Source organism: Haemorhous mexicanus, chromosome 2 (genome assembly GCF_027477595.1).
Source record: "Haemorhous mexicanus isolate bHaeMex1 chromosome 2, bHaeMex1.pri, whole genome shotgun sequence".
NCBI classification, from domain to species: domain Eukaryota; kingdom Metazoa; phylum Chordata; class Aves; order Passeriformes; family Fringillidae; genus Haemorhous; species Haemorhous mexicanus.
Genome location: NC_082342.1, coordinates 104,612,493 through 104,900,850, shown reverse-complemented (window position 1 = coordinate 104,900,850; position 288,358 = coordinate 104,612,493). Strand labels below are relative to the sequence as shown.

General features: G+C 39.7%; 3 protein-coding genes across 8 annotated transcripts; 1 reads left to right on the top strand and 2 right to left on the bottom strand.

Annotated features, from left to right (window-relative positions):
- Positions 1-36,566: 36,566 nt before the first annotated feature.
- Positions 36,567-68,916, bottom strand: MOSPD2 (motile sperm domain containing 2). Of its 4 annotated transcripts, none has more exons than XM_059839799.1 (15): positions 68,778-68,916; positions 68,510-68,576; positions 59,487-59,642; positions 58,661-58,747; positions 57,203-57,357; positions 54,762-54,822; positions 53,508-53,546; positions 52,435-52,559; positions 47,195-47,365; positions 44,919-45,031; positions 41,559-41,655; positions 40,716-40,812; positions 39,922-40,051; positions 38,674-38,776; positions 36,567-37,950 (listed from the first exon to the last, which is right to left on the bottom strand). In XM_059839799.1, exons 1-15 carry the CDS (start codon positions 68,784-68,786, stop codon positions 37,804-37,806), a joined length of 1,557 nt encoding a protein of 518 aa, XP_059695782.1. In that variant the 5' UTR covers positions 68,787-68,916; the 3' UTR covers positions 36,567-37,803. The 4 variants fall into 4 exon arrangements, with proteins under 4 accessions (XP_059695782.1, XP_059695783.1, XP_059695784.1 ...); XM_059839800.1 differs by having other exon boundaries at positions 68,510-68,573; positions 68,778-68,866; XM_059839801.1 differs by lacking the exons at positions 68,510-68,576; positions 68,778-68,916 and adding an exon at positions 62,781-63,297.
- A 44-nt stretch (positions 68,917-68,960) lies between these two features.
- FANCB (FA complementation group B) lies at positions 68,961-83,428 on the top strand. Of its 2 annotated transcripts, XM_059839798.1 has the most exons (10): positions 68,961-69,326; positions 69,881-70,484; positions 70,575-70,918; positions 71,906-72,058; positions 72,578-72,670; positions 77,012-77,140; positions 78,005-78,171; positions 80,249-80,703; positions 81,522-81,759; positions 82,867-83,428. In XM_059839798.1, the coding sequence occupies exons 2-10, from the start codon at positions 69,986-69,988 to the stop codon at positions 83,282-83,284; spliced, it is 2,496 nt and encodes an 831-aa protein (XP_059695781.1). In that variant the 5' UTR covers positions 68,961-69,326; positions 69,881-69,985; the 3' UTR covers positions 83,285-83,428. The 2 variants fall into 2 exon arrangements, with proteins under 2 accessions (XP_059695781.1, XP_059695780.1); XM_059839797.1 differs by having other exon boundaries at positions 69,881-70,918.
- Positions 83,429-117,406: 33,978 nt separating this feature from the next.
- Positions 117,407-240,649, bottom strand: GLRA2 (glycine receptor alpha 2). Of its 2 annotated transcripts, none has more exons than XM_059840394.1 (9): positions 240,470-240,649; positions 238,193-238,326; positions 214,918-214,985; positions 207,820-208,043; positions 194,512-194,594; positions 193,425-193,562; positions 191,018-191,232; positions 145,611-145,760; positions 117,407-118,745 (listed from the first exon to the last, which is right to left on the bottom strand). In XM_059840394.1, exons 1-9 carry the CDS (start codon positions 240,535-240,537, stop codon positions 118,467-118,469), a joined length of 1,359 nt encoding a protein of 452 aa, XP_059696377.1. In that variant the 5' UTR covers positions 240,538-240,649; the 3' UTR covers positions 117,407-118,466. The 2 variants fall into 2 exon arrangements, with proteins under 2 accessions (XP_059696377.1, XP_059696378.1); XM_059840395.1 differs by lacking the exon at positions 214,918-214,985 and adding an exon at positions 214,754-214,821.
- Positions 240,650-288,358: the final 47,709 nt, after the last annotated feature.

Below are 288,358 nucleotides of genomic sequence, written 5' to 3'. Positions count from 1 at the left end.
TAGTCCTCACAGGGTAGATCCCAAATCTGGCTACATGTACTCTCTCTTTCTCTCTATATTCATGACCTGCAAGTTCCATGCTGGTCATCTCAGAGGAAAATAAACCATCATAAATTGAGAACTGCAATGTTGAAGGAGAAATGAACAAGAGGAATGCATGAATTCTCAAGCAGAATGTGAGCAATATTGGGATGTGATGAAAAGGCACAAATACCTGCATAGCACCCAGCTCTCCTTGGTCTGGAGAGAACTTTCTACTCAAATAACAGCAAAGGCAAGAAAAACCCTGATTGTTTCCTTAAAATCAGGAAGACAATTTCACTGTAAATAGTTTCCAGTTCACAGCCCTGCTTTGAGCAGCAGGGGCAGCTCTGAGGGAGCACACCTGCACTGCCCTGGGAGTGCAGGGGACACAGGTGTGATGGCAGAGGCAATACTGTTATTGCAATACCTTGCAATACTGTTAGAAGGCCAGCTGTGCTGGAGGCAGGTAAAGCTGGAAATGGTCCCTCAGCTGTGATGTACCAGAGGGGCTTGGCTTCTTCTGGGGCAGTGGGGACATGTGTGGTGTGAGCCCAGGCTGTGCCTGGGATGAGCTGGAGCCCATGAACAGGGCAGCTCCACTGGGTAGGCCCAAGCTTGTAACACCCCATTTTCCAGCATCCCTACCTCACTGACAGCATCCCATCAACAAAGGGCAGTAACTGGGAAGACCGGGTCGCATGCAAGGAGGAAAGGCTTTCCAAGCTGAACAGAAGTGAATGTTCCAGATGACTGTGCTGCTAGCAGACCTGCAAGTTGAAAGTCTGACTGCCTTAACATCACTGCAAAGCACACACTCCCAGGCTGTCAGTAGGTGAGGAGGTGGAACCTGCAAGAATCTTGACCCCATTCCCCTGTGGGCAGTGACTCCCCCGTCCATGGCTGTGTCCTGCTGACTCTGGAGTGCCTGCCAAGTCAGACAGTGAGCAGTCTGGGGGGCAGTCCTTTCTACTCATCCTTTGCACCAACCTGTCTCCTTCTTCTCAAACAATGTTTAATGTGGGAAATCATTAGAGGCAATTTTGTGAACTGTATGGATGATATCCTTATTTACCCACTCCAAGCTTGGAGTCCCTTTTCAGTAGCTCCGTGCAAGTGCTCATTATTTTCACAGGCTCTGCCAGTTATCTAACAGCAGGGACCTCTTTCATCTTCAAGGATCTCAATTTGTTGTGAGATCAAAGTTATTTCAGCTTCAAATTAAGAACATTCATTACTAACACTTTCTAAGTAATATAGGTTCAGGAAAACTTTTCCAGTGAAAATAAATTGACTGGTTTATGTACTGAGTTGCCACACAAGAGGTTTCAACCAGTGCTAACAGACTTCTAAAAATTCTGAATCTATTAATCTGATCTATCTGGACCCAGCTGACAAACAGAATAATGTTTTTGTTTGTTGTTATGATTGTAGGCCATTTTCTTAGCAATGCTGGTGTTATTATATGCTTAGTTCTGGAAGGTTCTCCCTCTACAAAAGAATTAATTTCAGCATAAATTAATGTGATTTCTGTAATAACAACTGATAAGATCTGACAAAGCAAAACCAAAATGTACAGATGACAGGAGGAAGTGTGTCTGAAATAAACTTCAGTGTGATGTAGCCACACTCCCTTAGACTTTCAGTGCAGTAAATTTGTGCAGCATTGCTTTTTCCATGGCTACAATGCTGTACGGGGCACAGCTGCCACAAAATGAGCTCTCTGGACACTGCACTGCAGCATGCAAGAAGGATGCATTCAAAGGAAAAAGTTTCACTTAGATAAAGCTAAATTGAATCTATGCAGACCCCAGTTGAAAAAAAATATTTATAGAAGAAAATATTTTAAAACATGTTAGAATTTGTCAAAAATAGGTAAGTGGTACAAAGCCCATTTTTCTGAGTCTATAGAAGACCATGTATGCAATCAATAGAAATTATTTGTTTGGGTTGAAAGGGGAACTTTTTGACACTGGTGGGGAATTCTCCAACCTACAACACACAGCCTTTGGGGAGGTGATCCCAGGTCCCTAACTTGGCCTCAAAAATCACCCCAGAGTATCACACTTGTCTTAAGCCATTGCCCAAAGATTGCTGATATTTCCTGACATGTGTTATTCACACAAAATGCTCCCCTTTTGATGCTAATGCATCGTGATGCTAACCCCACGATGCTAACAGGTTGGATAGCTCCATCCTTTGGAGCTCAGTGAGTTCATAGTCCTTACTGGAGTTGTTCCCCATCAAAGGCAGGATCTTGTTCTGGAGAAAAAATGATGAACCATGGGGTTTAAAAACACTCATCGTTAAGTTTTCCTTAATACCATCATTTAGGTGGGGCCTTGAGGAGAAAAACAAAAATTTCAGGGAAGTGAAATAGGTTCCCAGTGCTGACCAGCAGTTTGCTGGGTCTCAGCAATAGAAGACATCTTACTCTTGTGTAATCAATAAACCAGCCAGTGTCTATGCCCTCAAGTATGTGCATATACAGTAGTAAATATTAACATAAAAATGTGCCCATGGACCATATATAATTTCTATCCTTTTTTGGGAGAAGATATCATAAGTTATTAAATGCACTTCTGATTATTGCTAGCACTTACTAGACCTATAGGGAGAAAAAAAGAAGAAAGTCTTTTAGAGTCTTTACATTTGCAAATGTTGCCCTAACTTCCTCAGTTTTTCTTTCATAGTGGCAATGTATGAGTACCCAGCACTGACTGTCACAAGAACACAATATTAAAGAGTCATTTTCTCTTTAAAATAGCAGATAATTAGTTTGGCAGTTTGGCAGATAATTAGTTTGGCACCTGGTTACAGTGCAAGCAAAACTATTTATAGAGCTGTAAAGTGGCAAACCACTGGTGTCTGGTGCTTTGATGTCTCCTGTCTGAATGAGCCATGGGAAGTAAACTGAGTATTTGCCCTGGTGAATGGGGATAGGAGTTCGTGTCACCTGAGTCCTGGCCCAGGCTCTGCCCCAGGATCACTCCTTACCTTGTCCTGACCTTTTACTTTTACAGTCTCTCTTCCACTCAACTCCAGTGGGAATTTCCTCTGGGGAGGAACCAACCATAACACATCAGTTCAATGTTCAGCAAAATAAACCTTTCAGTCACAGGGACCCAGAGCTGTTTTCCATGTTGCAAAAGCACAGCATCACATCTCAGTGCTGAGGTACATCTCCATGGCTGCAGGACCCAGCCTGACAGGCCTCAGGACCAGGGACCTGCAGAGGAAAGCCCAGCTCATTGACAGGCACACACCTGGGCTGGTGGATCTGTTCCCTTTTCTCTGCCTGTCCAGCAGCCAGTAAGCCTCTGTACCCAGGAAGACATTATCATAGCAGATTTTTATCTGCTTATCAGTGCTGGAGGATTCAGGTGCTCCTGTTCCCATAGAGCTTAGTGCTCTCTGATTTGCACACAGCAGAAATGCAGGCATGCCTTCCACCATCTCAAAAAACCCACGTGCACACAAAAACCTTTCTACCAGAAGGCATCCTTTATCCCAGGCACACCAGGAGCTCAGTACTAGACTCAGTTAAGCCATCTTCAAAATCATCTGTCAGTGACAGGAATCCAGAGCAGCTGGATGCTCTATGTAATTGAAGTTATCCAGGGAATCAGTACTCCTTTATGGGTGCATTTTTCTCCTTAAGAAGTCAAGGAAGCAAATATTGTTTGTGGATACATCAGAATTTTTTATAAACACCTTTCGAGAATAGTCAGCCTAATTTATGACATTTCCACAGCTGCCTTATGAGGAGGCTGTGAGTCCATATCTGCATTCATCTTGGAGTAAAGATGCCTTTATCTCCATCCCTCACTAGCCTCAGGAGTAATGCCACTGGAGTCAATTGAATTGCAACTGTGCAAAGCCAGCATAAGCACAGCCAATTACAGAATGCAAAGCAGCATGACTCACTAGGTGGGGAGCAGACAGATGTGCCAGGTGTGAAACTAGTAAGGAACCAAGAGCCACAAGTTGATTCCCAAACCAGTTTGGGTGGTGGGAGCAGCTTGTCTGGATCAGAGAAAATGCACCAGAAAGGAGCCCTGTCCTACAGCAGAAAATGCACCAGAAAGGAGCCCTGTCCTACAGCAGAAAATGCACCAGAAAGGAGCCCTGTCCTACAGCAGAAAATGCACCAGAAAGGAGCCCTGTCCTACAGCAGAAAATGCACCAGAAAGGAGCCCTGTCCTACAGCAGAAAATGCACCAGAAAGGAGCCCTGTCCTACAGCAGAAAATACACCAGAAAGGAGCCCTGGGAGCTGGGAGGCTCCTGGTGCTCAGTGACCTTGGTGGGAGCAGGCTGGGGGTCCCTGCATCAGCCCCTGCCATGGATATGCTACAACAGGAACATGTGAGAGAAATTAATCTTCTCTCCATGCTGGGATTCAGGATTTTTTTTTCCAGTTTTATCTATGTACCCAGAATGAATGATAAGACAAAGCATATTCCAGTCTTTAGGGCATCTTTTTATAAGCATCTGCCAGAGTTTCTTTTGACCTAGAAAGTGAAAAAGAACAAAATAGAACTAACAATCCCCACTGCACAAGACCATCATCTAGTTGAAAGTATCTCTGTTCTCAGGCATTCAGCTGAGAATAATAATATATGAAGTAAAAGAAATAGGGAGAGAACACAGCTTCTCACATCTTTCACTATATGAAACTCTGACATTTTGCATTACATTTTTAATTAGATGGTTTTCAAATATTTATGTTTAATACCAGATCTGGATTTTGGAACAGCTCATTTTAAAATGAGCCTGAAATTACTTCACAAAATAAATAATGATGTAATATAAATTCTGCATCTCCCTGAATTCTCCCTGAAAATTCTTTGTATTTTCCAGGAAAAAGAACCCAAACATGTTCTCTTGAAAAAATGTAAAATTTGTTTGCTTTTGGAAGGCAGAAGCCCTCTCTGTTTATTAAGGGACTTTGTAGAAGCACTTGGACAGTGCACAGGCTCCATGATGGATTATGGCACTGCCCCCGAGCATTATCAGCTCCATGGCATTCTGATAATGGATTATCCAGTAAGACACTGGCACTTAGGTGCAGATTTTCCTTTACAAAAATGAAGGTGTGATATATTGCTCCAAACTATGGTACCAGGAAGGATATACTAGTTACATTTGAAAGTATGAGAAGAAGAAAGCCCCTCACACTGCATTAATATTTTCTGATATATCTTTAACTTCCTATTCTAGGAAGCCTCTGTAAACTTCCAGTTTCCCTGAAGATATAATAAGCATATAATAGAGCCAAGTCAGGGAAGAAAATATCTTTATGCTCTTAGATGGCATGGTTCATATATTTTGCAGCAGATTAAGGAGTCTGAAAAAAAATTACCATTTCATGCCTGTATATGAAAAAAAATTCCTTTGATTTACATATGATCTTTTCACAATCTGTACTGTGTGTTTAACAGAAAACACTGTCTTTGTGGTTGCCTGCACTGAATGGCTGCCTCTCATGGATGAGATGGCTGCCATTAACTTGTCTGAAATGCTGGGGTGAGGTGGCTTCAGCAGCATCACCTCATCCTGGCACCAGCCTCTTGCCCAGGCCAGGACACCTCCCCTCTGTGTTGCTCCCTTCCTGTACTAGAGACTTTTCATTTCAGAGTCTTTTAACTCTAGAAAGGCCTCAGCAGCTCAGTTTTTTTCTGGGTTAATTTGCATTAAAAGCTACAACCTATCAGTCTTTATATAGTAAAAAGGGATGTGGGACAGTGCAACTAACATTGTTGAGCTGTGTGTTTTCATAGCAGGCTTTCCCCTGGAGAGTTAGCACAGTAAAACTACTGGGGAAACTGATCAGCTGCCCAAAGGGTTGTTTTAATGGCTAAGACAAGATGAATAACTGGGAAAGTGTTGTCCTGATATAGCCTGTATTGGGCTACATGCTGATCTCATGCTGCTGAGGAATAACCTGGGGAATAGCAGGGGAACCAAACTCAGATCTGTTTCCTCAAAAAGATACAAGTGCAACAGTGCAAAATTCAAGTCTGGCCCTTTTCCTTCAAGCTGGAGATGATTCTGAAGGCACACCTTCCCTGAGGAAACAAGACATGTCTTTTAGGAAGAGCTAGCAAAACCTGCTGGCACTCTGAGGTGTGCAGCAGCAGCCTGGCCAGTAACTGGCACACAGATTCTTTTACCAGAGGAAGGAGAAGGGAATAATTCCATCACTATCTTGTTTAGCTACTCTAGGGATAATATGAAGGAGCTGTGGATTCAAAGTCCAGTTTAACCAATGCTTATGGTTCAGGCAAATTCCAGATTTGCAACCGGAGGAAGTTTCTGTGTTATTGGGTAAAAGATGTGACACAGTGCATCTGGACAGATGGCAGAAGTGTGGGCAGAGAAAAGGGCTCCACCATGGATGACAGCACCGTGATGCTGAAAGCTTTAGGAGTAGACAGCTAACGTGCCATGATTCCTGGGCTACAGCTGGCATTAGCTGTACCCTGATGGAAGAGCTTTCCTTCTGCCCGAATCAAGAAGAAACCAGGTTCATTTTTCCCATCTGGAGTCTGGACTGGGGAACAGTGTTGTAGCCACACAGGGTTGAGCACAAAGTGTCTTGGGGAGAAGGACAGGAATCTTTTCCAGCCCCAGGAGCTGCATGGATGAAGCCATGTGCAGGGAAGCAGCGTGGTCACCAAGAGGGCAAAGAACTTGGAGAGGACCCCGAGGGCATGGCCCAGCAGAGCTGTTCCAGGCACAGGCTGCAGTGACTGACTCAGGCTTGAGGAGCAAGGAAACTGTCCTGGCTTGGTTCAGTCATGCTCAGGGGAAATGATAGGATTTTGTAAAATAAGATACTGCCTCAGGAAATTCCTGACAGCTCCCAACTTCCCAAGAGAATCAGATGGGACACACAACAAAAGCCAATAAGCCACAGCATCATAGCACTTGGTGCTATTTTAGCAACATTTATAACATTAGCTTTTGTGTTTTCTAGACATGTCTTTGATGCCACAGCTTCTGAAACTACTTAAGCAGTGTCTGCCATGAGGACAGACATGCTTACACTGTTATGTAGCTTGACAATGAATTTAGGTGTCAGATTTTAGTTTGTATTAACTGACAATGTTCTATGAAAATCAATGGGACTTTAGTTTCAGTTTCTAAGCAGAAAGAACAGTGCTCTGGTATGAAAAAATGCCATACATGGGCTTTTTACTTATTTCTTTCTAGTATTGCAGAGATATATAGTAAGGAAATAATTATTTCTAGAATAACAAAGGTTATTTATGTACTCTAGCATTAAAGATTTAACAGTACTGGGAAGTATTACTTTTTTTTTTCTATAGTAATCGAAATAGGTGTCTTAGTCTTGATGGAGGAAAAAAACCCCATAAATGATGACATTCAAGTCCAATTGTGCAATTGTCCTCTGTTTGCCATAATAGAAATACAGAAGTCTTAAACTTATCTGTGTGCACAGGTCACTTTTAACAGTGCAAGGAGCTAATCAGGAAAATCACAGGGACCCTTTCTCTTTCTCAGTGAGTTTCTTACTGAAAATTTTATTTCTAGAACCAAGTTTTTTTCAAACACTGTTAGTATCTTCCTGTGGATACTGGTGCCTTGCCAAGAGAATTTGCTTTGGTGTTGCACCAAGGGGAAATATGGTCCACCAGGAGGAACACTATTTCATAGTGTGCAGCTCCGCAATACCAGACTTGTACATGCCTTACCTACTCTATAAAAACCTATTTTCAAAACCTTGCAATGTTCCTCACACGTTTTCCCTATGCCAAGAATCAAGGTGTTTTGAAACAGTTCTCTGGTAAGGCAAAAAAGATGTACAAACCCTGAGTACTACTGATAGACCTAATGGAAAAGATTTTAACATTCTGCATAAAATGCATGTGTCTTATAGTTCATGGATTTATGTGTGGCAAATTTAGCTGACAAAGAAGTAAGCTCAAACACTAGACACAAGGAAATTTAATTCTCCAAAGTATAAAAATATATTTGATCTGGTAGCATATGTGTCATGGAGATTTCTACCCTGCTAATTCAATATTATTTTCCTACATATATATTTTAGGATAATGTATTAAAAAAGTTGACATCGGCTCACCAAGTTTCTACTCTATTTCAAAATAATCTGATATGATGACACAGAACAACACCCCATCATACCTATACTTCTCACAAGATAACCTGGCAGGGTGGCATAAATTATAACCCAGACCTCTTTGAAATGCCAGTGAGCTGCTCTTTTTATCCAGATCAGTGGAAGAGTCTAATTAATTTGGCAGAATTTCTGTGTCCTCGATTACAACATCTGCTCTGCTGTGGAATGATCCAACACAACCATCTGTCTTTCACCATGCAAAGCAAGTGGCTGAGGGAAGATTTAATATTTTTCGACAGCAAAGGTTAGAAATGAACACAATATCAAATTTAAAGCCGTGTTCTTCAGACAGTCAAGGTTAACTACTGGAGTTATGCAAAGACCAGCACATTGGATTGGGGAGAGGTGGTTTGTGCCAGCACGTCATTAGAGAAGGACGAGCAGCAAAGGCACTCATTGGAGCTCACAGGGTTCATTACTATTTTTGTCTCCACTAGCTAATCAGCATCAATCCCAATATTATGCCTGAGGCATCCTTTTTGAGGCTCTCTCAAGCAGAGTGTAATTTTGCAATCTTAAATGTGGTCTTCCCTTTGAAATTAGCCAACAGCTCAGGATCAATGAAAACAGCAGGGGGGAAAATCTTCCTTCTCCCCATCATGACAGGCATGCCAGCAAAACCCACAGTGTATATCAAATTATGCAGGCAGACAAGTAGTTCTGTCAGTTTAAATATCTTTGTTTTGAGAGACAGCTTTACCTTGACCAGTTTAGGGCGATTCTCCTGCAGCTGCCAGGGCTGCATTACCAGCAGAGCTGCATGTCCATGGAGAGAAGATGCCTGAGAGATGGACCTGTGCCCTTCATAGCTGTGTGCCTCCATCAGGCTTTGCTTTGGCTCCCTCACAGACAGCTGTGGGTGGCCAGGTGTGCAGTTTAATAGCCCCTGTCAGAATGAGTGTGTGTGCTTAGTTTTTCTTTTAGAGGCACAAATCCTGGGGCTACCAAGCATTTCCAGTGGGAAAGTGTTGCTTGCACACTGTCTGGAACATTTTTGTTGTAAAATTACTGGTGCAAAATGCCTCTCTGACTGATATGAAAAGATCTGCAGTAGGGCTAAAGTGGGGTGGAGCCATTGATTTCACTGGTAGGAAATGCTGGCTGCTCAAAGGGCAGCAGCATCACAGATGGGTGTTCTGCAATCATTCCATGACTTGCAGCTCCAGTTTGGCACTGGTTATGTGAAATGCATTAACCATATGAAACTGCATCTTGTTCTGCCTGTCCACTAAAGGCAAACAGAGGTGTTAGCAACAGAGCCCATCATTAATGACAGTGTCTTCTTACCACATCAGACTGATGGCAGCCAGCTGTGAAGACGCTCTGCTGTGATGTCAAAAGAGGTAAATTTGGGTTTAAGATCAAACAATCCAGCATTGTTCACTGGTGTATCCATACCTACCATAAAGAACTGATATGGAATGGCAGCCTGTGGCCTGTTTTGTCCCTAGATTCAGGATTGCAACCTGTTCTGCAGGAATATGGAGCCTGTACCTTCTCTGATGTTTTTCCTGCCACACTCAATTTGCAGCAGTGCAAAGTTTTATCCATGCAGTCCATTGGACTTTTTCCATGCATCTCATTTTCTTTCCTCTTCTCGTTTCACAGTTTTGCCTATCTGTATTTTGCTGTCTTATATTGTGAGAGTTCTTTAGTTTTGCTGGGGTTGTTGGACTTTTTGTTTATTTATTTGGCTTCTAAGGAGTGCCAGTGGCTGCATTGGAAGCAACATGAGGAGATGAGGGCAGCAGCCTGCCATGGAGTGATCACAGAAAGCCACTATTCAGTCCCCCAGTTTCATATGTGTTGGCTCCAAAAGAGCAGTTCTATCTGCCAATTGCTGCTGCTCAGACTAAAGAGGGAGACTATCTGGCCTTTACATCACCCAAAGGCCACTGAACTCAGTTCCTACAAACTTCAGTTGTCTTCAGGGAACATGGCAAGGGCTTCACACCCAACAGCAGGAGATGCATATGCCACCACCACATACTCAGCCTCACTTTTCTCCTCCTCTTCCCAGAACTGGGAGACTGTGCAGACCTTGCTGCTTGTTAAAGCTCTGAATTAACATTCTGTGGTAATTTGTTTGGCCTGAAAGGTAGCTACAGTAAATGTGTATAATGGGAACATGCTCCTTTTATTCCCTCCCTCCCCAATGCTTCTGTAAAGCTGTGGTTTGCACAGACTTTAATTAGAGAAGAGGAATTTTGCATGCTCTCCAGCTGAGCTTTCTTGGATTTAATCATCATTTTAGATTTTATTTTTATTGAATTTGTAGCAAAACAAATTGGTGTAATCCTCCAATCCAAAATAGATATAATCCTCCCAACCAAAAGGGAATGTAGTAATAGAAAGAGGGCTATGATAAAAATAACCCACTTCACCCTGGCAAATATCTCCATCATACAACAGAAGATACCTGCTGTCATGAAGACCAAAATTCCTTATTTACATGGCATTATTTTGATTTCTTGAGTTTCCAAGTTTATTAAAACTGTTTGAATGACACATTTTATCTATTTTTTTATTTCTTTTTCGGAAAAAGTTATAACATTGGTTTCAGTCCAGAGTTCAGCATTATTGCTGACAGCCACAGACTCCAGCAAGAAAAGGGCTTAGGTGTTTCCTTAATTCTGAGGAAATGAAAATCCCCCTTCTCCAGGATGATCATTCCTCTTGGGCAGCAAGCTGCCTCTGTGCCAGAGTCTGATGTCTGCACCAGTGCCCCATCTGGCAAGAATGAATGGGCTCCATTAAGGAACCTCATCTGACAGGAGACATGCCAAGGCCATGACACAGAGATTACTTGTGGCCAATGTCAATTCTTTACACTGCCACTTCAAATACATGTCCTGCTTGGGGTGTGGGTGATGCACATCAACACCTGGCATATGGCAACAAAGCTTTTGCATCTCCACGGAAGGAAAGGTGAAAACATTTATGTCAGCTGTGGTGGAGACAATCAAAACTGTTGTGACAAAGTGAATTAACTTGTTTTTCAATTGTGGATGACAGACAGATAGGTTTATGCACTGAGGTTAAGATGTTGCTTAACAAAATTGCTTAGGAAAAATTTAGTTCTCTAGGCCATAGGCAGCTTTCAAAACCACCCTGAATAACCCCCTTTAACCACTGTGTGCCATGGTGCACACACTCACTCTCACACACAGAGTCATCCATCTATCTGCCTCACAGCCCTGGGTGCTTGATATCCCAAGTTCATGTGAAGAGTGTCCTCGTCCCAACAGCCCAAAGCCTGAAGACTGAACTGGGCAAGGGATCTGAGCCTGCTTTGGTTAAGGATCACCTTGGCCATAGTATGGCACGCCTCACAAATCCTGCAGTATCCATCCCCACCAGAGTATTATGTGAGAGAACATTGCTAATATTGAGGTGTTCTCACTTTTTCCCCTTTTATGTGCTCTAGATCCTGAGAGTCTGGTGACCACAGATGGTGACCTGGGCATATGTACAAATTTACCTTAGGTATGAGGGCCTTGGTGTCACCAGGCACACGTCAGATCTCCTGACTGATGGTAGCTGGGCATCACCTACAGTAAGACTACATCCTGAATCCTGATATTGTACCACCTGCTGCTGCTGCCAAGTCAGGAGCCAATGAGACCTGAATTTGCATTTAGAACAGCCAGTGGGGTTATTTTACTGTCCCACAGAACTGGTAAGAGCCACAGGCCTGTGCTGTTAGTACTGGCACTGGCTGGGGCTCAGACAGGGGAGGAGGCCAGCTCATTGTTGGGGTTGAATCCCTCACTGCCTGTGAGCAGTCCAGGGACTCTGCACCACTGTTATGCCCAAAGTGGAGGTTGGAGATAGAATGAGGATAATGGCAAGAAAAAGGGGAAAAGTAACATTGATGCTGGACCCTGAATGGTCTGCAGGCCTGCTACAAGATCTGCTGCCAGCAGTGTAAATGATGTGTTCAGCCTTTAGAAGGGGCTGGAGATAAGGCAGTGACACAGTGACACGTGTCAAAATTAGAGTGTAAGCTACCATGAAATGATGACATAAATTTGTTACCAACCATCAACAGTGTACTGTGTTTGGAATGGATTATTTCCAGGGATTATTTACATTTAGATATCTGCTGAAGTCCTACCCAATGTTCAAGTCAGACAGCATTTGAGTTTAGATTAGTTTAGCCTTAGGGGCAGCAGGCCCAGAGAACTTTTTGATAGATTTTGGAAGGCCTGCAGAGACAAGGTGATGTCAGATATTGACAAATACAGGTAACTTTTGGTGGGCTCCAAGATGGGCTCTGGCTAAGACTGGAGCTGGGGCTGCATCACTATCCCCATCCTGCCTTCAGGCAGTCCAAGCCTGAGGGAGGATTGTTGGCAGGCCATGCCAATGTCATTGATCAGCTTAGGTGTTTGAGGATGCCTGCCAATTGTCTCTAATATTAAAGGCAGCAAATAGATTAGGCTCTGGGCTAGAGAAAATATAAAAATGGGTTTGGAGATGGATTACCATGGAAAATGGTAAAGCTGGGACAAGGTGTGGTGTGGGTGAATTAAACGGTGTTAACAAGAGTCACTGAAGTATTAAAGAACAGGTCAAAGAAGGCATTTAAAGCTCATGTAGGGATAAAAGGACTGAGCCACCAGGTTTGTCACTGAGCTTTCCAGTGACAGATGAAAAGAGCTTTGTGTTAGGTTGGTTTAATGAAAGGTCAGCCTTATATCTTTACACCTAAAGCTAGGACTAAAGGGAGATTTTTTAATGGCAAAGACAGAAGATGCAGTGTTATATTTGGACTCTACATTGTCCATTGATGTGTCTGGGCTTAATAAAATTTTGTTGCATTAAGTTATTTTCTTTTTCTTTTTTTTTTTTTTTTGGCAAGGATTGCCAGACTGATGTTAGAGGAAAGGTTAGATTTAGCTTTAAAAGCAAAGGTTTAGACTAGCAGAATTGAAGAATACAGTTTATAGCTTGCTCCCAAGGGAAGTGATCAACTGCAGTGAGATTCTTTCTGGGTGAATGATTCACAGCCATTGCAGGATGTTGTTAGGTTTATAGAGAGCAAAGGTAAAGGAGCCAGATTTGCTGCTGGTACCTGGCAAGGCAGATATTGACAGGCAAAAATGGCATCATCTTAGCACTGAAGTAGTCACTGGAATGTAAAGGATAGGACTGGTTTAGGATGACTTGCCAGAAAGCTTGTTATCAGCAGGGGAATTGTGAAATGCAAGGCTGGGCACTAAATGAGGATGATGGTGAGATGAACAAACATCCAGAATCTGCTAGAGGCCACCGGGTTACAATGAGAACCAGGTGCAGTAGGATCAACTGGTGTAGAAATACGTTTGAGACTGTTGGATTCAGGATAGATAAATTTTTAAAGTTTTAATATTTGAAACATTGATAGGATTCAGTTTGATTGTTGTTAGGGGCTCCTCGAGCACTCACTGGGATATGTTATATACAGGCTTATTACAAAAGAGGTTAAAAAGCAAGGTGGTTTTGTGTCTGCTGAGTCCCTCACACTACAGAAAGACTATAACCCCAAATAAAACCTACCCTTAAGACTAACCACCTGTTAACCAACCTGCTCAACCTCTTCCACCTCTATCCTGACTGGAGTCCAGGGACTCATTAGATCTTTATCCAGGGTGTCCAGAGACCTAATGTAAGCCGTACAGTGTCGAGGATTTTGAAAAGATCTCAGAGTAACAAGTCTGCAAGACCGGTCTGTTTTCTTTTTTCTGGTGGAATTCTGAAAGGTTGGTTGGCCAATGAGATCAGCTTTTCTCATTTTTTTTAATAGTGTTTCACAGATACTGAGCCTGGGGCCTTCAATGATTTATGGTTCTGTTTCTCATTTCAGCCCATGGAGGCTATAGCACTGCTTTTTTATGAGAACACTTGAAACTAGTATTGCTATTACCAGGCATGGGAAAAATGTCTTGACTTTTGTGGGATTTAGGTCAGTATTCAGGATAAAAGGACTTGAAGAACAATTTCCTTCATGACTCCTCAAGCTCTGGCAGCATAAAAAATTGCATAGTGTTGGGCTTGAGGTTGCCAACCAAACAGTAAAATTGAAACATTTCAGAATGGAGAAACAGAGTTCAGTACAAAGGGGATGAGCCAGATTAGGGTCTGTACCTGAAGGCTGTGATTAAGGGCATCCTTTGAGAAAGCATTTCTGATTGTTCAACACTGTTCAGTCCATTAGGGCAGGCCAGGGGGTTAGTTTCCTGTAGCTCATAATAGAAACTTTATTTTAGGGTGAGACAGACTTCAGATTCATGTTTAGAATTGGTTTTGTTTAAACAGAATGCATCAAATTTTGTTTGTTTGGTTTTGTTTTGTTTTTTGTGACAAGAATGAACAACATTTTGGTAACCTGGCATTGACCACAATCTTGGCTTTGCAGTTAGGTTTTGTTAGAACTTGAGATATGCTACCAAGCCTTGATGGCATCATGTCACACACTGCTCTGGTGATCTTGGAGGACAAGCTCCTGAACACTAACCCTAACTTGAGTCCAGTGGAACTGCAGGCCTGGGCTGATACAGCAATTCAATTTACTCTTCAGTTTTCTCTTGCCCTTTTAGCTTATTCCCTCCCCTCCTGCAAAGTCTAGAAATAAGGTTAAGCTTATACCTCAATTTTCCTAATTTTAGTCCTAATCTCAAAGATGACTCAGTCACAAGATCCACTTCTGCTGCAGGGCTGCCCATCAGCCATTCTTCCCCTCCAGCACCAAACTTCACTCAGGCTTTACAGAACTTCCTAAACCAAAGAGCTGTAGGGTACTCTTGATATAAATACTACACCCAACCCTAAACATAAATTCCAACCTGACCATGTCACATTTACAATTGATTCATGTCTGCTGCACCGGGCACATCAGGATTTTCTGTCAAGTCTAGATTTTGACAGGTATATTAGGATTTCACATCAAGTCTAGATTTTGACATGCACTCATTATTTCTCCTTACTTCCTTCCCCATCAATGGTAGTATGAGATAGGCAGTCTAAACCAGATTGTAGCCAAACCCTGAATATAGATGAACAGGAGTCCAGTAGACCAGACTTGTATCAAAACAAAACAAAACAAAACAACAACAAAAATATCATAAATAGCCATGGAGCTTTCCACCTTTCTTATCAATTAAATTCAGGAAAAGTCCTGCTCCCTACTTAATCTCCAGGGATTTTTTGTTGCCTAATTGTCTTGGAAACAATCTTTTCTTTCTGCCTTATAAAAAAGATTGGATATTGGGCAGACACAGAGTCCACTCTCTGAAGAACAGCTCAGTAGCCACCTGGGTACAAATGTGACAGACAGTGTAGGAGTCCCAGAATCCCAGTGAAGGACAGGATGGGAAGAAAAAAAGTGAAGGAGAAGCAGAAACATTGTGAGTCCCACTGGTTACAAACCCAGGATAACTAGGATGTTGGAGCTCAGTTCAGTGTTTTGCTAATATCCAAAAATGTGAGGTGAAGCTGCTGGGCATTTCCATGGTGCAGTGCTTAAACAAGGCTGGTCACATAATTTTGAAAATATTTTCTTTCTTCTGGGATGGAAGGGGGAGAAGCTTTGAAAGAGAAGCTACGTAAACCTTGCTGCATGTCTTGCTCAGATATGTTATTCGTGTTCGATGGCTGCAATTGATAACACAGCCTTTGCTGTATGTGAATTAATACATATTTTTGGAAGTGCAGAGGATGTAAAGAGAAAAAACCACATTAACTCATTTCAAAGCTATGAGGATTTTGGGTGAGAATTGGTCCAAAACCTAAGTTAGGTTTCCAAAAAGAGAAAGCCTTTCTAAAAGAATACATGAAAACTCTCTGCCCATCCTGTTTTGGAAGTAGTTGAGTCTTGAATGTCTGTCAGCTTCTATGTGTTACACCATCCTGAAAATCCTAACTCCCTTATGCATGTCTAACCAACAGCAAAACTTCCATTTCCCCCAAAATATAATTTGCATTGTAAAGATCTTTCTATAATCCCTTAAGACCAGGGCAGGAATGGATTTGTGGATCCTGTTGTAAGCATCCTGTTAGATAGATAATGCTGAAGGAAGCCCTTTGCCTTTCAACAGAAAGGGATCCAGTTCAAGGATGCAAATGAAGGATGTGCTGCTGCTCTTTCCCAGCCTGGGTGCTTGTTTCCCAGGTGAATAAGAGGTTCAGTCATTGTTCACATTGCCTGATGGCAGCTGGGAAACAGGCCTAGGGTCTGTATAGTTTAGCAAATATTTCCATTTTCATCTTTTCACCCAATTTTTGGGATAAATTACTGCTGCACAGCTAATGTGGAGAATATTCAAGAAAAAGCTATTTAAGAATTCTCCCTGATATGCAATTTTTTAATGCCCAGAGGGAGTCCCTGTGAATTGGAGACCAGGTGCATGAATGGCTGGAGTGCATGGCAGCCTTGGGGTATTTAAAGAATATGTATGATACCAAGAGGGAGTCCTTTCCTGTGTCTTTCAAATGGAACTCTCACAGCACACTGCAAATGTAATACACCACAGAGACCTCTTCTTAATCCAGTTCATATGCAGGATTGGTGCATATTTTCCTTCCCTTGAGATGAAGGTGGATATTTTCTTTCCCTTGAGGTGCTTTTCATTTTCTCTTCACTAGCTAACTTTACGACTGAAACAAAGGCAGCATTTTGTTCTGCACATCTCAGAGAGCAAACAATAATGCATGTGAGGAGTCAGAGGAAATCTCTCTGGAGGACAAGACATCCTCCTGTCCCACTGTGGCCTTTGCAGAAGACTCTGCTGAGGGGGGCTGCAGTTCTGGCTGCTGCTGCAGTGATGAGCTGTTCTGCACACAATTCACCTGCTTCATGGACGTGTGTGCCTTCCTCAGGGTACTGGGAGGCACCAGCAGCACACCCTCCACACACCAGCAGCTCTCTGCTACCTCAGACAAAAGCACTTGATGGACAAACCGTAGTGCCTGCCTTTTCCTACGGGTGGTTTTAAGCTGTTGCACACCACCTCAGCTCCTGCATGGTGGGAAGCCAAATAATTCATGACACAATGGGCCTGGCTCTCATGGGAGAAACAGTGTAATTAATTAGGAATAATGTAACTGTTATGCTACAGAGGAGAAATTAGGAATGTTTTGTCACTTAAAGAATTATCAGAGGGCAGCTTATTACCATACTAACTACTGTCCTTTAGTAATGAAGTCACAAACTGTCTGCAACATGATTTAGACATTTTCTGTTGTAATGCACCAATCCATAGCCCAGATGCCAAATAGTGTTTTGAATATTTTATCCTAAATTCTTCAAAAGTCCTCAGATGACATTATCATTGAGACTCTGTCAAACATAGTTTTCTCAAGATGAGAAATTATTTTAGTGACATGTTCTCTGACTAGGAGACATGATCAGAGTTCAATTTTATAAAAGGGATGCATTCAGATATTGGGACAATTACTGTACACAAGCAGGCATTACTCACACCCCACCTTTTCTGGATTTGCTGTTCCATGGATTGTTAGGTGAAGACATGGATATTTCACCACATCCACAGAACCTTTCACTCCCATGTATTTCATTAGCAAGCTTTGAAATGAAGTTTATTGGTATGTGCAGTAATGCTGGCATGGCTGAAGGTGATGGTAACTGATGAGAAACCGTTCATCTCAGTAGTAAGTGATGAGTAAATGTGAGGTCAACTCACCAGCTCTGCAAAATAGATAAGGGGGGAAATAAAGAGGAAGGAAAACAAGGACTCACATGGCACTATGCACAGCTGACAGTGAGAGCATTCCTGTGCGCTCCCCTGCTCTCCCCTGGGACATCCCAGACTGCTTCAGCCACTGGAAAAGCTTCTATTGGTTTATAAGATTTTTTTGTTTTTCTCCTAGTTGTGCTGTTTCTCTCAGTGAAAGCTCTAACAATATTCAAACATGTTCTGATGTAGGAAATATTAGAGAAGGCAGTAGCCTGTAAATGAATAAAGCCTTGCAGACAAGAGCAGTGGTGCTCATGTTTCATGAGTTCCTGAAAACCTCAGTGTTTCCACTTGATCACCATGGTGTCCTGTTGTGCCTAGTTCTTACAGTGTGTCAACAAATACCTGCCAGGGAGAGCTCCAGCTGCCGCAAGCCTGAGCATGCCACTACACTTTTAAAATACCTTGTTGCATACATTTTCTCTGTATTTTTAAAAGACCTTTTCTACTCCCTCCTCACAAAATCCTGTGCAGGTAGGACCCAGAAGGTCAGCTGGCCTGTAACAAGATGTAATTTCTCATGTCTGTCTTCAGCTACTTGTGTAAATTCACTACTCTGATTAGCAGGGCTTGAAATTGATACCCAGATACACAAAGTACAACCTAGTTGCCAAAACATGGACCTCAGGGAGTTCCTGCCTGACCCTTAAAGCTCACCTCTAGTAAATCAGGGCAACCCTGACGTCTGGCAGAAATGACTAGGAAAACTCCATGGATATCAGAGGGCTAATTAATTACTTTATTTTACTGTATTATTCTATCCTATATTACACTACATCTAAACTGAATCTGCCAAGCACTCAACTCCCCTGCACAGCATCTCGTGACTGTCAGCCAACAATCCCAACACACACATGGATTCAATTGGTCAATGAATCACACACTCACACCAGAATCCAAACAATCTTCCACAATGCATTCCACTTGTGAAGAGCAAGAGGAACAGCAATTGAGATAAGAATTGTTTTTTCTTTCTCTGAGGTTCAGAGTGTGTGAAACCCAGAAAATCCTTGGGAAGCTGTGCCTTGCTTTTCTCTGTGAAGAGAAATGTGGCTACACTCATCTCATGAGGACACGGGAGTCCCACATGCCTTAGGTCATGTGACCCCATTTTATGCCACAAAATCCTGGATATCTTGGCTCATCTCCAAGGGCAGCAGCCATCTCCATGTAGGTGATGGACTCTTACCAAGGTTTGGTGTCCCAGGGCTGGTGATACTTCAGCCGTGAGCAGCAGATGCTGCTGGGATCGCAGCCCAGCCCTGCTGGGCAGCTTTGCCACTCCTTGGGTGGCCTGTGCTGGCCTGGCTCCCCAGCTTTGCCTCATGCTGCTTTCCAAATGCTGCTCCCATGGCAGGCAGCTGTGCCACAGCCCCAGCTCCCCAGGCCAGCTGTGCTTCCCCAGCGAGGGCACGGGGCTGGGTACAGCAGGACATCTCGCAATGCTGCTCCACGGTCTGGGCACTTTGTCATCCCTGCCCCAATTACACAAGAACACTTCAAACAGATTTCCTGCACACATCTGTGTTGTACTTTGTAGCACAATCAAAACCAAAGCATCATCACAGTAAGTTAACAAAAAACCCCAAACAAAACCAATTACCAATAGTGTAGCTAAGAGTTGTGATGGTCTAAGGGTAAAGGTAAATAGTTTTAGACCAATTCCATTAAAACAAATTACAATACAGATACATAGATACTAAAAAATACTCTAATACTTTATTTTTCAGAGTCTTAAATATGTCTTGACCTGTGAAATTCCCTTTGTAAAAGTTACCTGTCATTCTTCTCAATCCCAGTAGTTCACTTGGCATGCATTTTCTATTGTGCTTTCCATGACTTGACACCTGCACATTCAGGAAAATATCCAAACTTAAAATTTTTATGTCCCTGGTTGTGCTTATCAGATATTATTTCTGCTAGTCATGGAGTATGTGTCTACCAACGTTCTGTCTGATCCAACAGGACTCACAATACTTTTTTAAGTTACTGCAACATCTAATGGACCTCTCAGGAATATTAAGAAGCTGGGGATGGGTGAGACATTTGTGTCTCCAATCTCAAATTAAGCTCATGTAATTGCTGCCTGGAATTCTTTAAAGAAGTTCAGTATATAACAAATTATTTATGCTTTGCATTTAGATGCATGTGATAAATGGTGCATGAGGTTTCCAATACTTGACATTGGAAAAGACATTAAGTGTTTTGTTATTACATATGAGTAATTGGCAAGTAAATTAATCTAGCCCAAAGTGTCACAAAGTTTGTTCCTTGCTCTTTCTCTGTCTCCTTTTCTTTACCCTTAGCACTCAGCAAAGTTACTTGAAGGTGTTTTCACGGAAGTCATTGAGGATTTCCACAAGCATAGTTTTGTGATGACAAGGACCTGTAGTCAAGAAGCACCAACATTACAGTGAGTAGTCATTGTTATTTATCATCTTTGCCATAGACCTGGTGAAAGCAGCTTCTAAAAATTATAGCAGTGTTGCTACAGAAGTCAGTGACATATCCCACAGGGAACAGCCTAGGAAAACTCTCCCTTTGATCCTGTTAATACAAATCAACCTGACAATCAATGTCAAGGATGACTGTGGGCCACAAACTGGCAAACAACTGGAAAAAAGGCTTCTTAGGAAAAAAAAAAATTGAAATGGACAATTCTGCTAATGTTGACATTATACCTAAGGACAGTTATTTAAAAGTCTAAGGTCAGGCATTTGGGTTTAAAGTATTGTGAAATTCAGCTTTTATTGTTAGTGTCAAATCCTATCCTTTTCTTTAGGGAATAAACAGATTTCACACATAGAGTTAAAACTGCGTGGCAGCTAAAATGTGGGTAGTGAAGTGTTTGTTTATATTACCCTGGGTTATTTGGTGTTCTTCTTGCTAGTTATAAAATAAAATAATGACGCGATATTGCTTTGTTTATGTTCAGTTGTCAAGGAGAAGGAACAATACTCTCTGAGCCATCCAACATGCCTCCCAGCCTTTTTGATTAAAGAAGACAATTGCTCAAGATTTGTGGAAGCACCTCACCACCTGTACAAGGAAATATCTCTCTATAAAAAAGTCCATTATGAAACAATTTCCATTAAGAAACACATTCTCTGTCTTTCCCAGAGAGGCAGTGTGGCTGTAATGATCACAGGTTCCACCTTGCTCTGCACCTTGTGCACTGCTTCTGGCCCCAAAGGTTTTGACTTCCAGTCATGATGCTGTTCATGGTTCATGAGCCAGGTAACTCCATAGCAGCACAGAGTAGCCTCTTCCTTTGTTATCTCTCAATACTATAAAAATTAATATCCTTGGATGATAATAAATTCTTCCTGGACTTGCAATACCATCAATTATTTATGACTCTCAGTAGAGACTCATCCAGGTGTAGAACAGCAGATATCCCCAAGCAGCACGTCACAAAATGACAATTTTTCACAATATAGCTGTAAACAGAAGGTAAATTTTTGAGCTTTGAAACTTGCATTTCTATGACATCATTGGAAAAGTAGTGGCTGATGCTTGTATGTGCCTGCTTTTTCAGGTTATGGGTCTGCCTTTTGGGCTGTCACTGCAGAAGACACTGAACCAATCACTTGTCTGTGTAAACCATGAAAGGCAAGGGCAGCCTGGTGCTCAGAGCAATGTGGGGAGCAGAACTCTGGTCTAGGGACAATCTGCAAGTATGCATCTCCTCAAGACTGTTCCTGCCTCTCCCTCTGATCTGGGGCAGGGGGTGTCACTTTTTTATTGCTGAGAGCAACAAAGAACATCCTGGGGCACATTGGACACATCATCAACAGTTAAAAGAGGTGATCATCCCTCTGGGGTCAGAGCTGGTGCAGCCTCACCTGTGTGCTGTGTGGAGTTCTGGACCCCACAATTTAAAAAGGATGTGAAGGAATTCAAATGGGTTCAGAGGAGAGCAGCAAAGATGTTTAAGAGTCTGAGAGGAATGTCCTGTGTGTTGTAGCTGAAGACTTTGGGCTTCTCTGGTTTGGAGAGAAGAATGCTGAGGAACAAACTGGTTGCTCTCTACAGCTTCCCCAAAAAGGGGAAGCAGAGAGGGAGATGTTGATCTCTTATTCCTGGGCTCCTGTGACAAGATGCATAGGAAAGGTTGAAAACTGCACCAGGAGAGGTTCAGACTGAATATTAGAAAGCATTTTTTTACTGACAGGTGGGTCAAACACTGGGACAGGCTTCCTAGAGAGATGGTCAATGCTCCAAACCTGTCAGTGCTTAAGAGGCATTTAGACAATGCCCTTAAAAGCATGCTTGCTACTTTTGGTCCACCCTGAAGAGGTTTTGCAGTTGGACTAGATCACCCTTGTAGATCCCTTCCAATTGAGTTATTCTATTCTATTCTATTCTATTCTATTCTATTCTATTCTATTCTATTCTATTCTATTCTATTCCCCAAATTATCCGAGTTAAGCATTTGTCCAAGCAGTTGGCAGCACCTTTCACAGCAGTTTTCCTCCTTCTTAATGAAAGAGAGCAGAGCTGATGTTAGAATGGTAGACACATATTCCATGATGTCATTTGTGCTGATGTTCAGAATGCTTTTTTTTGTGCTGCCATCAAGTCAGTAAGCCTAGATTTTACAGTGTTTGAAACTGTATTATTGTACACAGTACATAAGAACAAAATTTTGTACCTCATACACAGAACATAATTTTGCAGAATTCCTACATTTTAAAATTTTGGATTTATTTGCATCCTATGCATTTTATTAAATCATAAAAATACTTTGCACAACTAACATTCTCATTTGTTTTGAGGTTAGAAGGACTTAATGTTGCTTTATCCCCTACTAGAGTCATCCGTGCCTCCTCCATGCCAGCAGGACACTGAGTGGACAAGACTGGCATCCTCATACAAGGTTGGGAGATTTTCAATTAGTCACTGAATATGGAATTAAATTGTAAATTACTTCAGGCTTGTGAATCGAGAAATTTCCAAAGGCTCTGATATGCCTAAGCAGTTTGTAGAGCAGAGGCCAAAGCCCAGTACGTTTCCCAGGAACTGGGAAATCCACCAGAATTGGTGGAGTTGCAACGATGCTTTTAGCATCAAGCTGCTGGCAAAACCTTGGGAAATGTTTCTCCTCTTTTTTTGTAACACACAGCTGGATATAGTTACTCTTGGTATGACCAGGGAACTTTCTTTGGCATCCCAGGAATTTGGGGACCTCCTTTGTAGATCTCGGTAACTTGAAATAAATCCTGTGACCATGTTGACTGACTAGACTTTACCATCTCTTGCAATATGTGTCCTAAAGAGAGGAGTTCTTATCAAGTTTCAATCATTTGAAGTTCTGCACTTTTCAAAGTGTTTCAACACAATCTACTGGCAAAGGTGATATCCGAGAAAAGTGGGAGTCAGAACACGGAGATGAAATAGGCTCGCTGAGGTCTCACAAGAAGTCACAGTAATAGATGTTGAGGTTTTTGATGTGCAGCCCTCTGGTCTGATCTCTTGATCACATTACCTTCATCTTTCTTGACCCAATGTCATTTTCTAAGTGTCCTGTGAGCTCCTTCTCTTCCAAAATTGAAAACTATTGTATCCTACACAAATCAATAAAATTAAGATGGGAACACAGGACAAAGCCTTGCTGACACCCGGTCTCTTTTCTTTTTTCACTAGGATGCTGTTATCTTATGCCCAATGAGTTTTCCCTCACTTTTCCTGTTGTTTTAAAAATGGTGTGTAAAACTATCCTATCTATTTTTCTCAATAGTGCTGCCCCAGCCTACAGTCTTGTCTGTGCTAGTAATGTTGATTGCAGGGCCTTTTTGGCAGTCCAGACATTATTCTGAATTTCTTTCCTCACCTTTCTCTAATTATACACATAATGATGCATGCATAAAATACCCAGTTATTTTCAATATTTCTACACATGTTATTTGTAGGGTACCCAGACTACTCTTTTCTCTCACATTTTGTAATACCAAAAATTTTTTTCTGCAGTTCCCTTTCCCTTGCTGCCATCCCTATTTCTCTTAATTTTCCTCTCTGATTTTCTATCTGTTATCTGGTAATATGCATCAAAACCAGCACTTTTAAAATGCTGTGAGATATCTGAAGTAGGAATTATATGCATCAGGATATGGAATTTTTCACAGCTTTATTAAAAAAAGAGAAAAAAAGGAAATGTGTGCTACATTATTTATATCACTCTGTTCCCATTTTAGCTGTACTTTAGCCATATTTACTCTCTTGTTTTAGCTCTGTGATAGATTCTGTCAGTTCTGATTTCTCTCTGAACAAAGTGTGGACACTGAAGAAAGGCAGAACACTATCAGATTCAGTTGTGTAATTACAAGCTACAGTTAGCCAGCCAATCCAAATACTGAAAGATCATTGAAACAATGATTAAGAGTATAATTTCAAACAAGCTCAAGTATGCATTACAGTCGTGCCTTTACATTAAAATTAACATTTTGAATACTCTTCTTATCCAAGAGAGACCTAATATGTCTTTTTTATGAATTTGATTCATCTGTCAATGACAAATATTTCTGAACGTGAAATCAAATACACTTTGCTTTCACTCATTAACATCAAATTCTGCCACATTATGAATATCACCAAGGGAAGGGCTGTCCTTGTTCCCACTACATTTGACATTGTTGTCATTTTGCCTCTCTGCTTCCCCTCCACATTCACACACACCTTTTATATTTCTTTTCTTCTTTTCCCATTCACTCTGAGCTCAGGGGCTGCTTTTAGCTCTGCTTTTGCTTTTGGTTCTGCTTTTAATGACTCCTTTGACGTCTGACACTTCTATTATAAGAACAAAATCGGAAGACATTTAACACCCCCAATTTAATTTTCACTATAAAAAATAAAAGTATTAAATGCAGGGAAGCACCAGAGAAAGTAACACTCAGACCCACAAGGGACTGTTTTTATTGAAGGTGGCTCTGTGAGATGTCTGTGAGTTTAGTGCTCCATCTCCCACCCCATCTGGTGGGGGGATACAGGAGGTAGCTCTGGCCTTACCCACTGCCTTCCTGTGGCTGCCCTGGCTGCTCTGCTGTGTTTTTCTCACATTAACATTGAACATGCTTTCCAGTTAGACTTGTTCCATCCCAGGAGGCCCAGCAGATCACTGTGGCTCCTTCCCTGTCTCACACCTCCTCCCACAGCATCCCCGTCTGCAGTAGAACATCCTTGGAGTGCTCAGGCTCCACACCTGGCTCTCCCCTGGAGTCCAACCTGCAGAGAGATGGCTGCACTCCAGCAGCCTGTGGAGAACAGCTCTTCAGCTGACAGATTTTCTGTGTTCAGTTCAAATATTTGCTGCTCAGATTTTCCCAGTAAATCCCCGCTTTAGGGGGTGAAATTAACAACTGTAGTGATAATCCTGCAACTTCCTTATCCAGAGAACACTAATGGGATTGTAAATGGAAAACAAAAGCAATGCAAAAAATATATTGAATGGCCACCAGTTTCACAAAAAAGGCTCTAGGACACAGCTTTTGTTATTACAGCAAGCAAGAGGAAAACCCTTATTGAAGATTTTAAAACACCAGTAAGTTGCTTCTGAAGCCAACCTCAGAAGCAAATCTGTCCAGGAAATATTAAAGATTGCCTCGAAGCAGAAAATATCTGACAAGGATGGCAGAGGCCATTCCCAATGACAACAAACTTTATGTTCCTGAACTTCCAAGTGAAAAAGAATCCACTAGAACAGTAATGTGAAATAACTTCCAAGTATCAGTGCAAAGGTCTCTGCTGTAATTTTCCTATCACTTGTCAGGCTTAGATAGAATCATTATGCTGTTATAAACACTCTTGTTTAAGAAACAGGTTCGAACACAAATTTTAAGGGAAATTGCCCAAGCAGGCAGAGGAAATCACAACCTGTATTTGGTTTGTTTTTAGCTGGATACACTCTTCTCAAAGTTTCAATCAGAGACAGAACAGCCATGACCCTGTTTGGGCGAGAGAAGCAAGATAGATCTGAGCTACAAATTATGGGAAACCCAGGCTGGCTCAGTTGATTATTTTTATATATATTGGCAGTTACTACTTAGACCTCCTTGTGTCTGATTAGGATTGTCAAGTAACCAGAGCATCCAAATATATTCAGCTATTAGGATGCGTATGACTTTGCAAATAATGATGTCAAGTTGTCAGAGGAGAGATCATAACCCCTAGAGCTGTAATATTGCCTTTTCTCAATGTTTTGATTTTCATTTTCCCTCCACACTGTACATTAAATTCATATGAACTTGAATGATATTTCAATTTGGTGAAAACTTAAATTATAAATGAGTCTGTGCAGCTGGAAGAAAATTGTCCCATATAAATGTCATGTCTGAGGTATTGAAATTTGAACCCACTCTCAAATGAGACAAAACTATCAAGACATGTTCAGTAGTGTTTGCAGCACACACTAATGTGAAGCAGCTCTGTGTGGCTCAGGCTTTTCCTCATGCAGTTGGAATCTCCATCCTTGGATCCAAGGTTTTGGGACCCAACCATTTTCCCAAATGGTTTTGGGTCATCCTGTGGAAAGAAAACCCCGTGCTTGGGCTCACCCCTACATACCAGACTGATTCACTGACCCTAACTCACTTTCTGACATCTGGGTATCTCCTTCAACTCCTTGCCATCTCAGGAGCTGTCAGTTCCAGCCTGCATCCCTGTGTCCAAGAGGGCTCTCCCTGGCTGCTGCTGTGATTCCCTCTCCCCACTCTGCCCTCCATTTCACCCTTTGAAGTGAAAATATTTTCACCTCCATTTATCACCATCACCACCTCACCCCAATGCCTCTGAACCTGTCTCTTTGCTGAAGCTGTCCTGCTAAGGGTTTTCTCTCCCTAGCAATCAGATTGTCCTTGATGCCTCTCGAAAGAGCAGGACATGAAATGAAATCCTTCAGCTGCAGTCAGAATCATGTAAGGAGTGAGAATTGTGGGTGTCTCCAGAGGCCCTGGCATTGTTTGATTCCCTGTCATCACTGCAACCCTGTTAGACCTAAAATGCTGAAGGGACCTGTTCCCACCAGCCTTGCTGTGGGCTCCCAGGGGGAACAGCACAGACACAGCCAAACCTGCTCAAGCTGGTGACACACATTTCTGAGCTGGTCTACAAAGCTCTCCAGCTGCTTGGGGAGCGGCTGGTTTGCATTTGACAAGGGGAAGAAAAGGTCATGTTCTGTGTCTGGTGCACTCTGCATATTTCTGCACCTCCTGAACAGCAGCAAGACACCATGAGGCTCAGTTATGTGTCTCTTGAAAAGGGTTTTGAGTGCTTTTCTCATATAATAACAGCAGAATAGAGTGGTGTCATGGCAAAAGCTTTTTCAGAGAGACAGCTATTTCCCAATTTTTCTTTTCCTGCTGATAGAAAATGTCAGAAATCATTGACATTTATGCTGCAGAGTCTGTTGAAACGGGTGAAAATAAAGTATTTATGCAAATAGAAGTGCACAGATAAATAGAGACAGACATACAGATGTATGCATGTGTACCTGTGTAATAGTGAGCAGGATGTGTGCAACAGCCCCAGTGTTACTCTTGATTTCTGCAAAACTGTGAGTTGATATGACAAGAGCAAGGTTTGTTTAGGATCTGGGGAAGGGGAGGCTCCTTAGGTGTCAAATGCAAGAAAGGATAAGCAGGAATGCCTCAGAGGTGCTGAGCATCCCCAGATCCAGCAGCAGCAATAAACATGCTGAGATAGCTCAGCCTCCATCCTGCAGGTACTGCTCTGTCCTGGCACAAGCACCAGCAGGGCTGGCCACAGGTCATGCTGTTTAAAGGGAAAATGGGAGCTCCCTCTTGCCTCCTGTCTCCACAGGGAGCACAGGAGACATCTGAGCTGGGAAGAGGCGTGGATCTCCTGTGAGTTTGGGCTGAGAATTTCCACCCTTTTCTCCTGTTCTCTCCGTTTCTGTTTTACAGCCCCACTCCTGCCCTGCAGAGCTTCAGCTCCTGTCAGCTCTGGAAGCAGCAGGACATGTAGTGAGCACTAAGCTCTCTGTGGCATGGCAGCAAAGCCTGCAGCAGAGTGAAGAAACTCCTTCCCTTTTTGTGTATGCACTGGGAGTCTCCCCTCCAAGAAGATGCACAGCATCTGGAGGAACTGCAGTCCCTCTGGAATGGAGCACAGACTCTAATCTGATTTCCACAGACTGAAGACCAGCGCCTTTACTGGGTAGACCAGCTGTAGCCCAACATCTCCCAGCCATGCCAGGTCAGACAGGTGGTCCATCCATCCCAGCATTCTGCATTTCTGAGCACCCCTGTCTGAGGCAGTAAACAGAAACAGTTCTTTTCTGTCTCAGAATTATCAGAGAATTCTCAGGCTTGGATTTGAATGAATTTAAGAGAAAGAATTTTCATTTCCTAAAGTTTGGAGAGGAGGGAAGTGGTTTATATTGCTATGTGGAAGTCTACATATTTTCATGAGAGAAGAAACTACCTTACACAGGACTGCAAAAGGTAATCTTTCCCCTGGAGATTCATATTGAGCTCACAAAGAGAAAAAACAAATATCTGTGAGCAAAGCCAGCTTGTTTATCCACTCTTCATCTCCAAGTAGCCTGCAGTCTACAGCACATTCACTCTCCATCACAAAATTTAGCACTGGTTCTCTTAGCTGCTAGACTTTTCAAGAGCTTTTCTCTTTGACAGCCAACAAGGATTGCAGAGGAGCACTCATTTCCTCAGCTTGTCATTTTTGCAAATCTCTCTGAAATGAAATGCCTTCACACAGACTTTGTTGATACAACAGAGAGCAGTATTTAAAACATTCATGGAACTCGCTTGGCACAAATAGTCTCCTGGTGGATGTGGCAAGAGTACTACCCAGCTCTGGGTTTAAACATTTCCAGTAAAGCAGCTGAGTAATTTTTGCCAATGACACTGGGTGTTCCATCTGTGCAAATCCCATCTGTCTAATTTAGATCAATCCACTTAAAGAACATTACTGGCTGTCATGGCTTTGAGAGATTTCCTCTGTTTTTCCCTCAGGTCAGAGCCCACGGTCAGAGTGCTGAGCAATGGGAGACCCAACAGCTCTTCATCATACCAGAGTTTTCAGTCTCACACTGAAGAATAAACTGCTCTGCATCCAGCAGCATCATGATTGTTATAAATTATGAATAGTGCTTATCCACAGCCCAGAAATCTCTGATTTGTGCTGACAGACCCAACATCAGTATTCAACATCAGTATATCACTAGCACACGTGCAAGTGAAATCCCAGTTGTTTACCAGGCTTGTGGGAAAGGGAGCACTAAAACTGGGGGGGTTCCACTTCACTCCTTGAAAATTTAGTCATCTGCAAAAATATTTTCTCTTTTGTGACAGTAAAATGACTATTATATGCAAGATCTACCCAGAATGTTTCCAGATATGGTATTAGAGATCAGTCCCGTCTCCTCTGGGTTTTTAAGACTTAGACCTTTTAAAGTTTCTTCTTCCTATACAATCAGATTGCAAAGCAGACCTGATAGGAGAGTTCAGAACTATTTCAGCATGGATTTTGGAAAACTGCTGCTTTTCACTGCAGCCCTACTGTGATGCAGCTCTCAGGAACTCCCTTTCTCCAACAGGCATGACTTTCCCAGGCAGGGTAAAGCACTTCCTTGTAATGTCAGCCTTGTATTTTCAAGCTGATACATTTGATCACCTAGCAATTATAGTACAATTTACATAAGTATGATGCAGAGCTATTAGAAAAAAAAAAGACTGCAGGCTACTCCCTGCCTGCTGGGCTCCTTGTTCCACAGAGCCTTCTGCCTCCTGGGTCAGGCATGGCCAGCAAAGATGCACCCAGGACCATTAGCCCCCATCCTTCCCTTCAGCACCACCAAGTGCCCCTTGGCTGAGAGACAGAGGTGCTTATTATTTTCATTTCAGCTGCTAAACAATTTGTCCTTTACATTCTGTAACCTTAAATTGCTTTCCAACCCCCAGAATTCTTAGGGGATCTACCACCTTTACCACCCTCAAGTCTAAATCCTAGCAACATACTGCCTTTAGCAATCAAATATTTTCTCTAACTCCATAATATTTTGATTCCCTTATCCTCAAGCACTAAGTTGCAAACTATATTGGGAATTGTCTACCAGTTTCTCCCACAGCTTCTGGCAGAGTTGCTATGAGTTATCAGATATGTTCTGGAAGGAAATCCAATTGTAAATAACAGCACAACATATCCCTAACTTCAAAGAAGACACAGTTCCCTACTCCAGAAAAGTGTGTCTCCAGATAGATAGCTGGCAACTCATTTTTCTGATGCAAAACTATACATTCCCTAGAGAAGCCATACACCAATTTAGAAATTTTACTAAAAAAAAATTAGGTAAAAATATTTAAGATATTTTACTATAGAATAAAAAACCTAGAAATATAATTTGCTTAAATTTTTGGTTTTCTGTTCATATGAGGTTAGGATAACTTTCTGGTATCAAGTTCTTTACTTAAGAAGAGCATCAGTTTCAGGCAAATCTCTTTCCAGCAATTGAGGAGTTTCTGTAGTTTATTTTCCCTTACTGTAAAATTGAAAACTGACCATTCATATCATAGCTTGATGTGAGTAACATCAGTATGGGCACTCCCAGCTCTGCTAGGTACTACTAAATACTACTATTTTCTTTTTAGCTGAGCTAGAGAGAAGTATCATACAATTTGCAATACTTACAGTTTTTATATGATTTAGTTTTTCTTGCAACTAAAATTGTAGTCCTCTACCGACAGGTTTTGTATCTTGTTATTGCCTGCACTGATACCAGGGAAATACTGAAAAAAATGGCAGATTGGTCACTAAATGGTCCCCTATTTCTCCTTTTACTTCTCTTGAGGATAAATTCACTGTTCTCCCTAAAAATTGTCCAGTATTACACCAGTATGAAGGCCATTTTTGCTAGTGTGACAGAGCTGTATTTGAAGCATCATCCCACTTCCAGGCTGAAATTTTTCTGGGAGAAAACACAAGAGCACCCCTTCCCCTGGTAAAGCCAGGCTGTGTTTTGGGGGCATTGCAACCCAGGTGTTCTGCTCACTGGTCCAGACAGGTTGGCAAGAAAGATCTTTGATGAATATGGCTGAAAACCCTAATATGTATTTATATGTATTTTCCTTTGAGAGACAACAAATTTACCTGCAAGGGCCTTCACATGGACACCTGCCCATCATTACACACAGATGACTTTGCTGGTCAAGACAACATTTTCACTGCATGGACCAAAACACTTTTCAGTTTGGCTACTTCTTCCTGGAGAGTGTTTGATGTGCTCCAGAAGGACAACAAAGCTGCTTTATGCTTGCATGCAGCAAACATGAGGTGTCTCTTTTTCTTGCACCCCCCTTGGCAAGTTTGAAAGCCTCTGCCTCAGTCCTGCATGAGGCCAACAAACACAGGACACACTCTGCCTGTGCAGGGACTTTCATATGCAGGGCCAGGCGAGGACATCTGGTGCTGGGTACATTCCCAATGGAAATTTCACATGTGCTGGCAAAACAGTGCTTGGGAAAGGTCCTGGAGGCTGTAGGGAAAGCAGGAGTCTCCCCTGCACTGTGATGTTGCATGTCATGACTGAATTCCAAATTACCCAGTGTTTGATGTAAATCTGTGTGTCTCCTCTGTCTGGCCACTCTTCCAAGAGCACTCTTTTCAGCCCCTGTTGGTGTATTATAAGGTAAACAGGAGAGGAACAGGTTTTAGGTGAGACAGTTGGAAACAAAAGTTGCAGCAATAACTCCCTGCCCTGTGTCACTGGATTGCAGCTCAGGGCATTTCCTCCAGCCTGTCTCTAACCAGAGCAACTTTTTTCATGGTTTTCTTTGCATCATGTCAAGGAAATTCAAATTCCTCTCCCCAGAAATTGCAGTTCCTGCTCTGTCCCTCCATGCCTGTCCCTTTCTGCAGCCCAGGAGCCCCTGTGGCCCACACAGCAACTCTCTGAGTGGTACCACCTCTCTGCAGGCTCCCCTCTGCCCCAGTGAGCAGCGGTCAAGCAAAACATTAATGTACATTTATACAACTTTCCACATGAGTTACTTTGTGATTTGATCCTAATGTGATATTGGCTACTTACACTTTTGCTGTGAGATGGCAACTATGTGACTAAGGATCCTCAGACACTTTTCCAATGTAAAATAGTTGATGGAAAGTAAATCTCACTGAAAATGGGCGAACCATAAAATCAGCTTGTCTACTCTGTATTTTCAACGTGCAGCTTAGAGAAGGCAATTCCTTGGCTATTTCACCTTTTGTTTCTCTTGTAATTCTTCAAGTTTTCTGCCAGATGCGCTTAGGCAAAGCAGCGAAATGAAGTAGTTTTTTCTCTGGTGCTTTTGCAATCTCTCCTCAATTTGGGAACTTGTTGGAGTAAGTGAAGGCTCTCTCTGAAGACTCTGAGAACAGAGTGGCTGTACCAGTTCCCCATATTCCTCATCCATATACCAGTATGGGATGGCCAGCATAGGAATACTGGAGTCTGCTTTCAACATGGGCTAGGGACATATGATTTAACATCTACTCTCAACTTCAACACATCCAGTGTGAGTGTAGGACACATCATGTGAATCACAATGCCTGCCAGAACTGCCCAGCAGTATCTGGGATTATATATACACCAACATGTGTTAGTTAAAATTTGCAACAGATTAGCATGAATGAGCCCTGCTGTTCTGAGGTGTCCCACCTAATCCCAGGCTGCACTCAGGAGCCATGTTTATACATCCTCTTTGCAGAAGAAAGTCTGTTAAACCATGAACTCAAGAAGGAAATGCTACTTTCTTTAGAATGAACTAATGCACTTAAGAATGTACGAAAAAATCTTTCTGTGAATCATCACCATCAGCTGCAAGTTTAAATTCCAAACAAAATTGTAATGTAAGAAAAGAAGAAAATGTGATAAATGCCACTTGGGTACAGGAAAATGTACTGCAGGGCATGGAAATTATAATAATTCAGATGCCAGGAGGTCAAGCAGCAATCTGTAAGTTTTAGTTGCACCAGATTACTGAAGCATCTGTGGTGTTTGCCTAGACTCACTTTTGCATTTAGCAATTTATCACTTGTAGCATTCTAGACAAAAATTAGTTAAAGATATTCTATTAATGCTTCTTTTTCACACTACTATTGTAATCTATGTTTATCTAAATGGTGTTCCTTATTTTTGTCATTTTCCCTGCAGCTTGAAGAGCAGGTGTTCAGATATAGCTCCAAACTGTCAAAAATAAAACTGGCAATGACTTCAGCAGACACGGAGCTGAGGAAATATAAGAAAGTTAAAATTTTGAAAAATTACAAGGTTTTTGCTCCTTGGTCAAGTAAACTTGCGTAGATTCAGAAGGAAGTTCTGAGTTTTCGCAAAAATGAAAAAAAATAAAATCTTTGAATACATTCAAAGAAATCACTGCTTCTTGCAAACTGAATCACCATCAGGTGCTGGCTTACCTTATGAAATAATCAAGAAGAATGAAATACATAATGTACCACCATTCTAACAAGGTATTTTTAAGAGAAAAGAAAACCTTCAAAAATACTTTGTGCAAAACCACCAAGTGACAGTAAAATAATGAGTACATGCTATTGCTGCCTAAAGAAAATGAAAGATAAATAACCAAAAAGTTACAGACTCTTGTTTCATATCCAGGTTTTCCAGCATTTCAAACAACTCCAATAGAGTATAGCACAACTAGTATTGAGTGAATTGGAACTGAATAAAGAATTACTGATCAAGAGACCCTGAACTGGCATGAGAATGACTGTAGCAGTCCTTTGGGTGGGTTGCTGCTACACTCAGGCTGTGATGAAGACAACAATGGGCAACTGATAAACAGTTGGGTTTTTTCCCCTTAAAGGGCTTTGTTTAAGGAAAAAAATCGGAAGGAATTGCCTAATGCAATCTAAACCCAACAAGTGCTATCAGCTGAAATCTTACAGCAGTAATTGAGCACACTGTGCTTCCTTCAGTGTTTAGGAAAACAGAAGTGATTTAGGCTGGTGCACCACTCTTGGGAATAAAGAAAGCCAGGAGATGAGATACCTACTAGCAAAAAAAATCTGTCCAGCTGCTTACTTTTTGCTCACATAACTTGGGAATTTCAGTGCTTCTACTCAGAAGTAGCAAAGCAGTAATTGCTCAGATCTACCTGGAAGCTGCCTATATCAGGCCCAGAAGATGCCAGCACGTGGAACTCCAGTCAGTTCCTCCACAAAGAGGAAAACTCACCCCTGCCACGCCCCAGAGAGATGGATTTCCTGTGCTTTTTGTTTTGAACTATGTCTCTGCATTCCATGTATATTGTATTACTGCGTGCAACCATTATAAATGTGTCAAAAACAAGAATAGTGAAGTTCCAATTGAAAAGTGGCACTGAAACTACTGAGAAAACTGAAAGAGGGAGGCTGTTTCTCAGCTGCAGGAGGCACAGATCCAGAAACTGCTGATGCTGAAATGTGCCAAGGAAGCAGGGATACTGAAAAGCCTAATTGGAATCATCACTTACCATCACATACCTGTGCTAGCACAAACATAATGGAAATGTAGCAACTGCATAACACCAGGCTGGTAATTCCTCAGTGAGCCATCTTCCAGGGAAAATAAGACATGCACTGCAGAAGCTGACTGAAATGTCTTATTTAGCCTCAGAACTGAGGACACAACCTGCTCTTCCTGGCTGATTAGAAGTGATTAGCTCTTCCTGAATCAATACACATACTGTCTATGTATAGTCTGTGACCCCTCATGTCTGGGCCATAACAGCCCAGGGGGCTATAGCAGACCCAAACTGGTGAATTCTTACAGCCACCTGTGATGGGCTTTGCAGAATGCTGTTAACCTGACTGAATGCCCACTTTCACAACAAAGCCATAGAACATGAGTGAACTAACACTGTGCTTACCAACAGAACAGCACTTACATCCTCATGCTGCCAGTGCAATACACAGGACCACCAAGACACTGCACAGACTTAAAATGCTCTCCCATAAAACCCCATACAGTCAAAAAAAACCCATATAAATTACCAGCCTCTGGAAATAGGGATGAACTGAGATTCTGAAGGCAAACAACAGAGACAAATTAGTTACAGCAGGGAATCACTGATGAAATATAAAGGAAATTTAAAATCCCTGCTCCTGCTGCCCCTCATCCCCATGTTGTTGTTGTTGTTTTCTTTTACAAAATGTCTGATCTTTTACACAGGAAAGTAGAACAATGAAGCTCAGAAGAGGGTACCAAAATTCCTTGCTAGGAAAAAGACTTTCTGTTCTTTTGGAGCAAAAACTGCTAATTTTTAGGATTACAATCTTTGTTGTCTCTTAATTGTCTGTAAAAGCCGAAAATAACTGTGAATCTACAAATGAAGGAAAGGAAAACTAAATCTTAGATCTTGATAGTTCATGTCATCAAATCTTATTTTGTGAATTGTCTAGGTTCTAAAATGACCCAGTTTTATAAACTGAGTTTCCCATAGTGTGAAAAAAATTTTTTTTTCTTTTGTTTCTTCTCTTGATTTTGGGTCTCAAATCATGTTACTCTGTACCTTCAGTGTGTGTTAAGCACAAAACCTTCCAAAGTGAGACCCATTTCCAAGGACTGTCACACAAAATCTGAAACTACTAACAACTGAAAGCTTTGCAAATACTGGGAAAATACTCGGTGATGATAGAAAGAATGATGTTCTCAAAGAAGAAAAATACAAATTGACTATTGTCCATTTCAGGTTAAAAACCCCTATGGTCACTTTGTGTGGACTTGCATCCCTTGTGCCATGGTACCACTGACATGCCAGTACCATGTCCATGTGATTATGTCAGGCATTCTGTTCAAGAAGCCATTGTCACCTATTTCACATTTGTCTGACAAGTACCACCACAACTTCTGTTCCCAATAGACTATGGGTCATCACCATACTTACCCCTCCCACATGAAGTATCTGCAGAATAACAAGAAAGCAAAAACCTCAGGAGATGAAGGTATTTTTAAAAGACTAAACATTCAAGACTATGTATTTCATCATATTTATTTTTTAACTGTGTTTTTCTAAAATATATTAAAATAGAAAAGATGTTCATCTGATTCATACAAAGAAAATACCAATAATAAAATAAGTAATAAAATACTGAAAATATATGAAAGCACCAAAACATTAAAATATTCATATTGGCAAAGACTCTAAGAATATATTTCTGGCAATTATACAGTAAAGTGCTATTCAATCCACCCAAATTAAGGAATTGGAATTTTAATAGCATGGTTATTGTTATCTTAAGGTTACAAATTACTTTGTTACTTTTCTCACTAAGACAACAACCTATTTCTTGTAAGCAAAGCATTTGAATTGCATGCACATAAAAAAGAACCCAAGTAACAGCTTCATTATAAGCAGTTAACAATATTAATTGCCAAATCATTAGGAATACAAAATACTGAGAAACAAAACAGGCAGAAATGAGATTAGTGAAAAATAAAGAAAAAGCAGATGTGGTAAACCATAGTATAAATTAAAAGAGGACAGAAGGCTATGCAGCAAACATTTACGCAGCCTTGCTTTGTACATGGCATTTTTTTTAGTAATCATATTGCTGGCTTTATTAGTTAATCTGTTTATTATTTTAAACTGCCCTTTTCTATTTTCTAGAAATGATACGACATCACCAACACACTGTAAGCAAAAAGACAGAAGCAGAGTATGACCTTTATTTTTCCTTAACAATCACTTCTCATCTATTGAAGTCAGCAGACAAAACCAAATCAGTTACAAAGCCAGTCTGTAGCAAAAATTAATTCAAGTAACATAATTCTCTTAAATCTCCTAGAGTGAAAATTTTAAAAGTATGAAAGATACTATCAGTCTCCTTTTAAGTTTTCATTATTTTAATATACATATTTACAGCAATGAGTACAAAGAATCCTTGTTAGCAAAGTTCTTTCTAGCTTCATGCACCATTTCCACAACAACATCTGTGAAATGGCAGATATAATACTTTTATGTTGCCTTCAAGTGTATTTAATCTTCCTGATTTGACTTGCTTTTCATGATTTCATATGTCATTTAACCATATTGCACAGCTCAGAGTAAGTTCTTACACTGACTATTTAATAGCCTTTTTATGAACCAATAATAGGCCATCACAGTAAAGAAGTCAGCTCCCACACTCCTTCTGTAATTTCAATACAAGCTGCTTTCCAAAAAAAAAAAAAAAAAAGAGAATAGGAATAGTGTCTTGTCTTGTGCGTATGTTACTTGGTAAGAAATGTTTACAATAACTTTTCATTTAGAACAAGCACAAAAATAAGAAACTTAACCAATGAGAGCAATGAGTCTGAATTATCAAAATAATTACTAACAACAAATATCATCCTTTATGTGTATGTACATACACTGAGTATATAAAAAAATCCACCTGTACGAAATAATTTCTGTCAATTTTCCTGGATGAACAGATTAACCTTGGAATACACTAAGTTGACTGCTTGCATTTTCTATGGGAGTGATTCAGAATGAAAGAATAAATATGATGAAAAAAAATGAAATATTGTATTTAAAGTAGTTGAATAGAGGGAAAAAAAAGCACAACAGTCTTAAATAATGTTGTATTTGGTTTCCTCCTTCCAGTTCAGTAGCTTTTATTGAGTTGTACAGTGAAAAGAGGTCCTAGCTTTAACATCTTCCTCATGCCCTATTGTAAGTGTCAACTTAAACAATAATTTCAGTAATTTTGTTTGCTGGTCATTCATTTCTTCTATCTTTTTTTTTTTCCAGTAAACTGTTCCTTGTTCATTGCTGTAGGCTCACAAACCTCATTTTGGCAGTTCCAGAATCCAAGTGCAGCACTGCAATCTTCTTGACTCCAACGAGCCATGATAGGCAGCAGCACATCCAGGGCACAGCAATTCTTTTTAGCTTCTCTGGGCATATGCCAGGTAGAAGCAGAAGGCAGCAACAGTAACTGATAGCAGTGATAAAACAACTGACAGCTGCTGGAACCAGAGGCAGCGATTCATCTGCTCCTCAAGTCTTTTATTAATCTGCAGTAAATGAGTTAGCTGAAAATAGAACAGTTTCATTAAGTCAGAATTACTGCACTTGAAAGCACTTGGCAATTTTAAACAATTCTGGCAATAAGGAAGAGAAGAGAAAGAGAAGAAAGAGAAAGAGAAAGAGAAAGAGAAAGAGAAAGAGAAAGAGAAAGAGAAAGAGAAAGAGAAAGAGAAAGAGAAAGAGAAAGAGAAAGAGAAAGAGAAAGAGAAGAGAAGAGAAGAGAAGAGAAGAGAAGAGAAGAGAAGAGAAGAGAAGAGAAGAGAAGAGAAGAGAAGAGAAGAGAAGAGAAGAGAAGAGAAGAGAAGAGAAGTCAAGTCAGGTCTTCTCTCGGTCTCTCAGCAATACCTTTTCTATCACTACACACTTCAAGAATCTGTCCCACTAAAGGAGCTTCAAATCTTAAGTTATGGATAAACCACAAGGCCTGCATCAAGCAGGTGACATCTTTACACTCAGAAGCAAAAGATACCAGTGATGCTCATTGATATGTCAGATCTGTATATACACAAGAAGAATGAGCAAACTGCATTGAAAATTTAATGATTATTAAATTATTATCATTAAACAAAATAATTAAATCACTATCACTGATGTAGTTACCTTCAATTGCTGAGGCATTCAAATAGTATAATTCATAAAATACCAAAAAGGTTCAGTAAAAATTCTTTTTATCTCTACCATATTCTATAATTTGGCAGAATATTCAGCACAAAGGAATATGCTATTACCTGTATATGTAAATCTTCATTAGTTTTTGCTGGAATATTAAATGCATTGTCTTTTAATGTCAGAGAAGAGGGCTTACTACTTTCTACAACGTGACACCTGAGCCTGTAAAAAGGAAACAAGAACACACACCAAAAATGACAAATTTAATGCAACATTGTATATTTAGGAGTAAACAATCCATCTTAAGAGGATAGTCCCTACACTTTTAAAATTTAAGAGACAATAATTATAATTACACTACGTTTAGTCTAGGTTTACCAAAAAGTAAAGGTCAGGTTTGTATTCGTGAGTAACTAATGTACAAAACACACTTGTAATCAAATAACCTCTCTCTATTGTTTCAGGGTCTGTCTTAAAAAAAAAACCCAAATAAATTGCACCACTTATGCAAGGAAGCTCAAGGCCACACACATGATGTAGATTTTAATCAAAAGGGAAGTAAGGGATAAGCCCTTGAAGCAAACACAGAACAAGATTTAGGCATCAAGACTCACAAAATACTTTTTCCACAGTAGTTTTGGCCAAGAGGGGGTAAAGAAGGCTCCAAAAAACCAACCCCACAAACCCACAGAAAAACCCCAGGAACAATCTATGGCAAAAAACCAGTCAAAACTGCAGGGAACTTTTCCTAGACATGTTCAGTGATACCACCCAATGTGACAGGATAAGAGAGAAGAGCATCAGGTGCATTTAAAAAAGTGTATGGGGAAATGTATTTTTCTAGTGATTTTTCTAGATTACATTTTCACCAATAAATATCAAAAATACACATATGAACATGTAATATGTTTTAGAGAAATTTTCTACAAAAAAATATTTCTGATATTTAATAGTAAAAAGGGAACATTTTGAATATGTTCTAGAAAATACTTGTGTTTACTATGTCTGCTTTCCTTAACTGCTTCCTTTCAGAAAACTCAAGTGACACATGCTTATTAAAAAACCAAAACCACTATTGTTCATGTGAATTGTCACATGCATTCATATTTTTTCCACTTAACTCTTAATCAGCATGAGAATACCAAGAAAAAGAGAAGAGCACGTCCAGAATACCACTTTATGCATTAAACCCACATCTAATCAGTTAAAACAAAGCAGAAGTCTCAGCAATGTATTTTGGTCAGTAACCACACAAGTGAATTTGGAGAATCCTTCATTGATTATGATTACACAAGTGTTATAAATCAGCTAATTAATAAAAGCTTAAAAATCCCCAAACCCTTATTACCAGAAAACCATATGCTTACCTATGTTCCATCACTTTGGTCCTAGGGACTTCTTTCCAAAACTGAGTCAGTTCTGGCACACCTGCTCCAGAAGACTGGTCCATTTCTGCTGCCATTATAAGGAAACGATCCTGCAAAGAAGCTGCAAAGCCTGCCCTCAAGGAAGATTAAAAAAAAAAAAAAAAAAAGCAACAGTGTGCTTAGATAAAACAACAATACTACAAGGAGGATAAAAGTATTTTGCACAAAACTGCCATAAAATGAGAACTTGCTTATTGCAGGACACCAGACATTGTCTTACTAGAAGTAAAAACTAGGAAATCATTCTCTATAGGTCAATAATTCTAATTACAGTTTTCCCAAAATTGTATATGTTATTTAACAGAACTAGTTTCATCTTAATAGCTCAAAGACAACCCAAAATTTTGTAAAGAACGTATTCTCCAGCAAATTCAGCTGTCCTTGCAACAATTTAGGAAACTGATTTACTGTAGATAAACTCCCACTCTAATAATGAACCAGTGAGACAGCTGCCACTCAGACTTTTTGTTTTTTAAGACAAGAAACAAAATGGGTTGCAGACAACAGCTGCTTATGCCTCAGTGAAGCAGGAAATCAGTACAAGCAGTTACTCAAATCCTTTCTGACATCCATGTTTTTCTAACAAATGGTACCATTCTCATACAAGAGTCAAGTAGACATGGGCATCAGTCAGTCCCACACACCAGCAAGCACACACAACCATCAGTGTCTAGAGCATGTCTAATACTACTTGCCCAGATTTCTTACAAGCTCTATTTTACAGTTGTACTTACCACCATGAAGAGAAACTATTATATCTAATGATGTGCCAGGTTCACAGCTGCTGTTACTGGGTTTAACCCTGTATTTTTCTGGTGCAGTTGTTCTCACCTATAAACAAGAAATATGAAGGATACAGTAAGTGCATGCAGAAACTACGACTGCTTCATAATTTCTCTCATTCTGTAATAACTAAATCCCCAAAAGCTTGACTATTAGGACAAATCTCCAAAATACATCATTTTGTAGGCATAATAGGACTCTTGCATATTCCTTTTTCTTCCATGTCAATTGCATTTATCCTCTGTTTTCTTGCATTTGCTATTTTTCCTTTGCATACATATTTAAAACCAGCCAAGAACATGTAATATAAATATGAAAATATGATCACTTTAAGTTATTTTAATGTGCAGAGAATGCAAAACATGGGAAAAATCCACAAAGACGCAAATAAACTCCATCTTTCTGAAGCAAATATAACTACTAATTCCTTTGGTGGTGACATTTGCAGATGGATCTGCATCATTTTGGAGTATTTCTAACTTGTTTCCAGACAGTATTTTAAAAGAAACATTCTAAAAAGATGACTTCCCAAACAGTATTACTCTCACTAAAAAACCAACCATCACTTTAGCTCTTTTTTACTCAGTGCTCCAAAGATTTGTAATACTAATTACTCCCTTTGAGGCAGTACATTGTAGGCATAAATTCAGCCAGAAGATCTTTGATCTGCCTCAAACATCACTACACAACAAAAAATTTTGTCTGTAAAATGGATTTAATAGTATTCTTCCTCCTGACAGAAAACATGAAAAAGTTACACAGTTAGCAAACCAGGCCACACATAAAACACTTACTTTAAAAGCCACTACATTTTTAGTGACGTTTGTGAGAACTATCAAACATTTTTTCTCTCCAGTTTCTTTGGATCCAAAATACAGCTCTTCTGCTGGGCTAATAGAAAATTTAAAAAAATTTAGTTTCTTCAGATTATCTTTATAACAGATCATAGAAAAAACTTGACCACACCTCCAGGAAAATAAAATACTTTCTACCCTGCCATTACAGTCAGCATAAACAGATTTTCATCAAAAGAAGCTATGAAAATAAAAAGCAGAAATTTTGTAGTGAAGCTCAGGGTTGACTCATGACAAGTGGAAGTGGCTGCCTCAGCTGATAACTGCTCTTGACTTCTGCCATCTGTAACAGCAGGAACAGCCAACAGACACTCAGAGTCAGCTACTGCATCTTTGGGCAGTGTGCTAAGGGAAAGCATCGCTGACTTTAATTTATGCTCCTGTTAAGGAGTATAAGGTGTCACAGACAGGGAGGAATTTCAACCTCAAACATCCATCCTTGTCATGGATATAGTGCACACATAAGAGAAGGCAGATATCCACAACTGGCAATCATTTCAACCACAACAGCTGAATCCACTTGTACTTATGAGTCAGTCTTCACATATTTATGGTATCACATGCATAAATAAAGTTACTGCTTGTTTTTAATATTCTTGTGCAATTAAGAGAGTCATGCATGAGCTATTTTAAACCACATCAAACTAACACAACTCAATTATGATAAGCATTCAAATGAACACTAGTAGGTAAAAGGTAGGGCATGCTCATATAATACAAGTTGAAAAGAAACTTGAGTAGCGAGTGAAGAACTTTTCTTTCATTATGTCACATGAGGAGCACGCAAAGAACTGTCATTCTACTCCATATCACTGAACTGCATATACTTTTTCAAAACACGTGATTTTTTTCCCATGTCCTCTTTTTGGAATGCCAATTTCATGTTAGTTTGACCTCCTCCTCAAAAGACTTCCTTTTATGGTACCAATCCTTCTTCTCCTACTTAAACCAGGGTATGAGCTGAGAAGAAAAGCCCTTGGTGCTGCAGGGAAGTGGGAATGCCCCTGCCAGAAGCAGGTTCCAGGGGTGACTGTGATGTTGGGGTGCTGATGTTTTACAGTGCATTAGTCAGTCCACATGACAAGACTACCGCTTTTGTGGTGGGGATAAGGAAGTGTGCCTAATAAGGTAGAAACCAGAAAATAGATAGGTTTAAAACTGCTTTATTGGGTAATTCCCTCCTCCTCTCAGTATTCTTTCAATTCCAAATTGTCAATTAAGTAACCAGTGCTAGGGAAGGGAAGGATTGTAGCTATCTTAATACTGTACTACTGCAGCTGTGTGCAACAGCGATTGCAAGATAAACCATAAATGAAACAAGATAATAATCAGCCTCAAAATAAGCCACAAACATGATCAAGAGAAGGAACCTGATCTTTCTTGTTCTACCAATTATGGTCTTTGAGCAAAGGAGAAAAAAAAAACCAAAACCCAAAAAACTTGGGGACCATGGCTCTATCGCTCTTGTTAGTGAAAGCCAGTTCCACAGCATTGGGGGTAGGTGGCATGTAGCTATTAGGAGGGTGGATTGTTTAAACAAACACCCAAGCTTTTTAACTTTCACAGATGCAGGAATTTCCTTACTGTGATGTATGTGACATAACCAGCCTGTACTAGAAATTCTTGTACCACAACACACCATGAGCTGCTCCTCTGCCAGACAGTACAAGGAAGCTGCTGCTTTTTGTCTGACCAAACAAATTCATTTATTGAGAAGGAAAGTCAGAGGCAGCCTTTAACTGCAAGGCATACAAGGCAAATACAATTGTGGTCTAAATCAGGGAGACAGCTGACTCATAAGCATGACAAAAAATACAAGAAACAAAAGAGCACGAGGACCCAGCTTTGGTCCATGATTTTACGGAGCTGCAGTGCTGCAGTGCCTCAGCTGTGTGCTCAGGCTGCAGGCTGCTCCCTTCACAGGGCAATGCTGGGAGATGAGTAAGGATGCAAGTTAATCAGGGTGGTCTCTGTGACAGGTGCCTACAACTGGTTATGAATGGCACTATATATTATTGCCTCAATCACCTTCAGTAAAATGTCCAGAGCAACAGCTGCACTCAGGCTTTCACTTTAAAAAAAAACCAAACAGCAAGAACAATGGAGACACCAGTATTTTATTTTCCATGACAGCAAGACTATAAGTATTAACACCTCTACACTTGACTAACTTTACTCTTCCATGTGTTGCAGTCCATGTAAGTTACTTCTATTCAGTGACAGCTTGAAGTATTTTAAGAAAAACAAAGGAAGTTTCTGGGGGTGTTTCTGCTTGTTTGGATTTTTTTTTTCTTGTCTGCTTATGATTTGTGCTCCTTTTTTAATTAAAAAGTGGTTGGAATACACATGTAGCATTTGTGATTGTCACAGAAAATGTTCAACATTCTTTTATAATCACAGTTCTGCAGTCTACACCTTGGTCTTGCCATACAAGAAACTAAGGCTATACAGAGGAGGTTTTTAATTTCAAAATTAGGAAAAATTTACACATATAAAATAGATTTATGCTAATGAGCATGTCATTATTAAAATTCATTCCAAAACTAATTCATTACAGCACTTTAAAAGTTAGCTAAGAAATTACCTAAAAATTAGATATTTTCTTCATTCATCTAATAGCAAACTGAAAGTGAAAATAAAAGTTAACATCTAAATCAAATTCTAAGCAAGCATCTTAACCTAGAAGACAGTGAAAAGAAAAAGTGATATTGGCTAATTGATTTCTTTATTTTAGTTTAGTGATAAAAATAACTGTGAGATGTTACATCTTGGATGACAAAACCTTCTGGGTAGATATGTCATCATAGAGCCCTTTCCACACACAATAAATTGGACCCATGAATCAAGTTTAACTGCTGGAAACTATTACTGCAGACCTTTATACCACCATAAGGCAAAAGAATTCAAGCAAGATTTGACAGTGAAAATTCTTGAAAAAACACTGGTTTTTCTTGAAGCCAATGAAATCAAACAATGTCAAACTACTGCTCTCATTACAGATAAGGACTTAACTTAGTCAGATGGTTTCTCAATATAAACAAAACACTTCTACAATTCTATGGAATACACACCTATTTGTACAAAAAGTATACCAATCTTTGGTTACACCAGAAAATTCACTGAAAACTTGTAAAAAAAGAAAAACCTCTTTGAGCTTTGTAAAAATCCATCTTAAAAAGTTGTTAATAATTTGTTTTCCTCTAACAGTCTGAAAAAAAGTTTATTTTGAAAACCAGCTAGTTCAGTACTCAAGTGTCCAAGGCACATTATAAAAAGAAAATTTAAGAAAATTATTATTACCTGATATGTAATAAAGGTCCTTTAAAAGTGGTTAATGCTTTCTTTGCATTTTTTGGTTTGACCTCTGTTTTGTCAGTTTCCTCTGATTTGGAAATTTGTTCTACAGAATTCATCTGAGTAAAAATGATAGTTATAATGATTAACTAGAAACCTGGATTACATGTTACAGAATCATGCAGGCATTTCAAAGAATATGATGAGGCTTATTTCAACAGTTTACATATTACAGACCAAGCTTTATATATATTCGTTCCCTGAAGGTGCTTGAAGCCCACTGAATAAAATGATTTACTGTAGAAATTACATAACACAATAAATGTGTATGAAACAAAAATTTTGCTTTGTTTTTTTTCCATGTATTTTCCTTCTGGTCAAGTCTGTTTTTGAAAACTCCAGACATGCTAAGTTATAGCACATCAAAGATTATAAAGCACTGGTATTATTCATCCATTGCAAATTTAAAATTAAAACAGATTAAAACAATACAATCACTGTACCACTGTAACAGAAAACACAGTACCAATCCCACACTTCATTGCATTTCAGGGTAGCTAAACATATCTTCATTGCTCTTGGATGAAACTCTGAAGTATTGCAGAACATAAAAGAAATAATGTTGATTGAATCGGTGCTTTCAAAACTGCAGGAACATCTTAGATTCTGAGGGTTTTCTTCTATAACATTAGGAAAATACATGCAAAACAGGGCAGGTGCTGGGAGGGGGTACAGAAGACTGAAAGAATTAGGGACATCATGATTCCAGATCAGCTGGCTGAAGAGTTGGCTTAGTCTCATTTTTTTATTCCACTCTTAATATGGAGAAAACACAAGAAGAGAACTCAGTTCATGCAAGTTTGAAGTATGGGAATGAAAGGAATACAAAACTTTATATGAAATAGGCTGTATAGAAAGAACCCACAGGGGAACTTTTTTAATAATTATATAAAAGTGGTAGAAAAAGGTTAGTGTGTAAATACATTGCACTAGTTATATGTTGGGCTTTGTTTGACATAAAACTACCAGAAAAAATATTACTGTAGATTACAAAAGTGGAAGCACCTACAGGACAGGCACTTACTAATCAAGTTTATCCCTCATGATTCCCTGTACTGAAAAAAATTGAGTTACCTTGATTACACTGAATAAAAGTGAAAACAAGTAAAAAACCTAAAAAGTAAAACCTAAAAAAAGTAAAAAACCTAAAATACCTTGTGTAGAAAGATAAGTCACCCAAGCAAATTAAAAGCCAGCAAACAGTGTGGCTTATTAAGCACCAAAGGCAACTCACAGAGCAGAAATTCTCCATGTTTCTGTATGTGAGAATCAGAGCTTCTAAAATGTGCCCCAAGGAAAAAAAGCTACTGAGTCTAACTGTGGTTATGTAATGCTTCCTTTTGACCTCAAGGTCAGTGAAATTATCTTTTCTTTTTTTTTTAAAAAAGCTGGCCAAGTTGCAAATAACAGCTGGACTACTTAGTGAGCTGCACATTTCAAATTATTCTGAAAAACCTGTAACAGTAAATTAAACTGCATTCTACTCCACTAAACAGAAGTTTTGCAAGTAATATTCCAAAATTAATTATGGCAATAAAAATTTCAAAATTTTTTCTACTATTTTCAATAGCAATATCCCCAGTTAAAATTACTGCATATTCCTAAATATCACTTCATATGAACTTGTGCAAAACAATGTATTTATTTCTGGATAAACAACACTGCAGGAAGATTATGTTGCAAAACATGATTGATGGAGTAGGAATACAATCTCTCCTGAGAATAAATGAAAACATTTATATGTTGAGATTTTATCAATAATTTAAGAAAACAAAGTAACATCCAATAGTGCATAAATTTTTAACAAACTTTTTTCATGTACATACTGATTTAAGCATCAGAGAAAACTAGATCTTTTTCAAAATGATCACCACTAAATATCCCAAGATTAAAAAGAAACCTACTAGAAAGACAACCTTTGAAAACAAAACACAGAAACCTTTTTCCTTTTGCTGCACAATTCACTATATTCCAAGAGACAGACTAAATACTTGGTGCATATTTTATGCATTCTGAAGCATGAAACTTGTCTTAACAGACCAAGAGACAAGATTGAAACTGCAATTGAAATTTTTTAGTTTTCCTGTGGTTTTTTTTGCTAAATTAGAAGTCAGAAAAACTGGTAAAAACATAGAACACAAAGACAAGTAACCAAAATTATACACCTCTTGTCCCACTTTGTAACCATCCAGCTAGTCTTGCCTAAATCTTCACTTAGATACCTTTTTCTGATTAAGGTTTTGTGCTTCATTCAGCTCCCCAGGCTCCTTGGTGTCTGCATCTATCTCTTCTTTACTTTCATGCTCATCTTCACTTGTAATGGGCCCATTTTCACATAAAGGAGTTTGAAAATCATCATCAACCAATGGAGGATAACTGTACTTGAAAGAATCCTGAAAGATAAGGATTTATAAAAGATGAGCTATTCAAGAGGATTAGAAGTGTCTTCTCTAGGGTTTTTTAAATGGAAATGCTGTCTTTGTTTCTTGTTTCACATTACTTTTATGTTTCATTTATCCATTTCAAGTTGCACCCCTGCACAGAAGGCTGACACCAAGAATTTCTATTTTATCATCAACAGACAAATAAATACAGCCATCCAATGAAGCCAGTAAACTGTAACTTTTATTTATATTCACAGCAGAACTACAGAGGATGGTCTATCAAGGATCAGCATTCAGAGTCTAACTGCCAAAGTTCTCTTCTTAGTTCTCAAAAATGTGGTTTAAAACTTATGACAGCTATTTCTAAAAATATTTCAAAAGTGATGAAAAACATCAGTTGTTCCTTGTTAGTTTCCTAATGACCACTTTAAAAAAAGGAAATAAAGCCCAAAACCATAAAACAACCCCAAATAATCCCTTAAATTTAACATAATGTGTGTGTGGACCTTTCGCATATTCTGCAATTCAGACCTCTACTCTTTGGAATGCCAAATCAATTTAAAGACCATATTTAAGACATCTGAATAATGCAGCATCAGAATACTTAAGTTCTCAATGACTCTACAATAAAGGCACCTTTTCCATTGGAAGATCAGTAAAAACCAATTTTTGCTAACTGGAAATTTTCTCAACATTCTCCAAATTGTTTTATTACATTTAATGTTAGAGGCAGTGTTTGAACAGGGATCTCATCACCGTTCCTACTTCATTTTCAAGCAGTTTTAAGCATCAAGTAAACTGATATAGTCTGCCAGCTTTTCCAGTGGAGAAAAATAACATAGCTTTAACTCCTGTAAGGCAGAATGGACCAACAGCCCTGCTTCACAAATGATGCCTCCCTCAGCAGGGAGTTACAAAAAGGTGTTTCCAGAGAGCTCTCCAGAAGCAAGAACATCACATTATTCCTTGTTTTGAGAAAATATTAAGAAAGATTAAAAGGGAGAAGTCTTAGATGGACCTATTCAAAGAAAGCACAAACAAAAAAGTGTACTTCCTGCTCATCTATAATCAAGGTCTAAATCTCATCTACTCCTTTGTAGCAACAGTCAAAGACCTCTAGGTGAATGAAACAGGTAGTCACTGGCACAAACAATATCCTATTAAGGGCCAGAAGGACAAGCTTTATGTATCAATTACAGACTAAATCACTATTAAAAGAAAAGTCTCCAGTCCACAAGAAATATTACAGTAGTCTTTCAGAATACTGACATCCCACATTTGACAGAAATATCGAGCTTCCCCTTATCCAAACCAACAAAGCTTTGTCATTCCCTCCCAGCATAGGATGAAGGGCATGTAACCAAGTGACCTTAATAGAGGGAAATTAGTTTTGCTGCACACATTACTTGGCCTTGTTAATCCATGCTGCTGGATAGCTTCAAGAGCTGAGTTGTCCCACTGATGAGATTCTGTTCTAAGTTGCACACTTCCTAGTCACAGTGCCTAAGTTTCAGTGACATGAGTATATCTACTAACAGGGTAAAAACCTCTGCCAGGTAAACAAGACATTTATTCAATGCTGATACACCCATTCTATAAACTTATGGATCTTTTTTTATAGCAGATCTAGAGAATGCATGCTATTATTTTTGGCTGGTTTTGTAGAGGTGTTTTAATCATAGTAGTGACATATTCTAAGATTTCATGGCCACTGTGTGCATGTAGTCATATGCAAGCTTAGTCATGTCTTAACTTCAGGCCACTGACCTATATAAGGTACTTCCAAGAAAACCTGTGGGCTACCAATTTAGATACCCAGGTGAAAAGCACAGCAATTGCACACATTGTTCAATACTGGCACCAGTAGAGAGAATCTCGATCAATTCATCCTTGTTAAATCCATCTTCTGACAAAGAAAGACTGGGCAAAACAACAAATCAAAACCCTACTGTGTGTACATGTCTTGTATCAAAGTGTACATGGTATGTACTTCAGTCTTGCAGAAAATATTACTGAAGAGATAAATCTCCCTGCTCAGTCAGAAATGTGTATGCCTTAAGAACTGGACTGTTCCAACAGCTGGAAATGGCAGAATGTGTGATACAATAGATAGGAAATCCAGAAAGCACCGAGTTAGAATACATTTATTACTAAATGAAAAATATTACCAAGTGGCTCTTGAGCACCTAACCCTAATTTTCCAAGCTGGCTAGCATCAGCTTGCTCCCTGATCTGCCCTGGGCAATTTTGACAAGCTCTACCAAAATAAACCTGCTATAAAGCAAATGACCTCTGTGCACTGTGGACAAGAACAACTCAAAGCCACATATGTAATGTGGAGCATGTATGGATTAGCAATATTGTAACAGCCACAGCCAACACACTGATGAGGACTTGAATGGAACTTAGACCCAATTCATATTCTGAAATCTTGCAAAACCCAAGTTTCTATTTTACATAATTAGTTTTACTGCTTTTGGTACTTTGGAGACACCTTTGCCCACTAGTTGTCTAAAATAAAGCATGTAATGTTCCTCTTTCATAGCTGGCTGACAGTAAATCAAAGGATTTTAAAGCTATGCAAAGTTTCTGATTCATCTTTTGAGTGACCTGGAGACAGACTTAAAATACGCTTAAAGATAACTTCATTGAGACATTTAAGTTGGAGGCTTCCAACAGAGACAAAGAACAGTTCCCTTAGTTAAGCAAAGTAATCACTGACTCCAAGTTCAACACTATTAATTCTGCAGATTTTTTTTGTTACTTCCAGAACTAGTCTTTAAAAGTCTCTCTGAAATACAAAGAACATAAGTGCAGTGGAATCTAGGTATCTCCCCAAATTAACCTGCCAAATGATCTACTCCACTGGCTGGACTTAGCTCTTCAAAACTGGATCCTGGTAGCGGACACAGCAAAGGATGCACAGATATGCTGTGCTCTTCACTGGCATTAGGCTCATGGCAAATATGAAAATCTGTAACTAAATGTGTGGAAATCAAAGATGACAGAGAAAAATAAGAAAGAGGCAAAAAAAAAAAGTGCCTCACAAACAAAACCAAGCACTTGAGAGAAAAATGGAAGGAATCAATTTGTACAAGTCAGATACTGCATTTAAAAAAGCAACGCTTGACAATACTAATAATGGTGAATTGTACTCTAGCTAGCTGCCTCAAGAGAAGCCACGGTTAATCACATCAAGAAAAGTAAAATTCTGAGAAAGGACATTAAGTTGTCTGGTCAGTGAAAAACTCCCTGCTATCAGAGATGCAAAGATCCTGCTATACTGTATACACTAAAAAAGTCTTGGGAAGAAAGATTCAGAGCACAATTTTGGAGTCTCAGTATTTGCTAACAATTCCTCCAAATTACGACAGTTCTGAGGTTAACAGCTCAAAACACCCATCAAGTGAAACTCAGTAGTTTGACAAAGCATGTGCTGGTTCAAAATACAGGGCTCTTAATATGTAGAGATAAAGCTGTTTTTCTGAAATTGTTAAAACCCCTGGAGTTCTTGTCAGACAAGTTTACTACTATTCTACTACTTTATTTCTGCCACTGCAACTTCTTACCCCAGACAAATGATGTGGATAAGCTGCCTCCATAATTCTGAAACTTGTTAATATCCTCAGAAGATGGCAACATGGAGCCAGCTTGATCAACAATCACTAATCAGCAATCAGACCTTTCAGGCCCAAGGCAGGATTACAAACAACTCTAAGGCAGTGTGTTCCATCAGATGCTCCAGGAGGATATTTAGCAAAACCACAAGTTTTTTGTTTAAAGACATAATGAACTATTAGGTAAGATAGTCTAAAAAGCAGATGGGAGACACTCAGCTTTAATAAGGAAAAAAACTTGTCCCTCTATTGCAACAATAGGACAATACCAGAGGAGGCAGGTCCAGAACCACTGCTAAGCAACATTCAATCCCTTACTGAAGCTACTTCAGACATCATCAGCCCTTCCCTCAATGCTCACTCCTGCTGTGCAGTAATTTCTGCTTTCTTTCATATGAGAAAGCTCTTCTGTGAGACTGGGAGCTGGGGCAGCTATTTTCCATGGAGAAAAAGGGTATCTTTTCTGCAAGAGTCACAAGCACTTTTTAAAGTCATCCTAACCTCAGTCAAATGAAAATCAAAGTAACATTCTTTTATGTTCCCCAAACAAGTTTCTTATGTTCTGGGCACAATAACACTGCCCTGAATTCATATACAAAGGAACATGGCCTCCTCTACTACTGCTGAAACACAACCCTCCTTTTCTCCATATTGTTACTGCCATGATGCCAAAAGTACTTCAGAAAAGAAAAGGTGGAAAAAGAACCATGAAAAGTAACTCCCTTGCAGTGGGCTTATTATGCTACCATAAATGGCCTATCAATATTTTAAAGCATAATTTTTCTGCTAATTTATTTTAAAGGTTATGCAATACTGATCTACTAGCCTCGTGAAAAGTGAAACCTGTTGTGCAAGATGCTTCTGCTGTTCCACTCTTTAGATTGCACTAGAACTGGATTCTGGTTCTGTTAAACTGATGCTGCTTGTACCACTTTGGAGCTCTACTATACTCTTTGAAAAGAATCTTCTACAGCCGCGTCTTAAAATGCACCCCTAGAGATAGCAAAGGAAAAAGAGCTACAGTATAACTGTCTTTAAGGAATCATTGCTCTGGAGGAGGACTAGAACTCTCAGAGGACAATGAAACCTACTTTCTGTCCATAGAACTTGTTTCATAAACAAACACCATCTCTAATTCACCAGGGAGCAAAAATGTGCAAGTGACAATGACACTTAGATAATTTTTCTTGAAAGTCTGAAAAACTAAGTGGTTTTCAATGACTTATAAGGGGATGAATAATTCATAAAAAATAGTAGCAGTAGTTAAGAATGTATTTAAGGATGTAGATATCAAATTCTCATGAAATTCACCTATTTTATATTATTGTGATTTTGAAATTATCAATGGCAAAACAATTTCAAGAAATCTCCCATCTGTGAAGAGCCAGCCCTCAACCCCACAAAGGAATTTATATAGGTGTCTCAATCTATCACAACAGAAACGTGACATTTCATACTCACAGTTCCACCCATGTGAGGCGGCAGATACTCTCCACTGATGTATTCCTGCACGTCATTCTTGTTTGTGAACTTTAACATGCTTATCGCATCTGGGCCAAGCCAACCCTTCACGATTTTAAAAGCAGCTTTAAAAAACAAAACAAAAGGTATACATGAGTTAACAGGAAAGCAGTTTTGTTATTTTGTTTTTGTAGGTTTTTCCAGTGTATTGGTAGATCTTACATAAAACAAGTGAGTTACTTTCAGAGCAGGTTCTGCAATATCTTGAGGGATGTATCTATAATAATTGGAATGAGCAATGCAAGGGAAAAAAGGTATTATTTACAGAGAAAATGGACAGAGTATCTTTGATTTAATACCTGACAACTCTGCTGTCTTAGAATTTAGTCCTTGAAGGACTGAGCAGGTAAAACCCAAATGTGTTTCCAAATCTGAGTGAGGGAGGTTGGGAAAGATGTATACACTCTTCCTTGCTGAAATGTCTTGCTGATTTAAAGGATATTTGTTTAGATTTATGAAGCATTTACAAAGACCACTGTTATTTCAGTGACAGTAAAACACGAATATGCAGGAAAAGATAAAGCCAACATAAAAATATGTATTCATATGGCAACAACAGAGCAATAGCGTATTTATCCTGTGTATTATAGTTACAGCTAATTACTGAAGTACCCATATCAGAACAAATGTAACCACATCAGCACCCAGTGTCAGGCATCTATCCTAAACTGTGTATTCTAGTTTTGAGCTAGTTAAAAGTCACCATCACTGCTAATGACAGGATTCTTGAAAGGATTCTAGTTGGCAGCATTCAAGGAATGGATTATTTATCAATGTCTCCTAACCTTTGTAAACAACAGGATGAATATGGACTTCATGTGAAGTATGATCCAAAATACAATGATAGAAGGAAAAATAAAACCTTTAAACTGACAGATTTAAAGATGCATTTTTAACAAACTCCCTTATTCATCTGTATTTACACAGAGCAGAAAAATGCTTCTTATTTATGCTGCTAAATTTTAAAAGTTATCACAATCAGAAAAGAAAAAAAAAGCAGAAAAATAACTTACCATTCATTATCCATGGCATTTCAAATATTACTATCTTTGCTGAAAAGGAAAAAAAAATCTGAATACCAAGTGCTAGGTATTTCTCTATTTAAGAGCAAGTACAGCAATAATGTTCATGTAAAAATGCAAATATTCACTTTTACAAACCTTCATGTTCACCTCCCTGTAAAAGCAATTTTGTACAAACTAATTGCTATTTAGAAACATTAGCTGTTTGCTTGGAAACCAGGTAATAAAATTCCAAGCTTTACATTGTTTATGTACTTCCTGGGATATTACTTTTCTGATATTTTGTTACTAATAACTCATCTCACAAATAAGGCAAAGAGCTCAACCTGACCTAGAAAACCAGCTACTTAGAAGAAGAAAGTTTAACAAGTATTTTCAGTACTCCTTAGTTCACAAAGAAACAAATAAATCTTGTACATCTATTTTTTCCAAATATTCTTTATTTAACCATATAGGTTAGAAAACACTTAAGTGTCCCAGTTTTTTTATCTCTTGAATGTCAAAGTACAAAAAACAATGTTGCTCTTGCCTTTAAGATTGATATTTGATCAAAGCTTTGAACTTTGATCAGCAAGCCAAAATTTAATATTCAGATTTTAAGCAGTTGCTGTATGGAAACTCACCATTCACAGACACTTTCACCTAAAATTTACAACATATTTAATATGAGCTAGCATAAACTATGCAGTGTTTGCTTACGGATCAAAAAAATAGCAGGTAAGTACACAGAGTTTTCTAAGTGCGCACACAAAAATGCCTTTTCAGTATACATAATTTTCAGAATAAATCATTTTCATTTTCAGAATAAACCATTGCTCCCCATAAATTTCTAGAGCCATTCATTCTTTGACAACTCAAGACTCCTAAAGGATACAAACTATCATCAAATTTTGTAAAACTTCTACACAAGTAACAAGCAAAGGAAAACAGGTCAATTCCTTTCTATTATGTGCTTATAATAGTTCTTACTAGGCATAAACATAGCAAGAACTATTGCTTAGTAATAGTAATAAACATTATTACTTCACAAAAAGAGTTGATTTTTGATGAAAGTAAAGTTTATTCACAAAACAAAGTTGCATTGATTTCAGGACAAGAATATCCTAACACTAACATTCACATTTCATGAAGTTACCCCAGAAGGCACATAGAAAAAAAACCCAATCTTCCCCAGCTTCTATCATATTATGAAATGCTCTTGTTACACCAGTCTACAATGCTTAATACTTAACATACAATACTTACTGAGGAAGTTTGGGTAATAATCTGTAAAACAGTTGACAATAAACCGGACAAAATCCAAGTCCTAAAAAAAAAAAAAAAAAAAAACAAAAACCAAAAACAAAGCCACACCATAAATGCAAAGTAAGCCAAAACATTAAAAGTGCAGGCTTAGTTAAGGCATTTAATGAAAAGCACAAAACAGATATATTGTAGTCAACTATGATCAAATTTCACATACACTACAAATATCCTCAAAGCACAATGCAAGGCTTTTTCCTCCATCAAACTGCTGCAGGATTGTGGTCACACTTCCCCTGATTATCAGAGAAAGAAGTCAATAGACCTCTCATCACTGCAAGAACTAAGATCTAAACTACCGCTGAGTATCAACAGGACTTAAAATGTGCAGGAAAGATACAGGAAAAAGAAACCTTTAGTACTAGAGAAGCTTGACAGGTGGAAGAATACTCAATATACTGAAATTTCCCTTCAGTAATTATCCTACATACAGTTCAATATACTACTGCACTCAGTACTATATTTCCAAAGGAAAAAAAATAGCTTTCCTTTGAAGAGAATTCTTGTGTTTAGTATTAGTTGGTGGCATGCAGAGAAACTGTGGGCAGAGACAGTGCTCAAAAGAGCTGCTTCTATACCACCCATTTTCAGGATGCTTCTATCCAATGAGCAACTATACAGAAATAGTACAGTCAGTCTCCTTTGCAAAATCCAGGTATGATGGAACTGTATCACACAGTAGAGGGCAAGGAAGGGTTTTTACGAAACAGGTATAGAAATAAAGTAAGAGATACCTTGCCACAATAAGGTACTTAGGTGGGAAGCTTGCTATGAATACTTTTCCCAGTCCTTTAAACAGAAATGACCACTACTACTAATTTCAGAAATAGTACAGAGTGTTTCTGGCTGAGGATCCAAAGCCTCAGCCAGTAACAACAATGGGGAAGGAGCTCCCAGGGTGACGTAAACACACTACCAAAACATTTGTAGAGAGATTAAAAAAAAAAAAACAAGAAAACCCCACTGTGTAAAGGGACTACCCACAACCTGAAAGCTTTTTAAGTGGTTTCAGCAACTAGAAAGTAACTTGATATCTTTACAGGCAGAAGGTGGCCTCTAATAGAAGCATTCATCTCAACTGTCTATTGCTTGTACCAAGTGCAATATTTTTCATTTACAAACACACTGATAGATTAGAATCTCCATTAATCAGGATGCTGCTCTCTATTCTGCTGCCTATCCAAAAGCAGCACTATCAGATAACAGAGGGAGAGCTCCATTATTTTGCTGAAAGTCTGGAATTAGAAGTGCAGATTTTACAGACTATTCAATAACTGCATCTATTCCAGTTACCTGAACTGGTAAAACAAGCCATGAGCTACCAGAATTATCTCCTGCATACTAGATATAAAAGTGATACAGTAGATGTCCATAGTAACAGAACATACAAATGAGGCATGCTCTGGAAAGAGAGCTCATAGTTCATAGATTTCTGTTAGGATAGATTCATCAATTACTCCACATGGATACAAATAGCCATTAAAAATATACTGAGATAAACTAACTATAAAGCAAGACTGTACAATGGGACAGTTACAGACAGCACTTGCTGAGATTCTCTCTCTGGGAGTCTCAAAGACACGGGGAAAAAGCTGCTTCAGAATATAGTCCATAAAACCCAAACCAAATTAATCTTTCACATCAAGGAAATTATTACAATCCTTTACTCCTGCTATGTAAAACTGTGGTTCCAGTAGGAGCATGAACAGACAGCTCTCACTGTACAGGTAAGAGCACCAACCTTGCAAAACAGAATCACACTACGTTTATTTGTCAAATTACCTCTCCATAAGCTGGTGGCCCTGTACTGCACAGCTGCAAGGTCCCAATGTAACATTAACAATCTTGCCTATGCCAGATATAGACAAGCTTTTGAAGTTGGGTTTGAGGATGGGGTTTTTTTGCTTACATTAGTTCTTGCCATACCACCACCACCACAAAAAAAAAAAAAAAAAAAAAAGCACAAAGATACAAGTTCCAGCCATTCCTGTAATAACCGGACAGCATGGCACTCTGTAAGAAAAATGTAATTATTCTACAGAAATACTTTTTTTTTAACCTATAGACAATCTGTGATATTTTTAGTTACTAGATTAAACCTATAAATATGTACTGATTGGCAAGATCTCAACCTTGCAACCTAAACCCGCTCAGCCATCAAACTAAAAACAAGTTTTCAGCATATTGCAGAAGACAAAATTTAATATGTAACAAAATATTTTGGAAACTGCTCATGTCATGGGAAAAAGCTCTACCATATCACTTATCTCAACGACTGTTAAGTTATTTAAATGTCAAGGACTGCACAGTGACTTCCTTTTTTCTTGTAACAAAAGGTTAAATAATTCCAAAAGTAATCAAGACAAGACAGTAAAAATACTTACTATGTGACTGATTCCAGTTTCAGCCATGTCAAATACCACTGTCAAGGGCTTTCCATGATCTCTCTTGGCATAATGTTCTAACCAAAAAGCCACCAGTTTCTTTTTGTCAAGTTGCTGTTTAGGATCTCTTGTATGATGCTTCACTTTGAACCAAACTTGGACAAAAACACACACAAAAGTTGAAGGAACCATCCAAGCAAACAGAAAATATCATGCAAGTAACTATAGAGGATGCACAGAAATGTATTAACACCTCTGAGTTTGTATTTTATATTTGTCCTGATTTTGTGACCACTGAAGAGCCAGAAAAACTGCACACCTCTTCACGTGCCCAAAATCTCTCACTTTTTTTACTATAATTTTTTAGAAATTGAAATTATACCTCAGAAGAAACAATAAAGTGAAAAAGCACTTTTTGTGTATTTAAAGACTATTTACCTAGATTAGTATTTCATAATTTAAAATTAAATCACATGGTCTTCAGACAATACTATGTTCAGCACATATTCTAAGTATTGCTGTAAAATTAATGTTTCCTTTTTTTCTTAGGTTTACTACAGCACTGCAGTTGATGTGTTTTGAAAAACTATTTATACATGCATTAAGAATTATATAAAAAGCAATAGATCTTTCTAAAATAAAATTAAAAATTCCAGGAGGTGACCAACACTGTAGAAATGAAAGCCTTGTATATATTCTTCTAGAATAAAGAAATGAGTCATTCAGAGACTTGCTTTTCCATGGGGAAAAAAAAAAAAACAAAAACCAAAACCCCACAAGCATAATTCAAAATAAAGACTTGATAAAAATGTCTGAATCCAAGTTAGTGATTATACAATAAGTGAGAAAATAAATATAAATATTCAGGGCAATAACATGAAGGGTAGCTTCCATTTTTACTACCTTTACAGTATCTAAGTTATACAACTTATATGAAAATAACTTTAGATATGCTCACTATTCTTCTCCCTGAAATCTGGAAAGCTGTAGTAAAAACCAGATTTCTTCTCCATGTCTTTTACTTCCAGTTGCAAAACTAAAGTAAAATGCAACTTGTTTCATGTGAAGAAACAAATGTTTTTAAATATAGTGTGTTAGCTAGACTGTATTTCAAGATTAAGAGAAATCCCTATTCAAACAGAACATCCAATAAACTATTATATTCTTGTTTAAGACAGTGGTCACATCACCAAGCCTGTCAGAGTCAGGCCCATGGTGTGACTCTGAGGCTGCCCTGTGCAGGGTCAGGAGTGGGACTCCATCACCCGCTGGGTCCCTTGCAATTCAGTGGATTCTATGATAAATACAAACTTTATAACTCAATTACCTTTTTAAGTAAAAAACAGTAGCCAATATATACCTATGTCTGTTTTTTAAATGCTTATTTTTCAAGAAGATAAAATGCTGGAAAGAAAACAATGACCAAAGGCTGAAAATAGTCTATTCTGTATAACTTACATAACTTATAGCCCTCTTTATCGTATCCATGCAGAAAGAGAGCACCAATTTCAAATAACCATTTTGGAAGGACAGATTCTGACAAGTCTGCAAAACCAAATGAAATATTATTTCAGTAATCATATTAATAGTCACATTGTAACTTAACAGAAGTCACTAAAAATGGAAAAGTCTAGCAAAAACCCCCAAAAACATCTTTATAAGCCACTTTCCAAGGCCTTTATTAAACTAATGCAAATAGTAATTTCAAATTATCTCACTATCTTGTTCTCATGGTACAGAGTAGAATCTATTTATGAAGTATGAATAATCAAAAAAAAATCTACAGGAAAAAAATGCTGCAAATATTTTTTTCATATTTGAAGCCTCCCCACCATGCTCTACCCTTCAGAGTGTGAAGTCCTGTAGACAGAGTTCACCTTCAAAATATTTACACAGCACAAAAATGAGATCTTTTATTTAATGTACCAGACCAGTGCTATTACAATGAACAACACAGCCCTGTTTGTTGTGGGGTTTTTGCTATTTGCTTTTTTTCTAGAACTCTATGATGCAAAGAGACAAAGCAAGAGATAGCTGCGTTCCTTCCTTCCCCTTAAACACCCTCTCAATGGACATATGAAACCACAACAAAACTGAGACACTATTAGTCAACATAAAAAACAATACTTTTTCTCCTTTTTCCCTTTTTTGAAAGTTCTTGCTCAGCTCTCCGTGGTACTTGCAAACCTTCAAAAGGTTATTAATGAAACTACATATAGAGGTCAGTGGTAGTTCAAGAGGAAAGCAACACACACCTTCAAAATCACTGTATAACATAGCTTACCATTAACTGTGTATTCTTTCCTCCACTGAAAGCTTTCATCAATCATCTTTAACGTATCATCCACAACATCATGACGCCAAATCAAGTAGTTTTCAACCCATTTATCATCTTGCTGAAGTCTCTCCACATCTCTAGAATCATATTTATCTGATTTATCTAGGAAATAAATAAGTTAGTGTCTATAGCATTTGCTTCAGAAACGTGCAGAGATTTGTTAAGTGTACGTCTATAAGCATCTACTTGGTACATAGGATTTCTCTTGCAGTTTCAAATTTTAGGAAACAAAACACAGCATGATAAATTAATGAAAACCATTTATCTGCTGCCATGATATTTAGGGACACTACAACATTAGTCTCACAAAAAAAATATTTTCTGTGATCCTTATGCAACAGTAAAAACCAAGGTGCATTTGGGACAGTTGTAATTTTCTAAAACCAGTTTTCTGCAATTAACATTAATAAGTATATAGTATAGAATCTGTGTACTGATGGATGTATATAGTAAACATCACAAGTACATGCTTGAGTTCTCAGACTTATAGGTATCAGCATGTTAGACCATAAAATGTCTGAAAACAAATAAAAAATTCGTGGTTTTGAACATGCAGTACACATTATTGCATTAAACAAAACAGTTTTATTTAAAAAAAATTACAGTTTACACTTGTTATAAATTTTTACCCTACCCAAGAAAAACCTACATGCAACTCTAGAGTAGCACAAAAGCCTCCAAGGCTTCTTGTATCTTCTTGTATCACATTAGCAGTATGATAAGAGGCTTACATGCTTTTGGAAGTACTTCAGATTAAACAAGACTTGCTGCTGTTCTGGGTTTTTTTATTTTTAAATAGGAAAGTAAAACACAAATGCTAAATCTACTCTAGATACACTAAAACCAAAGCCTAGTTTTTAAATCAATGATCCTCTGTCTGAGAAATTGGTAAAAATAGAATGTAAATCAAGAGCCCATAATAGAAAAAGGCTTCTGAAAGCAACGGACACTTATACACATCTCTGCTAACTAATAAAAACCCATAAACTCTTAAACTATTCACTTAAATTCATGATTACCACAGAAAAAATTAAGACTGTTAATAAAAGAGATTTAATTGTCACATACTGGAAAGAACTGTTCCTCTGTCAATAGCAAACTGCTTTCAGAGCCATTTACATCTATCTAGAACTGTGATGGAATGGTTTGGCAATGTGTATTTCAGTCAGACAACTCTGAGGGAGGAGTTAAGAAAAGGACACCACTAAATTCTGCTAATATTTGTTGTTTTACTGGCCTAAATACAAAAATATGATCTATTTTACTTGTCTTTCAATTTATACTGTTTCCTGTTATAAATTACTCAATATAACTGCAAGAATATACCAATTTAAATGTGTCCATTCACTGAATTGTAGTTGCATTCCCCAATGCATCTCTTCACATCTGACTGCATCTCACATTCATCATCTACCATGCTTCCTTCTTCATTAGGCTTCAAATTTTTCCTTCCCTTAATCCCATTCCACTATTTCACTTTGTTCCTTAGATAACCCTAGAATTTAATCCCACTTTCCTTAATCTTAGTCCCCTACTTTCTTCTCTGCCCAAAAGCCTCTAATCCACTAAAATATTTTTAACTATTGAATTTCCTTTTCTCATCATTTCTATATTTGCACTGGACAGCTGATTTCCTATATTCTGAGCACAGTGAAGTGATCACTCAGCACCAAACTGAAGTGTTTCACTTCTCTGTGGCTCTAGAGGAACCACAGATGAACTGCAAAAATCCTGGGAGTGAAATTTTGTAGTCTCAACTGCTTATTTGAAATTTGTAATTCCCCCAATGATTTAGGAAGTTTTGTCTGAGAAAAGCTAGCAGTATACTTAGTTTTAAGTTAACTACTTCACCTTAGTTTGATAAACTCTTACACACACTGGCTTCCAGCTATGACTGACTGCAGTTAATGAGCCAAGTACTTTGCTGAGATCAGTCCCATGTGTATCTTATACAAATAAGGGATTAGGGTACTCTGTAATCAAAGAGAAAACCCACTACCAGGTAAAAACTAACAGGATAACACTTCACACCACTTTTTGAGGCTCTCTTTGCTTTCAGTATATGTCTGAGAGCACAACTGTCAAAATGAGAGAATTGTGCACCCTGTATAAAAGTGTAATTTAAAACCACTGACATACCATTACATGGAACAGACCTCAGAACACATTTCTCAGCCACTAACAAGTTTTCCCAAGCTGTGAACTTAGAGAATATTTTTAAGAACACAGACATTTAACTTTGTGAGTATTTTAAGAAAATGAAAGAGAAACAGAGAAAATGTTTAATCCAAACTTCCAACATCAATGGAAAGCAAGCTGCATTCAGTGATTAGGATAGTTGAAAAAGCATCTTTCCCTCTCTTCTGTAACTAAGTTCCCAACAAGACACAGATAATCTGAATTAACATACATGCTACAATATACCCTAAAACCAGGGGAAACAACTATTCAAATTCTACATCCACAAGTATTTGCAGAATGGCAGTATTTGAATCAGGTTAACTTGAGACTGACAGAACAGTACTGACTACTGAATACTATATGACTTTTACCTGCTTGATCCAATTCTTGCTACAAAATAAGTAAAATTCAGAATAAGAATGTGAATCCAAAACAAAGGTGTCTTATGTCACACACAAAAAGCAGAGTGATGTAAAATTGATGGAGCCCTTCCAAGAACCCAGTGATTGAAAATGTGTCAGTTCAGAGGAGGAATTCCTCTTCAAATCTGTACATGCTACATAATTCTACAGACATCTAGAAACTTGTTTTGAAAATATACTGTGAAATAATCAGAATGTTTCTATTTTAAATCATTCTTGGGACACTTGGGTGCAGTTACTGTATTATTAGAAACTTCTGGAATTAAATGAGAATTAGCTGAAAAAAAAAATAAGACCTTTGAGATTCTCAAAAAAGTTTAAATACATCCTGCACAACTAAGAGGCCCAAAAAGAAACAATATTTGAGGATTACCCATATGGAAATTCAGGTGGAACTATAAACTGAAGTAACTTACCTCAGACAATCTCCAAGCCTACCCATTTAGATACCTGTAACCATATACTGATGCTTTTCTCAGAGGAAAATTAGGTTCTTGCTTCTTCACACTTGCAGGACTGCCACTAGGATACCGAGACACTAAGTTTAGTCACCCTCACCTCAGGAAGAGAGACAGCTCTGTAATTGAGTCCAAAATGAACAGAATTTCCTAAGGTATTTGGAACACACAGCACTCACCCCAAAGGTAACACAAGGAACAGCACTAGCAGATATTTCTGTTCAGAAAGGGCTAGTGAAAACCACGTGTATGGCAGCAGTGCCAGACTTTTCTGTGCAACATTTCATAGTCCAGAGGCTTGGAAACCTGGTTGCTCCCTCAGCCCAAGACACTCAAACCTTTCTGTACCATAGAATAGTTCCACAGCCATGGAAGAGGCAAAACTGGGATGCTGCAATACTTTTCCATTGACGCAGGACACTGTAGAAACTAAGCAAGGCTCAGATCCAAAAAAGCAAGAAAAAGCGTAATCTGCCAAATTATAAATTACACATAAGGGAGTGGCAGTAACAAGGAGATGTGGCCATTATTAACCCTCTTTATTCCTTTAGCTGAAAGCTCTTCAGGAAAATTTGAGTGAACAAAACTGACCAGGTATTCAACCTTATTTTGAAAATAAGTCACTGGCATTTTATCATTGGGCATTTGAGGTCAAGAGAAAAGACTGGGAGAAGACAAAAGCTGTTTGAACAGCAACTTCTTATATTACTTGCCTTCCTTTTTTTTTTTTTTTTTTTTTTTTTTGCTTTAGTGAGGACTTCTGCCCTTTCCATGAGCACATTGAAACTCTACCACTTAATTACTATGTTTCAACATAAATAATCTTCTGTAACATCAGAGAACAGCTCTGAAAACAACTGCAGAATTACACAAAACTAGATGGACACAAATTTCACTGCAATACTTTCACTAAAAAATTTCATTAAGTTTTCTGAGGCACAAATTGTAAAATCCCTTTTCTTCATGTTACTCTTTTTTTCACTGCCATCCAATTTCCATGCCAGGAGCCTCCGGAGCAGGTCCAGTGGAGGGCTACAAAGAAGATTAAGGGACTGGAGCACCCCTCTAAGGAGAACAGGCTGAGAGAGCTGGGCCTCTTCAGCCTTGAGAAGAGATGACTGAGAGGAGACCTCATCAATGTCTGTCAGTATCTGCAGGGAGGTGGCAGAGGATGGGGCCAGACTCTTCTCAGTGGTGCCCAGCAACAAGGCAAGAGGCAATGGCAAAGACAGATGCTCAGGAAGTTCCACCTGAGTATGAGGGAGAACTTCTTCACGGTGTGGGACTGAGCCCTGCAACAGATTGCCCAGAGAGGGTGTGGAGTCATCCAAGGACTGACTGCATGCAAACCTGTGCCCTGTGCTCCAGGATGACCCTGCTTGAACAGGCTGGACCAGACAAGCCACTATGGCTCCTTCCAACTTGATCTATTCTGTGATTACCAGAACAGTGCTGGGCTGCTGTGTTTTCTTCTAGTGTTTATGCTTTAGGAAAAATAATACAAATTTGAGAATATTCAGCAGGAATATAGAAGAATAACTACAGGATGCAAAACTAGGCAGCACAGCTGAGTCACACACTAAATTAATCCAAAGAAGTTCAGAATTAAAAACCTGAATGACCTCTCCCTTCAAAAAAACCTCTTATCTAGAAAAGTAGTGCTACAGAACAAGCCATACATAAAGCTAAGTAGGGACAGCAACTGAATATCTTGTAATAGAGAACAAACCCAAAAACTGTATTATACAAAGCAGAGAGAAAAAAACCAACTTAGAAAAGTATGTCAAGTGTTACTTTACACAAAGAGATTCAACTGTCTTGAAGCTATTCCAGCCAAGAATTCTTGGTCTAAAATGGTCACAATCATTTCTCTGACTTTGACCAAAGACGACACCCATTTTAATTGGCTGTTGATGTCAAACATAAACTAAGTACAGTAACAATTCAGGTATGTGCCCTCAGTTGCTACATGAGAAAATCAGCAAGACTAGAAACAATTTAAGAAGGTCAGTAGCCATAAAGGGACAAGGGCAAGGAACAAACTGAACACTATTTGATCCAATAAGGAATTATTTCAATAACCTCAAGCAGCAATAACAAATATCTGCATTCACAAAGTGAGATAAACTTTTAGCAAAGCACTTTGTCACTGTCAGCGACAAAGACCACTTTCAATAAAAAGCTCAATCATTAATGTTACAGAGATTTTTATGAAAGTATGCTTCCCATCTTATCCTTTCACCAGTCTCAGCCTGAAAGCTAAGAACCAGGGGAAACAGACTTTTCAGAGCATAAAAAGACATGCAAGTATGCAAAACATTACTTTAAGAATCTTCTACAATAGTCTTACCACTGATTTTTAAGGGTGTCCCACATGTCTAAAAATTTATTTGCTATCAGCCCATGTGATTAACAAAACACCTTTGCTACTGGCTTAAAGAAAGTCATGGTGAAATTTAATCCTTTACATTGGAAGGATGGGAAACCCCTCTTGCAAAATCTTTTTTGAAAATTAAGATTTGCCTGAAGGAGAAAGGAAAAGGATATAAGTGGGGAGGGCCAGGAAATCACAGGCAATTAGAAACAGTTAATATACAAAACAAAATATGAACAAAACTAGCTTACTGAAAAAAAATCAAACAAGACTCGATTGTAAATAATTTCCACTGTAACATTAAAATAGAAAGTAATAGCCCAGAAATAAGAGCTAATTTTAGAAATGCTCTAAGGAATGGAAATTCACTATAGAAAAAGACATGCTTGTTTGCTAGAAAACATTGTTAGTGCCAGTCAGTGCTAGAAAAAAAATCTTTTGTTTTCATTGTTCCTTTCACCAGTAAAATCATTTACGTCACCAACTCTCACAAAGACTCTAAACAGGCAAAACAAAAATTAGGCCCAAAACCAGTGAAGACAAAGTGCTGTCTGCCTACCACATCAGACAGCACTTGCCAGTCTATTGGACTAACAGGGACACTATTGGAGATAAACCTTTTAAATACAAGGGTTTCATTATTGGGACATATATTCCTCACAAGCACTGAAGTTGTCTTTGGAATCCAGCTAGAAAGTTAACTGAAGAGGAAAAAACCACCACAAGACTTCAGTTAATAATAAATATTGTTTTGCAGATAAGATCTAACAGTGGCCAAGCTTTCTTTCTAGAACACTTCAATGGCCAAATTAGCTAAATAACTTCAGCAAGAAAGTTCTCCTACAAATTTTGGGAAAATGAACCAGTAAGGTTCTCTGACACTTTCACACTGTATCTGACTATCAAAAGCATCTTCTGATTTTGTCACATAAATGAAACAACTGTATAATTTAAAAAAAAACAGATTTATGGTGCTTCCAATTGCTGAACAGAACTCTTCCCACCTTGAAAATTATCAAGACCACAACATATTATTATTATAATAATTATAATACATGTTGGAATATTAGACTTTTCTGAATCAGCTATATAATGTATTTTTGTAGATTCTACTTTGATCTAAAAATTGTATTCTGCCAATAAATAATTTCAATGAAAAAGTAAGATTTCAAAGACCCTCTAGGTTTTCATTTCATAGCAAAAGTAAACATTACTGTAAAGGCCATCACAGCACTTTTGACCATTACTAAATCTTCCTGCATGAAGAGGTGTGGGAGGGAAACTAGTAACTATGAGTTACAGAATATGGGAGAATCACTTCATCTTTGATGATCAGAATTACTGTTTCTAGAATAACCAGTTACATTGTTTTCCCACAGGGAAAACAAAAAAGTGGCAGCATAACCTCCTGGAAAAAAAAAAACAAAACAAACACAACAAATACAACAAAAACCTCCTTGAAAACTTTTCTCCAACTTTAACACCTGCAGCTTACCTGTAAACAGAAAAAAGTTTGCTCTGTAGAGGCCCACATTCTATTACCACACTAAGCTTTACAGGAAGGATCAGCTTCTCAGTGTAGCCTGACAGTGCCCTTAGTTTTGAAAGCAGACTAAAATTCCTGGGCATGAAGCAGTCATTTGCACCTTTACACCCAAAGTCACAGGTTTGAGGGTGTCTGCATACATGCAGCCCCACATTCCTTTGATTAAGGAGCATAAAATAATATGTTTTAGAACCCACACAGTAAAGGCTGATAGACCAGTACAAAATTAAAATCCTGTGGTTTTCACTCTTGATTGTGGTCATGAGAACATTAATTTGCTTGTGGCATTCCTAAATTTGTGGCAGAATCTTAGCAACGCAAACTCAAAAAAGTCTTAATCCTATTTTCTTGAAAGGGCCAAGAGCCTAAAACCATAACCCAAAAATGGGCTTACTGAGAAAAAGTGTTCAAAATACTGCAAATAGGATTATAGCTTACCTTGCAACAGTATTCAGTTATTTAATGGCTGTATCAACCAGTCCAACAGAGACATCGTTACAACTAGAGAAACTTGGGGAATTCCAAGATTTTAAGCAGCAGATCAACAGAAAGAGTAATGACCCTTTTCCACAACCACTGTCCCAGAGCAGTCCTAGGCTTTCTGAAATAATTATTTATGAGTGTGACTCTGGGATAATAGAATACAAAGCAACTTGAATCACCCACCATATTAAAATATACACTAATTGAAAACATTAAGAGGCAGAAAAAGATATCTTTATGCACTTAGAAATATCAAATGGTAAAATAAGCTCTCTCTACTTCAAGACTTTCTAACAAATTTTGTCATCAGAAATAAAGGTCATCTCTAACCAAGGCCAAAGTAGTCTCCTTTATAAACGTTAGCAGAGCAACCATATGAGACAAAGTTGTACCACCCTCAAGACCTTCAAAGTTTTCCAACAGCATGTGCTAGCCCACTACAACGAAGAAGCACATAACCCTTACATAAAAGTGATAGATAGCAAGGTAACCTCAATAGTTCTGATCAAAAACATCAAAGCAAGGCATTTGTTTGCAGAACTGAGGCTCATATTAAAGGAGATGCAGGCAACACAGCTAGGGGACTTTCATTGTATTTGCACTAAAAATTGCACAGAAGTATGTTTTTAGTGGAAAGTCCCTACTAAATGAAACATATACAATGTTTCCCAATGCAACATACTGTTTACTACAATTGTTAGCAAAATCCACATTCCTCCAACATAAGCAATGCAAATCAACCTTGAAATAAAACGAAACCACTCTAGGCTTACTCCAGTCTTCCCTCTCCCCTAGGCATCCCCAGCATCTCCCGGCCCTCATTTACAAATTCAAATGCACCTGTACTTAAGAACTGAGTTGGACATGCAGCATGACCTTAATTATGGCCTGCATGAAATTCAAGTGCAAGTTACTCCAGAAAAACAACTCTTCCTTTGACAAACTCAGTGAGGTCAGAATGCCTCCATTCCCCCCTCCCTGACATGCTTTATGTTCAGAGAACACCAAGCACAGCAATGTCCCAGGCCACACTCTCCTGCCAGCCAAACACACCTGCAAGAGAAAAGGACCAAGAGCTTTGCCCCAACACAGCAACCCAGCACCGAGAGCCAGCACAGAAACAGAAGGGTACGGCTGTGCACCGTACCCTTCCATGGATTCAGACATCCAAACTGCACCAGGGCAAGTTCAGGTTGGACATGAGGAAGAAATTCTTAACACAAAGAGTGATCAGATATTCGCATGGGCTGCCCAGGGAGGTGGCAGTCACCGTCCCTGGAGGTGTTTAAGAAAAGACTGGATGTGGCACTCAGGGCCGTGGGCTGGCTGACAGGTGCTCAGTCACAGGTTGGCCTCGAACATCTCGGAGGCCTTTTTCCGACCCAGTCGATTCTGTGAAAAAGCACAGACGTTCCCAGACCTGGGAAAGCAGGATACCCAGAGCTCCGAGAGGATAAGTGACAGCGGACCTGCCCCAGAGCCCGCACCCACCGCCCCCCGCTCACCTGGCAGGTACTCCGCCTCGAAACGCCGCCGGGTCTCGCTTATCAGCGCCCCCTTATCCTGTCGCTGCTGAAAGGAAACATGGAACAGGAGGGCCGTGAAAGGAAGGGTAAGGCCGGGGCCCCAGACAGCCCCAGACCCTCACCTGTACGGCAGGCCCAGGCCACCCGCCCCACCAGACCACCAACGCCGAGCGGCTGTGGGCAGCGGCTGGGGAGAGGACACCCGTCAGGCGGGCAGGAAGGCAGCAGCAAAGGGGCAGGGACTCACCTCAGCCATGATCCAGCGCGTCCACCCGCGCCGCCCGCACTGAGGCGGCTCCGGCAGCGCGAGGAGCGGCGGGAAAAGGGGATGGAGCGGCGCCCGGGGGGCGGGGCCTCAGCAAGACCCGTGCCCGGCAGGCCCCGCCCGGCCCCGCCCGGCCCCGCCCCTCGCGGTGGCCCCGCCCCCGACCGCGCTCCCGTCATGCTCCCCGCGGCGGGAGCTTCGCAGTGGCCCCGCCGGCCGGGAATCGCAGCACTGCCTCAAGGGGCCGCGCCGGCCGGGAACCGCGGCACTGCCCGTACGGCTGGGAACTTTGGCACGGCTTCAAGGGGCCCCGCCGGCCGGGAACCGCGGCACTGCTCCGGTGGGAACGGCCCGGCCCGGCCCGGCCCTGCCCGAAGAGGCCCCGCCGGGCACCGCGTCACGGCTTTGCCGGCGCGGAGCCCGCGGTCGCTGCCCTTGCCTGTACCCGGTCTCTGTGCGGGAGCGGGCGGTATCGCGGCCTGAGCTGGGCGAGGGGCGTCGCTGCGGGTCCTGCAAGTTGAATGAAGCTTGGTGAGACGGCTGCGGTTCCCTCGGGGTCTCCGGGGCCTTCTCTGGGCGTGGAGGGAGGGAGGGAAATGACTTGGCCGCAAAATGACTGGATGGTTCTTCAGAGAACTTTCTCCTTCGAGGCCTTATAATTTTAACAGAAAATAAATTATAGCTGTTAACAACCACTACACCCGAGAGAAGGCTCTTGAATTTCACAACTCAAAGCACAGTTACTTTTCAGTCTGCTCAGTATATTTGTGGCTTCTTCAATAGAATCACACGAATTGTGAGTGTGTGGCTTGATTTCTCTCCATTTATATTACACTGTGGAGTGGTTGAATTCATAACACAGAATTCATACTTTGGTAAAGAAACATTTCTGAAATGTTTCTGTTACTTAAATCTCTCAGTACAAAGTTGTTTAACTTCATTATTAATCTGTGAGATTAAAGCACATACTGGCTTCATTCTCAAATTTTTCTGTGTTATTGCTTTGCAATGATGGTTATTCTTAAAGCTCAGTTCATCTCATCCCAAAACAATTTAATTTTTTTTTTCTTATTTGCTTTTTGTAGATGGAAAATGTCCAGAAAGGTTAAAATTTCCACAAAGAAATAAGCCTGACAGAAATAGGGACACATGATTTTCTTGTAGAGGAATATACATAAAGGTAAATCAAGATGCTTCTGGGTGAGCAAGATCAATTCTTGTCCTACAATGGTGAAGTCCTTGTGTTTCAGTTGTCAAATCCAAAGCATGCAGAGGAAGCTGATGATAAAACAGTGAATTTATGTGTCAGAAGAATGGTGTTCAACAGAGACACTAAGCTGTTTGTTCAGAAGTCTTCTGGAGCATTCAGCATGCGAGCCAGTCACTCAAAAATTGAAATGGTTTGTTGTAGCTGCACAACAGATTCCAGAACAGGGATTATTCTTCCCTGCATTTTGATGAAGAACCAAAAGCAGAACAGTATCAAATACTTTTTATTGTTGCTTCACCGTTCGAACCAGTTTGAGCCATCCTTTTATTTCAAATTGGATTATGAGCTGAAAGAAGACATCAGGTTGTTTGCTGGCCCATCATTGTTGTGGAGACATGCCAACAAGCTGTTCTACATCTCTTCCAACACCTGCGTGGTTCAAAGTGCTCCAGTTCATCTTTCTTGTGTGGTGTGGACAGGTGAAATTGTGGGTGAAGGCACGGTTGTCTTAGGGATAAGAACTGCTTGCCTGCCAGAGACCAAAGACCCAGATGGGTTTTCTGTTTCAGACAGAGCCATCTGGGGCAGTGAGTTCTTTGGATATGCAATTCAATCACAGAAGTTTCTGAGTGGCACCTGCTTCATGCCTCATGCCTACAGCAGAGTGGTGTCTTCAGTCTACGTCTGCAGGAGTGAGAGGTTGAGGAAACAGCACCGAATATCACTTGTTGCCATAACCCACAAGAGCCAGCTCATTTGGTTCCAAAATGGTGCCCCTAAAGGTGTTTGTGAGCTTCCTTACGAAAAGCCATGTTCGGTAAAACCGGCTCTAACCAGCAGCAGTGATTTGCTATTTGCTGTGTCTTTTGCCTCTGGAAATAGCTGTGTTGTACAGAGGAGAGACAGCTTACAGGTACTGTTGGCTTTAAACAGCTGCATTTTACTGTGGTCTTTTTTCTATATATTGTCTTATTGAAAGCCCTGCAACTAAAAACCTGCATGTTGAAGTTCTTTAGATTTCTTGTTTGTTTATTATTGTTGCTGCTGGTATAATAACCTGTCCAAAGTATGACATTGTTTTACTTATATTGTTTGCTTGTATATCTGAAAATTAAGCTAGTATTCTCTCCTTTAGTAATACATTTATGAATCTGACCAAAGCTTCTGTTGCTAATTGAAGACTGCAGTAGTGTGAAAACTTGAAGTTGTTAGGCAGTTATGAGTGTGCCTGGATGATTTGTGTTAGAAGCAACCTCATATCATTGCAAAGTATAAACTGCTCAGTGAAACATCAAAGCTTTTTGAGTCTTAATTCCTAATAACAAAATGTTGTTTCTAGAAAATGTTATTTTATGAAAATGACAGGAAAAGGCCTTGCTATTGCTTCTTAAAATTAGGAGAGATTAAGTTTCTACTATGTTTTTGTAATAGTCTGACAGGAAGAGTTTTATAAGTCAGGAAATAAAAATTTGTGCTATTTAGTTGCTGGCACTATTATAAAAAATTGTCTTTAACTTTCAAACATAGTTAAGTCTCTTGTGGAACAAAGATATTTCTCAATATCAAAGATACAGTGCTTTTAACTTATCTTCAAGTATTACTGCTTCTAAATGTTACAGCATTCAGCTGTTCAGCTGTTTGAATACACTGAAAAGTTGTAACTTGTACTCTGTAACCTGTAATCTGGAAAGTGATCTTTAAAGAGAAATGGCTAATTTTTCCCAGTGTTACATAGGCTCTAAATGATGGGGTGAGAGTGAGAGCTTGAAACTTCTAAATATTATTGTATTTCACACAACTGAATAGGCTCTCTCTCAATAGAAAGCAAGCTTCACCAAAATGAAATCTCAAATACAAGATTTATTCTAATAAATGTGTTTTAAAACCTCCTCTACTGTAGGTGGCTTCCAAATGGCAAAAAGTGAAGTGTGTTCTGGTGGATGATTTTATTGGCTCTGGAAGTGAGCAGCTGTTACTGCTTTTTAAGGATGACTCCAATACAGACGTGTTAAATACATTCAAAATAACAGATCTTGGGGAGGTCAACTATGCAGTAAGTTGAGCTTGTCTTTTCTCAGCTACTCAGTCTGTGCTTACTAAATTAAGAAAATCTTAACAAATCATTAAAGTATTGATGCAAAGTAAAATTGGATGTGTGCTGTGAAATGCCCTGAAGTTTGAATACAGTATTCCCTGCTGTAATCTTAAATTATCTGAAGACGTTATTTTGCTTCTGTGATTGTATCAACATTCTGTTGGGAAATTATTGCAGCTGAAAATGCTTTACATACATAATAGTTTTGCCGCAATGGTTACCTTTTGGCTAAGAACCCTTAATTTAATTAAGGCCATAGTGCTGGTTAATTATCTTCTCATAATTGGGTCTTTCCATTATGTACTATCAAATTCTAATTGCTTTCAGAAAATAGGATTTTGCTTTTAAAAGACATAGTGTGATTCTCCTGGCTTGTTGTATTTTCTTCCAGATTTTTATAATGCTGTGTAATGGCCTGTACCTTACTTTCAGCGTTTTAATTCATTCAGAGTTTTGATTTGTATTTTTCTCTTTTAGGGTGGTATCAATTATAAACATGATGTTCCTGCTGCAGAAGGATTGCAAGAGAATGGTTTGCTTACTGTCCGAGCCCTTGAAACAAGATTACAGGTTTGTACTCAACAGTTCTGCCTCCATGTTTTCTGTAAATTACTGTTCTGTATCATTGCATTATCTAGAGGGTGAGGCTAATGATACTGTTATTATTGAAGAAGTGGTTCAGGGAAAAGGTCAACATGGTTAAGTATTTTTACTTGAATCAGTAGTAATCTGTGTTTCAGGTCTCTCAGTTGTTATAAGTGCATTTAGGTAATTGTAGTGGTCTAACTTAATTTTAATTAAAAGTTTGAGATAATGCTGAAGCTGTCTTATCAGAGCTCCATAGCAGTTGTTTTACTCATGTTTAAATACCAGCTTTAAAAAATAGAAAGGTTTGCTTCTTTTGCTCCCCATTACATAAAGAACTTTCAGGTCACATAGTGGCAGGTTCCCAGTAAGTGCATTTGCACAATTGGTGACAGTGGTTATTTCACCACCTCTGATGTTCATGGTCCTGTTACTAATGGTTTTATAAGGATAGTTTTGAGATGTACTATAGATAAAGCTAAAATGTATCCTCCTTTTAACTAGAATCATTTACAAGACAAACTGGGGGAAGCTTGGTCATTTCCCATGCAACATACTCACCAGTGTGAGTGCTTTTGCAGTGTGTATGTTAGCCTCTATCAAATGGGGAATAATTGACAAATAGGAAGATCATTTAAGGAAAAAAGGCTTTAGGGGAGAACATGAATTTCATACTGAGTCAAGGATGTGAGGCTATTGTTAATTTGCTAAGTGTGCTTTAAAGACTAGATATGAGGTAATTATTCATGTCACTTGAGAATTAGTGAAAACAAAGTAGGATATTGTGGCAGTTTTATTTCCAGGCTTTAAAAATGAAGCAAATGAATTGGTAATAGTTTATCAGTCAATAAATAAATAGAAGGAGGACAGATTAGGAAAAGACTGAAAAAGAAAAGACTTTTCTAGTTCTAATGACAAACAAGATATCTAAAGTACATCATCCAAAAGATAAAAGCTGTTTGGAGAACAGTGGACAAAATGTTTTTTTCCCTCCTAGAAGGCCAAGAAAATAGAGGCTGGATTAATTTTGAAGACCTCTTGAGGTCCCTTCCAATCCTACATTTTTACAGCTTGCATGTTATGTTGACTTTAACAGAAGTGCAGTCTTTCTTCCAAATCTTTTTCTGTTTCTGCATTTTTTCTTTTTAGACAGTCATATTTTAAAACTGACTTCACTGCTGCATTCTTGCCCTACTCATTACATTACTTTCCTCTTCTCCAAAGCAGAAAGTAGTTTCTGTTTCTTATTGGCTGTTCCTTCCACGAATCTAATGAGCTTGTCCACCCTGCCATGGACAGCTGTACCTTCTATGTTCCATACTTTGTTCTTTCAATACACCAACTGGCTTCCAGCTGTAGAGCTCTGTGAATATGTGTCAGGATGAAATGAATTATCTAGTTTGCACTTGCTACTGGTTCTGCTGAAAACAAGCCACCGGTTGTATATTTTATCTATTGTGTGCTGATACAGTTCTTACAGACACAGAATCCTTCCCAAGACCTAACATTTCTGTGCTTTTAGATCTTTTTAATCTCTAATTTTCAAAGCCATGTGCTAGCACAAGCATTGGAAGCAGTTGGAAATATACTGTGTTTTAATGCTGTAAATTTTTGAAGTTGTCAAGCTTATGAATTTGGAAATAGGTGCAGATATTTCTTTTTAACCTCACTGTTGCTAACTTCTTGAAATCCCCATTGTTCTGTATTATATTTGCTGAACAGTGAAGTACTCTTGCTGGTTTTTATAATCTGATATATAATTGAATTTCAAGGATGCTTGTTTTGAAGCAATACTGCATGGGTTCTGCTTAGCTTGGGAGTTTTCAAAGGTTATTTAGTCTTGAAGTGGTGCCTCTTGATATTTATCATCAAAATTCAGGTGTTCTAGAAATTTGCAATCAAATCAAGTTTTTACAGTCTCCATGGAATCTTGTGTTTTAGAGCAAGATAAAATAGCAGATGCAGCCCTTTTGCATCCTTATTGCTTAATCCTTGTTTTACATCTGCACAGCTGTTTTCTTAACCACGTGAGAACTTTGGCAGGAATGAATTATAATCCACTGGATAAGTAAGTTGTGTTTAAATTATACGTAGTAGTATATATATAAATTGCATTTTGCAGGCAGTGAAATTGAAAAATAGATCAGCTTGAGCAATTTTGAATTGTTCTATATTTATTTTATATACACTATTTGGGGCCTGAATCCAGCCTTTTCTCCTTTGAATTTTTTTTTTACTTGTGTTTTGGTATCTTCTGAAGAAGACATTCTTTGGCAGAGTACTGCAGCTCCATTGCAACAGCTGAGGTTACAGGGTTTCTCATGGTTTTAGTTGATTGTTTTGGCAGAAATAAAGAAGTGTCTTTATGTCCACTGGTCTGTTCTTCCCTCCATTACTTGGCAGTAATGGGGGGAAGACTGTTAATTCTGGGTTTACTCACAGCTCTATTGTCTTTGGCTCTGGACTGACTTGTTATTATGTTCATGTTCATTTTCTCTTCTAAGGTGATCTACTTTCATTTTCTTAGTTTCACAGCACAAAACTTGTAACTCCTGCTGATGCTTGTAGTGCAGTACATCTTGGCATACAGCAGGAAGGATGTGCCTGTCACTTGTGACAGAGGGGAACACAACTCAGTCTTGGGTTTGCTATGTGATGAAATTCAGGTCTTTTTCTTGTGCTTTAGGAGGAAAAAGGGCTTGCAAAAGCCAGACTGGCTAGCAAGGATACAGCAGTGAATGTTTGGCCATTTTTACTGTTTCCACATCTGTGCTTCCCCATTTGCTTTCTGGTTCTCAATTGTTTATTCAGGAGTTGGCTTCAGTGGGAGTAAATGATGGCTTAGTGTTCTGATGACCTAAATTAGGAAGATATTGCAGACTCATCTTTATTTTCATCTCCTGAGTCAAGTCTGTCCCTGGATTATTGCTCGGAATCTGGTGCTTGGATTCACAGTTGAATAGGTGACAATTCTTTTGCAAAACTTTTCCTGAGAGTGCTGTTGGTCTAAATGTCCTCTGCCATTGCAGCTTGAGCAGAGGACATCACTTTACTTACAAGAGCTGCTTTTTTATTCAGGCTTTTAATGGATTTATATGTGTTATGTATTTGTGTTGGAACCCTGGATGCTGGGAATTTTAAACTTTCTGTGCTTAAAGGCACAGACCCACAACAGAGCGCTGCATTTGACCCGAGGCTGTGAAGAAAATTGATTCCAAAATTGATTGATAGTGCTGGGATTATAGTGTGTAGTTGGTTAGAAGTGTGTAATATCACAGGATGGAAGACTTAAGAGTTTGGGATTTTAGAATATAGAAATAAATATGAAGCAAGAGGGAGGTTTTAGGGTAGAGACAGATTGTTCTTCTTTACCTTCTTCTTCATGGGTTTGGATGATGTTTTGTAATTGGACAGAAAAGTCTGCATTGCTGGCTTCCAGGGATCAGTTATTGGGTGAAAAGGGAAAATAATCTAGGTGTCGTTCCTTAATTGGATAGTTTAGTCTTAAAAGACCTTGTAACAAGAGATAGTTAGCCATTTTGTGCCCTGCTAATGAAAAGCTGCTGAACTCGTGGTGGTGAGACTGTTTCACTGATAAGAAATAACAAACACTTGAGTCTGAACACGCACTACTGTCTCAAGTGCCTTCAGTCCAGACCCAGAGAAATCAATATGTTTGGGGGGGTTTTCTAAGGGGATGGGGAAGAGGAAAGTTTGGTTTTGCATTCCAAAGTTTGGCTCTCTCCTTGAGAGACTTGGACTTCTCAGGATGTTCCTTTCCAGATAATAGCTTTTGAGGAGCTTTCTTAAAACCTGAGAAGCTGACATAATTTTTTTTTCTTATTGCTTGGTTTGTGGGTTTTTTTGGTTGGTTTGCCTTGGTTGGTTTTTTGGGGGATTTTTTTTCATTGTGTTTTTTTAACAGAGATACAGCCAACTGTGTCTGCTTGTATATCTGTCAACTCTTCAATATATTTAATTGACCGATAATCAATACAAATCTTGAGAAGAAGATGAAACTGCTATCCATGAAAAAGTGAAGCAGGGTTAATAATGAAAGATATCACTCAGAAATATATATATGGAAATATAGCTGAATATCTATGTAATTTGATTAAGTTTACCTTAATATTCATCTTTAACTCTAGGTTTCATATTGAAAGACCAAGATTCTGAGATTCATATTTTAACAACAGAGTAGCATGACTTGAACATTTTTTGAAATGCTATTTGTGATTTTTGCATGAAAATGGAAAGCTGAAAAGATATTTTGATAGCTTTAATATATTTTCTTATGTGCAGTAGTCTAATGATTATCTTTTACAGGCTGGTTGGACTTCTGTTCGAGAGCTGCAGCAGCATTTAAGACTCCAAAAGAGGGTTATTCTTGAGTCTTGCAGAGCATTAATAGATCTTGTTGAAGGAAGAACCCATATTCTACCAAACTCAAAAGAGGTAAAATGCAGCAGATGGGCCAGATCACTTCTGAATTCTGCCAAGCCATTTGCAGAGGATGCTGCCCTCAACCACTTAGCCCTTTTGCCTGTAGGGGTTGCCACTATCAAAACTCATTAATCTGCTATTTAAGTCTGGTTCATTTTCTTAACTTGCCAATATATTTAGTTAGGAGTAAATTTAATTGTTTCTACTTGAAATTGATGTGCACAATACCTCCTGACAACTGAGTGGTATGGAGGAGTAACCTCTTACAGAGTTAGTGACAAACACGAGGGGAGTGTACAGTTCTGATTGCCACAATTGCCTAGGTATTGAATATCTGTCTGTAATCTCACATGTTACAAAAAGGGAGTTGTCATAGAACTAAGTGAGCAAAATTGATTTTTATAATGGGGGCAGAGTGATCTGTGGGCTGAGAAGGTGATGGAGGTTGGGAAAATCCTATTTTAATATGTTGCTCAAAAGAAACCTAATTTAATTGAAATGGAGATGATCTCTTTCACTTACTGTTGTGACATTTTTAAGTTTTCTGGGTTTGCACAACCAAATATTGAGCAATTAAATACAATAATATAAATTCTAGCACCTTAAATCTTTGGAAAATTAATTGTATGACAGGTCAAGATTTTAACATGTTTACAAGGAGAGAATAAGTTTTACTTTACATGATGATATAATGTGTTTTAAGAAAATTCAATTCTATTTATTGTAGAGAATAAACTAGTTTATATATATCTTTCATTTTATGTATCTTAAAAACTCTTCCAGCAGTCACTTGTGGTAAAACACAAAGTAATGCAGTATTAAAAAACAACCAAAACCTCTGCTTAATTTATCTAAAACCCCACATTTTTCTGTAAGGAAGGCCTTGTCTCTCTCTGGGATGATGTAGAAAATCCTCCTGACTCTCTTAGTAAAGAGACATCATCGGCATCTGAAGTCCCAGAGCACTTCACAGAGGAATTGTGGCAGCGTGTTGTGGGTGACAGCCTGGTAGTTGGAGTAAAGCTAACTGAGTCATTTTATTTGTGAGTATATACACTTATCCCATAATTTCATTGGTAGTTTTATAGAAAATGAATATGTAGGTTAAGCTCTGCAGTAAATTTGAACTTTCTCATGTTGAACATGTGCATATAAAGTGTTTCAAATGTGTCTTTGTCAATATTTTTGCTACTGGTTGCTTGCTCTCTAGCACTGAGCAGAAAAATACATTATACAGCCAGAAATCAGTTGTGTGAGTATAATTGCAACATTACTGGAGACTTTTTGTAAAAGAGTCTTCTTTGACAAAAATGATGGCTCTTTGTATTCCATGTTGACATAGCAATGCTGACATCATCAGTATGTGCTGTAAATAACGGTCTGTCTTAGCTTGGTTCCTGATGCTTTACTGTTAGCTACTTGCCATTCCTCATTGATTTGCTTCAAGAAGCACAAAAGAAAATATATTAAATTCTCTTACTAATTAATTAATACTTAGCTTTTGAATTGAACTCTTCTAGTGAAGTACCTAAGGAAAATGCTTGCACAGCTTGTATTTTGTGTAAATTATGTGGAACAATCAACCATGCAATACTTAAACCTTCAAAATAATTTGGTTGGGTTTTATATCATCTTTAAAATTATTTGTTCCATTTATTTTAATGACTCAGTTCTACTTGTAAATACTACTTATGCCACTTTCCCTTACAGAGAGGGAACTAAGTTGAAACAGTGTGAAAAAAGAGGATTACGTAAAATATAGAATTACAACATGAGTTGTGTAATGTAAACTTTGATGGAGCAGAACTTATATTTTGACCCATGTTCCCACAGGCAGTGTAGCTGAGGCTGTGTTAGGCTGAGCTCAAAGACTGCTGATGCCACTGGAAATCATTCAGGTGGCTATGAGGGAGCTGACCTGTTAGGCCCTCTGGCCATTCTGCTGGAGCTGTGGCTGTATTCTTCCTCAACTGCCAGATTGCTGTAACTTTACAAGAAAGTTAACCTCATCCTCTTGACAGCCTCTCTTATGAGCCACTGAGGCAAAAGATTGTTTTTTGCCTTTTTAGTGTGCTTCTTTTAGCTTTGATGATGATGCCTTTGCTTTTCTTTTTTTTTTTTTTTTTTAAGTGAAATGCTTTATTCCTTTATAACTTCAGAAATCTTCAGCAGATTTTAAAAACCAGCAGCAATCTAGCCCTCTCCCCCATTTTAACAGTTGAGAAAAGATCTGTGAAGAAGCCATTTGTCAAGATTACCTGACAGGCCAGCAGCAGAACCTGGGTCTTCTGAGCTCCAGTTCAGTACTGTGTACAACAACCTGTGTTTGTGGAGAAAAGAACTTGCTTTATCTCCAACCCCAGCACTGGGGTTTATTGATTGTTTTTGTGCTTCCTACTAATGCAAGATTGCAGTGATATCATAGATTGATTTATGAGGTGGTGATACTTCTCTGTAAAGAAAATTAGACATTCATAAGACTTTCAAATGTCACTGACATCTTGAGATTGAATTGATTGACAGAATAATATATTCATTGAGAGAGGATCTGGAGCAGTAATATTAGGATTTCATTGAAAGAGCCCTGTGTTGAATAAATAAAGAACTTAATACATTTCAGGAAATTGCTGCATGTTCAAGGTAATAGTATCTTAAACCTTTTATTTTATTCTACATTCAATTTTGTTTGAATATCCATAAAAATATAGAGTATTTGAAGACCTTCTAGTCTTCAAAAGGGCAGAATTGATATTTTCTGCAGTTTTTTCTTAAATAGAAAGTCAAATCTTTAAAAAAAAAATCCATAAATGTCATAGAGTATCTTTATACGTTATGTAGACTTTTCTGAATTAAACATCTAGATTCTTTTGGTTGAAATGAGGTGTCTAACTCCTAGAAGCTCTTCAAAAGTTCAGTCCACATTTTGAAAAATCTTTATACTTGGTTTATATGAAACAGTCATGTGAAGGACTTAGCCTCTTAGCCAAGTCTATGACTTAATCTGGAATAGTATTGGAATTTATGTCTTAAATGTCTGTATACCTCTGCAGAGTTGTGGTTATTTGTCAGAAGGCAGAAATGTGAACTGGGAGTGCAGTCATATTGTATGGATTTTCACAGGTCACTGAGTGATGTCAGTTTATCCCTAGTGATGGATCAAGACTTCTCTTCAATTTCTCCGATTATCAAGTGTCAAAGTAAAATCATTAAGCTGAACAAAGCCTTCTCAGCATTGGCAGTCTCCTCAAGTCAAATTGAACCTCCTCCAAAAAAGATGAAATTGGATTTGCATAGCAAGAATGATCTGAGAAAAGAATTTCCTAAAAGATCTTCAAGGATTCAGCTGGATGGAGCAAAGACAGTCACTGCTGTCACCAGCCTTCCACCACTACTGGCATTTCATCGTGTGTGCTGTGTAGTTCTTCTGCATGCCAGGAAGCAAAACCATCAGAATGATGGTTTACAGCAGAGCAAAAAGATTACTGTACTCTGTGGGAAAATTTTGTTAAGTCTGGAAGATATTTCAAGTGGCAGATATTCAATAAAGATGCTGAGGGATAATAGTTACTGTACAGGTAAATGGATTTATATACTTTGGATTTATAAATATATATATATTTAATTCTTCTGTTTACTCTAGGTGGTACCCAGCTAGTTTCTCTCTGAACACAAGCTGCACAGACTTTTAGGGAATTAAAACTGGGTGAAATAGGAGCTGGAACATTTTTCAAACTGGAAAAAATGTTTTATGAGTTGATGTAAGGTTTTTCTAGCATTGGTGATGAAGGGTATCTAGAAAGGATAATTTTGAAGATAAGTTTGAATATAGAATGCTGAAGCCTATGTTTATTCTATAAATAAGATACTCTAATTAGATACAGAAGTTTTTTTCTGACATACCATTACCTCTTAAGTAATACCAAAGTAATTGAAGCTCTTCCTCATCTACACATATATTAAGGTAATTTATTTTCATTTATTTCAATATTCCTGATTGAATTGATTTTGAGCTGGGCTTTTGCTCAGGTAATGAAATATCTTTTTTATTGTTTGCAATGAATTTTAATTTTTCTTCCTTTAATGCTGTGTCACTGCTAAAGCCAACATGTCATCTTACTATCACAGGCTATTAATAGTCTTCTTTTGGCAAGGTGATGTTTATCTTAAGAGCTTTCATTGTACTGGTGGTGCCCCATTAATCAACTGTTTTACTTGACAGAAGTAGGGACAAGAATTTAGGTGAGAAGAAAATTCCCAAAGAATGCCTGAAGTCAGGTGCAAATCCTTCACAATAAAACTGGGAATATGAGCCAAAAATCAAAGTTCATTTAATGCTTGCAGCATGATAAAAATACTTAGTTCAAATACCTTTTTCTACTGTATTTTCTTACAGGTTCCATGGAAGATATACTTGCTGTCCTTGCAGTGTCTGTCAGATTCTCCTTTCAGATTGTGTCTTGTGACTGCACATTGACTCCAGTCAGTTCATGGTTACTGGGAGAAATGGAGTGCACACCATTTAAGGAATGCCAGGACAGCATATTCTGTCATAAAGCAGGAAATATCCATGGTACAGTTTTTAATTGGGCCCAAAAAAATCCATTTGAAGGAGCTCTAACAATATTTTGCAGGTAAAATCACTTGAAGAGCATAGCTTATATTCATCTTCTATACACCCTTTTTTATCTTTCTGCTGTTTCCTACTGGTACCATAAGCAGCAGCCAAAATCATAACCACTGGACTGCCAATATGATAATATGGTAACAGTCACCAATAACAGACCTGTTTTCAGATCAGAACTATGGCAGAACCTGAACTGAGTTGTTTCATTTTGTCTAGGTTGGAACATTGAATTACAAATCAGTCTAGTCTCCATTAATACCTTCTTGGTACTATTCCTTCTCTTCATTTTGCTGCATCTTAATTTTATATTATTTTTTTTCTCACATTAGTCTTACTATAATGAGTTATTTGTAAATTTTTTCTTCCATGTGTGGTAATTTAAAAAAAACCCTTCGATATTAAATATTAATATATTAATATTAAAACAAAAAACAACAAAACCACAAACCCCAAGTTAAATTAAATTTATCACTAGGTAATTTTTTAGATTAGTGTTGCAATATTAATGTACTCTCATTTTGTACATGTTTCTGCTATGGTTATTTCCTATCTACCATGATTATGAAAAGGAAATAATCTGAAGAGTCTGACTGGTGTCCTTTCTTATGCAGATTCTTGGACAAATATTTCCTAAGCCAGGTTAGGCAAGTCAGTAATGCTGCCACAATTTATGACTTAGCTGGATAAGGCTTATAACATAAAAAGTACTTCTGGGATATTGACAAATGTTGCTGTTTCGAAGAGTTCAAGCTAAAAAATAAAAAAGAAAAGGTGTAGCTGGTAAGAATATTTTGTAGTGAGGTTCAGTCTTTTCCTCAAATTAGGAGTTGATTTTCTCTATGTAAGAGGAAAGACTGAAGTGTTTAAGCAATCAATCAGTAGAATTGTAAGACTTTTTGTTCCTTTTGAAAAGTGATTTTACTCTTTACAATTCAGTTTTGACCCCATTTTGTTAATAGTTACTGAGCCCCATGTTTATGGGCTGTGATTGCATTTTCTGTATCTTTATTCCTGTGTTTGGATTGATCTGTTATCTGGCTAGAATATTTCTGTGATAGGTGGAAACTACAGAGAATATACTTTTTTTGACACCATCATAATTTTGTTTTTACAGAAATCTGACTGTCTTGTTCCAGTGCCTTCACAGCCTCACTAGAGTTCTCCCTCCAGGCTGCAGTGTAAAACTCCTGAGAGGAAGCAAAGCAGCACTTAATGAACAGTTAGCACTGGCTCTGGAAAAGGAAATGCTCACCTTGAAGAAGTCTCTTTTCTTAAAAGAAACTAAAGCTGGAAACAGCTTGACATGGGGGAATGAGTCTGGCAAGAAAATCAGCAAAGCTCCTCTGACTTCTTTACTGGACACTGAGGAAGGAGTCCAGCAATTCAGAAAGAAGCTTCAGAAAGAGCGGGAAGAGAGTGTGCAGAGTTTGAACCAAACACTGAACGGTGCCCTGTACCAGAAAACTGCTTTGAAAATAGCAGAAGCTCAGCTCAGTTCAGATATGATTGTGTGGAGACTGGCCAAGTCCTAGAAACTATTGACTAAATTTATTTTGAAAAAAATTTTATTAAAGTGATACCATTAAATATTTATATTTTCATGGGTACTTATACTACTTTGTATTCTATAGCATTTCTGTGTTGTTTCTACAGATAAATACTGGTAATTTAATTGATGACTACTGGAAGAATTTAATATTAAGATTGAGTCATTATTTTGTTACAGATTTTGAAAATATATTTTTAAGGTATTTTCTAATAATTCCTACTCCAAAATCATAATTCTTGGATTGTAAAAGAACTATTTTAGAAAAAAAGTGAATGTGTGTACTCTTGAAAATATTCTGTTGAACTTGAAAGATGACTGTTTATACAGGTAAAATGTAAGCCTTTTTTAGAAATCTTAAAGCAGGTATAGAAAGGATTTAAGTTATGCAACCAAATGTAATTCATAATTTGAGTATAGAGTTTGACAAATTCAAAGAGACAGTTTATCTTCACATGTCAAACCTTTTAAATAACTTCTAGTGATACCACTTGAGGAACAAAACTCTGTACCTTTGAGCCCTATCTTCTGGAGTCCACCCTCACATTTATGAAGTATTTATTGGAGGTGGAGAACCAGATCAGACCTCTTAACCAAATTCCAGGAACTCATGAAGATTCATTACATGATAAAGCCTGCTTCAGGTTTGAGAGGTCCATTCCCATGCACTTTAGTGGTAAGGCTAGTCTCACTGGTAAATCCTGGCCTTCCTTGGATGTTAACCTAGCTTCAGTGTCAGAAGATTGGCTTACTCAATCCCAGAGTCAGATGATTGTCTGCTGATGCTAGCTGCTCAGTGGTTTTGCCTTATCTCAAGTAGTTTAAATAATATTGGGCAACTCTTCTGTTATTATTCCTCCTTCTGCTGGCTTGAGAAATATCCTGCTTATGCTTCTAGGAAGAGAATGGCCTGTACTACTTACTGAGATAGTAATTTTTGATCAAATTTTTCCCACTAGCTTCATGAGGGGTAGAAAGGTCAGAAAATCCCAAATCACAGTAATTTCTTCCTTTAATCTCTGCTTTATGTAAGTAAAACATTCTTATTGCCTGTCACCATTTTTCTGAAGTTGTCAGAGTTTTGCTTTTCATTTTCTCTGCAAACAGAGTTAATAGTTGGTATCTCCACCATGATCTCTCTCTGCCAAAGTCTGTCAGGAAAAGTGGAAGATATTTATTAACTCAAAGGTATACTGATGTTTCAGAATAATTCTTTTTGTCTCATCAGGAAATTCAACTTCTGTATGTATGCTCCCTAGAAGCATTAAGCAGTGATGCTTTTCAGTCCAAGGCATCTTCTCATTCTGGCAACAGGAATAAACTAATGCACATTAAATGCAAAACATTGCCTAGAAAAACAGTAAATGAGAGAGCTCTACTTTGGAACCTTAACCCACTTTAGTGATAGAGCTTCCCTTTTGAGATAATCAAAGTATTAAATTACTCCTTTTTAGCTACAGAAAAGGGAAATCTTCCATTAAGATGTCAAGAACGTCTTAAGAAATTGTCATGGGTATTTGAATCTCAGTATTTACTGGATGAGAAAGTTGAGGGTTTTTTACAATTCTTTCTTTGTTGAGCCACAGTCAGGCAATAGTCAAAGCTTAAGAACCCATTGTCAGAGCTTGGCAGTCAGTTGTCACTGGAATTTCCAGAAGTTCCTGATTATAAACACTTGAATGAAGCAAAAAAATCTCAAGGTACAATCCTGTAGCTTGCAGCTAAGGGCAAGACCTTGCTAAGCCATGTGAGCAGAAACCTTCAGAGCAACAAAGCCACTGTTCAGCCCAGGGCACTTGCAGGAGATTTTGCAAAGCAGAGTAAACAGTCCAGCAGTTGATTTTTGTCAGCTCGTAGCAGCCTGCTCTCATAACTAACTATCATTGGTCTGTCTTTAAAGAGGAACTTCCACTTGTGTTCACATTCCATTGTTGAAATAACAGTGGGACAAATGAGGAAAAGCTGCTAAACACAAATGTTGGCTGTTTCTAATTCCATGGAGTTGTTACTTTAAAGAACCAAACAGTGAAATCACAGCAGTGTAGAAGTGAAATTATTAGAGTAGAATATTAACAACATGTTCCTACTAAAGAGCAAGTTCCTTAGGCATGAATGCTTATTTTGTAAATCATCAGATGAGGTCATTAAACACTTTCCTAACAGCTATAGGATTCCTGGGAGCAGTTCTTCAGCTGTCTAGTAATGCATAATAGCATGGTGCAACTTTCAGTGGTAGTGATGCAGGTGTATTGCTTATGTGCCTTACTTTTCTGTGCCAAAATCTAAAGGTCTCCTGGAAACACTCGAAAGGTTTCTGCTGATATGTGTGGATTTTGGCCAGGGATAAGGTAAAAATGGAGCAGACATTAACAAAGATTCAGGCTCGCTAGAACCTTATCTTCAAGTGGCAGCAGCAAGCATTTTTTTTAGAGGTATTTGCTTTCCTGAACTTGCCTTTCAGAGGTAAAAGCAACTAAAGTGTTAACCTACTTATTTGGTCTCTCATGATAATTAATGTCTGTGCATGCTGGTGTTCAAATAAGAAGTCTAAATTGCACGGACTACAAAAATTGTTAAGTTGGCTAAGCATGTTTCTGTCATGAGCTGTTGGAGTCCCATTTTCTGGACCTCCAAGAAAGTCTTGGAAGTGACATCTTGCATAAAGTGGGTTTTGCAAGTACTTTTCTGAACAAGTCATTTGAGAAATTAAATCAGTGGCAGCAGCGGTCCTAGTTGTGGAGGAATTAGTATTGCCGAGAAATAACTGATAAAATAGTTGGATGTTTGATTCTGTAGATAAATTCCCCTTTCCATGGTAGTAGATCAAGTTGGGAAACATAGACATCCCAAGGAACAGAAGGCTTTTTGCTATTAAAGCTGCTACTACTAGCAGATAACTATTCACATTCACTGTCTAGCACTCATGACTCCTCTGTAGGAGTAGTCACAAGTGTTACACTGGGAGGCCAGTCTCCACCCTGGGACCTCTGGCTCCTAGGCAGGTTACAAAGTCCTTTGAAGAGCACTTAGCTTCATCAGGTGTGTACATGTAATCCTGTAGGATTTTTTTTTGCATGTAGCAACCACTACCTGTTTGTGCATGATCCAAGTTAATGGAAACCATGGTTGATACTCATGTGTGCAGTGGCTTTGTACACAGCCAGCAGGCTCCTGGTGTTCTGAATTTATCAGTTCTGGTGGATTTAACAGAACAACTGGTCTCCAGAGCTTACCAGTCCTGGGAGACTTTCACATGCTGCTTCTCAGCATGTAATAATCTCCTCAGCCTGCTGCTTGCTGGTAAACATTCCTCCCTCCTCAGCTGGAGAACTCTGTCACATAAGCTCACACAAAGGGACCTTTGATAAGCAGTAAAATTGTGCCCAGAATCAACTTGTCTTGACCCCAGTAGTCCTGATTTCTGGAAACCAGCAGATGTCAGTGGTGTCTGACAGGTATCTCTAGGAATGGTCCCAATCTTCTGGCCATGACAGTGTTCTGTGTGCAGATATTTAATTAGCAATGACTCTTTTATCACATGTTTCAAAAGGCAGATATTCAAAAAGGAAGTCTGATGTAGGAAGTATGAGCTGCAATGCCTGGATGCACTCTTACAAGGTTAGCACTTTTAAAGTCAATATGATTTAAGACCCTAAGAGGGATTGTGTGTCAAAGATCTCTGCTTTTTCTGGGCAACTTGATGTAATAAATAGATTAACTTACAGTAATTTTTCTCTGTCATTCTAAGGCTTCTCAGGAAAAAGAAACCTGTCTGCTCTAGAGTGGTTTCTGTTGGACAGTAATATTTCCTTTTTAAGTTTGTGTGTGTATGTATTCCAAATCAGGCACAGGCTGCTCACTTGGTCATAGTAGTAGAAGTTAACCTTCTCTCTCAGCTGCTAATTTTTGTTTTCCCACATCTTTTCACAATTTGGGAACTGTGACAGTCATATGACTGCTCTCCTCTGAATCATACTGACTCTGCTGACAAAATAATAATGGTAGCATGTTTATCCCTGAGTGAGTTATTCATTACAGGCTATTAACAAAGATGATAGGCTCAGCAAAAGGAGTATTCAAACAGTGGTAGTTTTCTTCTCCTCCTGTCTCTACTTCCCTGGGAGAAACGAAGTTTTAAACAGTGGAAAGAAAAATCAATGCCAGGATTTAAAATCCCAAATAGTTGTAAATTTAGGCAATTACTTATTGCCAAGTCTCGTTTATTTTGAGGTTTGGTTGTGGTTTATTTCAGTATTTTCTTTTCTGCACTCTAGGCATGCTATTTGGTAAGAACAAGGTGAACATCAGCGTGTAGCAAGAGTTTCTAGCCAAGAAAATCCTCCCAGGGAAAAAGCAAAAGAGTAGGAGGTTTGATGCCGCTGTTTAGTCATGGTAATTATTGCTTTAATGAGGTGATACTACTTAGGTCTTTTCTGTGACCTCATACTTGTGATATGTAAAAAACTTATCCCATGAATATATTGAGAAATTCATAATTCATAGGTGCAAGACGGCAGCTGTATGTTGGTAAAGCACTTGCTTAGAGCAAAGGCTGCCCAGCACCGAGCTTGTGTGAGTCCCGTTCCTGCCTGGAGTCCTGCATTCACAAAACTCTGGTGCTTAACTCTGGTATTTAGGTCAGAGGCACAGGTTGGTAAAGCAGTCTCAGGTTAACTAATCCTCCTCCTTATTGTCTAAATGGGGAGGCGGTGACTCATGAGCCGGGCTGTGATCCTTACCTGGCAGAGAGGGAGAAAGGGAAAGCTTTGAAGCGAGTCCTTCAAAACAGCGTGCGCTGCCTCTGTGCCTGCCTCTTCCCTCTCCCCGGAGCCCCAGTCACAGTTTCCAACTGAACACCTCTTCTTTTATAATCCTGCCTTTGAAATGTTCCCGAGCATAAGGGGAAATGCGGAAGCTGCCAAAAACTTCCAAAATTTATGATTGGTGGGAGTCTGCTGTTTCTGTGAAGTCTGTGCTATTCCCTGCACAGGCTCTGCTGATTGTATTTTCATGCTTCTCTCTTCCCCTTGCCTCAGTGATCAAATAACGAAAACCAAAACCACAATCACTTTTAAAATGCATTAAAAAAACCAAAGCAAAAAATCCCTTTGCCATACTTTGTCCTGTAGGAAACAGGTATATGTTCTTTTCCAAACTGCTGAATCACAGAATCTACCCATAAAAGTCATGAACAAACTAAATGAAATTTTCAAGTGCTGCAAGTAATTATGCAACACAGAAAAAAGCATTTCTTCTCCACAGCCCTGACCTGAGCTTTCTACCAGCTCTTCATGGCTGTTGATGCTGATAAGCTGCACAGGGATTTTTGTTTGTTTTATAAGATCTCTGAAGTTAAGGCTCTTTCACACTTCTACTTTACTTGTTGGTAATAAATTTTAATGCTGCCTACAACATTTTAAGGTTTTGCTTTAATTTTGCCTTTTCTCAGCCTCACTTAGGAAAATTCAGCACTTGTTGGACAGGTTAGCATACTACTAGAATTCTTAAACACTATTTAGATATGAGTTGTTAACACACAAGCTTCCAGAAAGGAGTGAATTTCTGGGAGTTTTGTCAGAATTCCCTTTCCTTTTTTTTTTTTAAGGATGAAACCTAATTATCAAACCATCCAGATGTGTCTGAATGCTGATAGTATACCAGGTGTTTTAATCACCCTAAATCAGCTGCATAAGATAGTTACATCAGAGAAAGCCCACAAAATTGTTACATTGGAGTTACATATATTTTTCAACACAAATGTAAGGAAAAAGAATACAAAACAGTCTGGCTAGTTCAGCAATCTTCCTTGTTTAACAGCTTCTATTTGTTTGTCAGCATGAGGTAGAATAGTCCAGGAGAGCAGCTGCTGGATTTGAAGATCCCATGACCTTTCTTAGAATATGCAGTGTCCATGAGAAATAATTCTCATTTGTGATCACATTCATTAGACTATGAACTCTTCCCCAAGGTGGAGAGTCAGGTTGTACATAGGAGTGGCCTTTTCAACAACTGTCCCATCCAAAGGCTGTCTGTGAATTAATGACAGGAAGGTAAATACAACCACCACCCTATGGAGAACAGCAGTTGTGACCTCAACAGGAGCAGAGCTGAAATTACACATTCCAGTGGGGAGTAATAGCTGATCACCTAATGCTGATGGCTTCACTGGGATTGATTTCCCTAATGATATACCTGTTTTCAAAATACATGATTTCTAGTTAGTTACTCAGAAAGGGTGTTTGTGTTGTGATAGTTTTACTAAAACACTCAAGAATTTTATAACTTCAGTTTACTCCATAATTTACCAGCCACTTGGACAGAAGAGTGCCTGTGTAAATGCAGAAATGAAAAAAATAAAGTTCCTAAGGTACTATCTTTATGTATCTTTATTTCACTTACTTTTGCAGTGTGCACTACTCCAATGCAAAGTACCTCAATAGTACACACCACCTTGCCAATAAGTGTCATAATTTTTTAGCTACAGATCAGCTTTTAGTAATTTTCTGGAGAGAATATATCAGTTTTGTTCATTTCAAAAGAGCTCACATTTTAAACATATGCTCTGAATATATATAGACAATATATGTATGACCCAGCATGTAAAATTCATCATACTTTAGTACTGGGGCATTTTCCTTCAGAAAGAAATAACTATCTTTAAAACTTTTCCCTATATTTTGTAGGACAGGGATAATGAAGTAGACTCAGCAGAAATAATCAAATAGGCTGAAAAAATGATCCCTGCTTATTGCATTTTCCCCAAAGATGAATATAGTGTCTTGTGAAGTTATAACTAAGTAATCAAGTAAAATAACAATAAGTGTTTAATCTTAAAAAGAAATATATATATAAAAAAACTTGGGGAATGAATAAACCCCTACTCTATTTTCCCACCAAAGAGATAGGAATTTATGCAAACTGGTGTATTTTTTCCATAAATTGGCATGTTATAATCTAAAAGAGGATAAAGAAAAGAGGAGCCCTGTCCTGTTGAAATTGATTTTTTCTACAATAAGAATTTTTTCTTACTGGCTGTTGAAAACACTTGGAGTGAATTTAATTCTTCAACAACCTACTTTAACCTTCTATAAATTAGTAGCATGTCTAAACCAGTAACACATTAACAGTATGAATGATCCAGGATTTGAATGATTTAGCTGACTGTGGATAGCCTGAGGTTATAGTAATGATTCCCTTAACGCCATCTGAAATGCTTTTTGCTTTTCTTGAAGTTATTAAGAATTTGTTGCATATCAACCCACTCATACACATGTTAAGTCTACCCAGTGAAACAGCTCATCCATGGAGAACTCCCTTCTCACACTGCTGTTGAGCCATCAACTTGCCAAGTACTAGCTCTCATGCCTTCCTAACATGGATTTTTCATCCCACTCCATGTACCCCCATGCCAGCATTGACATCTAAAAAAAATATTATCTTCGCTTCTAAATATCACAGAATCTTTGACTTTTCAGCATTTTGTTTTCATTTGGCTGGGAGGTGTTAGTTCATGTGTATACAAGCCTAACTGCCCTTTCCCTCTGCATGTCAATTTTTAAACTTGGAATCCAATGCAATGCCTCCTGCTCTCCACTGCCTCCCCCCATCTTGAGCTCATTTTTATACCTCTTACACTTTTTGGCTTAGACCTCATCCAAGACAGTGGGGAGGCTTCCTGAGAACTTCCAAGGTCTGCACATCCCTGTCATGATTCAGAACCTGCTTTTTTTTTCTTAGCAAGGGAGTTAGTGGGTTTCACAAATATTTTACCCCTCTGCCCAGCCTTCAATCAGTCATTAGAATAATTTTCTGGTAGGTACAACTTGGATGCCTTTCTGAAGTAGTAAAGGCAGAGAACTAATAAATTCTAAACAGAGCAATAAATTCAGTCTTGCATTTATTCTGCAGTTAGTCACTGTTTATTTGAGTCTCCGTTCCTACTTATTTTATATTTACATTGGCAATAGATGTGATGCTTCAGTTTTATTTGAAATTGTTTGCAGTAAAGCTGGCCAATAATGTGCCCATATTCAACAAGGTAGCACTGTACAGCTTGTTGTAGTCATTCGTAATGATATTTCAGGCTCTATATCTTCATGGCAAACTGCACATTTTGAGGATTGACTGAACAAATACTAAAATACTTGTGCTTTGAATGCCAAAGGTGTGCTAGAATTTAAAACCAGATTTCAGTTGTGAACTATGAGAATCCATTAAAGTTAGATTTAATTTCAGAGCAATAGAACACCATTTCTTCTTCAGGTTGTAATAGAAATACTGTGTGGGGTTTTTTTCCATTCTAGGTTCAAGTTCTTCTAATATCATAACAAAGAAATAAAGACATACTTAGGAGTTCATGTTTCCAACTTCTATCACAAAGTTTTAGAGACACAAAGAATAGCTTGAAAGCTAAATAGTGCTTGCAGATACTCAAATAAACATCTCCAGAAGGAATTACCAAATTATTTCAAGTATGCCAACCAAAACACAAGGAGTTCTTTGTCTATTACCCTGCCACTCAAAAATCACCATCATCCTTGTGGGAGGTGCTATCAAGTGAAAAAGTGAGACTGGAATAATGAATGTAGTTCAGCTACATAAGCCACCTTATGAGTCTGAAAGACGAAGAACAGAAACTTAGGCCACCAGCAAGACAGCCGTAGGGTACCTTGAGGTGATTTTGATGATTTGTGAGACTGCAATTGGGGAATCAGCTTCCTTGCTTTGTGGCATTCTTTATATGCTTTATCTGTGGTCTTGGGCAGATAGTGATGTTAGTACAGAATCTGTTATTTAGCTTAAGACGTTTTACAAGACAGCTGATCCTGATAAAATGCTTCAAAGGCATCTGTTGGTTCTAAACAATGTTGTTACTTCAGATTACTTACAAAAAAATTATCAGTAGTTTTTATACATTTGAACACAGTTTACTCTTCCCTTATTGCTGTAGAATTCTTATTTTTATTGCAGATGATGTGTATTGATTTACCTCACCTTTGTGCTGGAATCCCTTCCCATTCTATTCTGAGTCAGAGCAAATCTTACCTCAGTAAACTGTGCTGAGCTTCTCATTTCTAACATCCTGCCATTACAACGTTTGCAAAATTGTGTTTTATGGAAGAAAGAAAAGAGTTGAATTTGTATTGTCTTAAAGACAAGATTGTATCACTAAAGAAATAATAATTAACTTCATTTGATACCTGAAAAATGAAATATTATTTCCAAAAGCAGAAGTGATTTCAATATATTACTTGAAATCGGCAAAATACTTCAAATACTAATTCAAATACCCTTAAAATACTCTTGGAGGGAAAAAATTGTATTTTAATCTCCCTTTGGCATTTAATTACTTTTAGCCTACAGCATGTCTGCTGATTAATAATCATTGGTGGACTAAGATGCCAATCAGTGGAAGCACATCTGTCTGCAGCTGGCCTCTGGGAATTCGTAAAATAGGAGGTGATGCCATGAGGTTGTTTGTACCTATGCACAGCGGATGTCTTTCTTAAAGCTGCACAGAGAATTTTTAAGACAGCTTTTCAGAGAATTCTCTGCTCTCTGGGAGGGTCTCCCCGTGAGTGATGGGTGAGCCTGCGCCCGCTGGCCCTGGGGATGCTCCGTGCCCGCAGCGTGTCCCCAGCCCCGGGAGGGGAGGCGGCCCTGGCTGCAGCTGCAGCCGCACGTCGCGGCCGGAGGCGATGCTCCAGGGGATGTGGTGGCAGAAATAGCGCTCCTGCATGTAAAAATAGTTCCACACACTCTCAAGTGACGGTGGCAGGCTACTACACTGCTGGTTTATTTATAGCTGTGGAAGAGCCTCGAGCTTCATAACAGAGGATCAGGCTTGTGCTGTGAGTTATTTTGATTGTTTTACCCCTGAACACCATCTGATTTATAAAAATCCTTGTTTTTCTGCATCAGTCTCAGATGAGAGATGCAGAAAGAGAGATGCTATAGTGATAGCTACCAAAAAAAGTTTACCAAATTTAGGAGCAGATCCCAGTTTGGGAGTACCTTACTTTTACAAAGTAAAAACTGCATTGATTCATCTGTTTGCACGCAGAGGACCAGGACACACAGGCCTGGACACTCCCACCTTTCCAGCTGCTGCCAGGTTGGGAATGACCCAGAGACTTTGTGATTCAGACCTGAAGCAAAAATAATTATTTGTGAGGTGGGTGGTTAGATGTATCTTTGCCAGGCTGAAAAGTAAACATCTCCATTTCCAGTTTGAACGGGGAGTGCCAGTGACTGACTTTCTGCCCCCAGCAGCAGTTGACGGATCTGTTTCTGAAGCACTCAGCTGCTGGTGGGTGCATGCAGGTGGCAGGCATGTCAGGAAGGCAATATTTTTGACATCATGATTGGAGATTGGTGATGTTCTTGTAATGATTAGGAGGCAGCAGGAATTTTTTGTGGTGAGTAGGTTAATGCATTAGTCTCATGCAGATGTCTCACTTTTAGATAGACTTCCTGTTTCAAGTCTTGCTTTTTGCCAGAGAAAGAATCCCGCACAAGGGAGGTAAAGCAGTGTGTAGCAAATAATCATAATTCCACAGCTTCACTAACTCCACAATTGGTGTTCATGGCCCTGACTGTACATGTTGGAAAAGGGGTGATGATGATGGAGGCTAGGGAAATAAATGGCTCAATAAAAGACTTGTCACCACTTTTTTTGAGAAACAACCTCTTCCTTTGATATAAAACAGGTTTCTTTATAACATGTGCATTATGGCAGCAGCATTTCTAATGGAAACTGAGTATCTGTTCTCTTAAAGCATACTTGTTCAGGTCAATAAATGTGACTTACATCCAGCAGTACAATTTTTTGCTAATATTAGGGAAAGGGTCATCCCAACAATCATATATCTCCAGATGACTGTATAGGGAAATACTGATGGGAGCTATGTACTTTTAAGTCTTTGCTAATACTTTGCTGCTCAGCACAAAATCCCCAAGTTTCTATATTAGAGATGAGGTAGGGTAGATTTTTGTGTAGAAAAGATGTTTAATTTCCTCATAGCATTTTATTTGCCCAATTTTTTTCTCTACAGTTTTACAATAATTTGATTGTTTTTTCCCAGTAAGAACTGCCAGACCTGAAGCTAAAACTGAAAAACTTCTCATCCCCCTTCCCTTCTATCTAGAAGTAATTCTAGAAGCAAAGTGAAGAAGGCAGTTTGTGATTACTTTTTCTTCTTTTCAAAGGGCAGACAAAGCATACATTTTCTTTCCAAAAGATTTTTTCTTCCTTGATTTTGGCCTTCAAACAACAAACAAAACTTCAGCTCTTTCTTTTTAATCCTTTGCTGGAACCAGGGGGCACCTCATTATACACTGAATCCATACTTTCACAGACCATGAGGGCTCAGCAGCACTCACATTCTGTCTGTATGAAGCAGTGGTTTGTCCAACAGAAGGGAAGAGGAGAACTTGCTGACTGTTTTTTTCCTGACTGGTAGGGCCTGTTTCACTGTGATCTGGCTGCATTTGGTGAGGCAGCTACAATTTTACAGCCCTTTGAGTGAGACTGCACTCTGGTGAGGAGTGACCAAGACAGATGAGGAAGGGAGGCAGTGAAGGAGTGAGGAAGGAAGGGAGTCCAGCCTGTACAAGAGCAGCATCACGGACTGATGTGGCCTCTGCAGCTGTGTCTGTATGGGGCCATCCAGGTGCACCCAGGGGATGGGTCAGCACAGGAGCCCAGTGGTTGTTTACTTTTCCAAAGTTGGTGTGAGCCTAAGGGTGAGATGAGCAATGTGCCTGGATCCCACCTGCACAAGGGGATGATGTCTGGTACACAGCCACAAGACTAATAGTCACTATTCTCACAATAAAAAGCTTGTTGTCTTAGATAGCACGAGTTCTAACATCATTATCGTGCAAGGATTTCGTATTGCCAGAGCTTCATACCACCTCAATATTTCTCACAGGCAGCTCCTCTAAGCACTGCCTATTCCTGGTCCTTGCAGCAGTCCTCTAACTCAAGATCCCACCAATCCACTCTTTTATACCCCTTGTCCTTATTGGCTACAGGTGTGGCCTGTTAAGATCAGGCCTGCTTCTAATCTTTAGTGATTGGTCCAGCTGCAACTCATTGGGGGGTAAGATTACCTTCTATACCACCTTCATTTGCCCACACTGTATCCCCCTACAAAAGCTCATCCTAAGATTAGCCTTAATAACACTCCTTATCACCAAGCACCTTACAGTAATCTTTAAGTATTTTAATGACATATGTATATTTATTCTAGAATTTTTATAAATTTATATCTAGCACTCACCTGCATTCTTATTTCTGTCACTGATCTGCTGCTTACATTTCATTACCCTGAATAAAATGCAATATTCCATTTCATTTACCATCCAAAATTGAACTCTTCCAACAAATCCAAATGCCACCCAGTGATTACAACAAGAATTGCACTTGATGGCTTACACTGCTGTATTGCATGCAACAAACTGGCTGCTGGAATAATTTTTAAAGGCAGATAATTTATTTTTGCGCTTAGAGAACTCTGTTATAAAATCAACACTTCCTGGGACTAAATCAATTTCTTAGCTCCTCATTAGAACACCACACAGTTATGAAACATCCTTTAATGTTCTTGGGATTCATTTTCCCAAAGAAAATGCTTCTCAGTCCACTTTAACCATAGTTTTTATATGTAGCATTTCCCAAGATGCCTCTCGATGTGTTGCATTAGACAGAATGGAGAACCAGCTGGATAACATGGGACATTTGTTTTACCTCCTACATAGGTGACATTTCGCCATTTCTGAAAATCCACCCAGAATTCTGTCATGGAAGAGCACGGTATTTTCATTTGTGTATTCCTTAACTATATTTGTGTTTTGCAAAGGTGTGCTTTCTCCAGTGTCGTGTCATTCTATTTGCAGATGTAATGTGAAGACAGAATCCATTTTGTTGAGAGAAAATACTTTGTTTTGCTACTATGATTTCATACCAGGAGTTCCCTTGCAGGCTACTGCACTCTCCAACCTGCATTTTTTAACCAAATTTTCTCCTTTTGGATACCAAGTAGGAGCATTTCCTCCAGGGATCAGCCCTGTGGGCTCCCCTGCATTCCTGGGGAGCGGTGTCTGTGCAGTGCTGGCTGGGAGCTCCTGCAGGGAGCCAAACCTGCCATGGGGACAGGGACCTATGGGTGCGTTGTGTGACTCAGCCCCGAGAGAGGAGGGACTGTGCAGCCCAGGGCTTGGAGCCACCTGCCTGGCACGGGACACCCCGCAGGCTGGGGAGACAGGCTGTGGGCCTGGGAGAGCAGAAAGGCATCAGGGGCTGGGCTGTGCCCCAGGGCAAGGTGCTGTGGGGACAGGGACAGCGGCAGAGCTCTGCACAGGCTCTGTTCAGCACTGCCAGCATGAGGTCACAGCACTCCTGCTCAGAGAGGGCAGCATGAGGCACCCCCTTTCACCAAGCCTTGTGCAAAGAGTGAAACCAGTGGTGCAATTCTTCCTCCCTGGCACAGCTTTCTGTGATGCTTTACTAGTCACAACCTGATAGCTTGCCCTGAAATGCAAATTTAATGAATGTGCAGAGTGACTGCTATGATGCTAACAAATCCAGTACTTCTCCAGGTGTAAAACACCATCCCTGATCCTCTCTTGCTGAGAGAAGTGCTTTTGAGAGCTGTATCTGATGGCATTTGACTCTTTGCTTAGACTCTCTCAAAGCACCACTGTTCCTCCTGCAATTTCCTGTTGCTCTGGACTCATTTCTCGTCCACTGACCCACAGGAAGATGTTAAGAAAGAAATTATTCATCCATCTTTGTATATATTTGAGCTCTGAATGGTAAATATTGTAAGCAAACCCAAAACTTCACAAAATAAACTAGTACCCAGAATTCAGTAGATGCTCTCCAGCAACAAAAGAAAAGGTGCAAACTCGTCAAATAAACAGGACAAACTTTAAAATAAATATACATGATTCCTTCAAACTAATTTTTATATTTATATCATTAATCACATGGAAAAGAGAGAAAAAAATATTTATTGTTCATTTGGCCAAACTCTGTGCAACTTGTCTGATGTTTATGAAGTTAAAAGAAGAGAGCATTTGGTCTTTCATCATGATAGTGTGCATGTGCTAAGAGCAGAAACAAAGGATTTATCAAAGATGACCAGCACACTGTACATGTGATTATTGGCTTTTTTGGTTTTTTTTAGTGGAGATGTCTCTGTAGAAGACTAAAAGGCAATTGTGATTAAAGCTTCTGAAATTCTGGTTTACTTTTAAATGGTGCAGTAAAAAGATAAAAAATCATTTTTACAGGAATCAGTAGTCACTTATAAGAGAGCTGATCTCACCCAATGGACTGTGAAGCTGATAATTAACCAGAAACAGTCAGGTTCATCATCCTGTAATGAGCTGCCTGCAAAACCATCTGATGAAGAAAGGCTGTCAAACAGAATCTCTTGGCATGGCACATCCACCTGCAGGGCTTACTACAGATGGCATGACAGTGTCTGACCATCTGATCCAGTCAAGAGAGGCCAAAGAAGAAGTGATGTGTGCTCCAAACAATATTTTCTAATTCTTCACATGCTGCAGCAACAAATGTTAGAATTTCTATACCCACAACTGAATTTCAGGGTAAGGAGGGAAGCACAGTCTCAGTCCAGTGTTAGAAGCAAAACACAGCATAAAACACCAAAATTACATATGCATTATTTAACACCATTACTGGAGAGGATGCAGTGGTGGAGAAAAAGCTACTATAAAAGGATGAAGTGGAATCCCAGAGCATTTGTAATATCTACCTTCCCTGTGGCACAGACTGGCATACATACAACTACCCACTATTTGTTGCAATTTGTTCAATTCAAAGCTATTTTCACCCTTTTTTAAAAGGCCTACCCAGTAGTCTTTACTCAAAAAAAAACTGTAAGTGATAGTTTCTGAAGGCTGGAGCTCCATTCACGCAATAATACAGACCTGAGTTCTACAATGACAATTTTCAGTTTGCAAGGCTGTGTTGCAGTGCTGAAGGCACCACAGATGTTAAAGTTTATGGTGCTTATAGGGTACCATGCAGTGCATAAAAGCCAATTGGACAGAAATACAGGGTGATAAAGAAACATATCTTTCCTTTCTTCAAACCAACCCAGGCCGAAGCGTGTTCTGGCTCTTGTTCAACCCTCTCTCCCAAGGTGAAGAGTCTCACTAGCACTCAGCCCAAGTGAGTCACAGAGAGCTGAGCCCAGGCAAGCCACACAAATGACCAGGAAGGGCCCACCACAGCCACGTGCATTTGGCCATGTGGGTTTGCAGGATCAGGTGTAGGTGTGAGGTTCCCAGGGCCAGCTGCTTCCAGCGGTGAGGAAGCTGCTTGGCAAACAGCCCAGCTGTCTCTGCTCAGCCATGGGGGCTGCACCACTCACAGGGAACAAGGGGCTGCTCTGCAGAGACCCTCATTTATAAGGCTTGGCATAGCTCCAAGTACCTGTGAGCACCTTCAGGTTTTTTTCAATACAAAGTGCTTCTCCACATCAGCTGTCCAAGATCTGGCACAGGCCAGGGCAGATCACAGGCTACCATTGCTAGCAGATAGGTTTTGCTGGGTCATTGAGGCAAACTGTGAGCCAGGTATGCAGCTGAGCCTGTCACCTCTGTGCTTGCATTGAGCCTCATGTCAGGCAGGGAGTCTCCCTGGAGCCCAGGAGAGCCCAAAGGGTGGGGAGATTTGTAATAGAAACGTGGAGATTGGCAGGAACAGAGTATGCTTGAGCACCAGAGGAACTGGCAGAACAAAGGGTTAAATGCATAGCTACTCCCCTCAAAAAACACACTTTCCAGCAGTAAAATGGAAGCAAGGGTGGTTGTACCAAGCCCAGAAGACCTGCACTGAAAGACCCCAGGCCAGCTGACTCCCCAGCAGACCCTGCATTCTAACAACAGGAGAGTGGCATCGACATGGCAACAGATCCCATACAACATTGCATATGTGCTTTTCCCATTAGCCCACAAGGAAAATTTTCCAAACAAGAAAAAAGACACAATGAGCAGCAACCTGGCCTAAAAGGATTAAAGACCTGAAATTAACAATGCTCATACTAGAGACTGCCCCATAAAAGATGATAGTTCCTAACAGATATGAGATGTGTCCAACATGAGATTTTGTGTGGCCCTCAAGAAGGACTCCAGGGACAAATAGAGGACTTGGCAGCCTGTGTTCTTTGTCCTTAGTGTCACACACAAGTGGTCCAAGTCAGATGTCTTGTTGCTTGTACCTATGTGGAATGAGGGAATGTGTGAATAAGGTGTTTAAGGGAATGGCAGTGAACAGGTAACATTGACTTTTTGCAGATGTTTATAAATAAATATCACCTCCCCCTCCATCATATCCTACACCAAGTTTTGTACCACTGGTATACACATCTCCCCAGGTTTAATAAACCTGCTGCCTCCCAGGCAGGCTGGATATGGGTGAGTTGTGCTGGTGCTGCTTTGTCCAGTTGTAGGGACCATGTGCCAGCAGCTCAGGTCTGGCTCTGTGTGTGGTGAACTTGGTCCAGGTGTCTCACCAAGCTGGAATGGCATATTTGTTTCCCAAGGCACTCTTAGAAACAATGCAGTCATTGATAAACATGGCTCTTCATGAGATGCCTCTGATGGATCTTGTGCATCCCAGGTGCCAAGGGATGGGTATTTGGGATGAGATCAAATACCCTACTTTCATTTTCTCTGGGGCATGATTTCCTGACCAGTGAAGGATACTGGGATGCAAAAGGCAGGAACAGTGACTGATGTTCTTGTTCCACACCTGTGGGATTTCCTAGAGAGGACTGTCAGCAACATGTTGACCTGCTGAATCCCATAATGGCCTGTGATTATTGATTAACTCCTTACAGACCCACTTGCTGCAGTTTGTAAGGGCAAACAAGGAAGAGATTGACATTTTTGTTGTTGTTGATGTTGTTGGTAGCTTCATTTCAAGGTAATTGAGACTAATCTTGCAATGACTAGAAAAAAATATTTCCGATTTCCCCAGTGCCAGCACAGGACAAATGACTGCTGTGGTGACACCATCTGTCTTGAATATAATTTAATTTGTAGAATTTCATACATGCAGCTGTAAACAGTGTACTGACTATGATATTTGACTGAACTCACAAACCTTCAGTTTAAATGTATTTTAAATTTTTTTTTGACATTTGAGATAGTTTAAATATGGAGTAGCTCTACAGGCAGGGTTAAAATGAATTTTGTACTCAAAACCTCTCATTTTCTTTATATATGCCCTTCCCAAATGACATCAATTGTATTTTCTAAGGCTTTACAAATTAAACATAGTGATTAGAAATGAAAATTAATTCATATTAGTATGCCAGAGCACATAAAAACCAATGTACAAATTTTGTGTGCCTGTGCCCTTTATCTCCCTAGCAAAAGCATGCAGTGTTATCTCTTGCTTTGAACATGGCAGCAGCATTACTAAAGCACTCCCTCTCCCCATTCCCCCAAGCTGAACTCAAACCAACTGTGTTTACTCACAAAACATGAAGCCACACAAACCCTGCCATGTCACCTGGTCTCTGAAACAGAATCATAGAATGGATCAGGTTGGAAGGGACTGCAGTGGCTCCTCCCTGTTCCAGCAGGGTCATCCCAGAGCACACGGCGGAGGATTGCATCCTGAAAGTTCTTGAATATCTCCCCAAGGGAGACTCCAAACCAGCTCCAGGCAACCTGTTCCAGTGCTCAGTCACCTGCACATTAAAAAGTTCTTGCTCATGTTCTGGTGGAACTTCCTGTGCATTGGTTTCTGCCCATTGCCTCTTGTCCAATTGCTCAACACCACCAAAGTCCCCTCTCAGGCATCTCTTGCAGAGTCTGAACAGGCTCAGCTGTCTCACCCTATCCTGGAACGAGAGAGGTTCCTGTCTTTTAATTACCTCTGTTCCCTCCACTGAACCCACTCCAGGAGCTCAGTGTCTCCACTGAGGAGCCCAGAACTGGACACAGCACTCCAGGTGATTCTCACCAGGGCTGGAGCAGAGGGGCAGGGTCAGCTCCAATGTCCTCCTGCAAAAGCTCTTCCTGATGCACCCCAGGATTCCATTGGCTTTCTTGTCCACAGGGACACACTGCTGGCTCATGGACAGCCTGGACAGTCCACAAAGACCCTCAGGTCTTTCCCTGCAGAGCTGTTTTCCAGCAGGTTGGCCCCCAGCCCGTGCTGGTGCCTGGGGTTGTTCCTCCTTGGATGCAGAACCCTGCACTTGCTCTTGTTGAGCCTCACTGGACCAAAGCCCCACTGAGGTGTTAGAAAGCATTTTGAGTGCTGACCACACAGCACAGAGGTGCAGCTCACACATATGGAAGACTTACATTCATTTCCATAGGATGCCCATTGGAAAGAGCAGTGATCACTTGCAGCTGCTCTTCTGCATGAGCAACAATCCCTCAGAGACCCAAGATCAGTGGTCACTGTAGTTTGCTAAAAGAGGGGACATTTCCCCAAACACTTGCACTCAGCAGAGGTGAGACCCACAGCTCTAAGTGGGGGCCACTTCCAGGAGCACCTCTGATGCCATTCTTGGGTCATGTCTACAGAAAGTTTCTGTAAGAGCTTGTATTTAGGAGCAGTCCTGAGTGTGCTACAAAAAAGAAAAGGCTGGTGAGTAGGAGAGGGGCCAGAACAAACTAGCCCCACTATGGGTGCAGCCACCAGGCTGACCCCACAACCAAATCTGCCAGGCCAGACCAGGCTCCCACAGGGAAGCCACATCGAGGTCACCCTGGGGCCTTCCATTGCTCTCCAGGAGGCTAAGCAATTTATTCTATGACACAAGGAATAAGAAATGGCCTCTTTGTGTAAGATCATTTTTAGTTGCAGAAGTAATGTCAAAACCAAATGTTGAGCCATTTCTGAAAATCATGAGATAATGTATCTCCTCCAGAGAAGAGGAAAAAGGGAAAAGCAAGTGAGACTACAAATATGGGATGTGTACAAGAGAAGTTGAGAGGTAACAGAAAGCTGTTTGTCCGGAGTGATGCTATAAATCCCCACACTGTCATGAGCTGCTCCAGGAGACCAGGCAGCTATCCTCTCTTGTGCTTCCTTTCTTTAGCATTGACTTGAAATGCACATTCTGGTTATTTATTTTTAATGCTTTCCCCTCAAGGTGTCACTGCAGGGTAGACTTAAGGCTATTTACAGGCACCAGCTGAGTATTCTCATTCCTGAAATTGTTTCCCTTTCTTTGAAATAAAACATTAACTATAAACACCTTGGGTAAATAATGCATGGTTTGAAGGTAATGCAACATCTCTATATAATGTCCATGTCCCTCATGTTACTCTTCCTCAATTTACTTCTTGGTGTTTTCTCCATCTTGGTCTTGTTCATCTGGGAAGGGGAAGACTTGAGAATGTCTAAGGCATTGGATTTAAGCCTGTTTAAAAGCAACTCTCTTGCTGGTTCCAGAGAAGAGCTGATTTGGGATATCACATGTCCTTCTTGTTCATGCAGTAGGGCTGCTCCCTGCACTAGTGAGCTATTGACAGCCCTCTCCAGGAACCTTTTTATTTTCTGTCAAAGTCCTGAATCTAAGAGGCTATCAGCACTACCTCTTTGCCTGGCATTGAAGGTGGTCAAAGGCTTAGGGGGACAACACAGGCTTACTTAGAGTGATTGCCTCTTTGCTGAACACGCGTTGAGGTGGACTCTTTTTTCCTTATTTCATCTGCAAGTGGTGCCATTGATAGGAACCTACAGTAGTCTGTGAAAGGAAAAATCAGTTGTTCTACTGGTGAGGAGAAATAAAGCATTATCCTTGTAAACCTTTCCTGCTTTGCAGTAATTTCAGTTTCCTTGTCTGTCCCTTGTGATAGCTCAGTCTGGGGGCAAGATACATGCCAGTTGCACAGCAAGCAATTGTTAAAAGTATGTGTTATACCTGAAATGTGCCTAACTCTTCATCAGGGAGATGAGGGGATTAATTTTTCCCCATGAGGTCTTTTACTGCATAAAAAAACATCCAGTAGATGAACTAGGGAAGTTCCTTCTAGCGTGAGTCAGATCCTGTAAAATCACTTATCTTCTTGCTCAAATTCAGGTTGCAGAGGTGTGTGAGAAGATGTAAGTATCTCATATATAGGAACTAGTTAATCTGTTAGTTTATTAAAAAATGTTCTACAAAGGAGCTAGTACTCTACTGGCATGGAAGTGAATGGGAGCCTGCTAGTTCTTGGGTTCGTACCTGCTCAGGCCCTGGTAATTCCATGTCCTGTATGTAATGCATCCAGCTGCTGGGGACAAGTGTCTTCATCACAGATGGTGCTTGCCAAAATATTCACCATCTTTAGCAGAGGCAGCAATAGAGCCAATCAGCCATGGGAATTGGCCCACCTTAGCCTCCATTGCTTCATGCATGTCGACATCAAATGTGTCTTGGTGGGAGAAGGGAGAAGTAGTGGTTTTCATTCCACTCCTGTCTTATAGATATTTTGACTCCAGGCTTTCTTGAATTTTTTTCCCTGTCCCACCTGCTTAGCCACGCACACAATGAGTGGGAGCAAAAAGAATCTTGTTTCTTACCTTTCCTCTTCCCCTGACTGCATTTTGTCTTGCACCCTTCATCTCTTTCTTGTGACACTTCCCTGTTGTTGACAATGATAAGATATTAACATTGCTACTTTTGCTGTCAGAATGTCAGAGCTACCTCTCAGAAAAGTGATTGGATCAGCAGTGGGTATTATGGGGGGAATCTGAATTAAAGCACGTGAGGCTGATGCATAGAGAGATATGAAATGAGGGGTTATTATGCTGAACATCTCCACTTGTGATGCAGTTGTGATGCTTTAAGCCAGCCACTGTGATCTAATTACATTCACTAACTATATTAAGAGAGTGTTTTAAGAGTGGTAATTCAATCACTCTGAAGTCAGAAAATATCAGCATTTAGGTTATCTCTGCAATCCTGAATACATGTTATACAACAGTCTCCAATTACTTTCTTTTAAATATATTTTAAAAATCACCTTCTAAACTGAAATCTAAATACAAGAGTAGGGCTTGGAGGCTGCTCCAGGATGTGGGCTGAAGTATTCCCTGTGGCTGCTATCCTAGTTCTTAGGGTGTACATGCCAGTAAGGATTTCTCTGCTGTCCCCAGTTCACACCCCTGACAGCTTTCAGATACCTCCAGCCACCTCTTTTCTCACCCTCTGGTTCTGTTCTCTCAAGCACCATTACTCTTGTTCAGCAGAACAGGGGTGTACTGAGCCCAACAGCCTCTTCACAGAAATTGCTCCTACCGGCAGATTTCTGTGTCAGCGGACACTCATCAGGATTTCTCCCTCCTGTCTTTACAGGCACCCTCTGTGGCAGGTCACATTTAGTCAGTCACCATTTAGCACTGGGCTTTTGTGGAATTTGTTTGCTGCCTGGTAAAAGGCCAGAAATGAAGAATGGAAATCCCTTGGTGTGCAGAGCCTGGGACCTGGACTGGCCCACAGAGACGAGCCTGGAAGGGCAGTCACCACCAGACCAAGAAGGCTCTCCAGCACTCATGAAGGTGCAAATGGTGAGTTCAGAGAACACAGCCATCACCTCCAGGATGTATAACTGCTCTATCCAATTTTACTTGCCCTGCTTAATGCTGTATGCCAATTCATGACATATTGATTCAACTTATAGAAGTAATCTTTTTTTCCAGTTCATTTAAATTATAGTTTAGACTGTACATGCTTGAAGGAGATGTCCATAAATTATGTCAGCTTTCAGTAAGTCTACATTAAAAATGCAAAGTAAATCAAAAGTGCAAACTAATTTTTGTTTAATTATTGATTTAAGCTTACTCTGCTTTGGAAAAAGTAATTACAAAAGTTGAATTTGGCCAGATCTACAGAGGGCTATATGGATTCAAGTGGTAATGGAAAGAATTCAGTCTCCTAGATCAATTATGAAAATATGTCCTTTGACAATGGCTCCAAAGAAGTCATCCAACAACATTTCAGAGTGCCTGTTTGTCCTTTTAGCCATTCTCCAAAGGACAAAAAGCATCAAGGAGTTTCTGGGTTCTCTCCAACATGGTATCTCCCTGAAATACCAACGAGGGCAATGCTTTCTGAATTAAAAGGAGGTCAGTTAGGTATTGACCTGAAATGAATGCATGAATTCCTTATACATAAATTATACCTTCCTGACTGCCTATTTATTACCCCCAGAGGCTGTTTTACTTTTCCTCTATACCCAAATATTAACTTCTACAGCAGAATAGGGGAGCCTTCTCAGGAGGGAAAGAGACACTACTAGTAGGATCTCTGCCATCCTCAAACCTTTGAAGTACAGAAAGAAAGAGTCCCAGGCCCTGACATGAGAGAAGGCCCTAAATAAGGATTGCAGTTTAAATTAGGATTATTCAAATGAATTCTGCATGTTGCCCAAGAAGGAGACAACCCCCTGAGGCTTTATACACCTGGGAATAAATCAGCGCTGAATCAATCAGCACTAACATTGCACTGAATCCCATGATCTGGTAACTCCAAGCTGTCAGAGTCATCTGAGAGCCTGGCTGCCTGGAGAACAGCATGGAGATGTTATTGTTGCTGTATGTGCATTGCTGCTGTTATTGTGATTAAGCTTGTATCAGTATTGAATTGCTTGATCTTGCCACTATTATTGAATTAGCGAGGTTAACCCTGCTCGGAGAGATGTTTTTACCAGGTTGCTCCTATCCATAATGTTTCCTATGACATCATCTTGCCAGACCAGCAGGTTAAAAAGTTTTTAACTAAAATTTTAAATATAATCTTTTCAGCCTACCGAAATATGAATTCAGATTTCTTTAATGACTGCCGTAGTAGCACTGAAGGTTAAATTTATTAGTCCTAAGATTTCAGTGCTTATAAAATAAAAATTCTTTGCTGATACATTCTTGAAGGATAATATTAAGTTTGTAGGAGAGAGATTATTTGAGGGATTGTGAAAGAATTTCTGGATAACCCCATATTTGTGGTTTTGAATGATGGCAGCCTCAGTGTAGAAACCACAGTAGGAAGCTTTCCTTCCATTACAATTCCTCAGCTTGCTTTCTGTCAGGAAAACAGGGGGCTCTGAAGGGATTCTCTTTCCCAAATAATTTAGATTTGCTCACAGCCCTTTTCCAATAGGAGCTGTTTGTTTTCCACTTGTTTGCTCTGCTGAGCAATTAGTGGGCTGAGAAGCAAGTTGGGACCATCAAGGAACTCAGCTGCACTTGCTCTCCTCTGTCTGCTCAGCTCGCCAGACCTTTGCCAATCCCAGCAATCTTCTTGGCAGGGCAGTGAGACTATCAGGAATCTTTGTAAAAGGATTTGAAGGTCAGCCAGGAGAATTCAGCTGGGAGCAAATGTTGTGGGGGTCATTTGCTGCTGCAGGAATGCTTGTAACCTTTCAGGATCAACTGGGAAAATCGATCATGGGAAAATACCTGTGCTCCTTGCAACATCAGAGAGCTGAGATGTGGTTGGGTTTTTTTCAAGGCTGTACATTTCAGAGTGCTTCCATCTGTAAACCTTGGTCTCATGTACTACCTAGAGGAAAGAGGTTTCTGTGAGAAGCTGAAATGAAGCTGATGCATCCCTGCCAGGAGTTTTCTACAAACAAACTCAAACGAGCTCTCGCCCTGCTTGGTCGGCAGCCGGGGAAGAAGTCCCTGCTCACCAGGCAGCTGGGGCTGTCTCCCTCTGAGCTCTCAGCCAAGAGAAAACAGCTTGCAGCCCATGTGGCACTTCAGTGTGAGCAGTAAACATCACATTAAGGTTTGTAGGAGCCCAATAACCTGTCACTGCGGGTTTGGCAGCGCTGCCTGAACTGCCCCGGCAGTGGGAGCCATGTGTGCAAGGCAGCTGGGAGCACTTGGGGACAGCTGGCCCTGCCCTGGGGCTGCACAGGCACAGGGAGGGGGGACAGGGCAGAGTGCCTGTGGCCAAGCTGTCTGTGCACCCACCTTGTGAAGGAAAGCCAAAAGTGAAATAAGGGGTAGCCCCCATGGGCTCAGCTCTCCCCTGGCCCAGAGAAGGCTGGAGCAAAAGGGGGAATGTTGGTGGTGTCTGACATGTGCTCAGGGGCCAGGGTAGTGAGGAGGAGCAGGAGGAGACCTGTCAGGTCCTACCTAGCCACCGGCTGGCAACCACTTCCCAAAGAACGGGGGAGATTAAAAGCCACTCCTGGCACTCCAGAGACTCAGTCTCTGTAAAGCTGCCCTGGGGCTGTGCATGCTTTTATCCTTCTTTCCATTTTATTTATTAGCGCTGCTCTTTTCTTAAAATAGAGGCCCCATTTCTTGCACAGGCCACGAGGACTGGAGCGCTGTACAGTTCTGCCATAGCCAGGACAAGGATATCTGGCAGGGAAAGGCTGACTGAGGAATCCTGGCTGTGTTGTTTTCCAGAGGGGTGCTGTGGAAACCTCTGTCATTTCAAAAGCAACCTGTCAGGAGGTTTCCTCTCTCCCCAGGGGAGGCTCATCCTCTCTGCTGTGCAAAGCTCCATGGCCTGCCCTATGCTGACACCAGTATGTGCCACTGGAAAAAGCAGGGGTCTAAAGCACAGGGAAAGTGCAAACACTGGTGGCATGGAGAATTGTGGTAGAGCACCCCATGGGTCCTGCTAGAGGACAATGGGACTGGTGTGACAAACAGATGTACTCACAGTTCCAGGGAGGGGACAAAACTGAGAACTACACGCCACTTGTGGGAGAGTTTCTCTTTAGAATATTGATAGTCTTCTGAAAGCCTCTGCTGAAAATTATTCAGAAACAATGGGGATGTGTTTTCTGGGAAGATTTTGGTGTCCTTTTTTAATCTTCTGCTATAAGGTACATAGGGAATGTTAACAGGGTGGAATGACCTTCTGAACTTGCCTTTTTGCTAGGACGCTGCTCTTAGAAAAATGTCTGACAGGCATCTTTTCCAATTTTTCCTGTTAAGGAAACTTTTACAGTCCTCTTCTTACTGCAGAGATGTAAAATACAGCTCACCATGTCCCCAGGGGTTTTGGCCTCTGGTTAAAAGGCCAGGAATCTGAAACTCAGAAACCCAGAAAACTACTCTTTGTGAGAAGAAGGAAAAAGATGGAACTGCAAGTAAGTGACCAGGAAAAACTCCAGGTAAAGTAGTTTGATCATAATATTCAAGACTGAGATTTCCAAAAGCACTTAGTCATTTTGAGTGCCTCACTTCTTGGGTGTTCCAGCAGAGAAGTCTTTGGAGGCCTCAGACTCTGAGAATAAGTGCTTGACATTTCCTTAAAGTTATGTCTCCATTAACATATTTCAAGTGGTGCATGAAAAACAGAACGTATTGAAAAATCACAAAGCCAATATATTCTTTAGTGCCTTAAAATGGTCAGACAAAGCATATTGCCATGCTCAGACATAGCTCTTCAAGGATTTTGAACATTTTTTTTTCTTTCTCTGAAAGAGATCGAATAATGGTATATCTGAAATCTTGCACTGCACTTCAGTTGTGTCATGAAAGACAGAATTCATATTTGATCTTAATGGAGCAGGTGAGACATGAAATGATATTTCTTTAATCTTTAATGAAATTTCTGGTTTTAGCATTTAGGTTGTCTGTTCAATGACACAGAAGAGCTAATAATATCACTGTTTTTGAAGGATTCATTCACTACAGGCAGCCTGATTCTCTGAATCTGTTGGAAGCTCTTTAGGTGCTCCAATGATGCATGAAAAGCATAATAATAAAAAAATCCTTTGTCCTTGAAGCCCAGTGATCATAATTGGAAACATATAATTAAAAAAGAGAAAAAAAACCATCTTCCCAGTAAGCCACTCCTCTGGAGCAGAGATGCAGTAGTTTAGAAAATAACAATTCTACAGGAATTAGCAGGAGCAATGGGGTCTCAGGAACTCCTTAATCAAGTAAGCTCTACAGCTTGGATAAACACCTGTATATTCAAGACCAAAAAGGTGAATGGTGCTTTCTGTAGCAAACTGTTTCTTTGCTGAATGACTTTGTTGTTTTAAATTTGACAGTTGCTTTTGTAAACCCCCATGAGATAGGAAAAGTTAATAAAGACGATGCAAGTTTTTTTAGGGAGAAACGGATTTTTTTCTTATGGGGATATATAACTGAGAAAATGCTGTGCATGACAAAAAGCTTGCTTTGAGACAGAGCAGAACTAAGAGGAGGTTCCAAGGGACACACAGACATTATTCCATCTTCAGACAGTCACTTTGAGGCCAAAGTAGATCTTGCAGTCTCTTAAGGTCATTCACACCTTGATTTTTCATTAACTCAGCCTAGAACTTTAATTTTGTTTTGAGGGGCCAGTGCTGACCTTCTTGAAACAGAGGAATATTGGAGTAGTGTCCAAAGGATGCAGTTATTCTTCCAAAAATCAAAGATGCTCTCCAGTACCATTAAAGCTAGCTGGTAATGGAGATAATACAGACCTTGGCCATTCTCCCAGCTGACTGTCCTAATAATAGAAAAGCCCCTCTGAGGGAGTAGCTGATACTGGGGATCTGCCAGACAATTTTCATTAAAAACAGCAATTGGTGACAATATCCTTGGAGAGGTGGAGATCTGTTTGTCTTACTCATATCACTACTGAAATGATCAAGAGGATCCTTTCTCTCTGTTTTCAGTTCTCCTTTTGCTTTTGGGACTGTCTTGAAATCTCTGAAGTTTTTTGAGGTGTCACCAAAACCTGCTCTCCTCTGCTTTCCAGTTACACTTGGGTTTTTTTGCACACACAGAGCTGCACCCTCTTGCCATTTCATCAGCTCTTAGGGAGCCTCCCACTCCTGTGTGGCTGAGCTGGGGAGCAGCTCTCTGGGTGGTTTGGATTTGGCAGGTAGGTTTCTTTCTCCATCTTTCTAATTTTTCAGAGGACCTGGCTCACTTCTTCTGTCCAGCCTGAAGGGAGAATAGTGAGTGAACAGGGAGGGCAGCTAGAACACGCCAGGGAGTGGCCAGAGGTGAGATGTGCATAGTTGCAAAAGGCACCAGAGTGCAACCATGCCATCACCTAACCACAGCTTGAAAACTGAAGTGTGAGCAGTGTGAACATTAGGGCTTGGGCAACCTTGAAAAGACAATTTGATCAAGCCATGGTGAGGAGAATAAAGCATTTGTAAAGTAGCCTCTTCCTGGTTGCTCCAGGGGTGAACATTGCTGATAGTGTATTCTGGATGTCCCCTGACCTGTCTGTTGCTGCAAGGCAGCCCCTCTATGCCCTGAGGGATGTTTGGGAGGCTGGGATTGCTTCCCCAGGCAGCAGTGCCATGGAGACCCTCCCCAGCTGCAAAAGGGGCTTCTGGTGTCCTCCGGCATTGTTGTGGCTCTTGTGCCAACATCAGACAGAGGGAGAGGTTAAAGGGTCCTCCCTTTTTAGTACAGGTTTCCCTTGTGATTTATTAAGATCAGCTAGAATTTTAGTTGCAGGAAAAATATCCATCAGTAGTAACCACAATCACATTTGCTGCTGAAGTCTTCAGATGCGACCCAGAAACCTCATCAGAGAGCACTGGGCAGAGTGCCTGCTTAGCAAAACCCACTGCAGGTACATCCCAGTACTGCCATTTACAGGATGTCTGAGCTGTGCCTCTGCTACTCCAGATGACATATATATTATGCATTTAATCCATGGCAGCATATTAGCAGATCAGACTTAGATTAATCAGGCTAAAGATAACTTTTGGACCTTTTCCACATCTAGGTCAGAGAAAAAGAAGGTAGATATTTATCTGTGCTACCACACTAGCTAGCACTGTGTAGCAGATGAAATTTTCAGGGACATCAATCAACAAAATACTGCAATAAGACTGAAGGAAGCAAAGTGAAAGGAATGTGTGTGTGTATTGCACAAATGCAATACAAGCTTTACAATTTGCAGAAGCTATCAATTTCCAGTGAAATTCTCTCTGCTATTATAGCAGAAAATAAGCAAATTTCCTTTGTGATAAAATACCCTCCTATGTTTCCCTGGTGCCATAAAGCAAGTCAGGCCAACTGATATTATTGCAGAAAACTACAGACAGAATAACAGTGCATGTGTTCAAGGAAACCTTGCTGCATGTCTGGAACAGACCTCATGTTTTCAGCCTTGGGGATGCCTGGAATAAGTCAACCAATGCATAGGAATTAGTTCCTTTAAAAATAGATTAGGTCACATTTAGGATGTTTAATGTGAAATGTTACTGTGGGTATTAATGGAACACTTCTTTTCTGCAAATTAAAAACTGAGCTAGTGTTAATAAATCAAAGGAAACATTAAAATGCTCTTTAGCCTCTGCCAGTGTCCTTTAGAAGAGGTCTTTGAAAGACTACTATGCATGCAGATTCTGATGAGGAAAATTTCATTGGAATTCTCAATGTTCTTTAGCAAATTCTTCAGTTTTGACCTCACTTACTGCACTTGCAACACCAGAAGGGTGAGGAATGGAACCTCTCATTGTGGTAATTCATGAAAACAAAGTCACTGGGCTCCAAAGTGAGGAGCAAATGTGCCATAACAGCAGACAGCCAAGATGTAGGCTGAGACCCTGCCCATATGGAAACTTTCACCGTCAACCTGTAACCACTTGACTTACACCTGAATCAAAGTTTCTCTTGGTTTTGACTTGAGCTACTACAAGGAAAAATTGCCAAGAAAAAGATAGTTTCTCTTTTTTTAGCTTTACTTCTTGCATGAATTAGTGGAAAATTGTGATATTCTTCCAAGCAGAAAACATGCTTTCAAAGCCCTATTACATGTAATGCAACACACATGGAAGGGGAACCCAATTTTCCTGCAGCAGGCAGCTCTTCCAGCTCTTGTTTTTTAAGCTAATGACTCAGTAAACAGCCCTGCTCTTCACCCCTCCTCTGAAGAGCATCTTTGGCAGACCCCTGTTAGGAGCCTCATTGATTATGTCCCTCATCTCCCCTGGGGGATAGACTTCATTAGCTTATTGCAGGAAAAATGTGCTCACTCTCCTCTTCTAAAGGTTAATTAGCTCATCACAGGCATTTGTCCATGCTGCTCTCCTTGGTCTCCCCCTAATGCAGCCATACATGTGTCCCCTTTGAGCTCCAAGCAATGGCTAAGAGGAGATTTAACCATGCATTGGCAGCTTCCTCATTGCCAAGCTCTTCTGCCTTTTCATAACATCTCTGCCTGACCATGCAGAGGGAGGAGGAGGTAGTGTGTCCAGGGTGAATTCAGTCATTGGTGCTCTCATTTTCTCACTGGAAAACCCTTCTAAAGACTCTGGTTCCACAGTGTTTCCTACAGTGGCATAGGACTTTTCTCTTTTGGTTTTAAAGGGAGAATAGGGAAGGCGTTCTCTGGAAGCCAGGTGATAAAAATGTGATTTCCAAACATGTCCAGCCACGGGCCAGACCCTGGGATGTCCAGGGTAGCACTCTTCATCACCTCAGAGAAAATGGATTCATGCCAAAGCAAAGGTAAGTTGGAAATCTGTGAGTCCCTCAGCTGCTCTGTCTAAAGCATTTTCATTCAGCACTGCTGTGGAATATACTTCTTGTGTGCACTCTCAGGGATCTTGCTGCTTTTCCTATGGAAAAAGGAGGGATGCATCCAGCTGCCATCTTCCTGGCATGGCACACACTGTCCACCATCTCCACAACAGGAGCTCACTCTGCTGGGCATCAGATTCAAGCCTTGTCATAATCTGAAGGAGCTAGTTTTGAATCAGTTGTACAGCTGTTCAGAGGACTAGAGAGGATATTATATAATTTGTCCAAGTAAAATCCCATTTTTAGCACAATCAAAATGTGATCAGGATCCCTGGTATTCACTACTTTTTTCCTAATATTGACTCACAGCATTTCTCCACAGCAAAGATAATTATTTAGCATGTTCATTTCAGTGACAACTTAAAGAACTGAGTGTATGTATTTCACAGAGTCAATTTCCCTAATTATTATCTGAGATGCTTATTTTGACTCAATTTTCAATTCCTCCTGAGAGGAAGAGAGTTAATCCACTCTGAATATTTTCCCTCTCAAATTATTTCTAGTGCTTAGCATTGGAAACCAATCCTTCAAAAGAAACTGATCTAGAAGCTATTGAAGAATTTTTTTCCTTCTGCTTTCAGTAAGCACAGCATTGGATTTGGAAGTAAATTGCAGAGATGAGCTTGCCTGGAACTGGTGAAGCTTCTCTTGTTTTGAAGCTAAGCCCTAAATTTGATGAAAATTCACAACTGCATTGCAAAATTAGGAAAGGTGACAAATGACAAAATATCTTCAAATGACAAAAATATCTTTTTTTTATCTTCCTGTTAAACTAGAGAAGATGGATTTTTAATGTAAAATCTGTGAGGGGCATTTAGGGAGAAAATATGTTCCTGCTCAGAGTATTTTCCCAGGCAGAAGTTTCTCTAGACAGCCTTGGTTTTGTTTTTTAGTTTTTCCAAAACATTTTAAGACACAAAATTCTATGCCAAAAATCATTAGAATAAATGACTTTCAAAGTCTGGTAGAAGATAACTTTCCACAGATACTACATTATAGATAATGAAAATGAATATATTAAATAAAATTATTTTCATACTACTTTGTGTAATGCAAAGCTGATATTTTTACAAAAATTTTGTTTCTTTATTCATTGCTGTGTTCTAATTTTAAATGGATAAGAAAGCTGTGCCTATACTTTTTATAACCACACATTAAATATATTTATTCTTGTATTTAGAAATATATCTCTAAATACAGAAATGCCACTATTGGACTGAGTAAATCTTTTGAATAAATTCATAAAATGTGACTTCCAGGTGCAGATGCAGAATCCTGTTGCTGTGGCAAAGACACCACTTCACCCAAATGAAAGCCCTTCCCAGGAAATGCCCATGTCTGTAATCTGCTAGCTCAGATTCTTCCACAATATTTTCAGTAACATCAGCTGCAAAAGGCTGTAAGTTTGGGCTGGAGGCTCATGTTTGGGCAGCAGCTCCAGTGCCACCCATGTCAGGCAGATTTGTATAAAGATGAAGAACTGCAGCAGTTCAGCCTGCAGGAGACAAACGTTATTTTTCCATCAGCTCTTTCCTGTTGCATTCAACTTTTCATGCTGGGAACAATTGGAATCAGAGCAAGAAAGTCTCAATGTCTGTGGATGAGGTTCACTCTTACTCCTCACCTCTGCAGCACGTGAAAACATCTGACCCCAGAGTCATTGCATACCCAGGAGTTGTCCTCCAGCAGTTATGAACTGCTGATATCTCATATGGGTCACTCCAAAAGCCTCTATTTCTACACCATGTTTGATTCAGTACATCACAAGTGATGTCTCTGCAACCTAAAGAAATATGGAGAGAAAAAAGCCAGAAAAGAGTAACAGAGATCTCTCATTTCATATCTCACTATGTTTTTTTTATTTTTCACTTTCCTCCTAATGTAATAAGATTTTTTTAGAGATCTCATTTATCAGTTAGGCTTTATCAGCACCTGACAGCATTATCTGGTGAGAGATGGCTAAACATTTCCCCTTGACTACTGAATCACTCAGGTCCAGCCTGTAACAACAGGATACCAATGACCTGACCTGATGTTGCATCCTGTTAAGATATGCTCAAAGTTTTTTAAGCTTTCTTGGTAAAGTAGAAGTCATCCTAATTGTCTTATAACTAAATGCAAGTAGTTTAAATGCCCTAGGGCTTAATTTTATTTTACCAGCTAGAATGGTAGCATGTAGGCTTTCTAATGTGTGTGGAATCTCTTCAGAATTAATCCTGGGTCTCTTTCTTTCCATCCAGATGTGTCTCCTCCTGTTTCACAAAGGCTATTTGTCTCAGAGTTATTTTCTGAGTAATTTTTTTCCTCTTGCAATGGTGTCTTGGAATAAAACTTCTTTACTATTTAATTCTTCTGCTTTCCTGAGTGCAAGGTGATAATTTTGGGAGTCTTTTTTTCACTGTTAACCATACTGAGAATTTGTTTAGGAAAGTTGTGTCCTGCTATACTTGTTAATTGATGGTTTTTCTGCAGGCAGTTTCTCAATCAGTTTCTGGTGCCAGTCATGTTCTTTGAGAGAAGGTTCTTTAATAGATGGCCAGTATCAAACCATCTCTGTGTCAGAGGGGTCACAGCCAGCCCATGGCAACTTTTCTGTATCATGTGGCCATTCCTATTTGTCATGCTTGCTGGCCTTGTCCACTTGCACACATTGTTTCCAAAATTTAGTTAGATAATTTCAATATCCATGACTAACTGACTAATTGTCATGTATCCCTAAATTCTGTCTTCAAAAGAGAGAGACAGATCTATTCAGATTTTTTGCACAGATTATTCTCATGACTGTACCAAAGTTCATACAGAAAGCAACAGCAGAGCAATCTTCCCATGGATACTGTCAGCAAACCTCAGTTCTGATCAGCAAGATATTTTAGTGAACTATTTGATAAATGCTAATAGCCAAGAATTGCAAAGAGAGCAGTTGAATTTGTGATGTGGATGCTGGAGGCACATGAGCTTCACCACAGGAAGGGACATAAAGACATCCATCAGCTGAGAGTGGGTTTGTATTCCTACTGCTGTGGCCTGCAGCCATTTGGGGCAGCTGTGAGCAGCAGGCTCTGACATTCATGAGAATCTCTGCAACACATCTGGGCACTGAGGATTAATCCTGATTAATGCTGGCATTACACCTTCATTTGAAACACTGGTTTTGGAACAAGGGGTTAGTAAAAGTGAGGTCTGAATGATCACATACCAGTGAAGGCTCCTAACTTCCCATACAAACATGGTTTACAGCTGGGTATCTCCACCCTGCTGCACTTCATGGTGCTAGGACTGTGCTGGGGTTTTCCTCCACTACATTATCTATGATCAGATACTGTTCCACTTTAAAAATGAATAAAAGCAAATCTGATACCATAGAAATTGCATATGTTATGATATTTGAATTTGCATCAAAAGCTTGTTTTTCAGAGCAGAATAGTTTAGACAGTTTTGAGTTCTCACTTGTTACCCTTTCTGGGGCTGTCAGTCACATCTGGATCCATTGTCTCAACAAGGTGGAGGTGATGTTGCCAGCTCCATCAGGGGTGTAAGCAACAGAAGAGTCTACAAAGCTGAGGAGGGTATGGGAAAATAAAATGTATGACTGGCATTTTGTCACCGATTTATTGTTCAGGAATCAGAGTTGTCATGACCTCCAGATTCCCTCCTGTTCTGGGGAGGAACAAAGGCTGTTAGCTACAGGCTAGCTAATGTGTAGAGAGATGGGAACACAGACACAAACACAAAGACACAGGCTCAGACAGGCTGTGGAACCTGTATTCTCTCAGCAGAAACTGGTCTAGGAGCATAAGCAGAGTGAGAGGTGCTGAAGGTTCAGCATATCTCAGCTGCATATCTCCTTAGGGGAGTGAGAATAAATGCCTGTACTGAGCAGCTAAGTGTGTGTATTTGGGCCTCACAAGGGAAAGGCAGAAAACTGAATTCAGTTTTTAATTTGCTTTTAAACTATTGGTCATTCCCATGTCTATGAGAAGCACCTGGCACAGGCCATCTCAGCATGTCCTTCAGCTCACCAAAGTGGTGAAGCTGTAAGAAAGCCAGAAGAAAGTTCAGGACACCCCCAAGCCAGGCACAGCCTGTGTGAAGCTGGGCTGTATTTCTTGCTCTGCAGGGTTGGTGTGAGAGGGGAGCAGCATTCCTCCTCCTCCAGGCCTGGCTCAGCACATACAAATGTTCTACAAGTGCTCCCATCATATCCCAGACACACTTCTGACAGTCCCTCACGTACTCCCTGGGGCTGCAGTAGTCCCCTTGCTGCAGGATAGACAGAAAAATTTGGTGTGCTAAGTCATGTCAGCAGAAGGCTGCTTTTCACCCTCTTTCTGCTGACAGAGCAGTGGAAGAGCTGGGCTGTGGCACGAACAGCCCTGCTGCTGCTGCTGCTGCTGCTGCAAATGAAGAAGAGAGTGAAGAAATGTTAGTACCACATTTAGCTTTATTGAAATTGAACAAATACCTTTTTTTAATAAACCCTTTTACAGCAAGTGTAAAATTTTAATGTTTTACTCATCTTATGTTACAGGTTGTCTTCTTCCATGTAAGCAAAAATACCATCTTTTTTTTCCTCTTTTTTTAAATTTTTTTCTTTAAATTTTCTACTTTAAAACATGTAGCAAGGATTTGAATAACGCAGATCCGGCACCAAAAGGTAACAGGTTCTGAAAATCACAGTACAGTTTTAAAATTCTTAGGTTAATTAATGATATTTAAAATGATAGCCACTTTGAGTAAAGATATAAATTAGAGGTCTGTAAACAAGTTGTGTTTACCTATAGAGCTATTGACTGCAGCTACAATGAGAGCGATAATAGAAACTCAATGCTAAACTGAGCTACACCTTTGAGGAAACAAGTTCTTACTAAGTAGTGTGGTACAGGGTAGCACAATAGGTAAAATACAGTTTGGCACCTCAAGTTGCATGTAAAATCAGCAGAAATAAAATGAAGTAAGTGCACTGTCTCCCAACAGAAATAAACCGGGCAGTTTCACTGGTTTTGGAGTGTCAACTATCAAATAAATCACATGACGCACAAGTTCAACCCCAAAATTACAATTCTAGTAAAGCAAGATAATATTAAAATGCACACCCACAAGGATAGTAAAGTATAAATTTTTTTTTCCTTTTTTTTTCCCTCTCCCCTATCAGTAGAAATAATTTACAACCCACAAAAGGACTCCTTGGTGAAACCACTACCTACAGACATGATCATGGAATGTAGCTCAGTAGACTTGTTTCAAATAGAAAGGCAACATTATCCTGAAAAATTTTGGTCCTCTTATAACTCACTGTACTGTAGCCACCACAGTCTCTTGAAAGATGCTTTAGGAGAATTGTTTGTTTTCTGATTCTCTTTTGTTCTGAAAGGTAATATCTTGGTGATAAAGCTGGGTATAATTTGGCCCCAATTACAGATGTCTGATCGATGCTGAATCTGGAAGAACACACTAGGAGTACATGGGGGGACCCTCTTGACTGGTCTCACTGCATATTTTGTCATGGAATCACTTTTCCTTCTACACTTCTTTTCCTCTTTGCTATTTTATTCTCCAGTGTTCTGGGGGAGTGGGGAAGAAACCCTTAGTCCATATGACAGAATGACATTTCGCTGTTTATTTACAGGTGGATCACTTTGGCTAAGAAGTCCTGGCAAGCCAGAGTTGCCTATTTCTTGTGAATGTCCTCATGCCGTATAATTTTGTATGTAATCCAGTAAAAGATGTTGAAAATGAGGAAGGCGAGTGGGAACGCAGCACGGGATATTGTATCAATCCTTTTTGCACGGTCAACAAACTTCTTTTTGATGGAATCTGAATCCTTTGGTGGTGCTGGAGTTGGGTTGGGTGGTGTAGCCTTGACTGCTGTGCCATCTTTGACCTGGAGGCAGTGGCCCATGCCATAGCCACTGAAATTGAATCGGCTGTCACGAGCAACTTCGTCTTCCTGGAGGGTAAAGAGGACAAATAAGACACACAATCACCTGTCTATTGAGTATGCCATGGAGTTAAGTAGTTGAGGTGCACCCCTCCAAAGCGCCTCAGCAAATTACCTGGTTACATAATGACACAAAATCTGGGTTTTAAAGACAAACAAGAAGTTTAAAACCACATGAAAAATATGTGGAAATCAGGTGACTTCCAGTGTTTGTGAATCCCAGCTTTAATTTTTCTAACTATGTCTAAATCAAGAGCCCTGAGCAGCAAGCTCTATCCCAGCCCTATAGGGAAGAGATTTGACTCCACAGGTTTATATTGCTCTCCTTGAGCTTTCTGTGGGGAGGACACATGGTCATATTGGTAGCAGGGTGTCTGCTCCAGCCAGGCTGAATTGAGTGACCCAGAGATCCAGAGGCCCAAGTTGATGTCAGTGGGTTTCCACTTCTCAGCCTCACAGCTCCATCTCAAACCTATGAAACAAAGGTAGATCATGGTCCCTCCTTGCTCACAGGAGTGCTCTGACAATCAGTCCTTCAGAGTGCACTGGGCACTTGGATTTAGTGGTAGCTGGGAGTCAGGTGCAGTAGCACAAGCTAATGTAGCATCACCCCACAGAAATCCATTCTCTCTCGTCTGAGTGGGAGATATTTGTTTTTGGAGAGGTGAGTAACTACCACTGAACTTTATCACTATAATAACTGTGTGATGAAAGGCTTGTGACTGTGCTGGTAAATTCTCCCTGATGTTTCTCCTGTCTGATAGAACAATAATACACAAGTTAACAGTTGCTGGCAGCTCTCCATGAAGGATTCAAAACCAACAGACAAAGCAGCTCTATTCTTTTTCATTCTAGCAGGGATGAATTGTAAGTTCAGGAGCTTGTTCTAGTTAAAGACCTTTTCTTTGACTGACAGATGCTTCACTGTTGACTGAAAATAACTACTTCTTGGGTTGATAAGGAGCCCAATCCCTCATGAAGATATTTAATATCCTCATATCTCTTACCAAACCAGAGCCTTCTGAACTTAACAGAAAATCAAAAACTGCAAGGAAAAAAAGGCATCACAGCAGCAAGATATTGAATAATGAGTATATTGCTGAACTTGGGGGTGGGAAGGGAGGATAATTTGCACCTATTCAGGATGTAAATCACTGCTCCTTCACAGAAGAACCTCTTTCAATAGTTGCATTTTTCTCTCTCCCCAGGCCCAGGACTGGAATTGAATATATCACCCAACTTGCTGTCCTTACCTTGGAGCTGACACGCAAAGGTGAATAATCAGTAGTGTGATTCAAGGCTACCAAATGAGAAATAGTCACTCTGACTGCTCATGGCACTGAGTGCTCATGGAAGGAGGGTAGGCAGTAAACAGTGCTCTGGAGACCCTGTCACTCCAGCATGAAGGTCTATTCTACAGTGTATCCATAAGCAGGTGGAAAATTGCAAGGCTGTTTGAGCACTGATCCAGGGCTTACAACCTTTCCATTTCAAAAGTTCACCATCATTAAGAAAAAGGATGGTCCTCTCCTTTTTCAGTTTTATTTATTTGCAGTTTGCAGTACCTCTGTGAAAAAGCTTCTTGTCCCAGTGATTATAAGTATGTAAAGTATTTTTAAAGATGAACCCACAGAGACCCAAGTTCTGGATAGCCTTATTAGGCAAGGCTTCTCTGGCATGACTTAATGACTTAATAACACAGTCCCCCAGTAATACAGGGAGATGCCTTTCTCTCAGTGTTTTCATTTTACTGAGTTTAAAGGATAAAATGCATGCCCAGGACATGAGAGGTGATTAAAAAGGGTAACAGATTTTCAGCAGCTGTGTTGCCATATGTACTTCATTCATTTTTAAAAAATTTAATTTCTGTTGCTCCTGAGAGATCTGTGGGAAGAATAAAAAGTACTGAGCTCAACACCAGCTTGGAGAGTCCTGACTTCCACTGTGCCCTGGTAGATCACAGCTTTGTCACGTGGGGCTGAGCAATTCATCTTTGTCACAGCCTTCCTTTTGAGCTTATGCTGTAGCAACTTGAGTGGGAAGCCATCTGACATTAGGAACAGGGATGTTTAAATCAAATTATTTTAGGTATTCAATACCCATCCCTTAACTATAAGGAGCCACTTATGGCTAATAGGATTTAGAGCCCTGCTTTTCCAACCCAGGCAGTTGTCTGTGCCACTTCTTTCTCACACAAGCCAGAGGGAAGCATGTTCAGTACCCATGTTAGTTTTTTATTTAGCAGACTGGATTTACCCTGGGTACAAGAGGTACAGCATTCACCTGGGGTATGAGGGATACCCTCAGAGGTTAGTTTTCCTCTCTGCTTAAACAGATTTTAATCCCCTTCTCCCTAACAGATCTCTGGATGGGTTTGTTATTGTTTTCCCAACATGGAGCTATTTGCTGGTTGCAAAAAAACAAAACAAAACAAAACAAAAAAAAAAAAAAACCCAAAACTGTTTATGTAGGGGTTTTTTTAACCTTTATCAGAAAAAGGATTAGGAGAACAGCATTGTCTTGCTATACCCACTTGTTACTGTGCCTGCTATTATGCATTTACACTAACACATCACTAGAGACACCACCCAAGCTGCAGCTGTTGGGATCTTTTAAGTGCCACCAGAAGCAAGGAAAGCCAGGTCCCTTGCAGCCCCACCTCCAGCACTGGAGATGCCACAGCTCCATAACCACCATAATCCTGGGGGATTTTTAACTGGAAAATCCCCCAGGAGCAGAAGGAGCTCTGCAGCCTGACCTGTGCCTGCACTCTCAGCACTGGCAGGTCTCACAGGCAAGACCTGACCCCATCAGAGCTCTCCCACCTGACCAGACATCACCTGAAAGACCTCAGGGGGGTGAGAACTCTGCCCTTCCCAATGAAATGGCCAATAGTGTTGAAAGTTAACAATGAAACCCTAGAGATACGAAGACCCACATGTCTGTGATAAGGGGATTCTTTTGCCATGAGACTGCAGAAGTGGCCTTGTGTCCTTTTGGAACTCTGAGCCTCATAACTGGTTCCACCCAAAATGAAGGAGAGGGGACAGAAATGCTTCCTCCACTCTGCTGAGGGGAGCTGGGGAATCAGCCCAGCTGCTGGAAGTTCACTGTCCCTGCTGCTTGTGGGTAAGCTCTCTCTGGGGTGGGTAATACCAAAAAGCTTTCTCCCAGAAAAATCTGCCCCCCTGGGAGCTGATGCCACACAGTGCCATCATGGGCCATGTGGTGATATCTGGCCTCAGCAACAATAAAACCCCCAGGGTGATTTACTTCAGCATTACTTCAGCATTACGGATGTAGTTAAAAAAAATCTGTCCCTAAACCAGCATAATCCTATGACAAAACAACAATTTGACATTTCAGATAATCTTCCAACATCCTGTTACCTACAAAGGACTTGGGGGAATAGTCACAGAGAAAGAAAAAACAAATTTATACACTATACACAAAAGGATAAAGAACTTTTTTAAATTACAATTCAAAATGTGAGATGAAGAACTGACCTTAAGTGCTTTCCCTTAAGTAGTGGACAGGCCTTCCTTTGACCTAGAGGTGAACTACTGCACAACTTACCTTGGGTACCTGCTGCTGGGGCTCCAAAATCACTCTTCATTCTCAAGGTCACACTCAGCTCATACCCTCTGACATGTCTACCACCATGAACACTCATCCACTGACTGTCTTCAACCTGCTCTCTAGCTTAGTCACTGCTAAAGTACTCCAAGTGACTTTTCAAACATCTCTATCATTATTTTAATCAGACTACACTCAAAACATAATAATTTTAAACTGGACAGAATCTCACTTGCATAAATCCCAGACTATTTTTGTGTTTACAGTTTTTAAAACCAAAATCAAAGAGCAGCTGGAAGCCACTGGACATCAGCTGCAGAGGCAGAATCCATTGGAGTTATTAACTGCCATTGGAGTTATTAACTTTATCTTTCTAAAGGGATGTCAAGCTAGGTGTTACATAAAACAGAGTCACAACTCTATCTGTCCTTGAATAAGGCATAGGGGAAAGGGTCATAAACTAGGATGAGAAAGAGAGAATAAATTAATAGCAAGAGGAAAGTGTTCTTTTGATAGCTTTCTTTCAGATATTCACATCCTGAATATTTCAGAAGAATTATCCATTGAAAGCTAATTATATTTCCTGAGATTTGAGCAAATACTTTCTATAGATGCTTTTTCAACAACATAAACTTATGACTATTGTCTTATGATGTCATAATGAACAGGGTTAGGCATTGGCTTTAAACAATTTTCATTAAACAAGAATTACATATTTTTCTCATTTTTAATCACGCTTTATGAATTTAGTGATTTTTTTTGTGCTTTACAAATTGATGGCAATAAATTCTCTTGACTCAGTTTTACAGTAAGCAACATATAAATGGGAGTAATACTTCTGAAATGGTTTTCTTTTTTCATTTTTCTTTTTTGTAAAGCTTTTATTTCTACTCCATCAGGGCTAGAATGTATTTCATACTACCAGTTTCACACCAAAGCAATCAAGAACAGGAAAAACACTTTAGAAAATCTAGCCCATTCAATGCCTTCCATGCTCAGCTTTCTGTACAATGCATTTTGAAGTGCTTTGTCCCCACCACTTTTAAAAGCTTATTGCCAGAATTGACTAAGTTTTAACAATGAGAAAAATGAGAGAGAAGCTGGATTCAAGCAGTGTATTTAATTTACTCTCTGATGTGATTTATTCTTTTAATTTTGCTACTCTTTTTCCAACATATGGCGGAAAAACTATTTAAAAGACTATCTGGTTTAATTAAATTTCAAGGACACAGATGATTAATTTTAGGTATAAGATAGAGAACATCAGAGAAATTTTCCTTTTGGTATTCATAAGCACAAAGTTAGAAGCCCAGAATCAATTCAGACTTGAATGCAAAATGGAATCATTAGGGAGTGGACACCGAAATATCTTTGGAGATTTCATTCTTAAATCATCGTTATGACTTTGAGACACCTCCCATCTCTCATACTTTACATAATTCATGGTGTGGGTTTGCAGACAGTCATGCTTACATGGTTTCAGTTCTCAGGAGTCACTGAGTATGTGGACGAGGATAGTTCAGCTGAGAAGCACATTTGGACTTTCAAATCCCCTTTGGTTCCTCACAGAAGCCTCTTACAAAATTCAATTCAATTCAATTCAATTCACTTCAGTTGAGGAAGATAGGAAGGAGGGCTCTTTCACAGATTAACTGTTTAAAAGGCAGTAATGGAGTTTAGGAGTAAATAATCAATTTCATCACTGGGTGATTTGCTGGAGGGGATCTCTAAGAATCTGTGTGAGAAGCACTCAGAAGGAACTGAGTTATAAATAATCTGGGACAAAGGTTCCCAAGGGAAGGTACACAGGTGAAACAGGATATTCAAAGCAGACAAAGCTAAGCCAGGCTTTCCAGAAGGATTCTAAAAGATGAGTGACTATGTAATAAAATAGCAGTAAATGAAATACTGGTTTGATATGGGCAAGGTAAAGCATTGCAGAAGATAACCCCAATTACACATAGATGGTAGTGGGCTCAAAATGTTGTTTTTTCTTTTCCTTGTTTGTGAGTTTTGGAAATTACTACATACATGATTCTGACATTAGTCATCTGCTAAAAAGCAGTCAGGAAATGGGCAAACAAAACAGAAAATGCCATTTTGCCATTTTACCTACTCACAGAGTGATCAGTTTTTGGACACTAGAGGTATTTCTGGTCCCTCAAGCCTAGTGAAGACGTAGCAGAAGTAGATAAAATACAAAGAGAAGCAGCAAGGATGGTAAAGGCCTTTTATTCTGCGTAAGGAAGAAGAAAAGAGATGAGATCTCCTCATCTTAGAAAAGGTGTGTTTGGAAAGTGATATAACAGGATGCTAACAAACTTCTCTGATTTCTTACAGCCTGAAAAGCTCTGGATGTCATTCCCACTCCTTCATAATCCAGACTTCAGAGGAGCAGAAGGTGATGTAAAATTGTCACCTTCTCACTTCAATCCTGCCCAAAGTATAGACCAAATACTTTCCAGAATTTGGTTTAAATATATTTTTTTCTAAGTATTCACCAAGATGTTTAATCAAAACCATAAACAGTCTCTGACTAATCCTACTGCAAGATGACACTCCATCAGGACCCATCATTCTGCATGTGACAGTGGCCTTCACCCTGCTCTTGCCTCTCTTAACAGCAATTTTCCTGCTCACTGAGGTTTGCTTTTGCTCTCATTTGAACCCTCGTGCCTTATGGAGTCTAAGTAAAACAGACCTTGCATTATAAATAGACATTTTAATTAATGAAAGTGAAATTGGTCATTGTTGTCTTTGGTGTGGATTTCCAATGGACAAATTTAGGCTTGTTTTGGAAACCTGTGTTTAGTAGTATGTTCTGCCTCCAATAAATAGCAAAAAAGTCTCTGAAGCATGAGTGATTTACTTACACAGACTGTAAGAACAGCAAGTGAACTGTTGTTAATGCAATAATGAAATGGTAGTTAATGCAGCTTCGCCCTTTTCAAGTCGGAATTGAACATTATCCAACTGAAAGAGTAACATAATTTAAACATGTTGTGAGCAAAAATATTTTCCTGCCCTGAAATATCTATAAGTAGAATTGAAATTTTTCAAAAATTGCTTTAATATTAAAGATTATACAGTTGGTAAGGGTGAGTGGTTTGCTAGAAAAAAAACCCAAGAAACTTTTTCTTTAGTAAAGAAAGGCTTTTTCCTCTAAATTTTGCAAACAACATTAATGAAAAATTTTTATTATATTTCAATTTTTATATGTAATATAATGAATGTTTTCATCTAGGGGAGGGAGAACCAGATGAACTACTGCTTTGCAAAGCACCATAAATGTTATGATGGAGTCATTCCTCCTAAAACACCAGTAGACTGATTCCTGACACAGTCTTTGTTGCTTGTTTCCCTTTATTATAAATGAAAGTTATGCCTTAAAATATTCACATACAGTGATCTCTTAGCCTTCTATGTGTAATTTGAGTGGATATTAAATTCTATCAGGACAATAAAGTCTGGAGACCTGACTGCTCTTGGATAACTTCTGTCAGTCTCTCTCCAAAGGAAGAAGAGGTTGGCCAGTTTATCAGTGGGAATGGCACATTATTCTGTTTTACATCAGACAAATACATGTTGGTGACCTAGATTTGAAGGATAATCTGCTCTGACCAAAAATCTGTTGGATAAAGGGCAACTGACTTCTGCTCATTCTGTCGGCATGCAAGGCTGAGAAAATGCAAAGCTGGTGTTTAAATATGTGACTATTTCAGCTAGAACATGAAATAGCTCTTAATGGGCACATCAAACTAAACAATGTAAAGCAAGACTACATTAGCTAAAATTTTAGGGGATCAAAAACCTGAAACACCAATGGAAATGTACCTAAAATTCACTTACTCCATTTTCTCTTGCTTTCTGCAAGATGTCTAGGTCAGGAGAGATGAGCAGACTCTCACCTTCCTCCTTTCAGCAGTGTTCAAGCCTGAGCCTCAGAATTCATGTCTCTCCCTCCCTGAAACCTGCTGCAGGGTCAATATCACAGGACAAGGGCACATGGTGTCCCCAGGTGGGTGACAGGCATGGGGGAACTGCCACAGCAACATGTGGGACACCCCTGCCAAAATACCCCAGTCACAAATATCTGAGCTACCCTCTACACAGGATTTTTCCCATCAGGTTCTCTGGTCCTTTTCTCAAAGAAGATTTAAATACTTTGGGGAAGATGATTTTTATCACAGCTGTGTGAAATTTCTCATTGCCCTCTTCCTTAACTGCATTTATTCTAGGAGACTTTGCTAGACCACTCCTGCGCCCTGGCTGTGCCATCTCACAGTACCTCAGAGTAGTCAGTCAGTCAAAATTTAAAAATAAATAAATGTCCATACAGGGCTCACAAACAGCACTCATTACTGGATTCATGCAGATTGCCCTCTAGAACAATAAATTGCTGGGATGTTTCATGGCTCAGGCTTTGTTTGTCTCAGCTCCCCCATTCCCTGGGGTGATGTGCAGCCCACCCTGCAGGCACTGTCCCTGCCTGGGCCAGGGTGGGGATGAAGTGCTGGGGCCTGAGGCATCCCCACGCCTTGCTGAGGTCTCCTGCTTGGGGCCAGGAAGAGGCACAGGAAAGGGACAGACAAAGGGAAGGAAGAGGAAAAGCCTTTTTTGCCTCTCTAGTGGTGGACTCTCACCTTCAAGTCATCTTCTACCACAAACACCAGAACGAACCCCAGAAAATGCAGACAGAGTTTACCAGGGCTTTCTCAGACATGCGTGCATTTAATTCATGCAAATACTGAACAAAATGAATTAAATATTGCAAATTACATTAATAATTTAAATTCTGTAGCCAAAAATAGTCAAGAATATTTGAATAATCCTAAAGTGTTCACATGAAAATTTTATAAATTTAGTCAGGGGAGACTGTGGGCGGGGTATTTTGTTTGTTTCATTGTTTTTGGTTTTGGGTGTTTTTTGTTCCTGAAGGGACAAGCCTTTTTTTCAGTTATCAGTTCTTGATACCAGGCTTCCAATAAATAATATTTTGGGGTTGGCTTCATTTCCTTGTCTTCTATAACACAAGTTACCCTTTCTGGCTTTCCATATCATTTATTTCTTGTTGTTAGTCAAGATCTTAATCTGTATTTCTCTAGCTGTTCTTGCATAGGCCCAAAGCATCATTGGCTAAAAAAAAAAAATTGCCAGTTATTTGCCCTTCAAACTTGTTTCCAAAATAAATTGTTGCAACTTAGAAACATTTTGACTGTTTGAATGTATTAGAAATTTACTACACATATAGGCTTCTGTATTTTCATTTTTTATTTGCTTCTGTGAGGGTTGCTCTATAAAATTCTGGTGTTATTTATTCTCAGGAAAATAAACATTCATCATGAGGCAAAAATCAATGACACTCAATGCTATAGCAACTTGACAGTGCAATCTCTACATGGAATTGTCGGGGTGTTTTTTTCTCATCTGATAAGTAATAAGTCCACAAATTCTAGAAGGTCTTTGAATATATGCATACAATGGAAATTAAATAATATTTCATTTAAAATGGATTTGATAGTTTTTCTTTTACTGTGTGTTATACACACACACACAGTCTGGATGCACCCATCCAGGGAGATATATGTACCTGCATATAGGTGTGGACAACTTCTTAATCTAGTTCTCTAATGTATTCCCTGAAGGCATTAGCTAGTGGCAAGTTCACCTAGTGAGAACATTTTTATTCTATTTTAAGATTAAGGGCACTCTCCTGAGAATTTATTAATTATTAATTTTTAATAACTTCTCGAAATGCTAACTTTACACTAGCTTTTCCCCTGCAGTAGTTCTGAGAGCAAGAATACAGGTCATACAGGCAATGGTCATTAAACCTTCCCAATCCTCTCTGCCCATAATTGGCTCTTTGGTGGGATGCTGACATTTTTCCAGGAGGACCATCTGCCCAGGCCAGTAACTAAGCAACAGATCTCCTGGTGATGGCCTTTTATTACTTGGCAAAAGTGATACAAGGATAACCTGAAACAAGAGATTTAACTGTCTATGAGAGAAGTCAGTACTGAGGCACAAACAGATGAATTGTGGAAGCGTGGCTGTAGCACTGGAAAAGGTATTCTTGGGAGAAGACCTCAGATGCTTATCTGAACTCAAGTTTTATTCAAGAATATCAAGGAAAACAGGAGAATAAATGTCCAGTTAATTTACCTAAAAGACAGAGCACGAGGATAATACAAAAGTAAAGGGTTGCTATGCCAGCAGCCTTCCTGAGACATGCATGTTGTATGTTTCATCCGTTATGTCCTGGACTAATTCTAAAACAGTGTTTGCAGTGCCAGAACTCTGGAGAAGCCTGCCATGAGGTACAGGAAGAGGTCAAGACTCACTGTGACTGCCTGAGGTTCCTGACCTTGAGGATCCACTTTTGAGAAGGGATGGCACCAGGATGGTGTTCAGAAAACATGCCAATAAGCCAAAGAACAAAGCAAAGCAGGAGCACCCTAAGAGACAGGGAGATCTGGCAGCTCAGGTTTCTACTTCACTGAACATCCAAGAGCTCCATAAGTACCAGGCAGAAGCAGACAGAAAGAGGTGTTTGGTGACAACCTACATTCTGCACAGTAGGATATCACACACACTGTACAGTCAGAATGGGTGGGCATTAAACTGATTTGTCGTACTCTGAGCTGGAAACCTGAATGGGGTCTTAGAACCCCTAATGCGAAACACAGGCAAGTTGATACCTACTCTTGGTCTTTTGTTTCCCTGTCACCTTATTTCTGCAACTATCTCTTCTCTTCACTGCTTTTTAACTTTTTTTCTCCGACACATTTTGCCTCCCAGATCTGTTTTTGCCTACCTCCTCTCTGATGCTTTTATCCTCACTGTTTTCCTTATATGTGGCCCATACCTTCTGCTTACAAAATTCAGCTCCTTCCTTAAGTCCTACCTCCTGTGGCCCTTTCTGCTCTTAGCAGCTAAATTATCTTCCTCCAAAAAAAATGCAAGCCATTAAAGTAGAGCTCCACCTTGGCAAGACCACCTCTAAACTGACAGGTGTTTCTCTATTTTTTAAGAATAGCCAGGAATTAGATTTTGTTTTCTTTTGTTGCTGTTGGGCTTGTTTTGTTGGGGGTTTTTTTGTTTGTTTGTTTGTTTTTGTTTTTTTTTAAATTAAAATCATCTGCTTTTGGAAATCCACAGAGTTGATAATTGCTCAAAGAGTTTCCAGTACCATAAAGCATTTTGAAATGTGACGATTCTCACTTGATCTACTGCTCATGACACACAGCCTATCCCACTGCTGGCAGGGAAAGCTGAGGATCACCAAGTGCATGGGCCCATGCAGCAATCTGTGACTGTGTTCTGACCACCCAGGAACCTTTTGGAGGCTTTGGAAAATGATCACGAGTGCTGCAAAACCAGCAAATGGAATTTTGTTTTTATTCTGAGTTTAAAGCTCAGAAAAAAAGGAGTTGTTGTTTGTGCATAGCACATGTTTTAGTCTTCTGAAAACTGAGTAATGTGGTAGTATATGCAAATAGTAAGAGAATAAAGACTTGGCATGCTCCAGAATACTCCAATGACATGTCCAATCACAGCAGTACCATCTGCTTTTCCTTATATGTGCTAAATTTATAACACTCTGCTAATTTCTGTAAAAGTTTACTCACCAGTTTCAGGAAATTATACTTAACAGAATGCAATATTTTGGTTTTGTGACTTACTGTTAGCAAACAGTTAGTAAAAGCCTCTTCAGTTACTCATCTCTTAGACAAAGGACTTTGGAAATCAATAACATCGATTACGATTCTTAACCCCGAAGGAATGGCAGTGATCTGCAATTCAAATGTTAATTCCCTAAGTTTTTACTCACACTCAAATTTTGACAGACCCAAAGGCAATTAGACTTTCACCTGGAGCTTGGAAACCAGTAAAACACAAGTCTGGTATTGTACAGCTAAATTAAAATTAACTCCTTCTGTTTGGAGTGGAATTTTTAGCAGGTTGCTTGACCGTAACTTCTCTTCAGGCAGTGATCAGTTTGACCCAAGAAGACTGCACAATATTGGCAATATCCCTCTCATAATTGCTCACTGACACTCTGAGACATAGGAAAATAGAAAACCAGGCAAGGAAAGGCTCCCTTCAATCCCATCTGTGTTTTTCACGAGTGTTTTGCCCTGTTGGCTTCACGGCTGGATGTTTTACTGATGATACTGGAGTTCATTTAGGGTGTCTCTGCATGGTGCTGTGCTGAATGATTTCTTCCCACAGAATGAAAGGCTGAGTTATCCCTTCTTTGGGTTTGAAGGGAGCAGGTATTTCAAAGTGTGAGACCATTGAACCATCACCAGAGGGGACAGTGGTCTAGAGGATATTTTAAACGTGTTTGACACATTTAAATAGATGGTTTCAGCTTGCCAGTTTTGGAATGGATCCTAAAATAGAAGTCACTATAAAGAATAAAGCAATTTGTTTTGGATAGTTAAGAGAATGTGGCTCATATATCCAAGGTGTGACAATTCCAATCACATCTTCATTTTGATTCACAGGAAAGAAATAAACTAGACTTCATTACTGTTCATACTGCTGGTGCTATATATTTGACATGATAATCTACAGTATTAGTCAGTAAATTGACTCACTGGACTGCCCTTGATCATATGCTCCATTTTCTGCTCAGCAGGGCTCTCTCTAACAGCTATATATAACCAGGGAGGGGAAAGAATGAGAGGGTTCTCTCTTAGATCATTATAAAATGACGCTGCGCTCGGTTTCCCTGATGCTTCAAAGGTTACAAGTGATGTGATCTTTTCACCATCACAGATAATACATGGCTGCTGTTTGTCTGACTTGTCAGCTCCTCACACAGAAATCCAATACTTCCCTCTTGTCACATATTCATTTCAGAAATGTGCTCTCTTGCAGGCCTGAAACGAAATAGTCCCTGTATTCCTATCGGCCAGCTTTCAAGTCTTGCCTTGTGTGGTCCCTCCTCGTCATACCACGGTTGTCACATTAGCAACCCACATGAGTACTTGCAGCAAATGTAAAATCTCCTGATTGTAATTAAAATTCTCCATGCTTTCTATTAGAAATCCAAATCATTGTGCATCATAATCCATAGCTCTGCTCTTCTGCCACTGTTTTAAAATGTCTGATTACTGAGCTAATTGCTCAGGCAGGTTGTTTTTAGACTGTATAATGCATTTATAGGTTATATATCTCTGTCAAAATAAGTATTGGATTAATCTTGGCTCCTCATCTATGTGTTGAGAAATTGCTTCCTCAGTCCAGACAGAAATTATAGTCTGGAGCAGCATCGAAAAGGGGCTAAAGGCTGAAGGGCAGCTGAGAAAGAATGAGATCCCACAAACAAAAAAGTAGACATCTCAGTAGAAGATTGGCATGAGTTACAAAATACAAACCTGTGTAGCTATATTTCAGCAGCATATCTGCAGCTGTAATCTGCATTGCTGCAGAAGGAAGGGGAAGCAAACACTTTTAGGACAGAAAGAGCCTATCACTATTTCTGTCCATAATGGTAAATTGTTCAGAGACTTTTTTACTCACCTTTGCTCCAGAAGTACTTGCAAGTCAAAGAGAATTACAGGATGTAAATTGTAAATACTCAACTATGGGTCAGCACATCTACAAAAAGATGTAATTCAGTTCACACTCTCAATTAGGAGCAGCCCCTGACAAATCTCTTTTAAACTCACTCCTGATATACTGGGCACATTACAGAAGAATGTTTCACAGCACTGATTAATATTTTCAGTGACTGTAAATTGTCCAGTGCACTGCCTGGTGCTGGCTCTGCCAGCTGGCTCTCAAGGGCTCTTCTGGTCCTGTTCTCTGCCATCCTACAATTCTGTGTTTGCAGTCTGAAGAACGGAATAGAAATCAATCACTGTCCAGGCCAAACAGCTTCCTCTAAATTGTAATGCTTTAAAAATGCAAAGAGGCGAAAGTCTAAGCCTCTTTGCTTCGAAGGTTTGAAAGCTGCCAGCAGAAAAGATCCCCAGATTCATATGGTACCAATTCCTAAGACATCTTCACTCTGAAATCGAAGGCAAGGAGGGAAGACTTATGGTAAAAGAAAGGTCAACATTTACATCCCACCATGTCACACTGATTACCCTTTGGGCACCCCCTGTACCCCTGGCGTATGGTGCTTTTGGCTACATGCCTTTCTATCTCCCCTCAGATGAATGAGACCTCACCATGGGAGAATGGGGTTCATGTTTCATAGCTAAAGGAGGCAAATATTTGACAGACTCACAAGAGTCAGGTGTGGCAGCAAGGAACATACAGCAGTGACAGGAAAAAAAGTGAGGTGCTGAGAACACTGGCTGGGATGCCACATGCAATAAAAACATCACTGAGCTTCACATGGTCTTCAAAAAATATTCATGAAATAGCATCTGTTAGATTCAAATACAGCATCTGATGATAAAGATCTGTTGTCATGATGTAAGTCTGATATTCAACCCCAGCTACACAAATACTCACAAGAGAACTCACCAAAGAGGAGAGCAGTAACAGTACAGAGAAGTGTGACAAAAGCAGCAGTCTCCATGCATCAAGAAGGAAAATTCAAATAGATTATTTTTACAACAAAATAACACGATATAAGCCGCAAGGGAAAGTGAACAAAGATCAAAGAGCAAATAAGAGACAGGCAACATAAACAGGCATCCCCAGTATCTAGAAGTCAAAGAACAGCAGCATACAGCACCAGAGCATCTTAAAAGAGCTGTCATGTCTTTGGGGAAAAACATCCTTTGTGCAAACTTGAAAAAAAGGAGTATTTACATTTAGGAAGCCAGACAACATTTTCTGTGCTTGAAAAAAGCTACTCTCTCTCGACTTTTTATTATTTTTTCTTCACTTCTTCTTCTTCTTCACACTCCTGTCTGGTCCTTTTGAAAAAAGTGCACTTTGTGTCTCCATTGCATGAACATCTAGCACAGGTAACAGTAAGGGCAGCATAATAAAAGACCAACCCATTAGCAAAAAATATAAAAACTGACTCCACTAGATTTCATGACAGAAATCTAGGACATCTTCAAGATAAGGAACAAAATGTCAGTTCTCAGAGACATTTTAAAAGAGAACTGCAACAGCTAGATAATCAATTGCTTTTACATCAAGTCTAAAGCCAAGGTGAAAGTTTGGAACAGCAGCACTGACTTAGTGTTTAATGATTTCCTTTTTTAAATGTTTTAAATGTTAATTATAAGAGCAAATAATCTTGTTTTCCCCATTACTTTTTCTTCTTTGCATGGGCTAAGGACCACCAGCCACCCCCCAACCACCATCTGAGAAATCTGAAATGGCAGAATGAAATTGTCTTATTCTAAATCCCTAAATGTGCTGATTTTGTTCCTGTTTGTGTAATGGTGCAAACAGAAATACATCAGATAGGAAAGAAAACTAGCACAACTGCCTCCCCTCCTTTGTCTTTCAACCCTGCCCTCCTTGCAGGTGCAGTCACTCAACTCAGGGTTACTTTGCTCGTGACAAATACCCACCAAACACTGTGGATATGCACTACAGTTTGCAAAACCATTAGTCATCCTGTTTGCTTTCATCTAATGCAGAGCTTTGGTCATTTCTATCTTTGGATTCACCTCACACCAGGTCTTCCTCCACTTCCAATGCCCTTTTCAGTCCTGTTGGCTCCAGTGGCCATACATACTCCTAGTCCCACAAGTGATGCAGACCGAATATGAACAACTCATAGCAAGTTTTAAAAAAGTATTTTAATAATTCATGAATCATCACATTGAACTGACTGCTCTATCCATAAATAGCAAAGGCTGCTCATCACAAAAATACCACCTCTGGTTTAGAAAGTCCTAGAGCTGCAAAGTCCTGGAGCCCAGGAGGATGCATCAAGGACATACTGCTGCGACACAGAGCTTCCCATCAAGGCAGAGCCCTGGCCCAACACAGGACAGCCTTCTTGGAGTTTTTGATCTCCAGATGGAGCTTCCCACAGCACAGAGATGTGGCCAGCTGCTGAACAGCTGCCTCATGAATTTCAAAGCTAAACTGGCTATTTAACTAAAAAGTCTGGATAATGACCCAAATAAATGTTCCTACCAAATCCTTTCATTTTATGACTATAATGCTGCATGTAAAGATTGAAAAGGTGACAAGTCTGTTTTTCCTAAGATGTAAACCTGAAAATAAGAATCTAAATTCAATGTTACGCCTTTCCATAGGCATTACTAAAACAAGTGTTTATAAGCATTTAAAAAAAATAATCTATAATAAAGATAGATCTTATTTCTGATAGGAATCCAGTTTTTATGGGGTCGATGATAAGAACTTAAACTGTTGCTAGCTAGAAAGGTAAAGCAGAAAACAAATGCTACATGAAAAACACACTGAGTAGGTTGAAAAACCAAAAAACAGCTTTGCAAATGAGGACGAACATCTAAGTTCATGCTTGGTAGGAAACAGATGAGAAGTAATTAAAGAAGAAGCTATATGGAGCAATAATTTTGAAAGCAGAAGATAAATTTTAAAAACCCTAATCCTCTTTAATTTTTCTTGAGAATTCATAGCTAGAAATATTGGTGAGGCTACCTGGAGTGAGAAGCATGATACCCAAATGTAAGATGCTCAAGAGGAGTACCAGAATTAATAAATTCAGGAAAACTAAAGCCTGGGCATGGCAGGATATGCCAATATATGGGAAAACTGGCAATTACTAAGTAGACGGGCACAAAAGAAATCCAGAGGTCTCTGTGGAAAATACAGTGTAAAACTACTGGAGGGAGAATAGTATCTAAAATAAGTTATGCCTCTTCTGCATTTTGGTCTTGGACAAACACACACACACACACACACACACACACACACACACACACACACACACACACACACACGTGGGTGTGTGTTACAAAATAAATGCTTTGGAGGTACTTGTTTGTACCCCAGGAGGGACCTGTGTGATGGAAGATCAGCTGTCATTATGGTGAAAGAAGGAAACTGCAGTCAAATATGTGCATAATTTGCCTCTATTCCTCCAGAAATGATGGGGCAAGAGCTTGCAAATCTTGAAAGAAAGGCCACTATCTTCTGCAAGAGCCACTGGAAGGTTATAAGTAAAACACATAGTCTATTAGTAGGGCAGGAAAACTATTGAACAAGAGCACATAGAGATTTTTCATAAGACTTGATTATCTACTCATTGGTGTATATCCCACCCATTCTGGACATGCAATGAAACACTTGCACCAGACAAATACCCCTTAATTCATCTAACTTGGTGTGTAATGGTGAAAAAAGAGCATTAGGACCTTGAAGGACTTACAGACAGAAGTCACCAAGGGCTGTAAAAGAGCATCCTGTGATGCACAAGCTCTCTCTATCTCACCAGCCTGCAGTGGCATTGTGGTTTATTAGACTTGCTAGAATTTCTCTTGCCTGTGAGGATCACCACACAAAAAAAAGCCTAGAAGATGAAAATTCTGCTGATGGGGCAAATGAGTAGACTTGGTACCTGATTCCACTGAGGAAGTCAAAAAGAAATCTGGCATAAGTTAACAGACAACAGATAGATAAATTTAATGGAAACACTGTGCTAGAGAGTGTCAAGGCTGCTACTTGCAGACGCCCGTAAGACTTTACATCCTGAAGAGGAAATGCACAACTTTCTTTACTAGAATGGTGTGCAAGATCTCACATTTGTGCAACGCAGATAATCTCTAATGAACAGAGTTTGTGATCTTTATTCTTTATTCTTATTTTGACAGATGAATATTACAGAGAACCCAAAAGCAAGTCTCTACCACCAGCAGGCTTGGGAAGGCTTAACAGAAAAAGAAATGAGTCACAGGCAGAGCGCTTCCACATGACTAGCAGAAAGAGTTATATCAGAACTCTCATGGAGAACCACTTGAAGAGAGTGAGGTGAAGCATGAAAGCAAAGGTGTCATGTCTCCAAAGCATCTTGTCATGTTACTGCAGAGAAAATAAAACCTTGGACCCTTGGTGAAAAACTTGCGCTTATGCAGGTGGATTATTTGTATGTACAAATGCACACACAGTATCTGTATGAAAAATTTCACATAAAAGTTAGAAACTAAATGACTTTAAGAGTTATATCCTTGCTCATAGAGAAGTTACTGGATCAATGCAAAAATTCACAGGTAGGATTCTGGACTTCTGGCACCTCATGTGTATTGGCAAACACACAGCATTTTCTGACCTTTCCAATCTGTTTCTCCAGGAGCTAAAAACACTCTGACATGCTCAGTATGCCAGATATATTCAAGCAGCCACTGGAAAATGGAGCTTTTCAAGAGTAAGTCCTTCTTGACATTGATCTGGCAGTAGTGAAGATGCAGAGTGTGGGAAGAGCCAGTGGACAGCTCTGAGATACCATTGGGAGTTCCCAGAGGGTGGAAGTGAGTAAACTTTTAGTGACTTATGGTTTGTCTTGGCATGGAATTTTCAGGTGCTCCCAACTCAAAATGAGTCTTTTCGAGGAGTCTGGCAAGACTCAGCAACAAGTGCCCAGAATATGTAAGGTTTCAAGGTGTTTATTCCTTCCAGTGCAACTATCCCTAGCCCCCTCCTCATGTTGTAGAAAAGGAAATCTCCTTCCTCATCTATCCTATCCATCCACTCCCAGTAACATGGAGTGAAAGATTAGTGTTATCCCCCACCAAAAAAAAAAAAAAAACCCAAACAAAAATGAAACCTACAAAAACCACCAACAAAAAAATCAACCAACCAACCAAACAAACAAATTTCAATATCAGGCCACAAGAGAAATACCCAAGTACAAGTTATCATATTGTAGTAAATAGCATCTTTCTCCAGCAGTGGATCAAGAGAAAAAACCACATCTGATCATTAAATCAAGCCATATGTGTCAGAATCAGGCTCTGAGTGATCAGTTTGCCATAAGAAAAGCTGTCAACTTGAACAGGAATGACTATAAACAAGGCTGTTTTCCCTCAGGGGAAGAAAACAAAAGTAAAGAAATAAATCGTTTCAACACCACCTTTTTAAAAGTACTGTAAAAACTGGATTTTATGGGAACCCATGAAGTTTTTCAGACTTGAGAGAGAATGAGCTTTCAGCAGTCTGGTTAATACAATTTGGTTTTGAACAATGCCATTTGGACAACATCATTACAGAATGCTTCACAATTAATTACATTCAAATAGCAGCTTCTATCCCCTGTGGAGAATGGGATTAATTGGGTCAGATGTAAATATGCATCTCATGGATCCTACTGAACACTTGCCCATCTCACCAGTTTCCATGTAATTTGATACAAGTCGTGTAGTATGCTCTGGAGATCCACAGGACGGGCAGGGCTGCTAGTGAGGGTAGGAATACACAGACACAGAGTGTGCATTCTCAGCCTGCATTATGCTTGGCTCTAACTGCTCAACCCCTTCACTCTCCTGTAGAAATACTCATTTATTTTGCATTTTGCATAAATACTAATTTATTTATTTATTTATTTATTTATTTATTTATTTATTTATTTATTTATTTTGAAATACTTTATTTTGCTGTTGAAAATGAGGCTTGGGACAGAACTCAGAACTGATATGAAGCATCACAACAGACTCCTGGCAATGATGGATCAGAAACTGCTCCCCTCCTGGTGTCTTCATTTCCTCCATTGGAAAGAGGACCTGGCCATCACAGCAGTGAGAAACCCTGAGACCAAGGCCTTACTGGGTGCTGACTCTGAGCATGGAAAGAGTCAAGATAAGCTACCTACAATGAAAGAACAAAGGAACCAATATGGGGTGAAGTTGTCTCCTGTACTGCCTAAGCCTATATCTTGGGATTGTGATGGCTTTTCACTCTCTATCTGGAGTCTTGGGTAGGGGCAGCTTAGGTTAAACATACTCCTTCTGAAGTCTACTTTCCTTATATTTTTTAATCATTAACATATATTTGACAATTTTATCACTGCTTTTTTTTTTTTCCTATGAAATGAGGTGGGTCAGAACACATCCAATGAAAGAATCACCCTTTTCTAAAATAATCTGGAAAACAAAAATCTGTTGCCTGTGGCAGATGGTTCTTGAAAAGCTGCTTGTTGCTTTAAAGCTTCAAAAATAAGAACATTTCCTGTCTCTTTCTAACTTCCTCTGCCCTATTTTCAGTTTGCACACTCCCTTAGGTATAATAAGAAATAAGACATTTGCACCCAGCTGGAGAGTACCTTTCATGAGCTGGAAAACTGCAGAGTTCATTTTTGGTGTGTCTCCTGCTGCTCATGAGTAACTACCAGGACAAACTCACTTGAGTGAAGTGCAAACTTCAGTCTCTAAGGCTTGTCAGTTCAGAGCTGATCCTCTCAGCCACTGCATGCTGGGCAGGTACAAGAGAGGACCTGGAGTTTCTAAAGTAAAGTTCTGCTACTGAGCAAACAAGAAAAAACTTTATCCAGTACTCCTGGCTTTTCCAGTCCTACCTGTCCCCTGTGGTACAGCACACAGTCACTTCATCACTCCAGGCTGGAAATACAGTAATATTGCTGTACTGTAGCTTATTTCCTGTTCCTATCCTATTTAACCATAAGGAATAATTTGTTTAAGTATTTGCAAGCTGGGCAATGTTAGTCATACTGCATCATGTCCTGCTTGCTGCTTTGGTGCCTTGCACGGTCCCTATGGTTTCAATACCTGCCCCACAGAGTACTCCTTGTTGTACCACTGATCAGTTCAGAAGGTATAAAAATTCATCATTCTGCAGCCTTACCTTCTCCCCACCAGTTACCCACTTCTCTGGTTCCCACCCTTTCTAGATTAGCTATTATTTTCTTGTTCTCATTTTCTGTGTGTTTCTTTTTTTGTTTGTTTGTTTTGGTTTTGTTTTTGTTTGCTGTGGCTTCTTTTTGGTTTGGTTTGGTGCTGTTTGTTTGGGTTTTTTTCCCCCCAGAAATTCTAAATTTTTCTCTTTATTTTCTTCTCCTGGTTTTTCTTCTCCTCTGGTACCTGGATTCCATTACTCCAGCTTGTGCACTAGCACTCTACCCACTTCAATTATTGTTTAGATATTTGGGACTTTCCTAGGAACTGGTATGACATGTTCCATAAATTAGTCTGCCTGTTGTTACAGAATGTTTCATGGTTTTTTATTTGGCTTTCAGAATTCTCTCCCTTGAAATGCAACCATCCATTTCTTCTTCTGTTTTTTGGTTTGGGGCAAAAAATCTACCCCACCATAGTCCATCTTTTTTTAGTGTCTGACGCACTAAAACACACAAAAACACAGTAATTGGTTTAGAATTTTTAACCTTCCTTTCTCCAGTAAGGGAGGGAAAAGCTTCCATTTCACTTTCAATTACCCTTGTAAACAGGACACTACGAAACCCGATTTTTCTCTTCCACTTTGTCTGTGTTTGGTTTTCACTGAAAAATCTACATTTCCAGTAAATTTAGTCTCTCTATCTGGTCAGACTGCTCTTATGAGAATTTTTTGATCCATTGCTTGGATACCATCCCCATGAATGAATTGCTTTTTTTCTTACAGGTTGCTCTTTCTTTGGGAACTCATGTCTCTAGATTTGTGCCTAGAGCTAGACTAAGGATTTATATCAAGATAATTTTCAAATTTGAGATGACGTGTTTTTTAAAATGTTTAAAGTACATGAGGTATGTCCATTTTATAAACAATACAGATACTTCCACTGATATTAACTAGGGGTATTCTTAGCTTATTCATGCTCAATATAAAAAGACAGACAAGGACATTCAGATGAAGCTACAAAGTGACATGGCAACATGATGCAGTGAATTGTGTCTATTGTTTAACTACAGCCAAATATTCACTGTAGTTGTATGTGGGACTATAACTTCAAGCTAAATGATAATTTTGGTGTATTTATCTTCTAATGGATTTTTATCTGCACAGTTACATTAAAGCACTAATTCAATTGCCTTGGAGAAATAAAAGTAACCACAGTATCTTGAGGGTGTTTATCTACAGCAGAAGCTACATGCGCTTTAATCCATTAAAGTAAGCAAGATGAGAGAGAGAGGGAGAGAAAAAGCCATTCAGACTCAGATTCCTATTTTTCACAATGAAACTCATGTGTTTGAGCTTGTTCAGTGAGTTCCAAAAATAGCTCAGCAAAAGGGCTTTCCTTGAGCACTTCCATTATTCACATGATGCGGCACCTTACATAACGCGGAGCGTACACATCCTCCCGCCGAATGCGCCGCACACGGGTGACAGCAGGAAAGCATTCCCACCAGAGACAGCGGTGCCAAGTGCTTTAAAGGCAGTCAGGCTGAAAGCACTGATTTTATTTTTCAATGGGCAAGTCTAGAACACCTTAGAAAATTATTTGGGGGATCTGACAGAGGGATTTCAGTATGATTGAAATGATAGAGATGGTCTCTAGAAGCTGGTGTTACTCAATGCATATCTCTACTCCTATTGAAAGGTAGAAATACTGTATTATCTCAGTAACTTTGTCTGGGCACTTGTGGTACTTGCTTCACCACTGGCAGCTCCATCCAAAGGCCAAAAATTCTCTGAAGAATTCAACCAGGTGCTTCCAGCTTTGCTTAGAGAGTTATCCTTTCCTTCTGTAATCACACTTAGTCCCAGTCACAGCTCTTTCATTTGAAAACACCATTTGTGACCCCTTTGCTAATCTGCATGCATAGGAACCCCCTCGGTTGCAGCATTGTTATTTGTTTTGCTCTGTGTGCCCTGCACATGGGATTAAACCTGTCACATCTCCCAGCTGCACAGTTCTTCATTCAAGCTAGAACATATTGCTTTTCATACTAATGGTCCTTAACTTAGCCCCTAGTCTCAGCCACAATGATAACCATCACACATATAATTTAGGAAGTCTTCTCTGAGATGATGATATGAATACTAGTGTACTGTGACTCATTTTGACTACTGATCATATAACATAATAATTATTGTTTTCAAAAAGGAATGATTGAACCTGAGTAAACAGTTCTGCTTCCCTGGAAGCCCATCATTTTGAAAACTAAGAAATAATGTTTAATTATTAAAAATCATATTTTAAAATAGGTTATTTTCTTTCAAGTGATCTGGTACAATAAACATTTAGATTTTAATGTAATATAACTCCACTACATCCTCAGTATCATTAGACTCCTGGCTTCTGCAGCTTGTACTCTCTCTATTGCACCATGATAAATAAGAAATAGGCAATCATTTCTCTCAGCAATCAAGTACTAAATACAAGTTTATTTACACTGATGGGTGTATTTAACTTGAGCAGAAAGACTACATGAACCTTTAGGACAAACTTTGAATGCTTCCTCCAAGAGAACTTGTGTGGGGAAGACAGACAGAGTGAAGCACTGATAACCTGAGGATATAGGGATTTTGTGTATGTGGAAGATGCCAACAGGTCCTGATAAAGCTGTCTTTTCAAATGGTTCATCTGTAATACAATTTCTGGATGATCAACAACACAACCCAGACTTTTCCTAGAAAAAACATTAACAATCTGATGCTTGACTTAAGAGATTTGATGGTCTCTTCAGATGTCTGCTCAGACCAACTGGTCTGAGGGTTGCAGCACTAAGAACAAGACCCAGCACAGGCAATAACAAAAGCAGTGCCAGAAATACAGGCTTACAAAACTAATAACAGGTATTTTCTTGTCCTGTAGATAAAGTTGCAAATCCAGGAATTATGGCAAGATGTGCTTCAGCACCTTTTTCCTTTCCCTAGATTAGCACTGAGTGATGCAGGGTAGATACTCAACCACACTCTTACACTGTCTGCTCTTGACTATGACTTTCACATTTGCATTCAACATAAGCTTTGGTTCAGTGAGCAATACCTCAACAAATCAATTTCCCTGCTTGTGAGGCTTCTTGTGGCACCACAGGCTCTGTTCCTATGTTCTCTTCTGTGCATAAACATCCTTCTCTTGAGCAGAAAGCTGCAACCATGGTAGCATTGCTCCAGAAACCTCTGCCTTGCTACATCTCCTCTGTTAACCTCTCAAGTGTGCATCACTTATGTGACGGGAGTTCTCCAGGGGAAAACAATACCAGAGCAGCTCCAGCTCTTGGGCTCTGCAGCAAAAGCGCTGCAGTGACATGGCCCCTCTGAGTACTGCCCTGGCTGTCTGTGTATGCACAATATTCTAAAGGAGAAGAGAGGTTTCTGCAAGCTTCCCTAAAGGAGGGGATAACCACAACTTGCACAAACTTTAACTGGACTACCAGCACTTTGTGATTGGTGAGATATGCAGCACTGAGTACTTACTTGGACTACTTTTGTAGTTGTATGCATCAGCTGTTCAGTGGCAGCATACTAATACTGGTCATATCTCCTAGAGAGCCCCTGATTTTTTTTAATATTCAGTTTTTGTATATATGTAAATATGATTAGTTCTACAATAGAAAGTATCCAGAAAGTAAGGCTCTCTTCAACTGCTTGATATTGTAGCTCTGAAAGTGAATGACTTATTGAATTGTAAACCCTCTATCTTAATTTTGCTGTGTAATATGAACTGTGAGTTTTGCTTTGATTTTGGAAGCTATAAAGTCCCTTTACAGCGTACAAAATTCACTGAATTCATATGCATTTTATAATAACATGACTTTACAGAGCCTGATCAAAGTTGGAAGCACTTTACAGCTCAAGAGTGGCTCAGACAATGTTTTTGTTCTAGGAAATCAAGTCCTGAAAGATTAAAACCACAGTCCCATTTTATTTAAATGAACACATTTCATTCCTCAGCCACTGGTAGCAAGCAGTGAGCTGCACACTAAGCTTGTTTCTTTCACCATCATTTATTTTATTACCGCCACAACTCACCCCTAATCTGGATGTATCAGCTGCTATCATATTGCTTCTGATCTGCTACGTTACACTGCATAAAAGACTTCAACTTCATGGCTCTTCTCCAAGCAAATAAAAAGAAGCCAAGGAAATACTTTTTTCATTCATAGCTATTCATACTCCACTAAGCAGATCTTGGGACATCATGATGAGGAAGGCTGCAGGTTGACAGTTCAGGAATAAACACCACAGCAACAAAACCGCATTTTGTTATACGTACCACATTCTGTTGGGACACGCACATCTGAAAGATGACACAATGTGGGATTTACTGTCTCAAGGCACTTCCTAGGGCCCTCTCCCCCCACCCCATTCACTCTACACAGGACCAGGCTGCTGAATATGCATGCACTTTCCCTAAGAGGTTTGGAATAGGGGTGACATAGCCCAGCCACAGTAAAAAGCAAGCATAAGGGTGGGCCATAAGAATGTACAACATGAAACTGCTGTTCATGCTGGGGACAGTACTGTGTATTTTGTGGGGCATTTAGCAAAGAGAAGGCAAGAGACTACTAGTGATGCCAATCAAAATGGTCCATTTTGCTGATTTATGGCATCGTTGCACATACTAAAACTCTCTTGCTTTCTCTTTCTCACTACAGCTTTACCCTCAAACTTGAATTGCCGATCTGATTCACTGTCCCGTAAGCTGATGACTCTTTGCTCCGCAAGCCATTCATGCGCCGCACGGACTCAACGCTCTCATTCCCAACAGCCACAGTCTGTGCCTGTCCCCAGAGTGTCAGCATAGATAGCAGCAGCAAGAATGGGAATACCACAGCAGCAGCATGACGACACACACACACACAACAGGCAAAGAGAAGAATGGCTTGGTTAGAGAAGACCATCATGCAAAACAATGAGAATCACTTTCAAGGCAAAATAAACTGAGAAAATCGTGAGAGACAAAATCAAGTGTAGAAAATACCTCCTAAAAAACTGCCTTAGTAACATTGTTCCCTATTTTAAAATTTCTGCAACCAAATTCATAGGAAAAAAGCAAGCCTATGCAAATGGATAGGTCTAGCTCACTCAGCTGCATATTTCCTTGTATTTAATTATGTTGTTACCTATTTTGCAAAGAATCCGTGCACCACATGGTTTAGGATAAACACAAGTCTTCTGATGATTTGATTTTAACAGTCTTTCTTTTCACAGTCACCAAAATAATAGTTTTCAAAGCAGATGAATGACTACTTCCATGGACTAATATCTCATAAACTTGAGTAATGTCACTGGATACTTACCACGGATGGCTACTTGTTCACAAAAACAGATCTTGCATCCAAAAATGAAATTACAGATTTCATACAGAAGTTTCTGCTGCTGCCATGCTGGGTTTGAAAACAAAAGCTTCCAGAGGCAGTGCGTGTGGTCTGTAGACAGGCAAGCATCTCTGCTCTCTCCTGTAATCTTATCTTCACTGGAATCTCAATTCACCTGACAATAATATTAAACTAGAGAACAGCTTTCTTCCCAGAGTATCCATCAAATATTACATTAGCTACAGAACATTTATTAGACAGACCTGTCAAAACACAAATGCCCTGTGCCATTGCTGTCATCCCTCTTGTAAAGGAAACCATTATTTGTGGCTTGAAGCACTCATGCAGCTCAAGCAAATATTTACTTCACCTAGCAAAAAATATATACGTAGAGTTTATAGTTCCAGATTCCCTAGACATGTGAATGATCATGACTTGAATAAAACTCAGTTTAATGTCTACTCCTGTCTTCCCATTTACTGGAGAAAAAACAAAAAACAACCCAGGACAGATGGACAGATTTCCTAAAATTATTTCTAGACTGACATCTAGGTTACAAACAATCCCCTCTTCTACATATCAGTCATTGGCATAAAATTATGTGATAGGGACACTCACAAAGAGGTCTTTTGCTAAATATTTGAAGTTTGCATCAGTCGCAAACTGTGAAATGACAGAATCCAGAGAGGAAATTCTCCTAATCCTTCTCCTTTTGTAAAATGGCCATGTTTCCTGGTTTCAGCTGGGAAAGACACCAGTAAAAGTGAAGGCAGAACTGCCAATCATTGCAATGGGCTATCCTAGGGAATCTCCCTCTTTAGCATAGCTAGGGCAGCACTAGAAAAAACAGATCTCAGGCATGTTCTGATGACAGCACACACGGACAATATCATTCCTCTATCTGTGTCATTGCATCCAACAGTTCCTTATCCACTGGTGTTGCCATGTAGTAGCCCAGTATTAGTAGAGGTCCAGCTGCCTCAGCTGTTGCACGAAGAGAAGAAAATTCTTGGAATCGGTGACCAATTACTGACATTTGTTGATAACTTAATATGCTGCAAATAAACCCAGCAGCCAATTATGAGCTCTTATCAAGGAGTAAATCACTCAAAAGGAAACTTTAGAAAAAGACTCTCCTGCAAGGGCAAAAAGTGAGGTAGGAAATCAGCTGCACATGAGCAGGGCAGTCAGGGCACATTCAGACACCCCAGGTAATGAGCAGCTGTACCTTGTTTTGTCTTCTTTGCCTTCTCCGAAGCCTCAGAAACTCTTTGTGCTGCCGTGAAACGAAGTTGACTGCTGCATATTCCAGCAAAGCAGCAAAGACAAAGAGGAGACACACAGCCATCCAAATGTCGATAGCTTTTACATAGGAGACCTAGAAAGAAATAGGACACAGCATGTTATATCTCAAACTACTTCCTAAGCTGAAAATATCAATGTGAAAAAAATAAACACATTTTTTTGCTCAGCATGAGTTCCATGAGGTGGGTTTTTCTTATTCTGTCTTTTGATTTGTTAATTCATTGGCCAATAAAAAATACATAATTCAACTACTAAAGAAAATGAGTGTCCACAAAGAATACACAAATGAGGTATTGCCTTTAGAGAAAGATCAGGGTTACTTTAACAAAATACAAGTGTTCTTATTGTCACAACCAAAGTTTGGGAAAAAGAAAACAAATATAAGATATGATAAAAAACCTACTGAAAAACAATTGTAGAAAGTTTATAGGTTTCACCTTTTAAATTTTTTATGAACCAATTGCTATAATGCTTAATTAGAATGCTTAATTAGTTATATGTGGTATCCACAACCTCAAAGTAAACTCAGGGTATTCTATTGTATGGGCTGATACAACTTAACCAATTAAATATTCCATCCCAGCTGCTTGAGACCTTTACCCAACATCTCTATAAGAAAAATAAATCTTCATAGATATCATCTACTAAAAATACCCAAATGCCAGCTGCCTCTGTTCTAGTAAAAATCTATTCTGATTTGAATTGACTGGTCCACAATAAAATCAGATATATGACAGCACTGCGATGTCACAAGATGCTTATCATATTACCCACACTGGGCCAAACAGTAGCAAATTAATGAGCTACACACTATGCATATCAAAGGTACATTCTCCATAGGTGTTTGGTCTCTGCCTTTCTTTGTAGTCATGCAGTTTTTAAGCAGAGATCTTATGATTAAGTAACAGCAGGTTGTCTATTTGTTTACCAGGTATTACCTCCTGAGTGGAATTACAATGATCTGACTTAATGTCTACAATGTACATGTGAGCTAGTTGCATAAACTGCTTTGACATAAATAAATCAAGGAATGAAGAACAATGGGCATATCTAGGATGCAAGGCATTTGAACTGTTTTACATGTCTTCTCTACAGTGAGATTAATAACACCCAAATAGAGTTTCTTCTTCTTCATGTCTAAGGAGGAGCTTAGAATACCTCTGTAGGCAGAGGCACCCAGGGCTTTACACAGTTGTCTAAATAACAGCATCATAAATTTGACATGTCCATTTGCTGATTCAACAGAGCACAAAGCTTTGGTATCCCACATTAACCAGTGCCCCGGAGATGTCTCAGATCCTCAAGGTCACCTCAGTTTGACAGAAACCATGGCACCCTCATACGGATGAATCAAGATAGGAAAGATGGATTGTACCTAAACCCCGAAATATTATAAACATTTAGAAAATAACCTGCAGGCAAAACATTTCATTGCAGTCAAAACATATAGTGCCCTGAAAAGGCAGCAGAAAAGGATGTTGTGTTCCTGACACTCATGTTAAGGAGTCCAAACCTCCACCTTGGAAAACTCCCCTTCTATCCTTTGCATACTATTCAAAATGACCTCAATCTTTTGGCTGGACAGCCATTCTGTGATGGAAGGAACCACACCTCTAGGTGTAAATTGCACCTCTAAGTGCAAATAGGTTTTGCTCTTATTTGCCATGTGCTTGAATAGCATCATTTTTCAAAGTCCATAAAAGATCTTTTGTTAATGTCAAATGGAATATACTGCACTATGTGCTTCAGCAAACAATATAAGCAGAGGAACTGGCATTTAAAGCACAACAGAAAGGATACAGAGCTTCATCCTGGAGACCTCAACACTGAGAATGACATTTTAGAGGAGCCAAGCACTGTTATTCAGCCTGCATCAGAGGAACATGCCTTTCAGCAGCAGTAGTGCAGCTCCACGTGGCAATGCCCACCATACAGCTCACACAGGCTGCCATGTAGCAGGCTGATGTGACACCATGAATCTGTGCTTTTCAATTAGATACACAGCAGGTATGTAGTTCACTCCCCCACATATAAAAAATTATACAAGTTACATCTTCACTGAGCAGCTGTGAAAACCAGAGAAAACTCGACAGTGTCCCAGACGCTCTGTGCCACAGGCTGAGGCACAGTAGGAATCAAGTCACTGTAATTTGTGTAAAATGCAGCTGAGATTAGGTTGTTTGCTGCTTTCCTTGAAGGGGCAGTTTGTTTCCTTTACAAATGCCCTTAGGAGATGTATTAAACATGAATAAACAGCTGGACTGTGCTGTCAAAGACAGCACAACACAAGGAGCTGAAGTCAGAAGAATCAGCATTTCTGACTGTGCAAATCCTGTCCTGGTGGGCCTAAAGCAGGGAAGGCAAAATGATAAAGGAAGCCCTGAGTTAGTCGTCCTGCCACTTATACTGTGCTACCGTAAATGGCATCCCCATAGCTGCTGAGCCAGCTGGATTATTTTAACTCCAGCCCGCTGGGCTGGAATCAGAGAATCACGATATCCTTGGCAGATACATAGCTTGTTCTATTGTTTGGCCAGGGCCACACCATGGCACAGCTTTAAATGAGAAAACAGAAAGCAATTGCTTCCAGCACCATACTAAAAATAAATGAACGGTAAAATCCTGCAATGAGTAAAAGCTGGCACCTTTGTTTTGAAATCAATTTATTTAGTTTACCTATGACCCCCCAGTATATACAGAATTGTGCTGCTCAAAGCCTAAAAACCTATGGAATTTTCTGACATGCTCATAGAAGCTGCAGTCTGCAAAACTGAGTAAACCATGAAAGCCTAGATACATCCATTGCTCAGGAAGGTTCTTCCATCAAACTCAAAACCAATGTTGTCAGCTAGGGGGTTTTCCCCCAGATCATAGTAAAGCATTAAAACTCATATGTTTGTTCAACTTAAAGGCTTATAGCATCAGCTTTGATAAGGACTCATCAAACAGTACTCTCTCTCCAGCTTCCTTAACTACCACGTCCATGCTTCATGCTCCATACTCACTGCTGGGTACATGTAGGACGGTGCAAACTGAGTTTTTGTTGGAGGTTTCTTCTCACCTAACTTAAAAAACACTATGTACATGTGAGGATTTTTTTTCAATTAATGTTAAGAAACAAGCAATTTTAGGACAAAATTCTTCTAAGCGGAACACAGATATCTACACTATAGTCAAATAAACTGTACCCTAAAAATGCCAGTCTCTCCTTTTTTGACCAAGACTGGAGTTTTGGAAGGCTATTTCAGGTATACTTGTATGTTTGATATACACTAACTTTGGCTAGATAAACCCCATGACTTATTTCTGTTAGCCAGTACCTTGATGTAATCCTAATTAGAGCAGAGCAAAATAACAGAAATGATCCCACATGAGCCTTAGGTAATAGAGACTGTCACCTAAGCATTCGCCATCTTTCCCATAATTTTACTTGCAGCACAGAATCCAGCAACAAATACAAATTTCAAGTTGACATTATTAAGTTAGAATGCAAAAAATAAAAAATAAGTGGGGTTCTTTCAAAGGTAGACCTTGTAAAACTTCCACTGAAAATCCTGTAACATTGACAGTACACTGGCTCCATTTGCTATAAAACACTTTTAGAAGTGGATACTTGGAAACTCTGCCTTGTTCGGTGTTACCATGTTCAGAAAGCTCAATAAGATTTTCTCGTCCTTTACTTTCTTTAAATAGCTGCTCCATTTTTTACTGCATGTTGCCAAGCTTCCTCCCTAATGCTGTTTGGGAGGAGGGGATTTAATGGCTCCCACCAATAAAACCATAAATTGTATCAATTATTCAGATGCTTTGTAAATGTTTTAGGGCCAGCTAATGAGGGAACTTTTTCCGAATTAGAGCTGTCTGCATCAAGAGCCAAGTATGGTAAGGCTAAGTATAGTAAATGTGACAAAGCTGCTTCTTTCCCTTCCTAATTTTCCTCATTTGTTATTTGGCCATACCCCCTGGATAAAAGAGGACAAGCTTGTTCTCCACACACTGCTGTAGCATCAATGACCCCCATGAAGTTCCTGGAAATGAAAGTACAAGGAGAATTACACTGTTGATGAAGAACTTGAGGGAATTAAACCGTCCACTTCTCAAACTGTTTTTATTTTGTCACCGTGACTGTCCCAGAGCTCTCGGGTCCCTTTCGGCACAGCGCCGCGTGACACCACCAGAATGAAGAACGCCTTTGTGGAGAGAATCCAGGGGAAAACATGGTCACGGGTCCTGCAGCTCAGCAGCTGTCATTTGCTGACATTTCTGAATCAACCCAAATGTGAGCTCTGTTTTTGCTACAATGCCAGTCTCATGAGAATCCAGACAACTGCTTTAACTCTCTGACTCTGTCAAACGAGTGTAAAACGGAAATAAAGACACATCCATCCACTCCCAGGGTTCTGCACTGTGAAGATAACTTTAACATGCAGTGAAAGGTACTCCAATTGTGTAAAAAAACATATATTCACTTATTTTGGTAGGTATAATCTTATGGAAGAATAGCTTTTATTTGTGATATGAATCCACAACCCTCTGTTTTTACACAATGCCATATTCTAGGCAAGGTTTTTTAAAGAATAAAATTTTCAGCTACCGTGAAATCTTACTATTTGAAATTAACTTCTCCCATGCATTAAAAAACTCTTGGAGAAAAAGGTTCCAAAGAATTTTTCAGACTGGAAAGGTGGAAATAGAACCAAGTATCATTTTTAACCAAAACTGAAACAAAAGTTACTTTAAATGCAAAGTGAGCAATTTTCAAAACAAAACAAGAAACAAGCAAGAAATGTTTAATTTAAATGGGGTGAAAAAAAATACTACTACCCTCCCTCTATTACTCAGATTCCATATAAAAGTGTACACCTTGTTCAACAGGGATTCACATGTTGTTCCAGCCACCCAAAATTGCCTTTTTTTAGTGAATAAACTATTCATCCAAACATTTTTGCTCTGTTTCTACTGCTGGTTCTGCCAAGTCATGAGATGCTAAACCTCCCACTCACTGCTGATGCAGAAATAAATGCTGACTGCATTCAAGCCAGGAAATGTATGGGAAATATTTATAGTTTGTTTTTCCTTCAAAGATAAAGGGAAATTTTCTTCAAGTCTTTGAAGAAGATCAGCGAGTTAAGGCATTTCCAAAGATGTTCAAAGAGCCCCCTGGGCAGGGGCCAGAAGAGGCAATCACCAACAGGCATGTAACAAAATTCACTAGTAGGCCTACTAGATATTTTTGTTGTGCTAACCAGGCCAAGATGCCAAAAATACAGGCCTGGTTTGTGAGTGGTCACAGCTACCTCTGTGCCAGTTCTATCCAATTCCCACTGAAGAGAGAAAACAAGAAGCTCCCCAACTTCAGAGAGCAGAGCTGGACAACAAGTAAAGGCAGAAAATTAAAAAAAAAAAAAAAAAAAAAAAAAAGGAGTAAACTTGTCTTCCAGGTAAAGCCACTTTAGAAAAGCAATAAAATATTTCTTTTTCTAGCATGGGCAGTGTCTATTGACACATTTTGATCTTCCTGCCCAAATGGTGTTTCACCTTACATAACACTTTTTTCTCTTTTTTGATGTAATACTATGAATGCAAAATCAGTTTGCAGATTGATGAAGCCAATACTGCTGGGGCTTTTTTCCCAAGGCCATATGAAGTATTGGCACTCTCATCATGTGGGATTTTGTGCAATCATATGGTGTAGTTGCCTTGTCTTCCCCATTTGTGAGAATTCATTCTTTCTGTAAATTTCAGACAGGATGCAGCATTTCCACTTCATCCTGCTTGAGCAGGGAGCTTGGACCAGATGACCCACTGTGGTCCCTTCCAATCTTACCCATTTTGTGATTCTGTGATTCAAAAGCCCTCAACTTCTCTAAAAATAGTATGACTATTTTGCAGACAAAGGAAAAGAACTCTGAGTGATAGCTTAAGGCACTTTTCCTAACAGAGCAGGTTACAGCTGAGAAAACAAAGGCTTGTGATTTGGACAGATAATGGTGCTGGTGCTCAGCTTGGGAGCAAACTGTGACATTTTCTTGTGCATTGATGATGCAGGAACAGGCTGACCTCTGTCAATGAGCACCAAGTAACACAATTTGAATTTATAACCAGAGTCAAAACCCCACTTTTACAAATTGATAGTCAACCGCATGTTGTAACACCTCTAAGATGACGATAATGTCTGGAAATGTCTCGTGTCTCAGGAGTTCAAGCCCAGCTCAGACCACTGCAGAAACAGTTAACAAACTATAGAACTGAAATGCTAAATTATTTGGAAACTGGAGGTTCTGGTGTGCCCACCCAAGAATTGTGTTGAGTTCATGCCTTGTAAACCATGGGAGAGTGGAACTAAGATTGAGCAGAGCCCTAGCCCCCTGTGGAAACAGATTGAAACTATAGAAAAATGAGAGGGGAAAAGTGACATTTTCTCTGCTCATTATTTATTATGACTTTGGCATGCACCAGGATGCTGCTGACTTTTCTCATTGCCCTGATCCTGAAAAATGCTGGGGAGGAATAGGTTGGGGACACCTCTCCCACCAGCTCAGACACATCTTTAACACCATATGGAAATAGCAATTTGTGCCTCTTGCAACTCTTCAGCCTGGTTGCATCTCTCTGCCCTCTTGGTGAAAAGATTATGGCTGAGCTGGCCAACATGCATGCTCTGCAGGAATGTTGTAGACCAAGAGGCCTCTCACACCACCCAATGCCTTGGGCAGAGGCAGCACTGTCTGGTCAGACTTCAGAGAAGCCAGTAACACTCACAGTCTGTGCTTGAGCTGTCACAGGAAAAAGCCTGCAACACCAAACATCAGCTTCTCATCACCTGTATTCTGCACAACCTTGCTCTTTTCTTTGGTCTCATTTTGGGTGTTTAGTCTTCTTCTGTCTTCAAGAAGTTGGTCTTGGATAAGCACTTGCAACCATTTGATTAAGTACTGCTTTTTTCCCTTGAAAACCAACCAGATTTCCAATAAAGTTTTCTACAGTCAAAGGGAGAAGAAATATTCCTGCCCCACAAAAACCCCCAAAAAATCCCACAAAAACCTTAGGATTCTGTGCTCACACAGCCCCCACAGCTTACCACAGCCCTGCAATCTTAGCACATCTCAGTGCCCTTCATTTGGCTTGTAAATTCAGCAAGCTGATATTGGCAGAAATAAAATAAATAATACCAATATTTGTAATGTTTCTTGTGTATGAACCAAAGTAAGTAATCAACAGATTGGTGCAGCCATGGTGATCAGTTTACAAAGGTGACAAATAAGGATTGATGTCTCTGCAACAAGGAAGCAGCTTCTTATTGCTGAGTAATTGAAGGACATTTATCACACAGAACACCCCCACACATGAGCTGAGCTCAGAGCAAATTGAGAATTATATGTGGCTGCGTTAAGATACTGGTAAAAACATATCCTGACAGCCCTTGCAGATAGATGACAATGTCAGTCTCGGGTCTTGTTTACAACGAGAAGATTTTGCTCTTCCTTCCCAGTGAAATCAACAGACAATATTTCTTTAATGTCATTAAATGCTTACTTGAATATTTGGACTCCAAGTGGTAAATTTTTCAGTGGATGTGGGCTTGGATAAAAACAATCACTAAGGAGAAAAAACTGAGAAAGATTACATGTTTTCTAGCAAGAACCACTGGCCTGATCTTTGAACAATGTCATTAAATTCATAAAGAGAGTCAAATACTGATATTGATGAAAAAAGCATTTATATTTAAGATTCACTTGAAATCAGAATTCAGTGTGGTATGTATCTGAGCACAGCAGAGTGCCTACTAAGGCCAGCTTTCCTGCTGTGATTATGCTTTTCTGAATTTTTTTTTGTTGTTGTTAACTCAGCTTTAGAAAACTCTTTTTGTTTGTAGATCCAAAAGTTCTTTAGTTGCCTCAGGTGAAAAGTAATCTTCATTCAGCTTCAGCCACAGCCATGCAGGTTCAGTTATTACCTCTGCCATTCAGTTAGGAAGAATTGCACCAAATTGCATTATTCACTGACCTTTGAAGAGTTAACTGACTCAGTGCATGACTGTTATCAAATAACAAGTCAGGATTTCATTTTTGTAGCAATAGGAACAAATCTCTTCCCTCCAAGTAAAGCAGGTAAGGAGCACAGAAGTGGAGTATGGCAGGGTAGCTACTGTGATCATTACTGAGAATATGTGCGGCTATACATACATGCTCAGGTGTGATTTCTTCATTGGATAGCATAAAAAATTTTGTTAAATCTCACCTGACTTCAGAACATTCTACAACGTCTTCTCGGGGCTGTATTTCCTGTTGCAGCCACAACTAAGTGAACCACTAAGTGTGATCCAATTCACTGAACCAAACAACAAAACCCTGAAATTATAAAAGGATGTCTATGGCTTTTTTTTCTTCATTTTTGGTCTCTGCTGTTTGTGAAAAGAGAGTTAATTTTCTAATTCTTCTCTAAGATCATACTCCTAAATTCTGGATTTCCTAGGACTTGCAGCAATGTAATCTGGTGGGAAAAGGCATTTGTTTATTTTTATGACTGCTGGTCTCTCTAGATTAGAGATGGGTAAATCAGAGTAAGCCTTTGGTCAGGGAAAATGGCCTTATCAATAAAAAGTATAAGATTAGACTAAAAAAAAAATCTGAGAATGGGTGGGTCATTACATTACTCAGTAACTCCACATGCTTCTTTCTTGACTATTACTTGATCAGTTACTTACTATTACTGAGCCACTTATCATTCTTATCTAGCATATCTTCTGGCTCTGGATTCTGAATTGCTTCTTTCATCTGACTCAATTGGAAAGGGAAAAAATGCTTTATATTTGGATAATTTAAGCAATTTGTAACTGACAATAGTAGTATAATAAATAGGTCTGCATATACAGTCTATGAAAATTCTTTTGTCTTTTTATATTTCTTCTTTTTCTATCTTTGAAAAAAAAGTTTTAAAATTAAAAATAAAAGCATCTGTAAAAACAGATCTTGAAGCTGAGCTGATGTCAAAGAAAACAGGCTCTGGCAGGATAACATGGTCCAATTCCAATTGTAAGTGTGAGTGAGTCACATTTCATGTACAGTAAAGCACTTAAGGAAGTGCAGAATTGAAAGAGGATGTATAATGAGAATAATAGAATATGGCAAAGGTGAGAATGTATGTTGAAAGAAATTGATGGTCTGAATATTAATAAACACAAAGAAAGAAAATGGGATAAAGAGGGCAGGTTAGAGGAAAGGAAATGGAATTCAGATAAAGGGGAATGAACAGCAGCATTTAGCAAGATTCATGCAAAGATTTCTTTTTTTAATTTAACTGACTCAGTTTCCATATCCTAGAGGGATTGGCGCTGCTGTGTTAATGTAAATGCACCCATCACACACCCAAATTAGCTGGAGCCTGTGGGCTCAAGACCTGGGATCAACACTGCCTGTGGTGAAACACAGGTTGCATGCCCAGACCCCTGTTTTTCACCTCACTTGGTATGGTGGAAGAAGCTGAGTGATCCATACTTTCCCATGGGCTCCTCCAACCAAGCAACCAAACTGGGTGACCCACTTGGGTCCCACTAAACAGCTACAGACCAGCCACCTGCACCACCTCTTTTGGAGAAAACTCAGCCTGAGGGCTCCTGGAGCACCAGGCTTTGTGGTGCACAGACCTGCACAGTTTGAAACTACTGGCCTGTACCTTCTTCCCTGTTTTTCTTACTCATATTCTCTGAAATATAGTGATATTTTTATCCTCTTCTCTGTAGTACTTCTTAATCAAGATTTCTCTGTCCTTTCCAGACAGAGATGTCTGATCTATTGATATTATTAAGTAAATTATGCTTTCAATCCCTTTGTGGAAGACCAGCCCTTGGGGAAAAAAAAGCAGGAAAAACCTGCAGAGGAACTCATCATTGCAGGCTCCCTTTTGTGTTCCTGTGGAACCAGCAGGAGCACCTGCAAGGACTCAGAAGGCTACTTAAGCACAGAAGAGACAGAGTCACCTTTCATGCTCATTTTCGGAGGCAGATTTTGATTATGGTAATAACTTGATGGGCTGCTGCGTAATTGTCTCCTCAGTAATTCAAAAGACAAAAACAAAACTCTGCTGATTTAGAGTAAAAATTTGTTGCCCCAAATTCTGAACCTTTCCTTCCAAGCAGAGTCTAGTACTAAGGTTTTGTTTGCAGTTATCATGTTTTTCACATAATTTCATTTTCACCTGAGCTATAAATCCGAGAACTTTCTGACTCATACTGTAATGTAAAACTGTCTCCAGCACTCAGATACCAAGAGCTTTGTTCAAAACAGTGTCATCACACGTTTCACTCAGGCTGAGTGAAATCATTTTGAGTCACAATAGTTAGGAACTCAGTACAAATATATAATCAAAGCAATAACTAAGAACACCATTGCTTCTCACTGAAAGATGTTTGTGCAGAAGCCTTTTAGCCAAGCACTCTCATATATGGAGCACATCTACATTCCCTTCTCAACTTAACTTTGAGCCAAAGTACTGGACTTTCATAACAGGAAAATTCTTTTCTGAAGTTTATTTGATTGCTTAGCCTGATGGCCAATGCTTACTCCTACAAAGTGCTGTTTTCCCCCCCATCCCTTTTCTAAAGCCATGGTGGCTACACTGGTTCTGCAGTCTGCAGCTGTAGTTAAAGAAGCCAGAGGCTCTCCGAGGAACCCCACAGGACTGAGCACCAGCAGCACCACAGCACTCAGTGCCAGTGACAGCACTGTGGAGCACTCTGGAGCACACATGGAGAGCTCTTTGAAGGACAGCACAGGCACCTCTCAGACAGACTGGAGGATGGCCCTAGAGGTTCAGAGCACTGCAGCACAAGGAAAGGGAATGGTTTTCATGCCACTCTGATGCCACATGCTCAAGGCTTGTTGAACTCTGTTGCTCTGTGGCAAGCAAAATCTTGCTGCCAGAATGACTTCAAGATACTGACAGATGAATGTTCACCTTGTGAAAAGGTTGGAGACAACCAGGAGGGAGCTAACAATCCTGGAGGGAGCCACTGAGGATATCACCACTGCTCAGTGAAGATTCACAGTGAAGATTGCTCATCTGTGCAGGAAGTAAGAACCAGATAACTTCTGGTTTTCTTATTCCTATTTACAAATGTATAGGGTCCTGCATATGATGTGCTGGGTTACATTCTTGCTACAAGAATGGCATGATAACTGATGGTATAGTCCCTTTACTTCTCTTTGTGTGTGTGTTTGTGTGTGTGCATTCCTAGTTTGTGTCATATACTGAGTCTGTAAAACAGTAAATAGATGAGGTTGAACAACCAAAAAGGAGGAGAGACTTCTGCATCCTTGGGGAAGTGCTAATCCTGGTCAAACAGAGAAGGCTCAAAAGCCTTAATGATATGGAATCTGGAGAAATTGCACTGAGAAACTCTCAGAGATGATGACCAAAATAATTTCCTGAAAGCCCAGAGGAGAGCAAACTGAGTTTTCTGCCACTTAAAATCATTGGGATGGCTGAAATTGAAGACACAGTAGGTGGGAGGAGAGCTGTGCATGAACTTTTGCACACCCTGCTTAATCTTATCTAGTTGCTCTGACTTTTGTTCATTAAAAAAAAAAAAAATTCTTGTTTTATTCATGTTCTGATGAAACATGGGTAATTTTTAAGTTCAGCTAAAACTTTTAATCCCTTGTGTCACCTCATTGTGAGAAGAAGGTAAAGGGACATCCACTTCAAAGCTCTGGCTTGCAATTGTCCCTCTTGCAAAGGCACAGACCTGGTGCCCCAGAGCCTGTTTTGTGCTGTCCCTCCAATTTTGGGGACAGCTGGCATAGCCACTGCAGGAGCCCAAGCTCCCCGGGCTGGGCACAGCACGTGTCAGAGGTGGGAGAGGAAGGGAAAAATGGAACAGTTTTTCTGACTCTCAGGCAATTCTGGCATGCTCAGCTGACTCGTGTAACTTAAAAGAAGCTGCAAAACTGAGTCAGCCTACGCAAGAGAAGAAAACAGCCTACATATAAATAACAACCTATATAGCTTTCCTCCTGTCAGTTCCATAAGTAGCTGGGGAAGAACAAAGCTTTGAAGTGAGTCATGTTACCCCCCCACCCCACCTCCAGTCTCTCTCTCAAAGTTCTAAGGAAGCTCAGCAATTGGTCAGAATTTTAAGTCATGAAGATCAGGGTCCAACTCCAACTCTTTCAGGAGATTTTAATGAACTGCCTAAGCCAGGAATTCTATCTGCTTAATTGGAAATGAACAGGTATCTTTCCTGAATCATTCTGTGGGCATTTGCCTTACTGGGAAGTCCAGGGTAATAGTAGCTCCCCACCAGGATTCTTCCCAGCACTAAATATTCTTACAACATTGTAAGAATGCAATGTTCCTGCTACTAACTTAGATGTAGGAATTCACACCTACATCATTTATATTCACGTGGTCATTACAACCTCCATTTCCATTATGACTCAGCACATATTGCAAAGATTTGACTCCTTTTAGATCAAAAGAGCCTACTGGTCCTGTACAGAAGCCTGGGTTGCATTGCTATGTTACCCAGTATTCACATTCAGTATAAATAAACAAATACTTTGAAAAATCCTACCATTTAATAACTCTAACCCCACGATCAAGTTTCTGAGGAGAGTCACACATGGCTAGAAATACAAAGAGACACACTTCATATTATATTTAAGAGCTCTCTTTCAGTTTGATAAGTTATTAATAGATGTCAGAAATTTCATTTCCACTTACTCCATCATGTTAGAGCTATGGGGAAGTACTTGCCTGGCTGGTGAACCCTGTTACATGTTTCTCACACAAACTGACTTTTAATCAGTTGCAATTATGGAGATAGAAAATTAAACAAACAAAAGAAAATTAGAGAAGTGTTTTGCATGGAACATCACAAGTTAGCAGTAGATTGCATCTAATGAGACTCAAAGACTAAGGAGTATTTCAAATTACAAGTATTTCAAAAAAGGAGTATTTCTCTGCCTCTTTCCTCTGAAAGATCTTAATGACAAGTCTTAAAGAAGATAATCTGCCTGCTTCTCAATGAGTATGTGCAATGTAGGGAAATAGCCTGAGCTCCATTTTACAAATAGGGAAATTAAGGTTTATATATGGTAAACACACTGCCCAGGTTTTCAGGAGGAGCCAGTGGCAGAGCTCTGAATGAAATCTTAATCCATGTTTTCAGACACAACAGGAGAAGAATGAGAGATAGGCAGGGAAAAAAATGTGCAATAATAGTGCCCACTCCTTGGCTGTTGCAGTCAGCTTGGTTTTAGACATAATAAAAAGCAGTGAAGAGAAACTAAATCAGATTTAGGTTTTTTCAGAGCAGGCCATACTCATGGGTAGGGTGAGGGGAGGGCAAGGGAGATGTTTCAGCATAGGCAGCTGCAAGAGAGATTTTTGCTTAAGTTGTCAATACAATGTTGTAAACATATTTGTCAGTTTTGCAGCACTTACTCTGCCTGAAGCGTACCTTGAACCTAAAGTTATTTCAGCAGCCATGACTTTGATCGATTGCATATCAGGAAGCTTAAGTGCAGAAAACTCCCACACAAAAACACTTTAAAGTACGGAAATTAAAATTTAAAGTCTGCTTTTTTAACATGCTTTGTGTGCCAGAGCAGCCCAGCCCCAGTCTGAACTGTGAGGGCAGCAAGGAGCAAGGGCATCCCAGCCACTCAGTCCTACTCACACAGGTCATGTCCTAGGTACAAATTACCTTAAGTGGTGTTAAGGTGGGAGGGGAGCAAAGGAACAGAGCTGACAGAGATTCCTATGTCTAACAAACCCACATCTGTTTAACATTCCCAGCTGCCAACTAACTGCAGAAGAGCTTAGAAAAAGGCACAAGCAGGACCTGGTTCTCCAACAAATATGCTCACCACATTCCTTTGCATGCACATCCCATCAAAATCTGTCAGTGCCATTCAGTCAATATTAATGTGCTTTTACCAGAGGAAAGGGTGCACAAAGCATCCTCAAGCAAAAGCTTCTTATCCTTAGTGAATACTGTCAGAGCGGCCCTGCACGTTTGGCAGCAGCCATTGCTGCACAGAATGGCCTCCACAGAGGATCTGCTGAGCTCTAGGGAAGCTCTCTGCATCTTATCTGAAGGCTGTTATTTTTTGAGTACTCCTCAATATATCTTTAGAAAGGCAGAAAGTCAATATTGCTCTTGGCACCGGTGCTGCCATGCAGCAGGTGCGTTGGCACTGATTTTCCATTGCTACAATAAAACATCACAATCTCTTTCCTGAGGAAAATAACCCACTTTTACAGGGCAGGTGAAATCTCATGACTGCATTAGGTCCAACGGCCTGCAAAGTAATTTGCTGTATCATAGTATGTTCCTTCTTTCAACTCGACTCAAGCAATGTGCTCCTCTTGGCCTTAGCAATCCGGTTCTCACAAGTATTTACTCTTTTCTTTTTCACCCAGTAGCTGTACAAAGGGATAAAAATTAACTGGAGGGAAGAGTTTGTTTCATCTTTCCACTCTATCCAGTCCCTTTGATCACAGATACAGAAAAGATCTAAGTGCTTAAGTCCAAACATTTTGCCCTTGTTCAGCTGCTGCTTAACCCAAGTTCAGCAGGTCCTTCACTGTTAAACTTCAACATTTTCTGGGCAGCTGAGTTCTGCTCATGCCCAGAATCCCCTATCCTTCTATGTGCAGGGAGATATCTAGCTCCAACCTAGGTCAAACATGATTTGGGAGCTACAAGAGGAACATCTAAGGACTGTGCACAGGAGTTTATTCTGAATCCACCACATACTGACAGCCTTGTGCCCTTTCAAGAAATGCCACAGTAACTGCAGGAATATCAAAACAAAATCATGCCAATCTTTCTCTTGGAAGGTCTGTGGCACTGGCACTCATCAAGGAAGAGGGAAATACACCTTAAATGCCTTTCCAAGCCTAATAGGATATTGGTGCATCTCTTCTACCTCCCACTATATGAACAGTAGGCCATGAGCAAGGATGGGAAGAGAAGGGGTTTTAAAGCTCAAATGGGAACTGTTCTGCACAGAAAAGAAAGCAAAATTCCTGAATTTTGTTTCAATGAAGAGGAGAAAAAGAGCTATGCCTTAGCTGACTCTTGTATATTGCCACTCACTGGTTAGAATGGAGAAACACTTTATTTGATTGGTAAGTTATTTGCTCTCTGTTAAAGCTGCTGTCTGAGGAAAGGTCCTCAGCCATGTGAGTGATGGGGGGAGGATTCAGCTCACCATTTGAACAGACAGGGAGCTCCAGGGAAGACTTCAACTCATCCACTTTCGAGGCTGATTGGCCACAGGGATGAATTGGCTCTCTGGAAGTATCCATTTCTGCCCACTGAAGAGGGAATTATGATAAAGGATACCTGCTGGCCAAATCGATTTGAAAAACCAGGTCATGCATTCAAAGGGGGGAGGAGGGGAAGATAGAAATATAGGGGAGAAGAATCCAATTAAATTAACTTGGGGTTCAATTCAGAAACTACAAAGCCATAGGGTTCCCTGATTCACTCTGTCCCCCTTCTTGCTGTGAACAGTGTTTTAATTGGAAGAGAAGTTCCTTTTTTTATACTGGTTTGTCTATTTATCTCCAGGGCTTAACACAGACAAACTTATTATTAAAACACATTTTGGAAAAGCCTTTCAACACCACCATTTATTTTAAATATTATTGTTTAATAACTGATTTTCCTCTGGTAATTATGCTATCTTTAGGCTTTGGAGTTTTTTAATCGGTGTTTTCCTGTGGCTTGGGTGTGATTCCTGCAGAAGCCTTGTAATAACCAAATAACTAGGACAGTCTAATCTAATAATTTTTGCATGCATATGATGTTCAGGGGGATTATTAAAGTTATTTTCTCACTAAAATGTTATCAGCTTAGAAAGCCGAGCGGTTCCAGGCCGATGGCTTTTTATTGCAAAAATGTTTAATACTGTCGTATGCACCAGACTGCAGTTGCACATGTTAATGTCATTTATTCCATTGATTTTGCCTTTTGAAAGGAACCTTGCTGGTCCCTATTTTTGCTTAAAAATATCCTAACAACCAAACCAATTTTGCTCAAATGGCAAATGTTTTCTGAAACAGAAACTGGAGTATTTGTTTAGACTAAAAGGGTTGGATAGGCTTTATTTGACAGGACTTGTTATTAGCTTATGACATGAAGCCTTGAGAATTTCTTCTGCTATAATAACATTTTATTTCAGGCCCCCAGCACAACTAATTTAAATGGTTCCAAGGGTAGAACATAATCAATTTTGCAACCAAGATGGAAGTCAGTTCCTTAGTAGTAATTTCCCTGCAGGATAAAAACAGCGATAACAAAACAAATGAGAAAAAAAAAAAGACCAAAAAAAACCCCCCAAAAAACCCCAAAAACCAAAATATCATGAGTGCATTTAGCATTACTCAGACTTTTTTGTTCTGATTGTGTAGTCTAAATTTCAAAGCCACCTCCCACACATATACTTATATATAATATTTAGAAATACAATACATCCTTAGATATTGCATTCATTGTCATACAGTTTGTTCCTAGATAAGGAGTATTTTGCTACAGAAATCAAAACTACATCAGTATTTTTCTGCACTGATGATTCATCCTAGACACTGAAAGAAAGAGCTGGTATATGATAAAACAGGAGCACAGGAAAGGGAAAGAGATAAAGATATGGGCAGACAAACGTCAAATACTATTCAGTTGCTTGGGCCATGATATGCACAATATGTCATGACTCTGCAGTTATACATGCCTCATATTTTGCATTTGAATGATAATCCTTCTTGGTGTAATTGTAGCAAATATAGTCATGCTGCAATTAACATTGGATCCATTATTCTTTCAGTGGATTATTTTTAGATTTTTTTTTTTAAGTTTCAGAACCCACACTAGGAAGGCTTTGTTTAATCAGCTAGAGAGACCACAGCAAACTATGACAAGCCTTTCTTAGATTCTCAGAGGAGACAAAGGCTTAACCTGCTGTTCATATATCATTGTTACTTGGCTTTGATGGCTGCAGAAATAATGATTACTGCATAAAAGTTCAAATGAAGCATTGCTTTCTAACATTCAGCTGCAGCTGAAATGTTGGCCCATTCTTTTGAGAGTGTTTGTTTAACAAAGCCTCTTCTTAAGCAAGGTCAGTAGCAAACGTGGTAGGGAAAATGAAGATATCTTTGTTCCCTGGGGTCTCTGGGGGTGTGAGGACTGGTTGCCCTGACCAGTCTCCAGCCCAGTTTGGGCTGTGTCATACACAGGTCATGGTCAGCCAGGTCTCCTGCATGGACCTTTGATCAGCAACCTGTGTTACAGCGGGCACTGCCACCAGCCTGGCCTCCAGCTGTCCTTGATCCATTGGCTACACAGATTCATGTGTTAGTGTACTCAAAACAACAACATTGAAACCATCAGATTCTATAACTAGTTGGTTTTGGTGGGGTTTAAGATGCATTGCATTAAAATCAGAATAAATTTCTAGAGAAGAAATAAAGGAGTCAGGAGGATATGATTTTGGTCCCCTAATATGAAACATATGAGGGGTAGCGATGAACATTTATACCACTTATAACCTTTACAGGAACATTATTTTATATATCTGTAATGTGAAATCATTGCCTTTTACTGGACAGTTCAACTGTATCACAAAAGAGGAATGTCAGCAATTTGTTAAGAATATGAGCATCATCTTTCTAAAAGCAAGTCATAGGTCACAAATTGATCACAAATCTAGGGTAGAATATAAGTTCCCAAACACGGCTATTTTCAAAACTTTGTGTTTTCCAGTGACCTTACAGTCACAGAAATTTCTTCTGCCAGGTAGAAGCTTTTTCTTCTTTTCTTCTTCACTGAGCTCCAGCACAGCAGAAATTTTTCCCTTAACTCCTGTGAGCCTGACAGAAATCACATGTGTGAAAAGATGTCTTAACTGCAATTTGTAAGAATCTGGTGTAGCTTTTTTACCTGATCTTACATTTTCTGGCTCACTGAAGTTCCCTTTCAATCAATGCCAATGTCATTTCTAGACTCATCTTCATTTACAAATCATGGCAGAACTTCCTCTCTCAATTTCTATCCTTAAGCAATGGCACAATGTCCATGATTTTTGTTTTGTACAAGACTAGAGATGACTACTTTGAGAAATGCAACATAATATACACATCACGTCTTTTGTCCTGCTCAGACAAGTGAAACAAGATAATGCTACATCTGAGGAGCCTGGTGCTATGGTAACCTGCCTCATGAAGCATCCCTAGGAAGCCCCTGATCTGCAGCAGATGGGAATCAGCTGAAGACTCCAGCAACACACAGTCTCCACATAAACACTCATTGAATCCTCGAGTCAGCGCCCAGCTGCACTGCAGGACTTCAGCTTCACAGCTCACACACTCCAAAATGAAACATGGCTAGGCTTGGACAGAGGAGGAAGGCTCTGCACCCAACACAACAGATTCTAACAAAGCCAGCAAGGTGATTTCTGACAAGTGGAAGGAACTTCAGTTTTCCCTACATTATTATTTTACATGTTTTCAATAAGCAATTTTTAATTCACACTTGCATATGAATATGAAATTTCAAACCATTATATTTTCCACGTAAAACATGAAATTTCCCTGCCAAAAGGAGATATGAAGAGCTTGAATCCCTTTTAATCTATATTAGGCCAACACAACAACATGCTAAAACCCCTAAGCATATTTTGTGTCTTAGCAGCACTACAGATGAAGAAATGCTGTTTAACCTCCCCCAGCCCCCAGCTGGCTCCTTCCCTTTCAAATGCTGCATTTATAGATAATGATCTCTGAGCTACAAGAAAGCCTTGGTGCACTTCATACTCCTTGCACTGAGACACAGGGGGATGGGGACATGGAAACCAGCTGATCTTGGAGACACAGGAACTGACCATGTGTGACAGGACAATTTGGCCACTCCCAAGCTGCCTGAGCACAGTAAAATTCTTGAGCCATCCTCAAAGGGCTTCTGCTCTCTACCAAAATGAGGTCAATGCTTAGCAGACTGAGGAACTGTCCTGTGTTCTCGGGGTGTTAAGAGTGGTCAGGCAGCATGGTCTGAGCAGGACCACTCACTGACTCCACCACGTGCATACAGATCAGTCAGGAGGGCAAACAGGATTCACCTCTCACACAGTTCCTCCTTTTTTCCACCACTCAGAGCAAATGACCAGGTGCTTGTAAGCCCCGATCCTGTAAACTCTTCTTACCTGGAGGTGCAGCAGGCCCAGGATATGTGTTAAACTGCTTGGAAAATCCTCTTCTAGCCCAGGCCTACTTGGCATGGTGAGCACACGAACTTACAAAATGTCACAGTTTCACCAGCCAGTGCCAAGAACCTGCATTCTCCCCGGGGCCCTACAATTTTAAAACATTTGAAATGCATTTTTATTGTGTTTATCCTCTCCATTTTCACATCAAGGGAGCCTGTCAGCAATTTGCTGTGGGGATGGGTCCTGTACAGAAACACTAGAAAATCACCTGCCATCTTTGTCAGCTCAAAGCATAACAGCCCCTCAGGCCAAGCACAGCTTGGAGGTTCTTGCTGTCAGGAAAAGACAGAGCTGTAGCTTGGCCACCTAAAGGTGTGTGTCTATAGGGTGGATCTGGTGCCTATAGGGTATCCATAGGGTGGCTGAAGGTGGCTGTAGGTGGCTATCGGTGTCTATAGGGTAGAGCTGGTGCCTATAGGGTATCTATAGGTGGCTATTGGATGTCTATAGGGTGTCTGCAGGTGGCTGTAGCTGGCTATAAGATTTCTATAGGGTGACTTTAGGTGGCTGTAGGCTATTTGGTGTCTGCAGGTGGCTGAAGGTGCTGGCTGCACCACCTCAACATTCAGCTTTTCCCTTTCAGGCAACAGAAAACTAGGCAGGCAACCCATACAGCAATTTTGTCTCCTTGGAATATGCAAACTGGCTTCTACAAACCATAGGTCTGACCCAGAATTCTTCTAAGGCCCTGTTCATTGTAACCGGCAGTGTTCCAGAAATAAAGCCAGGGGTTTTTAGTGAGATACTGATGGAAGACTAGAAAATTCCTGCCCTTTTGTTCCTCTGTGGAGGAGGACAAACTTGAACCTTAGTGATACCATCTATTTTGTTGTCTTGTGGAAAAGTACAGCAGACAGCTCCAGGTTTAAACTTGCTCTATTCCCATCTTTGAATCACTCAGATTTTGAAAGGATTCTTTCCAAGAAACAAGCTTCATGTTACTATAGGGAAAATGTTAAGAAAGTGCTGGTGAAGTAGTGTTCATAAGAGTTTTATGAATCTATAACACTCATGTTAAAGAACCTTAAAAATACCAAAGTTCGTGGGCAAAATAAAAGCATTTTTTTTGTTTCTTTAACAAAAGGGTGATCACATTAAGATTCACAGCAGACCTATTCCTTTAGGTTTTTACATGAACACATGCTGAATTAAAAGATCAATGATAGTGTCATTGGCACATAATTTGCAAAATGCTTTGTAAGAAGTTTCTTGCATTTTTTGTAAGTATTTTTGCATGACCCATGTATTTAGTGTGGGTGAGTTGTAGGAAGAAAAGGAGTATGACAACTCTATAATCTTCACACAAAAATAAGAGTAAGAGGCCAGAACAAGTTATTCATAACTTGAGAAGGGCAAGAAGAACTTATTTACTCTTTACAAGACTGATTCATTGTTTTTTGTTTCCTGAAAAATGTCTTGCTGAAATTCTTGCTTCAATCATGACATTTTTACTGTGTTCTGATCCTGAATTTAAAAAAAGAAGGTAAAATCTGCACATGCTAACATGGTATAATTTTGCTGGATATCATGTTTACTCGCTGCCTTTCTCTGCTATGACTTTTATGTGCCTTACAGATAACCAGTCCCTGGAAGGGTGTCTATGCAAATATCCCAAAATGTTAGTCAAAATCCAGAAGACCAACACTGGGCACAGTTATGTTTTATCAACTTCAGATAAACATTAAAATAACTAGCAAGTTCCCAGTTCTCTCTCATTAACTCTGCCCTGACAGAAGACAGACTGTCAGCTCCATCATTTGGAGAACATCCATGTGTGCCGTGCACACTTCCCAAAAATGGAATCTGCTTAATCACAATTTAATGGCGTGACTAACCTGACTCAACAGAGTAGCCAGTAATTTTCAACATTAACTGAGAAGAATTCTCTCTCTGTCACCTATTTAACCATAATTAGCTGACATGACACTGGATGTTTAGTTCCTCAGAAGAGTCAGTCAAGCAGAGCATTGCATTAGCTAGTTGGATTTTTGGCTCCACAAAGGAAAACTGATGTCTAATCAAGAAAACACATACAAAGTGTTTCTCTCATTTCTCTTGAGCATGTTATAAGGTTTCAAACTGACACATTCATTTAAGACCACACTAATCAGCACACTATTGCCTATGTGAAAATGTGCAACATGTTTGAATGTTGATGAAGGCAAAGAAATACCTTGTAAATACTGCAACTTTGAGAGTACCAGTTTCTGGAGTGAAGACTCCTGTAACAAGGTGCCTTTATTTCTGAAACATTGCCAACAACAATGAACAGGGCCCTTCAAAAAATTCTGGCTCAGACCTGTGGTATACAGAAGCCGGTTTGCACATTCCCAGGAGAGAAGATTGTTGTACAGGTTGCTTGCCTAGCTTAACACTGCCTAAAACTGAAAAATTAAAAGCGGAATGCTGAGGTGGTGCAGCCAGCACCTACAGCCACCCTATAGACACACACCTTTAGGTGGCCAAGCTACAGCTCTGTCTTTTCCTGACAACAAGAACCATTGAGCTGTGCTTGGCCTGAGGGGCTGTTATGCTTTGAGCTGACAAAGATGGCAGGTGATTTTCTAGCATTTCTGTACAGGACCCATCCCCACAGCAAATTGCTGACAGGCTCCCTTGATGTGAAAATGGAGAGGATAAACACAATAGAAATGCATTTCAAATGTTTTAAAATTGCAGGGCCCCCGGGAGAATGCAGGTTCTTGGCACTGGCTGGTGTGAAACTGTGACATTTTGTAAGTGCGTGTGCTCACCATGCCAAGTAGGCCTGGGCTAGAAGAGGATTTTCCAAGCAGTTTAACACATATCCTGGGCCTGCTGCACCTCCAGGGCTTTTAGGTATCTCCCATTGCTTCTATCTCCATAGTTACTGTCTCTCTACAGGACTGCATGTATTGGAGCCTGCAGTATGAAAACATAAGAAGAGTAAATGTGTAAGCCCTATGTTTGCAGTCTGTGTAAGCTCTACTGAGTATGGACATCCTCATAAGCCATCTGCTTCTGGACCTGAGCCATGCCCTAAAATCTCAATGAATGGAGTGGGTACCCTGAATCTTAAAGCACTTGGCCAAAGGAATGCTGGAATTCCTCATCTGGATCTGGATCTGTACCTACTCTGTTTCCAGAGTACCTCACACTTATAAGACGCCTTTAATTAGTGGCAGGAGCTAAACAACAGGATCTAAACCCTTGAGCCCTGAACAATAATCACCAGGAAAAGAAATTAATTTTGATGGGGATGTGCTGCAAGTACTCCTCAGTGCTCAGATTAGAGACTGTTAGGCTCAGAGCCCTTCCTTAGGAAGCATCTGTTTCTCACTGACTGCCCTGTCTTCAAGCACCTCTACTGAGCCTTTCTTCTCTCCCAGTCAACTAATTAATTTCCACAACGGAAAGCAAATTGAAACAACCTGGGATCCCTCTTGCCTCCTCATCTGATCACTGCACATGTAACCAACACTCTCTGCTGCCTGCTTTTCTCCACTCCCCACAGCCAGGTCCTTCCCCCAGTATCTCCAGCTGGTTTGCCAATTCCCTGCTCTGCACACCCTCTGCTCAGGAGATGAAGAGTCCTTCAGAAAAGCTCTTGGCTTTCCAAGGAGCAATGTGGAGTGATGAGGGATGCCTCCTAAATGGCATTTACCTGCTGTCTCCTTCCAGCCCCTGCAGCTGAGACTACACATTTGCCTTTCTCATTTGGCTTTCCCTCTATAATTGCCTGCAGCAGATGTTTGATATTTCACTCAGCACTAACTAGAGATGCATATTGTTTTAATTTCCATTAGTGAATCCTCAACACTTTCAAAGTCTTTTTCTCATGTATTTTATAACTCAACTGATATTGAACACAATTAAATGATCCATCTCACAGTGGCTGTTCAAAATGGGTACTGAAATGTGGATTTTCTCTTTCTGGAAAAAAAGTAATTACATTTTTAAAAGTAATTAAACTGACCATGCAGCCTACACAAGGGTTGCCTTGACTGCACAATTTTTTTTATACTAAAACTGTAGAAGATAATGGTTGCAGATCTTTAGTCCAAGCCACTCCAGGATATTTTTACAGGACCATCCAGATGTAATCCCATCAATATTGAGGAAGGACTTAACTTTTAGCAGCTGAGAGTTTAAATCTACTGCAATTCAGCAGAATGCAAACAAATAACAGCAGAGGAGTTGCTGCAGCCATGATGGGCTACAGATATAAAAAGAAGTAGGTTTAAGGAGATGAGTTCTCTCTTATAAGGGCTGACAATGTTCCTAAGAAGAAGAGATTGGGTTTGGAATGAGAGACCCTTTACGAGCATAATGCTGACAGGAAGCATCACCATCCAAGAAAGCAGCACATGTACAACAAAGGCACCTGTTGAGCCATTCTCCCTTTTCCTGAAGGGATTCTCTGCTCTTACCTCTGTCTTGCTATAGGTCTGACCTTGAAAGGCTCTGGTCCCTGCCTCAGAGGCTGCCTCACCAACTCAGCTCTCAGCTCATCTGTGCTCATGGAGGAGGCAGGGAGGTTGTCCCCAGGGCATGCAAGAACCAGATGGAAAGCTGCACTGAGGTGCAGGTGCCTGTGTCTTTCCCCAGTCTTGTTTCCTTGAACCCTTTGATGGCAATGAGCCAATATTCCCACATCCTCCCCTGCTTTAGCTCAGTTGAGAGGCTGCTGGAAAGGGGTGGCCACAGAGTGAACACAAGCAGGGACAGGGGTGATCCAGAGACATTTCTGAGGTGAAACTGTAGCCTGTCAGGAAAGGACAGGTACCCTCAGTGAGGCAAACAGAACTTGAGATGCACCTTTTCCCTGACTCTTCCTCTGATTCCCATCTCAGTTGGAGTGAGAATGAAGAGAGGGGGAAAAGTTCTGTGGCTGGAGAGTGGATGGCATAGCAAAGACAGAACAAAGAGGGCTTCAAAAGGTTCCTTAAGACTGGCCACTGTGTATGTGACAGATTGATATGAATGCTTACACATGTGAGCCAGGATAAGCTGCCCTCTACTCTCAACTGGAAATACATGATCTGTTCCAAAGGCAAGGAAAATGGAAAGGAAAATGGCTCTCTTTGCCTCTTCTTCTGCCCTCATATTGGAAATTGTGTTTTGTCCTTCTTCAAAGTGTTTAAGTTGCACAGCATATTGGTTTAAGTAAAAAATGACTTTATCCTGCTCAGGCATGCATAAAAATAGTTTTCCTCCATTTAATAATAACAGCAAAAAAGTAAATATGCCAAAACATTAACAGCTATTTCCTTGATACAGTAAGTGGGTTAAATCTCATTAGTGATATCCTTTTCTTATAAAAGCATCAGTTCAATTTGTCCATTATCCCAATATTTGCTTGGATTTCTAACCCAAAGAAATATTATATGTTCAGAAAAAAATTTTCTCACCAAGAGCTGGGTATATGTCCTCTACAAGGAAATGGTCATAAAAGGCTTTAAAGAAAATTTCTTGCAATTAAAAGAGTAAAAAACAATCTCAATTATATGAATTTCTGAATACTGTTCCTCCAACAGACTTTAAGCAGAGTATCTGCCATGGCTCTATGTTCCTCCAGGTATTTGCAGGACTGTCCCTAACTTTGTCCACCCTTCTAAACATTTTCCCTACACTCACATGCAATGCTAGAACTTCCTCTTACAGAAAGTAGAACTTGGCTGAGTTGGGAATATAAAATATGAACTTCAGAGTAAGAATTTATTTTGGTTCTAAAAGTCATGAAAGATCATTAAAAGCATTATTTGTAGTGAGGAAAGAATACGTGGGTGTTCTTACTGGGCTTTTCTACACCTAAATTGTGAATATAGAGGCAAATCAGCAGCAGACATGCTGTTGGATTTTGCAATTTCTTTGAGAGGGGGCAATCAGAAACTCCCTTTTCCTTTTCATTTATTTCTAAGACTTGCACAGTTAATAAAAATTCACATGTGCAGTTGTCCTAATATTTTGAAGAGGCACAAATCAGTCTGGCAAACAAAAAGAGGTGAGAGATGCTGTTAATAATTCTTATATAAAATCCTATCTCAAGGCTTTTTCTGCCTTAGTCCTTTCAATTTGCTTCTACCAGTGTCAGCCATGGGAACTCAGCAGTTAATGTGGCTTATTTTCACACCTTTATAAAAGTCACAATCAAAAGCAGTAGGACCTCTGCCCTGAGGGCAGGGAGGGAGACTGACACATTGCAAAATAGTTGTTCTTTTTCTTTAAAAGGTGAAGTCATCAATTATTCTTGTCCCTTTGCACAGGACTTCCTTTGCCCAAGAAGTTTTAATTACTATAATCTAAACCTCACTTTCCTGTGTCATCCTAGCTAACCTGCAGTAGATAAGTTGCTTTCTAAAGGATTTAATGTGAGTGGGCAGGACTGACTTCTTATAGAGGCTAAAAATATTTGCTCTCTTAATGCCATGGTGGGTTCTGTCCATAAGAGGATTAATTAAACCATGTCTGTGAATATACAGATATGGTCACCAACTGCAGAGCACATTTGCACACACCCACAGTGAAATGAATTAATGTCTCCAGAGAACTGTGTCACTTTATCTATCAGCAAACTTCTCTATCCAGGCCCTGTTTGACTCCCTCTGAAGTGGGGACAAGGGACCACAGCCTGGTCTTGGGTCCTTTCAAGAAAGACTGAGTCCTAGCACAGAGGAGACAGCAGGGAGTGCTCCAAACCTCTTCTCCTGCCTCCACATGGACCCAGAGCATGCCAAGAGATGCCTGCCAGGGAGTCCCCAAGCAGCCCTCAGGAGCCTGCATCTCACTGGCAGGATTAACCCACACTTCACCAGGGAAAGAGTATTGCAGATGAGTTTGCAAACCAATTGCTTCAGAACTGAGGATGCCACCAGGTGTTCTCTGCAGGACAGGGTGTCTTGGTAACCCTATGGTGTCGTAAGGTGCTAGTAGTAACAAAATCTTTTTTTTTTTTCAGGGGACATGCTATAGCAAGTTGGTCAGATCAGAGCAGAGGGCAGCTCCCCTGCTGTACTTGCTGCATGTCAGCTTGTGATTGTGTTATTCACTTGAATGGGTTTGGAGCTCACAAGTAACATTCTGTGGTGCAGAGCCCAGAACAGATGTGTTAACCCAGCCAGTAACTAAGTACCATACTGTGGCATTCACATTCTCTGAAAAAAATCCCTTCGCCCAGGATTTTTCTCCTGGGAAGCTGAGAAACCTCAGAGAAAAAGAAAACAATTCTTATCTCATTTGCTTCTCCTGTGTTGTGCTCACGTGTGGAATGTGTTTGGAGATTGTTTACCCACAGGTGATTGTTTCATTGGATTCTCGTGTGAGTTGTTTTTAGTAAGTATCCTTTCTGTACTTGTTAGTATAGTACAGTATTCTTTAATATAATATAGTATTATAAAGTAATAAATTAGCCTTCTGAGAACATGGAGTCAGATTCATCATTCCTGCCTTCGTTGGGGCATTCCCAGCAAATACAATACCATGCAGTTAACTCTTGCTGCTCACTCTCTCACCACACTATGCTGTGGTGTGGAGGAGAATCAGAAGGAGGTAAAACTCATGAATTGAGATAAGAACAGTTTAGTAATGGAAATAAAGTAAAATAACTACTACTGCTATAATTAATAATAATAATAAGAGTAGTAGTAGTAGTGACAGTAATGAAGGAAGAGGAGGACAGGGGGAAGAGAGAGAGGAATAAAACCCAGGAAAGAAAAGGGATGCACAGTACAGCTGCTCATACCCCACTGACTGACATCCAACCAGGCCCCAAACAGTGATTGGCACCTCCCAGCCCACTCCCTCCAGTTTATATTCTAGGCATGACACTGTGTGGTGTTGAATATCCCTTTATCTAGTTCAGAGCAGCTGTCCTGGCCATGCTTCCTCCCAGTTTCTTTTGCACCTCTCTGTCAGAGCATGAAAAACTAAAAATGTCCTGGACTTAAAGCAAGTAATATTCAGCAACAACTGCGCCATCAGTGTGTTATCAATATTATTCTCATACTAAGTCCAAACCACAGCATGGTGACAGCTACTAGGAAGAAAAGTAACTCTATTCCAGCTGAAACCAGGGCAGAACATAAGGTACATACAGAGCTGGTCACTCATTTTCAAAGTGCAGTTCAGGGCTCCTCCCACCAGGGCAAGCCCAGGTCATCAGGTCCTAACACAGAAGAGGCACCTGCTGAACATTTTACCTCCCAGTTACTGCCTACTCAAGGAGGTAGGAACAGTGCCAAAATATCAGGGGAAGGAAAAAGAAAGAAGGAAAGGGCGACGTTTTTCTCTACTACAGAATAACAACAGATTTTTAATGAAACACATTTCAAGAAGCAGCTTCCTTTCTTTAGCTCTAGGCAGTGCAAGAAGCTAACTCCAAATCTTTCATGCACCTGAAGCATCACCAGCCATGCGTGGGACAGGGCTGTGTCTCAGCCCTCCCCGACAATGCTCACAGCATGCTCTGGCCTGGAGAGACATTCCGGCTCCCAGACCTCTTCCGAGGCTTTGGCAGGAGCTCTCTGTCACTATCGGGTCACAGGTGACTCCAGTGTTGAAACAGCATGGAGAGCTCAGACTTTCCAAGGATTAAGCTGCCAGTAATGATGTGTGGGGGCCCCTAAAAACATAATGCTCTCAATCCTTGTCTCCTGGCACGCTTTTTGAGAGACCTATAAGCAAACTCTCTGCTCGATGCTGACCACGTGACATTACTACAAGGCCAGATGGGGCAGGCTGAGGGGGACACTGGCAGGGCATAATCTACATGATTCACTCATAACTTGTTCAGTCATAGTCCCCTGAGCTCATATACACCTTAGAGGGCCACAAAGCAAGTCAGGCCTAAGCACAGGACTTGGGAGATAAATGTGGTTTCCCAGTGGCTCTTACTGTGCTGCCCTTGACTGTGTCCAAAGCTAGGGTAGTGCAGCCAAGCTGGGCACTGGGCTGGGGCATTGCTAGCACACTGGAGACAGCTGAGCAAACATGCTCACACTGGTTCTGGGGGAAACCTACTTTCAGTAGTAGAAAGACAAAGAGCAAAGAGAAGTGAAATTCTTCTAAAATAATTTAGCCATCTGAATTTCAGTTCTGGATCATATCTTAGGACACATAAAAAGAGGAGAAAACTTGAAAAATGTTCTTATCCCTTTTGTCAGTGCCTGTGCTGTTTTTGGCTGTTTAAGTGATGTGTGTGTTTACTGATTGCAGCTACCTATGTGAATCTATCAGGCCACACAGAGCTTTGTTGTATAAAATGGCAGGACAATGTCAAAGCGTGCCAAAGCAGAATGTGAAAAAAGAGGCTTGTAATCTCAGCAAAAAACCAGAGAGTAAAACAGTACCCAGGACCATTTCACAAAAAGTACAAATTTTAGTCTTATGAAGTAGGTAGTTCTATTTTCCCTGGTCACATAAAAAAGGATTATACAAGTGTTAGCCATAAAAATGCTATATAAAGACAAAGTTATCTTTCTATTCCCATTCACAGCTGACTTGCCCATAGACCAGTTTAGTCCCTTTTAAATGGCATCTGTGTGTAGTCCTTGTGTAATTGCTTGTCCCCTATAGTTTTTAAAACTGGGATTTACTGATTTCTAGAACCTATTTCCTGAAGTGTGAGTATGCATGTGTTATACTCTGAATATAAAAATTTTGTATTGGAAATACTTGGAGCAAAACCAGATTCAGAGATCTCTATTTCCTGGTTTTGTTCTTCAGTCTGCTAGTTGCTCTTGGATCATAGAACAGCATCCTGTCCTAAGGAAAGTTCTCTGAACTGGACAAATCATGTTTTTCAAATAAAAAAAATAAGATTGTGCTGAAGAAAACCCCAACCAGTAAGATCAAAATCCATATTTGCCACCAGACAGGTCTGGTGCTGGGCTCCGTGACTGAGTCCACGGCAGCACTTGGACCTCTGTGCACTGCTGGGGGTAAAGAGTGGCTGATATCATCACCTTCTTTTTGCACCTCCAAGAGCCATGAATGCTAGGTTGTCTCCAGGTCAGTGAAGCTTATTTGAGACGAATGCCAAAGACACATTTCACATTCCATGAAGGACACAGAAGGAGCCAATCTCCAGAAGGACGTGCTCCAGTGCTCTCCTGTGCTGATGTACCTCACCCTGAGAGTTCTTGTGGGGATGCTTCCTACCCACACCTCCTGCGCCTGCCAACACAACATGGAAACACCAGGAAGGGAAGCCCTCTCCACAGCAGTCCCAGTTTTGTACCTGGGAACAGCTAGGTGCCTGCAAAACCAGCCTCTCTCACAATATCCTGGCAACTCTGGATGGAGTGTGCTTATGTGCACACTCCATCCAGATAGGAGGGGCAGTGATGTGGGGCTGAAAACACTTGTATAAATATGTTCACTTAAGGTTCATTTTTACAAGTGACATGTACAGTACAACAACAGATTGCTTTGTACTTTTTTTTTCCCACTGCAGCTTTGGTTTTCAATGAAACCACCAATTTGCAGATTTTTACCCAAGTTTCTAGAATCAGAAATGACAGTTAAAAGCAAAAAGGATGCAGGATAATTACTTTCCTTCAGTTCTATTCTAACACTGAAGTCCCAGTTGCAGTGCTGTTGCCTGCTATTATTGCTGGGCACTGGTAGCAATGGTGAAATAGTTAAAGGCTTTTTGTGATGTAGCAGTAAGCAGAATTGTTGAACATGCACAATAGCCTTGATAAAATTCTCAGAGGAGGGGAATGCTTTCTGGAGCTGGTAAAGTATGTGCTTGTTTGTTAGATAAAATGTAATTTCATTTCTGGTTTAATCTCTTCACAGAATTCTTGCATTTCAATCCATTTTTGGAGAGTCTGAATTACAAAATATTCTGCCTTCATCACCAAATTCATGTATAAACAATGACACCTGAAAATTTAAATATTTGCACATGAAAAGTAAGGTGTAATGTGACCACTGTTAGTTTTAGAGCTAAACTCTTGCACTGGAGATTAGCTAGTAGAATAAAAATAAAAACAAACATTTTCACAAGAAGAGCATATTGGGAACTAGCTGGGGTTTCACAGATCTGTTTTCCTCAATCAGCAAAACTTCCTGCTCTTTTGGGATCCTAGATTTAGAAGTGACCAAGAGACAACACAGGGAGATAGTAAATCACAAAAATGGTTATGTCAACCGTGTTGAAATACTAACAGCTGATTCTGTCTAATGGAGCACTGGAACTAGCAAGAGCACACACAACAACATACACGTGTCAGCTTTCAAATTTGGAACAAATCAAAAATCATTCAATAAAGAAGGACTACCACATGTTTTCTGGGATATGGTTTAGCTCTTTGTTCTCCTGGGTTACTTGAGAACCCCTAAATTTTGCATTTAAAGAAGACACTTATCTGCAGAATGTTGATTTAATTAAAGGAAAAAAAAATCTTCCACTAAAAAATAAACATACTCAAGTAAGTTCTCCATTTGGTAAGTTAGAAGTTTTGTGTCATTTTAAAGGAACTGAAGATTTAGCCTCACTCTGAAAAGCAGATCTCAGTTTTATGGTGTGTGCTTGCTCCATGCGTATGAAAAATCCATGGATCCACACAAAATACTGCAGAATTCAACCAGCAAAGTTCAGCTTTTCATTTTCTGACAGACTGTAGAATCTCCCCGTGCAGCCTGTTGGCACACTAGAGCAAAGGACTCAATTAAAAACTTTATATTAGATTCTGACACACACTTGTAACCTTGCTCACGTACTGACCTCTACATGCATTTACACAGAAAATAGCAAATAAAACATGACCCCAGTGAGCAAGAAGCTCTAAAATTATATATTGGACACAAGCATTGATCACAGAGGGAAAGATACCTCCTAAGTCAGAGACTTGCATTTGCCTCTCCTTCCTTCAAACATGCATAAGCACAGTGACATCCAGCATGGGAAAAAGTGCAACCCAGAGCTCTCACAGAACATCATATAAATGCTCAATGCATGGTAGATCTATGCATAAATGTAAAAATGACACTGGTACATAACTTTAAATGATATAAGAAAACCAATATTGGCTCCAGTCACCATGAAATGTGACCATTTTATAAGCAGGAGGATTTTATAAGTTTAGTTGATGACAATCCCTTCTTGAAATGCTTAAATCATTTTTATCCAGAAATGCATGCATTGAAGAAACCACTAATGTCAGCCTCTGATTTCCTCCTAGAATGCCAGTTTATGTTCAGAATTGATATTTTAATCCACTGTGAAGTCACATGTTCAAATTATTTTTACTTTGTATGTATTCAATTTTCTTTTCTAATTTACAGCTCCAGGAGTCAAACTGAGTCTTTGTGATAGTGCAGTTGCAGCTCTGTGCCTAGGAAACTGGGACTGGAGACAGAATTATGCCCTGTGGGCAGCCTCACTGCCTCTGAGCAGGGTCTTACAGTCACCTCCTGTAACCTGTTTGCCTTTAAGATTAACAAACATGTAACAGGCTGAAATGAAACAAGACTTTGGATACCACCTCATCTACAATTAATTTCTTCTAATCCCTTTTGGCATGGCACATGAATAAGTGAGAGAAGGAAAAAAATAATTTATTTTGCTAAATATAACCGTTTTGAGCTTAATCACACACAAATAGTATATGTAGGTGAAAAGATTCTTGTATAGCTGCTTGTCTGAAAAAACAATATAAAGTTTTGAATATTTCAGCTTTATGATGTGCTTTTTAGTACATTTCATATTGCGTGTTTGGGATGGGATTTACCTCACACTGCTACAGACATCTGACTTTCAGACTGGTCAGCCTGGCATTGCTGGTTGACACTTGAAACAAGAGGTCACCTGACCTGCCTCACATACCTAGGTGAGTGTCAGAAGAACTTGGCAGTGGAGGTGTCTCCTTCTCTCAGGTGGCTAGAAAGACAGTCCAAAACAACTTTCAGTCACCTCAGGTTTGACAGCTGAATCTCACTTCAGGTTTACAAGTCAGTTGTTTACGCTCTGATTTAAAATCAGTGCTAAAAAAACAGATGCATATAATAAAATAGCCATCACTAGTAAAAATAGCAAAAATTTCTCTGGCTTTCTCTGAACAACTTCAGAAATGCAAATAGAACCCAATTTCTTTCCATTATGGGCTATTTTACTCTTTCTTCAGTCTGCTGTTATAAACCACAGCTGAAAACCAGCCCTCTATTCATAATTACATAGAGCTACACATTAGTGTTTTCAGTGCATGTTTAGAGTCATAGAATCATGAAATTGTTCAGGCTGGAAAAGTCCTTTAAGATCATCCAATCAAACTTCCAGTGCAGCACCACAGCACATTCACTATTAAAATGTTCTCAAGTGTCACATCCACACCTTTTTTTGAACACTTCCAGGGTTGGTGACTCGACCCCTCCCTGGACAGTCTGTTCCAAAGCTTTTCAGCCCTTTCTGTGAAAAGAATCTTTCCTAATATCTTACCTAAACCTTCCTTGGTGCACCTTGTGATCATTTCCTCTCATCCTGTCACTTGTCACCTGGGAAAAGAGGCTGACCCAGCTGGCTGCAGCCTCCTTTCAGGCAGGAGAAGAGTATATTGTAGAGACCAATAAGGTCCCACCTCAGCCTCCTTTCCTCCAGTTTAAACACCCCCACCTCCCTCAGCTGCTCCACATCAAACCTGTGCTCCAGACCCTTCCCCAGCTCTTTCTCTCGACATGCTGCAGCACCTCAATGTCTTTCTTGGAGCAAGGGGCCCAAAACTGAGCACAAGATTGGATGTGTGGCCTCAACATCACCAGTGATGTACATCACTAGTTGATTTTAAACTACTAAAGATCTTGTTATATATTTCTTCCTCTCTTCACCCTGCCCCATCTGTTAAAAGGGTTTTTCTTTTTCCTTTTTTATCTTGCATGGATGAACAAGTGACTTGTTACATTGGTACAGCTCCCATAACACAAAAGGACTTCTACATTTTAAATTTTTTACTATTTTTAAAATTGTCTTATTCACTTCAATTGGTATTAGGAATTATTACCTATCCACTTTATTCATGAAGAGCTTTTTCTCTCTCAGACTAATGCTGTCACTGTGTTGTCTTACATATCTTGAGTTCTAACATTGTTATAGCACAAGGATTTCATATTGCCAGAGCTTCATAACTCCTCAATATTTCTCACAGGCAGCTCCTCTAAGCACCTCCTGATCCCTGCAGCAGCCATCTAACTCCTCTCACTCCTGACCCCACAATCCACTCTTTTCTATCACTTGTCCTTATTGGCTACAGGTGTGGCCTGTTAAGATCAGGCCTGCTTCTAATCTTTAGTGATTGGTCCAGCTGCAACTCTTTGGGGGATAAGATTACCTTCTATACCACCTTCATTTACCCATACTGTATCCCCCTACATCACTGGAACTCTTCTGTCTTATAATCAAAGAAACTCAAACATTTACATGTTCCATACAAGTCCACATTACTCCCATTTGATGATACAAAGACTTCTTAAAAATTCTGGCTTCACCTCCCCCATACACCCAAATCATCACTTGTTTGTCTGGCTGGAACCTGGGAGGCTCTCAGGCAATCACACTTTTCCCAGCTGCCCAAGACTCTACTGCTGTTTAAGTGGCTAAAATGAATATAAACTACCGATTTTTACAACCCTGTCTGATACTCCCTCTAAGTTACTACTCATTTTAATGAAACTTTTCCATTTTTATTTCAAGACATACAGAAAGGGACTGGCAATGGAGCACCAACTCTGGAAAGCTGTGGGGAAAAGATGAATATGACTGAGACTATAAACACAACAGAGGAGGAGGAGCAGGAAGAAGGAAGCTATTTCAAGAGTTTCCACAGTAGTGTAGTTGTGGTTACTATATTTTAAAAGATTATATTGGCACAGTGAGAAAGATAAACGATTGAAGGCTGACAAAGACATTTGATGAGTGAGAGGCAAAAGAAGCTCAATTTGTAGTTTACAAACAACAAAAGATGTTCAAAAGGTCACTTGGTTTCATCATAGGATTTCCTGAATGAGAAGACACTGGGTCTGGATAGCATTTGGAAACCAGACAAGAATTACATAGCAAGGACCACTGGCTGGAGGGTAAAGCCAGAGAATCCTGTCTTAAAAAACACTTCCCTATAAGAGTGTGCCCAGGTAGTTATTGAAATAAAATTCCAAACTCTATTTTCAAAAGAAGACTGCACACTGTTCAAGACAAGATTAAGCCAAATACAGAATATCTATAAAACACAACTGTAGCAGAAATTGGGTGCAAAAAATAGTGTTATCCTGGAAAGTCACATTGGCCCTTCTGGAGCTGGAAAATTATTTTTACAAGTCACTAAGCCACATCAGAATTCAAAGAGGCCAAACTATGCCCCAGTAACTTGGAGTTTCATATGCTGGCAACAAAGAGCATGGCTGGAGCTCAGTATGAGGCAGTTTGATTTTATTCTTTTCAGTGTTTGCGTGCCTGAGCTTGATCTTGTGGGGTAAGTTTTTAATTAGAGTGGTTTTTCTCTGAACTCTTAGTATTATTCATGCTTGAAAAGTACCTACCAGTATCTCAAAAATGCTAGATCTGAGTAGTATGCAATTTTCCCCTTCCCTCAAGATTTTTGACATTTCAGAAATGTATTCTAAATTAGAACTAAAAGAAAAGGTAGAAAAAAGTCACAAACCACATTTTTGGGGGTTTTAAATAATGTAAATTGAATAATTTCTATAATTTCCATTTTCATGTCAAACCTTTCAGATATTTTTAGACTGGCTAAATTTTGATTTCCAGGTATGAGGCATTTCAATAATAATAATAAAAAAGATGTTTTGGAGAAATCAGACAGTGGTGGCTGGAAGTCAACAGGAATTATTTGGGAAATTTTTCCAACAAATGAAAACATTATGCTTAAGTATCCTTTTCATAGCTTCAACAAAGAGATGTGTTTTACAAAAAGCAGTTCCTCAGAGAAAATGCCTGACCCCCACATAAAGTGTTTGTCACTGCTGGAGCACAGATCTAATACAATGTGTACTACACAAAGAGGAGAAAGGAAGAACTATTTATTTGATTTTAGCTGTAAACTGCAGAATTCCTTTTTAGCTGGAGATAGCATATCTGAAAATTCACTTTCATTCTCTCTTCAGGGTGATTTTCACTTGCCTTTTCTTTAGAAGAGTATCTCAGAAGAGTATAAATTGAAAAAAAAATCGCAATGAGAGCAGCAGCTAGCAGTGCCAAGGATGTATTTTAAAAGTCTCTTTCACAGATGGCAGGCAGAGGAGCTGGGTAAGATGATTTTGAACTCTGCTGTGGACAACAGCTGCTATAGAAAACACCTTGCTTTAACTAAGAGGGAAGTGCATCTGGAGGAAGTCAGTCTAATCACAGAAATCATGAATGAAACTGGCCAGATGAACTGCCATGAACTGAAATTCCCATATTGAGGCAATGCACAGCCTTTAATTAGATATGTCTTTCAATTTGGGAAAAGCTTTTACTGAAACCTCATTAATGTAAGAAGCTAATCCACTCTAATAACTGCACTCACCAAGAGAATTTTACCTTTGAACAATTCACCCTGACATCATTTGCCAGGCTACAGGTCTCTCCTGGAAGGATGTGTACTACACACATTTTTAACTTGTGAAACTTGTCTGCTGTTCCAGTCAATGAAGACTGTCCCAATCTGTTCCAGCTGTGCAGCTGACACATAACATTTCTAGCATGAGCAATGCAGTGTTTATCCTGATCCTAACAGGGCACTGGAAAATTGTTAGGAAAAAAAATTCTCATTTACCAAAATCCCCAAGCATACCCAGTTAAAATCAACACTACACCATTACTAAAACATGAGAAAATAACCAGCTTCAGAGGGAATCATTAACCAATTAAGAGAATAATTATGTGTTTTTCTTTCCCTTTACTAGATGGGATAGATAAAAAAAGATACCAAAAAAAGAGACCATATTACTTCCTAGAGTGGTATTTTATCCTTTTTGAGATACATAAACCCACTGTTGGGTTTGTTGGTTTTTTTTTCATATCCAGGCATAGATACATGCATAAATGAGTTGATCTGTGCTATTTTCATAACATAACCCTGTCATCCTTGACTTTGGGGAGCCCTGGCAAAAAATAATGGCAGCAGGAAAGCCTGAGCATCCAAAGTCACATCATTGCCAGTGACAGGATTTTGTTTTCATTCTGAGCAGATTCTGTTTGTGCTAGAATGTTCAGGAGACAGCAAAATGCAGCCAACAAACTCATAAAATAGATCCTGTCAGACAACTACAGCTTTCTTTAAAAACCAAGTGAGTATCTTTATTGTTTGAATTAGAAAAAGAACCAGAACAGAGTGTCTAACTCTAAAGAGCTTTTATAATCCTGACATTTCTGCTGCTTCACTTTCTTAATTTTTCATATTTTCTTTGTCAGTTCTGCGAAAAGTCATTTTTTTATGAGCAGAGCACACTCAAGCATAAAGTGGTGTGGTCCAGGAGGGTGATACTCTCATTGCAGTCTGTCACCAATCTATATGGTTCCCTCAGAAATTAAGTGATGATTTCAACTTGATCATCCCTTAAGAAATGGATGGACATAATGCCTCATGATCACAGATAAATTTAAACAGTAGAACTGTTAACAAAATTTTAGCACAAATCAATCAATAAAGTATTCCAATTGCTAATACATGCACAAGGAAAAATGCCCTTCTGCAGGAAAGAGACAGAAAATGCAATAATTTACATCAATGAAGTAATTAAAGACTATTTTTAGTTTCTCAGTATACATCCTTATAACAGAAAGGGTTTCTCCAATAAGTGACAAATATTGATATATTCTCTTTATAAGTGTCATTATCAATAGCTATTTGTAACATAATTGTACTATCTTTTCAGTGAGTCATTGAACTGAGCAACATTTTTGATGTGTTCTCTCTTTTTCTTAGCTTACATTTTCTGCTGTGACTTAGTCATTATGTTCCTCTCTAGACATACTGAAAGCTCTGGCTCCATTCTCCAGAGCCTTAACCTTTGGTAGAATGAGGGAAGACAGCACACCATGTCTGTTTCTCACAGACAGGGCAGCCTAACACCAGAGAGAAGCTACTGAGGATCAAAGCCTTTTATTCTCATGCTCCCTTCTCTTTGAGACAAGATATCTCAATTAACTCCAAGCTTCTTGGAAGAGGAAATAAGAAGAAAAAGTCACTGTTTCACCACGGCTTAAAACTTTAAGACAAGGGTTTGTGAATAAGGACACATTCTAGAATGCATGACCATGCCTTAAAAGCCAAAATTATATAATTTTCTTGGCAATACTTAGTTTAGAATTGTGTAATTTCCAAAGCTGAACTGAATTCAGCAAAGACTATTGTGCCACACTATTGGTGAATTAAAGTTGTAGTTTTGTCATAACACAGATATTTTATGTAAAAACAAGACACACTGAGTCATTTAATCCCTGCTCCAACAGAAGTTTGTTTGATGCATCCGTGAAAAAGTAAATTATCTCCCTCTCTTTTCCTTGCAGGGAAGAGGGAGAGGAGAAGAGGGAGTTAATACTTCTAGGTATTAACAAGCAATTCTTTTTTCCCATGAAAGTGTTTCCCAAAAGGAAAAGAAAAACCTGTCATTCAAATAACAGAATTCAAATGGCTCCATTGTCACTCAGAGATAACTTTTGGGAGTAAGATGTCAACGGCCCAGCTGCTTCAGCAGCCACGTGCAGTGAGCACTGATATTCAGACTGGAAGGCAGCAGCCTTGAGGTAAACTGCAAATGAAAATGGTTTTCACAGACTCCAGGGGGTCCCATCAACATTATTTCAAATGAAATATTAACAGATTATATTCATAAGTAATAGTTCTAGATGATCTAATAGAGTCAAGTCTTGCAATTACTTGAAACGCGTGAGCCACAACAGAGTAGGTCATTGCTTCAGAGAGGGTTTGCAGTGCTTATGTCTGTGAAAGAGCAGCAGAAGGCACTCCTCAGAGAGACACTAAAAGCCACCAGAAAGTCCTGAAGGGTGTGACAATGAAGCTGAAGGCTCCAGTATCGTGCCAGGGTTATGAAACAATCACCAGACTGGTGTGCACAATAACTTCAACCCTTCTTTGATGCTCGAAATAGACTCTGCTGAATGCCAGCCCTCCCAGATGAATGCATTATAAAACCTGCTGAGGAAGTGCCAGGAGTACTCAGACTACATCCCAGAGGTATTCAGACACATTTTATTGCATATTTTTAGCTGTCACACATGACAGCAACTACTGCTTTTGTTGTACAGTAAATACCACCGTCTTCACTATACAGAAAAGTAAACTTTGAAGTTTAGATGAGTACAGTGGAAAAGGTGACTGATTTACTCAGTTATTCATTTTTCACTTCCACAGAGTAGTATCTGCTATAGATCCTAGTGTATTGGTATTAATCAAACATACCAGTCATATCTCATCAGTCAGCTTTGCACAGAATGAAGGACAGAGGGAAACTCCAGAACCCACCCATAACCACTGTAAGACCCAAAGACTGTCCAGGGTACCACATACCTGCAGCCAGACCGAACAGAATAATGTGAAAATTTCTAGCATCAGATTTAGGTGCTGTGTTTTAACTTTTATATCGTTCTTCCTGCTGCTTTTCCCACAAGTAGCATGGATTCTGCTGGATTTTGTCGTCTTACCTATGCAGAATACTGAAGACTTCAGTTTTATAGAACTAGAAACAGTTGTGGAATGGAAGAAAAAGAATTCTTCCTATTATGGATGCATGATCACAGCATATATAACTGTGCCAATGATCATCCAACATCATTTTAATTGAGATTTCTGCTCCCAGTGAAGTTGTAACTGCACAGGCTAGCTCTGTAAGTATCTACCTAGGTCTCAAAGGTGCAAAATTTTCAAGAAAACAAGGTGTCTTAAACAAGACCAGCTGCTGTACCTGGAAGTAGCAGAGAAGTTTCTGGGCACCGCAGATTCTCTTAAGTGGGGCCAAGGATGTATTTTCAAGCTGGCACTAACATGGCCACAGTGCTAATAATATTTTAAGAGACTGGAAAGTTCTCCCTGGTACTCCATGTATCATCTGATGCATGCACCACATCTCCCACTGCCATTCTAACAACCTCTTGCCCTCAAGCACACACACATTAATATCCTGCCTCAAAACCATTACTGAGAATACATGCTTAAAGGGAGATGAAGAATAAAGAAATGACATATGAAAATCTGTAGAGCAGAACCAGAGGAAACCTTTCCTGAACTATAAGTTATGGTTAGTTACTCATAAATTACTTGTCAGGAATAATTTTTTTTCTAGCATTTTGTAGGACTTTTACTTACACACAAAAGTCTATATTTAGTTCCAATCAGTTTGTAACCATTTAATTGTTTCAATAAGTCACAGTATGCAAACAAATGTCCACTTGCTTAAAAGCTTTTTTACTTTTGGAACTTTTTTTGCTGAAAATTAGGTTCAGTCAATATGACTTCCTTCATCATACAGAGCAGAACAGATTTCTATATCCAGATTCAAATATTGTGTGGAATACAACAATGGATATTGCAAGTATTTTCTCAATACAAAAATTAGTTATACTTATCTTTGTCAACCCCCACTTCCCCTCCCAAAAAGAGTTAAAGTAGGTTTCAAGATCTCTTGATATTAGTAAAAGGAGGAATATATGTTGTATGTCAAAATTACAATGTGAACAGAAAAGAAAGTTATATAAGAATGCTGGAAATTAACAAAACGAGTGCATCCTAAAACATTTCCATGCAGGCACATGACTGAAGAGTAGCTCCTCATGGCTACCTGACAATGCAGCCTGACTGCCCAAGACTTTGGACAGGACACCCTCTCTCAATCTTTTAGAAAACTGACCACCAATAAAATATTCACGGGGTCCTGAACAAATTTTTTTGAACTGGAAGTTTGTTTACAGTAACACTATCAGGACACATAAATATTTGATGTAGACCAGACACATTAAAGTACCAAGGTTTAGGACCATTAAGTCTCCAGCAGGAATTTGTAAACAGCTTATAACAATAGGGTTGTCTTAATCACTTAAGCAGTGTGTAAAATGCTCAGACACCCACATAATCCAAGTGCCAATTAACAAATCTCATGACTGCCAAATTACTTCCATATTTCCTCTTCAGATCCGGAGTCTAGACTAAAAGTAATTTGTCAAAAAATTGCTTCCATTCCACACTACTTCATTATTGCTTTTTTACCATAATGCCACAGCAGAATGTATCATCTCTGGGCCTTGCTAATGAAACAGTAAGTGATCACCTTTGGTGCCCTACTTCCTATCAAAGCAAATGTACACAGAACAAAATCATTACTGATAATAGCATCTATTCCTTTGTCCTTATTGGTATTGTTCCTCATTTCTTTTTTTTTTTTTTTCTCTTATTATGGTATCATTTTAACCTTATTAAAAAAAAAAACAATCAAAAGTGCCATATTCTTGTATCTTCTTTACTTGATAGCTTATGACATTCAAAAAAAGAAAGAAGACTGGCCTGCCAGAAGTCAAAGAATCTGTAAAAGTCTCCAAATATCTGGGGGATAGTGGATGACACATAAAAACAGTCATTTGCTGCCAAAGGGGATAGACTTCTTTGGCTTTGGTTTTTCAAGTCTCTGTACCTATGCTTTTATTGCATTTGGTAATATATGGAGTGATTTAAAGCAAAATGAAGTGAATGAAAGGACTCCCAGAAGTTTTGGTGAGCTTTTAATGAGCCTTTTTTTCTGCACTGATTGTTGTTCCCTGGGGACAGAAAATGCATTCATTAAGCACCGTGCATTAAAGCAACACAATATGAATGCTATACAACTGTGTAAAATACAGTTGCCATCACTTGACTTAAAATATCCTGAAATGTTTTGCTTTATGGCATTAAAAGTAACTCATTTCTTGGACTGTTGTTGCTAAGGTTTGGTTTATGTAAGTGTTTTAAGAAGAAAGCAGTCTGAAAAATACACAACTGGCACAGCAGAGAACTCATTATTCTTTCAAATGCCTCTTTCGAAAATCCTTTCAGACTTTTTATTCTGTTGATTCAACAGGAGAGCCATTTACAAGTAAAAAGAATAGCAAGAAAATGGTGCTTCAAAGCTCTGAAGAAAAGAACTGTTTTGTAACACCTCTTAACAATTCTGCACTACTGGCCCTTGAATTCCCCCTGCTTTACTCCCCCAGCTTATACACATCTGGGACTGTAAGTAAAGACAGATGTCCTGGTGTCCCTTGTGGTGCCCAGACAATCCTCAGCCCCTGTTTTGATGGATACATGGTGCCCTCTGGGTCCATGGGACTGGTGCTTCCAGAGGACAAGCATGTGCTGGGCCCTGAATGTACAGCCGGTCACATCAGGTTCATAACTGGTGCACCCTGGAGCTTCTCTGCAGGGGTAAAGCCCAGCACAGCTCAGGTGCAAGGGATGTCCCTGGCTCGTGCCCAGGACTCTCACAGGGAGCTCAGGGTTACCTGGAGATTTCCCTGTGGCTGTGTGGTCACAGTGATTGCCCAGCTGGCACCCAGGATTTCTGCTCAGCTGGCTGATCAGCAAGAGCCACTGGTGCAGCTGGGTGCACAAACATTACCCAGATGGAGTTTCTAAGTGGAAAGGGATGATGTGGCCAGGGAATTCAGACATAAGAGTATCAGATGTGGGTAAGACTTTTACACATCAACATGTGGGAAGAGGAACTGATCATAGAAATCCTGCTATTTTGGATCACCATTCCTGGGCATCCCAGTGATGGATTAGTCAAACTGGAAGTAGGGAATTCCATCCCAGCTTTCTGGATGAGTTCTTTAACACCCCCTAACACAGGGCAATTCTACGTTACAGGACCCCTCACAAGTTCTCTGTGACATACAAAAAATCATTTCATCACTTTAAAAGAGATTGGCTCCATGGTGAATATTTCTTGGAATTTCACTCCATATTCTTAGACAGCATTACTCCAAATATAGTAATTCCAAACTAAAAAATTTACCAAAGAAATATATTTCATTTAGAAGATACATTCTAGATAGTTCTCTCATATGCAGCAAATATGAGCTTCAGAGTGAATTAATTTCATTCTTTCATTTCCTTTCATTTTCCTTTCTTTTCTTTTCAGCAATCTCAATCTTATGTTTAATTTTCAACAGCTGAGTGCCTAATGTCTGTGTGGCCACGACCTACTACAATGAAATCAGTGTATGGAAATGAATGTTAATTATTAATATGGAAAAGAGCAATTTTAAGCAAACAGAATATTGTTGTGTTATCTTACACCAGGGTTGAGAACAATACGTAGGTAATTGCTTCTAAACAGTAACAATTTAGTCATTTAGATAGTGACTTGGAAACAGACAAAAACCCTAAGGAATCTTATCACAATTTTTCTTTGTCTTTCTTAGGTAAAGAAACTATTCCCTTTAAAGCTGGCAAACTGTGATACTTTGTTGTTTTCTGTGGTAAAAGCTCTATTAAAATAGAGAAGAATGGAAAGAAACTCTTGGCATGAAACTGGGTCAATTAAAGTTAAATTGCACAAATCTATATTAATAAGAAAAGGACACAAAGAAGGATGGGGAAATTATATTGTATTCAATCCTAGGCTGCTTTCACAAAGCAAAGTTGCATCTGTGTTTTTCAGTATTCTTGCAAAAATAACCCTCCTGAAATATCTTATTCTGTTAGACATTCATGCTAGGAGCAACTTTTAAATGGATGTTTCATTGGCAGCCTTACTTCCTGTGTCTTGGCAATATGTAGACAAGGCTTAGAAAACCATTTTTTTTAAACAGGGATTTTGAGGCTTCCGATCTGACACTGATTTGATTCAATTCTTTTCATATTTTTATTTCTAAGTGCATTTCAGCTGGACAGATTTTATTAATAAATACAATTTTCATATTAAGTTACAGATGGAGTTTTAAAATAGCTAAATGCCTGGAACAACAATAGCAAGAAAATCTTGTTTCTATGTAGAAGGAATCAGGTAGTGGTGATTCAGGACCTGAATGGTGCCCATGTTTCTTCAAGCACCTGAATCATCCAAGGTGGGAGTCAGCTGGCTGGAATTCTGGCATTTACTTAGAATCACATTTTTAAGTCAAGTGACACACCTTCAAAAGCCCCCACAAGGATTAACTAACATATAGAGATCAAAGCTGTAAAACAGAGCTCAGCTGAATTACACAGAAAAAATGCAACAGCCTGACTGCATTGAGTTGTACTGGGCTTTCTGGTGAGATCCTTTTCTTAGTTCCTGTGTTCTGGCAAAGCAACACAGCAGAATAGGAGAAGATGGAGTATGGGCAGAGCACTACCATTCTCTGACAGCTGATGAGATAAATGTATTTAATCCTGAGGCTGGAGAAGAATCTCTCCAATAATCAACATATCATGGTCAACATATTTTGCATCTTCCCATTGTTCCATTCAGAAAATATTTTTCTACTCAAACACAACAGAATGCAAAAGGGAAAACATTTCAGCTGGATCAAAGGCCTGTGATGAAAACACCTTCTAAAGCATTTGGGGCACACCAACACAGCAGAGCCTTTTGTCAGGGTTTGTTTGCCCAGCAGGAAATGTGGATGGGAATCTCCACTACAGTGACTCTATTATATATACTTCTCAAGCCAGATAATTTATAAGAAACTTGGAATATTTCACCTGGATTCATGTTGTGCCATCTAGACACAGTCTTCATCAACTCTAAACTTGCTATTTAAAGAGCCTGTATGCTTCTTGCCAAGATTATCTTTTCAGAAATTCTTTCCAGAATGTTCACTGGTAATATGGACTGAATTGTCTGAAGAAATGTTTAATAAATTTTCAGTTTGAAATTCTGAGTTAATATATGAGAGGCTTTCAGTTTGCATGGAAAATTATGTGTCTCTCCAAGTGAATAAGGGAAGCTGAACTAAATGCACTCACCAGATTTTTAAGTGATACTTTCTCATTACTAACAAAGGAGTAAGACAATCTGTGCACTTTTTGGAGTTGCCCTATATTTTTTGAAGTTTCCCTCTACTTGAACAACTTCCATATTTGGAATGAGACCAAATGTGATACTGAGGGTGAAGCACCACAATATACAGCCTGCTTGCTTGGAATGGGTCATGATCTACACAAACACTCAAAATTTGTGCTTTTCCTTGATACTCTGGTCCCAGTCCCTTTGATGCTGGACTGCTGGAAAAGGACTCTTCAGGGAGTGTATCTCATAACTCCTTAGACTATTGCAAACTTTCCTACCTCTGAACTCCCTTCCAGAAAGTTGTATAAAACCTGAGTTTGCACATGAAATTCAGCTGGGAATGCTGTTATCAGAAGCATTTGGTCTATGCCTATGCTGAAAAGAGCTGTCAGCCTGACTAAAGAGAGAATCCAGTCTGTAATCCGTAAATTCATCTACAGCATCTGGCTAGGATTAAAAAGACCACAAAATTTGAATGAGAATATTTTTGTGCATAGATGGGATGAAGGTCTTCAGTTGACACTTGAATGAGTGGAATATGGACAAATTCTGCTGTGAAACTAAGACACCAGCAGTTCCCCAGTAAAAAGGTTCACCAAAGAAATCCTTTAGTTGCATATATGTTACAAACATGTATTTTATATATACATTTTTATAAATTTATATATATACATTTTATATATACATTTCTGGGGGATATATTTATATATTAAATGGACCAAGTGCCATATCTAGAAACATCAAGATATATGAGAGTCTAACAGTCCAGTGTTTTTAAAATCCCTAGTCTGAAAGAAATCCAGTAAGATATCTAAATACTACAGAAAATCTGGTTTCTAAACACTCAAAAATAAGTGTCAAAACTAGTAGAAACTCCTTAAAAATTTATAGTGCTGCACCATTCAGCCATCCACCAAAGCAGCAGGAACATTCCTTAATTCAAATGCAAGGAAGGGTACTGCAAATTTAACATCACACTGTTACCACTTTCTCACTTATCCTTATCAGATGCATATTTACACAGATCTTCCTGTAATTTAAAAGGGTAGCACAAACATTTCTTATTAAGAGCAAATTTGTGGTACAAAAATTATTTCCTTACTTTTGGGAGGGAAGCTCTTGATCCTGAGCTTTGTGTGGTCATTGTCAAAACTGTAGTGATGCCCAGTGCAACTCTGGCTGGAGCAGCATCCATGTTGATCCAGAAAGAAACCCAGGATAAAATGACAATCAGCAGGCTAGGAATGTACATCTGGATTAAATAGTATCCCATCTGACGCTCCAAATGAAACTTGACTTCAATGCATGTAAACTTTCCTAGAACATGAAATTACTTTCATAAATGCTTTTTGCACATTTTTATCTTGTATTTTGAACATAAGTTAGATGTGTGGCCTGTTTTCTAACCTAATACTGTTAGCAGATCCTGATACACAAACACTAGTCAGCCACTTGTTGCATACTAGCTTGGGGGAAGCATGGGACCACTGAAGTATACTGTGCCCAGTTCTTCATATTAACTGAGAAAATTAGTATTAGCACAATTGTTTCACCTCCAGAAAATATAACGTAATGCCTCTTTTCTCAAAATTCAATGAGCTTTTACTTTGGTCAAATATAATGTTAAGCATTAAAAGGGGACAGCATTTTGGTCTTTTAGAAGCATGATACTAAGCAATCGTGTTTGAAGAGACAAATTGTAAACTACTGCTCTCAGTCCTAGGGTAGATCACACTCCTCATTCTGCCAATGTCACTTGCCTCTGTCTGTGGATTATGTCTCACAGCAGAATAAACTCAAAGTCTGCTTTGAATTTTTCTAAAAGTCTGACTCCAGGAAGCCTAAACCCATCTCTTGTGGGAGGTGAGATTCTTCAAACAAACAATAGGTGCTGCACAGCAGCCCTGGGGGGCAGAGGTTCTGGGGTGCCTGACAGGGGAAGCAGTTGTGCAGCGGGAGATGCAGAGTCCTGAGCTGCAAGAGCTCATCAGCTACTAATGCAATCACTGTGCTGCTCTCAAAATTACCCTGAGTTAGGTACTCACTGCAGGCAGACTACAGGAAGGCCTCTCATTCCTAAAGTGTCATTCTAATCATTTCAAACTGTTTTGTTTTGGTTGGAAAATGAACAAAGATGCATTTTTCCTTGTTCACCCTTTCAGGGGAAATTAGACTCTTTGCTCCTCTGTGTGCTGTCCCTGTAGTTTTCTGGTGGTCGACAATGCTGAATGGTGGGTGCAAGAGTCAGTACAAAAGGAAGGGCAGAGGCTGTTTGACAAAGAAAGAAGGGCAGACTGAATAGCATCCCCTGACAGCCCAGAAGTTCTGTAATGAGTGAGCTGTGACTGGAAAGGCAGAGGCTGTGCCTGGCCAGTCTGCCCATACAGAAGGGGACTGGGAAGGGCTGTGGTGGCCACCTGTGGCAGCAATGGCAGGAGTAGCACCATCTGTCACAGGCTCTCCAGACTTCTGTGGCACAGCCTGGACAGTGAGTTTAGGAGAAGGCTGAGTAATAGGTTTTATCCACATTTTAATTTCACACTAAACCTGAAGGAGCAAACTACAGAGAAGACAGTAGTGGGGGTGCCAATCACAAAGTTTTCCTTCCTTGATACTTTGGGCTCCAAAATGAGAGGCTGCGTTTATAAAAATTAAATCAAATAATTTCCATAAGAAATAAATGTGACATTATTTCTGGCAGAGGCAAAACATCTCATATTGTATTATTTCATAGACTGAAACAAATGTATTTGATGCAACCAGATCAGCTCTTATGCTGAAATGATGAAAAAGCTATTTTAGATGAGAGGGATTATATTTAATCCCAGAAAGCACCCAGAAAACTGTTCTCTAAATGCTGTCCCCATTAAATAAACTCCAAGCAGCTAAATCAAAATTTTAACAGTGTTTCCTCTTCTCTGTAAAGCTAAAGCTAGAAAGCACAGCATTATAGACTCCTAAACAGCAAACAATAGAACAAAACTAAGAGTATTAAATAAAAAATTTTCCAACATTCCATGTCTGTACACTATTCAGATCAGCAATGAAAATATTGTCCTTTCACATGCTACATCTCATAAATTAGACTACACATAAAAGCTGGTGAAAATTTAATATTTTTCCTCATTGGAAATGTGATATGCTGGAGAAATAAAATAAGCTCACAAAAATCAGTACTTTAAAAGTGCTTAATCAATTTTTAATTAAATATTAAGTTTTTAAAAATTTTTCATTTTAAGAATATCAAAACAATTAGATTTTTAGCAGTTTTTTAATATTTTAATACTTCAATGATTTTAAGGACATTAGAATAATGAAATTAAAGTGAACTTTGAAATTAAATCTTTCAAAATTTCAGAGAGAAAATTTCTTTCTATTCAGATTCAAAAGTAAGTGTGACTGAATCAAACTTTAATTTAATTTTTTTCAATTTACCCATATTTTTCCATTTCAAATTGGCAGTAGATACCATTGGAACAACTGATAGAAAAAAATAGAATAATGCTCACCAGTGTTGTAATGTTTTGTGCAATAACCAAGTTCTTTATCTTCTTTTAAAATAAACTGTGGCAAGGTCAAACCCTCTGCAACTTGCACAGGTCCATCACTTAGCCACTCAAATATCAGATCATTCATGGTGTAACCAACTGCAATAAAGGAATCAGAGTTTATTAGATGGCAACTGACCAGAAAAGAGCAAATGTTCTTATGTCTGAGAAGCATGTCTTTTATTGCAACACGTGTTATCTCAGCTACATTTTCAAACTGTTCAATTAGCAGCACAATTCCTCTTAGCTGTTGGTTGCTATAACTACACCATTACTCTATTAAAAGCAAGAAGTGAATACTATTATATTCTGAAGTACTGCCCTGGTTTGCCACCAAAAACTAACTTTGCTGGCCCAAACCAGTCTAAGATTCTCTGGGCACAAAGGCAGGTGCCAGCCCACAGTTCATAGCCATACAGCTAAATCTTTTCTCCACTAAATGAAAAAAAAAATATCGGGGTAGGCTGGTACCTGCTGACGACTGGGAATGATCACTGGCACCTGCCAGAGCCTGAGCCACTGCTGGGTTTGTGTGCTTGTTACCTGGGCAGGTGGAGGCAGGGCTGTGGTGTGTGCTGGCACAGCATGGAGGGTGTGTGCTGGTTCCCCAGCCCATGCCTTGCCTGGGTGAAGCTCACCAGCTTACGTATCACTAAGAGGAACTCTGCTCCTCAGGTATTTCACTTCCATTTCCCAAAAGTGAGCCTAACTCTCTCGGACATTGCAAATCCCTGGCTGTGTAATAATTGTTCTCACTTTCCTGAGATTTAGTAATTTCTCCCACACAGGGTGGAAAATTGCTGCATTTACCCCTGGAAGTGATGCACCTCTGATGGGTAAGGTGATGTGACCCAGGAGGGAGAAAGATAAGGGAGCAGGAACAGCACAGAAACAGGCAACCCTCACATTATGGTGATAAACATAATTCCCTTACAAAACAGGAATACTGAGTCTCACCACAGAAATCTGATGATGTAAATACAATCTACTCACTGAATGTTAGGGTAAAAACTTGTTATTTTGATAGATAAGGAAAGCGGGCACTCACAGCTCTCGAGCTGCATTGTACATGTCTGTACATCCATAGGAAAATTCTTCAAGTCCATGGGACAGGACAAGGTTAAAGTGAGCCTAAAATTAGAGAGGAAGAAATAAGTTAGACATCTACAGATTTCATCTAAAACCCCATACTTGGAGTTCAAAGGATCAAGACCAAATCTTAACACCTCAGAGGCTGGGCTCATCTCCCCCTTGAGCTGTGGAGACAAAATGTGTGAGCAAAGCAGACACTCACAGCCTGCCCTGCTGAGCAGAGCAGAGACAGGGAAGACAACGTCAGGTTAGTAAGACATGCTCTCCACTAATGCACCAGTAAATGTTTAGTGTACAATACTGAACCAAATAATCCAAAAGCTGAAATGCCTGGTCATGGGACACATGGTTTTAAGTTTTATTTTGGAAAAGCAAAAAACAAGAGGAAAAAACTACCACGGATTTTTTTTAACAAAGTGCTTTTGTTCTGTTGGAATGAGTCCCATTTCCAAGCCTTCATTCTTACTGCTCAGCCACTAAAAGAAGGAAAAAACATTATTCAGTAAAAAATCACATTGCATTAAGGGAGTATAGATAGGAGAAAGTAAGCCTAAAGGAACATAATCATACAAAATATATTTCTCCTTTAATTTTTCAGTTGTTATTGTTCCAGATAAAGCATAACTTGACTTAAATGGGAATACTTTTAATGTTTGTTTCTTTCTTCCTTTTTTTTTAGCTGATTTAACCTTTTAAGATTTGACTGAAATCTATTTCAAGACTGTCTCTTCTGGTTGTTTTTTTTTTTTGTGCGAGAAGAAGCCATTTTTAGCAAACAAAGATATTGAGATGGCCTAATTACAAACAACTAGCTTTGATAAACAGTATGAATATTAGGATTTTGTTTTAAATAATATTTTTAAAGTACATTTTTGTTTCTGATTACATTCAGCACAAAAAAACCCTCTCTGAAACAAAGAATGCAAAAAAAAGCCTCTCTGTGCCCATTTATTATGAAGGGCAGTAACAAGTCTGATTTGAAGGGACACTGAAAGATTGACACATTATAATGACAATATTTTTTTAGTTGTGTCAGTAAGCCCACAGGTCACCTGTTTAGAAGTATAACCTTGAAACTATGTTGTCCCACAAACACATGTGATCTCTACAGAGAAATACTTGACTAAATTATCTCTCCAAAGATGACTTTGGGGTTCTTACCACATACAACTATTCAAGGTCTTTCAGTCTATTTATTCACCATGTGAAGTTTTGGCGACTTCCTGGCTGGGGCTTCTAGACATAAAATCACTGTGACAAAAAGATGATGTTTAGGTAACTGAAATCAAAATTGTCTCACCCAGATCTAAGATCACATTCAGCATCACTGCTGTGGCCTACATGTGTGCTATCTAGAAAAAGTTACACTATTTTCATCTTGACACAATCTTCAGCAAACAAGATGATAGTATGAAGAAATTAGAGAACACATATATGTGGCAGTGAGATGAAGAAAAGTCCCCAGTCTCAACATCTCCATAGGAAATAAACTCACATTTAACTGTTGGTATCAAATAGGAAAAGTATTAAAAAAATAAAATTTTCATCTAGAGAAAAAAGTTTATCTAGTAGGTGTGTGAGTGTCATTGAAAATCTGTCCTTTCCTGATTTAAATATTTTAAGTCCTTGCAAATGTTAACTAGTCTCATTTTCACTAGGTAATTTCCTGCATTAAAGATTGAGCTAATTAAGTTGCTAATCCCCAGCATTAACAAAACAGTGCCTCTGTCTCTTTCCTGAAACATTGCTATATCAAACTCCCTTATTTTCAATCATCTTCTAAATATGGCTTAGATGTTTTAAGCTCTTTTCAAACATGCCTTTATGCAAATGCAGCCTTTGTAAATATGTCATTTTTTTGCATTCATTGAAGTAGGCATGGGCTATTCACCCCTTGGATTTTAATGACTCTCAGGTGTGGACTACACACTGACTTGTTTCCTTTCTTCTTCAGCCCTTTCTACTCCCCAAAACTTCAAGTAATTTGGGGGTTTAACTACATACATGGTCAGGAAGGTCCCTCATTATTTTAATATCAAATTTATGAGAAAGCAAACAGACCCAGGTGCAGCTTTCAAGATTCAAAAGGAAAAAAAATATCTCCATTGATATAAGGCATACATATAATGTTTTTCCCCTGCAGGTGAGATAAGAAAATTATGTAGGCTCATTTCCTAAGTCCACACAAAGCCTAATGTCCTACTTTCTCTTCCTAATCATTGTTGTCTTTCACAAAGACTTAATTATTCTCTTCTCACCCTGAAAAATATGAAATAATTTCTATTCACTGTGTTGATGAGAGTAGCTCAAGATACCATGTTTATAGTTATAGTTTTACCTCTGCCTGTTGTTCACCTCAGCACAGTAGCCATTCAGAATGAACATCTTTGCCTCTGATCCCTTTTAGCAGCAGTAATGCAAGTGTTGAAACAAGTGGTTAGAGCCTTGTATCATCCACAGATCCACTGGTTTTCAACAAGATTACTACATATCAAATGTTCAGCAGCTGGAATTTGAAGTAGACCCACTGAGGTCCATGGTGGTGGGTCAATTTATACCAGTTGACTCCTTTTCAGTAAAACTATGAGCCTGCAAATGTTTCTAAACCCCAGAGCCATGTCACTACCTATATATATCTACAATAATAAGGACACGGGGTCATGAATGGAAAGTGTTAAGTAGATATAGCTACCCACATTGCTGATAATAACAGTGTCATTGACAGAAAATATTTCAGCAAAATGAATGTCTCACACTTGGCAAATTTAAGAAGGGCCCCTGGAGGTTTGGAGCAAAGAGCAAATTTAATGGGGAATTACACTGATGAATACTTTAATCGTTAATAAAACAGAACAAACAGCTACAGAACAATTATTTTATTTTCCAGGCATCCCGCCACCAAGGCATTTGAGATGCATAAACAACAGATTGGTGGTGGAGAACCACAAAACACTGATGAGAAGTGCTTTATGAACCATCTGTAAAACTGAAGTGAGAAAAAGTTGACCAGGAACTTGATTTTGCCTTCCATTACCTGAGCACCCTCCACCCCACAGCAGCCAGACCCAGGTGGCACAGCTGGCTCACAGAAGGCTCTGGGGCTGAGCACATTTTATTTTCCAGCTGAGCAGAGAGGGCTCATGAGGGAGCAGGAGGGAGTCACGTCTCCAGTGCCTCAGCACACCAGGCAATGTGCCAGGGACTGCAAGCTGCCTGAGAGAAGAGGAAAAGCTGCTCTCTTCTTTCCCTCCCTGCTCCCTCACTCAACCCACAGCCAAGGAAGAATCAAACCCTGGAATAATGCAAATAAGAGTATGAACAGAACAAAATACAGAATCAGAGCCAGAAAACAAAGAATGAACAATTAGATGCCACTGTGACAAAAATAATAAATAAATAAATAATGTCACTGAGCAGCACTGTGGCACAGACAAGGCTATAATCCAAGTACTCCAGGCTAGCATTCTCTGTATTATGTTTTGGACCCTCTTCCTGACACCTTGAATGCCTTCAAAGTGCAGCAGGCACTGCTGGGATTTCTTCACTCAGCATTTCATTCAAACTCTCCTCTTTCATCCCCTAGTTTCACTATAAAGTGCTGAGATATCACTCAGACTTGGATTTTGGGCCAGTCCCTCTTCCCAGCCCCACTCAAAATTTTTAAATTTCTGGTGATCCCAGGAAGCCACTTACAGCATCACTCAGAGGTCTGCATTCCCCAGTTTCTGCAGGCAAGAAGGCAAGGTCCTCTAGGCTGTGGCCACTGTCACAGAAGTCAAAATAAGGCATCTCACAGGAAAAAAAAATGAATAGTCTGACTGCTTAATCAGAAACCCTCCTGCTGGTTATCTTTCACACCTGAACATGCTTTGCAATGTCAGTGTTTCCCCCGGTGAGAGCTGCCATGGCCCCAGATGTGCCAGCAGCAGAACTGGGCGGGCACCGCTGCTGCCCGGAACGCAGCCGCTGCATCGCCCCCCCCCCCGAGGGAAAGGCACTGGGCTGGGGCACACACCTGCAGCCAAGGGGCTCAGAGGTGTTTGTGTGCAGCGCAGCCAAGTCCTGGGCTCAGCACTGGGGCTGAGATACTGTGTTTCCTGCCTTTATCCCGTTCCTGCCTTTATCCTGCTCTTTCTCCAGACCAGAGACATTTTCCCCATATCCTCCTATGCCTGCCCATCTACCCTACAAATCTCTCAGGGATACCTACATAACACAGAGCCCAGACATTTTCCTTTGCCTCCTGGTCTACCCTCACACCATTCCCCCCTCCTTCTCCTGTTTACCAATTCCTGTCAAATGCCACTCCCACCTGCTTTCAGGGTATTGAGCTGTGAGGCCAGTCTGCCTTTGACAGCTAACCCCCAAAGCAAGGCCATCAGTAGAGGATAAGGATCTTGAATTTTAAATTTTTTTTAAAAAATCAATAGAAATAAAATGTTTGTAAATAGATTATTCTCAAGAAGATTTCCAATCTCATTATTTCACTGGAGAGTTTTGAATGCTGGGGCTCCCAACCATCACACCATTTCTCTGGTAATCTCACAATGCAACAGAAACACTTCAGAGAACTTTACAGACAGACTGCTTGTGAATGGTCTGCAACACAAATCTGAAGTAATAAACTGCAAGTATTTTGTTGAACACTTAGGGAATTGTGTTTACACATTACATAATCCAGGATTTTTTAAAAAATAAATTTAGGAGAATATATAGTTTTAACTGAGATTTGATGTATTGCCTTGTCTGCAGCAACCACTGAACTGTATTGTAACCCACTCCTTTACAAGGAACTATCACTCCTTAGCCTGATGTCTTGCAAGACACCCAAAACTTCCCTTGATCTCAGTGACATCTCATCCCAGAGGAGGACACTGGTTCCACAAGAGAAGGGCCCTGGGGATCATAATATGTGGTATATCATGACAGGGGAGTATTCTTTTCATTAGTTATTCTGCAAGAAAGGCTGGTTATGAGTGGGCTACAGAACAGCAGCCTCCTCACAGAGTTTTTTGTAATGATAAATAACTAGGATCAGTCCTGTTATGTATAGAAATACTGTTGGGAATTTAAAAAGTCCTGTAGATAAGGGTATAAATCCCTTCTGTCTGCAAAAAACCCCCAAGATTATCTCCTCACTAGCGTGAAAAGCAATAAATGCCTCACCATGAGTAGGCACCATGTTAAAAATAAAATTTTGTTTCTATTCTTATCCCTTCATTCTTTCACACGACGCCCATCTGCACCTCAGCTGCTGGGACAAGAGATTTCACAATCTAGGATTTTATGCTGCAAATACCAGAACATAAATAGCACATGCATGATCACTGGTAGCATTGGCTACGTGCCATTTTTATCACAAAACTAATACCTGTGCAAACCCCTCAGTGTTGGATTTAGTGAGACAAGTGGGATTTCTTTTTTCCAGCATTGTTAAATCTAAAGATGCTATTGTAAATTGCAAGGTTTCTGGTATTTTTCTTAAAGCTCCAAGCTGACAATAAAGTTAAAGATATTTTAGTGGTACTTTTTTTCTTTGAAAGATTAAACTCCTGATCCTTCTAGCTGCTGAAATAACATTAAAATATTACTGAAGTACAAGCAGATAAAGTTCCCAATTAAACTGGCAGGGGAGATGAAGTTGCACAGCAACCATGACAGCTTTGCATGACACAGGAGCAAATGCCATTCAGGCTAGTGACACTGAAACAGGGAGGAGAATCTAAAATCTCTTTATATTCCTCCCAGCCCCCTCTCTTGGGTGCCTGAAAGAAGGGCACACACACTGATCACTTATCAGAAGGCAGAAAAAAAAATTCCCAGTGGCATGCTTCTTTTAAATGTCTTTTCATTTTGTAGTCCATCTCATTATTTTGTCAGGGACCTGACTCATCATTTTGAATGCCAGTTCTGGTAATTTTCACAGTCTACAGGCTTTGTCCAGTTAAATAGAACAGTCAAACTGACTGGTTTTTTTCCTTGTTTTTGAGGAGTCCTGGAATCCCTCTCTAATAATTGTCATGTTCTGCAGCCTCATTTCTGCCAGGTGGGAATGGGCTGAAGTTGAGCTTAGAGGAGATGTGGAACCCTCACTGCTGAGGCAAAATGTGCGTTACAGGCTAGAGTTTCAGTACTGCTGTTTCTGAGCATGTCCTCTCTCCCTCCAGTGCTTTGCCTTGCTTCATGTACTGCTTAACAACACAGGAGCTGGCACAGAGCAGGGTGGTGGAGTTCTCATTTCAGGCATCCCTCTTCTCATTGTAATGCAGTCACTGTCTGCAGATACACAATGCCAGCACATGAGCTGCCAGTAAATGATTTTCCAATTATTGCTCAAACAAATCTATGAAATTAAATTCAAGTGTGATTGTATGTAACAGTTAAATTCTGCAAGCACCTGTTTCCTTTACATGAGGAACAATATTTCACCTTTTCTTTTTTTTGGCTGTTATTTTCTATCTTAGTTTTCCTGCAGTGTGTGTTTGGTATGGTGTTGCTTTCCTCCTGGCATGATGACATCTCTGTTCTAAGCCATATATTTCAATCCAATTGGCAAAAGATCTTTATCCCTGCGACCATGTTCTAGGAAAACATGTTTTTTTGTACCTTTTAGGAAGGGTTCCTTCACCTGCATCATTTTACACCTAACCTTTAGCTGGTTAAATGAAGTGATTGATCACCAGCAGTCGAGGGCAGGCATTGCCAACAGCCATAAGGAGGGTGGTACACAGACATCTATTGGTGGTGCAACCATCCCATTAGCACAGATATCCAGAAGTAGCCACCTGCCAGTATTTTTGATCCTGCCAGCCAAGATCAACTTCATCTGTACAAATTGGTCTCCAGCAGCATTTCTCACTTTTTTACTTAGAATAAAGTCTTCCCTTTTAATTGAGACACTGCAATACAGGGCTGTAGAAGTGACATTTCATGCCATCAAGTCTGATCATTTGCTATCACCCAGAGTCACATCCTCTCAACCCTTTCAAAAATGATCTAAGTTCATGTCATGGTATCTAGAGTGTGTGTCCCTATTTCTGTTGGAGTATTGTTGCAGGAATTCAAGGTGTATATGGCTGTAAATTTTGTAACTTCCTCTCTGAGCTTACTTATGACCAGTTCAGAGCCATTTGTTCTGCTGGCAGCATTGTCCCTTGGTCTAAGCAGCTCCCCTCTTGTGTTTGTATTTACTCCTCTGCTCTCCTGCCTCATCTGGGGATGTGCCTGCCCTTAGAGGAAGAAGTGAGGCAGTGCATGATCAGATATAATGCCCATAGCCCTGCTTTGCTTTAAATGCCTTATGAAGGGAAAAGCAACTAGTTTTGTGTCATTAAAATGTAAATTATTCTTTTCTTAAGCAGTGTATCAATGGGGTTTTCACAATAGCTATGTTAGATGCATAACAAAGTACCCACATAAGTTTTATTATTTATTTAGTAGATTTTATTATTTGCTATGCAAAGCAAGTATTTTAGATCCAACAGGAAAATAAGGGTATTGGAAACCTGGGGCTAGATCCTTAGACTGAATTTGTAGATTGAGAGGGAATGAGAAAGAAGGGAATGGGTGATTCATTAAAGAGAGTATTTGGAAACAACCCCAAAGGATGAGAACAATCTGAGTTCATTTACTGACAAGGCCCCAAAAGGAAGGGGCTGGAGTGGGGCTAGAAGGAGAGGCAGGAGTAAGGGCCAAAAGGAAAGAGAAAAGCAGGGTGAAAACCAGAGAGCTACTGATAATCCAAGGACATTGGGTTCAGCTGTAATGAGAATGGCTGCTTGTCCCACAAAAGGCTGCAGTATTTTAGCTTCTGAAACCATTGTTATTATTGTAGTCATGCTTATGGGAAGACAAATTTGTCAAATTCAGTGGATTCACATAGCATACAGCCACAATTTGGGAAGTGTCCATGTCCCAGTAACATTGTGCAGCATAATAAAGTTTAATGATTGTAGCTCTATGAGGCCTCAGCCCACAGTACATATGAGCTGTCAAACACCAAAATGTTTTGGATGTTCTGTTTCAGTTAGCATTTCCATTGACTATTCTTCAGTGTTTTGATTTGGTTTAAATATAGAAAATCTACTTTGACATATGTATGTGAAGAAATTTTGTGCTTTTGTAAAGTCAGGGCAGTTAAAATGGGGCAGTGTACCATTTTGCCAGTGCAAGAAAGAAATAATTCTCAGTGAAAATGTCCCTGTGATTATTGACATTCACTTCCAAGGGAAAATCACCACCTTGTCAATACCAGTGTTATTCTGATAGGACCTGATGTAATAGATATGTTTGTGTGAGGTGGCAGTTTAATAAGCAAACAGACATGTCAATCATGATAAACGTCTCTGAGATCCCACCTCTGCCAATCTGTCACATGGAAAGACAATGCTGCTAGTCAAGTCCAAATCCTCTTAAATCCCAACAATAGATTGTAAAATAAAATTGAAGTCATCAAATTAAAGCACAGAATGCACACAGGGCTGTAGAACATAACATTTTCTACCACTGTGCTAGGCCAGACTGTGCTGGGACATGGATGATTTACACATAATGGGTATAAATGGAGCCTCAATATCGTTTAGCTGATAAAGTCTGTACCCCAAAATTGTTTTAGAAAAGCTACACCTGACTTTACTGCTACATGACAACACATTCTATAGCAGCCATGCAAAAAGATCCCAGACTGCATCTTATTTAAAAGCAATATATTTCAGCAGGATAGTGAACTTTTTGCCATGAGCAGTCTGTTGAAGAGGGATCAGCAGTGTATTTCCTTAACCTGCTTTTCTTTTCCAGAAGGCAAAAAACATGAGTACAGAGGAGACTACAAAACACAGAATTTCTGTCAGAAAAACTGGGTTATAAAAGTGTCATGGATTACTTCTGATGATTTACATGATGGACATGGCAGTCATAACTCCTGATCTAACACCTAGACCTGTGTGGGCTCATGGGGGTGCAGGAGAGAGTTGACTCAGAGCTCTGTCCCTCAGTGCTTGGCCACGCCAGGAAGAGTTGATTTTGGAAACTCCTGAGCAAGGCAGCTGGCATGGGAGGCAGTGTTGCAAATAGCTGTACTGCTTCACAGAGACTTCTCTTGGCTTGCATAAGCAGGTGAGGGCTTTGGGAGGTACCAGCTCCCACTGGTGGGATGTACCTACTAGCCTGTCAGCTACTTGTTGTGGAATGGAGGGCTGGTAACCATTCCCAGAGCAGCTACACAAACAGAGCAATCCAACAGCTGGAGCCTTCTCTGTTTCCAGTGCCCCACAGCACAGAAGTGCCTTCAAACAGGCACTCTGCCCCCAGCCATTTGCAATTAAAGCTAGGTCGATAGTTGAAACCACAAGGAACTAATGGTCTACATAACTAACAGTTCTGGCACTGGGAAGAAAAAGAAAGACAGAAAAACAGACATTTTGAAAGACTTGAGGAAAATCTTCCTAGGTAATTAATTGCTCTTTGAACAGGAATAGCAAAAATAGGGAAAGCAATGTAATTTGTGAATTTGCACAGATCTCCTGCCTAGAATTCCAAGTGTCTCTCTTGTTAAAAAAATCATGCAACACATTCTAAAATCTCCTCCTTTAAAAAAATATGTAGTAATCTGCTTTGTGACTATTTCTGGATAAATACACTGGCACTACAACTCAGAGCAAAGCTCAACTGAGAGTTTTCTGGAGCAGCAAGTTAAAAAAAAAAAAAAAAAAAAAATATATATATATATATATATATATATATATATACACACATATATATAAATTTGCAATGCTTTTACCTTCCTGACCAATACATTCTAGATTCAATGCTGTGGATCAATATTATGGTTGAATTATATCACCTTCTGAATCAATTTCATATGGCTGAGATGCACTGAAAATATTAAAAAGAGAAGGAGGCAATTAATGCAGAAAAAAAACCCCACAAGCCTTAAATAAAACCACTTTCTATCATTTTGCTAAAATAAGCTTTTAGGCAGATGCTAATATTCTGAGCTGGCTGGCAGCCTGAAATGGGTTTGTGGGAATCAGGTAGCACAAATGGGTGGCTCAGAGAGAATATAAAGCCTTCTGTGAGTTTATTTAGCATTTTCCTGATGTCCCAGGTGTCCTCAGGGAGCAGAGAAGACAGGATCCTTATCCCTGGAACATAAAGTCCGTGCAGTGGGGTGTGCAATGCAAAATGCAGGAGTCACACAGAATGTGAGTGCCTGGAGCAGAACTCTTGGTACCATCACACAATGCTGCAACAATTTCCAAGGGCAGAACCCCCTCCAAAATCCAATCCATGCAGAAATCAGTCAAGGATTGGAAGCAGATGAGTCACAAGTATCTAGGGGGTGAAACTGTGTAGGTTATGGTTTGAACTCTTACTGGTTTTTCAGCACACAATATAAACACAAACTAATTTATTCAACACTGTTATTACAAATATTTCTTGTTGACTGCTCTCTACAGAGTGCTTTAAAATAAAAGTTACATCTATTTAACAGTTTTTCTGTTGGTGTATATGAGTGGAACTGAGACTGATCTTGACTAAAGTGAAGTTCTTTGCTGTAATTGCAGACTTCTCAAAATGCATGTGCCTCTGAGAGCTGTTGCTACATCTCCAGTGGCAATAGCATCTATTTGCAATATTAAGTAGTTCTGGGTTCCCTCCACAAGGCTCTGGTTTTCACTGCAGCACCCAAAGGTGCAGACCAGTTACCCAGCTGTAGAGCCTACAAGGCTGTACACAGCATGCTATTTGAGATCAAAAAAGGTATCAAGGTAATCATCTGAGCATGCAGCAAACATATAAAAATGGGGTTATATTTCTAAAGTTATGATTCAGAGGTGGGTACATCAACCATCAACAAATTTTTATTTTGTGTAACAACTTCCAGGGAATTAAATATAGTTGTAGGAATCTTCAAGTATGAGCATCATGATTATTATAAGGTAAACTCTGATGGAAATCTACATTATGCCTCTTCTGTGCTGTGTTAGGCTTGTTTCTTTTCTTTTCAGCTATACAAGAGGAGGATGAAGAGCCTCATGCTTACCACAAGGTGAGACAATTCCCCTAGCCAAGCACTGCAGAGGAGATGATATATGGCCCAGACCCTCGCTCACCTTTTCATGATTTTTCTGAGCACCCATACCCTGCACCAAAGGTCTCATTTTAGTAAAATATGGACCAGAAGCTGTTGCCTCAGGTGACTTTCCAAGTTCTGTTCAGAAAGGGCAGGTTTGGCCTCTGAGACCATTAACAGCATAAGCCAGCTCAGCCTCCTGCATGGTGCATTTCATGGTTTCGGTGCAGTATATAGGGAAGAGGGATACCACTGCCATATAAAACACACACCTTGCTTCTTGCCCATTAATTACCAGGAGCACTTCCAAACTCACTCTGTGCAAAGAACAGTTTGTATTTATGCAAAATTAATTTGATCTTGATTTTGTTAAATTTGAAAATATGACTAAGCAGCCTACCTGCTACATCCCAGAGGCATTTGTGAAATGCTTTAAGCATTTAAAGCACACTAAATGCTAAATGTTAAATATCGCAATGACAGGCAAAGTGCTATTGGTGCAGTAGTGAACATCCCCAATGTACTGAAACAAATCACTAAAATATTCTTGTTTGTTTCTGCATAGCACAATTACAAGCAGCTGACATGAAATAGAAGTCTGTAGCCCAGTATTTAGAGAGTGAAGGCAAGTATTTCTAACTGCTCCTGATTTCAAGTTTGCAGAAAGTGTTAAAAAATTCTATGCCACGTTGGATATGCTGGGTTACTCTGTTACTGTGGTGTGATACAAGTGAGAAGTGATGAGCTTTGCTCAACGCTCTCTTAGAATTCTGCTTACTCTGCTTCAAGTTAATTTGCATTTAGGTGTAGGAATTTTACAAATGTGATATGGCAGCTCAAAATATCACTTTTGCTGCCTGAGTAAATGTCAGGAAAACTATCCATCTGCATTCAGAGCAGCACCCAACTGCACTGTTTCCTCCAATAAGATGGTGTCTGATGTCATTCAAACAAACAGATGCATTCATTTCCTTCTCAGGGTGAAACAGGAAATATTTGTAAGTGACAGCATATTTATCACTCTGCTAGTGCTGGAACCATCCTTGTATCCTATTATTTCTCTCAAACCCTTCAGGTAGAGCAACTTGAAACCCTGCTCGGTAACCCCGCTTCATCTGTCCAAATATTAGTGGGCTCTTATCAAGGAATTTCCCCAGGAATTATGTAAGTGGATGAAGTTCCATGCTAATATTTATTTATTTAACATCCGAAAGAGCACTGCTATGCCAAGCTTGGAACAATAGCAATTCCTTAATGAAAATGCACTCAAAACCACAATACCCCATCAGAAATAACTTCCTTCTAAACTAATCTGCTTTACAGGTGAGCAAATTCACTAAACAACCTGTTAAACAAATACTATCATATTTACTTTCCACAATGCAAGAAAGGAAAAAAAATCAAGAAGCATCCTCAGGAAGAAAAAAAACTCCAGTTATTGCTTCATTTTAAACAATCCTAGGAGCAATGATAGAATATTTTGCATCTTTGGCTACCTCTGTTAAGCAATTAATGTCTCACAGTAAACTGAATGTCAAATGAATACTGCAGGTTGTTTGTTGCTATTTATACCTGTGGAAGGCAATTTTGGTTTCCTGCTTATGTCCTGTTTCATCAGATCATATCAAATCATATTTTGTCAGTGTTTATTAATTCAGCTAAAGCTAGTCACATGACACACACTTCAGAGCTCTTAGTACTAAAAACAAAGGCTTTCCATAGTTTTTTTTATGTGAATAGATACATCCAATTAACCAGTGACTTGCATGTCAAATTTATTGCATTTCAAGTATGTTTTTACTTAAAGTGTTGAGCAGTCATTTAAATTAATATTCCCCTTTACTTTTAAATTGTAATCCACAGACAACTGAAGTGATGATTTCCTCACTGCGAGAGGAGTGACTTGAGCCAATGCTAATGGGAACTACTGAAACATACCATAAAAGTTCTCGACAGCCTCAAGTTTTCAACAAGACCAAGAAGTACCACTGTGCCCCTTAGAGACTATTTTGCAAAAAGTAAAATGTTAGCAAAGAAATGTAGGCAAATTTTCATTCCACCCTGGTATTAGTAAGTCTCATTTTAGTTCTACACATGGGACAACAAGAAATCAGACATCTACCTTGCATCCAGAAAAACAGAGAGGGAAAGAAAGGGATGAAGAGAAAAAAATAAAATTAACTGGTTTACCTGATACTGTACAACACCTTTCCAGTTTTAGAAATCCTCAGCAACTTGTTGTCTGTTGTGACATCATGGAAATTTGCTCCCTTCTCATTGGCAAAGAATAAATCTGGCTTCCAAATAGAATCCAACATAGAGGGATCCAAATCCAGGGAATCATCGGGATATTCGCTGTAAGCCAGACGTGAATCATTCCACTGCTGCCTCAAAAAAATGTTCACTCTGTAGTCCTACAGAAATGTCATGTAAACAGGTTACTAAGCCACCAGAACTGGAAGCCCACTTTAGCTTGCTTTATGTTCTTAGATACACTGCAGTACCAGCATTGCAGCAAACATTTGCGTTATCCTTTGAACATCAGAGCTGTCATTTGAAAATAAAGTTGTCAAACTGCTTCATTGAACCAAACAAACAGAACTGGTACATTTTCCAAATCAAAATTCCTTCAGTGATGAGAAAAATATTAACTGCAATCTCCACAATTAAATGTAACCCTATTTCAAATGTTGTGGATTACCTTAGAGAGAGACATAAATTCAAAAAGCATTGCAGCTTAATATATACAGTGTCATCAAAGAGGCTACAAAATTACCAATTTAAATAAATTTATTCCAATATGTAAGTCATTTATGTCTAATGAACTCATGAATAGTTTTTAATTCCTGTGAAGCCAAAATTGTATAGATTAAATCACTGCTTATTATTCACTACTTGTTTCCTTTTCCTATTTACTGTATGATTTCTGTGTATGTTCCTTCATTTATTCCTCCCTGTCTGCATTCCATTAAAATTGGCCTGATTGTATTCTTCTGCGTGGTGGCCTGCTAGTCACAACTGGGAAAGGCAGCAATTACTTAGAGGTTCATTTAGAACCAACATTAACATTGTGTCAAGAACTGGTTATTAAAGGGGAGTAAAAAAAAGATTTCAGTTCCTAAACTCTCTGCAGGGAGTGGAAAGAAACAAATGTTTACTCTCCTAAGCCCAGGTTTCCAAAGTCAGCAAATAAGATCTTCATCTCTCTGAAATTATCATTTTTAATTTGTTTGAACACTCTCTTAGAAATACCATCAACTCTTCCTCTAATATTATCTTAAAATTATTTGTATTGATTTTATTATCTGAAGGAATGCTTTATCAAATAATTCTGCTGAAACTACAAAGCACTAACATTTAGGATTTTCAGCTGCACATTAAAATGGCAACACTGTGCTTTTGACTTGGAAAATGTATGAGCTGGCCGGGTTTTAGTCAGGTACCTGAACTGCATAGAAAAGAAGTTATCACCCTTGAAATGTAGATAAATATTCTCCCTGTGATCAGAGCTGCAGAAAGCAGCTTGCCCAATATGCAGACTCTAGGAACAAGCCCCTCCAAGCCTCAGTTTTCACCCCCTTTGCTCCACGGGGTGCTATTGAGGTGTGCTGCTGCCCTGACAGAATATTTCTGACATCCAAACTGATGCAGATTTTGAACCCAATGGGAAGATGCTTTACAATCTCAGTAGGCGAATAACTTTTCTTCTTTTTGTTTTTCATTTTCATTTTGCTCTTGGGTAGATGTGATTCCAAACAGGAATGTTGACTAATCAGAGCAAGACACACCTGAGAGGTCTCAAGAATAGCATTTATTAAAGATATTTACAAAAGCCTGTATCTGTTTTTCACAAGTCATTGTACCTTTTATGGTGTTCTTGTTTCAGACATTTAAATATCTAATAGCTACTTGCAGTTCTGAGCTTATAAAATGTCATCACATCTTGTGAGGATACACCATCCATAATCATACTATCCCTCAATTCTTGGTCTTAGAAACTGAGAGTTTCTTATGTTTATAATGTGTCTTTAAGCTTATATTTATCTTTAAGTATATATGAGTCTCAGAGTTTATACAGGACAGCTTTAGCTATAAATCCAGGAATGCACTGATTCGAATTCTGCAGAAAAGAAGGCACAAGAAACTGCTGGTAGAATAAAATTGCTACAACTAGTTGTAAGACTGGCTTTAATTCTTCACTGTGATGTGATATATAATGAAGTCTTGGGAAAACAGAGGGATTTTTTCCCCATGACATAGAAATTATAAATAAGTTAGATCAGTAAATTATATAGAAATATCTAAAAAATTGCTTTGAAGAACTTCAGTGCTTGGTGACTTAGCTAATAAAAAACAGTCTGGAAAATCTTTATTCATAGAAGAGATTGCATAGGATAATATATATTATACCAAAATCATAAATAGTGACAATAAGATTACCCTATATTTTTCAACATGTCCCTTCATAAATTTATCAGTCATCACACCAATACACATAGAAATGCTTTCCCTCTGCAAGCTTTGTTGTTAGAAGCAAAACAGAACTGAAACCTTTGTTTACATCTGATAGGCTTTGCATATATATGTGTAGATATTTTAATGAGAAATTAAAATGTAAATATAACATGCAAATCACAAGAACAGCATTATTTACTCCTCCTATGCTTGCTGTATAAGCTGTAGAGAGGGATGTGTGTTTACACAGTCAGACCTAACCATGTGCAGAATTTTGAATTTAGTTTCCCTGAGCTACCACTGTAACTGTTTTGAAGGAAAATTCCCTCGAGAATAGTAGAACAACATGGAGTTGAGGCACACTGCAGTGTGTATGTGGCAAGGTCCTGAGGGTAGGAGTGGGTGTGCTGTAGTAAAGCACTCCTACCCAACCACAAGTACACCTAGTCTGCAAATTCCTTCTGACAGCACCACCACTCTGAACAAGGAGTGTGGACATGAAGATTCAATCTCAGATGCACTACCAGTGTCAGCAATAGCTCAAGGCAACTCAGATAAACAGTTTTCCTCTGTTCTCAAGCCATAAGCTCGCAGCAATACAAACATACTGAAAGAATATTAATCTGATTAGATTTAGTAGCTCTATCTGAAGATTTAGGGACTTGATCCACAGATATACTTAGTCTGTATTATAGGAATGTAGATAGATATCACTTTTCTGCAAATCTAAATCCAGATTCACACAGCAAAGCTCTGGATCCCTTTGGCCTCGGGCACTGCTGTGGCAGGAGGAGTGCAGGGGAGCCCCCTGCCCTGCTCAGTGCTACTTTCTGTCTCTGAGCCAGCACTTGTCTTAGGTCTGAGCTTTCCTCCCAGTTTCCCCTCCAACAGCAGTGATTGCCCAGGATTTGAGTTAGGAGTCTGAAACAAACAGCAGACTTAGCTGGCCTTCCATGAATAGGCAGGGTTTTCCAAAAAGACTACTCTATCTCTCTCTCTAAATCCTAAAGATAAATGCTAACTGAAAAGCAGTGGTTGGATGACCTATTCTAAGGCCATGCTAACAGAAAAGCACTTGGCTGCCTATGGGTATAAGCATGCAGTGTGTCCCCAATGGCTTCAGTGGGAGTCTTTTATTTAGTTAAAAGTATAAATGTGAATTTATCAGGATCTAATAAGCTTATTTGTAATTATGGGGTTTTTTCCCCTTTAAATGGGAGATAGTATCATACAGCTAGCCACAGCAAAGCTTTTAAAATTAAGAAATGGCAATTTTTTTCTGCTAATATGAGTACTCAAAACACAACTGGAGTTAGGATCGCTTACCCTAACAGAGAACCTCCTGCATAGTGTCAGTCATTGATTATAGGGCACAGCAACAATAAGAATGTCCTCACAGTTAGGCATTTCTATAATTAACAATTAGCTTGTCAATGTACAAACCACTCTTAACTTCTCCTACAGCTGATAGCTAAAAAATCCTGGTCATTAGGAACACTGAACATCTGAATTCTTTGGGATGCTGCCCAGGCTGATGTAGATTACTCATCTGTGATACTCAACTGCAGTCATGCTGTACAGTGAATTTTCTGCTGAATACTGCATGTGTAAATACTTCCAAAAATAGATACAGAGTTTACTCTCATAACTGCTTTATCCAGTGAAGTTATTCAGAAAAAACTTTTCCCCTTTCTTTTCAAGTTAGGGCTTAAATTAAAGACAAATCAAAGAAAATTTTCAACTATATACTCTTGACCCTGGCCTTTCTTTACCCTTTTTATTTTGGTATAATATATATCATTTGATAAGGAAGAAAAACATTTCTTTTGCAGGAAAAATAATCTATTGGGATACTGTCCCATATGTGCATTATAGAGCAGAAAGATAGTTACATCTGCATTTTGTTTCTCTAGATCTTTGGGAATAAAACTTGTGAAGAATGTATGGAATTCATCCATCTGAATCAGAATAAAATCCCAGGTTTATTTCTTAATGTAAGGTTTTCATTTTTAGAAGAGTGTGCTGGACATTGGAGTCGTGCTGGCCTTTCACACAGGGAGGAATTTTATCCTGTACTGTGTGTCTTAATCAGAGGACAGAAACTATTCCTGATAATGCTACTGAATTTAGTAGGTCTGGGACTGTAATCCCGTTTGCCATGTTAATTTCTTCTCCTGAAAGCTTCCCTGAGCAAGTTTTCATCTTCCAGTTTCCCAATGAACTGCAGTAGATGGTCCAAGTTATATTCTGATAATGTCCCTTCAGTGTATGCACATGGTTTCACTAAGCATTCCTCTCCTCTGAGGCAGGAGTGTCTCCATTGAATTTGCAATCCAGGCATTTAAATGAATCATTTAGTTTTATGTCAAAACCATCAAGAGCATTTTAAAGGGAAAAATGATTCCTAGGAGTCAAACAAACTTGTTATTTATCACAAGGGATGCCAACAATTTTACCACACAATTATATCTGTTTCAGAAAGGCAAAGTAGTTGGAACAGCAATTGATGTCTGCCTCTCAGAGCAGACTCCTAAAACTAGTCACAATAGTCATTAAAGAAGTGACAACATTAAGAAAATCAATATCAAATAAGTGAACAGCATCTTAGAGAATCTTTCCACACTTTCAGCAGATATAATGACCAAAGCAAAATAAGAAAGCCAATAGTCTTTGTTTTTATCTACTTGAATGTTTGGCTGTTTTCAGCAAAATGTGTTAATGAGCATTGGAAAGGTACACATTAACATATTTGATAGAAGGTAAAATGCAATGAGGGGATTTAATCAAAGCAATGAAGGAGTCTAATTAATGCAATCAGCATTGGGTCGTGCAAATATTTTCATTGAATGCCATCTTGTAAAGCTAGTGACGTGCAGGGTGTTTGCTACTTAATGCTATGCTGATGTCTCTACACACTGGAATCAACAGACGCAGCTGGGTAAAAATGCTACATTCACAGCTATCTTCTCAGAGTCCTTATAACACAGGAAAACAATTAATGTTTTCCAAAATAATGAAAATTGGGTCTGTTGATAATTATGTTACATCCTGATATGTTTATTTCCCTGTCATTTTAAAATTTATTTTAGTTTTCTTTTAAGTTTTTTTTTTAAATATTACAGATACATAGTCTGAAGCATTAACTTATCTGTTTGTTTTATAGCTCTGTATGTTACAGCTTGTCATTTATAGCAAAGTTTTTCCCACATGGTTAAAGAAAGCAACCTGGCCTAGCAATAACTTGCCTTTTATCTCTAGGAAACATTAAGTAACAGGGTGGGTTTTTTAAATAAAATTGTTTTGGAGCAGAAGCTTTGTGTTGCTACATTCTTTAATTGCCACTTACTAAAATGATGGAATGAATTACAATTGAATCCAAATTAATATTAAACAAAATACATAAGTCAGGCAAAAGATCTTCTCTTCCTTTATAATGAAAGGTCTGCAAGGCAGTATCTATTCCATCTCACAAAAAAGCTGGTTTTTTGATTTACTTCAAGTGGGCAGCAAGCTCATGATTAATTACCAAGTTTTCAGTCCTACAGGAAGCCAAGCACCTTTATTGCCTCTGGCTTCAGCAAATCCAGAAGAACCTGGATGCTGTGTAGGAATCTCTGAAAAACAGACCTGTGAAAACACACTGCAATTTCTTCAAAAGTACCATGGATATGAGCACCTAATAATTAGTATGGGTTTATCACATTACTATGATAAATTTGTCAAAAAATATCTCTGTGGATTAACCCACATAGTCAGGAGTATGTAGGCTTGAATAAAAAGCAGATCTTTTATATTCCCTTTTGAAAAAGATTTTAAAAACTCATCATCTTTATAAATGGAATCAGAAAAGTTTTGGCTTTTTTTTTCTTAGCAAATATTGAAAAAAATAATAAACTGATAGACTTCTATACTAAAAGATTTTTTTAAAAAGTTGGATGAAAATTTTAATTTTTTCTTTGCTTGATTTTGTTTATACTATATTTTGCAATTTTTTAAATGAAAATATGACCTTTTTTTGACTTTGTTCTTTGCATTAGTCAAAATACAAATTTCAGTCAGGTGGAATCCCATCATTTCCTAGTACTAATTTAACCTCAAAATACCTAAGTCTTATACCCACATGATCTAGTCATCTGACTCAAGTTTTACACTTCCTTCTGTGACTGATGTGGCTGCAATTCACAGAGATGTATCTCAGTTAAACAAGACCATTTTGTGCAGCAGCAGGTGATTCAGCATGTGGTGTAAAGCACACTCAAATATGGAGCACTTGGCAGAGAAACCCACAGCTGAGCTCCAGCCTATTCCTCTGCCTCTTCAGAGCTAATGAAACCTGAGAAAGCAGTTTGCACACACCTATGTTTGCTGCTATCACAGTCACTACAGACTGTGGTGCAGTCCCTATGTAGGTGTGTTTAGACTTGATAGGTGAGTTTAATTGCATACACATATATATAAAAATATATAAATATATATATAAATATATTTATTTATTTATTTATTTATTTATTTTATATTTATTTTATTTTATTTTACATTATTATTACTCAGGTTTTTAATAGGTTTTTAGTAGCTTGATAACAATAAATGTTCCCACATCCTGAGCATCTCTATTCTACATCATATCCCACTCCTTCACAAGATGGCTTCAATGATCAGTCCCACTCACCATTGTAGTTTCTGCTATTGAACCAAAGCTGTTGATAAATATGTTGCAGGTAACATTTACAGGAGGACCTGCAAGTTGAACAATAAATAGAAAAATTGACAGGTTGTGTTCATGACATATATTAAGTATTGTTGTTCTCTTGCCAATGGCATCATAGCACTTACCATTGTGGTTTCTGTGACTGATCCAAAACTGTTGATAAAAATATTGCAAGTAACGTTTACTGGAGGACCTGTGGAATGCAATAAAAATGTTGCAATACACATTGAAACAAAAGTACAGATCCCTCAGCCTCCGTACAATCTGGTACAGATGTGGCTGAAAACAAGCAGAAAGTGAGTTTTCCCAAACAGCTCACGTAAATTTTGATTAAAAGAGAAGCATTATCAACACTAATTTATTTAACCTAGTTTCATTGGAAGTTATTATATAAACACACAGAACTACATCTTTGCATTTAGAGATTGACAAGAGAGTTGAGTGAGGGCTTTTTTCTTACCCACAGTACCAGTGCAGAATAAACTTTAGCACTGCAACCACTACTCTCTTCCTTCTCCCTTCATCCAGAACTTAAAAGGTTATCTCTCCACATTTACTCTACTCAGGCAAATGTTTGCCACTGAAATTCCCAGCAAGGGAAACTTTTCACATTGACTCCAGTCCACAAGCAGCTCTTCCTGCACCTGATCTGGAAGTGTCTGGCTTGCCATAACCAAATATTTTAGCAATATCTGTTCTGGCTTGAACAGATAGCTTTCATGAAACAGCTATTTGTATTCTCTTCCCTCCCCCCACCTTTGCTGTTATTCAGCACTCACTGATGTGTGGCAGAATGAATGGGGACTTAATATTTAATTAGTTGCCTATTAGCCTTCTTGATTTTTTAGGTGTGACAAAATAAACAGGGGTTCTCAACAGAATCAAAATGGATTCATGCTAAAGGCCTGAATTTCAGTGACACAGAAATTGGTACAAGCATTGAGTATCAAGTACTTTCTTCTTTCTTTTGCCATTACTATTTTTAATCACATCATGTTCCTTATAAATGAAAAAATGTCAGTGCAGAGAATATAAATATCCCCATTTGGTTTATAATTCAGGTCTGAAATTTATTTACAAAAGATGGAAACATTATTACTTTCTTTTTTGTAAAATGGAATAAACTAATGAGTCCATTGTCAGCTTCCTGAGTGCTAGGCTACCCACCTTAAAGGAAGCAATCATGTTGGTTTTGGGAATAAAAACCACAACAGTAACGTGTTTTGAGGCTGTTAAATTCCAATGAGGTGTGTTGTTCAACTCAGTTTTTTTACAATAATTTTTTTTAAAACACTTCCTTTTTATTTTGCAAATGTGTTTTCATTTCCAATACCAAGCCCAAACCAAGCCAAATAGCCTGCTACTTTCCCTCCATGTTATCATTTTTGTTCCTTTGAATTGATGGTATTTCTACTAGCCAGGCATCTTGAACAACGTGTTTCTCTACATCCAGACATACTGAGTCACTGTATCATTGAAGCTGGAAGGAACCTCTGGAGATCACCCAGTCCCCGAAATCCATCTTGTCCCAGAGCAGGATCAGCTAGAGAAGGACTGTGCCACGTCAGACTCTGAATGTATCCAGAGATGGACACGCCACAGATCCTCTAGCCAACCTATGCCAGTGTGCAGTCACCCTCACAGCAAAATGCTTCTCTTATGCTTAAGTGGAATTTCGTTGGTTTCAGTTTGTGTCCACTGCCTCTCTTCCTGTAACTAGGCACCATTGAAAAGCATCTGGCTACCTTTTCTTTACTTACAACTCATCAGTTATTCATGCACACAGCTCAGATTCCCCAGAACCATTTTTCCGCAGGCTTAGTGGCCTCAGCAATCTCAACCTCTCCTTGTATGACAGATCCTCCAGTCTCTTAACCACCTTCATAACATTTTGCTGGACCCATAGCAATAATTCCATGTTCCTCTCATACTGGGGAGCCCAGAGCTGGGCCCAGCACTCCAGGTATACCTCACCAGTTCTGAGCAGAGCAAAGGATCCTATCCCTTAACCTGCTGGCCATGCTCTGCCTAATGCAGCCCAAGAGTCCATTGGCTCCCTTTGCAACAGGGGCACGTTGCTGGCTCATGTTCAGCTTGGCATCCACCAGGCACCCCACGGCCTTTTCTGCAAATCTGCATTCCAGCTGGGCATCTCCCAGATTGTTCCTTCCAAGTTGCAGGACTGCATTCCCTTTCCTGAACACAGTGAGGTCCTGTTGGCCCATCTCTGCAGCTTTTCCTGGTCCCTCTGAATATCAGGAAACTCTCTAGGGCACCAACCATTCCTCCCAGTCTTCTATCTCCTGCAAATTAGTTGAGGGTGCAACATGTCCCATCATCCAGGTAATTAATGAAGATGTTAAAGAGTACTGACCCAGTACCTGTGCCCTTGGTACAACAGTAGTGACTGGCCACCAGCTGGACTTTGTGCTGCTGATCACAACCCTCTGAGCACTGCAATTCAGTCAGTTTTCCATGCCCATTTAGCTGGTCTGTTCCAATAATTTGTTCCATGCTTTAAGAGACACTAACAAATGCCTTGCTGAAGTTGAGATATACACTGCTCTGCCCTGATTCATTAAGCCTTTCAAGTTGACGTAGAAGGCTATTAGCACTCCAAGGAATGATCTCCCATTCAGAAATCCATGTTGACTACAACCAGTCATCTTCCTGTCCTTCATGTTTGGAAATGGCTTCAAGAGGATTTGCTCTAGGCTTCCAGGTAAGGCTGGCCAGCCTGCAACTCCTATATTCTCCTGCTTGTCTTAGAGATAGGAGTGACATTTTTCTCCCTACATGATTAGGAGCCTTCACCAGTTGCCATGACCTTTTAAAGATAGTTAAGAATGCAACCACCCAGCTTCCACAACTATGCTAAGCACTTGTGGGTGTTTCCTATGAGGTCTCATGGACTTGTCTGTGTCCAGTTTGCCTAAGTGCTCTGTAGCCTAGTTCTTCATCACTTTTTTGGACTGATTCGGACTCTTTTACAGGTCTCAGTGGCATGGGTCCCTAAAGACCATTTTTGATGGTAAAACTGTGGAGAAGGAGGCTCACAGCTGTTGTCTTGCAAAGGTCATCATATGTGAGCATCACAGTTCCAGCTCCTAAGTGCCAGCAGAACATAGTACACATGCTTAACTGTGTTAGGAAAACATGGCTTATGTATGTTAGGAAATATGCTGCCACATCACAGACTGCAGTCCAGATGTGCAGGAGTAGGTACATGCCAGAGCATTGTATTTTACAATACATCAAATACCTTCCTCCATTTCTGTACTTAATTATAATTAAGTCTTTAACTTTCCTTCTGCTGGTAGAAGTGTAACACCCTTAGAACTATAAGAACTCAGTAAACTCAGTAAAAAACCAGAGAGATCAGGTTTTTTCCTCACCTGAGGAACTTGAATATAAATAAGTCTATGGACCTGATTAGGTGCATCCCAGTCTTGAGGGAATTTACTGATGTAATTATCAAATTCATTTCCATGATATTTGAAAAGCCATGGGAATCAGGTGAAGCTCTTGGTGACTGGCAAAAGGGAAGGATTGCACCCATTTTTAAAATGGGAGAAAAGGGGACCTTGGGAACTACTGACCTGTTAGCCTGACCTCTGTGCTTGTGAAGATCACAGAACAGATCCTCCTAGGAGCTGTGCTAAGGCACATGGAGGACTGGGAGGTGATTTGGGACAGTCAGCACAGCTTCAACAAGGACACATCTTGCCTGACCAATGTAGTGGCCTTCTATGGTAGAGTGACTACATCAGTGGTCAAGGCAAGGCTACTGATGTCATTTATCTGGACTTCTGCGAGGCCTTTGATGCAGTCACCCACAATATCTGGGAACTGGAAAGGTGTGTAAAATTTGTTCAGCCTGGAGAAGAGAAGGTCCCAGAGACATCCTATTGTGACTTTTCAATACTTAAAGCAGCTCTGTAAGAAAGATGGGAACAAATTTTTCGGTGGGGGCATTCTGCAGTAGGACAAGGGGGAATGGTAAACTAAAACACACTTCATCCTATGAGATTTTTCTAATCTAATAGTTCAATTAAATGAAAGCAGCAAACTTCCATGAAGCATAGCCAAGGTTTCAGACACAATCTAAAAATCTTCAAAGGCAAAGGAAATAATTAATTTGACTTTACTGCCTTAAATCTAAAAAGAGTTGACATTACCTACAAAAAATTAATCAAAGTATACTTTATAACTAAATCCTTTTCTCCCCCTAGTTTTCCTTTTGTCACTTCCAATGCAACAATCCAGGCGCATTTCAGGCACATTCAAGATAATCAAAGTGTTCTTTGAGTCATAATGAAAATGTTTCTCAAAAGGACTCAGGCAAAAAAAACCACCAAACCAAGCCCAAACCATGCAGCTAATGCTCAAATCAACCAGAAAGTACATGTCTGGTATTCTGATAAACAGCTCAGATGTTGCTTCTGTTCCCTGCAGCTCCCTTTCCTCTGCTTCCCCAGAGGGGCTGGGGCTGCTGCTTGTACCAGTCAGCAGGGCTCTCTGATACACTGCCTTCTTGAAAAACCCTGACATTAGAATGTGTCACACACCTCCTGTGACTTTGGGGCACTGAACTCTTACAGAAAGTCCCTGGCACTCATCTGCTCACCTTACTTACAAGAAACCGGAATACACAGAATATTTCCCTGAATGTGCTGTGGCATGTTGCCTCAAAACTCCTGTACCCAAGGTGTCTGTGATCTTATTGCCATCTGGCTAGAGAATGAATCTTTTCCTTATCAGCTGCCAGAGCAGGTGAATCCATCCCAATGTGTGGAACAGTCCCTGTCATGGTTTGACCCTGGCGCAATGCCAGTGCCCCCATGAAAATACCTTCTCCCTGGTGTCTGCTGTGAGATGTGATCAGAAATAGAGCAAAGCAGGCTCCAGCTTAGGAATAAAAGGGGAAAAACTTTATCAACCTACAATTATATATAAAGAGAAACACACAGAACTCAGAATGAAAACCTTCCAAAACATTCCTCCTCCCCCCACCAAATTTCCAATATATCGACCCCTCAGATCATCAACTCTCAGTCCATCACTACCCTTTAGATAATCAATTCCCAGTTCATCAAGGAGAGAGGAGTCCCTCTTGTGCCATAGGCTTCCCCAGGAAACACAGTTGAAACCTCTTGTGTTTCCATGTCACACGTGGCACCGCCCGGAGATCATTTTGCCATCATGACCTCTTCCTTCCATGCCCAGTGCTCTCACCACTGTGCATGGACCAGAGCTGCTTCTAGGGTTTTCCTTTTAAGGGAGCTTTGCCCAGTTCTGAAAAGAGCACAGTCTCTCACTTTTGGGACACCTGTACCGCCCAAATTTCACCTCCTGGGGCCGAGGTGTCTCGAGGACAGAGATCATCTCTTTCACTAAAGATGGAGGGCACCACCCTCCTCACCCGTCCTCTCTGTTCACACACTCCTTCACATCACATCACTGCACTCTCTTGGCTCTAAGCCATTGCCTCCCCTCTAAATGCAGTCTCTGTGTCACAGGAAAAATGGTTCTGTCCATGGCCATACAAGAAAAGTGCAGCCAAAGACTACTCCATCACTTCCTCCCACCTAGGATTCTTCTCAACTTCTCTCATGGCCCATTTCCTCTTCTCTCATCTCTATCTCCTCATTCAACCCCAGGAGGAATCAGCATTTGTAAGGTTTCCATCATCCAAGAAAAGGGTTAAAAGTCTCAGGCTCTGCCTGTCCAGAACTCCTACGCTGACCTGCCGGGCACCTCACCACAACCCCCCCTTCTCCTTCACACCCGGCCGTGCTATCAGATTTCAAGGTGGCACAGGCACAGACACCAGCTCTCTCTCTCTCTCTCCCTCTCTCTCTCTCTCTCCCCTGGGGGGCTGCCCGAATAATCCTCTCAGGGTTCCTCCACCCTTCCATTCTGCAGGGGCCTTCACCTCCCTTCTCTGTCCCAGGCCCGGCCTACCTCCTCCGGCCGCATGGCTCCCTCCCCCGCCCAGCCTGGAGCCGGGCAGGGGAGCTCTGTTCTCTTTCATGAACCGCAACCAAGAGAGGTTCCCCCTGGGAGTTCTCAGCTTTTAACCCTCCTGTGTTCTCAGAGGCATATCCATACACCAGGTGCCAATATTCAAATCTGAGCACCTATTGGTTTGACCGCAGCATCCCCAAAAACTCACTTCCTCTCAAACCACGACAGTCCCCATATGGAATGATGAGTGCTGGGAAGAATACATTTGAGCCCAATCTAGCTCTTAACTCCAGCCTCTGCTAAATATTCTTCAGTATTGATAGCCCACGGTCACAGATCTTGCTTCATTTGGTACACTCTTGTGAAGATTTACTCATACTCTTTCACTGGAGATGATCCTAACTGCAGCTAATCATATCTACATCCTCAAGTTCATCCCAACTCTTGTCTATCTTGGTGTAGAGTTTCCAGGTCGCACCTGACAGACTTTTATATTCACATTAATTCCAACCATATAGCTAAATTGTCCTTAGTGGGAAGGGAATATTATAATCACGCAAGAGATTTAAAATGATACCTGTGCACTTGCCACTTCTTCGATAAGTGTATTTATTAAGGGATTTTGTAAGGCAAACTAAAATACAGTACATGAAGGGAACTGTGGGCAAGACATGTGGAAGCAAAAATAAAAGACAACGAGGCAGAACGACCTTATGGAATGACAGTGGAAATATTTACAAGATATTTACAGATCTGTGAAGAATCTTGTATCTTTTTCTATACATAATATTTTCTGGTCTACCTCCTCAATTTGACTCTGTGCCAATGCAGAGGTTTTTTCCTCACTATCTCAAATTATTTATTTTGCAGATACAGAGGAGAAATCTGAGCCAAACCTCCCTTCTCCCCTTACAATGGAGAGCAGGATAATCAAGCCTATTTGAAAAAACTAAAATCAATCCCACCTGAGTGTGGAGATAGAGCAGGAATCCAGGAACAGAACCAAGGGGCTAAGTGGGGAGGCAGTGATCCCACCAGGAATGGAGAATCCCATTGTCTGTAGGACAGGGATTTCAGGTCAGAGCTCAAACAAGGGAGGTGATCAAAATGTGGATGGTGGCAGGACAAAGACCCACATGCTGACCTGAGCACCAGGTCAAGTAACACACATCCTAGGACAGCAGGGATGTGTGTTCAAGTAACACACATCCTAGGACAGCAGGGGAGGATAGAGGAACTTGTTGGAGATGGTTTTTCAAATGTGAGTTCTGGACACAGCTGGGGTTTTAGAAACCATTTATCCCCAACCAAACTGAACAGCCTCCAACATCCATCAGAGTCCTCATGAAACCTAAAACAGAGCTGACTCCTCTGGAGGCCTCTGCTTCTGCAGCTGCAGTACTACGGGTGCCTGAATTACCACTTCAAGAGTTGCCAAGACAGCTCTCCATGGCCCTGCAGGCACATCTCTGCAAGTAAGACAAGGATAAACTGTTGCTGGGACTCCTCAGCTGGCCATGGTCATTAGACAGGGACAAGCTGTTCATCATCCTAGCTCCTTCCCTGCTCAGAGTGTAGCACACAGGAGAACGACTGGAGAAGAGCTTTCAAAGGCAGCTCAGCCAGTCCTGTGGCCAGTGACCATGGGTTGGGCCAGGCAGACAAAGGTGCCTTTGATGCACTGAAAAAGTTCCTCTGAGACACAGGGATCCTGCAGCTGCCCCAGAAGAAGTGCAGCTGCACACTTGTTTCCAGAGGCCTATATAATGTGTAGTCCAAACTGTGATGAGAAAATTCACACAATTTAATGAGTTTGCTTAGGGTTATAGTAAGAAATCAGGAGGCAGACCACAGGTAGCTTTTTTTGCAAGTACCTAGGTAAGATTTTCTCTTTCCCTATCATTTTGCCTTTGGGCAAAACCAATCTTTTCCTCTATTTAAACATCATCCTCTCATTAGAGTCTTAACAGCTCAGTCACAGGAGGCAAAATTAACGGCACCAGGACAACATAGTTACCCTGAGGCTGACAAATCAAGGCGACATTTTTTTGCTGGGTAGTGATGCCTTTCCTCTATGAGGTTGTCTTTCTATGGATCCAAGTTCATCACCCGACTGCCTAAGTATAACCATGCCCAGTAAACACAGAATTTCTTCTTCTTTAGACGTGTTCAACACAATCCAATGTGAATTATTTAATTTATGTCACTTATTATTAATTCATTACAAAAATACCTACTGAATAAACAAACAAAACCACCTCCAAACTAAAAAAAAAAATAAAAACCACAAGAACAATAACAAAAAAAACCCCACCAAAACCCACAAAAACACAAAAAAAAACTAAAACCAAACAACAACCACCCCAAAAAAAAAAAAAAAAAAAGCAACCAATCAAACCAAACCCAAAAATCCGTAAGGCCAGAGGTCTCAGAAATGCAGTAATTGTATGCTATTTTGCACTGATTCAATTTGCTGGTAAACTCAAATAAAGACAAAATTATTGTTCTGCTTCATGAAGCTAAAACCAACATCCTCTGAAAGTTCATCTGTCATATATAATAACTTAGCTTGCTGAGAATGCCATTTGCCCTGGTAGGAACATGGCAATGAGTTTGGGTGCTTACTGTTGCATTCACGACTCAGAATTGTATTTTGTGTAATCAATACATATTTATGACCAACAGACTGAGACTAAGAGTCACAAAAGCACTTACAGAATCAGAGAAAAGCCTGGAGAGATCTTTAGGTACCTAAAATCTTTTTAGGACTCTCATTCCCTTCGATATCACTTGATTCAAGAATTACCAAGTGTCTGAGAAATGCATATGAGCAATACCATTTATAAAAATGGTATCTTTCAGACTGAGGGAGACACAACTTGCCCTACCCATAGCAGGTGAGCTATAGAGGTAATGCTGGATGGAATCAGCAGGAAAGCATGACAGCAGAAAGTACAGTTTTTCCCTAGTTCTAGCTGCCTATTTCCAGAAGTGCACATGCAAATATATATGAACAAACAAACAAAAAGAGACCTCTACTCTTATATCAAGATTTAAGCTGCTTCCCTTCACTTGCTTGAGAAAGCATCTAAGCAAGAATGTGGCCCTATGAGATGACCTGGATTTAAAAAGGGCATGTGATATTGCCAAATTGAAAGCTCTTCATCAGCAAAATACCACTGAGGCCTCCCAAGAGAAATACTCCAGTGATTGTCAGGTACAGGTGATCACAGGAAGAGACACAGAAAGAAAATTCTCTGGAGTAAGTACTGCTAAAGCCATCTCTGTCTATATACACATTGACATAGCTTGAGCTCAAACAGTGAATAGTCAATTCCTGAAGTAGTATGTGAGTTTTCAGCTGTGGGACTATTGCTGAATGTAACTGGAGTCATGCTGGTAAAATCCTATCAACATTTCAAGGAAGGAGAATCCCTGCTAAGATGCACTTTTTTGTGCCTTAAAGCTCTTGTGAAAATTGTTGGATTGGCATGCTTCACATTCAGTGAGTGCTTTTGTCCATAGACCCAGTTCTGGCAGAGGAAAGTAAGTCTCACTCCACAAAGCCTCTTCAGTTCTGCATTTGGCATTACAGGATTGTCCATATGATGTGTTCATTCTTCCCTGACTCTTTCTGCTGAGGCTGACAACAGAAACATACATTACTGTCAGCTCTGGGTTACAGTGGGATATATCCACACAGGTTATCTAATAGACACTGAGCAAGAACAATTTTGGGGCACTATTTCATTTCACTTCACAAACCAGGAGTTCAGAAAAGAGAAGCCCGTTAAACAGTTGACATGCTCCTGATTTACCCAGCTAACCTGAGCTGGTCTACAGAGAATATACAGCCCCAGCAGTCACACCAGATTGTATAAATATGCTGGAGCTGGCTTTCATGTAGGGAGCTTGAGGGATGGTACCAATGTGGTCATGGCAGGCTGGAATTCACTGGAGGCCATTAACCCCAGACATTATAGCTCCTGCTGAGCTCTGTATCACCCCGGTGTTGTCCAGCACATCTCTGAGGAAATCACTTGAAAGCTCACTCAGATATTTCTACACAACCCTCAGCAACACTTGTGACTGGATGCAGCCATTCCCAGAGCTAAAATGTTCCATGTGCAAATGAAACAGTGGAAATAAGTCTAAAAACAGTGAATCAGAAATCTTACATCTAGAAACTTCCCACTGGAACTACAAGATTAGAGTGCAAAGATATTTCAAATTTATGTCAGCTTTGACAATATTCAAATCAATCTTTTAATCTTTCATATATCCATCAGATTGTTTTTCTTTGTCTGAGCTTTCCACTAACCTTTCAGATTTTCAAGTCATGACAAGCACCTTTTTGCAAGGCATCCCTTTCTAAAGTTTTCCTTCTTCCAATGCAATAGAGCAATGGACAGTATTTGGGCAAAAGGAATTGTTTGCTTTTCTTCTGACATGAAAATATCTGGACCTCTATTTCTCTGGCTAACACAAAACAGTGCTCACTGAAGTGGCTCTCAGCAGAGATGCTCCTCACACCTGATCCTGAGAAACTGCTCAGTTGCTCTGCATTAATGAAAACAGAGGTCTTCCCTTCTGATTGGCATATGAACTGTGTAACATGTGCAGAGGCCTGGGACACTCCTGAATGTGGTTAAATAAAACATGGTACTTCATCTACAGTCATGAAATCATGAAATCTGCACTCCAGCATAGGGTCAGACAAACTCCTTCTGGGTAATCTTACTAATAATGTTTTATGAAGCCAGGGTAGCCAACTCATCTAAGAGACTGCATAGAACCACAAGGTATAAATATGTTCACTGAAAAGAGAAGGCAGGAGGGAAGATATACTTAATGAAAAAATGAAAAAAAGAAACGTATTAATAATATTAAAATATTGCTACTAACCTAGGTTTCTATTTTAAGTCAGAATGAATTGATTACTCTTTCTTGGCACACATTTCAAAATATTTCTTTTAAAAGAAATGTTAGTTTGCTCATTTTTCTATAAATATATCTTACTCTGTTACTTCTCTGTGATTCTGATCTTGTGTTGCAGAAATTAATGGAAGCTCAGCTGTAAGTGTCAACAGCTATAGTCTCAAATACAAGTTTAGACAATACCTATCCCTGTGGCTACAGAAAGGACTCAGAATCCATTTTAACTCCTTTCTTGTTCCTCTGAGCCTCAAAAATTCATTTTATTTAACAATTCTACCAGCTTTTCTCCATAATCTTCCTTGTTTTACTGTCTGAAGGCATATGTAGGACTTGAATTATAAAAGCAGTTAGGTGACTAATATTAGAGAGCAGACATTGATTTATGGCTGATATGAAATTATATACCAAATGATACATGGGACACAGGTGAACAATGGGATTTAGACAAATAGGATGGCTCATGGATAGGGACAAAAGACAACAGAAATGGTCAGGAGCTGGTATAGATGTCAATCAGCAACAGGTCAGAGACACTGACACAAACACCCACCAAATCTTGCACTAACAAAATAAAATTTTTCTTTTATTTTCAAGTATTTAGCATTTTTTACCTCCTTACAATTCAACTCATTTTCACATAATGTGTGCAGAAGATTATTTGGAAATTAATTCCTCCATACTGACTCTCATCTTCAATGTTCCCATCAACTGACCTGTTGCTTGTTTAACTCAGCCTCCTATCCCTCTCCTTCACACATCTCCTTTCCTCTGGGGAATATCCTATCTTGAATCCCACATCCTAAACAAAAGAAATAATTTGTGGTTTTGTTGCAAGACATCCTTAAGATACTTCTTAGTGTCTTTCACAATAATTTTTTTCACTCATCTGTTCTTTGTATATATAAAATGACTGGAAGAATGGGAAGGGAATGAGAACTATTTGCCAGCCTAAAAAATAAGCATTTCCTAAACTGACTGAGGTTTTTTTTTTTTTTTCTATCAATACCAAATCTGCTCTTTGATGCAGGATGTTCACTGAATTGCCGTGAGGAGCACCACGTGGCTTTCACACAGGCTCAGAGCTCTGCTGACATAAACCATGTTGCAGGGTCAGGGCATATGATCTGTTTCTGGCTCCTACCACTAACAGTCATGCTGAGCAGAGGTCTTCCACAAAGTCATCCAAATGAGACTGTGTCCACGCTGAGGAACTTAGTTATCTAAATTGAATCTATCCCTAATTATATTTAACTTTGATAAGTCAAATGTAGATTTTTTTTTTTTAAAGCAAGGAGTAAAGTCTGGTTTTAACAGATCATGTGTGTGCTTTGCTTCACACAAAACACACATCTGAAGTGTGACAAAACCCAAAACTCTCAGGGGTATGAAGCCAAAGAGTGCAAAATTATTTGCAGAGGTACAAAGCCAAAGAGCTGAAAAATTCTTCCAAATGCTTTTTATTGGATGTTTCCTATAACCAGACTGACCAAAGGCTTTAACACCTCATTCTGCTCCATCTGATGGGATATCACTGGAAAGGAAAATTGCTGCAGTCTGAAACTTATATGGAATAAGCACATCTTCCATTTTAGTTTAACCTGAGGGGGAATTTGCCTCTTGCCTGTGCATAAACACATGCACATGTGCTTATGCACAGGCAACAGGCAAATTCACAACTGGGAAAAAAAGGAATTTTTACATATGCTCCTGCTTTGGCACCATGCATGTAATTTGCATCTCTTCAACATCTGATTTAAACTGCAGTGTGAGAGTTTATAGCAGCCTTCTGAGCAAGCTGTTCTGTTGTTTTATTTATTATTTAGGACCAATACTTTATCAGACATGGTAAACAGTGCAAGAAGAAATAGCAATTCTGATAGCATGGTTTCATAGCCTGAGACACAGACATAGAACAGCACACATTGGGAGTGTAGGCATTAGAGGCAGCCTAACACTGTGAGTATTGAGCTGGTAAATTTTAATCCTAGGTTTTCCCTGACTAATTATGTCAGTTTAAGGAAAGCATTTAGCCTTTTCTCAGATATGTTTCCCCAAGGCCAAAAGCAAGGGAGATAACCCATAGCTGTGCTCCTGGGGTGGGGGAACAACGAGTTTGTTCGTGCAGCATGAACCAATTGAGTGTTGGTTACCATTCCTTAGTGGAGAGGGCCCCCAATTCAGCCAGTCACAGCTGTGCCCAGCTGCTTCTCGGCAGCTCTGGGCTTTGGAGACACAGAAATACACAGGTAGAGATTATCTTTTGGAGAAGAGCATCATTCTGATACAGGGCTTCTCCAGACAGCCCACTGTTTATTAGAGCCAAAAAATTCTCAGCCCCACAGCAGGCAGAAGGAGTTGCAGTGGCTGCTGCTTTGGTTAGGAATACCCAGGCCCTTGTGGAGGAAACGTGTGGTCCATGGGGCAGAACATGATGCTTCAGCACAGCAGGATTCGACTTGCAGAGAACAAGAAATCTGCAACGGGCTGTTTGTATGCCCTCCTGAAACTGTGATTCTCAGAGGGATTGAGGTACCTCCTTTCAGGATCCACTGCTCAGACCACTCTGCACCAGATCAGCATATACAAACATACACTGGAAAATCAGTCAAGAATTTCAGGTTTTCCTTCTAAAATATAGTCTTTTTTGTGGCCAATAACAAAATATTGAGAGATTTCATGCAGAAAGGATCCTCTCTAAGAGCTTCAATGCCTGTCTCAGATTGAAGGGATGCTGACTTGAATCTCTTAGACTATGAGGCTGTGGATTTTTAAGAAAATGGGGTGCCATATCTCTTGCTGTCTTTTATTCAGAGGAGGTGGGATTCATCCTAAAGTGCAGCTGTGGTTACTGCTAAAAATACTTCTATCTTAATTGTTAGGGCAATCATCAGGAAATGTGAGAGAAGTGCTGCTTCTCAAACCCTGTCCTCACAACATTTTCTGTGACAGTCACATCAGTCGCCCCCAAAGTGTACTGGCTACAACAGGCACTTCTGTGCATCTCATCAAAGTGGTCAAGAGTAAAGGCTCTCCTTTCTCAGACAAGCAGCTACATTGAAAGGTTGAAAAGTCACATTCCCTTTGCAATTTTTTCCTGGCTCGCTCAAGTTTGAATTCTTTGCTTCAAAATAGACCTCTTAGAATCATTTATACTCCTTTGGGTCAGATGGAGAACCCTTTAAGCAGAGGGAAAACTGGACCAGAAAACCTTCTATGTGTTGTAGAGGATGGCAGGCCACCCAGAAGACACCATTTGTTTGGGGGTGTCAGGATGGCATGTTAAGTGATTACAGATCCACACTGAGAGGAATCTTTTTCCTGTGGAATATAAGGCAGGCTCTGAGATGCCTGGTTCATATGGGGAGATGGAGGTGGGGCAGTGCCTCATCGGAGAGTCTAAATTTGGGTTAGGAGAGAGGTGGATGCTCTGTGAAGCAGACTGGGACACTTCTGTGCACACTTGAGAGCAAAACAGAGAATCTGAGAAACTTTAAGTAAAACAGTAATGCACTGCCAAGAGTTAGAAAGCTGGTGGATCAGAGATTTCTGGAGGGGGGATGGGGTTTGTTTGTGGGCTCATATTCCACCTAAGTCCTATTTTAAATGCTTTCTTCTTTTATTGACTCGTGAAATGATAACATGGAGTTGATGTATCATCTTCATTCCCTGGCAATACTTGAGGATTTCTGGTAGTTGGCACAGTTCAAATAAGCCACAAGGCTGCTTTTATTTAACCCTCATAAGTAACTGAATGCTTGGTGAATTACACTTCTCTCTCATGTATGTATGGCTTAGATCTTGCACAATCTCCAGTATCAGAGCCTTTATATTTCTATAAATTTAGAATTTTAATCATGGACTTGGTGTTTACTACATTGACAGCTCACTATTTATGCCATACATGGTGCATCCTTCATCTTAGAGTTCTGCCAGATCCTGTACCACCCTGCCTGCATCATATGGGGGGGCTCCTCCCTGCAGACTTAAACTCACACCTTTCTGTGAAAGACTGTGAAATGCTTATTTGGGAGCTGAATTGTCAAACATACATTTTTGAACGACTTAATCAGAGATTTACACATACCCACGGTCAAGAACCCTCCCAACACACACACACACAGAGCCAGGCAGTAATGAAGAATGGAAGTTTGGACAGGCAAGGACCTTCAGGAAGATGAGACTTCACCTGAAGGCTGAGGTGCCATCACAGAACAACCCACTGCTCTGGAGAGTGAGGAGGAAGGACCTGTCAGATCAGGATTGCTGCTGGAACTGAGCAAGGCAGCTCCACCTGCTCCCTGTGTAACAACCTGTGCACTGAGAAAAGGGACAGTGGGTGACTCCTCCACGAGGGACCCTCGTGCTCTCAAGAGAGGTGAGCTGCTTAGCCTCGTACAGCCCACTATTACCCACTGCTGCTGCTTCATCTGGGTGCCAGTGACACAGCCAGGAGATGCCTGAGGAGTACCAGCAAAAATTAGAGAGCCCTGAGTACAGTGATAAGGGACTCTGGAGAGCAGGAACCTCTTTCATCAGTCCTGCTAGAGTTGCAGCCATCAGCTCAATGTCCAAGGCCAACAACTCGTGTCAGTACTGGGACTGGTGCTGCTCAATGTCTTTGTCAGCGACATGGACAGTGGGACACACACTCAGCTGGGTGGTGTGGTGAGCACACTGAGAGGAAGGGATGCCATCCTGAGGGTCCCTGAGAGGCTTGAGAGGTGGGCCTGTGTGAACCTCATGAAGTTCAATGAGGCCAAGTGCAAGGTCCTGTATGTGGGGCAATGCCAAACACCAGCACAGGCTGGGCAGAGAAGGGATAGGAAACAGCCCTAAGGAGAAAGAGTTGGACATGACCAATGCATGCTCACAGCCCAGAAAGCCAACCCTGTCCTGGGCTGCATGAAATGCAGTGTGGGCAGCAGGGAGAGGGAGAGGACTGTCCCTCCTTTTCTCTGCTCTCATGAGACCCCACCTGAAATATTGCATCCAGCTCTGGCACCCTCAGCACAGGAAAAACATAGATTAGTTGGAACAGGTCCAGAGATGGGCCACAAACATGAACAAAGGGCTGGAACACCTCTTCTATGAGAACAGACTAAGATACTTGAGGTTGCTCATCCTAGAGAAGAGAAGGCTCTGGGGAGACCTCAGAGCAGCCTTTCAGCCTACCTAAAGTGAGCCTACAAGAAAGATAGGGAGGGACATTTACAGGGACATGTAGTGACAGGCCAAGAGATGTGGAGGGATAGAATGTAAGAAAATAAAGACAGTGCAGAAGGCAGTTTCACACCTGAGGAGTTGCAGCTGTACTAATCACCAAAGATTAGGAACAGGCCTGCCCTTTATAGGACACAGCTGTGTCCAATAAGAAGAGTGCTACAAAAGAGTGGGTTAGCTGGTTGAGAAGAGAGATGGAGTTTGTTGGTTGTGTTGTAAAGAGAGTTGGAGGCTGTGAAAAAGGAGTCAATGCTGTGAGGAGCTGCCCATGAGAAATCACCAAGAAGGAATGAGAGCTTTACAATATGATGACAACAAAGAGATAATGTCTTTAAACTGAAAAAGAGTCTGTTGAGATCAGATATTAGAAAGAAATTCTTTTCTGAGGGTGATAAGATGCTCTGGGAACAGGTTGCCCAGAGAAGTTGTGGAGGACCTATGCCTGGATGTTCTGAAGGCCAGATTGGCCTGAGATCTGAGTAATCTTGTCTAGTGGAAGGTGTCCTTTCCTGTGGCAGGGGGGTTGGAACTAGATGATCTTTAAGGTCCCTTCCAACTCAAACTATTCTAGGATTCTATGGAAATCTATTGAGGAAAAAAATAAAGTATTGAATCTGTCTAATAAAACTGCATATTTCTGGTTTATGAATTCATTTTTCTAGTAACTGTGTAAAACAGATTTGTAGCTTATAAATGTATATACTTATAGTAAATTTAATGTACATGTTTTTATATGTTCTAAATATCAATTGCATGCTTTCTAAAACAGCTAAAACACAACAAGATCTTTAATGAGTGACCCAAGGGCCTTGGCTTCAACTGCATAAAAAATTTAAATGTGAACATGACACTGGATGTGATAAAAACATTACACTTATATTAGAATATGATCAAAACAATAGCATCTACTCCTTTGATATGAAAGGTCTTTTGGCTCTGCTTTGACATTTGTTTTTCAGAAATCCCCTCTGCAGTTTATGCAGCAGCAGAACAATATTCCAATGACAAGAGCCAAATCTATTGATATCTCACAATTAAATAATTAGTTCTGAATAAAGGCAACACACCAATACAATACAGATGACCGAGGCTAAACATTTATATATAAAAGAAGACCTGGACTGATCCTCGGCTTGGATGCCAGGCAGCATTGGTGGTTAGCTTATGCTTTACCCTGCTGCATGCTCACAGCCTCTCTGGCTTGCCCTGGAAGCAGCTGGCTGTGGGTAGCTCAGACAGAGATCCAGGGGATGAGCAAAAAGCCAAGCAGAGTAGCTAATCAGGGGTGCCTTGAGCTCGCTATCTGGCCCTGTTTGTCTGGTAGCTTGGACATAACCTAACTAGCCGTGCAACTCATTCAGCCTCTTCATGTTCTGAGAAAACCTGAAATTAAAGTTAGAGAGGAAGAAGTAGCCCTTTTTTGTTCCCCTAGCAGTTTTAAAAGAAACACAATTAAGAGGCTTCTTCTGCCTGAAAATGCACATACCTAGGGCAGAGACTGAGCATCATTTCCTTAGCTTCATTTTTGCAGTTGAAGAAAAATAAACTCCCTGTCCTGTGGGTAAGTATCCTTGTGCGGCATCTTGCTGTACAATGAGGTGTGTGTACATGGCTTTATCTGAAAACCTTGTGAAGTTTTAGATGTGTTTCCAGACAGAAAATAAAACAGATGCTTACCTTCCTAATAATATATGCTTGGATATCTCAAGCAACTGTATTTAGGGAGTGCAATGGTCTGGCCAGATCTGAAAAGTGCCCCATGAGTTGCCCTTCTCCTATAGAATCCTCATCCCATGCCGTAAAACTTGAATGCACCAATAATGTGCCCTTTCTTACAGCACACTGCTCTGCCTGAACAAGATTTGAGCATCTATTGGACTTGGCCCTCTGAGCCTTTGAACTTGGCCCTTTGTGAAGAATAGCCCAGTACAGGATATTCACCACATGTGACTTCAGGGCCAGTAATTATTACCAACTGAAGCGGAGTGGGAAGGTTGTTTACCACTGGAGAACAAATTGCTGCAGTCCTGCAGCTTATCTTTGGTATGTTTTTCAACTTTTATGTGTCTAAATAAGGGTTAACTTTTGCAGACAGATCCTCTTATCATGTGCATGAAAACTGCTTTTATTTATTAAGCTTGATGCCACTAATTTCACCCTTAAATGTCATTCATTTTTTTCCATTCATGTTCTTTAAACATTTCATTACTTGTCAATTCAAGGGGCCAAATAAGTAAGCAGTGGGTTTGAACATATGGGAAAACCTGACCCTTGCTGCCAAGGAGTTAAAGTATTAAAGTGTATAAGCCATTTCCTGTAACAGTTGTCAGGCTAATTGTCAGTAAATTACTTAGTCCGTGTGTTTATTATTCAGATATAAACCCACGGACTCGGCATGAAAATGGCATTACACTGCTGTAATCACAGACTAATCTTTTACAACTATGGCCCTACACCCCCAAACTGCATTGCTAACAAAGCAGCTTTTGAGCAAGTTAATTGACACGGTATTGCACCATCCGGTCACGAGGGTAACATTAACAGGCACTATTGCTGCACACCTTCATGTAATTCCATAAAAATCAGAATAATCCTTTGTAAATAATGATTCAATCAGAAACACTGAATTTAAAACATGAAATGAAATTCAATACAAAGAAAATCGCTATCATCTTCATTGTAAATGTTTTCTCTACCTGAAGATGACACACTTCTGCAGTTCTTGGCGACCAAGTCCCCTGCTCTGTGCCCAGGGCATGACAGCCAGCCTGTTACTTCAAGTATTTGGCATAATGGACATGGCAGTACCTATAGGTAATGGAGTTTTTTCTATCTGATAATTTCTAGATGGCATTTTGATTTTTAGTGGTGGTAGATGATGAAAGTGTTAAAAAGTTGAAATAATTTGGTAACCTCTGAAGATCAACACCTGCTTGGAAATGTTAAATTCAAGTTGGCTCTCCATTAGCCCCACATCTCATGTTGTAATTCAGTTCTAGATTGATCCCTTGTATCCTGGTATTACATGCAGTGCTCTTGAGCCTAGCTGAATGTACACTAAGCTAAGATACCACTTCACCATCCCTAGTTTCTAGCAATGAAAAAGCAGTGTAGAGCACCTCTGTTATAAAACTGGCCAAGAATGTGCTATTTCCTGCCTTTTTTTTTAATCTGAAAGCAAAGTGAGCACTGGAGAAAGTAAAAGACATTGCTTCTCTTGTGTTTTACCATCAAATAATAGAAAATTAATATTAATAAAGGAAAAATGCATTGTCCAAGCCTCACCTTTTATTATATTTCAGAAGCCATGCTCAACTGATGTTATAATTGAAGAAGAAACTGCAAATCAACTCACAGGACTATCAGCATAGATTTGCTGTCAACAGAAAGACTCTCCGGGACTTCAGTTAGTACTAGACTGCAGCCTCCATATCTACATTTAAAAGTATTCCTCTCTGTGTCCTTACACAAATTATTAGCCTATTCCAATTCAATGAAAGATAAGTGGAAGATGAAAAAGTGTACATTAAATATCTGACAGAGAGTGATAATTAAAGAAGGGCAGTTTTGAGAGCTGTCACTCTGGAACTTCCTTCTGGCTTTTCATCAGGGAGATATCCCCTCTTAGTGTCTGGACATTTTGTATCTAACCACTTGAAATCAAAAAGAAAAATACGTTTTTCTGAGTTTGAATGATTGTATAAGACAGAACTACACAAAAGAGAAAGTATCTTTCATAATACAGTATTGCTGGGAAAAAAAAAACAAGCACAAAACCAAAACCAGACCAGCCACAAAAAAAAAATTACAACCGAAGAACTCCTGTTGTTCATGTCTAAATGTTTATATATTCACCTGTTGCTCTCCCACAATCTTCCTGAATTTTTTAATTTGCAAGAACAAGATAAGAAAAAGTAGTCACTAATGAAGAAATGTTTTATCTGGATAAAACACCTTGTTCCAGTCGCATTTCCTGTCTCTTTAGAGTGCATAGCCTTTATTTCAAAAATTAATCTAATAGCTGCTGTTTTCCAGTAATTCAAACTAGTCATAAAAGTATATTTAATTATTGTATAATCAGTGGCATAAGATAAATGTGTTCTACTCAGTTGCATTTCCATGAAAACAGAGTTTTCTGACACTTTAAAATCCTTGTAGTGGACTCAGAAAAGGCTGTGTAACTGGTCTGAAGCAGAAAAAGCTAGACAAATGCATGAGTAGAATCAGAGAATCACAGAATGAACTGAGTTGGAAGAGACCATCAGGATCATCAAGCCCAACTCCTGGCTCTGCGCAGGGGCCAAGAGAATCCCACCATGTCCTTGAGAACATTGTCCAAATGCTTCTTGAGCTCTCTCAGGCTTGGTGCTGTGACCACTTCTCAGGGAAGCCTGTTCCAGTGCACAACCACCCTCTGGGTGAAAAATCTTTTTCCAATGTTGAACCTAGATCTCCCCTGACACAGCTTCAGGCCATTCCCTCGGGTCCTGTCTGCTCATCAGGGACAAAAGAGCAGTGCCTGCCCCTCCACTTCCCCTCATGAGGATGTTGAAGACAACACTGAGGTTTCCCTCAGCCTCCTCCTCTGCAGGCTGAACAGACCAAGTGCCCTCAGCCACTCCTGAAACAGCTGCCCCTCAAGACCCTATGAAGAGAGACTGAAGGTGGCACAACTATCTTGATTCACAATGTCATCTTGGAAACATAGTAAACAAATATTATCCCCAGCCTAAAATCAAAACCAGACAGATGATCCCTAGTTTAAAACATTGCACCAGTAGCCTTTTATGATAAAAAGTTCTTTCCTTAAAATATGAAAAATGTTATGAATCAGGTACTCATTAAGCATTTCATACATTCTTCCATTTATATGATTTAGAACATCAGTATTGTGCAATAGGGATTACTCCCAAAAGTATCTTAAACATATATTTGAATGTTAAAAACCAGAACAATTTATTACAGACAGAGTAAAGACTCAGTAAAAAAAAAAATCTTTATCATACTAACTTCAAGCAAAATAAATTTATTTTCACTTCTTTTGCATCTGTCCTTATTCTTTAAAAAGAAGAAGTATGTAATACAGAGCAATTAGTATTTTCCATTTTTCTGAAACATTGCTAAGACTTAAGCAACAAAAACATGGATATTGACTAATAAACAGGGTTTTTGAATGGCAAGGTTTTGATTGGTGATGTGAAGTTCAAAACTGCACGACTTAATCCCTAGTTCTAAACTCTGGTCTAAAATACCATTCAAATGAACATAGCAAAGAACAAGGAGAACTTTCAAGCCCCTCACCAGAAGACTGAGAGCTCTGGGTGAGCTCACAGACACAAAATTATGAGAAAGAACTGAAGATCTATTTACCAGTTCAAACTACCACAAAGTAACCATCCTGCTCTGGAGTGTGATTTAATAAATAAATGAAAAACCAAAATATGGCAGATGCTTTCCCAGTAAGGTCTCATACATGTCAACAGGCAGCAACTTCACTTTGGGAATGCAAACAAAACACAGGACTCAGAGGGGAGAAGTGTCTGTCAAACAGCTCAATGTGCACCACACAATACCTGCTCCACACACTTCAGTGTCAGGGGAGCAAAGCCATGAGCCTGCCTCCTGTGCCTTCCTGAAGTGGTTGTAGACACAAACTGGGGAGCAATAGAGAGCTGTCATGTACGTACATGGGACTGTTGCTATTACTGTTTTTTGTCTGAAATACAAGAGATGATTTTTTAGTGCACACCCCACCCTGCCCCCCTGCTCTTTCCTCTTTAAAGAGCAGGAAAATGTTTTTAAGGATTGATATTGTGCTCAATTCAGGCAATTTCTGCCTTCATTTACATTCTCTAAAATTTCACTGATACTCATGCAAACACACAAAATTAATGAGAGAGACTAATGCAATATTGCTTACTATAAGCTGATGTGGACACCAGCTCAGGAACTCAATAAGCACTTTGAAAAATACTCTGAAATTAAGACTTTAGACTTCACAGACTCAGTTTTCTTAATTTGTCAGCTTTCAAACCTTTGGATCTGAAATCCATACTGGTTTGCTCCTCGCTCAGGCATAGGAAGCAGTCAAAAAAAGGCACTTTGTTCTAAATCTTGTAATTTGCACATGTGGAACAGAGAGAAGAAACCGATCTTTGATCTAAATTTAATTAAACACTTTTCTCATTGACATGTGAGCTTCTTCCCTCCTTACAGTTCATTCACTGGCTAAGAAATGATTATTTTTTCCAGCCATTATCAACTTTCACAGTACTGCTAAAAAGGCTTATTACAGGAAAAAATGCAATTCAGTGGCCAGAGCTAATAGATATGAGTTGCAAATGTACATTGCCATGACATTTGTTAAGGGAAAAAGCATTCTATCAGTTTTCAAAGTAAAACCATATTCTGAGCTTTAAATTGGCATAGAGGAGATGATTTTGGTGGAATTATAGGACTCTCCCAAAATGCTAAATATTGGCAATGAAAACTTCTCTCCCAACTCCTTTCATAGAAAGCCACAAGATATTCCATGCTGTCTTCTATAGGGATTTACAGGACTACAGCAAGGAAAACTTGCTTTGAGTAAAAATGTTTGCAAAAGAAGCTTCCAGAACACAGCCTTCTTTGTGCTGGCATGGTGGTGATGATGTTCCACAATTCAGCCCAAATTTTGGAAGAAAAGGCGGCTTCATAGAAGTACCAAACAAAATACAATTTCTATATTTTATAGGGACCCTGAGCCATTGGTTTTTATCATTCATTCAGCATTTGCAGGATAAATTCTTCTGTGTATATTCCTTGATTCCCCCCTACCTTGGGGAAGAAGATTTTACTTTCTTCAAGTTGAAAGAAAACATAGATTTTTTTTTCCTTCAGACACTGCTTTAGGAAGACAATATCTCAGCATGAAAGTTTAAATGATACTGGTTTTGTGGCTTAAAAATTTCAGAAACAAGTAATCTCATTTGGTTTTAGTCTGAAGCCCATAATCTTATTCACTATGTAAAATTAGAAAAGTCTTCAGGAGCATTTTCTGACAACTGAACATTATTGTCATGTCAAAAGAGGGGTTTCAAGCTGTGGACCCTTATTACCTACACTGCTCTGTCTCCTAGTCCACCCCATGGATCAGCCGTTTTCCAAGGCACTATAAGACTGGAAAAGTGAAGTTATTGAAAACATAATCTAAACCCAGAGGTTAAAACCCCCTCAAAACCTATAATTTACCCCAAACTTTATCAATTAATTAATTAGAAGTCTTAGAAAACTTACCTTTAAAATTTGGTCTGATTCTAGCATCATACCCCGATGTCCTTCCCATCAATTTGTCCAAAAAATCTGAAGGAGACAGGGTCTGTGAGGGGGATTTTCCAGATCTTGAATCATGTTCTTTACAGAAAGTCGTCCTAAATAAATTATTAGCCACCATTAGCTAATATTTAGCTTGTATTGTATTCAAGTCATGGAGAAATTACATAACTAAATAAAATTGTCTCAACTCAGTGAAGGTAGAAATTAATGTTTTTACAGAGCAACATACTCTACCTTTCAACTAAAAACTTTATTCTAGAAATAAAGAAAAGTTCCAGGTATCATGCATGAACACAATTTTCTATTCAGAAAAAGCCTTAGCTTTAAAAATAAATTCATTATAGTTTTAAGACTCTAGAAGATTCAATTTACTCTTCACTTTAATGTGTAGATCCATCTTAGAGTGAATTTGATATCCTATTTTATATCATTAATTGCATGGATGCTGTTAAAATGTTAACACTGGTTTAAGGTGGTCTTCCAAAAAACTAATAATACTTTACAAGCAACACTGAAAAATACCAGATTTGTTAATGCTGAGAAAGATACAGATGAAAAAGAAAATTGTTTTTTACAGATGATACTCAAAAAATATTTAAATATTGCTAATGAGTGTCCAGATTCCTTCCCAACACAGCAAAAAGGGTTCTGGAGTCAGTCACAACTGATCTTAGGGGAGTTTCACCGCCACTCCATGAGGACTGAATAATAACATTTAGTATCACCAGGTGGTATTCATATGCAAGTTCATTGAACATGTCTGTTTCAAGGATTTAAGGGAAAACTTCTAGTACGATATCATGTGTGTGAAATGCTGTGTACACAGCACATTGCGTATTGCAAACACATAACACATTGCAGAGAAAGACTGTTTAGGAGTTCCCCATGGTTGTTCCCCAGGGAAAAAGAAACTGGGCTGAAAACGGTCATATTTGGTGAGTAGAGGCACAGATTTAATAATAAAACATTATCTTAAGTCTTAAATAACCGATTTCATTGTGTCTGTTTCCACTTTATCTTTGAGCTAAATTAAAAGTAATTCTGACTCTGACTTCTTAACCACTCTCTGTTTAAATATTTGCCCAAAGGGAGCCTGCAGTTTCAGGAGTGCTTCATGGGGTGTTTTCATGCATCTATATGCAACTATAAAAATATCAGATACATATCTGATCACCTGAAAGGAGAAGAAAATATCAAATCCTCTCTCGCTACAAAAGAGAAGCAATTCACTCAAATTGTTAAAAGACAAGGTGATAGTAAATTCTCGTGGTGTGATTCCACACATTTTTTTCAGGTTCCATTTATAGGAGGCGGTTGCTTCCTTTTGCTTTTGTCAATGACAGGGTACCATTGCAAATATTTTTAATATTTAATACACAGCAGATGATCTATCCAACTAAAATAATGAAATAATTCAGTTAAGAAAATAAAAACTGAAAAATTAAGACAGTACACTTATTCACATGCAAATTATTTCTGTTTTCATTCAGAGCCCACTAGTTATGAGTCGTGTTGTGAAGCCAGGCTCACAAATATAAACAGTTTCACTCTGTCACTATATGTATCCCTCATTACTCTTAGAACAGCACTTTTACGTGCAGATTCATCTGTACGTGCAGATGCACAGCAGCATACAGTCCAATAACGAATCTCATCTAAAATGCTATTCTGGTTAATAAGACTGACCTGTTTGCTTTAGCATCACAAAAAAGTCAATAGCTGGAGCAAAAGCTCATGAAACATTAAAAAAAAAATCAGAAACATTGGGACTTTAAGTGAACAAAATGCTAGTCTGATCCTGGGTTTTCCCAAATTCAGAGGGCTGGTTCTCTAATTTCAAATAACTACATCCCTGACAAAACCGGTACAATAATTTCCAAAGATTGAAGAGGAGGGAACCAAAGCAACTTCCTAAACAACCTTTGCCAGGAGCAGAGAATTTGCATTTAGGAAGAAAAGCTGAAGAAAATGTTCTCAGCTGTACTGATATACAGTGAAAAAAAAGCCCACATCTTTGCATCAGAAAATGGAAAATAGATCACCCAAACTTGAGATTATTATTTTTTGTGTTTGTTACCAAGCAACGAGTCTCTGAGTGTAAAAGGGATAGTCTATATAGAATGAACACAAAACACTCTCAAATACAGCAAACAAACTAGGTTATTGTGACGTAGTATCTTTATAGTTATGATTCTCACGACCTTTTGACAAATATTATTACAGAGTGGTATCACCTACCTGAAGTGGTTTGTCTCTAAGAAAAATGCAAACAAGGTTGTCAAAATTTTCACTAGCTGCCGGTTCATTCCTCCTGCTTTCTGTGATGATTTGGAAATATCCCAGAAACGATTCCAGAGAGATGCAGGGAAAAAGTAAGCTGCTGCTGCCTAGATTTCCAAATTCAGCAAAAATTTAATTTTCTTGACAATCAGGAAGAGAAGGTGTGGATCTCTACAAAGTGGGGGTAAAAGAGAAGTGCCAGTCCTTGGAATCATGGTCAGGTCAAGCCTAGGCTCATCTCCAACAGTCAGCACAAAAGAGATAAGGCATCAGACACAGTCGTTCCCCCGACTTGCTTTTGGTGATGGAGGGGGAAAAATAAACAAGCAAAAAGAAGAAAAGAAATGGAAAGAAAAGGGGAAAAAACGGGAAAGAGAGGAGGAGAAAACCCAACTATGCGAGGAGCATCAGGCAAAAGGGAACAGCGCTGACAGCAGTTCTGTTGTCGATATGTTTTATTCCCCTTTCGCTGAAAATTAGTATTTATGAACGGTGGTGGGGCTACCGGGTCGCTCTTTGGGTAGGCAAGCGTCGGCGTTGCCGGGGAGGGCGGGAGGGTGTGAGGGAGGGGGGCTGTGGGGACGGCGGGAGCGGGGCGGGAGCCCCGGGCTGTGCTGGAATGGGGCGGGCGGGCGGGAGCGCCCGGATTCAGCGCTCGGACAGCTCCGCGCCCGCGCTGCGCATGCGGGGGGCGCGGGGGGGCGCGGTGCTGGGGCCCGGGGCGTGTGCGGGGCGCGGTGCTGGGGCTGCCGCGGGGGCGGGCGGGACCTGCGGCCGGGCTGTCTGCGAGCGGCGTGGTGGCTGCGGGGCGCTGCGGGGCGCTCCTGTGGGAGCGGGGGCTGCGGTGTGCGGGGTGGGGGTGTCGGCGCGGTGCGTTTGTCACGCGTGGAGCTGCGGTGTGCGGGGGTCGGCGCGGTGCGCTTGTCACGCGTGGGGCTGCGGTGTGCGGGGTGCGGGTGTCGGCGCGGTGCGCTTGTCACGCGTGGGGCTGCGGAGCGGCGCTGCCGGCGCGGCGCGGTGCGGTGCGATGCGCGCTCCCGCCGCTGGGGGCGCTGGCGCGGCGCGGGCAGGCTCTGCGGGCGGCAGCCGCCGCCTCCCGCTCCCCGCGGGGCTGCGCCCCTGCCCTCCGCCCTGCCCGGGCACCCACCCCGCAAAGAGGGGCTGAGCCGGGCCTCAGCACCCTGCGGGAATATCGACAGTGCGGGCGTCGAGAGGAAGGGGTCGGGTTCTCGTCGGTGGTGCCAACAGCTAGGAGGAGAGGCACCAGGCAGAAGCTGATGCACAAGTTCCACCTGAACGTGAAGAACTTGACTTTCTGTACTGTGGAAATCAATTCCTGCAAAGAAGTTGGGATTTTTACCCAGCCTGCACTCCCAAAATAAGAGGAACTATTGTTCTTTCTTCAGTTTTAGGTTCATCTATATTTTTTAATTCCTGCCACTGAAACCAGTGCACCTGAACACTGCTTCACTTCCACCGGAGTATTTGCACACGCACACATTTTTCATATCTCCAAGTAAAAAGCCTACAGCTTCATGACAACTACTGTTACCATGTGTCTAGTCATCTTAAAAAAAAAAAATGTTTCTGAAAAAGGATTGTTCTGTTCACACATTAGCAAGAGATCAAAGCCACATACTGTTCATTAAATGAAAGTCAGCTGTTGCATTTTGTTTGTTTATCTTAGTTTAATAGGGTAGGACGTATCTGAAAAAAAATAGAAATTAAATAGAATATATAAAATTTTAAAATATAGAAGACCATAGAATGGATGTGGTTGGCAGGGACCTTAGATACCATCTAGTTCCAACCCCTCTGCCATGGCATGGACACTTTCCACTAGACCAGGTTGCTCAAAGCTCCATCCAGCCTGACCTTGAACACATCCAGGAGGGAGGTGTCCACAATCTCTCTGGGCAACATTTTGCAGTACCTCACCACCCTCACAGTAAAGAATTTCTTCCTAATATCTAATCTAGGCCTGCCCTCTTCCAGTTTAAGATCTATTACTACATATCCTTGTAAAATGTCCCTCTCCAGCTCTCTTGTTAGCTCCCTTTAGGGACTGGAAGGTGCTATATCTCCCTGGAGCCTTCGCTTCTCCAGGATGTGCAACCCCAACTCTCTCATAGGACAGGTGCTCCATCCCTCTAATCATTTTTATGGCTCCCTCTGGACTTGCCCCAGAGATCAATGCCCTTCTTGTTCAGGATAACCCCCTGAACCTGGACACAGCCCCCCAGGAGGGGTCTTACAAAGCAGAGGGGGAGAATCACCTCTCTCGATCTGCTGGTCACGCTGCTTTTGGTGCAGTACAGGAGGTGTCAGGATTTCTGGGCTGCAAGCACACATTGCCAGCTCATGTCCAGCTTCCTGTCTGCCAACACCACCAAGTTCTTTCCCCCAGGGCTGCTCTCAATCCATCCTCTGCTCAGCAGTATTTGTGCTTGGGATTGCCCTGATGCAGGACCTTGTTCTTGGTCTTGTTGGACTTCACAAGGTTTATGTGGCCCACCACTCAAGCCTCTCAAGAACCTTCTGGATGGCATTGCTTCTCTCTAGCCTGCCCAGCTGAGTATCATCCTTAGGCTAGTAGAGGTTGCACTCCATCCCATCATCCATGTTGCTGTCAAAATGTTAAAATCAACATTATTAGTCGTCCTTAGGGATCACTAGATAATGCAACATTTTATGCACAAAAGATTGAAATAACTGAAAGGGCAACCCAAAGATGCAAATGTAAACTAAATTCCTTATTTCTTTGGCTGCTGAGTCTGTGTCAGTGACATAAATTAAGGTCCAGTAGAAGGAAGGGCACTGTATTTGCTTTTATTAAAACTATCAACATTTGCCATGAGACACTGAGCACTGATGCTGAATCACTGTGCTGTAAGATCACCTAACCCCTTCAAAAGACAGGTCTTCCCACTGCCATATTAAAGAGGAGAGGTTAAGTTATGTCTCTTACTGCAGTGTCTCATTCTGAGAAATAAAGCTCACAAAGCTGCATCTGGAAATAATGGAATTCTGTGGAGTCAACAAAGAGGTGCATTTCAAAGTTCATGCCTCTTCCCATCTAGATAGGAACTTAGTAATAGTGCTGTATATTTTTACCTTAAGTTGAGATAAACAGGAAAATCGGAAAGCAAGATTTCTATCAGCTGCAGGAAAAATCTATGTCTCTTTAACCTACACTGCCACCTGCTTAAAAGTGTGGGGAATCTCAGAACTGCTTGCAGAGTTCGTAATGCAGAAGTCACTGAATACAGCAGATGTCTTTCCAATGAGTCTGTTAATATGGATTTTGTGACATGACATGCTTTTAAAGACCTATAAATGTTCATTACCCTTCTTGGTAACTGCAACTAACTGAACATTTCCTTAAGTTTTCTAACTGTAGAAAACCTACTTAAAATTCTGCTTTCCAGGATTTAGCTGCTACTGGCCATTTTCTGCACTTCATGGCTTATTTGAAATGCTAAATAACTATATCTCTAAGCTAAATAAAAATTGCAGGAAGTTCTTCAAAGCATACTTCCCTTAATTGACGTGGGCTTTTTAAAAACACGGTGAGAGATGTCATGATGAAAATTTAAAGATTCTGCTCTACCATTCCTTACACCTCCAAATGTCTAGTCTTCAGTGAGATATTACTCAGCATGGTGGTTACATGGAAGTGCCAAGCAAAACTTTATTATTAAGGGTTGAAAATAGTGTGTTACTGATGTTTATTTAACTAATGGCAACAGTCATTCAAACTCTGCTTGAAATTCTGGGGGTTCAAAGCAAATGTTTTCTGTAATCAAAGAATTCCAGGTTAAGCTCCCATGTACACTGGGTATAACAGGGATCAGATTGATCCATCACCACTTTTTCGTGAATTAACACATGTATGAAAAACTTCTTACTTTCAGCTGTTCTTGAAACACAGTTTCTCCTCATCCTCCTCTCACAAAAAAGTTGTTTTGAGTACTGTAAGTCTCTGAGCTGTCATTCATTCATTCAGAATGAAAATGTATTTATTAAATGTGCACCCGATGGCAAGGGAGGATTCAGAGCTCTGCAGAGCAGGGGAACCATTTGGGAGCTCAGTTGCCTGGATGTTCATGGCACTTTGTGCTGTTCCCCTCCTGTGCCAGAGCCAGAGCTGTGAGGGGTGGTGCCACTGATGTGCAGCAGGTTCTGGATGAACTTTGTATGTCCAGTTGCACAGATGGGATTCTTTTCAATGTCACTCATTTGTTATCTCCCACAACACATTTCTGACAGCAGAAGTGTTGCAAATGAATAGGAGTCAAAGACTCCCACCTGGGATTGGAGGAGAGGCTTGTAAAATGGCACAGGGATGTGCACAAAGACAAGATGGAAATGTTTTCAGGTGAAAAGGCTAAATAACACATCCCTGTGGTTCCTCAGGCATATACAGAAGCTTAATAATCATGCCAAATATGGCATATTATTTCAAGTATGAGCTAATTCAGTCCAATTTCTCTATTCCACCTGAATTTCTTAAGCACTAACTTACTGGGCAGAAAATAGGACAGAATTACCCTGTTTCCATGTAAATGGTTTTATAAGTTAGTTGATGGAACATGATTTATGTTTGTTTGCACTGTTTATGCATTTCTGAAAACCTAAGAAATGGAAGAAATAAGGTCATACCTCTTTCTCAAGTAATGATAAATAAGGGATCCAGATGCATGCTTCTGAGAGAACAAGATCCATCACTTCAAATATGCAATTAGTGTCTATAAGAAGAGAAAATTCAATATAACTTTGAAAATGGTATGTCAAATTATCATAATTGTTGGATGCTGGTTAACAATGACAAGTGTATTTCAATATAGTGCCAAATATAAATGAATTGAGAGTACAGTCTATGTAAAATGTCCAATTATAGTGAAGGCAAAAAAAGCCAAAATGAAAACCTGAAGGTAATCTAATGTGACTGCATGTTGAGCTAAGGGTAAGAAACCAACTGGCCTGGATTTTGAACTGTACATAACTGTGTATGAGCCATAACAAACTGTGTAAAGGATCAAACAATGTAATTAAATCCCGTTTCTTTTAAATTTTGAAAACTGTTAATAAGAAGTCTCTTTCAGTGAATGATAATGATAGCCTTAGTTGTCAGGAAAAGGCAAAAACTAGATTTTCAGCTGTTCAATATGAAAACAAATGTTTTATTTAAAACATTTTTATACCTGAAAATAATTTTGCATATATGCAAAATATTTTCACCACATCCTTCCCTTTTTCTTTCTTTCATTACTTGCCTTAGTATCCTTAGTATCTCTAAAGTAAAATAAAACCTCCCACGTAGAAATTCCTTGTTGTTCTATATTATGCAGTTTTTCCTTTTAAATAGTACCAAAAAGAGCTGGAAAGAGAGCATAACAAATTTTCTTTTAATGGAATTAGGTATTTTAAATATACCACTCATATTGAGTTTACATCCTCTATCTGAATTTTTATTTCAGAAATCTTGAATATATAGTATATAATACATAAATAATAACACATAATGTATGCATGTATTTATGTTTGTATTGTAATATCAATTCCTGGTGTAATTTTTTACACAGCAAATGTAAGAAATAAAGAATGAACTAAATCTCATTTGAAAATTTGTTCCCTCCATTAAAGGTCTGATAATTTTGCAGTGTAAAATTATGAGGGAACTACATCAATTTCACCAGCTGGCTTAGGTAGATCCAGTTATTGAGTTTTAGGTTCTTGATTTGCATGATTTCTAACACTTTACTCCTCATGTGGTACAAATGGTGCCATTACAGAATAGGGGAGCATTTGATACAAATAAAGTAAAAAGATCTGGCATTTTGAGTTTGATAACATTGGAAACAAGGGGAAGATATGAATAAAATGTTACTTATGTTTCAATCTGACTGTAGGAGAAGGCAGGAAGGTTAAAATGAGCAGCTCATTCAGTCCTTGACCTTCAGCCCCAGTATGTGATTCATATTGGAAGAGGCTGTCAAATACTCAAACAGGAAAAAAGCACAAAATTGTCTTATTTCCCCTTTCATATTTCATCCTGGCAATTTAGATATGAATTGAATAGTTCCTAGCACTTTGTGTCATTTATGACTTAAATTCCTTAAGACAACATGTACCGTATATTGTATTTCAAGAAAGTATCCAGAGAGGACCCTTTCACCCAAGGCAATCTAGTCATGATGAGAAAATCTGTCTTAAGCATTTAACTGGTGTCTTGTTTGTTTAAATTTTCTCTTGTGAAACCAGAACCTCCTTACTTGGAAATACTGGCTGGCTTAGAGGAAGGGATTCCAGTAGTCAGAAGTGATTGCAACCATTCCAGCAGAGCATTTCTCCCTCTCTGCCCTGTGATTCTTCAGCTCATGATAGCCAGGAGGCAAAGTAGGTGGCATGAACTGACAAGGTAATGTCCATTACCTACCTTCATGCAGGGTCCAGGGACAGGGAAAACAGAAAATAACCTTGTTTGCTTCTGCACACTTACCCCCAAAATATAGTTAAATGAGTTGTGAGATAAATTCTTGTTCTGGGCTTTGGATCACCACCCTTAGATCATCATTGCTGCAAAAAAAACAGATTAAGACTTTTGTTTTGATCTCACTTGAATGGAAACAACAGTTACAATTTCTGCAAAACACATCATGTGCAAATTGAGCTCACTGAGTGGGGCCACTCAAAAGGAAAATCAATGATTTGAACTAAGTTATGTTTACATTTACTGTATATGAACCTGTATACAACAACTTTATTGTAAATATATGCTATTACCCACCTCCTTTGTTTACTTTCTCTGAAGTAACTACAGCTATGACAGACATTATTTTCACAGAGAACCAACATGCCATTCATTTCTTACCATTTAGTAGCAGAAATTAAATGCCTGACCAGCATTCATTCATCTTCAGTATTTCAATTTTTTAAGTTCTGACAGAAACAACAGCAAGAAGAAACTATACAAGAGTTTTATCTAATGTATGTCTGATAGGTTGACTAACAAAGAGCTCTGTTATGTTGAGATGATTTATCTGGTGAACACTTCCTTCCTATATATATGTATAAATACATGAAAATTCCATCACACTTCTCAATTTCATTTGCAGTAATTATTATGTGCCAGCTGCTATATGTTAACCTGATGGCTAAAATATCTTACTTCTATTGTAGATTAGATACTTCAGCAGACAGCAGAATTGTATAGTAACAATGACTAATGCTGTGCATAGTAATCAGTTTAATCATGTCTTCCCTTAATGCTTGTAAGCTAAATTTGCTTCTGTTCTCATGGTATTATTTTGTAAATTTGGTCTTTGATATTTAATCAAGTATGCATTCTTCCTGGCTTGCAACAAAACAATTTTTTTACCCCATTTAATGCTTATCAAGCTTACTCAAAATAACATTTTTAAACAGATTTCACAATATGGTATCTGATGTAGCCATAAGAAAGCTATGATCTTGAGTGCTATTCTCATGTATGCAGACTGAAGAAAAGCTGTAAAGCTTAATTTATTTATAAATGGATTACAGGAGTTACCTTAAATTGATCTTTTAATTTTATATGCCTGCTGAAGAGCCTGGTGAAAATAATCATGACACAAAACATTGATGTTTTATGTAATTATGTGTGTTCTGCTTGTGCTGATTCTTCCTCATCAGGATTAGCTACCCTGTAGCAACTCCAAAATGTAGACACATACTCATATCAGTACTGTTAACACCTGTAAAAATCTGACATACTAGAAAGGGGAAAATACTTCATCCCAGGTGATATTTGGGACACTTACCTCTGGCATAAGAACTACTATAGCATGGAGTATCAGGTATACTATAAGGTATCAGCATCACAAAACAAATACTGATGTGTGCTCTGAAAACTTTATTTTGTGATTTTCCATGCCACAGAAGTGTCTGATTTCTATTTTTCTCCCTAGTGTTTACTAGAGAGGAGTATCAAGAGCAAATGTGTGAATGTGTGGGTGCATAAATTCTTTGCCTGTATCTTTTCTGTGGTTCTGCTTACGAGGAGGGGAAGTGTAATTTCTACCTCAGCTGACAATCTCTTTGGCTTCTGCGGTGCAGCATGGAGAGGGAGGGGTCTCGGGTTCTGCATTCCAGTGACTCACTGCTGGCTCTGCAGCTGCCTGGCAGCTGGCAGAATTTGGGCATTCCTGTGATCAGGAGTCTGTTGAACTTCAAAAGCAGAGAAAAGACCTATGAATGTATTGAGTGCAGCCTCCCAGCCTGCATGTTTTTGGTATGCATGTTCATAGTCGGTTTTCTCTATGAATAGAGATATCTGCAAGGTATCGTCTCAGTCATTAGCAGTATTAGAGCTGTGATTGTTTCCTAACTTTAGAACATGTGTTTTATTATGCCAATAAGGCATGCTGTGGAGGGGTCAGTTGCTTGGGACCTAGAGGAATTAAAATTCTGCTGAGGTATGTCTCAGTCCCCTGTAAGGCTGCCTGAGATCCAAAGAAGAATAGTGTTGCAGAAAGGGGTGATTTATTTGTAAATGTATCAAGCAACATTAGCATGCTACGTCATTTTATATAAAATACTTTCTTGGATTCTTTCTAGCATATACTGAATAATAGGTATCACTAGAAAAACCTGCATAAACTAGTATTTAAAACATGGTGAAGAAAATAGTTTTATTCAAGAAGTGGCATAAAATCATATAGTTAAAGGCTATAACATAATGCATTGTTCATTATGGGGTAAAATGAAGATTGCCCATACATTTCCTGAAAGGCTTAGCAATGCAGGTCTAAATTCTCTCACCTTGCTTTTTACGTGAAAGTTTTGTTATTGCAGTGTTTTAAATGATTTTCTCATATCTAGTGGTATTCAGTGACAAAACCAGTACTAAGTAACAGAGAGCTACAATAAAGAAGATTTTTTTACAAAACATATATATTAGCTACGCTCTCTTCTCTTTGGAAAGTAATTAAAAAACAAGTTTCTCTTAAACATTTTACCAATATTAATCCTACTGGATTCCTGCCCTGGCAGGAATCTGACTAATGCTTATTAACCCACTGCATTGAACAGTGGCCTATAGAACTGTTGTAATAAGATTTTATGAAGAGTTACCAATTTAAAATTTCATTCCTTCCCAGTGCATGTACATAATTACTATCGACACCCGCGTGAGTTACGGATTCATTACACAGTATGTACTGAGAGGAGAGAAAGGCCCCTACAGAGAATGTGGATCTCTTCATATCTATCTCTCAATTGTTTACACTCTAGGGAATAAGTAAAGGTCATTCTCCCAGGCTTTTCTCCTTTCCTGCCAAAATATGAGCCAAATTAAAGTCAATTGGAGTTTCATTGGAGCTTTCAGACATCGTAAGAATTCAGCTTGTTAAGCAGGTTTATTTCAAAGATGTTATAAAGAACAACCTCTCCCCCACCCCCCCAAAAACCCCAACCTTAAACAAAAAAGAAAAAGAAGCCTGCTTTGTAAAGTGATAAAAGCTTCAGTTAAAGCTGCTTATGCCAAGGTTTCAGTCATCTCCACAGTCATCGTGAGGTACATATTGGCTCTTCTAAAATCATCTGGGTACCTTAACAATAGTTCTTAGAATCTCCTATTCATTAAGGAATATATATTTTTCAAAATCAGAGTGATCAGGTTTTCTGCTTCATTAATTATTACTGTTATTATTATAACAGAAGAAAAAGAGAAAATAAAAATAGCAAACCCAAAGCCTTCCTAACAACAAAATCTAAAATTACTAAAGTTGTCTTGCAGCTGTTGATCTCTGTGTTAAAAAAAAGACAAGAACAGCACAGATGTTTTGAAAGAAAGATATTAACCACCTACTAGTTAAATTCATGTTGTTGTGAAACTAATCCTGTTAGCAAGCTAAAGGTTGACACCAATACAGAAAGACAGCCTTCATATTGATTTAAGCAAATACAGATCCAGGAGTATTCATCACCCAAAGCATAGCTACAGAGCCTTGGTGATACACTTAGACTGTCTCCATGATCCAGTTAGAGACCTTGGACTTCCAATACCCTCAATCTTTGTCCTTTCTCTTAAACATGAGGTCTTCCAAGTCAAAACACACAATCTTCTGTCTAATGTTGAGTGACTCAGTCACATGAGCTCTACAGTACTTTAAAACCATGGGAAAATACCCTTAGAATAATACCAGCAAAACCCTACAAGTTATGCTTTTGTTAATGACACTGAGAAGGAGGCACCATTAAAAAAATTACCAAGTCTGGATGTTTGTTTGTTTAGTTGGTTGGTTGGTTGTTTGCTTGTTTGTTTGCTTGTTTTAAGGAAAAGCCTCTTCATAATATGAATAAAAGCTCCAGTACACTGTAGAATGAATGTCCTCCAAACTAGATCTGGGAAAACAGGATTCAGAAAAGGTTTGAAGCCTCTGAAACTTAACTGAGACAGAAAACAAAGAGTTATGACCCAGGAAAGAGTAGCAACTCTCTTACATCCTCTAATCTTTGTCTGCTGGTGCAAGCCAAAGCAGCTCTTGTGCCTGGCTGTCAGATCTGATGTTTCAACAATTCCTCAGCACTTCTAACTCTGACCTCTTGGATGCCAACCAAAAATTTTTTAGGAGAGAAGCGGAGAAAAAGAGTATTTATACTATAAATGCAGGAGAAATGCCACAATCACTGCAAATGTGTAGCTATTCCATAGCATTTCCTAGAAGAGATCTTGAAGCAGAAGACAGTGAATGTGTCAATTTCCCTGGTATTTAAGGTCAGAATTGCAATCCACTTGCATGTGAAACTTTTGAGCATCTGAAGGCAGACTTCTAAAAGACCTTCAAACAACTTAAGTGAGCATCAGCTTGCCTTAGCTGTCCCACATAAGCCATTGCAAACAGTGAATTTCAGCTGTGCCTCATGAATCCTCATGCACTCCAAGATACAGAAAGCTCAACCCACAGTGCGTGTGTTCCTACTGTTTCAGAGCTGTGGAACTGGAAATTCACAATGTGTATTGAGAAACAACTGGTGTCTTTGAATTAACCAAAAGCTCATGTGTTTCAGTTTACTCTTTACTCCTTCATCTCCTAAAAAATATTTGCTAGGATGCTGAGGTCTTCCTTTTGGCAGTATGATTATTTGGAACCTTAATTTGGGCAAATCCTCTGGTATCATTTGCTGGAATAACACAAAGTAACTCGAACATGCCACAAACTTAAGATAAATGGCAATCAGCATATTATTAATTAATCATCTTCCCTCTTGTTCTTAACCCAGAGGGATAAAAAAATGTGCTTCAGGCCGAACTGAAGTATGATATACTGTACCAAGTGTGGTTAGTAAGCTGGTAAGTTGCTTTCAGACTTTAAAAAATTTAGATTTATTTATAGAGTGGACCTAATTGATTAGCTTAGAGTACTAATGATGATGTTTATTCAACCTGCTTTGAGTATTTGAATGTTATTGTGTATCACTGATATCGCTGTTTGTAAATAAGCAGTGCAGAGACTTGAAAATATTTATTTGGTGTATACTCTGACCACATCCTTCTGTTACATTGCTACCTAACTTTGTCTGAAAAAGGAGACTACCCTCAATTAATGATGAAATATTTACACAATTAAATTCACTGGCATATTCCTTATCTAGCTGTTGACTCAGTGTTGCCTTTTTTTTCCCTGTCTTTTTTTCCCAGAATCACTGATAGGAGTATATTTCATATTCACTTAGTTTTGCGGTTTTTTAAATCTAAATTCTCTTTCCTGACCTGCACCACTGATTTTTACACATCTTCATACAGAACTCATATTGATATCAAGAGGAATTGTGTATATTTAAGACATGAGTTACTTCCTAATGCAATCAAAACAAGTATCTTTTCTAACTTCAATTAGAACTTATGTTCATTAGGAAAAGCTGAAAGAATATGTGAAGAAACGAAAGGAAGAATTCAGATCTTTGATGAATTTTTTGTATAATTGCTTTTGAAGCAACTTTTTGGAAATATCTATGAATAAGACTACTGGTCTTTTCCATTTAGCAAACATCAACTTTTTTGTTCTATATTTTCTTTAGAGCAGTATTTCTTTATTTAATTTCTTTTCTTCTGATGAAACATTACTCGTGATGTCTTGACCCTTCACAACAAATTCACATAGAAGTGTAGTCCTTCACATTATTTATTTGTTTTCATTTTTTTAACACAAGTCCTCAAAGTAACTTCCCACTTATTCATATGCTAGACACTGCTTCAGTCCCACAAAAACACTGTTCCCTCAATAATCTTCACAGGAAAGATCATCTAATTCCTGTATAGCTGTGAACTTCATCAAGGGCTTCCTGCTTCATTACAAAATTTAGAACATGGCTGAAATGCTGGTTCACTTCATGATCTAAACAGGTGACAAATATCTGTAATAAGAAATGCCCCCTTTCCCAGTACAGAGCTGTAAGATTGCTCCCCATGGAAACAAATCTAGATTTAGTCTACAATATAAATAGTTTAAAAGGAAGATGGTGTTCAAGCTAGAAGGGAGAAATCCTATATGGATAAACAAATGAATACAATTTATGTGTGGGATCATGTATGGATCTGGGTAAAGATCTGTAAGTATTATCCAGATTATGTCATTATTAAATCTGATGAACACAGTCAGATTGCAGAGCAGTGTTTCTGGTTCATCAGTGCAATACTTTTCCAGCAGAAATCTTGTTTCAGGACAGCTGCCTGGGAACACTGAAAAACCCAAATCTCCCATGTCCTGTATGACCTCTCAGTGACATTTGAAGTACTTTGAAATAGGGGAGGGTCTTATAATCACTAATAGTACTTTATCAAGACTTGTACCATCCATCAAATAATTTTTTTGTTTGGCTTCTCATCATACCTGTAGAACAATGAGGTTAACATGATGTCCTTTACACCTGTTTTTCATTAAAATGTGGTAGGAAATGTAGATGCATAAAGAAAAAGTTACCATAACCATCTTACAAGAGACAGACAAATTGATAGCTATAGATAATGTTTAATGGAAGATGTTAATAGAGCATTAAGTGGAAACTCCACGAATAAATGAAATTTCTAATCTAATGTTTAAAAACATTTATCCATTGAATTTGCACAGTACTTTAAATTTTAATATGATACTTACGTATTAAAGTTTTAATTTCTCAAATAATGTACTTTTTTAAATTAGAAGAACAGATATCTTGTTGGTTTTTTTAATTTTATTTTCTGCTGAGCCATGCACTCTACATATTTATTCAGCTTATAACTTTGCCACAGGTTCTTTTTCAAAAGACTGACTTTGACACCCAATGCTGTTCTTGGTCAGTAAGTGGAATCAAGCAGTGAAATCACAAGGCAGAAAATGACTGGCTTGCTGAGGTGTTTCAGACCGCTCCCTGCCTGCAGATCAGTCCATTACCCCTCTGAGGTTCTCTTTGTGTCTGTGAGCAGCTTCACCTCCTTCCTCCTGGGCCCTGTCTTTTCTATCCAGCCTCCTCAGTTGCAGTTCACAGTTCTTTTCCCAGCAACAACCACTGGGGCACTCTGCCCAAATGTCTATGTCAGGGTCAGGTATCATATAGTCTTCCTTTTATCTGGATTTAGTAGTGGTTTAGTGACTGGATGCTTAATATTGCAGGAAAAACTAATTACTACAACTGATTGTATGAAAGAATTGAAACAGCCACCAATCAACAGGAAAATAGCAGGGAAAAAAGAGTAGTCTGCCCCAGATTTTGGATCAAACAGCTTGAAATGATCAATAAAGTTGTTTCTGTATTCCAAGAAAATAAACCCCCAGAATACAAACTGAACTGGAGCTGTAAGTGCTAAGCATTTTCTTATTTGATGCTAAGCCCTGATAGTTATCTTGTCCATATTGCTGGTATAAGTAGGTGAAAATGCCAACATTGTGACACATCTGTTCAGACTTGAATTAATTTTACCTTTTATACCCCCAGGAGACTGCAAGATCTTTGTCATCTATCTCTCCTTGTATTAATGACTCCACAGTTATAGTCCACAGTCCACTAGTATCTGTGAAATGGTCAAAAATATGTTTTCAGTTAAAAGTTTGAGATAAAGAATGCCCCATAGTCCATGAAAAGCCATGAAAGTTAGCAGTAATTTATTAAAGGACTCGGAGGATCACTGTTATAGACAACTTATGAGATGAATGGGAAGCTTTGCTTTTGCCTTGAGTTTAGCAGGAGGTGCATGGAGCCTGCACTCCTGACATTTGATGGCTTTCCTGCTCTCCTTCACACAAGCTTCTTTCATCTGTATACCTTCAAAACAGTAAGTACCTGAACCTAATATTGCATGGCATGTCCCATTTAGCTTAACAGTCACATTTTGTTCTTCAGTTCTTGAAGACAGCAATAGCTCTGCACTTTCCAGACCAGGGTTCTTTGGATGTGCCCCATTCTGCCACAGACCTTTTACAAACTGGCCTCATAATTCTCCCTGGTCTCAGTTTTTCTCATGCAGGAAAGCATCCAATTACTACTAATTTGATGGATTTGAAGGATGATATCTCACTGGTTTTTTACTGTAGTTTGAGATAGAAAGAACTATAAAAGTTTTCTATAAGGCATCATTATTTTACATAATCAGAAGTTATCCATGCTGTGCATATCACTCCTGAGGCATTCCTAGAAGCATTCATTTAAGCGACAGTGTTTTGTTGGTAGGGAAGGCAGCATTGCAAAGCTACCTCATTATTTCTAGATGTTCCTCAGAATATTAACAATTTTATTTCATTGCACAGAGCACAGGATTGAAAATTTCAACGTAAAAAGTACTGTAGCTAATAAGAAACCAACAAAGTACAGGAACTCTGCTTTTTTTTTTTTTTTAAACTCCCTTGCAATGAATAGGAAATTTAATGCAGCCTGATGTTCTTTCTGATAACAGATGACAAACCACACAAAGTGTTTGCAATAATTAACTGAAAATACATGCTAAGTTATTGTTACTTGACTGTAAGTATTCATTGCTTCCTTTTGGAAGAGATCATATATTTCTCTAGAAAAAGGGGCATTTAGGAGAGTCCATATTCACATTTTCTTGTGAAATACATCCCTTCTGACTACCACAGCATTCCAGCCAGTGCTCTCCTATAACTTTTGTTCCTTGTTGTAGAGAGCTGGATCTCACCAAAAGACATAATTATAGCAATGTGATAGTTGAAAAATGTTTGAGAATGCTTAGACTGAGGATCATGCTTTAAAATGCTTACAGCTGAAGCTAAGTCAGTGATATTATGCTGATTTTAAAGTGGAAAAATTGTATTGTGATCTACTGAGTGGAGGCTCATTGCTAAAACATTTCAAATCTCAGTTCTACACAGCAGTGGGAAGGTCTCACCTGTAAAGCTAGGTGCAGGTTGGTGCTTTGTTTTCCTGAGATCTATGGACTCATTAGAGAAGGTTCAAGGGGAATGACAAAAATGCTCAGATGTCTACATGCCCTGTGGACTGAAGAAATCTGGGTTACTTAGTCTAGGGAAAATGACCCCAAGGTGACGTACAGCTGGCTTCAGCTGGAGAAAAGGTAGCTGCAAAACAAATATTAATGAACTCTTCTTTGCCAGCACTGAGGTTATGACAAACATAATCAGTTTAAATTACATCAGGAGAGATTTAGATTTGATGTCAAGGAAAAGTTCCAAATAGTAAGAATTTTTGGATGCTGGAACAGATTTCTGGGAGACTGTGAAAATAAATGTCTATGCATAGAGAAAATTCCCAGTACTTCAGTCCTGAGAAAAGGGAACAACTGAGAACAGGTGACATTGAACTGGGAAAGGAGAGGCTAAATGGCCTCCTGAAATCTTGTGCAGAGCACTTTTCTATGCTTTTTATGTTATAAAAATACACCTATGGAGTCAAAGAATAGTTGGCTTTGTAAGAGATCTCTGAAGGTCATCTGGTCCCATTCACTTGCTCAAACAATGCCAATTTATATTGCAGCTGCCCTGTTTGGTCAGGCCCCTTGGGTCCTATTTTTTTCTCACTGCTTGAAGAGCAAAGTATCCACCATGGTTTGTGTAGTTTTTTCTATAATTAATATTCCGTCTCCTCCATCTTTCATCTGGTAATCCTAACAACCCATAATTTTGTGTGTTCCTATGTACTGGCATACCCATGAAAAGGACAGTTGTCTTTCACAATCCATGCACATGAGTAATGACATCTTCAAATTCCTGAGTCTGGAGCAACAGCAAGGGACACTATTGCAGATGGAGACAGAAAATTTATCAAAGTCCTATCAAGGGGTTAGTTTGAATCCCATGATGTGTGGAAGCAGTGCTTGAAATCAGCGTACTTCTGGAAAATTATTTTTCTGAGTGTTTCTTGCAATGTTCATATCTTGAAAGAAACAGGTTTGAAGACCAGAGCTGCAAGGAGCCGTTCCAGCAATCAGTGAACTGCTCTTCCTAGAAACATCCTTTGCTTGATTAACAGGAATAGCTGAGAAGAGACAGATTCTGCTGAGCTTCAAATGCTGCTCAGCTCTACAAACACCAGACAGAAAGCACTCTGAGAGCACCTCTTATAATTTCCCCTATTCAAACTGTTAAATATCTCTAAAGCTATAGGAGATAACACATTTAATTTTAGCTGCATAAGATTCCTCCACAAATGCATAATCTGTAACTATTTGTTTCACCAAACTAAATGGTCAGTTAAATTGGAGCCTGGAGCTTCAGAGCACAATGATATGCATAGCTACCATCCAGCAACCAAAAGGCTTCCTCAAAGCCTTCACATGCCTTTTCCATAACCTCTGTAATGTAATTATTAAGAACACCACAGAAAGTAAATGTTTAGTTATGGGAATGCTCAGCTTTTCACAGACAGCACGAAACGTATGGTAATTGTTTCTAGTAGGATAACAGCTTTCTGTGTTAAAGATTAGCTGGATTAGGAATTGAAACTTGCTGTCTTACTTCTCACCTTTAGGAACACAGTGACCTGATTTTCAGTATGAAAGCAAAAGTCACCCACCATTGCCTTCCCTGCAATTTTGAGGCACTTAGCACTTTTGGGACTCAGCATAAACCAAGTTAGTCCTGCAATGTGTTTGTCCTCAGACAGTATTCAGGCAATAGCTTCCATTCTTAAGATCTGGAGGTAAAGACTGTTACAGAATGCTTTGAAATCTTCATAATTAGATTTAGGTATAGACAAGATAAAAATCAATTAGGAATGATGAAATGTGAAAACTTTCTCCCTGTTCTTTGGGATAGGGATTGGACTTCCTGCTTTTCAAATCTTTGATGATATTCCCAAAACACACAGATTTACATAATCTGATATTTGCTTCCTTTATCTCATAGGAAAAAAAAAAACAGGTTATTACAGAGTTTTCAGCTTTCTAATTTGATGTGTGTTCTTGAGGTAGCTCTTCAAAGTATTTTACCATTAATATTGTACCTTTTGCAGAATTATAATATACTCCCAAAGAGACTGAATCACTTTGAATGCACTTACTTTTAATTTGCGGAACACGGAATTTAGGAAGAACACTTTTAGTATTTTTAAGAAACTGGAGGTATGCCAGCATTACTGCTACTGAGATTTTTTGTTCCTAATTACAATGTTGAACATGGTTAATTTCATACTAGTCGTGGGATTTTGCAATAGTTTGTAATATACTGTGAACCTACACTTCCAAATTATATCAGAAGTGATAATTGCATTGTACCATCCTACAATAATGGTCCAATTAACCTATCATACTCTGCTCCTGTAAATCCCATTTGATGCAGTAGATTTGTCTAGTTAAATACAAAAAACAAAAAAGTAAGAAAAAATATCTTCACTCTAAAAATTAAATAATAGCTATTTTATGACAGAGAGACTATTCTATCCTAATTTTTTTTTTTTTTTCTACAATCTGTGTTGTCCAAAGAAGGATACCCTGGGGCATTCTGGAAATTCACCAATAGAAGTCTATCTGTGATGAAGATGAAATAATTAAACAGAGGAGTCTTGGAGTCTTGCCAGCAGCCTTCCTCTATTAGTCTGAGGCTGATACTGAAAAATACATCTTGGTTTTCTATACCTACCATAAACATATTGATTTTGGGTTTCAGTTCCTCCTACTGAAAGTTGATTTCTATAGGCCAATTTCTTGGTATTTTCCCATTTTCTCACAATGTATTCCCCTTTTGGGATTTCTGAAGTGCACTTGCATTTCAAATGAACTCACACTAACATCAAGTTCCCACAATCTACAAGAAACAGTGAATTGTTCAACGTGGGCTACCATGAGGCTGCTCCTTTGTCAGTGTTCCCACATCCATTTATGGCTGTGCCTGAAGGAGAGTTTGTGGAGCATGTCCCTTGCTTAACACCACCTTGGCTTTTCCCTCAGGAACCTGGTCCCACACCATCCTAGAGCTCCTGTACGTAAAGAGAAGAGGAATGTCTACTCCAGTGGACAAACAGTGCACTTCTCTGAGAGAAGCAGAACAATTCAATTCTTCAGGAAAATGGATCTGAATTTATATAAAGCCCTTTCACAGTGAGGAAATCACAACAGACAAGCATCCATACAGGGTGGTACAAGAGTACTGGGGAGGAGGAGTGGTGACTTTAGTGTCCTTTCTGTGAATTCCCCTCCTCAGTACAATTCAAGGTTAAACTTAAACCCATCCTGCTTGACTTCCACTCTTACAACTATTATAGCTGTTATGTTACAATCCACCACTATGTCCATGAGTGAGATGGATTCAGGGAAAGGCTTCAAAAGCATTGCTTCTTTTTCCAGAAAGCAGCTGCTGGAAGGAACTAATCCTCCTGCTGGTGGGAGGCTGAGGTTGACTTTCAGTGGAACCAGCTTTTTTAATAGGCCTTAATACAAGTGTGGATCTTCAGAACTTAGTTGAGGGTGATTTTTTTTTTCCTGTGATGAAACTTTGTGGAACTGTAGGAACTGTAACTTAGAAATAATTTTCATAAAAAGGGTGAGAAATCATTTAGGGAAAATAAGCACTTCTACTATGGCAGAATAATGAAAAGTGAAATTGGCATGCACTGGAACTATTTTGGCAAATATTTAAAAGGAAATAGTCAAGAATTAAGGGTCACTCAAAGATAAGTCAATTAAGCTACTGTCCCAAAAAATTATTTAAAAACCAAAAAAGTGTGGCATTTATGCTTTACAAATACATACTGACTTGAAATGTGGAAAAAATGTTTTCTACAAAATAGAAATGAAACACTTGTTTTTCTCATTACTGTCACTAAGCAATGTCTAAAGTCAAGTTCAGAGAGTATAATTGGCAGATTTCTATTTATGACAGTTTCTTTCCTTCACATTTCTGCTTCTGGTATCAGCAAAAAGAAGTGTTAATTAACCTTAGCAGCAAAGCAATGTAAGACTATGCTCTAAATTCAGAATGTCATCTGACAGGAGACTGCAATTTGTAATGTTGGCCTGTCAATTAAACAGGACAAGACAGAGAAAGAGGGCAGAGGATCTTCATATTGTTTCCTTGAACCAAAAAGATCAACAACTCAGTCAGTCAGAAATAATTATCTGCATTACTCTCTGCAATTACTTTTAATGGGACTGAGATAATATCTGCATGCTGTGCCTGTGCAGTACTTCTGAGCCAGAGATGAAACAGGGCTTGTTCAGCTCTTTGAAAGAAGTGAATCAAGGAGAGATGTTTCACTGAAAAACCATAGGTGTGTTTCACACAGAAATGCTCAGAACCACCATGATGTTCTGTATGTTGTCTGGAAAGGGACACAACACATTTCTGAATCCGGCCAGAGTTATTCAGCCTGTTGTATTGGCTTGGATAACAACAGCAATGCTATGCATGGACTGGCAAAATAAAACTTTAAGAACTGCCTTTCCATGGAGGGGAAATTTCAATTCCACTTAGAACTGGCAAGGACCTGTATGGTTTGTGATTTTTTGCAGGGGATGTTTATGAGAACAGATTTTCCTTGACCCCCTTAGAGTTTAAAAACCTATGTTTCTTTCATATCTTGTTAGCTTTTTATTGGTTTTTCATAAGCAGTTGATGTTTGTTTGTCAAAGATCATATTAATCAAAAAATTGAGAAATAACATTTCTAGAAAAATGGTCCCAAAATTCGAATGGTATTTTCAATATGTAGAGTCAAGAATGATTGGGGTATCTGAGGGATTTTGTTTGTTTATTTAGTGTGTAACTATAAGTCCATTAATTTATCAAATTAAATATACAATAATTAAATTTTAACAGCAAGCTAGGAAATATGATAAACACCACAGGCCTCCTTAGTTTTCCAAAAATTAAAGTTTCACATACACAAACAAAAATCTATGAAAATGCACATGCACAAAAGGGTATGATTATGGATGGCATACTTCTCCATTGATTAAATAAAATCATCATCATGAATTTCAGTGGGATTGGTTTTTTTAGGTATTTTCTTCTTTATTCTACCAAGGTCTTCTTGCATGAAGAGTGTACTACTTGTTGTCCAAATAATCTCATTTTTTTTAATAAATAACAAAATAATAATTAACAAAAATGGGGTTTGTGCCATTAATGAGTAGAATTTCAGTTCTGAAGGTGCAGACTACTGGTTTCAGTTCTACAGCTATATGTTAGCCCAAAAATTTTTTTAAATCCCATTTACTGACCAGTTATGTGCTCTGTTCTCTCAAGGGTTTTCTCCACTTACTGCCAGAACCCAATTCTTCCACCTTCCACCACTCTTGAAAGAACCTATTTAATTCCTTTGGGAAAGGTGTTCAGTGTAAACACAGTCTGCATAAGATACATGCATTGAATTTAAGATTTCTGCTTTGAAAAGTCACCCCTTTTACAGTTTGACTACTGCCAGAGACAAATTCTGCTTTTCATTATCACAACCTTATCTCCAGATTCATGTTAAAGGTATGAAGGGAAAATTTTTGCCATACATTAACTAGAAATAAATGCCTTCTGACATTCATATGACCACTCCAATACTTAGGTTTCAGAAACAATTTCTTCACATGCTTTGCATGGGCAAGGAAGCATGAAATGACTTGTCCCTAACATCATAGCAAAGACAGGAGAGTTCCCAGCTTATGCTGGATCTATCGTTTGCATTTCTAATAGCTGAATTCCAACACCATCAACTCTTCCTCTAAAATTATTTAGAATTGCCTGCAAACACTTGTGGTTTTCTTTCTCACTCTTCGTACAAGGTGGACATTCTGCTTAATTTCCAAGTTTCAAGTACCACGGTGTTTCTATAGTCACCAGGATGCCATCCAAGTAATTCTGTGTAGCAACTGCTCTACACTGACTTTAAAAAAATACATTGCTGAATTCCTGCATCCCAGGACAAGTCACACCAGTTTAATCCTGGCAATAACTAATAGCAAGGCAGGGTGACCAGCCAGCACCATCTTCTGGTAAACAGGGACTGAGCTCAGTGAGCCCCTGCCCTCCTCTGAGGAACTGAGGGAAGGAGGCATTGATCCATATCTGAGGAAAGATTAATTGCTATTTTTTAATCCTCATAAATTTGTGCACTGCCACCTGTTTTCACTGCAGCACACATGTAACAGGGAAGATTAACCCTTCATTTTCTATCCATCTCTGTACATTTCTGCTTCACAGAGGCTGTTCCTTTGGAAGATTTTGGGGGCTTATGTGTGGATTGTGAAACCACTCTGCTTCTGGACTTGACTCTTAGACTTGGCTTTTGGACTCAGCATTGTTAGCAGAGCTTGGTCCTTAGGTGAGCACACACATTTGCTCAATGAGCAGACCCCTGCTGACTGAGCATGCTGAGACCAGCTGGGGTAGCAGACTCCTGTAAAACTCCAGACCCCACCTACTCTTCCCCCGACGCTCCTGCATCTGCTGCCAGTGCCCAGCAGCTGGCAGAGCATCACAGGAGAGCATACAGTAGCCTGGTACAATCACCCTGCACACCCAGCTCCCTGCAGGTGGAGAGCTCTGCTCAGCCCCTCAGGGCTGTACTCACTGCAGGAATGGCATCCATCTGTCCAAGCATGCTCAAGGTGCTCCCTTTATACCATACTTTAGGCATAAAAATGCAAAGAACATGGCATTTTCTGTCTTACTGCATTACTGATAAATGAACTGGGTGACCAAGTTTTGAAATAAAGAGCAGTGATTACACATTTCTTTAGAGTACTGAAAAACAGCAGCCACATCAAAGAACCAAGTACCACAAGTACTGAGATCTTATATTAAAAACCCAGATGGTGTGGCAAAATCTTTGTCAGTTATGCCTTTGCTCTGGCTTACTGAGAAACAGATGAAGTCGTACATTTAATGATATTTCATTTTTCAAACTCCATTTTTATGGGTTAGGGTTTTTTAGGGTTATAATAAATTCTGTTATTCTTTTTGTCTACAGCAGTAAATAAGGAGGGTTTTTTTTTTTCTGCTATACCTAGAGGTCTCATGAGGTTTATAAACAAAAAAAAATAAACCCATCTCTAGCGTTGAAATAAAAGCAGCAAACTTTCAGTGTCTCTTCATATACACGTACTTTGTTTTTAAGTTAGCTGATCCCACCTTGAAGAGATGAGGTTTATTTCCAATTAAATTAAATAAAAGATAAGAAAAAACCCAACAGCAGACAGGTCTTTGATTTGTATGTGCCTCAAGTAAGAATCATAGAATCAATCTTTATGTTGGAAAAAACCTTCGATATCATCAAGTCCAGTCTATGACCCAACACCACCTTGTTAACCAGACCATGGCACTGAGTGCCAGTGTCATGTTCAGTCTTCTGTCAAACACCCTCAGGTGGAGGTGACTCCCCCTTCTCCCTGGGCAGCCCATTCCACTTCCCAGTCACTCTTTCTGTGAAGAAATTCTTCCTAAAGTCCAACCTAAACCTCCCCTGGCGCAGCTTAAGTCTATGTGTTCTTGTCCTGTTTGTTTTGCTTTGCTTGTGTACACAGCTTTGGCTTTCCCTATTAAATTGTCTTTATCTCAAACAATGAGTTTTCTAACTTTTCTGTTCCTCTCCCCCATCCAGCTGGGAAATGAGTAAGAGATTGTGTGGTACTTAGTTGATTACTGGGGTTAAACTGTGACACTTGGAAAAACATTTTTAAAGGGCTCTTACAACTCTCAACACACCCTTTTACCCATACTGCATTTGATGGCCACAGACGCAAGGAGCAGCAGTCAGCAGCAAAGTGCATCAGGGAAGGCCAAATTTAGAATTTTGAGAAGAACCCTGTAGCCCAAACTGTGCTCTGCCCTGACCTTTGCATATCTGATACCCTCTCTTCATGTTGTTCTCTGTTTATCTATTAACTTAGCTTGAAAAAATTAATCTTTACAGAAAATTTTGCTATTTTTCATTATGTACTAAATCTGAACCTTGGTGAGCTTTGTTGTTCTGCCATGGCACCCAATAGCATCTTCAGAATTTTCTTGCTCACCATCAGCTAGTTCAGCCCTCAAGGCATCTATAAGGACTCTCCTGAAGCCCCAGCTTGTGATATCTCCCCTGGTTTTGTTGGTGAACACAGCAGGGCCTTTGGGAGATAATCTGACATTTTCTCCTGTGTCACCATTCTGTGAGCTCCTTCCAGCTGCACCCTGAAGAAAAGCCATGCTATTTTTCAGTCACAGTATAAAACATGTACTTTTATAGAAAGATCCAAGAGAACAAGAGAAGATCACACATAATCACACTCAAAACCAGACAGTCATCACTGAGAACCAGATGTATTGTGCACTAGGTTACTGTATAAAGCGCAATGAAATTTTATAAATATTGCTACAAAGAAACAAGATTCAATCCCATTTAATCCTAGAAATGTCTTTCCTCTTCCTCCTTTTTTTGTTGGAAACGTCCATTCTCTACATGATTTAACACTAGACTTCCTTTTCTGTTTTCAGGACAGGAAAAATTGTTCACAGGTAGAAAGCAAATTCTTGAGATAATCAATCCTGAAATACAGTCAGCAGACTTGAGCAAGGACAGGAGCTAAGAAACTACTGAAACTCTTTGTGCAGAGAAAAGCCTTTAAGATTACACAAGCTTAGGATAAACCATTGGGAAGAGAAGTCAATTTTATCCCTTTTCTTCAATGGTCTGGAATTTTACTTTTACATTATACAGGAGAAAATAGCTATCTGTACATTTTATTTGTTAACAACAAGTGAAACAACAGTGGCTGCATGCCATAGAGATAACTGCTCTCGTTTGCTCTTCACTGAACTAGATACTTGGCTATCAAGCAACACAAGTAGTGCATGTCAATGCCAGCCCATTTCCTGCAGAGTCCCAAACAGCTGGCATCCCTATAGCTAAGCAAGAACAGGTGACCAAACAAATGATTCATCCTTCCATCTCTTCAGATTAACTGGATAACTGACTCTTCACCAGGTAACACAGAAACTCTTGCTGCCAAAGGAAGTAAAAGATGAATTAAAGAATTTCAGTGCAAAAAAGAAAAACATCTGCCTATAATGATCTACTGGAAGAAAAAATGGCATTGGCAAACTCTTTTTCATGCTTCTGCATGCTGTCATAAACCAATACATGCTGAAAGACATTCAGAGTGAGCTTTTAAACTATTTTAAGCTTTACTGCATATTGCCCTGAAGATATCTTAGTATGACATGGCATAAGTTTGTTGCCCATGACATTCATTTCAATTCCTACAATATGACAGTTTTCCATTGCATCTTCAGTGCAACTGAAGAATGGAACAAAGTGCAAATAAATGCTAATGTGTCATGTGTCGTATGCCTACAACAATTAAATTTGCTGCTGGCAGTATAATTTGAAGCATTACTCAGGAAACTTCTAGTCATGGCCCCTATCAAAGATGCCAGTCTGCTATGAAGTATTTGCATGTATATTAACAGAAATAAAACCACATACTTTTTAAAATTAGTCATTGGGATATGCTTAAACTTTTTAACTTACTGCTACTGGCAGCAGCATACACTTTCTAATCTTGACAAAACCTACTTTTATTAATCGAATATTGAACAATACACTTTACCCTGTGCACAAAATGGGCTTCAAACATTAAAACAGCTTAAGATCCAGAATGTTAATTTTGCTTTTAATGTCAGAATTTTACATCAAAGTTGACAAAATTTGGCTCAAAAAGAGTAAGTACTCAAAAAGAGTAACTACAGTAAGTTTAGCCACAATCCATGTAAGCACTTTATGGTAAACAGACTTTTTGCTCAGGAAGTGTCTCCTAAAAAAAAAACACACTTGTTGATGTCTGACTGGTTGATGACTGACTTCTGATAAAAGTCCATTTCAACAAAATCCTTGTTTCAGCTGCAAGGTACATTCTTTATAGAAGAAAGACCCAATGTGCTGGTATAGCCAGTAGGATATTCACTCTCATGTGCTTTCTAGTAAGAGTGAAGCAATTTCTGTTGACCTCAAATAAGAAACCGAGGTCCACAGTGTTCGGCATGCTGAATGTAAAACTAGTAAGGAGGTTCTTGGGGAAACTGTGGAGGATTATCCAGCAGCTGCAGCCCCCCTTTCATGTCAAGCAGCAATGGAGAGGTCCCCAATATGCTCAACTCTGTGTCCCCAGACAGTGAAGGCATCACCACACCCCTGATATGTACCTGCCCACTGTAATTGTTGAAATACACTGGACGGGTCAGATACCTACCTTCTGATGTTTTCAAATCAAAAGATTTCAGCCTTATCAAAAGAGAAGTAAATGTTAACATTTTTCTCAATGGCTTTTGATGGCACTATAAACATGTATCGTGTTAGCACTTTAGATACACGAGTGTGCATGTGTTAGTCCTGTAAAATCTTTCATCTGAGGTTTTTCAAGTAGCAATTGCAGGACATATAAATCTCTCTTTAGTCAGTCTGTTCTAATGTTGTTCTAAATAAAGCCAAATGCAACCAGTAAGTTTAGATCCATAAATATACATCAAAGGTGTCTGTATAATATTTATTGCTAACTGGACATGTTTATAGGTTTTGTATTTATCAATGTTGTGGCATTACAAGTTAAAACCCATCTAGCTGTATATAGTTCAGGTGGGCTTTGTTTGTACTATGGTGAAACTCTAATTACAGTTTAAGATTTTCAATATACTGGTTTTGCAGAATGGTTGGGGTGCAAGGGAACCCTGGAGATCACCTAGTCCAACCCCAGTTTCACTAGTGTGAGTTCTGTTTCAGGAAAAAGTTGGTAAACCAGTATTTCCAATTTACAGTATTTTCAATCCAGGTAAACCCTCAACATCCTTACAAAGATACAGCCATTGATTCCTGTCTATGGGAAATGAGGCCATTCAAATGGATGGGGTCAGCAGAGCTGGGCACAAGATGACTTGCATTTAATGATTAAGGAATCTCATTCAAGAGAGATCCTCATATCTTTTTGAATGTGAGATTCTAAAATTTACCACCAAGTGATCTTAACTTTGTTTTTTTTTTTTTTTTTGTTGCCCAGAGAGAAGGGGCAGATATAAGTACTGTGCCGAAGTAAATTTGATAACAAGGGTTGGGTTCAGACATCAATTCCAACACTCAGGGAAAGGTGAAGCTGGAAAGCTGCACAGGCAACAGACACTGCCAGATTCCCACCCACAGTGAGCTCAGAACAAATCCATCAGAATGGGAAAAGTCTCAAAACAAGAAATCCTCAAGTCAGGGCTAGTGAAATTCTTCCAGGCCATTCATTTCTCAGAATGTTCACTCTTACACTCACAACAGCATCACTGCACCTCTCCTGGCTCACTTCAGCAGGCAGCTCTGCCCTTGGGGCCCTGCATGCAGCCAGGCCCACCTCCAGCTCTCAGTGACAGTGCTGCCCTGCCTGTTCCCTTCTGCAAACACTGGCACATCACTCAGCTTTCAGGATACTGAGCAAGGGCTCCAACAAGATTTAGACACAGGAGCCTTTGAAGCTTTGTGCTGGAATAGGAGAGGGTGTCAGTGAAAAGAAAGGAGTGTGACCTCCTTCAGTCTCTCTCACCCTGTGGGCACCAAGGCAGAACATGCATTAGCTTTAGAGTGTATTGAATTAATTTGTACAATTGCAGTCATTACGATTTCATGGTGCTTTACCCACATTGTTCTTGAGGTGCCCTAAAGCAACACACATGTTCTAGCATAATCTGCACCTTTACAGACAAGACAAGAGCATTGGTGTATCAGCTCCCTATTGCTCTTGTTAGACAGTAGGGAACAGACAGCTGGAACTTGCAGGGGCTCCTTGTGGTCTGTCAGCCAAGCAATGTGCATCAGATCTTACCATTTATATTCTAACAACAAACTGTCACAGGGCAAAATGCCTTTGATGTCTCTGACTCCTAAGTTTATTAAAATAGGTGAAGAGTAAAAAATTATTATCCAAATAACAACTCAGCTGTCTGAAGCTGTGACAGATCTCATACCTCATGATATACCATTTTTCTAAGTGATCTGACAGCTCTGCAGGTATGACACACCCGTTCTGTGATTCCCCAGTCTTTGAGAAGGCTGTTCAAAAAATCCTTTGGATTTTCATTGGCATGGAGTGGCAAGCCAAGTAGGGTGTTTGGATAGTCGTCTTTCACTAGGCAAAGAAAGTAGGTGTTCCTTGTATGTTGGGCAGCATCCTTTCATTCATTGCTCACAGAACTCACCTCAAGGGATGTCAAGATGAAGGAGTGGGAAGCTGCTCGTCTCACCCAGGGTACATGAGGAGAAAAGACCCTTTGCCTCTTTGGCTGTGGCCCAAGTGGACAGAAAGACAAGTGACCTTTATCTCAATCACACTGGCCATATTTGACTTTTGTTCAGACCTTGTACACCAACTCTTTTGGTTGGTTCAATGTGAAGTTCTATCTTCATTTTTATCCCCACAGGATATATGAACAGATGGTTTGATCAAGGAACAAAGTGGCACCTGATTTTTCTGATTGGCACAGAACAGGGCCTTTGAAACACTCATCTTTTCACCAGGAAGAAAAAAAAAGCAGAAAACAACCTTTTGATTATTAGGCTGGGAAAACAATTAGTAAAACTAATGAAAGCACTGGAAAATTCTTTCCATTGACAAGTGTCTCTTTGCACCACTTCACATGAAACATTTCAATAAATTTATTTTGTCTCCATGAAGGAAAAGGTGGGTCTCCAAAGCTTTCTGCTCACATTAGACAATTTGCTGTAGAAAGAAAAAAATCTTTTTTTCTCACTTGCTTAGTTCCAGTTAACTGTTTTAAAAAGCCTGTTTTTTACTTCTGATTAAAGCCTCTCTAAAATTCTTAATCAATCTGAACATTTCTTTCTTTTGGAGTTGCAATTACTGTTCTTCTTTTTTTAAAAGAAATTCATTTAAAATTAGTCCACCATTTCAGGAAAAAAAAATCTGATATTTTGGAATTCAAATATCTGATGTGAAATCCTGTCTCTCTGAAAGTCAGTGGGAATTCTACAGGGGTGCAAAAGCTGTTGTAAACGGGGGAGTGAACAATGAATGTTTGAACCTCATCCCTTTAAAAGATACAGGGGCCTCTTCTGAACCTGCTTTTCAACCTTCCACTTCAGGAACAGAGGCTGACACCCTTAGACACAGAATCTCTGAAGTCTCTGTAAGTGAATATGATGGGAAGAGATGCTACCTGACGAATGCTGTGTCTGAACATAACACAGACGTTTGTTATTCCTGCTCTAGGTAGTGTGGGATTACAGATTGTACACTTTAGTCTTACTAGGTTCAATTTTTGTCACTTAAATCAAAGTTGCTGCCACAACAACCCACCATGAAAATTCCCTCATCCTATTTCATAGAATAATTATTGCTCTTGTTGTGTCTCTGTTGGCTTCTGAGGAAGATGTTGCATGTTACCTTCTTTAAATCTGTGCAGTGGCACAAACTGAAATGATGACAAAAGCCAGAAAATTACTTCTGGACCCCATCCTTAGTACACATACAATAGAAATTTGTGTAGTAGCTGAAAGAAAAAAACAGTAAAGGCTGATTTACCTCACTGTCAGAGGACAAGGCTGCCATGGTTTCCAAGCTGATTCCTACTGAACTAGAAACCAAGAAATTCTACCAATTAATATAAGGCAAACTTAATAATTGTCTGCTTATGGCACTTCTTCCATTTTCTTTCCAGCAGGCCCTGGGGTTTTGACCCTTGGTTTCATAATGATGTCAGGTTGTATGAATTCATTTTCACTTTTCAAAGAAAAAATGCTGTCGAGGCTGTCAATCAAAGGGTAATTTGAGTGGCTCTTTCTGCTTCTGCCTTTCTCCTGCCTCTTTAAAATATATCAAATCAAATATACACAATCCAGCTGGGGATTGTGTATATTACACAATTGTGTAATATTGTGTCTGTACATATTTTCCTATTATAATTTTCCTGAATTTTCTCTGTCATCCACGAACATTTTTAAACATCTCAAATTATGTTTTATTTGGTAATGACTATGAGCTTCCCCTTTTGAAGAGACTCTAACAGCAGGATCACAAATCTAATTAGTGCTTCTTGCCTTGTCCAAGAATATTGTAAACAGCCAGTTTCATCTCATGGAAAATCAACTTAAAAGAAAAACCTGCAGTGAAGTTCTTGCAGTTTTAGATGTGTAGTAAGGTGTTCTGCAGAAAGGAAACTGTAACTTTTCTCTTAGCTGGAAGGTAGTGGAGTTTGCAGTGCGTGAATAAAGTGCTTGTGAAGGCTCAGCCAACCGAACTTGTATTCTCCTTCCCGGGTATGGCTGTGTCTGAGGGAAACCAGGTCAGCTCCCTCTGTTCCTCTGGCAGGTGAACAACTTGTTCCATCCTTTTGCTGTTGTTTATTTGGAAATCAAACGGAACAATTTTCAGAGAGGAAGCTGATCGTGTATGCATTAATCAGAGCAGTTTGTGGGGGAATCTCCCCGGGGGCTGTACAAGGAGAAATGTCCTTTGGGACATCTGCAAAGGCAAGTCAAGGCAAACAGTTGCCTGGCTGGTGAGGGAAGGCTGAAGGAAAGTAACACACACCAGCACTGGGACTTGGAGGAAGCTATGCAGGGCAAGAGTTTTCAGAATATTTCAGTGTGGGCTCTCTCCTGCGGCCGCGGGGGCTGTACGGGGGCCCGGCTGGGTGCCCCCGGCCCGGCCGAAGATGGCCACATGAAGTGCCACTCCCGGATTCCCTCCGGAACCCTGGGCAGTGGTTACTGTCTGCGGCGGGGGTGGCGCAGGCGGGATCTCAGCTACGAGGTATCGAAGCAAAGGAAGGAGGAGGGACGCCCATATAGGTACGAAGGATCTTTTAATCTTCCCCGGTGGGGCACCCATATAGGTACCAAGGATCCTCTAATCATCCCCGGTGGGGCCAGGGACGGGCGACAAGGACTGGGTCTCGGAGGGCGCTGATAAAGGGAGTGGGTGTGATAGGAGGAGACACAAAGCTTACCAATAGCGAGGGCCTAGGGAGGAGCGTGGGTTACAGCTAAGCCACTGAGGATCACACAGAGGAGGGGAAAAACCCCAGGGGCAAATCATACATCGAATAAGGGATGACTGACCCAGAGAATTCTCGAGATAAGGGGGGTGGTTACCGTGACAGGCAGGGGAGGGGTGGGCAGCTCCAATAGGGAGAAACCATTGTGAGGGAAGTACATGGGGGGAACCGAGGACCAAACCATTATTGAATTACAAAAGGAATAACCGATTCTAACAATACACAATGCCACATTTCAGCACATAATAGATACAATCAGGGGCCACTGGGATTTTCCAAAGCATTGGAGACACTCAGGTGCTTTACACCTGCTTACTGGAAATTCTTATCTTTTGCTGCTGCTTCAGAACTTGTAAATCTGTCTGATCATCTGAGTATTATGTACCCACAAATGCCAAGGGCTAAGTGGGAAAGAGATGGTCCTAGAAACCTTCTTTAGATGTACATCCAAGTTAACAGGCCAAATTGCAGCTGCCCCAAGGTAGCTTGCTCGGCCAAGTGTCCCATTGCCACAGACTTTGTGGCAGCTGAGGGGACAGGTTGCAAAGTCATCAGTAAAAGTGGTTGTAATATGAATTTGTAAAAGTACAACCTAATAAAGTTTGATGGCAAAGTTCATTCTGTTACTACACAGATGAAATATAGAAAGAAAAATCCAGTTAGAATTGAGCAAGAATAATTTACATAGAGACCAAAGCCCCTCCCATTTAGTCATGAGCCTCATGGGCACCCTAAACACCCGCTGGAGCATAGGGGCAGTTAGGTCCAATCTTAGTCTCAGGCTTAGACAAGGATTTATGTCTAAAGGAATTAGCTACACAGTTATCATTGGTATTGATATAGCATGCTCTCAGCCTCTTCCCAATGATCTGTTGTGAATAAGGCACCTCTCCACCTTGGGCAAAGAAAGGGGCTTACTGGAGGAGTTCTTAGCCCAGCTACAGCAAAGGCCTTTGCCTCCTTTGGAGCCTGTACCAAACCACAGCTCATTTCATAAAGGGGCCAAGTGCCTCCCTTACATCCCCTTCCCACCACCCTGCACCACCCTGCACTGATCCCACAGAGATTCAGTGTTCACTTGGACTTCAAAATACCTTTTCTTCTTTCTTTCTTTCTTTCTTTCTTTCTTTCTTTCTTTCTTTCTTTCTTTCTTTCTTTCTTTCTTTCTTTCTTTCTTTCTTTCTTTCTTCCTTCCTTCCTTCCTTCCTTCCTTCCTTCCTTCCTTCCTTCCTTCCTTCCTTCCTTCCTTCCTTCCTTCCTTTCCTTCTTTCTTTCCTTCTTTCTTTCCTTCTTTCCTTCCTTCTTTCCTTCCTTCCTTCCTTCCTTCCTTCCTTCCTTCCTTCCTTCCTTCCTTCCTTCCTTCCTTCCTTCCTTCCTTCCTTCCTTCCTTCCTTCCTTTCTTTCTTTCTTTCTTTCTGTGTTTCAAAGTGCCCTTGTAATTCTGCGTGGTCACATATAACCACTGTTTCAAGATTGCTGTGGTTTCATATCACCATTAATCAATGCAACACATATTAACTAAGTACTTCGTTCTGCTTTTGCATGATTTATTAGGTCTTCCTTCATTAATGTGTTTGATCAGAAAACTAATTAAACAATGAACTGTGACAGTAACACGTACTTTGCATTCATTATTAAAAACTGGTTTCTTGGAATAAAAATGTGGTAATGAACACTTGAGTTACCATGGGCTACACTTTATTTGCAATTAACTGAACTGTTATTAACACTAATCCTTGGCTTTCCCATTTATTATCAAGCTAGATATGACAGTGCTAAAGACAAGCATGCTAAGTTTATTTCCAACACTAGTACTTTAAATACCAGTAAGTAGGGAGTAGGCTCCAAGAGGTGAATTACTATACAGGAACAGTCTATATATTAGCATCTGCTTTTTTTGAAACAATGTAAGGCCTCATTTTTCATCTTCATTACCAGTCTCTGAGTATACTCATGACACATCTGGAGTTTGCCATGTTGAACATGAAGATATTATTATGTCTTCATGGATAAAGCAGTAGTTAGTTCTACTACATAGAATTATAACTGTCCTGATTTTGGCCAGGAGAGAGAGTTAAATTTTTCACAGTAGCTGTGAGGGGGCAGAGCCGTGTGGGCATGTCTGGGTTATTCTATCCCACTCAAGTCACTGCCAGGGAGAAAGGAAGGGACTCTTCCTTCTGGGAAGAAGGGCCACATCAGGCTGTTGTGGTTTAGGAGTGGTATTCCCCAGTTTAGTATTTCCACCTAAAAGAAAACCTTGAGCTGATCCCCTCCCTCCTCCAGTGAGAGAGACTTGAGGCAGAGATTATGAGTTGAGACAAGAACAATTTACAGCAATAAGATAAGGAAAACAAACAGCAACACCAACAGAATTAATAACAAAAGTGTACAAAGGAGGTGATTTACGTGAAAAGTGCTCACTAAGGACCCCACAATAAACAATGGTGGAAGGCTTTCTCCCTCCTGCCACACTTTTTCTCAGCCTGAAGCCACTCCCTTCTTCCTAGAAGCAAGAATCTCTTATTTCCACTCCCCAGCAGTGAGAGATGGTATAGAATAACAACCTAGATAAACTCACCTGGCTCCAGGTTCCACCCATTCAAGGCTGTTGTAAAATATTAGCCCTGTCCTGGCTAAAACCAGGACATTTTAACATATTTCTAAGCTACTTCCTCACTTACTCTTTGGAATGCATTCTTTTTGCACCATTGTGATTCATTTTCCCATTGTTTATTGAGCTTGGTTCATGCCAGTCAGATTACCCCTGCTGTCAGATATTCAGAGCTCACAGGCTTACCTGCCTGAAATTCACTCCACACACTTTCCACCTTCTCATACTGAGAATTGCACTCAGGGGACATAGTCTGCATTTTTTTCTCACAGTGTTTTCTGAGGAGAGTCTTTCATATATTTGTGTAATGGAAGAGTAAGAATATAAAATTATAAAAATAATATAAAAATAAAATAATAAAATAATAAAATAATAAAATAATAAAAATATAAAAATATAAAAATATAAAAATATAAAAATAACTATCCCACACCCTTAGAGAGGAAAGTACTCAGTATCACTTTTTGTTACATGCCACACTGCTGTTTAAATGCCCTCTTCCTTGTCATAGTTGGGGATTGACAAAATAATCCAGCAAGCTGGCTTCATTCCTCAAACTGGAAACCCAGATTGTTTTGAGAAATACTGCACCCCTGGAGCTATGCATTCATAGGGGCCTTATTAAAATGTATAATTTTGAGAGGTAGTTTCCCATTTCTTCCCCTGTTTATCCAACTGTAGCTTTAGCATTCTACACCATATTTAGGTACTTGGGAGTGAAATTCCTCAGTGACAGTTTCAGATAATGCTCAGATAATCTCCCAGATGGGGCTGGCTATGAGCTGACCAGCTTCTTGACCAGTAGGACTCTTGGAGCAATACATTTCTGTAATGGGTTTTAGTTTGTGCCAGGAAAAGTGAGCATTCCAGTGAGAGGGAGTTTCCCACCTTTCCTGTAAAGAGCTGCCAGTGTACTTTTGCCATCTGACTTACAGAATGCTCACTTGCTCCATCTGGGTGAGTTAGTGAAGTACTTGCCTGCACCATCCTTCACTTCCAGCTGACTACCACATACTGTGCAAACCCCTGTGCTCTGATGGAGAGCAAAGATAAGCAAGAAGAAATCCTCAGTTTATTATCAGTGTACATTTCTTACCAATTCTGTTTTTGAACAGATGTCCCCTTACTCTCACTCTTTCCAGCACCTACTTTCCTTTTTTAAATTGGTGTCTTACTAAGAGAAAGATGCATCTGTCTGTTTTCTGTCTCATGCAGAAGCCAGAATATACATACCCTACAGATACAAAAAGTATTGAAGAGCCAAGCTTCTGTGTGTTAAAAAGAAATAGGCTGCTGTTTTAAATAAGGGAAGGATTTTTAATTAAAATGGTTTTGAAATGCATTGATTCATTTCACTGCTACTCTCATAACTTTTAAGCTTTTTCTCACTCTGAATTTGGAAATATATATATTCTACACATATTCTCTATTTCACATGAAAATTTTAACAAGATACAATCAGTATCACAGCTCAACCCCCAATTTCCATGTCATTTTAAACAGACCAAAAAAACAGACTTTTATCCAGAATTCTCTAACAGGTTTAATTTCATTAGACAATATAGTGCAAGCACCAGGATGTTTTGAAGCATTCTAATGTTGCACTATAACATGCTTAACACTTATGTTATACACTACTAGAAAAAAATATTCTTTCAGCATTTAACATACCTGCAGTATGGTCAATATATTATCCAAGCTCTGTGGGCTTTCCAGATCTTGATACACACTCACAGCTCCCTGACACTGCACATTCTAGAAACCATCATTAATTGTGATGGAGATAAAAGAGCAAATTGTCTTCAGGGAGGGGGGGGAAGAAAACACAAAAAGCCCTGGGACTTCTTCATGCAAGACACTGCAATCCTTTTATTTAAGCAAAGACAATTTAAGGATGCCATTAGCCATTACCTGAGATAAAGACTTAAACGTCAAACCTAAGAAAAATTAACTCTGATAAGTAGGCAGATATCCCTGTTCCTGACCCACAGCACTCTCAAACTTGTCCCACAGTTTGCTGTGTCACTAACTCTTGCTCTGCATTACCAGCTCCCAGCCTCGGGCTGAGCTTTCAGACCCGTGTGCTGTTTGAGCACTGTTGGCGTCCTACTTCAGAAAGTTATCTCAGGCATTTTCTGAAGGTTTGAGCCTGGATATTTTTCCCAAGTGGATGCTGGAAACAGAATGCTTTATTTTATCATATGCCAGCTTAGCTGCAGCCCACACTCCCTGTGCAACCCTCTGAAAGAGATTTTAGCTTGTAATATGCTTTACAGTTCATTTGGAGCTTAGAGGCCACAGATCTGCACACGTGTTTCTGTTATGGGCAGTGCCAGAGATCCCTTTAAGGTAACACATATTTATGCCTTTACTGCAAACCAGGGCACAGACCGTCAGAGCCAAAGCGATTTCATATTGTCTTGCCATTGTCCAGCTTCATTGAACTGTTACAGTAAAGCTTACTAAATTCTTCTAGCTGCCTTAGGATATGGTAGAATGTGGTGAAAAGGGTTTCAAGGGAAATTCTAATGCTGAATATTTAATGAACTTTTGTCAACAAGATCCCAGGCTACAGACATGTTGAAGAATGATGCTCTACAGAAAAAACAGTCACTTCAGAGAAGACCACACATAGAGATGAGATTGTGACAGAGTGCTTCTGCCCTGCCAGTTGCCCAGAAGAGCATCTGCTCCAGAACCTTGTCTCCATGGGAACATCTTCCTCTTGAAACTGTTTACACTCAGTATTATTTTGTCCTAGATTTTGTATTTCTGCCAGTACATAAGCTGGCCATACATGAATTGTCTATCCAAAGGCTCTAGAAGACGTGATTTATCCTCTTGTTTTTCTGAAGAAAAATCCACTAACTTGTTGATCAAAAACTACAAGAGGAATCTGGTTTACTTTTCTATTTGCATTTTGCTAATTACTGCAGCATCTTGCAGCTGAATGACTGAGGAAACAAAGGAAAGAAGAGTTTTAAGGCCCATTCACTACGAAGAGTGGTTAGAGAGAAACCACTTAAAATGAAAGTATAGGAGCTGCTATTTTGCTAGGCACTGCTTTGAGACAACTGTTTTATATGTCCTTGTTTATTCCCCAAAATGTTTGCTGATGAGGCTTTAAGTTACAGTGGTTCTGCCAGTTATAACTCATCTCCTCACCTATGGGGATGGCTGCTTGGTGTATATCCCACCAGGGTGGCAAATAAGTTGTGCAGCTGGAGATCCATGGATCTCAAAGATCTTCCATTCATACTCTCACTCTTCTATCTGTATCAGGAAGGGAAGTGTCCACACACTGCAATGTTTACTGCATTCCTGTCAGACTAATCTGTTGCCTTTGAAGACAGGCAGCCCAAAACTTTAGTAGACTTACTGCTATTTCAGTTATTTGTGTAACAGTCTGGCCCTCAGTCTGCATCAGGATGCAGAACAAATGTCTGTACTCATTTTTGCGGTTGTACAAAGTACTGCTGGAGCACAAAGACAACCAGCCTTCTGTCACTACACAGAAGATATACAGACTCACTTAAAAAACAACAACAACAACAAAAAAGCCTGATTTTACAGTTATTTGCAGGAACATGAAGATCCCACAGATATAAACCAGCTGCTGTACATTGATATTTCAGCCTTCAAAGAGCTCTTCTTCCTTCTATATTGAGCACTTCCCATGCTAGGAAGCTTTAGATGGATTATTTATGCCTTTCCAATGTCCCGTTAGATCCACAATGTTGTGTGCTGCAGGAAGGAAAATATGTGCCGATTTTGGAGTCAGATTAGGTTTTTCTTAAAGGATTGAAGAAATAATGTTCTCCAAGAGCAGCATTTTCTTACTGAATTATCCCGAAGCAATTTTGCTGCAAACATGACTCTAATTAGACTTTGCACTTTAAAAGTCATTACCACACTGTCAGCTACTCAAGCAACATTGAAGACAGAGAGCAGATGTTGCTGGGGAATGCCTGCATTCTTCAGACCAGGCTAGATTCTATCCTTCTTATCATGGTACAGTCAAGAGAAATGTGTGCTTTTGTATCTCAAGTAAAACTGTCAGATTTCATCCCAATTAATGGGTCTTAACACTCAGGCGAGCATTAGCATTTTCTTTTCATGCATACCATTTTATCACATATATTTTCAAAACGGGAAACAAAACACATCACTCAAAAGTGTTATAGAAAGAGCCATTAGACTAGAGTTAAACCAAGAATAGTTTCTAAAGCCAAACATATTTTATTTGGCCAAAACCAACCAACCCCGCTTTCCCACATATAAGTAAAATATGTATAATGCCATCACACAGTTGTTGGAACTATTTAGAGAACAGAGAATGGAAGTTCAAACTAAATAGGACATGTTCTAGGCCATGGAAACTGAAGTATGAGGAATTTTAGGCAGATATCCACTGCAGGAAGAAGCTCAGCTCCTGAGAACTGGTCTTTCACCCTGCTGTTATTTCCTGAGGGAGACACCACCAAAAAGATGTTTGTGTATTTTCTCATCCATTAAGTCTGACTGGAGCACTCTCTCTCCTGCCTGGTCCTAGGGAAGGTGATCATGGTTCCATCCAAATTTCCAGGCTACACATGAAACAACAGAGAAGGTCAGTGAATTGCACTTTCTACCACCAGTACCTGAGAAGAAGGGGGACATAAGGAAGGCAAAGATTCTTTTCCAAGAGACATTTTAGGTCTGCAAGATAAACATGTGAACAGAGAGTACCTGTGGCCTGAAAGCAACACAGCAGAGTGCTTGGCACATCTGGGGGCAGGTCCAACACTCCTCAGCAGCAGCAGCAGCTTTCTGTACACTTCTGCAGCCCCCCATACACCCACAACATGCTGGATGCACACAGGCTGCTCACCCAGAAGACTGTGCCACAAGCATGAAAAATGAACCTGCAATTCACACAGCAAAATATCTCTTTCATGTTACCATCAAATGTGCTCTGCTGAGTAAAAGTAGAAACAACAAGTCACCTGAAAGAGGCAGCTGGTCCCAAGCTTGCCACTCAGAATGTTTTAATTTGTGCCTTCTTTTAGACTCTTTCACCTTATTTTGGAAAAATCACACAACCTCCCGATATCTTCTTTCTAAATATAGTGCAAATTTTCTTTCTAAATGTAGTGCACATTTTCTTGAGTATATGAAGGGATATAACTTTTTCTCTCTTACTGTATTTCACTGAATTTGTGTGACTAAAAAATTCAAAGCAAATGTAGAGTGGCTGAAAGCATTTGGGTTTTTCTTAACGTGTTTTGTCCTACTTTAGGGATATAAATTGTTATCCAAGATTTACTCAGACACTTTTATGAGGAGCAGCTGAGATCATTTGGTTTGCTTCGGCTGGAGGAGACTGAAGGGAGACCCCATTGTGTTCTTCAGCATCCTCAGAGGGGAAAAGGAGCGGCAGGTACCGATCTCCACTCTGGCAACCAGCGACAAGACCAAGCAGGAACCTGACTCATGGGAGGCTTAGGCTGGATATCAGGAGAAGGTTCTTCATTAAGAGGCTGTTTGGGGCCTGGAACAGGCTCCCCAGGGAAGTGGTCACAGCACCAAGCCTGACAGAGTTCAATAAGTGCTTGAACAATGCTCTCAGGAACAGGGTGTGATTCTTAAGGTGTCCTGGGCAGGGCTAAGATTTGGACTCCATAACCCTTGTGAGTCCCTTGCAACTCAGGATATTCTATGATTACGTGAAATAGCTGAAGTTGTTTTCACCAGGTACTTCTAATATATACTTCAAATGTTCTTTAAAATATCACACCTAGAGAATTATTTGTAAGCACTCCAGACATCTTTTCACATTCAGTGTTCAAGAAATCTGTATTTCTCTGTGTTCTGTACTTCAGATATACCCTTCAAAGGAAGAAAGAAGTCTTTACAGGTCTTCAGGTGCTTATAGTATTGACAGATCTCAAGGTTAAGTGCTGAAGTTTAAACATAAGCAGTAGCAGAAAAGAAAATATTTTCTTCACTTGTACCTCTACAATTTTCAGTGCCCATAAGAAAATACTCTCTTTAGCTCTTTGTCCCTTCCTTTTGTTACTATACTAGAGTTACTATAACTATAGCTGCTTTTAGAACTCACCAAAGAGCAATGCAAACACAAATTAAGAATACAAGTTTCCAGTAAACACAGCATCAAGAATTTTTCATGCAGGCTACTGCCAAAGGTAATTCTGAAAGCTCTTTTGTCAGTACATGCTTCAGAGCACGATAAAACAAAATCTTTTAAGGCAGGCAGTCACAGGCTCTGAAGGATATCACGTAGAGCACAATGACATTTAAAGAGGCTTCAGAAGTTCTGTTAAGTGCAACCTGTATCTAAGTCAAGGCATTATGTCTCAAACTTGCAGCTGTACGTTTTAATATTTTGCTTCAATGTGACATTAACTCCCTTTGGCATCTTTCGAAATCATAAATCCATACAAATCAAAAGTTTAAATATTGTCAAGATAAATAAAATTGTAGTGATGTGCCTGGAGGGACTCTTCAGGTCTTTGACTTATTTTAGAAACTCTGTCACCAGACTGAGAAGTTGGGCTGATTTTCCTGTTTCTAATGGAGATAGTACAGTGCTGGGTACTGCCAGAGCTGAAGCTGTGGGAATGGGCAATGCACTGTTGAGTCTGATGCCCTGCTTAGTGCACTGTATGCCATTCCTTCTCCCCACTAATCTGAGTTGTGTTGTATTTTTTGTACATGAGCAGTTCTGCACAAGACAACAGGAAAAGGAATCAAAAACCTGAGGAAGATTTCTCCATGTTGTGCCCACAATCTCAATTTCTCCTGAACCAAGTGACTAATTTGTAACACCCAACAGGCTCAGGCTTTTCTTCCCTGTCCTTATCAATGAGGAGGAGGAGCTTGCTGCAGAACTGGGACCATTACCTGCTATTCAGCCTAAAGGATTTCCCCTGTAAATGGACCAAAAACTTATATGCATAATTTCAACTGTCTTTTTGCTGAAATGATAGCTTTTTTCTTTATATTTATTTCTATGTAAAGGTGGGACATCGAAAGAAAACATTTTCATAAACAGAGGGAGGAGGGATTATGAATCAGTTATGAAGTCAGGCTGTAGCTCTGAGGGCGTTGTGCTCCGGCATAAAAAAAAGCTGCCTGATATGTAAAACACTTCATAAACTTTTCATGCTATACTGACGACTAATTAAGACAATTAATAATGACACACTGACAAGTCTGCTGTTCTTACTATCATAATGAGTTTGCAGCTTCATTCATCTGCCACTGTACTCAGGGGACACCAAACATTTGTACTAGACCATTAAGTATTGTTGATTTTTAATGTAGATCCAATAGAACCAAGTCCTACCCAAAGACAAAAAGTTCTAGGGTCTTGAAGGATGTACAGAGTTTTGTCTCTTGTAAGGACCCCCTCACAGTATTAAAAAAGGATGGGGAAGCATAAAGGTGTGCACACACACACACATACACACACATATCCATATATAACTGCATTCATATTTCCCTCTGAATGTGAGGACTAAATAAGGAGAGAGGGAGCTGTGAGTGAGAGTGAGAGAAAGTGAGAGTCTCTGCTCTTGAAGATTTTCAGAAGTCATCTGAACATTGTCTTGGACAATCTTTTGTGAGTATTCCTGCCTTAGCAGGGGAGTTGGACCAGGTGACCTCCAGAGGTCCCTTCCTATCTCAATCACCCCATGACTCTGATTTTGTGATTTCTACAACTAGAAATAATAACAGTAAAAATCAAAAAACTAAACCTTACTCTGCTGAAATACAAGGCAGAAATTCAAATTTTGTTATCTCCTTAGCACTACTGTGATTTCAGATGAATTAAAAATAGTAAATGTGGCACACATAAAAAGTTCATCTCTCCATTCATCCATCTGCTCTGACAGCACTTGTCCTAGAACATGGTGGTGGGATATAGGGATGCCAAGAAGGTGATTTTTTTGTATTGCCTTTCCTGCCTGCACCCCTGAGTTAGGATCTATCCTCAACTACAATTTCATGCTTGTTTTTCCTTCTGCTCTGCTTTTGTGCAACTGGAAATTGAATCCCTCATCCTAAGCTGAAATGGCAACCTTCCCATAGCTAATGTGAGCATCAGAGGAGTCTGCTGACTGTCAGTCAGTGCCTCCAGCTATGACTTATTTTGATGCTGTAATTGTCTCATGAAATGCTAAGGTCTACAGTGCAGAAGTAAAACTATTATTAGTGAGTTTAAAATGTACGCAGTATCTGCCCACACCTTCAGTAACCAAAAGTTCAACTGGCATCTTACCAACTCCAAGAAGAAAAGGATTTTAAATTGAAATAGGAAGATCCTCTAAAAGTGTCCTTGCAAATATGAAGTTTGTGGCATACAGCCATTAGAACTGAAGATTTTGTAAACTTAAGTGAACTCACCTGTAAACTAGGACTTTGTTAGCATGTCTCTTGGGCATCAGTATTAATGCTTTACTGTCCCACAAAAGAAAGGGAAAAAGCTTCTGCAGAAAAAGCAGATGAGCAAAAATATACAAAGGGCAGAATCGTTCACCAGTGATGCGGACATCTGCTTATGTTAAAGTATCACAGAGAGAAAGGTCATGAGAGTGAGAACAAGGTCCCTTGGCCCCAGCACCACTCAGCCTTATGTGTCAGCATTTCAAAAATAAGATGTTTGCTTTATCTTTCTTAAGACACCTAAAGGTTATAGGATAATAAATTCCATGTAACAAAAGTGGCTGATTGGATACAGCGCGTAGGGATGGCCAAGCCTAGGGCTCTGATTAATCAAGTTCAATACCCTATTTCCAAGAGCAGTTAAGAGCCACATGTTTCAGAGAATGTTACAAAAACAGCCTGTCATGCACAATTAAGGGAATTACTTCTTCATGGAGAAAATAATCTTTCAGGCTCTGGGTCTTAATCAACAGAACCCAGGATTGATCTGTGAATCCAGTCCCTTGCTATTTTAAGCATCCACAGCTTGTAATGTCTTTCAGGATGTGATCAAAAAGAATTGGTTAAGCCCTGAACTGTGAAAGTTTATCACATTACTCTAAGTGAATCTGTCTCCACTGTAACTATGATATATCTACACATTTCTTTTTCATCTCTGAATTCCTCACATCACAAATGTTTTATAACAAAATGCAGCATATGCTAATACCTTTTATTTGTTGGCAGGCTTTAATTTTACATCCTTTCAAAGCAGCAGGAATGGAGTCCAGCTCAGATTCAGGAACCAAATGTGTGTGCTGGAGAGGCCTTAAATTTGAATGCTGAATTGTTGCAGTCCCTGAGGGAACTGGGTTGTTTAGTCTGGACAATAGGAGGGTCAGGGGGAACCTCATTGCTCTCAACTACCTGAAGGGAGGTTATAGTGAGGTGGGGGTTGGTCTCTTCTGCCATGTCTCAAGTGAAAGGATGAGTGGAAACGGCCTGAACTTGTGCCAAGGGCGGTTCAAATGAGAGATTAGAAAAAATGTCTCACTCAAAGAGTGAGTAGGCATTGGAATAGGCTGCCCAGGGAAGTGGTGGAGTCACTGTCCCTGAAAGTGTTTAAGAAGCATCTGGATGTGGCACCTGGGGATATGATTTAGAAGTGATTATGGTGCTGCTGGGTTGATGGTTGTAATGGATGATCCTGAAGGTCTCTTCCAGCCCTAATGATCCAGTGACACCTACAATTAATTTAAACATGAGCAAAATACACTGTAAAGCAAGGGGAAGGCCAGAGGCTGTACTTCAAGGAGCAGTTTGGAACCTGGAAGCCAAGACATTTGACTTAAGAACTCCAAAAAGCCAAATCCACAGACTCAAGATACCTCAGTTGGGCTAAGAGGCGACAACACAGTTTAATTCTGATTTTTCTTAAAAGCTAGTCAGTTGCCTCAACCTTCTCTTGGTGTGCTTTTCTCAGATTGGCATTTTGGAACATAGCCAAGCATTTCTTGAATTGTTGTTGCATCCATTTATGTGCCAAGACATTTTCTGTGTGTTAGCTACAGATGCAAATTGTCCTTGGTGTGCTTGAGCCCAGGACTTGGAGCACCTGTATGATGTTTAAACTGTAGGTGGTTCCTAGTTTTCCATGAGTGGCTGCCATCAGATTCAGCAACATTACAGTTAACAACTCAACTGACTGAAGAAGGGAGATTTAGTTTAAAATTAGGAAATAGTAGATAATTTCTAATCTGCTTGTGGTAGGCACTTTTGTATGAAATGTTTCCCAGATTTAAGACTGAAAACTTTTCACTGAACTTTTCTTGTTTTATGAGTCTCATAATTACAAAAATGAGGCCTGAAATGCTTATTTTAAAACTTTTTCTTATTTATTCAAACACAACTGTAAAAGAATTTTATAAAGACTCAGAGAACTCATTTAATTACACTCAGTTAATGTTAGAAAATTTTGCACTGTACAGTCTGAAAGTTATAAATCAGTTAAAATAAAAAGTTTAGAGAAGAGACTAGAATCTATAATTAAATCTTTGAGAGTAAATTTCTATCTTACATAATGTGAATGTAGGCTCTATACAACTCCATAATTTTCTAGAGAGAAGTTCTAAAGGTGATAACATGGAGTGACTGATGCAAAAAAGAGAGTTAATAGCTTTGTTGTAAGCCTGGAGTTTAAATAGGTCATGAGTGTGTCAATCTGCACAGGTATGTGGGTTAAAAATTTTAGATTAAACTGTTTTTTTTACCCAATAGGGTTTTGGAAAAATGCATATTTTCTCCTTAATGAAAAAATTATTGCAATGACTTGGAAATATCCTCCTCCTTGGTCAGAGAAGTTATATTTCAGTCATCTCCTGTACTAGTTCTCTCCTACTGGCTGCTTTTAGTGGCTAACTTCATTTTCAGGTCATTGACACTCATGATGAAAAGGGCTCCTCCCTCACCAGAAGGGTGACTCTTGCTGTTGTCATGTCTAGTATATAGAGAGGAATGGAAATTTAAGGCAGCTGAACTACAGCTTCCATGAGACATCATGGAATTGTTTCAAGCTAAGAAGCTAGAAGCGCTTGGTATGATTTTTGGGGTGGGCAAAATATTTAAATTTGTGCTTCAAGAAATACTAGCACTTTTAAATCCATTTCATCTGCAAATTTATTTAATTTATTTTGGTAACATCTTGAAATGTGTATCAACTGAAAGGAGAAACATGCATAGCCCAACATAGCCAAGTGCAGATGGGCATTGCACCATTAGGGATGTCAGTTTGGGTTGGTAAACTGCACTTTTTTCACAGCTACAGTGTGCTGCAGTCACCAGCCAGCTCTGCTGTAGTTGCACTCCTCCAGAAGCACGGGGCAGCCTCAGCCATGCTTAACTGGGCTGGCTTGCAGTTGTTTGGTACTGACCAAGGGAATCAGATAGATCAATTTCCCTTTCTCCCAGTGAAGCAAAGGTTATAATACCTTTATTCGTGGTTGCTTACAAAAGTCACATTTCTTGACTTTTGTTGGAAAAAAGCTTCATGAAGAAACTGCACAGACCCAGCTGGGGCCCATTTAGTTATTGTACAAAACCCCTGAGATATAACTGGCTGCTCTGGGATGTTTCTGGCATCTCCTTAAACACAGAGCAAAGTAAGAGTCAACAGGAGACTGAATCCTGTCCAGGAGGGCTCTTCTATTCTTATGCATTGCATAAAAAATTGAGGAGAGGGAGTGCTACAAGATTTTTTTTCCATCTCAGTCATGGTAAACATTTCTGTTTACAAATCCAAACACTTGGGGCCTACTCCATAAAATGGTGTCACAGCTGTAATATCCATCAGTTCCAATGGAACCTGGGCAATTTTCTTAGCACAGAAACATCAAACTTGCAACCTCAGTTCACTGCAACCTTATGATCTCTTGGTTTATAAACCTGCCACTACAGCTTACTTCCATAAACTGAAATTGAAATTGCTTTAGTGCAATAATCTCTGGTCTATTAACTTACAAATTGTTGTGATCCTTTGAAGATGGCAGGAGCTGCATTCCTCAACAAAATCCAAAAAATAATAAAAAAACAACATCTCTTTTCTCTTGCACAGAAAATGTTAGCCTACTGCACAGCATCTGATATGAACTCTACAGGACAGGGGAGAAAATCTGTGTTTGGTCTGTTTGGTAAATAAACCCAGAGCTCAGAGCATGCCTGAGACACAGGGACCAGTTTATAAGTTAACAAAATGTGAAGTTTCAGGCAAGAGAGATGCCAAGTGTGATGACTATCTAATGACAAAATTGCTTATGGAGAAAAAACTTAAATTTGCTTTAAATGAATATTTGAGCAAGTTTCATTTTCCCTAAATACTTATGGCAGAAGCAAATTAATAACATATCTACAGAAAGGGAAAACAGAAAAGATTGTGAGTGATTTTTATGAAATTCGAACCAAGTTAAGAACCAAAAGTTCTTTCAATAAATACTGTAATAAGTATATTTTCTTCAGTAGTTACCCAGAGTTTTTTGAAGGTGCCCAGTAGGCAAATAGGACATACACCCACAGACACCTTTCAGCCAACTGTAGCACAGAAGAAATCAAACTTTTTCTCTTCCTGTATTTTTAATGCAATTGCAATATTATTTTAATTTTAAAAGCAACTTTTCTTAAGAAATATTTAAACTATTTTTGTTTGTTTCCCTGATTTAAATTCTCTTTGGGCTTGAAGTTAAACTATAATTAAACTTAGAAAAGACATCATGGATCACATCACTACACCTTTAGGGACAACTGTTGGCATAGCAGTCCCTTATATCAGTTGAAGAAGCGATAAACTTTCAAGTGGCTAACTTAAACTTCCTTTTTTCCCGTTTTTTTTAAATTCTCTTCTTTAGTTATATTTTCTTCTCTCCCAGAGCTTTGTACCAAAGCACACATCAAAGACAGAGCCTGTGATGATGGATATCCGGCACAATTCTTCTCAGCACTCAGTGGGCTTTTCCTAGCATCTCCCAGTTGCTTCTTCCTGGCTGTATTCATTATCTGCCTTCAAAGCAGTCCCACAGACCTCCCTTCTCAGGAGGATCTAAGAGTTCTTACACAGCTCCCACTGTGCCTTGGCAAAATCTGCTCAGGACTGTCTTCACCAATTTGTGCGAGCAGTGACGCTTCATATATTTCTTGAACACTTTTTAAATTTAAATAGCAACTCTACTTTATTCAGCATACACTCATAACTAGTTTCCTCTTGATTCCTTTTTACCTCTCATTTCCAAGTGGAAAATTGTCACTCAGAGATGCTCTTTTAAGAGCAAGGTGCTTCCAAATTACCTGGAAAGATTTACACTGAGTCCAGATGAGTCTGACTTGAAAGAGAAGATGTTCTGGTTTTATTTCAGCTCCTTGTCAAGTTATCCTACAGTTTTGATTGCTTATATGTGAATTTTGAATGATTAACACCAATGTACCAGGGCTGAGTTCCCAGCCCACCAGTGCCAATTCAAGCATCACCACATGACACCCCAAACTTACCCAGTTTGCCAGTCAGCCTTCCAATGCAGGGTCAGATCAACCACCTCCACAGAGAAGAATCATGCAACTGCACTGCTGTTCATGTCATTTTGTACCTGTAAATCTACTTGCCCAGCTGTGGAAAGCTACACTGAACTCTAAACAGGAAGCATTTACTTATGCAAGTATGAGACGGGTTGCAGAGCAAAGGGCCCAGCTGCTGAATCGGGGCTGCCCTCTCACTCATGGTGGGAAAGGACATTGCTATGAGATTTTATATGATGGAAGTGGTACAGCACAGCAAAGCTCTTGGAATAAAAGAGTTTGAAGAATTAATCAGCTTGTTTTGAGGCATGTTGATGGCAAAGGATTTGACTTGAGGCTACTCATGTCTGACACTGTCTTTGCTTGTCACATGGAAAGCATTTTGCCCAGTGTAAGTAACTCACTAGACAACAAAGACCAGGGTATCTCAGGCTGAGTTCCCTTCCCTCCTCCCTTCTCCTTTGAATAAATGAACTTCCTTACACTCTGACAGACTAGGGAGATTAATTCAGCATGTGTGTGCACAGTACACCTGGCAGACACGATAAAGGCTGGCTCAAAGAGCTAAAATGAAACAAAGGCATAAATAATTCTGGAGAAGGACAAAATATGGGCACCTATTTAGTGGTGGCAAGAATTACTTTAGTTAATACCAAAACTTTAAAGAAACAACAGGAAGATATTAATGAATATTTAAGGCTGGAACACGTGAGCATGTTGATTTGCCATTTGGAAAATTACATTCCTGTCTTATCTGGCTGTGATAGATATGAAAATGGCTATTAAAATCTGTTGCAGGACAAATTGTTATTGGTTAAGGGCCTATTGATGCCCAGATGTACTGAAACCAAGAGTCTTTTCATTCACTCAGGGCACATAAAAAGGTTTTCATCATTTCTGAGCCTAGCTACCAGCATGAAAACAAGCAAATAGCATAAAGCACTCCAGATACCTGTAAACATGGACAGTACAACAAAAGCTCATTGGACCTAAACTAGAGTTTGCAAAGACTGAGCAGCATCTCTAAAGATATGTGCTAGCTATCCAGATCAGCAGAACATTGTAAGGTCAAGTGAATGTCAGATTAAATTGAGTATATTTCATTCTATATTCAAGGAATGCAAAACTCAGTGCTTGAAATTATGGGCTCTGGGATGTCTGTTATAACACAAAAGAAAAATCTTGACTTTATAATAGACATTTCAAGGAAAACTTTTGTTCAGTACCTATCAAGATAGCAGCATTCAAAATAATTAGGAAAGGAATATGTGAATATTCAAAATAATTAAGAAAGGAATAGAAGAAG

Coding starts and splice junctions, on each gene's coding strand:
- MOSPD2 (XM_059839799.1), bottom strand. Junction 47,366..52,434: donor CGCCTCACATGGGTGGAACT/GTGAGTATGAAA, acceptor CTTATCTTTCAG/GATTCTTTCAAGTACAGTTA. Junction 38,777..39,921: donor ACCAAAGTGATGGAACATAG/GTAAGCATATGG, acceptor TCCTTTTTACAG/GCTCAGGTGTCACGTTGTAG.
- FANCB (XM_059839797.1), top strand. CDS start 69,986: ATGCTTCTGGGTGAGCAAGATCAATTCTTGTCCTACAATGGTGAAGTC. Junction 70,919..71,905: donor AGAGGAGAGACAGCTTACAG/GTACTGTTGGCT, acceptor CCTCTACTGTAG/GTGGCTTCCAAATGGCAAAA. Junction 72,059..72,577: donor TTGGGGAGGTCAACTATGCA/GTAAGTTGAGCT, acceptor TTTCTCTTTTAG/GGTGGTATCAATTATAAACA.
- GLRA2 (XM_059840394.1), bottom strand. CDS start 240,537: ATGAACCGGCAGCTAGTGAAAATTTTGACAACCTTGTTTGCATTTTTC. Junction 238,327..240,469: donor TTAGAGACAAACCACTTCAG/GTAGGTGATACC, acceptor TAATTTATTTAG/GACGACTTTCTGTAAAGAAC. Junction 208,044..214,917: donor CAGTCACAGAAACCACAATG/GTAAGTGCTATG, acceptor ACATTTCTGTAG/GACTACAGAGTGAACATTTT.